This window comes from Hyperoodon ampullatus (genome assembly GCF_949752795.1).
Source record: "Hyperoodon ampullatus genome assembly, chromosome: 1".
In the NCBI taxonomy this organism is placed as follows: Eukaryota; Metazoa; Chordata; class Mammalia; order Artiodactyla; family Ziphiidae; genus Hyperoodon; species Hyperoodon ampullatus.
This window is the reverse complement of record NC_136914.1, coordinates 25,267,043-25,555,400: the sequence shown is the minus strand read 5'-3', so window position 1 is coordinate 25,555,400 and position 288,358 is coordinate 25,267,043. Positions and strand designations below refer to the sequence as shown.

Genomic DNA, 288,358 nt, shown 5'->3' with positions numbered 1-288,358 from the left:
GAGAGCTCTCACCGATTGATATTATGTGGGGCCAGGAGGTGTCTGGTGGTTCAATGTCCTGGCCTCAGCTCTCCCACCTCAGAGGCTCAGGCCTGACACCTGGCCAGAGCACCAAGACCTTGCCAGCCACAGAACTCAGAAGAAAAGGAAGAAAAGAAAGTGTGTTGGGGGAAATGAACAGATAGAGCCCCAAAACAAATGGTAAAAGCAAACCAAAACAGACAAAATCACACAAAGAAACATACACAGTCACAAAAAGAAAGAAAAAAAGTGGAAAGCAATAAAACCAATACACCAATCCACCAATGATAACAAGCACTAAAAACTGTACTAGATAAACATGAAAATCAGAAAGAAATCAGTTCCAGACAGCAAACCCCAAGTCTACAGTTGCTCCCAGACTCCACTGCCTCAATTTTGGGAACATTCATTGTCTATTCAGGTATTCCTCAGATGCAGAGTTCATCAAGTTGATTGTGAGGATTTAATCTACTCTTCCTGAGGCTACACAGAGAAATTTCCCTTTCTCTTCTTTGTTCGCACAGCTCCTGGGGTTCAGCTTTGGGTTTGGCCCCACCTTTGCCTGTAATCCACCCTCAGGCGTCTGTTCCCCACCCAGACAGGAGGGGGTTAAAGCAGCGGCTGATTAGGGCTCTGGCTCACTCAGGCTGGGGAGAGGGAGAGGTACGGATGCGGGGCGAGCCTGCGGCAGCAGAGGCCGGTGTGACATTGTACCAGCCTGAGGCACGCTGTGTGTTCTCCTGGGGAAGTTGTCCCTGGATCACGGGACCCTGGCAGTGGCGGGCTGCACAGGCTCCTGGGAGGGGAGGTGTGGATAGTGACCTGCGCTTGTACACAGGCCTCTTGGTGGCTGCAGCAGCAGCTTTAGTGTCTCGTGCCTGTCTCTGGGTTCTGCGCAGATAGCTGCAGCTCATGCCCGTCTCTAGAGCTCGTTTAGGCTGTGCTCTGTCCCCTCTCCTCATGCACCCTGAGACAACGGTCTCTTGCCTCTTCGGCAGCTCCAGAGTTTTTCCTGGACTCCCTCCCGGCCAGCCGTGGCGCACTAGCCCCTGCAGGCTGTGTTCACGCCGCCAACCCCAGTCCTCTCCCTGCGCTCCGACCGAAGCCTGAGCCTCAGCTCCCAGCCCTGCCTTCCCCGGCGGGCGAGCAGACAAGCCTCTCGGGCTGGTGAGTGTTGGTCGGCACCGATCCTCTGTGCAGGAATCTCTCTGCTTTGCCCTCCGCACCCTGTTGCTGCGCTTTCCTCCATGGCTTCAAAGCTTCCGCCCTCATACACCCTCCGTCTTCCCCAGTGAAGGGGCTCCTAGTGTGTGGAAACCTTTCCTTCTTCACGGCTCCCTCCCACTGGTGCAGGTCCCGTCCCTATTCTTTTGTCTCTGTTTTTTCTTTTTTCTTTTGCCCTACCCCGGTACGTGGGGAGTTTCTTGCCTTTTGGGAAGTCTGAGGTCTTTCGCCAATGTCCAGTAGGTGTTCTATAGGAGCAATTCCACGTGTAGATGTATTTTTAATGTATTTGTGGGGAAGAAGGTGATCTCCACGTCTTATTCCTCTGCCATGTTGAAGGTCCAATGCTTATGGATTTAAAATTTTTCAATAAAAACCTTTTCTCTTCATTTCTAATCAAATATCGAGGGGGGTCCAAGCCAGGAAAAATTTGCGTGCTGTGGAGTTCTAGAGAGCCTTTTAAGTAGGGCTCCAACAAGGGTCCTCCTGCCCGGTGTCAGTCTCACCAATAGACAGAGTTCGGTTCAGTAGCAAAGGACAGCGTTATTCTTTGATCAGAGCATGGAGAGGTGCGAGCTCATGCTCTAGAGCACATGCTGTCCCCACAGGCAGAGCTGCTTTCCTGGGTTCTCCTCAACGGGGAGGGGCGGAGTTCTCAGGGTGCACAGTCGTTCTGCTCACAGCACCAGCACCTGTGTACTGACCATCTTTTCTTACTAAAATTAATACAGCAGTCTCCTGAATGGCATCCTTGCCTGAATCCGGCTTCTCTCAAATCCCTTCTCTGAGCTACAGCAGGAGTGATTTTTCTGAACAAATTTGAGATCACTCCCTTACTTAAAGCCATTTAATGGATCTCTACTGCCCTCAGGATAAAGTCCAAAGTTCTTAAAGTGATATCTATGGACTTTTATGATCTGGCATTGCCTATTTTCTTATGCCCCATTTCTTTCTACTCCCCCTTCACTATTGAATTCAACCAGAATGAAAGGACTTTAGTTCTATGCTCTTTCTAGCCTCTGGAACAATCTTCTCTCATTTCTGCACTCTTCTCCTGCATAGCTCCAATTCGTCCTTCAGGACTCAGTTAAAACACTGATTCATCCCCATCGTCTTCTCTATGATCCCAAGGCTATCTGTGGTTCTCCACTCTCATCTGTTTTTACTCATAAGATTTCTTTTGAAGAATGTTTTTGCCCGATTTAAAATGGAGAAAAAAGAAAAAAATAACCCTAAGAATACCACTGGTCTAGATTTTAGGTTAATCCTTTCATTTTGTATTACAGAGTACATTGTTCTACACCTAGACCTCTGACAAGCAGAACTCCATAGCTGCCTCAGGGAACTTTTAATCTCAGGATGGAGGGAAGACAGATACATAGAGATAATTGTTGAATCGTGGAGGAGGTGCACTATTAGACCTATGCATAATGTGTAGATTATAATTCTAGTTTATCATCTATTGTTTTCATGTGTATTGATCAAACTGCAGTGTAAACTCTGTGCACAAAGTACTTATTTGGTTTCCTTTGTGTGTTCCCTCATTTCTGCTTAATGTATAGCACAGGGTTTGTCTCATACTAGAATTTTAATAAAACTTACCGATAGAGTGGGGCTAACCTACTGCTTTCTATTTCCTATAAAACAATGAGTGTATGGCTATAGCAAGCAAGAAAAATTAAGCACTTTTTGAATGAGAATACCTCTAATCATATTAAAAATTATAAAAATGAATTTGGAAGGAAATTCTTAGACTTGAAGGGAAGAGTAAGAAAAAATTAATAGTACCTAACACTGAGCCATGTGCTCCAAAAGTACTTTAGTTATACTGTCTAATTTAACAGTCACAATATTCCAATTCTGTCATTATTGCTATCAACACCATTTTTCAGATAAGGATGCTAAAGTACAGAGACTTTAAAGAAACTTTCAGTATCACATAGCCAAAAAATCATGGAGCTGGGATTTGAGCCCAGGTAGTCTAACTTGGACACACACATTTAACCAAATTACTATAATCTTCCCATTGAACTCCTTCAGGTCCCAGCCAACAGACCAAAACATCTTTTAGGCCCTCCCTGCTTTTGTTTTAAATTTACTTTATTTTAGGTTTCTGGTTTCTGGTTAGGAATGGAAACATTTCCTTGTAGTTTGTATAGCATTCATATTTTTACCACCTGCTGATATTAAAATAATTACAGTGCACATGATCATATTTTCTCAAACTTCAAATAAAATCAGAATACTTGAAAACCAGATTTTTCTGGAAGAATTGAAAAGAATAATTTAATTAGAAGGAATGAATATTTGATTAATCTGGATAAAATGCAATTGGTATATTTCCCTCAAATAAAACTATCACTAGTTTAACATCCTTTCTGCATCCTGAAATCTGTTATGCAGTGATTAATGGCTAGGGAAATTTGTTTTCCATCATGCAGAAGCTAACATTAGATAACCTCTACTCATAAGCAGACAGGCTACTTTAAACTTTCCTTTCATAACTGGGCCAGCTCTCCAGAGAACCCAAGCTCCCTTATTTGGAGATGGATCTATAAATTGACTGATACTCACACATACCAAAAAGGCTTTTGGGAAAGCCTTTGAGAAAGGCGATCTTCCCACATGCTACTCACTGAAAGATAAATGAAGACAGTTTTTACAAGGTATTTACTTTTTTTGGATGAAAATATAAGTTCATACTCACATATAAGAACCTGCTGTACTTAGAGTATACTATACTCACATACATGGTCTTCCTGTACTTCATATACTTACACTATACTGTGCTCATGAATTTAGACTCACGATTCATAGTTCTGCTGTTAGGACAGCCCTACACTACACGTTTTCCTTGTAATATTTATGGTATCTTAGAGATGTTTCAGAATACAGTTTCACATATCCAAGGAGACAGCTACTCTGGACTTGCAGTCAGCTAAAGGGCAGATGGAAAGCACTATTGCCTCAGAAAATGAAAAAGACTGATAATGTAAGGATGATAAATATATTTAAGTAACAAATGGCAACTTAACAAGACAAGCAATGGTCAAAGGTGAACGAAAATCAGTGAAAAACTATTGCCTTTTGAAGCATCAGAGAAATTTCTGCTATGAAGTCTTAATCTTGTTAAGAATTTGTCAATGAGCTCAGTGGAACAATTAGATTTCACTTTGACCCGTGGTTGGATGAGTTGCAGAATATCTTTCAGGACAAGAAATTAAATAAAAACAAATTCAATTCTTCTTTAATGTGGAACATAAATATTTCCCAGCCACCCTCTTTTATCTTACCAAAAAAAAAAAGATAAAATGCTACTTAAATTAAGAGCTCTAGGGGATGGGTAAAGGTACTATCCAGGAAAAAAAAAATTCCCCTCTACCCAATTATTACATGAAATCTTACGACTACTTCTGGTGTTTTCTTTGCTCAGTTGTAGTCTCTTGCATTTTCACAGTCTTTAGATTTCTCAGTCACTCTCACAGACACTGGTGATTTTCTGCTTAATAGCTATTACCCTCTTCTTACTAATGGAACTCTTCTTTATGTTTGTTCATTTTCTAGTTGTCATTATCCCTATATGTGAGGATATGCTTCAGGGAATCCTGGCCCTTAACCCAGGGCAGAAATCTTGATAAACCAATTGTGTTATTGGATAATTATGGATTGATTAAGCCAATTTTGGTAATTTCATTGCTTATTGATGATTGACTGAGGAGTACCGTGGGACCTAATTCAGGTCAATAAAACTGAGTCAATAAGGCTGAAGAGAAGATGGCTAGGGATTCTAAAAAAGATTTTCTAGATCTTATAACGGCACACAAGGGATTTGTTCTTCCTTTGTTTTGCCTCCGGACGTTGCTGTTTATGCATGTACTGTTTGGTATTGCTATACCCATCCAGAGACCACAGTAAGAGCTAGCTGACAAAATGAGAAGAGCAGAACGGAAAATAGGCCTTTCAGTACTGATTTGTTTTTCCACAAGAAATCATAACACTTCATCAAAATGATTTGAAATGAAAGCATGGAGAAATAAAACCAACATCTATTGTTAGACATAGAAAAGAAATTTTCCAGTAGTTTTAAGGAATAAAAGAGGAACTATGTAGTGGCAGAACAAGCCAAGTTGGTAAATTTCCTCCTCATTTCTGGCACATAGCAGGTGCTCAGTATTTCAATAACTACTTGGATTCTTGTTGGTCCTTTTGTTTAGTATATTGCTGTACGTGGATGTCCTGTAAATGTGTGACGCTCCTGCTGTCCTCAAGAACAGTTTCCAGACTTAGATCTCTGCTGCTTGACCTTAGTAATAAATAACGTATGTCAGGAATGTTCCTAAAGGCACCTTTCTACCTCTACATCTTCTTCTGTGCCTCTTCATGCCCATTTTAAGCTTTAGCTACAATGCAATCAGTATATTTCTTTAACAGTGATGTCCTTGCTCATGCATCAGTGCCGCTGTGTATGTATATGGTATAACCCTAAGCTACCTCTGCTGCTACTGTCAGTTCATGGAGCCCCATAATGGTGTTCATGAGAACTGTGGCGTTCTGAGCACTAGACAGTCTGTTTTCAACCCTGATTGCAAGAATGGAACGACTCTTTCCAAAATAAAAGAAGAAAACCCTTTCCTTCTGTCCAGCAACATAGTAAGGGAGACAAAACAAATACAGCTACAGCTCTGAGCAAAGAGAAGAAAGCTGTTTTAGGGGTTAACAAGGAAAGTATTTAGACAGCAAGCAATTTGCAGAGCAGATAGATTAGGATAGGAGAGGGTAAGAGAGGGAAGCAAAATCTCTGTAGAAATCATTTGGTTAAGACTTAATTTTTTTTTTTTTTTTTTTTGTGGTATGTGGGCCTCTCACCGTTGTGTCCTCTCCCGTTGTGGAGCACAGGCTCTGGACGCGCAGGCTCAGCGGCCATGGCTCACGGGCCCAGCCGCTCTGCGGCATGTGGGATCTTCCCGCACCGGGGCACGAACCCATGTCCCCTGCATCGGCAGGCAGCCTCCCAACCACTGCACCACCAGGGAAGCCCAAGACTTAATTTTTGAAACAAACTGAACAATGGCATTAGCAGGGACTGGAAAGGAAGTCTTCCCACATGGTAAAGGGAGTCCCTGCCAGACAGCACGCGCTTGGATCCGGGGGCTCACAAGGAGAGTCAGAACCCAGAGGATAAGGATCCTCACAATTTTCTTGTGGTGATTCTAATTATTCTCAAAAAAAATTCTTGCTGTGTTCACAGAATCCCTGCAGGTAATTTTAAGATATAAGTACTTTTACTGAGTAGCTTGTTCCTACTGTTTTTAATAAGTGCTCTAAATTAGCAAAATAAAACATGTAGAACTCCTTCTTGGTCAGGGTCCCATAAGGAAACAAAAAGCATATTGAATTGGGTTTATTTGAGGAGTTTTTAATAAAAGTATCATTTACAAAAATATCAACAGGATGTAGGGAAATCACAAGAGAGAGTAGGTCCTCTGGGCTAGTAACAGGATGCTGTTACCACCCCTAGGTTTAAACGAACCAAAGGGACAGAGCAGTCAGTGGAACCCAAAGGCCACCTGATGAGCTGTGACCATTGATAGAGGGGTGCAGCCAGCCTTGAGTGATCCTGCAGGAAAAAAAAGTGAGGGGATAAGTACCTTAATCTCACTCTCTTCCTTCACTCTGATATTCTGCTGGTGCCTCCCATTGACTGAACCCAACCAGAAGCCAGGATGCAAAGGAGCTTGTGGATTCAGTTCATGAAGGTCAGTTCCTGGGGCACAGTGCAAGATGGAGAAGAGGGGAGGCCTGACATACCCACCACTGTCCCTCTTAGGATGCCTCCTTAGCAAGCCCTAATGATGTAAGCCCGAGTGTACATTTGAACATAGCCTATGTTCTGCCTGAAATGCCCCTTCATTCTCCATTCTTCTAAGTCACGACAACCTCCTTTCCCTAACCCAAGCTCCATCTGGCTAAAGATCTAGTTCAAGACTCAAGTCAGGTGTTACCTCCCTTGGGAAGGCAGGAACGATTTGTGCCTATTTTTGATAACCAGCTGAATCAGTTAGAATTAAGGTCAGTTGAATCAAACAGAAAACCCAATAAAAGAGTAGTTAAAACATGACAGAAGTTTCTTTCTTTCTCATGTAAATTGGATGTACTTAGGAAATCCACAAATCTCTAGAAACTGTCCTGTAGAAAATGAATGAATTCACCCTGAGTACTAGGAGTCTGGGTCCAAGCAGGGGGGTCTGCAAAGCTTATCATTATCAGTTCACAATTTTAAGATGAAGAGACATTAGTTTCTACAGACTTGTAGAAATATCTAAGGAAGAGTCATTAGATAATATTGAACCACAGTGAACCATTTTATATTTTTAAAAAACATAATAAGGAAATAAGAGCAAGTGGGGGAAAAGGACTCGAGACACATGGTAAACACATTATTTTTCTCTCAAGTCTATACAGAAATGTAGTAAAAGAGGAAATCTAATTATGTGAGCTCTTTAAAAATAGCTCTCCCAATAATCCCTCTCCAGTAAGGGTAATTATTGTCCAATTATATGATTTTCCAATTGCAAGTACATTTGAGGACCTGGCATGAGTACTATGAAGAGTCTGCTAACGATGGTCAGTATTTTCAAACTAAAGTTGACACTTGAACAATGAAGGGGTTAGGGGCTCCAAACCCTGTGTAGTCAAAAATCCACAAATAACTTCTGACTCCCCCAAAACTTTACTAATAGCCTACAGTTGACCAGAAGTCTTACCAATAACATAAATAGTCGATTAACACATATTTTTATGTTATATGTATTATATACTGTATTCTTAACAATAAAGATAGAGAAAATAAAATGTTTTAAAGAAAATCATAAGGAAGAAGACATACATTTACAGCACTGTACCCTACTTAATGATACAGTGAGTTTATGTTGTCTGTTTACAAGATGAATCATCTGTCTGTCAGTACATACATCAGTATTGTCTTATATGATACAAAACACTGTAGCTCTTATACATATTTCCAACACAAGACATCAAAAATAAAAAGATAATGTGAAAAAAAATTCATATTTATTTACAGGTATAACCATTCATGCATTGATAACAAAGGCTAGTGTAATTGATATGATTGCTTCATGGTAGCCTAGCAGATACACTAATGAATGAATTCTTATAAAATTTTTATGGCATATAGTATTACAGTCATATTCATCATACAATATTAGAAACATTGTTACATTAAAAAAAACACCTGTGCTGATAGGCTCTTAATACCATTTTTCTAATTATGAGAAAGAGAGGCATACTGTATGGTAGTGTAAGTTTTTGAAAGCAAAGTTATAAAACAGTAAGAAAACGAACACATTATTAATTTTATATTAAATATCACTCAGTTTATGCCTATGTAGGTATGGGCTATCTACTTCAATACAGGTTTTACACATGATGTTCTACACTATGAATACTTAAGCAATGATGATGATGACACACAAACATCTCATACGGTTCTTGCCCTACAGTTACTAGATTTTCACACAAAGACACACGCATACACAACAGATAAGTTTATTAACTGTATGGTATGTTGGTTATTCATTATTCATTAAGCTGCAGTGGATCATGAAGGTCTTTATCCTCATTGTCTTCATGCTGAGTAGACTGAGAAGGAGGAGGAAAAGGAGAAGTTGGTCATCTTGCTGTCTCAGGGTGGGCAGAGGTGGAAGGGAGGCAGGAGAGGCAGATACACTCAGTGTAACTTAACAGAAATACATTGTAATTTTTGTCTGACTTTTTGCATTTTCGTTTCTCTAGAAATGTTTCTATGCGGTACCAATCCTTCTTTCACTGTTTGCTTTGGTTTCAGTGCCCGTGTCATAGACACGTCCATGTTATAAAAGAAGTCCAAAGCAGTCTTAAATAATCAGGATACTGTTGCCAGATTGTCTAATGTCAATGTGTTCTCTGGCTCTGCTTCTTCTACATCTTATTCCTCATTCTCTGGCACTGGTTCAGAGGCACTCATCTCCATCGAGTCATCTTCTGTTAATTCCTCTGGTTTGCTGTCTATTAGCTCTTGAATTTCTCTAAGATCCATATCTTGAAACCCTTCATCCCCCACCTTTTTTTTTTTTTTTTTTTTTTTTTTTGCCATATCCACAATCTCTTTTGTGGTTTCCTTGATTGGCTCTGTCATAAATTCTGTGAAATCATACAGAACATCTGGACACAGCTTTCTTCAGCAGGAAATTATTGTTTTGGGTTTGATGGCTTTCATGGCTTTTTCTATAACAAAGATGGTATCTTCAATGTGTAATCCTTCCAGACTTTCATCATGTTTTCTGTCTTGGGGCTCTCTTTCACAGTTTTGACAGTCTTTTCCACAGAGTACTGTGTGTAATGAGTCTTAAAGGTCCTATGACTCTCTGATCTAGAGGCTGAATTAGAGGTGTTGTGTTTGGGGGCAGGTAGATCACTTCAGTGCCTTTGGTGTTGAACTCATGGGGTTCTGGGTGGCCAGGGGCATTGTCCAATATCAAAAGAACTTTAAAACTGGCAAGGTACTTCCTGACTTCAGGGTCAAAGCATCGATGGAACCAGTCCAGAAAAAGTGTTCTTCTTCCAGTATAAGCCTTCTTGTTGTACAACCGAAAGATGGTCAGCTGGTGTTTATCTTTTCTCTTCAAGGCTCAGGGGTTAGCAGCTTTATAGATAAGGCAGCCCTGATCATAAAACTGACTGCTTTTCCACACAACAGCAGAGTAAGCCCATCCCTTCCTGCCTTAAATCCTGGTGCTTGCTTCTATTCCTTATTAATAAATGTTCTTTGTGACATTTTTCTTTCCCAGAATAGGGCACTTTCATCTGTATTAAAAAAAAAAGGATATCAGGCAGATATCCTTTCTCCTTAATGATTTCCTTAATGGTGCCTCGGAACTTGTCTGCTGCCTTTTGGTCAGCAGAAGCTGCTTCTTCTGTTATCTTGACAATTTTAAAGCCAAACCTCTTTCTAAAATTATCAAACCATCTTTTGTTAACATTAAATTCTCCAGCTTTAGATCCTTCACCTTCTTCTTACTTTAAGTTGTCATATAATGACTTTGCCTTTTCTTGTATCATATTAGAGTCTATAGGTATCCTTTCGTATAGCAATCCTGCACCCACATAAGCTGCATTTTCAATAAGAGATAAAAAGGTATTTCACCAAAAGTGCAAGGTTTTTGGGCCTCCTGGCATAGCTGGAGTGACAGCTTCACAAATTTCCTTTTCTTTTTTTACAATGGTCCTTACATCGGATTCATTTATCTTGAAACGGTGGGCAACCCCAGGTGCAGACCTCAATCTATGGTGTATATTAAGTAATTCAACTTTTTCTTGTAATGTTATGACTTTTCTCTGTTTCTTGGGAGCACTTCCAGCATCGCTGGAAGTGGCACTTCGTATGGGTCCCATGATGTTACTTAAGGTTTATAGGATTGTACTAAACATGAAGAAAAATATATAAGAACCATGAGGAATCACTTTTTACTGCGATAAACAATTTACTGAAGAGAGGAACTGCTCAGAGGAGATGATTTGTATCACATGGCATTTTAAGTGGATTCTTTCAGCACATGAGCTCATTGCAATAGCAATAAGAGGTGGTTACAAAATGATTACTATAGTACAGTATGTTCTACAGTTCATTTTATGCAGTTATGACTTAATACTGCATCTTTACATTTGGGAATGGATCCATGTAAGGTCTGTAAGTGTTTGTGTTCATAAGTTTTGATAAATGTTAACCTTTATAACAGATTTATGTATATTTTATGGTAGTAAATGATAAAATAGACTATTATCTACATATACTTTATGTGTTCATGACATACCTAATTTTTTTTTTTTTTTTTTTTTTTTTTTTTGCGGTACGTGGGCTTCTCACTGCTGTGGCCTCTCCCGTTGCGGAGCACAGGCTCCGGACGCGCAGGCTCAGCGGCCATGGCTCACGGGCCCAGCCGCTCCGCGGCGTGTGGGATCTTCCCAGACCGGGGCACGAACCCACGTCCCCTGCATCGGCAGGCGGACTCGCAACCACTGCGCCACCAGGGAAGCCTGACATACCTAATTTTTATTAAATTTTAAAAATATTTCTAGGCTACACGGTTCATCTGTGAGTTTTGTCAATTTGTCACAAATCCCAAAAATATTTTCCAATATGTTTATTGAAAAAAATCCATGTATAGGTGGACCTATGTTGTTCAGGTGTTCACTCTACGTGAGCTCTGGGGTAATAGGTGAGTAGAAACCCATTTACTCAGTTCTCCTGAGTAATTGTCCTAACTGTCAAGTTCATTGGGAAACTGTATACATCTACAACCAGACACTGCAAACAGGAAAATCAACTCTTGCTCTTTGTTTCAGCAGCATCAGACCTCATTCAAAAAGAGATAACATTTAGAGGGACATTTCTGCCATCTACTGTTACTGCCCTGGATTTTATCAGATTATATTGGCTACTTGATTCCAGTATTAACTTCAAGAAAGTGATAATCAGGGCTTCCCTGGAGCGCAAGTGGTTGAGAGTCCGCCTGACGATGCAGGGGACACGGGTTCGTGCTCCGGTCCGGGAAGATCCCACATGCCGCGGAGTGGCTGGGCCTGTGAGCCATGGCCGCTGAGCCTGCGCGTCTGGAGCCTGTGCTCCGCAACGGGAGAGGCCACAACAGTGAGAGGCCCACGTACTGCAAAAAAAAAAAAAAAAAAAAAGAAAGTGATATTCAGTGGGCTGAGAGAAGAGAACAACGTCACATATTTCTCTCAATTCTTGAAAAGATTATTTTAGAACAAGTAAAACTTCTTTTTTAAAATTCAGATTATAGAAAATCATTTTAGAGAGGCTGATTTTGCTCATTAGTTGTTTTTTCTTTTTGTAAATCGAGGTATAATTGACACAAAACATATTAGCTTCACAATATAGTGATTCAATATTTGTATATATTGCAAAATGATCACCATGGTAAGTCTAGATCATATCTATTGCCATACACGGTTACAAACAAATTTTTTTTTCTTGTGGGAAGAACTTTTAAGATTTACTCTCTTAGCAACTTTCAAATGTGCAGTACAGTGTTATTAACTATGGCCACCATGCTGTACATTACATCCACCCCATGACTTATTTATTTTATAACTAGAACTTTGTACCTTTAACCCCATCTGCCCACTCACCACCCCACCTCTGGCAACTATCAATCTGTTCTCCATATCTATGAATCTATATGCTTGGGTTTTGGTTTGGTTTTGTTCTAATTCTACATGTAAGAGAGATCATACAGTATTTGTGTTTCTCTGTCTGACTTATTTCACTTAGCATAATGTCTTCAAAATCCATCCACGTTGTTGCAAATGGCAAGATTTCTCTCATTTTTTATCGATGAAAATATTCCATTTTGTGAATATATGTATACATATGTATGTGTGTGTGTATATATATATATATATATATATATATATATGTATATACCACATTTTCTTCATTCATTCATTCATCAATAGACACTTAGGTTGTTTCCATATCTTGGCTATTGTAAATAATGCTGCAATGACCATGGAGGTGCACATATCTTTTCAAGTTAGTGTTTTCATTTTCTTTTAATAAATATCCAGAATTGGTGTGCTGAATCATATGGTAGTTCTCTATTTGTAATTTTTTAAGAAACTTCCGTACTGTTCCGTAGTGGCTGCACTAATTTACATTCCCATCAACAGTACATGAGGGTTCCCTTTTCTCCACATACTCGCCAACAGTTATTTGTTGTATTTTTGATAATAGCCATTCTACCAGGTGTGAGGAGATATCTCATTGTGGTTTTGATTTGCATTTCTGTGATGATGAGTGATGTTGAGCACATTTTCATGTATCTGTTGGTCACCTGTATGTCTTCTTTGAAAAAATATGTCTGTTCAGATACTCTGCCCAGTTTTTAATTGGATTATTTGTGTTTTTTGCTATTTAGTTGTATGAGTCTTTGTATATTTTGGATATTCATCCCTTATCAGATATATAATTTGCAAATATTTTCTCCTGTTCTGTAAGTTTGCCTTTTCATTTTGTTGATGGTTTCCTTTGTTATATAACTGCAGTTCCATTTGTTTATTTTTGATTTTGTTGCCTTTGCCTTTTGGTGTCAAATCCAAAAAATCTTTGCCAAGACTGTTATCAAGGAGCTTTACTGCCTATGTTTTCTTCTAGGGGTTTTATGGTCTCAGGCCTTATATTCAAGTCTTTAATCCATTTTGAGTTAATTTTTTGTATGGTGTAAGAGAGTAGTTTGTTGGAGCTTTCATCAGGAGCAGAAAGGGGGTTCAATATTTAGACATTGTTCACACTTGAATACCAACTTTACTAGCTCATAAGAGTTCAAGGGGAAAAAGAAAGGAAGAGAAGAAGGAAAGGAGGGAGGGAAGGAAAAAAAGATGGAACAAAGGTAGGAAGACAAGGAAGAAGAGAATAGGGGAAAGTGGAATGGGGGAGGGAAGGAAGGAAGGAAGAATATCCCTTCAAATCACGGGAGATGTGTTTGTAAGAGACTGAATTAACTGATTCTGAGGAGTCCTATGGCATTTGAGATTCTATGACAGAAGTTTAAGTTTTTAAAAGACATTTAAAAAGTTGGTACAGTGATCATTTAAAAGAGAAATGTAATATTGCCTCATTACACTTAGAAACATACTCGATAAAGTTCTGAGTAATTTTTTTTAATTGGCAGAGACTCAAACACATTAAACCTATTTATTAAGTCTAAAGAGAAGAGATGAGAATAAAATTCTAACTATATTTTTTACTGAGTTTGATGCCATAATGGAAAAATATATCTCTCTACACTATTTATACACTGTTCTCAGGCTGGCCTTATACAACTGAATTTAAATTACGCTTGACTATGTAGGAGTTTGCTACAGGTGTTCTGAAAAAGAAATATCTTTCTGGTTTAAATGTTAACTCCCAAATACAAAAGCCCCAGGTTTGCTTTCACATGTCATGGTAAAAATCAGCTAGAAACAGTTTTATCTGTCTTTGAAAAAATGTTTCAAATTGGCTCTAAAGTCTCATCTGCCAGATGGGCAGCCTTACGCAGGCCCTGCTGAGATGGCATATTAAAGACCTAAATATGCTTCAGTCTACACGTGAATTCCCCAGGTTGACAATAAATATTTAAAGAGTTGCTGGTGTATCACGAAAACAAAACTGCACCTTGTGTCTATGTCGGATGGTTTATAAATAAATCTGTTTTCCACTTTTTCTTATCTAGTCATTTTTATTTAAAGGAGCTAAACCAGCTGCATTTTCAAGGGCTCACCAGTGCGCTGAGCCACATGGCTGAGTTACACTGTCCTCAGACGCTACAAATAAGTGCCACTTATAACCGTGCATATGTTCTATGGGTGCTACGAATATACACATTCATATTTCCCATAGAAAACATTGTTCTCCCTCAGAGACCCAGATGACACAACTCGAGCAGTAGTAAGACTGTAACTACATTTATTCATTCATGTGCAGACATTGTTCTAGGCACTGCTAAGTACTGGGATTACAAAAATGATAATGGCAAACATGACAGTCATAACATTGATATCGACAACTAAATAACTACTGCCATTGATTGAACAACTACTTTGGGCAGCATAGCATTTTACATCATTTAGCGTTCTCCAAAATTCTTTGAGGTGGATATAATCTCCTTTTTTATAGATATCTTAGGCCCAAAGGCAATGTTTTTATTGTCACACAATGATAAACCATACAACTAAGATATGACCTCCAAAGCAGACTTACAGTATATTTTTTTAATTCACTTGGAATAAGTCATATAGATTGGCTATAAGGAAGGCTCCCTGCACCAAAGATGAACTGGCACCATATTGGATGGTGACAAACTGACCCAAAGAGGCCCTATCTTACAGGGGAAGGATGACTGCTAGGCGCAAAATAATAGGAGAAGGCTGAGGATAGAGGGCAAGGGGGCAATTCAAGTCTAAGTGCATAATGAAACGTACAGAATAATATGGTCCCAGTTCTCTGTTATGATTTTTTTTTTTGGAAACTTTCAAGTTCCAGAATTACCAAAGACTTCCTTTATCAAAGGTATTCAGGGTAACAAAGGGAAGATTTACTGTTGATTGAGTAGTAACTGAATTAGGAATGGTAGTAAGTGCTTACATACTTTATTTGATTCAGTCCTGCCTGTGAGGTACCTCTTGTTGCTCCCACTGTTCCTTGAGGCTTGATGAGATGAAGTGGCTTCCTTAAATTCATGTGGTTCATAAATGTAAAACCAGGACTTGAATCCAGTCAGTGATCCTCACCACTACTCCTATTTCCTCCAACATTGCTACCTAACTAATACAAGGGAAGAGGTAACTGGCAAGAAATGTGTTCAATTTGTTTTAAAATTGAGGTACAGATGATGTATAACACTGCATTGGTTTCAGGTTATAACAGAATGATTCCATACTTGTGTGTATATTGTATATATTGTGAAATGATCTCCACAATAAGTCTGTGACCATACATAGTTATAATATGTATTTTTCTTCTTGTGATGAGAACTTTTAAGATTTACTCTAACTTTCAAATATGCAATAAAGTATTAATAACTGTGGTCACCACGCTGTATATTCCACCTCATGACTTATTTGTTTTCTAATTTGAAATTTGTACCTTTGGACCCCCTTCACCCATTTCAACCACCCCCTACCCCCTGCCTCCGACAACTAACACTCTGTTCTCTGTATCTATGAGCTTGACTTTTCTTACAGTCCACATATAAGTGAGGTCATATGGTATTTGTCTTTTTCTGTCTGACTTATTTCACTTAGTCTGTTAATCTCTAGGTCCATCCATGTTGCTGTGAATGACATTACTTCATTCTTTTTTTATGGCTGAGTAATATTACATTGTATATACATGCCACATCTTCTTTATTCATTCATCTATCAATGGACACTTAACGTTGTTTCCATATCTTGACTATTGTAAGTAATGCCGCAGTGACTATAGGGGTGAATATATCTTTTCAAGTTAGTGTTTTTGTTTTCTTTGGATAAATACCCAGAAGTGGGATTGCTGGATCAGTTGGTAGTTCTATTTTTAATTTTTTGAGGAACTGCTATACTGTTCCACAGTGGCTACACAAATTTACATTCACACCAGTAGTGCACAAGGGCTCCCTTTTCTCCACATCCTTACCAACACTAGTTATTTCTTATCTTTTTGATGATAGCCATTCTAACAGATGTGAGGTGATATCTCATTGTGGTTTTGATTTGCATTTCCCTGATGATAAGTGATGCTGAGCACCTTTTCACGTACCTGTTGCCCATCCGTATGTTTTCTTTGAAGAAATACCTATTCGGATCCTCTGCCCAGTTTTAAATCAGTTTGTTTGAGGGGGAGTTGCTATTGAGTTGTATGAGTTTTTAAGTATTTTGGATATTGACTCCTTATCAGCTATAAGACTTGCAAATATTTTCTCGCATTTAGTAGATTGCCTTTTTATTCTGTTGATGATTTCCTTTGCTGTGCAGAAGCTTTCTAGTTTGATGTGGTCCCATTTGTTTATTTATTTAATTATTTACTTTATTTTATTTTTTGCCTTTTGTTGCCTTTGTTTTGGGTAGCAAATCCAAAAAATCATCACCAAGGCTGATGGCAAGGAGCTTACTGCCTATGTTTTCTTCTAGGATTTTTATCGTTTCAAGTCTTACATTCAAGTCTTTAATCCACTTTGAGTTAATTTTTTTATGTGGTGTAAGATAATGGCCCAGTTTCATTCTTTTGCATGTGGTTGTCCAGCTTTCCAAACACCATTTATTGAAGAGACTGTATCTTCCTCATTATATTTCCTTAGTCCCTTTGTCATAAATTGACAATGTGTGCATGAGTTTATTTCTGGGCTCTCTACTCTTTTCCATTGATCTATGTGTGCATGAGTTTATTTCTGGGCTCTCTACTCTTTTCCATTGATCTATGTTTCTGTTTTTGTGCAAACATGTACTATTTTGATTTCTATAGCTTTGTAATACAGTTTGAAATCACAGAGCGTGATACCTTCTATTCCACTTTTTACTTAATCTGACATGCACCTGAGACAGCAGCTTTAGACATTCTAGATAGGATACTAATAGAGAAAAAATTGTGTTTACCCAATTATAACAGCAAATAATATTTATTGAGTACTTACTACATGAATAGCATTTAGGTCTTTTTTAAAATCCTGACAAAAAGCCCATAATATGACTATTTTTATTTTTTCTCACTTTACAGATAGGAAACTGGGAGATATTCATTTATTCCACAAATAGTTATCTATTGCAACATAACAAATTACCACAAATTTAGCAGCTTGGAACAACATAGATTTATTATCTCAGTTTCAGGAATCTAGACATGCCTTAGCTGAGTCCTTTGCTTTAAGGTCTCACAGGCTCCAATCCAGGTGTCAGGCAGAGCCAGAGTCTTATGCAAGGCTCAGTTGAGGAAGGGTCCACCTACCAGCTCTAATGAGTATTGACAAGGTTTACTTCTTGTGAGCTGTTGGACTGAGAGTTGCTTTCTGAACATTAGTCAGAGCTGCTTTCAGTTTCTTGCACTTGGGATTATCCATATAGCTTCATCAAAGCCAGCAAAGGAGAGTCTGCTGGCAAGACAGAAGTTACTCTCTTATGTAATGACAGAAATGACATTCCATTACTTTTCTAGTATTGGTTACATGCAAGTTGCTAGGTTAGCCCACACGCAAGAGGAGAGGGATACGCAAAGGCTTAAATATCAAGTGGCAGAGATCACTGAGAAGCGTCATAGAGTCTGCCCAACACACACAAAAAAATAGCTTTGAGCACCTACTATGTGCTCAAGAAACTCATATTCTAGAGGGACTTAAAGTAATTAAGCGGATAGCTCAAGGTGAAAAATTAAATAATTAAGGAAAGAAATCAGAAAAAAGAAGTCATTTGGTTGGGGGTTTAAACAGTATCTAAAAGTCTTCTCATAAATAGCCCACTATAGAGTAACTTTAGAGCCGTGATAAGCTAAAGCTTCACCTCAAAAGAGGAGATGTCATGTACGTGCACTGTTAGGCAATATGACTGTCCTGTCTCAAAAGGTAGGGCACCTGCCATAGGTATAGATATGTTTTGCTCGGGAGAATGGAATGTGTTCCAACATTCTAGACTGATGAATTTAAAATTATTTATTTGCAGTTATCAATATGTTTTCTTTTTTTAAAATTTTTATTAATAATTTTACTATTGTGGTATAGTTGATTTACAGTATTAGTTTCAGGTGTACAACATAGTGATTCCAAGTTATAATAGATTATACTCCATTTAAGTTATTATAAAATATTGGCTATATTCCCTATGTGGTACATTATATCCTCGTAGCTTATTTATTTTAAACTTAGTAGTTTATACCTCTTAGTCCCTTACCCTATCTTGCCCCTCCCTCTTTCCCTCACCTACTGATAACCACTAGTTTGTTCTCTATATCTGAGAGTCTGTTTCTGTTTTATTATATTCATTTGTTTGTTTTATTTTTTTAGATTCCACATGTAAGTGATAACACACAAAATCTGTCTTCCCCTGTCTGACTTACTCCACCTAAGCATAATACCCTCCAGGTCCATCCATGTTGTTGCCATTGGCAAAATTTCATTTTTTATATGAATGAGTAGTATTCCATTGTATACACATATACCACATCTTCTTTATCCATTCATCTGTCGATGGACACTTAGGTTGCTTCTATATCTTGGCTATTGTAAATAATGTTTCTGTGAACATTGGGGTACGTGTATCTTTTTGAATTAGTGTCTTTGTTTTCTTTGAATATATACCCAAGAGTGGAATTGCTGGATCATATGGTAGTTCCATTTTTAGTTTTTTGAGGAACCTCTATACTGTTTTCCATAGTGGCTGCACCAATTTACATTCCTACCAACAATGCACAAGGGTTCCCTTTTCCCCACGTCCTCACCAACATTTACTATTTGTGGTCTTTTTGATGGTGGTTATTGTGACAGATATGAGGAGATATATCACTGTGGTTTTGATTTGCATTTCTCTGGTGATTAGTGATGCTGAGCATCTTTTCATGTGACTGTTTGCCATCATATGTCTTCTTTGGAAAAATGTCTATTCAGGTCTTCTGCCCATTTTTAAATTGGGTTGTTTGTCTTTTTGATATTGAGTTGTGTGAGCTGTTTATATATTTTGGATATTAACCCTCTATTCATCATATCATTTGAAAATATTTTATCCCATTCAGTAGGTTGTCTTTTTGTTTTGCTGATGATATCCTTTGCCATGAAAAAGCTTTTAAGTTTAATTAAGTCCCATTTGTTTATTTCTATTTTTTTTCCTTTGCCTTAGGAGACAGATCCAAAAAAATTTTGCTACAATTTATGTTAAAGAGTGTTTTGCCTATGTTTTATTCTAGGAGTGTTATGGTTTCCGGTCTTACATTTATGTCTTTAATCCCTTTTGAGTTTATTTTTCTATATGCTATGAGAAAATGTTCTAATTTCTTTCTTTTATATGTAGCTGTCCAATTTTCCCAGCACCACTTCTTGAAGAAACTGTCTTTACCCCATTTTATATTCTGGTCTCCTTTGTTGTAGACTAATTGACCATTAATGTTTAGGTTTATTTCTGGGCTCTCTATTCTGTTCTAGTGATCTATGTGTCTGTTTTTGGTCCAGTACCATACTGTTTTGATTACTTTGATTAGCTTTGTAGTATAGTCTGAAATCAGGGAGCATAATACCTCCAAGCTGTGAGCTCCTTTCTCAAGATTCCTTTGGCTATTTGGGGATCTTTTGTGTTTCCATATAAATTTTAGAATTATTCTAGTTTTGTGAAAAATGCCATTGGTATTTTGATAGGAATTGCATTGAATCTGTAGATTGCCTTTGGTAATATGGTCATTTCAGCATTATTAATTCTTCCAATCCATGAACACAGTATATCTTTCCATATGATTGTGTCATCTTCAATTTCTTTCTTCTCATCATAGTTTTCCTAGTACATGTCTTTTACCTCCTTAGTGAGATTTATTCCTAGGATTTTATTCTTTTTGTTGCAATGGTAAATGGCATTTAAAAAAAAATTTCTCTTTCTGACAGTTTGTTGTTAGTGTAGAGAAATGCAACAGATTTCTGCGTATTAACTTTGTATCCCTCTTTGCCCACTTTGTTGAGAGTTTTTATCACAAATGGATGTTGAATTTTGTCAAAAGCTTTTTCTGAATCTATTGAGATGATCTTATTGTTTTTATTCTTCAGTTTGTTAACGTGGTGTATTACTTTGAAGATATTGAACCATTCTTGCATCCCTGGGATAAGTCAAATTTGATCATGATGTATGATCCTTTTGATGTATTGTTGGATTCAGTTTGCTAGTATTTTGTTGAGAATTTTTTCATTCAAGTTCATCAGTGATATACTGGCCTGCAATCTTCTTTTTGTGATATCTTTATTTGGTTTCCTTATTTTTTTGCTAAATTGATGAAAAGGAATGTCATGCTTACTTCTCAATGTTTTTGTTGTCATTTTTGCTGTCAGTGAAATATCACTAAGATTGTTAAATTTTGATCTTTTATGGAGCTTAAAAGTCCTCTTAGAGAATATTCAAGTGCAAAAGGAAGTGGGACACATAACCAGCAACTTGGATCAAGTGTACTTCCTGAAGCAAAGTGTTTCTGTTGCTTTTTTGTTTCACAAATGTTTTACATTCATGAAGAAAAATTAGCAAATCAAAATTTCTACTATTGAACAACCACTAAACATTTTATAATAGCTCTCTATCCTTTCTTCTCTCTCTCTCTCTCTATATATATATATACTCATAAATTCATGCAATGTTTACTTGCTATAGTCATTCTTGAATTTTCTCTTTCTCATATATGTAGTCGACATTTAAATTATGTCCAGAGTTTGACAACTTCCTTCCACATCCACTGCTACTCCTCTAGCTCAGTCCACTGTCATTTCTCCTGACTGATGTCCCTGTGTCCCTACTTCCACCTTTACCCCTTACAGTCCATTGTCTACACAGCAGCCAGTACCATCCTTGTAAATGTATGTCAGTTTATGTAGCTTCATTGCCCGGCATCTTTTACTGGTTTGCCATCTTACACAGAATAGTTAAAATCTTTACATTTGGCCCGAGAAGGCCTTTATGTCTATACCACTTCTTGTCTTTCCCTACTATTTGTCCTCTTGCTCATGCTTTGCTACAGTAACTCCTTTGCCATTCTTGAACATACTGCCACATGCTTTCCTGCAAGCCTTTGTACTTGCTTTTTTAATTGCTGAATTAAAACATCCTTCCTCCAACTATCCACATGGCTACCTCCTCATTGCTTTCAGATCTCTGCTCACACAGATCCATGAGCAGATCTTTACTTTATTAGAGAGACCTTTCTTGACCACCTCCCACTTTCTTACTCTCCTTACCCCTTATCTGATTTTACCTCAGTTCACTCATTATTTATTATTTACTTAATTATTGCTTGTCATCCCCACTAGAATATAAGCTTCTTGAATGAGAGCAGGGACTGGAATTTTTTTAGTTCACTCACTGCTATATCCTTACAGCTGAGAACAACTCCTGGCATGTGTAGGTTCCTGTTAAGTTTTGTTAAATGGATGAATCAACAATTGAATTAAAATATTGATAATAATAAGCCTGAAATACAATAATATTTCACAAAATTTGTTCAATGTTAATAAATATAAAACTACATCATCAGGGTTTTTTTTCCTACATGCATACTATTCTACTGTATCATAGACTATTTTAACTCACCCATATATTTTTTTAACATCTTTATTGAAGTATAATTGCTTTAAAATGGTGTGTTAGTTTCTGCTTTATAACAAAGTGAATCAGTTATACATATACATATATCCCCATATCTCTCCCCTCTTGCGTCTCCCTCCCTCCCACCCTCCCTATCCCACCCCTCTAGGTGGTCACGAAACACTGAGCTGATCTCCCTGTGCTATGCAGCTGCTTCCCACTAGCTATCTATTTTATATTTGGTAGTGTATATATGTCCATGCCATTCTCTCATTTTGTCCCAGCTTACCCTTCCCCCTCCCTGTATCCTCAAGTCCATTCTCTAATAGGTCTGTGTCTTTATTCCTGTCTTACCCCTAGGTTCTTCATGACATTTTTTTTCTTTTTAAATTCCATATATTTGTGTTAGCGTACAGTATTTGTGTTACTCGTTCTGACTTATTTCACTCTGTATGACAGACTCTAAGTCCATCCACCTCACTACAAATAACTCAATTTCGTTCCTTCTTATGGCTGAGTAATATTCCATTGTATATATGTGCCACCTCTTCTTTAACCATTCATCTTTAACCATTGATGGACACTTAGGTTGCTTCCATGTCCTGGCTATTGTAAATAGAGCTGCAATGAACATTGTGGTACATGACTCTTGTTGAATTATCGTTTTCTCAGGGTATATGCCCAATAGTGGGATTGCTGGGTCGTATGGTAGTTCTAATTTTAGTTTTTTAAGGAACCTCCATACTGTTCTCCATAGTGGCTGTATCAATTTACATTCCCACCAACAGTGCAAGAGGGTTCCCTTTTCTCCACACCCTCTCCAGCATTTATTGTTGTAGATTTTTTGATTATGGCCATTCTGACTGGTGTGAGATGATATCTCACTGTAGGTTTTTTTTTTTTTTTTTTTTGCGGTACGTGGGCGTCTCACTATTGTGGCCTCTCCCGTTGTGGAGCACAGGCTCCGGACGCGCAGGCTCAGAGGACATGGCTCATGGACCCAGCTGCTCCGTGGCATATGGGATCTTCCCGGACCGGGGCATGAACCCGTGTCCCCTGCATTGGCAGGCGGACTCTCAACCACTGCACCACCAGGGAAGCCCCTCATTGTAGTTTTGATTTGCATTTCTCTAATGATTAGTGATGTTGAGCATCCTTTCATGTGTTTGTTGGCAATCTGTATATCTTCTTTGGAGAAATATCTCTTTAGGTCTTCTGCCCATTTTTGGATTGGGTTGTTTGTTTTTTTGATACTGAGCTGCATGAGCTGCTTGTAAATTTTGGAGATTAATCCTTTGTCAATTGCTTCATTTGCAAATATTTTCTCCCATTCTGAGGGTTGTCTTTTCATCTTGTTTATTGTTTCCTTTGCTGTGCAAAAGCTTTGAAGTTTCATTAGGTCCCATTTGTTTATTTTTGTTTTTATTTCCATTTCTCTAGGAGGTGGGTCAAAAAGGATTTTGCTGTGATTTATGTCATAGAGTGTTCTGCCTATGTTTTCCTCTTAAGAGTTTGATAGTGTCTGGCCTTACATTTCAGTCTTTAATCCAATTTGAGTTTATTTTTGTGTATGGTGTTAGGGAGTGTTCTAATTTCATTCTTTTACATGTAGCTGTCTAGTTTTTCCAGCACCACTTACTGAAGAGGCTATCTTTTCTCCACTGTATATTCTTGCCACCTTTATCAAAGATAACGTGACCATATGTGCGTGGATTTATCTCTGGGCTTTCTATCCTGTTCCATTGATCTATCTTTCTGTTTTTGTGCCAGTACCATACTGTCTTGATTACTATAGCTTTGTAGTATAGTCTGAAGTCAGGGAGTCTGATTCCTCCAGTTCCGTTTTTCTTTCTCAAGATTGCTTTTGGTATCCTGGGTCTTTTGTGTTTCCATACAAATTGTGAAATTTTTCTGTTCTAGTTCTGTGAAAAATGCCAGTAGTAGTTTGATAACCATTGCATTGAATCTGTAGATTGCTTTGGGTAATATAGTCATTTTCACAATGTTGATTGTTCCAATCCAAGAAGATGGTATATCTCTCCATTTGTTTGTACCATCTTTAATTTCTTTCATCAGTGTCTTATAATTTTCTGCATAAAGGTCTTTTGTCTCCTTAGGTAGGATTATTCCTAGATATTTTATTCCTTATGTTGCAATGGTAAATGGGAGTGTTTTCTTAATTTCACTTTTAGATTTTTCATCATTAGTGTACAGGAGTGCAAGAGATTACTGTGCATTAATTTTGTATCCTGCTACTTTACCAAATTCATTGATTAGGTCTAGCAGTTTCCTGGTAGCATCTTTAAGGTTCTCTGTGTATAGTATCATGTCACCTGCAAACAGTGACATCTTTACTTCTTCTTTTCTGATTTGGATTCACTTTATTTCTTTTTCTTTTCTGATTGCTGTGGCTAAAACGTCCAAAACTATGTTGAATACTAGTGGTAGGAGTGGGCAACCTTATCTTGTTCCTGATATTAGTGGAATTGGTTTCAGTTTTTCACCATTGAGGACAGTGTTGGCTGTTGGTTTGTCATATATGGCCTTTATTATGTTGAGGTAAGTTCCCTCTCTGCTGACTTTCTGGAGGGTTTTTATCATAAATGGGTGTTGAATTTTGTCAAAAGCTTTCTGGATCTGTTGAGATGATCATATGATTTTTCTCCTTCTATTTGTTAATATGCTGTATCACATTGATTGATTTGCCTATATTGAAGAATCTTTGCATTCCTGGGATAAACCCCACTTGATCATGGTGTATGATCCTTTTAATGTTCTGTTGGATTCTGTTTGCTAGTATTTTGTTGAGGATATTTGCATCTATTTTCATCAGTGATATTGGCCTGTAGTTTTCTTTCTTTGTGACATCTTTGTCTGGTTTTGGTATCGGGGTGATGGTGGCCTCATAGAATGAGTTTGGGAGTGTTCCTCCCTCAGCTAAATTTTGGAAGAGTTTGAGAAGGATAGGTGTTAGCTCTTCTCTAAATGTTTGATAGAATTCGCCTGTGAAGCCATCTGGTCCTGGGCTTTTGTTTGTTGGCAGATTTTTAATCACAGTTTCAATTTCAGTGCTTGCGATTGGTCTGTTCATATTTTCTATTCCTTCCTGGTTCAGTCTCAGAAGGTTGTGCATTTCTAAGAATGTGTCCATTTCTTCCAGGTTGTCCATTTTAGTGGCATAGAGTTGCTTATAGTAATCTCTCATCATCCTTTGTATTTCTGCAGTGTCAGGTGTTACTTCTCCTTTTTCATTTCTAATTCTATTGATTTGAGTCTTCTACAATTTTTTCTTGATGAGTCTGGCTAATGGTTTATCAATTTTGTTTATCTTCTCAAAGAACCAGCTTTTAGTTTTACTGATCTTTGCTGTCGTTTCCTTCATTTCTTTTTTATTTATTTCTGATCTGATCTTTATGATTTCTTTCCTTCAGGTAACTTTGGGGGTTTTTTGTTCTTCTTTCTCTAATTGCTGTAGGTGTAAGGTTCGGTTGTTTATTTAAGATGTTTCTTGTTTCTTAAGGTAAGATTGTATTGCTATAAACTTCCCTCTTAGAACTGCTTTTGCTGCATCCCATAGGTTTTGTGTCATCGTGTGTTCATTGTCATTTGTTTCTAGGTTTTTAAAATTTCATCTTTAATTTCTTCAGTGATCTTTTGGTTATTAAGTATTGTATTGTTTAGCCTCCATATGTTTGTACTTCTACAGATTTTTTCCTGTAGTTGATAGCTAGTCTCATAGCATTGTGGTTGGAAAAGATACTTGATACGATTTCAATATCCTTGAATTTACCAAGGCTTGATTTGTGACCCAAGATATGATCTATCCTTGAGAATGTTCCATGAGCACTTGAGAAGAAACTGTATTCTGTTGTTTTTGGATGGAATGTCCTATAAATATCAATTAAGTCCATTTTGTTTAATGTATCATTTAAAGCTTGTGTTTCCTTATTTTCATTTTGGATGATCTGTCCATTGGTGAAAGTGGGGTGTTAAAGTCCCCTCCTGTGATTGTGTTGCTGTCAGTTTCCCCTTTTATGGTTATTAGTATTTGCCTTATATATTGAGGTGCTCTTATGTTGGGTCCATAAATATTTAAAATTGTTATATCTTCTTCTTGTATTCATTCCTTGATCATTATGTAGTGTCTTTCTTTGACTCTTGTAATAGTCTTTGTTTTAAAGTCTATTTTGTGTTATATGAGAATTGCTACTCCAGCTTTCTTTTGATTTCCATTTGCATGGAATATGTTTTTCCATCCCCTCACTCTCAGTCTGTATGTGTCCCTAGGTCTGAAGTGGGTCTCTTGTAGCCAGCATATATACAGGTCTTGTTTTTGTATCCATTCAGCCAGTCTCTGTCTTTTGGTTTGAGCATTTAATCCATTTACATTTAAGGTAATTATCATTATGTATGTTCCTATTACCATTTTCTTAATTGTTTTTGGTTTGTTATTGTAGGTCATTTCCTCCTCTTGTGTTTCCTGCCTACGGAAGTGCCTTTAGCATTTGTTGTAAATGTGGTTTGGTGGTGCTGAATTCTCTTAGCCTTTGCTTGTCTGTAAAAGTTTAAATTTCTCCATGGAATCTGAATGAGATCCTTGCTGTGTAGAGTAATATTTTTGTATGTTTTTGACTTTTATCACTTTAAATATGTCCTGCCACTCTCTTCTGGCTTGCAGAGTTTCTGCTGGAAGATCAGCTGTTAACCTTATGGGGATTCCCTTGTGTTTTATTTGTTGTTCTTCCCTTGCTGCTTTTAATATTTTTTCTTTGTATTTAATTTTTGATAGTTTGATTAATATATGTCCTGGTGCATTTCTCCTTGTTTTTATCCTGTATGGGAGTCTCTGTGCTTCCTGGACTTGATTAACTATTTCGTTTCCCATATTAGGGAAGTTTTCAACTATAATCTCTTCAAATATTTTCTCAGTCCCTTTCTTTTTCCCTTATTCTTCTGGGACCCCTATAATTCGAATGTTGGTGCATTTAATGTTGTCCCAGAGGTCTCTGAGACTGTCCTCAATTCTTTTCATTCTTCTTTCTTTATTCTGTTCTGCAGCAGTTATTTCCACTATGTTATCTTCCAGGTCCCTTATCCGTTCTTCTGCCTCAGATGTTCTGCTATTTATCCCTTCGAGAGAATTTTAAATTTCCTTTATTGTGTTGTTCATCACTGTTTGTTTGCTCTTTAGTTCTTCTAGGTCCTTGTTAAATGTTTCTTGCATTTTGTCGATTCTATTTCCAAGATTTTGGATCATCTTTACTATCATTATTCTGAATTCTTTTTCAGGTAGCCTGCCTGTTTCCTCTTCATTTGTTAGGTCTGGTGGGTTTTTTTTTTTAACCTTGCTCCTTCATCTGCTGTGTGTTTTTCTGTCTTCTCATTTTGCTTATCTTACTGTGTTTGGGGGTCTCCTTTTTGCAGGCTGCAGGTTCATAGTTCCCGTTGTTTTTGGTGTCTTCCCCCAGTGGCTAAGTTTGGTTCAGTGGGTTGTGTAGGCTTCCTGGTGGAGGGGGCTGGTGCCTGTGTTCTGGTGGATGAGGCTGGATGTTGTCTTTCTGGTGGGCAGGTCCACGTCTGGTGGTGTGTTTTGGGGTGTCTGTGGCCTTATTATGATTTTAGGCAGCCTCTCTGCTAATGGATGGCGCTGTGTTCCTGTCTTGCTAGTTGTCTGGCATAGGGTGTCCAGCACTGTAGCTTGCTGGTCATTGGGTGGAGCTGTGTTTTGGTGTTAAGATGGAGATCTCTGGGAGATATTCACCATTTGATATACGTGGAGCCGGGAGGTCTCTTGTGTCCTGTGTCCTGAACTTGGTTCTCCCACCTCAGAGGCACAGCCCTGACACCTGGCTGGAGCACCAAGAGCCTGTGATCCCCACGGCTCAGAATAAAAAGAAGAAAAAAGAAAGAAGGAAAGAAGAAGATAAAATAAAATAAAATAGAGTTATTAAAATAAAAAATAATTATTAAAAAAATTTTAATGTAATTAAAAAAAAAAGAATGAAAGAAAGAAAAAAGAGAGCAACCAAACCAAAAAACACATCCACCAATGATAAGAAGCGCTAATAACTATAGTAAAAAAACAAAAACAAAACAAAGAAACAGACAGATACAACCCTAGGACAAATGGTAAAAGCAAAGCTATACAGACAAAATCACACCCAGAAGCATACACATACACACTCACAAAAAGGGAAAAAGGGAAAAAAAAAAAATATATATATATATATATATATATATATATATATATATATATATATATATATATATATATATATATAATTGCTCCCATTGTCCACCTCCTCAGTTTGTGATGATTCGTTGTCTATTCAGGTATTCCACAGATGCAGGGTACATTTGGAGATTTAATCCACTGCTCCTGAGGCTGCTGGGAGAGATTTCCTTTCTCTTCTTTGTTCACACAGCTCCTGGGGCTCAGTTTTGGGTTTGGACCTGCCTCTGCGTGTAGATCGCCGGAGGGCATCTGTTCCCGCTCAGACAGGAGGGGGTTAAAGGAGCAGCTGATTCGGGGGCTCTGGCTCATTCAGGCCGGGGGGAGGGAGGGTTACGGAGGCAGGCCGAGCCTGCAGCAGCAGAGGCCGGCGTGACGTTGCACCAGCCTGAGGCGCACCGTGCGTTCTCCCGGGGAAGTTGTCCCTGGATCCTGGGACCCTGGCAGTGGCGGGCTGCACAGGCTCCCGGGAGGGGCGGTGTGGACAGTGACTTATGCTTGCACACAGGCTTCTTGGTGGCGGCAGCATCAGCCTTAGCGTCTCATACCCGTCTCTGGGGTCTGCGCTTTTAGCCGCAGCTCGCGCCCGTCTCTGGAGCTCTTTTAAGCGGTCCTCTTAATCCCCTCTCCTCACGCACCAGGAAACAAAGAGGGAAGAAAAAGTCTCTTGCCTCTTCAGCAGCTCCAGACTTTTCCCGGACTCCCTCCCGGCCAGCCGTGGCGCACTAGCCCCCTTCAGGCTGTGTTCACACCGCCAGTCCTCTCCCTGCGCTCTGACCGAAGCCCGAGCCTCAGCTCCCAGCCCCGCCCGCCCTGGCGGGCAAGCAGACAAGCCTCTCGGGCTGGTGAGTGCCGGTCGGCACCGATCCTCTGTGCGGGAATCTGTCCGCTTTGCCCTCCGCACCCCCGTGGCTGTTTTCTCCTCCGCAGCTCCGAAGCTTCCCCCCTCCGCCACCCGCAGTCTCTGCCCGCGAAGGGGCTTCCTAGTGTGTGGAAACCTTTCCTCCTTCACAGCTCCCTCCCACTGGTGCAGGTCCCATCCCTATTCTTTTGTCTCTGTTTTTTCTTTTTTCTTTTGCCCTACATAGGTACGTGGGGAGTTTCTTGCCTTTTGGGAGGTCTGAGGTTTTCTGCCAGCTTTCAGTAGGTGTTCTCTAGGAGTTGTTCCACATGTAGATGTATTTCTGGTGTATCTGTGGGGAGGAAGGTGATCTCCATGTGTTACTCTTCTGCCATCTTGGAGCTCCTCCTCACCCATATTTTTTTTTCTTTCCCTGAATTTTCCAGATTATAGATACTACTGTAGGAAAAATATTATACATAAATGTTGTCACACATACACACATATATTTAGAATAATTTTCTAGAAATGAAATTGCTAAATCAGAGTATGCTGATTCAAACAGAGTAATACATACTACAAAAATGTCTGCCAGAAATATGCTTCCAATTTACATTCCTTCCAAGAGCATATGAAAATAGTTTTTTCACACCCTTGGTAAGACCTAATATTACCAGGCTTCTAAAACTTTTCCAAACTGAGAAGTACAGTATAGTGTGTTTTTCTTTAAAATGTTCATCTCCTCAATTATGAATGAATTTGCACATACTATATTTTTTGAGTTAACATTTTATATATTGGCTCATTGTTTTGTCTTTTGTTAAATTATTTGCTATATGTGTTGCAAAATATACTTTAGTTTGTTATTTACACTTCTATTTCATGATCATTTTTATTTCAATAGAAAAGATTTTAATTTGTTTAATCACATGTATATTTCTAATCAACAAAAAATTCATCTTAAGCAACTTAAACTCATAAATGGGATCATGTGTGATCAAATGTGCTTGGGGACTCAAGTTCAATACTCCTTGAAAGATTTTTTGTTAGTATATTTTTCTGCTATAACCACCTCGAGCATTAAGAGAGCTTTGTCAGCGTTTCTCAATATTTTCCATGCTCAGTCATTAAGACTACAAAACAATTTTAGAATGTCAAGTAGAAACTTCAGGGGTAAATGAGATAAAATTGACCTAGTTATAAGTATTATATTAACTTGGTACCCTTACTTCACTAGAGGCCTGGTTAATCAGCCCATTCCTTCATACTTCTAATCTTTAAATGCCCCATGCTAGTTAAAATCATGCTGTTATATAATATGACTTTTAAAGACTTTAGGGCCCACTTCTCTCTTTCATTTCTCAAATGACATTAACAACTTACATAAGTTGAGTGTCTTGATCAAGATTGTTCTGTACCAAGATTAAAAACTAGGTCTTTTGATTTTCACACTACATTATGCTTCTCCTCCATGAATCACCAAAGAGATGTTTGCTGACTTAATTTCACCCAACTCTAATTTCTGAAAAAAACAAGAGTAAAATTCTCTGGGGTAGTTGAGACATTAAGGGATAATTCTAAAAGGAACCTGTTTCTTTGTTGATCAGAGTCCAGAATAGGGCTTCTCAGTTGCTTTATTTCCACTCCTAGTCCAGGATGCCAATTTTATTTAGCACTGTCTAGGAGAGGAGAGTCTCTGCATGGGAAAGAAGCAGGAATATAATTCTCATTTTAAACAAATCCAACATAAAAAATAGGGATATTATAAAATAATCCAAATTTCCAAAACCCTGTAAACAACACTAGGACTCAGTATTATAATCCAGGTGACTCAAGATATTCCAGAGAAAGGGGGGCCAGAATGTAGCTGATGAGGGTGAAAGCAAGCATGAGTCAAGTGCAAAATCAGGGGTCAGGGGAAGATCAAACTGAACAGATATTGGCAGCGGAGTCAGAGATAGATCAGAAAGTCAAACTAGATTAAAAAATTTCATAGGAAAGCAGTCTGATCACTTGGACTGGGCTTCTGGTCCTTACTCTCTCTTTTTAGACATGGTCAAGGGCTCAATGCCTTGGAGAGATGCTTGGTTCCTGGCAGCCGCATTTTTCTTTTTTTTTATTTTTTATTTTGCTTTATAACAAATTTAATCAGTTATACATATACATATGTTCCCATATCCCCTCCCTTTTGCATCTCCCTCCCACCCTCCCTATCCCACCCCTCCAGGCGGTCACAGAGCACCGAGCTGATCTCCTTGTGCTATGCGGCTGCTTCCCACTAGCTATCTACCTTACGTTTGGTAGTGTATATATGTCCATGCCACTCTTTCACTTTGTCACAGCTTACCCTTCCCCCTCCCCATATCCTCAAGTCCATTCTCTAGTAGGTCTGTGTCTTTATTCCTGTCTTACCCCTATGTTCTTCTTGACATTTTTTCCCCTTAAATTCCATATATATGTGTCAGCATACAGTATTTGTCTTTCTCTTTCTGACTTACTTCACTCTGTATGACAGACTCTAGGTCCATCCACCTCATTACAAATAGCTCAATTTCATTTCTTTTTATGGCTGAGTAATATTCCATTGTATATATGTGCCACATCTTCTTTACCCATTCATCCGATGATGGACACTTAGGTTGTTTCCATCTCCGGGCTATTGTAAATAGGGCTGCTATAAACATTTTGGTACATGTCTCTTTTTGAATTATGGTTTTCTCAGGGTATATGCCCAGTAGTGGGATTGCTGGGTCATATGGTAGTTCTATTTGTAGTTTTTTAAGGAAGCTCCATGCCGTTCTCCATAGTGGCTGTACCAATTCACATTCCCACCAGCAGTGCAAGAGTGTTCCCTTTTTTCCACACCTTCTCCAGCATTTATTGTTTCTAGATTTTTTGATGATGGCCATTCTGGCTGGTGTGAGATGATATCTCATTGTAGTTTTGATTTGCATTTCTCTAATGAGTAAAGATGTTGAGCATCCTTTCATGTGTTTGTTGGCAGTCTGTATATCTTCTGTGGAGAAATGTCTATTTAGGTCTTCTGCCCATTTTTGGATTGGGTTGTTTGTTTTTTGGATATTGAGCTGCATGAGCATTCTTTCATTTGGGATCAACCTTGTTCTCAGTCACTCGGATACCAATGAACTAACCTGTCCTCATTTCATGGCTATTACATGGGCTTTGGGGTCAGAAAAATTCAGATTCAAACCTCATATTAACTATGTAACTTTGGGCAATTTGGTTAAACATTTGAACCTGTATATATATAAAGTTTAATGGATATATATATATATATATATATATATATATAGGGCTTAGCTTCCTGAATGGCACATAGTAAGTGCCCAATAACGGATATATAGTGAGTCTATGACTGTTCCTATCATGACTCTAATTTATTAAATTTTTAGATTGTTTTAAAATCTTTTAGTTCATGTTCAGTGGTCCTCTTTTACTTTGATTTCTCTTTTACTTTGGAAATGTAGGTTAAAGAAAAAAGGACATAAAGGTAATAAAAAGATTAAATACTATTTTGCCCTAAAGCTTCTTGTTCAGTGTTTAATTTGGTGCATTGAATAAAAGCAAGTAAAATAAGACAGTAAATCTAATTAGAAAGTGAAGCTGGAATTTGAAAAAAAAAATCATAATTTTCTAACAAACTGTAAGTCTTAAGAGAGATGAATAAATGACAACAGTGTCCTACAGTCATGAACGTAATCCTTTCTTTACTTCTGATTATAATTCCTCTAATTTGTACAAATGACCAGCATTTCCCTGGGGTTTGAGTCATCCAGGAGACTAATAACAAAAGATTTGTATTCTTGTATTTCAAGATAAACTGCAAATACAGGAGAGTTACATCAGTCCCTGGAATTTAAATATTATAATTACAAGCACTCCAAAAATAAGTAAATTTACTAAAGGTGGACATAGTATAAAACCAAATGTGGTAAGAAAATTAATTCACTTCATGTACAAAATTTTGTATTAGTAGTGGCTTAGTATAACATTTCTAAAACTCTCTTGAAATTCAAATATCAGGTTTACCAGACTTATTTCCTAATCTATTTTATTTAGGTGTTATGAAAATTCTTTCATTGTTTAAAAGCTTATTTGTTTTTCAGCTTTTGCCTATTCAGCAAGTTGTGAAATTTCTTTGAAAAATAACCTGTGGTAGAAATATGAACATTATTATTATATTTTACATGTTTATACTTTTATTTTTATGGCCACTAGTATTCTGATAAGTGGTATATTTGATATGCATTATACCCTCTTGTTCTTCCCTTTCACTGACTCACATTCACAAAGTAAACCACAAAATATCTTCGATTTGGGTGTGTAGCTCTAAATCATATCAACATTTTCCTTGGCTCAAAAGGATTTACTCAAGGTCCTAAGAGAAATCTACTTTTTAATGTTAACATAATTGTAAAGATAAAGGCTGTTGCTACATGGCTATACATTCCCTTTGCAGTATCAGTCAAAAACATTTTGTTTTCAAAGATAAAGCCACTTAGGAGACATGAAGTTCAACTTCACAATGACAGTTAAATCCAATTGTTGCTCTGCAACATCTTTGGGAGCTTCCCAGATAAAGTCATCTGAAACTGGCCTCCATACACAGAAGATGGGCAGAGAGGGAAGAAAGAGGCAGGCTGATCCATATTGGAAGGTGGCAGTTTTAATGAGCAAGGAAACTTCTTTAAGAGGCTTGACTTGGGTAGCCCCAAGACAAGTAGATTTCTGCACCCACCCACCAGAATCTTAAAAGTTTATATAGAGGCCTCCAATGGATTCAGTCACCTACTCAGTCCAGTTAGCCTCAACACCACATTTCTATCTCAAGGCTGTATCCTTAGAGCAGCTTCTGGGAGCCAGGAAGGCAAGCAGAAGCACATTCCAAGAACCAGGGAGGGGGTGGGGAGCCTCCAGTTGTCTGGGTTTAGTTTGTGGGTCAGCTGGCTGTCATGTCTTTTTGATGACCTCCTCCAACACCAGTGAAATGGGTCTTCTCACACACTGCCCATCTTTAACTAAGAAAAATACTTTATATTAAGATAATTATAATGACTTTGGTAAGGAAAACTATCTTTGCTGAAAATCTACTAAGTACCAGGATTTTGCCAGACACTTTAGACATTTTGTTTTACTTAATTCCCCGCTTAAAGATGAAGGAACTGAAGCCCAGGATATTTAAATAACTTTGATAATATCTCATAGCCAATAAGTGTTAGACTACCTAGGATTGTATCCAAGTCTATATGATTAGAAAACCAGTTCTCTTAAATGAATTGACAGAAAAGTTTTTGTAATAAATAATACAGATTTATATATATGGGTGTTATGTGAGCATATGGATATTTTCTGAGCTAAATCATAAAACTGTTATAGAAGCAAGAAATAATAGTACTATAAAATTTCAATCATCTTAATATTTGTAGAAAATATCACTCAATCCTGAATTCTCCTGTTTCCCTCGTGTATCTGCAATTGATATTTGTTTAGGTATCTCAAGATATATTTAAGGATAATACCAAAACATACAGGCTAGATGTTAGTGTAATTAAGGAGAAAAGAAAATGCTTATATTATCACACTTAGAAGCTATTAATGGATTGACCACAATCTGTTACCATTTTATTCTTTGAATGAAGAATTAACATACTTATCACATTTGCAGATAAGATTGTTGATGTGACAAAAACACACTGGAGGAGAGAAGCAAGGTGAAATGATATAGAGAGAGATTATAGAGAGATTAGAAGATTGGGCTAAATCTTCATAAATTGCATTTAAAAGGAATTAGTATAAATGTTTGTCCTTCGTTCTAAAACTCCAAATTAGCATATTAGGAAAAGATTACTGAATAACAAACAGAGGTGAAGAAAGTATTGATAGAAAAAAAAAAGGAAAATTTATTTTTTTCCTTTAATTATCAGCTCAAGGTACATCAATAGGTACTGTAGCTCCCTCAAACAGATAAAACCAAAGAAGGGGGGAAGAAAAGAATTTCTGTCTGAACCAACAGTTTGTGAAGGAACCATTTCTACTAATAAATGCAGAATCTTCCAGGTTTTAGCAGCTAGTAGCAAATGAGGACTCTCCAGGTGGGGAAGGGAAGCTGATAAAACAGACATCATAAGATATTGTTCAATACATTTTGCCTTTTCCTCAGGACTCAGCCACTTAGAATACAGAGGCCATCATGAATGTGGATGCCAGTGTGCATTGCTCCCCTCCAATCCAAGCAAGGACAAAAATATTTATTTTGCATATGCATCATAAAACTGAGCTTGGTTGGAATTTTCAGGGATTTTATTTAACACTAAGAGAAAACAAAAGAAATTAGAGGGGTGGGATAAGGAGGATGACAGGGAGGCTCAAGAGGGAGGGGATAGGAGATATATGTATACTTATAGCTGATACACATTGTTGTACAACAGAAACTAACACAACATTGTAAAGCAATTATACTCCAATAAAGATATATTAAAAAAAAAAGAAAAAAATTATCAGAAATCTCAAGAAACAGAAGCAGGTTGACTCAACAAGATTTGAAGCCAAGGCTCAAACACTGCTTTGGTCTAAATGTTGTCCCAAAGGAAAGAAAAGTCTTCTAAATGTCATCCTAAATGAGCTCACAGAACTCTGTATGTTTTCTCTTTGAGAGTTGAAGTTTTCTCTTTGAGAGTCAGAGTTACCTCTAGTTCTTAGTTTGTCTCCGCTTGGAGAATGCCACTGTTTGATTCATTTTCCAGGAACCAACTGCTAGAATACCTTGTTCTCTTGACACATCTTAGTCTTCTCTGATTCAGTTCAGAATTTAAGGCTAAGAATCATGAATCTTCTACAGTAATTAGACAGATTTATGTTGCATAAATAATGTCAACTTCACCTTTCAGGTGATTCTGTATCTCCTATACTTTTTGTGCTCTGAAGAGTAACAATATTTTAATTGAAAATGTGTCTTGCAAGACACTCTATAAAAACGGTTTTAGGATTTTAAAAAAGTTTGGGAAACATCTAACTATGTTCATCCCTTAGAGGGTCATCAGGCACAATAGCATAGTAAAGTTTCTGATGTGTTCTACAACTTAAAAACCTGTTAAGTTTAAATTTGCTGAAACTTAAATTAACTGAAATTTTTCCAAGCTAATTTGACCAAAGAACAAATTATGTATATGTATTCTGTATGTATATAGCACCTATTAACATCTTGTGGAATATAGTTTGTCCAATATTGCTCTATCTGAAGAAGTATATGGTCAGATTTTACATGTAAACCTGTAACAAATAGGTCATTCCTTTTGGGAATAAAGTTTCTGGAACAAGATGGGTACTGCTTTATATGTTCAAACACATACTATTTCAGTTTTGAGAACCATTTTTCTAAGTAATCTGGACATATATAAAGTTTTTTTTTAATGAAAAGGACCAAGAGGTTTTATAAAAGTATTGAAATCATGCCCCATGATTTCAGTTTGGAGTAACTAGGGATGGGGTACTTAGCATGCAGAAGAGGGAAATAAGGCACGAAAATGTCATCGATTGCCTTAAAAATTGCATGTGAAATAAATTCATGTCAAACAAGTTTTGTGTATTGTCTCAAGAAAAGAACAAGGGTCTCTAATTAGATCCTATAGAGAGAATTCACGTCAATATAACAATACTTTATAACAATTAGAGCTATTTAATGGGCTGACTCCCAAGGATATATGATTCTTATTATTGGGAGAGGTTCCTTGATTCACCTGCATTCCAGATACTTATACAACTCCTGAAAATTCAAGGTGATTTCTAGAAATACATACTTAACCTAGAAGCATACATATGCACATAATGGCCTAAAAGCATTTGCTGTAGTCTGAGTAGAGATCTTTTCAAAACTCTATAAATATACAAAGGATGGAGTAATTAGTTCTAACTGGAGAGATTAAACCGCTTTTACAGATAGTTGTTCAGCACACTTTAAAAGGTATCTTAGCCAAAATATTTTTTAATACAATTGAAATGTATTGTTGGAAACATCCCATCAAGGAGTTTTTCAGTCCCAGGATTGGTGTCATGAGACAAAGACCACAGATTGAAGGTACCCCATAACTAGAGGCAAATGGCAGTGTTGCTGGACATTAGTAAGGACTACTAGGACAGTGGCCAAAATACCACATGAAACAGACCAGCTCACACCTCAGTGTACCCTATTGTCAGATTTCCAGTAACCAGAGAGGAGAAAAGTCACCTCAGTGGGATCCAGCAAGAGCCCAAAGCACAGCACAGGGACAGAGGCTTCTTGCCCCACCTCCATGAGGACACATAAGTTTCTCCTACACCAACACTATCTCAAGAAGTAAGAGGTAGAAAGGGGGCCAACTGTCAGATGACTTCTATTCCTGATGGAGAGTTTATTCATTGGATTGAGTAAACATTTAGCATAGAAACATTTTAAATTGGAAAAGTTTTTTTGTTTTTATTTTTTTACACTTGAACCACTATTTTTTTAACTGAGGTATAGTTGATTTACAATGTTGTTAATTTCTGCTGTACAGCAAAGTGATTCAGTTATATGTATATACATTCCTTTTTAAAAATATTTTTTCCATTATGGTTTATCATAGCATACTGTATATAGTTCCTGGTGCTATATAGTAGGACCTTGTTGTTTATCCATTCCATATATAATAGCTTACATTTGCTAATCCCAACCTCCCACTCCATCCCTCCCCCAATCCCCTTCCCCTTGGCAAACACAAGTCTATTCTCTATGTCCATGAGTCTGTTTCTATTTCGTAGATAGGTTCATTTGAGTCATATTTTAGATTCCACATATAAGTGATATCATATGGTATTTGTCTTTCTCTTTCTGACTTACTTCACTCGGTATGATAATCTCTATTTGCATCCATGTTGCTGCAAATTGCATTATTTTGTTATTTTTTATGGCTGAGTAGTATTCCATTATATATATGTACCACATCTTCTTTATCCATTCATCTGTCGATGGACATTTAGGTTGTTTCCATGTCTTGGCTATTGTGAATAGTGCTGCTATGAACATAGGGGTGCATGTATCTTTTTGGATTAGAGTTTTGTCTGGATACATGCCCAAGAATGGGATTGCTGGATCATATGGTAATTCTATTTTTAGTTTTCTGAGGAACCTCCCCACTGTTTTCCATAGTGACGGTACCAACTTACATTCCCACCAACAGTGTAGAAGAGTTCCCTTTTCTCCACATTCTCTCCAGCATTTGCTATTTGCAGAGTTTTTAATGATGGCCATTCTGACCGGTGTAAGGTGGTACCTCATATAGTTTTGATTTGTATTTCTCTAATAATTAGCATAGTTGAGCATATTTTCATGTGCCTATTGGCCATTTGTATTTCTACTTTGGAGACATGTCTATTTAGGTCTTCTGCCCATCTTTTGATTGGGTTGTTTGTTTTTTTGTTGTGTTGTGTGAACTGTTTGTATATTTTAGAAATTAAGCCTTTGTCAGTTGCATCGTTTGCAAATATTTTCTCCCATTCTATGGGTTGTCTTTTTGTTTTGTTTGTGGTTTATTTTCTTAGCCAAAATATTGAAGAGAGGAATATATCTTTAGTTTTATGTTTGCATTATATGATTCTGAGATCTCTTCAACATAGTTGAATTATATGATTTTGAGATCTCTTCAACATCTATTTATTATTAAATTCTGTTTATTATGTTTATATTCTATTATATAAAACTATATCAAGCTTAATAAGTTAATTTTACCATTCACTTGCATTCTTATATCCTTTCTTCTTTTATTGAATTCTATCTGATAAGAATAGGTAAACAAAACACTGTCAGATTTGAATGATATATAACCATTAAATCCAAAGAAAACCCATAGTTAATTACTTTATTGTTCAATATTTTATATTTTTCTTTAAAAACTTTTCTTCTATGGTCAATCTATTTCTCTATTTATTTTACTGTTTAAAAGTTCTTAGGGCTTCCCTGGTGGCACAGTGGTTGAGAGTCCGCCTGCCGATGCAGGGGACATGGGTTCGTGCCCCGGTCCGGGAGGATCCCACATGCCGCGGAGCGGCTGGGCCCGTGAGCCATGGCCGCTGGGCCTGCGCGTCTGGAGCCTGTGCTCCACAACGGGAGAGGCCACAACAGTGAGAAGCCCGCGTACCGCAAAAAAAAAAAAAAAAAGTTCTTAAAAGGGCTTATGTAAATATAATTAACAACTTTCACAACCATCATTAATTATGATTCCATTTTACTACTGAAATAATAAATATACATTTATACTTCAAATTAACTGATAAAATTTTATTTTATCTCCAAGTTACCTGTATTTGAAAGTGAACAGTGAGACATTAACAATATATCAGAAGTATATATTTTTCTTCCTTGTTCACATCACTGATTTCATTTGCTTAGATGTAATGGTAATCTATACGATAGCATTCATCACACATATGTTGACTGTGCCGAAAAAAACATTGCAGCAGGCATTTGGCTATTTGGACAAAGGTTAAGGCCAAATATGAATCTAAATGTTAGATTTTGGCCAAATGCAGAAGAAAAATCAAAATTTGATACATCCCTAAATTATGTCCATCCTTTGGCAACTGTCCCACAAATCACCATGAGAATTGGGTGGTACTGGTCCAAGATAGAACTAACCGAAAATCACTTGGACCAGAAGCGCACCTTGACACAACACTAGGAGTCTGAAAGATATTTATTTGATTGACTTGAATAATATATATATGTACCCTGAGGCCAGTGTATCGTACTTGAATGTTTTATCCATATTAGTTTGCTTACTATGTACTATTTTTTCTTTTGCAGTCATTTAAAGATATTTTAAAGTATTAAATAAATATAAATTTGTAGAATTAGCCTTATTAGTAAAGCTTCTATAATGAAAAATTAAAGCTTTATTTCTTTAACTTAAGCAACACCAATATATTATCATTCTGAAAGGGCAAAAATGATTCTTATTCGTTCTGAAGTACTATTTTAAAGAGATTTTACTATCAGTTCTCATGGAACCAGTACTTGGACAATTTATGAAATTCACTGGCAGGCATTTTTTAAACATAGTTCTGAATGATTACTGTTTGACACTTGCTTTTTGGAGTAGTTTGACCCAGAAATATTTTTTAAAAGGTTGTATTCACCCTGATCATTGACCTGGATTGGTTTAAATGCTAGTTTGATGTGGCTCAATATTGTAGCAATGTTTGGAAGTTGTTACCTTATGGGCATAGCAGCCTGCTTTCAGAAGGCTCCATACAGAGAGTGAATGGAACTACCTCATTCTGTTGTACATGTCTTTAGGCACATCTGATGCAAATCCGTTATAAACCCTGCATTTGTGCTCCAGATCTTGCCCTCTGACCTAGCTGGACTCATGTTGTTAGGTGACTTCTGCTATAATAGGATGGTAACAGTTTTCAATAACTCTATACACATTTTTAATGAACATTAAGGACTGTGATCAAAATAGTTGAATGGTCTAAATATCATCTAGTCATAGTTTATACCTTGGGTTTATATTTATTTGGCCACAGCTGGGCTTTTTCTCCATTGTCCACAGAATTTTCAGCTTCTCTTTATGTACTGTATAGGGGCTATAATAGAGTACAAGGCCATTGTATGTCTTTATTTTTAAATTTTCATTTGTATGTGTGTGTGTGTGTGTGAGAGAGAGAGAGAGAGAGAGAGAGAGAGCTAGTATGTCTTTAATTACTTTGCTAGTAAGAAATGCAATTGATAACTTTTAGGTCCTTGTTTATTCCAGCACAATCATAAAATCATTCAGAAGGAACAGGAATAATAACACAAAAGGGAAAAAAGATCCAAAAAGTAAATGAAAAAAGGTTATCTAAAGGGATATTTGAAAATTAATTGTTACATTATATTAGGAAGACATTCGTTACCACTAGAATACATTCTAGAACTGACCCTTCTCCCATTGCCCCCCAAAAAACCACAGCAGCTTATGTATTCCAGATATTGTTTTTAGCTTTGAAGGTATGATCATTATTTCAGTGTAAATATCTATTTTACGTAAAGTTATACTTATAAAACTCATGAATTTTTCTGCAAACAATATCTAAATAAACTACAGCAACAAGATATTATAGGACATTTTCTCTTTAACTTAATCATCACTTATTTTCCTGAGTGTTTTTGGAGTAGAAGAAATGACTTTTTTTTTTTTTACTTTTTTTCTAGTTCAAGTCCATCAATATAAAATGAATAATTTTGGTGGTGGACTTATCAGTTTTCTTTCTTATGCCCTGCTGTAGTGATAGAATTTTTTAAATGTCTATTTCTATTTTTAGAAAAAAAATCGGTTTTAAGGAATTGATAACTTAGTAGAACTAAACAAATTCCAAAAATGAATATCAGGAAAAAATTCTATAATTTGAAATATAATAGTTTTGACTATTTTTTAAGACCTATCATTATATATTTAAAATAAAATACTTGTTAGGCACCTTTTTTTTTTTCAAATGGCAGTTTTGACACAAGACTATCTACATATTCAAAAGTAAAGTGATAGCCAATTAAGAGATTAAATATCCTTTCAGAACTATAACTGGTTGATATTTGGACTTTCAACTTATTTTGTTTAAAAACATAAAAAACAGTTGTATGTGTTTCTGGTAAGATTGTGGTCATGTAGAATATTAAAACTAATAGGAATCAGACCTCAGCACTTGAACCTACTAATGCTACCTTCTAACTAAATGGGCTAAGGTAATAATCTCAAACAAAGCATACAAATTTGGAAATAGTCTGGGCAAATTGTGCTCCTGAGGCATAATGGTATAGTGGTGAGGCCACAGTTCTAGGAAAAGCCTAAATGTGTAGATTTCCAGCTTTCCCAACTACTAAGTTTATAACCTTGGACAGTTTGTTCTTCTTACGTTTAAATAGACATAATATGATAATTCAGAATTTGATGACAATATATCATGTATAAGCCTAGAACGGTATACAATAGATGGTTTAAAAAAATTAGTTTCCATACTATTATGTGTTTAAACACTTGGGGGGTTGCTACAGAGTTAATATGACAGTCATTAAGCACTATATCATACTAACAATAGTGATGATAGCAATAACAACAATACCATGAAGAAAAAGAGGAGAAGGAGGCGGAAGATGGAGGGGGAGAAAGAAGAGGAGGAGGAGGAAAGAGAAAGAGAACACGTAGAAGTAGCCAGATTAAGTGTTAGTCATTTATTTGAATAATTTTTAGTTTCTCCAAATGGTTTTCATTTAATACTTTAACTTTTGTATTATTTAGGCATAATTACATTAACATGGGATTTGGAAGTTAGTCTGACTTGGCTGCCATAACAAAACACTGCAATCTGGATGGTTTAAACGACAGACAGTTTCCGTTGTTTATTTTCTCACACTTCGGGAACTGAAAGTACAAGACTGAGGTGCCTACAGGGTTGGTTTCAGAAAAGACCTCTCATTTTGGCTTGTAGACTACCACCTTCTCACTACCCTCACATGGCCTTTCCTCCGTGCACATGTGGGGAAAGAGAGAGCGAGCGAGCTCTGGTGTTTCTTCTGCTTCTGATAAGGAGGCCAGTCCTGTTGGATTAGGGCCCCACTCTTATGATCTCATTTAACCTTAAAGGCTCAATGTCTAAATATAGTCATATTGGCGGTTAGGGCTTCAATATACAAATTTGGGGGACATGCAATTCAGTCCAGAACGGGGGTGGAAAACAAAAAGGGGGATAGGAGTTTCAGTGAGAATTTAGTTGCTTCAAAAGCAAGGAAACTAGTTAGAAACCAAAAGAATCTAGTTTCTCTAATTCACAATGTCATTTACCAACCTCCTGTTCCAGCAAGAAATATTATTTAAAGGCTTGTCCCATGTTGTTCTTTTTCATTTGTATCATTTTGCAGATAATGGACCCTTAAGAACTTTATTTTTCATTTCATTTGTTGAAGGAAAATTATAATGTCATCAAGTAAGGGTTTTCTCGCTGACTTTCCATAGTAGACACAAACATTTACACATATTACTTGAGAAAAGGCCTTTTCCTCTCCCATTTTACAATTATAATTTCCATTAGTGTTTATGACTATTACATTTATCCTCAGAAGCTGTGGTGCTACCATCCTGTCAGCCAAAGCTCTCATCGTCACATGGAGAATGTTTGATTTTAATGAAAAACCTGGACAATCACTATGCTGATTGCTTAGCTTGACTACTGACAGCAGCAGCTTTGTTATCACTGGAATTAATGCATTTTTGGACCAACTTTTAATTTCAAGCTGTCTGTGGGGGGCTCCTTAGCCCAGGTAGCAAATATCTATGCATGAATTGTAAGCCTCGGCCCAATGGGTCCTCTTGTGATACTCAGTGTTGACAGCCTAGCCTCAGTCTCTACTCCTCGGGAAATTTTCTCCCTTGGATGAGAAAAATGAGTCTAGTTGTTCTGACTTTCATTTTCTATTCCTTCAGGAAACTAATAAAATTTTTCTTTAGCATTTAATGGAGATGTAGTTATTAGTACTATTTAATTATATAATTAGTTGTAGTTATTAGTTCTTTAAATATTTCTCATCATATTTTCTTGTTTACCTCATATTTTACTCAGCTGTAATGATACAGCAAACTGGGCTTTATCATCATCTTAAGTACAAAATTATGAAATGATTTTCTTCTTCAAGTATCCATCTGTGTCTTTAATGGATGTTAAGTGATCAGAATCATCAAGGGTTCAACTCTAAAAACAGCTGATATTTTTACTATTTTATTTACCATGTAAATTTATGACTTTCAGCCCTAATGATCATGGACTCAGAGAAGAGCTTTTAATTTTGTCTTTAAAATTAATACATATCTTTGATGCCTTAAATAATTTTAAAAATAAAATTAGGATTTCCCTTGTGAGAAAGCTGAGATTTAAAACATTTACCTTAAAAACGATACTGAGTCTTCAAGATTCTCTAATCTTAGATTTATTTGACTGATTGCTAATCAGTCTTACAGCTATGGTTCTAGGTAGCTGTAGCTGATTATATCTGGGGTTTGCGATGAGGGATATATTGCCTAGAAATCATATTATTGATGAACTGAAATATTAAGGTCTCCTATAATCTTATGGTTCAGTGAACAATGAAAGTGCCTTTAGGGGCTGTAGACCCAAGGAAGGTAATTATCAAGGGGTGGGATTTGGGGCTGCTGGTTGAAATCAAATCCAAATGAGACATAATGAGTCTATCCTCCAAATAAATATTTACCAACATGAGTCTTACAGGAAAATTACCATTGTATTCTAAAGCTCCAATACATTGACCTGTGAACTAAACTTTTATTTGAGATATATCACTGACATATAATTTAGCTGTTTTCTTTGCATTATTATTTGTCAGTTCATGGACTGACCCATGCTACCTTCTGCCTCCTTTTCACTCAATACTCAGCCTCAAGCTGACAAAGATACCAGGTAGCCCCAATGCCAGCCTTCTGGAAGAGGCAGGTTATTAATGATGGATGCCCTAAACATGCAGATCATTCTGTCCTGCCACCCTATTCCAGAAGCTAAAGTGTTTCTTCTTATGTTACAGTAATGCTGAAGACTACTCAGTACCTTTCATTTATTGCATTGCAATATAAAAATTTTCTGCTGAAGGAAATAATTTTTTTAAAATCAGAGAAAGCTAATGTGCTATGAAAAAATTCTTGTTTACCAACTCAGATATGGCTAGTTCTAAGTCCCCATGTCCTCAGTCATTCATAAAGATGGTACCATTATTAAATTGAAACAGCTGTATGTTTTAGATCAAGGTTCTACTTCTAGCTCTTCACTGAGCCATTATATGGCCGTCAAAGTAGGGAGTCAGTTTAGATGCAAAACGAGTTTGCCCACCAACTCTTTTACTCGACTCTGTCTTTACGACAAAAATTCAACCAGTAGATGGCACTATTTCAGTGAGAAGAGTCCACTTTGCCATAAAAATACACAATTAATTGTTGAATTTGAAAATGAGTGGAATCCTTCACATTTTATTGTGAGTCTCCCCCAATTGATTTGTATTCACATACCACAAAGAGTCATAAAATCAACACAGATTTCCTCATTCAAGGATGGACAGATACTTGCTTCTGGAACTTAGCGTGTTTTTCAAATAATGGTATAAGGAAAGACATGATAAATTTAAAAGTATTAATTTGAGGACTTTGTTGTCAGCCTTTAAAATGTAAAATATAGGTATATGTATATATAGACATACAAATTTATATATTTTTAAATATAATTCAGTCATATGATACAATGTGAAAATTGTTTCCCCAGTGCTTCAGCCAAATGCAGTAAGTATACATTCTGAAGATCTTTTGTTCTCCCAACATAGAAATAGTGGTAGATTTAACATGAAAAGTAAAAACTATAAAGATTTAGCTATTTTCAGAAGCAAGACAATCATCTTTGTGGACAATAAATGGAATTGAAACACAAAGTGATATATGAAGTTGGACCTGCAGGCCTGCCAGCCTTTGGGGCCAGAAACAAGCTGATGCTGCCAGGAAACTTTGATCCTTTTGGATAATGGAAACTAAATGTACCTCTTGTGGGATAAGAGACAGAACCCTGTTCTCTGCCTGAAATCAAAGACTCCCATTCAAGTGGAAGAAAGCTCAAAAAAGCTGGGGCTTGCCCCTACAACTGTGGTCTGAGAAGGAGGAAGGAAAAAGCCTCCCAGTCAAGATCTGAGCCGAGCTGTCTACTGCCTCAATGGCTGGTCTGAGATATTGTCAACATCACTGTGCACAATGGCTCAAAATCACCAGTGTTGTGCTGGTTGCCAAGTACAAGCCATTGTAATACTTGTAGGCTGGAGAGGTGTGGTTGAAATGGAAATTTTGGTCAACATTAGCCTGCAAATCAGCGTTCTTGACCACGTGAGGAAAAATTAAGAAAGAAAGCCAACATGCTAAACAATTTAAACAATGGAACATTCTATTTTAGTTTTGGAAGAAAAGAAAAGTAGGATTCAAAATTATAGTAATTAAATATTTCCAAATTTTAATAAAGATGTGAGTCGTAATCTTGGCAATTAACTTTGAAGGATAAGCAGGAAAAATAAAAGTATATCCACAGGGAGACACATCCTAGTGAAACTTCAGAATGTCAAAAATAAAGGTAAAAACCTTGAAATCTACCAGAGAAGACAGATCCCCACAAAAGAATCACAGTTAAACTAAAGGTAGACTTCACAAGAGCAACAAAGCATGCCAGAAGACAATGATGACTTACCATTAAAGTGCTGAGGATAAATATTTCCACCTAGGATATATTCAACAGAGAAGGGAAAATGTATTTTTACACACCAGACAGTAAAAGAATTTGCTATCCATATTTTTCTAGAAAGAATTACTCAAAGGTATACTGTAGCAAGAAGATTAAATCCAGAGAAAAAGAATAGGGAGCATGAAAAAATAGTAAGCCTGAAAACTGGTAAAATACATTGGCAAATTTAACTATTAATTATGAAATAAAAGAATAACCAATCTAGGAGCTAAAAGAGATGACACTAGAGTACTTGTCCATAATAGCAGATTGGTTGGGTGGGAGGAGGGAGGTAAAGCCAAGATCCTTGCTTGATTTAGGAGGAAGATAAGGAATAATTTTATATATCATAGGAAAAAAATATGCAGTCAAAAAATAAAGAAGGGAAACCAAAATGCAGGAAGTGAATGAAGGGCTTCAAGTTATGTCTTAACCTTTTACACATTAAAAGGCAAAATATATGAAGTAAATATGCCAGAATATTAACATTTATTGAATGTGGTGGTAGATACATATGTATAGTATTCTTTGCACTATTCTCTGTACTTTTCTGAATGGTGGAAATATTGCAAAATGTAAAATAATACCGAGGGAAAAGAAAAAGAAAAAAATGTATCATCACACTGTAAATTCATCAGTTCTTCTCCTTCTCAGGCCCTGCTACTGAAGTTTAAGAGATATGAAGCATTTTCCTAGAGCTAATATGTTGGAGATCCCTGCAAAATAGGTTTCCTTTTTTTTTTTTGTGGTACGTGGGCCTCTCACTGTTGTGGCCTCTCGCGTTGCGGGGCACAGGCTCCGGACGCGCAGGCCCAGCGGCCATGGCTCACGGGCCTAGCCGCTCTGCGGCATGTGGGTTCCTCCCGGACCGGGGCACGAACCTGTGTCCCCTGCATCGGCAGGCAGATTCCCAACCACTGCGCCACCAGGGAAGCCCAATAGGTTTCCTTAAAGAAATAAAAATGAAAGATAAAACCTGCTCAATTTATGTTGTATATTATCTACTTCTTTTCACTTTTGAAATCCTTAGTGTCATGTTCATTTTACATTTGTTTTAATTAATTTCTGCTAATTAAGCAGATTGTCACTGGGGCACTTTGTGCCACACATACTTGAAATTATCTGCCTGCATAAGTGCAAATTGAGAATCTTTCTCTAAGCACTAAATTTGCCTTAGGAAATAATACTGCAAGTATTATAATTGTGCATTGTGTGTGTGTGTGTGTTTCTATGAATCAGAAAATCTAACTGGACTACTGTGGCATTTTGAAAAAACATCTCAATTGGCAGTTTTATTAAAGAAGACAAGCTAGCCTTCTACCAAATTTAGGGGCTTACACAGATACACATGACTAGTTTGGAACATAAATAAATTTAAACCTGGGCATATTAAAGGATATTAAGGGATTATTTTTCATAGGAGATATTGTCCAATACCATGCCAACTCTATTTCTGATATAAATGAGATTATTAAAATTTTAGCTTGCATAAAATCAATTAATAATTCTCTTATGGAGGGAAAAATATCTTATTTTCAGAGGCAGTCACAAATTATCCTTGGGTCCTAGACAAAGTAAAAACAAAACTACAGAAAAGCTTTGAATACCAACATGGTTTGAAAGGCCTAATGGGAAAAAATATTCAATGCAAACCTGGATAAATAAATAGATTAAAAACCATCAGTGGCCTGACTCAAAATGATAGATTGACAATTCTATTCATGTAACAAAAAGGAAATATGAAGCATAAACCTGTAAAACAAGAATGGATTTTGATAATAGGCCAGAATCGTGAAAGAAATCTAGAAGACAGAAACTCAGTGGGATCCGATGTTAGAGTAAGGATAGAGAAAATTATGACCAGGATATAGGCAGAGATGTGGTTTTGGATGGGAAAAGGCAGTTCATCCCATAATGCTCAGAGAAATCCCATGTTCAGAGTATACAAAAACACAAAGTAGGAAGGACCTCTAGAACAGTAATCAGGATCATTCAGTAAAGGCTGCATTCAAACAGACTCTGCAGTCAGGACTTTTTCCTGCTCATAATGCTCATGAATATAGAGTGACTAACAGTGCAGATGATAGGTTCCCTTCATAAGTCAGTGTGTTCCAGAAGGAGAGAGCAGAGAGAATGGAGGGAATAAATTAAAGAACAACATTTTCAGAAATAAGAAAAGATATCTCTTTAGATTTACAGGATCTACGTAGTGTCAAATAGGATCAATAAAAGAAGAGTCATACTTAGACATAACCTAGAGAAGTTTTAGAACCATAATGTATTAGCTTCCTAGGGCTATTGTAACAAAGTCCAGTGTGGCTTAAAGAACAGAAGTCTATTCTCACATTTCTGAAGGCTAGAAGTCTTAAATCAATGTGTTGGTCAGGCCATGTTCTCTTTGAAGGCTCTAGGAGAGGATCTTTCCTTACCTTTTCCCTGAGTCTGATGGTTGCTGACAATGCTTCGTGTTTCTTGGCTTGTAGAAACATCACTCCAATCTCTGCCTCTGTTATCACAGAGGCATTCTTCCTGTGTGTGTTTGTGTCCAAATTTCTCTCTTCTTATAAAGAAATCTGTCATTGGATTAATGCCCACCCTATACTAGAATGAGCTCATTTTAACTTGATAACATCTGCAGAGACTCTATTTCCAAATAAGGTCACATTCACAAGTGCCAGGAGTTAGGACTTGAATATATCTTTTTGGGGAACACAATTCAACCTGCAACACATAAAAACAATTAAAAAAATGAAAATCCTCCAGAATGATCATCATCACCAACAAAATGACAGGTTACTTATAAAGGAATAAAAATAAAATTGACAATCATCTACTCATCAACAGCACTGTATGGGAGAATAAAATGAAGTAATGTCTTCAAAGTATTGAAAAGATATGGTTTGAACCTAAAATATTATACCCCCAATAACTATCATTCAAATTGAGGACAAAATAAAGAGTTTTTTTCAGTCAGGTAAGTCTTCTAAAAGTTAGCCCCTTGGACAAATTGCTGTTTCTTGGTAGGCCCAACCATCATTCCCATCCTCTTTTCCCATAGCCTTATAACAGCCAAGGTTGCCCACATTATACATTTCTGGCCAATAATAAGTGAAATTTTTTCACTGAGTACCTGGGAAAGTTTTTTTTTTTTCTTGATGCAGATTCTTTTCTTTTCCTACTAAGGCTTACATGAGACCTGTAGCAGTGGCTATTCTGTAACTATGAGGAAAAGAAAATTGCAGAGAAATGTCAGCCTAATGTTATGTAGTACTGAACCAACATCTTGTACTTATAAGACACAAATCCCTATTTGTCTAAACTACTGTTATATGTGTATCTCACTTGCAAACGGGACATTCCTAATTAATACATTACAATTAGATCCTTTGAAATGACTATGTGAAAATTTAATCCAGCAAATGAAAAAGAGAATCTAAGAGGGAATATGATGGAAGATGAAAACAGTGACAATCAAAGAAATCAGTAAATTTATAGTTAAATATACACAAGTGTTGATGGAATTATGAACAAATTAGTAACATTTTAAAATTTAAATCCAAGAAGATTTCAGGTGATAATTTGGGAAAGTAGTAAAGGAGAGTGCAAATGATATAATGTTTTTGATATATTTGGAGAGTCAATATTAACTGTACATATGTAGAATTAAACATAGAATTAAGGTGGTCACAAAAAGAATAAAAAAATAGATTAACTTCTAAACCAAGAAACACACAATCAAGGAATCACAATTATTCCAGTGAACTGTAGAAAAAGTAAGAAAGAACAAAAAGTGTAGGGAATAAAAAATGTAAAATAAACTACAGAAATAATTCTGAACATATCACTTCCCATTATAAATATTCAGTAAATTACTCTATCAAGAAAAAGAGGGCTAGTCACACTTGGTAGTGGGTGAAATATGCAACCACAAGCTGTTTGCAGGAGACATAAGTAATACAAAATGAATTAAAAAGCTAAAAATAACAAGGTGAAAATAAGTCTCAGACAACTGGCAACAAGAAGAACAGAAGTGGTAACATAAATAATATACAAAAGAATGTATACCTTCCATACATTTTTGACATCAAATAGTATAACAACAAGACAAATTAAGTAAAACCTAATAGAAACACAGAGTTAATTTAATAAATTCTCAACTGTAATGGAAGACATAAACATATTTTTCTCAGAAACCAGCAGACTAAAGATATAAAAATAAATTAGAAAGTGAAAGATTGAATAAAGCCATCATAAAGCTTTATTTATAGTCATATATTCAACTTTATATCTTTTAAAGCACCCAAGGGATCTTTATTAAAGTTGACTGTACATTAAGTCACTAAGAAATTATTCAAAGCAGAAATTATATTAGTATTTTTTCTATATACAATGTATTAAACTAAATTTTTTAGAAGCTGAGAACAGCTGTGAAATTAAAACTTGTCTACATTAGCATCAATATTTAAAAGAATATGTGCAATACTTACAGAAAATAGAAAACATAGTTGGAAAAAATGGAAGCCCTAAATAAATGAAGAGATAGACCATTTTCATGGATTGGAAGACTCAAGATTGTTAAGCTGTAACTTACACCCATAAATACATTTATGAATAAAAATATTTAACATCAAATGAGCCAAGGAGTTCAGAGGATATGTTAAACTTGCATAATGTAAAAATGTAAGAAGAAAAAAATTAATAGATATATAAAATACTCAAAAAACAAACTAAAACAAAAAATAGTCTAATCAATAAAAACCAATACTAGTTAATTTAAAGATGAAGAAAGTGGACAACCATTGGATAATAAAGAAAAAGAAGAAAAATGTGTCAAATTTTGGGAATGAGAAAGGGGACAGAGCTATTGATACAAATTTATATTTTTAATACAAAAATTTACATATAATTTTTAGTGTTTAGTTTGAGAATCTAAATCAAATAGATAAAATTTAAGGGAAATATAAAGTACCAACATGACTCAGGGAGTAGAAAACCCTACTGATTCAATAACTATGGACAACTATATGAGTTAGATATTATCACTATTATTATAAAAATATTATATCAATATTATTTCCAATTTATAAATTAGTATCTTAAGACACAGAGGGGTTAAGTAACTTGGTTAGGTAACACAGCTACTAAAAAGTAGAAGTCTGTCTACAAAATTCATGATCTTGAGCACTGTATTATCCTATTCAAATAAAATTATGGTTTCATTTCTGCCATAAATAAGATTTTGTGCTATAACTTAAGAAATATCCCTGCATTAAAAAAGCAAAATTTTTGATTTATTCAACTGTATTTGTCATATTATGACCCATTTACTTCCAATCATCCTAGAAGGTATTAATTTGTCAATTCAATAAGCATTTGTTAAACATCTATTTACCTATCAGGCAAAATGGGCATCCTTGTCCTTAGGAACTCTGTTTAAACTGAGTTAATTTAGGGGACTTCCCTCGTGCTCCAGTGGTTAAGACTCCACGCTCCCAATGCAGGAGGCCCGGGTTCGATCCCTGGTCAGGGAACTAGATACTGCATGCCACAACTAAAAGAGCCCGCATGCTACAACGAAGACCTCACTTAGCCAGATAAGTAAATAGATATTAAAAACAAAACAAAATAAACCAAATTAATTTATATTGAGTTAATATATCTTAATAATACTTTAATACTAAAGTGTAGTAAGAATAGAAATAATGATGTGAACAAAGTTCAGTAGGTGGACAAAAATAGGAATGACTAACTGTGTGTGGAAATCAAGAGCCATAATCTTCTGAGCAACTACTGAGTTCTAGGAAAAATAATACAATGATGGTAAAAAAAAAAAAACTTATCAGAAAACCCTGAAAATATCTAAAAATTATAAAGTATACCATAGTGTTCCTCACAATGAGCAAAAACTGCCATTGATAAAAACAATTTCCAGGAACTGGAAATTGTAATTTCCTTCAATTCATTGTTAGAACCAATTTATCACGAAGACTGGCCTGTCAACTGTTTACGTGAAAGCACTTCACGTGTGTTAATGTTAAGAGGTAAATGTTTTTACCCATTTTACAGATGGGGTAACTGAGGCCCAGAGACACTAATTACCTTTCTCTAAAGACTATAATTATAGCACATGGAAGGCCTGGAACTAAACTCCACGTTATTCTTTTTGTGTCCGTGAGAGGATAGCGATGGGAAGAGCGCAGGCAGGTGATGTTGCTCTCAGTTGATGATCTTGGAGAAAGATGTGGGAATTATGGGAGATGAGCTCCCTGAGAGTGACAGTCAGACTGGACCAAATGGAATATGGCGAGCAGACCATCAGTAGAGTCGACTGAAGAGAAAGGCACAATGTGAGAGTTGTGGGTTGTCTTATTTGGGGCAAAATGAGGACTGTAGCCTGGGAGACAGCCTCTCAGATAGCTGTGAGAAACTGCTCTGAAGAGGTAGGGAGAAAGTCAGGATTATATATGATTTTAGTCAAGGAGGGATAGGTGCCATCAGGCACACATTTTGGCAGTTGGTTGCTGCTAGTCACAAGGGGCAGATGTCACTGTTAGTGATTTTAGTGCTTTTCTACATATGAGAAGATGCAAGGATGTGGGCTCATAAAGTCTTCTGCAGAAAATATCTACCCGAAAGCCTACTTTGCCAGTTTTTTCCAGAGCACAGAGTGCTTCATTCCTGATCTCCACCCTGAACTCCTTTCAGGGTGTGTTGAAGGTCAGCGACTGCAGTGGCTAGTGACTTAGTCCTTGTAGAGGCAGATGGCAAGTGACAATTTTTGGTTGGCAGTAGAAAAGGTCTGGGGAGAAGCTACCGATCTGGGGTATAAAAGAGATAAAAATAGGATGCGCATGGTCTGTGAGAAAGGAGTTGAGCCTTTAATAAGAGTATTTGATATGTGAAAGAGAAAGCTGGTGGGAAGGCAGGTAAATGGCAGACAAAGGTGACCAGGGGCAGACACAGAAATGGAGCTTTGCAGACATCGATACTTTGCCTAAGATTTGTGTTTCCTGTGGTCACCTGGGTGGGGACCAAGCAATGCCATACTTAAAGAAACTTTGTCATGTTCAGCTGTGAACGTAGGTAGCTCTGATTAGAACCAAACATTACTATAAAGGCCGTATTTTTCCAGGAGTTGCAACTGCTTGAGAACATTATATTAAGCCAGGAGTCATTAAGTGTTGTGGGATAGTCAGGGTGATCTAAAGGGGGTCTTCCTGTAGGGCAGAGAATGGGAGACCTCTGCAGAGGAAGCAGAGGACAGGATGAGAAGGGCTGGCAGACAGGTCAGTGGGGTTTTCCTCTCCATTATGCACCTTGGTACCTCAGCAGATCATTTGGTCAGAAATAAAAGTTGCTTGGAACATCCTTGAATTTAGGTGGAAGGCCTATAGGCAAAGGAGGGATTCCGGCCTCCAGTGAACCTGGAGTCTTCATCTAAAAATGCATCTGCTCTGAGATCAGATTTGAAATACTAATAAACACATTTCTCCTGAGATCCTTATATCTCCTATTATTGATATATAACCTAATTTTCTTAATTTTGTTCGTCTTTCAGACAAAAGCCAGCTACAGTGGTGAGATGGGAAAAATTTGGTTTGGGCTTGTTTTTCCCAATTCTTATAACTTTCTTTCTCAGACCCAGTTCCCCAAGTGCCTGGAATACTCATGCTGTCGCTCCCAAGTATACCTCACCTCCTGTCATCACAATTGCTTGTCCCTTGTTCATTCCCTTACTAATCCCATTGGGGGAAACCCTTACCTTACCTGTGGATGATAAAGGTATTATACCTAGCAGGGATGTTTGCATTTTAACTAAAGATACCTAATACCTGAAATCCTTATGACGTGCAAATAAATTTTTTTTTTTTGCGGTACACGGGTCTCTCACTGTTGTGGCCTCTCCCGTTGCGGAGCACAGGCTCTGGACGCGCAGGCTCAACGGCCATGGCTCATGGGCCCAGCCGCTCTGTGGCATGTGGGTTCCTCCCAGACAGGGGCACGAACCCGTGTCCCCTGCATCGGCAGGCAGACTCTCAACCACTGCGCCACCAGGGAAGCCCCAAATAAATATTTAAAAGTGGAATTTCAGGTACCCAGGTAGGCTACGTATCAAAGAGATTTGTAAAATTGAAAAAAAGATTTCTTTTGTGATATTTTTAATCTATGAAAACTGAGAGAAATAGACCAAAATTTCTTTTTAGTCCCTATGGGAACTAACACTATTCTGATCTGCATTATGGAATACTGGGAAGATGCATTTCCTCCAGATGCATGCCTAATTCTATTACAAAGGATTACTACAAAGCTACACAACCTCATCTGTGCATGAGGCGAGCTCTAGCTACTGCTATCAGATACATAATGCAAATAATGCCAACAGCTAATTTTATCACCCTCTACCTACAAGTCAAAGAAACCATATGAAATGCTCTTACAGTTTTCAGGAGAGACATGAGAACACAATTCAACAGACTGTATAGCTTTCCTTCTTTACACTGGAATAACTTTTCTTTATTTTGGAAGGAAATCCAGAAAGGTGATAGCTGTGACAGCTCACCCAGTAAATTAAAATAGCCATCTGTTTAAAAAAAAAAAAAAAAAAAAGCGTTTTTCAAAGGATCAGCAGACAGAAGTATAACAAGCACAGCTAGGATTGGTATTTTTAGTAATTGTCATTCTTACTGGAATAATTCCTTTCTGTCACTCTTCAAAGCACAGTACATTCCATTTTTTTTTTTTTTTTTTTTTTTTTTTTTTTTTTTTTTTTGCTGTACGCGGGCCTCTCACTGCCGTGGCCTCTCCCGTTACGGAGCACAGGCTCCGGACACACAGGCTCCATGGCCATGGCTCGCGGGCCCAGCCGCTCCGCGGCATGTGGGATCTTCCAGGATCGGGGCACGAACCCGCGTCCCCTGCATCGGCAGGCGGACTCTCAACCACTGCGCCACCAGGGAATCCCCATTCCATTTTTTTATAAGCATATACATTTGTATTGAACTTTTCGTACAACATGACCCATTTCTATCCAATTGCTTCCCTTCTCCATTCTCAAACTAAACTCTGATGACTTCACCATTGGGAGCAATTTAAAGAAATTCCCTGATTGACATTCTCCATACCAAACTGGTAATTTCTCAGTGACAGATGGTATCTAGACTAATATCAATTATTAATTGGGGAATTTTTTTCTTGTAACAAAAATTCGGCCAAATCAACTTGTTATTGAGCTTCTACCATGTGTTCACATTTGGATGAAAAACTATAAAATGAAAGAAACCAATCGTTTCTGAGTGTCTACTATGGCTTTAGCACTTAAAAATAAATCACCTCACTTGAAATTCAGAGAAGTTAAGCCAGCTTCCCAAAGTCATAAAGATATATAGCCTTGAAGTAATAGATTCAAGATCAATTTCAAATCTGTATAATTTGAAGACTGAGAAAAGACCCATCATAACATGCTACCTGCAGGTATAGAGAGATCTCTCAAAGTACAGAAAGCTAGGGGCAAGACTACAGAGCAGAGAGAACGCCTAGGTAATCCAAAACATGTCAGATGAACGGGTGAGGATATCCCAATTGCCAATAATTCTGTGACAGTAAATGTGGTGGACCTGGCTCTTCTTGAAGCAGGGAGAAGAAAAAGAGACTTCCTATAGATTTATATACTGGGGCTGGAGGTATGGAGTTTGTAGCTGGAAGAATGGTTTCAGTGTTGGGTAGGAAGTGCTCTGGACATCAAAGACAAGCCAGGAGGGAACAGTGCTGTCACTGAGTCTCTGGGATGCCCCTCGCCACCCTTCTTCCCAGGATAACAACCCTAGGCTCCTGGTTATGTCTAACTTCCAGCATCACAGAGTAACCAGTGAGGCTGATTCTTTGGACATTAGAAGAGCAGCACCCTCTCCCTGAGGCTACAGGCAGGGGCTGTTTCTGAGCAGAGCATGTGGGTGGCATAAATCATTCAACTCCCCCATCATTATCCATATGCATGGAGGAAGTGGATGTCTATCTAGAAGAGGAGAACTAAAAACGCCGTATCTGTGAACTACTCTAACACAGGGGGCGAGGACCTTGGGTGGCGTGGAGTGGCCATAGCTTAGTGTAACTCTGAGGAGGAGAGGCACCTTCACACTTCCCTTAGCCACTGAGAAACTACTGCTAGACGAGCCACAGTAGTGTATGCCTCAGTCATTGTGGCTGATTGGTCAACCACCCTCATCCCACAGCAACATCTCACAGCCTTCAGAACAAAAACAGAAACCAGCAAGGAACCCTTCCCTCCAGGTAAAGGGCCGATCAGATAGCTGCTGTTCTCTTAGTGGGATGATACTAATAAGGTCAGATACCTTGCAAAAAGTAAATGCCAGACCCTGGTATTTATTAGGAAGCTGTAGACAAGACAGATGAGACATCACTCTTGTTGATTGGAGGTTTAGAGTCAATTAGTTTCTATTTATCAAAAATAACATTTTTGTATCCTAAGCCGATGGGTAGAACAAATCAGTTATAGTATGTACCTTCCTCTAGCATCAGTCCGTCAATTTTTCTATTCAAATACTGTAGAAATCTGACTAGAATAGTAGCTCTCAAATATTTATGAACTTGAGCTTAAAATAAGAAATATATCTAACATTGTGGAACAGAAAACATATACATACATGTAAAATGGAAATGAAAGCTTCACAAAACAATACTTTCCTTGATCACGTGCAGTGTGCTTTAATAGCTTCTTTTATTTAAAAAAAATATATTTGTTAAATAGATTGGAACCTGCAGTTAGAAGATCACTGGCTTAGATCAGTCCATCAAAGAGAAACTAAAACTGTCTGGCTATGCTTTGACTGAAAGAATGAACATGTACTGGTTCCATGGAATCACCCCGTTTGCAAAGTGTTCATATACATCTTTATAATATACCATTTTAGAATTTTTTGGAACAATTCTAACTTATTATAAGCATAATAAAATTAATATTTCCTCTTTTAAACATCTAATCTCTGGCCCCTTTCTACCTTCCTACATATATCCCATTCATGTATTTCTTCAGATTTCACTAACTCTTGTTCTATGATAATGTCTTAGGCTTCTTTAATGCCTTATTTTATCTATGTATTTTATCTATGTATCTAGACTTGATCTCATTCAAAAAAGTTAGTTGCTCAGATAAAATTCCTTTTAATAGACTTTCTTTTTTAGAGCAGTTTTAGGATGACAGCAAAATTGAGAGGAAGGTAAAGAGGCTCTCATACACTCCCTGTCCTCACACATGCTTAGCCTTCCCCATTATCAAAATTTCCTCACCAGATGGCACATTTGTTACAACTGATGAACCTACATTGACACACCAGTATCATCCAAAGTCCATAGTTTACATTAGAGTTTACTCTTGGTGCTGTACATTCTATAAATTTGGGCAAATCTATAATGTCATGTATCTACCGCTGTAGAATCATACAGAGTAGTTTCACTTCCCTAACGATCCTCTGTTCTTTGCCTACTCATCCCTTGCTCCCCAGTAACCACTGGCAATCTCCATAGTTTTACCTTTTCTAGAATATCATATAGCTGGGATCATATAGTATGTAGCCTTGTCTTTCACTTAGTAATACGTGCTTAATATTCCTCCACGTTTTTTCATGACTTGATAGCTCATTTATTTTTTAGTACTGAATAATATCCCACGTACTGCAGTTTATTTGTCCACTCACCTACTGAAGAGCATCATAGTTGCTTCAGAGTTTTGGCAATTATGAATAAAGTTGCTATAAATATCTGTGTGCAGGTTTTTGTGTGGATATGTTTTCAACTCCTTTGCATAAACACGAAGGAATATAATTGCTGGACCATATGGTAAAAACATGTTTAGTTTTGTAAGAAACCACCGAACTGTCTTCCAAAATGGCTGTACCAATTTGCATTTCCATCAGCAATGAATAATAGTACCCCTTGCTCCATCTCCTTGACAGCATTTGGTGTTGTCAAGTGCTCAAGATTTTCTCTGTTCTAATATGTTTATCTCATTTAATTTGATGGCATATGATGTGGAGCATCTTTTCAGATACTTATTTACCATCTATCTATCTTCTTTGGTGAGGTGTCTATTAAGGTCTTTGGCCCATTTTAAAATTTATTTGTTGTTTGTTTTCCTATTGTTGAGCTTTAAGGATTCTTTGTGTACTTTGGATAACATTGTTTTACTAGATATGTTTTTTGCAAATATTTCCTCCCAGTCTGTGGTTTGTCTTTTTCTTCTCTTTTTAAAGGGCTTTTAAAAATAATAATTTATTTTTGACTACATTGGGTCTTCGTTGCTGTGTGCGGGCTTTCTCTAGTTGCAGAGAGTGGGGGCTACTCTTCGTTGTGGTGCACAGGCTTCTCATTGTGGTGGCTTCTCTTGTTGTGGAGCATGGGTTCTAGGAGTGCAGGCTCAGTAGTTGTGGCACCCGGACCAGGGCTCGAACCCATGTCCCCTGCATTGGCAGGTGGATTCTTAAACACTGCACCACCAGGGAAGTCCTCTTTTAATTTTCTTGACATTTTTGCAGAGCAGAAAGTTATAATTTGAATGAAGTCCAGCTTATTGATTCTTCCTTTCATGGATCATGATAAATCATTGCGAAGCTCAAGGTCATTTAGATTTTTTCCTGTTATCTTCTAGGAGTTTTACACTTTTGCATTTTACATTTAGGTCTATGATCCATTTTTAGTTAATTTTTTGTGAAGGGTCTAAGGTCTGTGTCTAGATTCACTTTTTTGCATGTGGATTTCTAGTTGTTGCAACACCATTAGTTGAAAACACTGTTTGCTCCATTGTGTTGCCTTTGTTCCTTTGTCAAGGAGCACAGAACCACTATATGTGGTTCTATTCCTAGGATCTCTATTCTGTTCTGCTGATCTATTTGCCTTTTCTTTTGCCAATACCACCCTGTCTTGATTACTGTAGGTTTACAGTAAGTCTTAAATGGGTATTGTCAGTCCTCCAATTTTGTTGTTCTTCGGCATTGTATTAGCTATTCTGGTTTTTACGTCTTCATATAAACTTTAAAATCAGTTTGTCAGTATTCAAAAAATAATGTGCTAGGATTTTTATTAGGAATGCAGTGAATCTATAGATCAAGTTGGGGAGGACTGATATCTTGATAATATTGTCTTTCTAGCCATGAACACAAAGTGTATTTCTGTTTATTTAGTTCTATGAATTTGTTCATCAGAGTTTTATAGTTTTCCTCATGTAGATCTTGTACTTATTTTGTTAGATTTATACCTACATATTTCATTTTGGAGGTACTAATGTAAATGGTATTGTATTTTTAATTTCAAATTTTGCTTGTCCATTGCTGGTATATAGGAAATTAATTGCCTTTTGCATATTAACTGTGTGTCTTGCAAACTTGCTATAATCACTTATTAGTTCCAGGAGGTTTTTTTGGTTATTTCTTTCCAATTTTTCACAGAGATGATCATGTCATCTGCAAACAAAGACAGTTTAATTTCTTCTTTCCTAATCTGTATACCTTTTCTTTTATTTCTTTCTCTCCTCTCCTCCCCTCTCCTTTCCTCTCCTTTTCTTGTCATATTGCATTAGCCAGGATATTCAGTGAAATGTTAAAAAGCAGCAGTGACAGCTCGGTTTTGTTCCTGATCTTTGTGGGAAAGCTTCGAGTTTTTCACCATTAAGTATAATGTTAGCTATTGGGCTTTTATGTAGATCTTCTTTTTCAAGTTGAGGATGTTTTCTTCTATTCCTAGTTTATTGAGGGTTTTAAAAATCATGAATGGATGTTGAATTTTGTCAATTCAGAATAAGAAAAAAGTTTTAATTTTACCTTATTCCTCCAGTGCTCTTCGTTTCTTTATTTAGATCCAAGTTTCTGATCTATATCATACTGTTTTTACCTAAAGAACTTCTTTTACAGTTTCTTACAAGACATGTCTACTGGCAATACATCTTCTCAGTTTTTGTTTGTCTGAGAAATTCTGTATTTTTCCTTAACTTAAAAAAAATTATAGTTTATTTACAATATTAGTTTCAGGTGTATAGCATAGTAATTCAGTATTTTTGAAGATTATACCCCATTTACAGTTATTATAAAATAATTGCTACATTTTCCTGTACTGCACAATATATCCTTGTAGCTAATTTATTTTATGTACAGTAGTTTGTATCTCTTAATCCCCTACCTCTATTTGACCCTCCTTAATTCCTCTCCCCACTAGTAACCACTAATTTTATTGTCTAAATCTGTGAGACTGTTTCTGTTTTGTTATATTCATTCTTTGTTTTATTCTTTAGATTCCATATATAAGTGATAACATATAATATTTGCTTTTCTTGTCTGACTTATTTCACTAAGCATAATACCCTCTAGGTTCATCCACATTGTTGAAAATGGCAGCATTTCACTTTTTTTATGGATAAGTAATCTTTAATTTTGTAGGTACACCATATCTTCTTTATCCATTCATCTGCTGGTTGACACTTAGATTGCTTCCATATCTTGGTTATTTTAGGTAATGCTGCTATGAACATTTAGGTGCATGTATCTTTTCGAATTGGTGTTTTCATTTTCTTTAGATATATATCCAGGAGTGGAATTGCAAGGTTATATGGCAGTTCTATTTTTTGATTTTGAGGAACCTCCATACTGTTTTCCCTAGTGGCTGCATCAATTTATGTTCCCACCAGCAGAGTACTAGGGTTTCCTTTTCTCTATATCCTCACCATTTGTTATTTAGTCTTTTTGGTGACTCTGACTGGTGTGAAGTGATATCTCATTGTGGTTTTGATTTCCTTTCACTGGTGATTAGTGATGTTGAGCATCTTTTCATGTGCCTGTTGGCCATCTGTATGTCTTCATTGGAAAAATGTCTATTCCCATCTTCTGCTGAATTTTTAATTGGGCTGTTTGTTTTATTGATATTGAGTCATATGAGTTATTTCTATATTTTGGATATTAATCCTTTATCAGTCATATCATTTGCAAATATTTTCTCCCATTCAGTAGGTTGTCTTTTCACTTTGTCGATGGTTCCCTTTGCTGTGCAAAACTTTTAAGATTAATTAGATCACATTTGTTTGTTTTTGCTTTTGTATTCTTTCCCTTAGGAAACAAAGCCAAAAAAAACATTGCTATGATTTACATTAAATAGTGTTTTGCTGGGCTTCCCTGGTGGCGCAGTGGTTAAGAATCTGCTTGCCAGTTCAGGGGACACGGGTTTGAGCTCTGGTCTGGGAAGATCCCACATGCTGTGGAGCAGTTAAGCCCATGCACCACAACTACTGAGCCTGTGCTTTAGAGCCTGCAAATCACAACTACTGAAGCCCACGCACCTAGAGCCCATGCTCCACAAGAGAAGCCACAGCAATGAGAAGCCCACACACTGCAACAAAGAGTAGCTCACCGCAACTAAAGAAAGCTGCACACAGCAATGAGGACCCAACGCAGCTAAAAATAAATAAATAAATAAATAAATAATTTTTAAAAAAGAGTGTTCTGCTTATGTTCTAAGAGTTTTATGGTTTCTGGTCTTACATTTAGGTATTTAATCCATTTTGAGTTTATTTTTGTATATAGTGTGAAAAAAATGTTCTACTTTCATTCTTTTACATGTAGCTGTCTAGTGTTCCCAGCATCATTTATTGAGCAGACTGTCTTTGTCCATTGTATATTCTTGCCTTCTTTGTTGTAGATTAATTGACCATAAGTGCATGGATTTATTTCTGGGCTCTCTATTTGGTTCCATTGATCTACATGTCTGTTTTTATGCCAGAACCATGCTCTTTTGATTATTGTAGCTTTGTAGTATAGTCTGAATAAAGGTAGAATAATAACTTCAGCTTTGTTCTTTTATCTCAAGATTGCTTAGGCAATTCAGGGTCTCTTGGGGTTCCATATAAATTTTAGTATTATTTGTTCTAGTTCTGTGAACAATATCATGGGTATTTTGAAAGGGATTGTATTAAATTTGTAGATTGCTTTGGGTAGTATGGACATTTTAGCAATACTAATTCTCCAATCCATAGACAAGGGATATCTTTCCATTTTTTTTGGTATTGTCTTCAATTTCCTTCCTCAATATTTTATAGTTCTCAGTGTCTAGGTCTTTCATCTCCTTGGCTAAGTTTATTCCTAGGTATTTCATTCTCTTTCATGTGATTTTAAGGGGGATTGTTTTCTTGCTTTCTATTTCTGATAGTTTATTATTAGTGTATAGAAGAGCAACAGTTTTCTGTATATTAATCTTATACCTTGCACCATTACTGAATTCATTTATTAGTTCTAATAGTTTTTCAGTGGAGACTTAAAGGTTTTCTATATAAAGTATCATGTCATCTGCAAATAGGGACAGTTTGATTTCTTTACTTCAAGTTGGATGACATTTTTCCTCTGATTGCTGTGGCTAGGTCTTCCAATACTGTGTTAAATATAAGTGGAGAGAGTGGCATCCTTGCCTTGTTCCTGATTTTAGAGGAAAGGTGTTCAGCTTTTTCTCCATTTAATATTATGTTGACTGTGGGTTTGTCATAAATGGCCTTTATTATGTTGAGATATGTTCCCTCTAGAACAACTTTTTTAAAAAATTTATTTATTTATTATTCATTTGGCTGCATTGGGTCTCAGTTGTGGCATGCGGGCTCTTCGTTGCAGTGCATGGGCTTAGTTGCCCTGCAGCATGTGGGATCTTAGTTCCCTGACCAGGGATCAAACCCACATCCCCTGCATTGGAAGGCGGATTCTTAACCACTGGACCACCAGGGAAGTCCCTAGAACAACTTTGATGAGAATTTTTATCATGAATGGATGTTGAATTTTGTCAAATGCTTTTTCTGTGTCTATTGAGGTGATCATGTGATTTTTATCCTTCCTTTTGTTAATGTAGTGTATTACAGTGATTGATTTGCATATGTTGAACTGTCCTTGGCTCCCTATAATAAGCCCCACTTGATCATGGTGTATAATCCATTTTTATACATTGTTGAATTTGGTTTACTAATATTTTGTTGAGGATTTTGGCATCTATATTCATCAGAGATATTGGCTGGTAGTTTTATTTTTTATTTATTTTTTATCATAGTATTTGGTTTTGATATCAATGTAATGGTGGCCTCATAGAATAAATTTGGGAGTATTCCCGCCTCTTCATTTTTTTTTGGAACAGTTTAAGAAGGATAGGTATTAGCTCTTCTTTATGTTTGGTAGAATTTCCCTGTGAAGCCTTCCAGTTTTGGACTTCTGTTTGCTGGATTTTTTTTTTATTACAAATTCAATTTTACTACTAGAAATTTGTGTGTTCAGATTATTTATTTCTTCCTGATTCAGTCTTGGCAGTTTGTATGTTTCTAGAAATTTGTCCATTTCTTCCAGGTTGTCCAATTTGTTGGCATAACTGGTCATAGTATTCTCTTATGCTTTTTTGTATCTCTGTGATATAGGCTGTTATTTCTCCTCTTTCATTTCTTATTTTGTTTATTTGGGTCCTCTCTGTTTTTTTTCTTGATGAGCCTTGCTAAAGACTTATAAATTTTGTTTGTATTTTCAGGAAACCAGCTCTTGGTTTTATTTATGTTTCTGTTATGTTTTTGGTCTCTATCTTATTTATTTCCTCTCTGACCTTTATTATTTCCATCCTTCTGCTGACATTTGGCTTTGTTACTCTTTTTCTAATTTCTTTAGATGGTAGGTTAGGTTGTTTATTTTATAATTTTCTTGTTTCTTGAGGTAAGTCTGTACTGGTATAAATTTCTCTCTTAAAACTGCTCTTGCTGAGTCCCAAAGATTTTGGTAAGTTTTGTTTTTAATTTCATTTGTGTCAAGGTATTTTCTGTTTCCTCTTTGATTTTTTCATTGATCCATTGTTTTTTTTAGTAACATGTTGTTTAGTCTCCATACGTTTGTGTTTTTCCCATTTTTCTTTCTGTAGTTGATTTCTAGTTTCATATGATTGTGGTCAGGAAACATGCTTGATATAATTTCTATCTTCTTAAATTTGTTGAAGCTTGTTTTGTGACATAGCGTGTGGTCTGTCCTAGAGAACGGTTCACGTACACTTGAAAAGACTGTGTATTATGCTGTTTTGGGATAGAATGTCCTATTGATATCTGTTAAGTTCAACTGGTCTATTGTGTCATTTAATTCCACTGTTGCTTTATTGGTTTTCTGTCTTGATGATCTCTCCATTAATGTAGTTACAGTCCACTACTACTATTGTATTATTGCCAATTTCTCCCTTTATGTATATTAATATTTGCTTTATATGTTTAGGTTCTCCTATATTACCTGCATATATTTTTAAAATGTGACATCCTCTTTTTTTACTGATCCCTTTATCATTATATAATTCCCTTCTTTGTTTTTGTTATGGACTTTGATTTAAAGTCCATTTTGTCTGATATTAGTATTGCTACCCCCACATGCTTGTCATTTCCATTTGCATGAAATATCTTTTTTCATCCCCTCCCTTTAAGTCTGTGTGTGTCTTTAGCATTGAAGCTAGTCTCTTGTATTCAGCATATAGATGGGTCTTATTTTTATATCCAGTCAGCAACCTGCGTCTTTTGATTGGAATATTTAGTCCACTTACATTTAAAGCAATTATTGGTAGATACGTACTTATTGCCATTTTGTTCCTTTTTTCCAGTTGTTTGTGTATCTCTGTTCTTTTCTTTTTCTTTCAGTTTCTTACCTTGTGGTTTGATGATTTGGGGAGGGGTATGCTTGGATTCCTTTCTCTCTCATTTTTGTGAGTAGGTTTTTGATTTGTGGTTACTATGGGGTTTGTAAATGTTGACTTATAAATATGTCTACTTCTTTTAAACAGGTAGTCTTTTAAGTTCAAACACATTCTAAAACATCAACATTTTTAGTCCCCTCCCTCACCTTTTGTGTTTTTAATGTCATATTTTACATTTTCATGTTTGTCCCTTTACTGATTACTGTCGTTGTAGTTGATTTTACCTTTTTTTTTTTTTTTTTTTTGTCTTTTAAGCTTCATACTAGCTTATTTAACTGGCTGATCCTCAGCTTTTACTATATTTTTGCCTTTACTAGTGGAATTTTTCCTTTCCTGTAGCTTCTTCTTGTTGTAGCCTTTTCTTTTCCATGTACATAAGACCCTTTAATATTTTTTTATAGTAGGTTTAGTGTTGATGAACTCTTAGTTTTTGCTTGTCTGAGAAGTTCTTCATCTCTCCTTGAATTTTAAATGATAATCTTTTTGGGTAGAATGTCCTAGATTGCAGGCTTTTCCCTTTGAGCACTTTAAATATATCATGCCACTGCCTCTGGCCTGCAAAGTTTCTGCAGAAAAATCAGCTGATAGCTCCATGGAGGTTCCCTTGTAACTGACACTTTGTTTTCTCTTGCTACCTTTAGAATCCTCTCTTTATCTTTAACTTTTGCCATTTCAGTTATCTCCATTCTTCCTTTACCTGGATATCTGTCTCCTCCTTCAGGTTTGGGGATTTTTCAGCTATAATTTCATCAAATACATTTTCCACAGCTTTCTCCCTCTCTTTTCCTTCTGGTATCCCTATGATGTGAATGTTGGTGCACCTGACGTTGTTTCAGACATCCCTTAAACTGTTCACATTTCTAATATTTGTTTTTCTTTTTGCTGTTCTAATGCTGTAATTTTCATTGTTCTATCTTCCAGATCACTTGTGCATTCTTCTTTTACCCCTAATCTGCTGTTAATTCCTTCTAGTGTGCTTTTCATTTCAGTTATTGTGTCCTTCAGTTCTGACTGGCTCTTTTTTATATTTTCTGTTTCCTTGTTATAATTCTCACTGTGTTTTTCTACTCTTTTCACTGGTTCAGTTTGCATTCTTATTACTAATTCTTTGAACTCTTTATCTGGTAAATTATTTGTTTCATTAGATTTTTTTCAGAGGTTTTCTCTTGTTCATTTGAAACAAATTCTGTCTTCTTATTTTGCTTAACTTTCTCTTTTTCTTTGAAATTACATGAAATGATTACTTATTCTCGTCTTGTGTGTGTGTCCTTGAAAGGGTGTCCTTGTGTGGGGGCATCCCTATGCAGTATGTGTGTACCCAGTGTCTTTTGTGGGAGAGCTGGATTGAAGTGAGCATGAGCCATGTCTTCCCCCAGTGTGTGATGGCAGCTATCATCATGGTAGGCAGTGGAACTGGAGGTGGAGGGGCTAGAGCTAGAGGCTGGCGTGAGCTGGGGCTTTTCTCTGCTCAGTGACCAACATTACTCTATTGATTTGGGATCTGGTCCCACACTGCTGGAGCAGAGGCCCTGATGTTTGGGTCCTAGCTGGCTCCATTCCCTCCAAGTGTGTGCTCTCCACTCTCCCAGCCCTGGTACCTTTGACGCACAGGGTAGTAGTGTTGGAACAAGAGGAGCTGGATGGGTGCTCAGCATGGGTCAGGGCCTGGACTGGATTAGCCCTGGTCCCAGTCAGAGTTCCAAACCTCTCCCAGTGTGTTGCCTCCCGAAGTGCCAGCAGTGGCTGCCCTTGCCCCATTCAGATTCTGTCCTGGGTCTGAGCTGGCTCCATCCATATGCACTGTGCACTCTCCTCAGTTGGTGCAGCCCTTACCCTAGTGTGGAGCTGTGACATGGAGCAAAAGGGGTTGGAGTGGGTGTGTGTTTCAATCTGGGGCGCACACATGGGTGGTTATGGATTAGGCTCTGACAAAACCCCAGCAGGTTAAACTCTGTTAAAATAGTGTCTCCTGAGGGTAGACCATGTTAAGGAGAACAGAATGCTCTGGTGTATTTCAGGTTAAATCCTTTTTTCTCCCCCTGCTGGAAGCATGAGGAGAATTTTTTTCTCTGATATTCATTGATACTATGAGAACCTGATAGAGCTCCAGGAGGTAAAAACTTACAAAAGTATGGGCACATTTCCCCCACCCACCAATGACTTGGTTTCCTTGGAGGTTTTATTTCTCAAACTTGTTCACACTGAGACTCCAGCAATTCATTAGTTACGGTTCAGATTTTCCTATCTAGGTACTGGTTCCCAGGGAGGATGCTGCTCATGGGTTTCTGCTCCAGTAAATTGTGATCCTTTGTGTTTGCCTGTCAGTCTCTCCAGTTTGGGGGGCAGTGGTTTTACCTGTGTTCTCACTTCTCTTACAGCTCTAAGAAATGTTGTTGACTTTTCAGTTTATTCAGCTTTTTATACTTACTAGGTAAAAAATTAAGGAGTGTTGTTAGGAAGGAGTGGTGCCTCCCAAGCTTCTTACATGTAGGACTGGAAATTTGAACACTACAATTTCTTTTAAAAAATGTTTTTCTGTTTTTTCCCATGTTAATTTTTACTAAGTTTTTCAAAAATAGAATGTTTGGTTTCAATTTGTCATTGGTGCATTTCGATATTTTTGCAAATAGTGCTATTTTGTTTCTCTACAAAATTCTGCTGACATAATTTCCAGCCTTCCCTCAGTAGCCACGTGTTGAGAATCCTCACTAAAACCTCCCTGCTTATAGTTTTAGACATTTCACAAAACCCAAACATGAACATTAAAATTTATCAAGAGTTATTCATCATTTAAGCCTCTCACATCAAACAGATATTTCTCTTCCTCTGAATTGTCATTCATATAATTCATTTGGTGACTGCTACTTTGTTACTGCTCATAAATATTTATTTAATGTTTGTCACTTAACATTGTGTATGCCAATGGTACTAATATTTCAAGTATATTTTAAAATTATCACTAGAAGAATTGGTTTAATACCATTTAGTATAGCATTTTGAGGGATTTTAAAAAATGATTACATTTTATTTTCAATTTATGTGTCTATTTTTAAATAAATTTATAATTTTAAATCTTTAAATTTATTCATTTTTATTTTTAATTTTATTTCTTGTAATTAGCTAAAATATATAATAAATGCTTAATTTTTAAGTTGTTCACTTTTAACAATGTGTACACCACCCAAAACAAGAAATAGAACATTTACTTCCCACAGAAAGTTCCCTTGTGTTCCTTTCCAGTCAAATGTTTTTCTTCCCAAAGGCAACCACTTTCTGATTTCTGTGTTAAAAACTATAAGAAGTCTGTGATTTTACTCTTCTTGAAACCTAATAAGCTGTCCTGCCATTTTCACAGATTCTGGCAGAAGACATGAGTTATAATATTAGTGAAACAGTTTTGGATTCTAAGCAAAGAAGCTATGAAAAATGATTATAGCCATTAAAACAAGGTCAAGGATGAAACCTCATAAGAGATAGTGAACCAATAATAGAAGTCTTCAATGAAATATCATGGATAGGATGTCTTTGTATGCATCCCCAAACTCAGTTGTTGAAATCCTAACCCCTCAATGTGATGGTGTTAGGAGGTTGGGCCTTCAGGAGGTAATTGGGTCATGAGGTTGGAGTCCTCATGAATGAGATTAGTGCCCTTATAAGAAGAGACTCAAGAGCTTGCTCAGGCTCTCTGCTTTCTGCCATGTGAGCATGCCATGACAAGTCAGCAGACTGCAACCCACAAGAAGGCCATCACTAGAACTCAACCATGCTGGCACCCTGACCTCAGACCTTAAGCCTACTGACTGAGACAGACTGGCTTCATGTTTACCAAATGACTTCTAAGATTCTAGGTTTCATTCTTTGATTCTGATTCTTATTTTGAACTACATTAATTTAAAAGACAAGAGTCCAATCTGGCATATTACAAAATTAGAAAGACATATATGAGATGATCTATATTATGGCCTTATATGGAAAGTTTTTCCATTTTACACATTAATATAAAGGTGGTCTGTAAGTGCCTAAGGTTGACAACCCATAATGAGACCTAAGCTGAGGTGATTGTCATCTTAGAAGAACCAGTACAGCTTGAGGCTAGAGTGATTCAACTGAGTGAATTTGTAATCGTGCTTAGTAAAAGGGCATCTCTTTCTTGACAATTGGTTTTGCAATAAATTTTCTCCATGTTTGGATTATTTTCTTTCAACCCTGTTTTTAAAAAAGTAAATGTGTTGTACAGAATGATAAGTTACAAAGCCAAAGATAAGTCTATTTCTGGAAAGTGAGCATAGTTCTTGAATAAAAATGCTTTAAGACAGAGTGAAAGACCTAGCCTTCAATAATTGGTTTAATTCAACTCTTAGCACAGTTTTGACAGTTGAGGCAAATGTTCTGTGTCTTTCTTATTAAGCTCAAGTCCTTTTTTTCTTTGTTTGGTAATTGTTGATTAGCATAAAGGGTACTAAAAACTGAGAGCTTAGAAGATGGATAATTTTTACACTAAAAATAGAGAAAACTGGGTAGGAAGAGGGGATCTGGGCAGCCCTAAAGCAATGGAGAGATGAATAGGCCACATTTGTAGTGGCTAGGTTTGTGCAGCTTATTAAGTGATTATTTTAAAATTATACTATTTTTAATATAATTTACCATCTTCGTGAATGTAATCGCTTTCCTCCCCCTATTGAAATTTTTTCAAGAAACCAATCATGTTTCAACTCTATTCCTGTCACTTTGATACTTTTTTATCACAGAGAGACTACAGAGTGCCCAAATTTGAGTGAGGAGAGCTATGCACACATATTTGTATTTATTTATTCATTTATATATTTTATTTTTCTGTAGTTTAATGATCAGTTTTTCTATTTTCATAGTACAAAATGGGTTTCTACCCACCTTGATGGAAAATGTCAATTGTCCTTTAAGCTAAGAGTAGTCAGATGACACAGCCCTGACCAGTGATTCATAAGCGGAAGTCAGTGTGTGGGTCTTTCAGGAAGATTTTTAAAGGGATCTGATTTAAACTGGTTTGTTCAAATGAAATTATAATCAGAGAAATAATTTTACCATCAGAAATTAATTACCAAAGGCCAGAAGGCTCTTCATAAGAAAACAATTAGCATTTTAAATGAAAATCTAACAACAACTTGGAAAGAAACAGAAAAGAGCCTGGGGGACAGGGGGGAATATCAAGTAATGGCACTTACTAAGGCAGAGGATAATCCATCAGACTTGAGGAAGTTCATGGCAATAAGTTTCTCCACTCAGAAATTCTTTTGGATGAAGATTAATTTTGCCTTTCAAAGCTTATTCCATTATTAATTTTAGTGTGCTGTATACTGGCTTTTCCTACCAAGGTTGGAATTTGCATAGTCCATTTCTTTTCAGAATGTATCAGGAGGGTATCTCCTACCGCTCTCAAAGTTGTAGCTACAGCAACAATTATATTCTAGTCTGAGACTCTGTTGAATAAACTTATATCCCTTTTCAGTATTGCCAAAATAGCTGAGTCCTAGCTCTAGTGTTTGATTTTTTAATTCCTTTTTTCAGTTTGTGTGGTCACTTGTGTTTGGAGGATTTTAGCCTCCTTATTCACAAAAGAGGTGATTCAATTAAGCAAAAGTTAAAAATCAATGCAATACATTTGTGTGACAGTGATAGAATTTGGAGTTTTTCTCCTGGCAGCCTGAGCAGCTTTGACAGAGCCAGTTCTACTCTGATAGCAACTCTGCACTAAGGGGATGGACTCCCCATGCTGCCACTTGGTGTCTCAGTGCCAGCCACCTGCATCTTGAGTTGTAGTCTGTGAGGAGATACTGGGGGGAACAAACAAGTCATTTCGTTTATCTAATCTGTTGATGCTAAAAGAGAACTGTTGCATCTTCCAGTCAGTACCCAAGCTGTAATTTAAGATGAAATCAAGAGCTTTTTTTACCCCTATTTGCCAGCAAATGAAGACATTACCTAATAATTGCCAAGTAACAATCAATCCCAAAACATAATGGCGTGAAACAGCAACTCTTCATTTAGCACACCTATCTCCAAATTAGCAATTTGGGCTGTGCTCAGCTGGGTGGTTTTTCTGGGCTAATCATGTGTGAATGATATGCTGCTGGGTTGATTGTGGGCTGGTTGGTCCAGGGTTGCCTGAGCTGAGATAGCTCCTCTCTTCATGTGAGATTCTCTCATCTCTGGCCTTGTATGCATGGTGGTGGCAGACTTCTGAAAGACAGTGTTACATGCAGGGCCTCTTGAGATCTAGGGTTGGAAATGGCATTCTGTCACTCCTACCACATTCTCTTCACCACACCAGCCTAGATCCAGAGAAGAGGAAAAAGCTTCCACCTTTTGAGGGGAGGAGCTGAAAATCACATTGAAAAGGGCATAGATACAGAAAGGAGTGAAGATTTTGTGTCACTTTTGCAAACTACCCCACTTGCCATTGGCCAAGAAGATTGTTTGCAGGTCAACACCGGAAAAACTGATCTTGGTTGAAGGCAGAGACTTAGCTGATACCACATTCAGGTAGGAGATTACTTACATGGTGTGGGCTGGTTATAGAGAAGTGCCTACACATTTATTTCTGCTTTGTCAACAGATTTTACTTTTAAATCACATATTGTTTTGTTGTTACTGTTTTATTGACAGAAACTCAGGAATATCTTTAAAATGTGGCAGCATGCAACTCTATGCTTCAATCAGTATTTAATAAGAATTTCCTTGAAAAAAGGAAAAAACGTAAGAGAGATACCTAGACAATCAAGATTTTTTTAACTAGATTAGCTTCTTCTTGTTGAAAATCTGTCAAGTTTATGATTTGTTCAGATAGTACTTGTTTTTGGTATAATAATGAAATTGTTGCTTTAGTCTACTGAATTCTCCTCTATTATTATTTTGTTCAGGCAGGATACTGTGCTGAATTGAATCATGAAATGAATGTATTGAACAAGATCAACAACAAAAGTGTTCTGGGTGTCATCTAAATTTCCATTTCAATTTTGTGTGTTCAATTCTTTTTAGAGTTATTATTTTGATAAGAATGTAATGTTTTTCATTAGGTATTAACTCATAGAGGAAGACAACAAAGCTGAGTTAAGTTGGCATAGTTTGATATAATAAAGGAATCATCAGCATTAGTAAAAGCAGTGGGCACTACGTAGATCTCCCAGTTCTGTTCTTTTACAGTGCAATATTTGTTAACTGTTCTCCACATGTTGCTATGAGGCCCAAGGGTTATTCTTTAGCCTGAAAACATTTGAGCATGACTAAAGCAGGTAAAGTAGTAAGCCAAGCAGATATCAGGGGAAGAAAGTTCCAGCAGCTGGAAAGACAGAATTAGGCAGGTTCTTTGTGTTCTCTGGGAACAACAAGCTGATCACTGTAGCTGGAGAAAATTAAGTTGGGGAAAGAAAGAGGAGATTAAGTCAAAGAGGCAAAGTGGAGGCAGCTCATATAGGTGCTGTAATCCGTTTGACTTTTACTCTGAGTTACGGAAAGACAATTATAGGATTTTGAGCAGAATTCTGGAGTGATGTTTTTTGAAGTATAGTTGATTTACAATGTTATGTTAATTTCTGCTGTACAGCAGAATGTTTCAGTTATACATATCCATATATTCTTTTTTATATTCTTTTCCATTGTGGTTTATCACAAGATACTAAATATAGTTCCATGTGCTATACAGTAGGACTTTGTTGTTTATTCATTCTATATGTTTTTATTTATAAAAGGATCACTTTTGCATGCTCTGTCAGAATAAAATATATGTGTTGGGGAGTGGTCGAGGATAGACAGCTGTATAATGGAAGCTGCGGGACACATTAAGAAGTGTGCTTTTTGGGGGGCTTCCTTGGTGGTGCAGTGGTTGAGAGTCCGCCGGCTGATGCAGGGGACACGGGTTCGTGCCCCGGTCCAGGAAGATCCCACATGCCGCGGAGCGGCTGGGCCCGTGAGCCATGGCCGCTGAGCCTGCGCGTCCGGAGCCTGTGCTCCGCAATGGGAGAGGCCACAACAGTGAGAGGCCCATGTACCGGAAAAAAAAAAAAAAGAAGAAGTGTGCTCTTTTCTCCTAAATCCATTCCCTGTCCTTACTTTGATCAGATCTGTAGATTTCCCAGGCTCCTTTGCTAAAAGGTTTCAAGCTGAATTTGATTAAGAATAAACACTATCATGAAGTTAAAGACAGGAAGAAGGGGGAACCAAGCTCCCTCTCTCTATTTGCTTTGTGTTGTACCTCTAGTGGCTGCTGCACATGGTCCATGGCTAGTCCTCGCTGGACAGACCAGTCTGGTTGCCACTTCAGTTGGGTGATCTTGGATCTTGAGTTCCAGTAACACTGCCATTAGGGTTAGGGTAACAGCTGCCTATAGTAACTAATGTCCAGATTATTTTAACTCTTCTATTTGTTCTTTCAGATATTCTAACATTTTTGTAACTAATAGGTTTCTATTAATTCCCCCAAAGTAGGTTCTGTTATTCCACTGGACCTTGACTAATAGAGAGGGCTATTAAAATAGTCTAGACTAAAGATGATGGTGGCTTGGAAAAGGATGGTAGCAATGGAAATGATGAGAAGTCATCAGATCCAAGATACACTTTGTAGGTTGATTCAACAAGATTTCTGATGGGTTCTATGAGTTGTATGAGAAAAACAAGGAGTCAAAAATTACTCTGCTGTTTTGCCTGAGAAATTAAAAATAGTATTTCCATTAAGATGAGAAAGTTGTAGGTAAAGTAAGTGTACAGAGGAGGAAATCAGGAATTCAGTTTTGCATATGCTATGTTCGAGATGTCTATTACATACCTCATTGGAGATGTCAAATTTTAACTTGTGTATATATATATATACATATGCACATATATATGTATATATATATACATATGCATATATATATGTATGTGTGTGTGTATATATATATATATATATATATATATATATATATGCATCTGGTGTTCAGAAGAGGGGACCAAATTGGAGATATAAATTTGGAGATCAACAGCTTTTATGGTTATCTATGCAAAGTTATGAGACTAGAGGAGATCATCCAGAAAATGAGCATATATAAAAAAGAGACTATGAAAGTGAATGAGAGCTCCATTTACCACAACCTTCAATTATTTAAAATCTTATAAATTAGTGCTCTATAAATTAGTGCTCTTATAAATTAGTGATGAAATGGAAATGTTTTATATCTGTACTATATGATATAGAGCTGCATTAGTTTTATATTTTTACCATAACAAATTATCTCACACTCGTTGGCTTAAACAATACAAATTTAATATCTTGCAGTTTCATAGGTCAGTAGTCCAACATGGTCTCACCAGGCTAAAATTAAGATGTTGGCAGAGTTACATTCCTTTCTAGAGGCTCTAATGGAGAATCCACCTGTTCCAGCTTCTAGAGACCACCTGCATCTCTTGGTTCAGTGCCTCCCTGCAACTTTAAAGGCAGTAAGGCTTGTTGAGTACGTCTCACATCTCATTACTCTGATCTTTTCTTCTGCCTCCTACTTCTACTTTTAAGGACCCTTGTGATTACAGTAGGCCCACCTGGATAATCCAGGCTAATATCCCTATCTCAGCGTCTTTAACCTTAATCACATCTGCAAAGCCCCTTTTGCCTTGTAAGGTAACATAGTCACAGGTTCTGGGGATTAGGGTGTGGACATAACTTTGGGGGTGATTATGAATCACCCAGTGATTCGAGCAGTGTGGCCACTATCCCTAATGGTGATTGGGCATTTGAAATACGACTAGTGCAGCTGAGAACAGGATATTTTTAACTGTATTTAATTTTAGTTAATTTAAATTAAAATTTAAATACCTGAATGTGGATAGTGGCTGCCTTATTGGATAGCACATATCTGGAGAAATTGGAGAGTGAATAGAATAGGGAAATATATTGTGATCACAGATCAGCATTAACAGCCACATATGGTTCATAGTCATGAATTTTAAGTAAAACTTTAGCATGGTTGCGAGTATTTCTACAGCCATTGTTTAGCAGTGATGGCAACCATACACTTGGCTTGAGGAAACATTATCAGAAAAATAACTACAAACCAAGGAAGAGGAAAATTTTGGATTCAAGAAGCAGTGATGAGCAAGGGGTCAGAAAAATGGTCACCTAACTAAATAATTATTGAGGCTGCCATTCCAAAATTTAACATAATCCTTAAAGGAGGATTACATAAACTTACATAAGCAGTTACTTAACTAACTAATTATAATAATTTATCAGAATTCAAATGATTAATTCTTGACATTGATGGAAAAAATTGGATTGAAATATTTTGCTTCAAATTTAAGGATAGCTAATAGAATAGTAGAAATAAGACATAGAATATGCAATTCATTTGGGAGAAAGAAGTAACAAAGTTAGATAAAATACAAAAAAATTTTTAAATGACAGTCAAAAACATGAACAATAGAAAATATAACACAAGATGGCAGCAAAAAGTTTAAACATATTGATTAAATTCCCCATCAAAGACAAAGAACATAATTAGCTGTTTTTAAGAGCCACATTTAAATGACACACAATGATAAAATTTGAGTGGAGAAATCAGAAGCTAGAAAATAGACAGAAAGACATTTCAGCAAATATGGGAGCCATTCTTCCCAGTAGAGTTTTGAATTCACAATGTCTTTGGGACTCAAAACAGCCCCAATACAAATTTAATTTAAAGTGGTCCCCAATTATTAGTTTCCCAAGATGGCAGAAGCAAATACAAATCCATTTTTTTGAGATGGGGGACAGTGTGCCTGGCTGCTACCTGCCCATGAGTCTTCTAAAATAAAGCTTAAAAATTCACATGCCTTTCTATGCACAGAGATTGCTTTTTTTTTTTCCTTCAAGAAAGAAAATACTTTGAGAAACAAATATACATAAAGACAATAGAGCCCTGTGCCACAGCACCAATATTAATCAAGTTAGTTTTCCCTTTCTAATGAAGAAAAAAATGACCCCCAGATGTGTGCAAAAAATCAATAGCACAAAAGAGAAACACAACCAGATTATAACTTGGTCTCTAAAAGAGACCTATAAAAGGTCTCTAAAAGACTGGATAATTTTGAGAAAATGTTGCTAAAATATATGATTTTTTAATAACACAAATAAAGATAAAAAATGCTAGGAAAAAAATAAAGCCACACAAAGAATGGTCCTCATATTAAGCAAAGTGTAAAATGTGGCCTGATTTTGACTTCTCAAAGGAACATAAGAATAAAAAATCCATCGGAGCTTGATGTTTTTAGAGTCTCAGGGGTCGTGGCATTAGACCTATTGAGAAGGAAAGGTAAATTCTAGTACACTACTTGGCTCAGGAGTGAACAGAGCCATAATAATGAAATTACAGTTTGTTGAATTTGAATGTTTTGGTTAAATTTTTGACTAAACACAGATAAATTAAGTGTAATGTTATTGTCCTTTGAAATTATAATAATGAAGGTATCTACATGAAAGTTTGAGATGAGAAGAAAATTAAATGGTAGGATCAATAGTGTCTTATTACACAGAGGGTAGTTCAGATCCTTGTCTAAAGTTATTATCATAAGAAAGATTGGCTTAGGAATATTATTTAAAATTACTAAGGTAACCACAGAGGAGTTAAAAATGACAAAGGCAAGAAGAGACGAATGTGAGCAAATCCTGATCTTTCAAAGAGAGGAAACAACAGATAACGTCTAAAATTGTTAATCCAAAAAACACATACTATTTTATTCAGAGTTAAGGAGATAACTACCAGAATAGCATAAAATAGAAGTAGAAAAAGTAGTTACCTCTGAGCAATGTAATTATGGATGTTATTATGTTTTATACTATCAAAATCTGCTTTTAACAAGGAGGAGATATAAACAGAACAACTTTTTATTTGAAATTTGTATCCTCAGAGAATGTCAAGGAATTAATGTATCCAAAAAAGAATAATAGCTGCTATTTAAAAAAAGCTTTCTTGAAAGTTAAAAGTGTCATAGCTTCCTAAAAAAATTCTTTTGGGTTTGATTTTCTCTTCAATCTAAGAGTTATTTGAGAAGAGTGTTTTTTTCAGATTCAGTAGGTTTATTTATTTTGTTACTTTTTCTGTCTTTTCTCTATTAAACTAGAGTTTTATTGTGCTCAGACAATGTAATGCATTGAAATTCTACTTTTGAGAATTTTTAGAGATTTTCTTTGTAGCTGAGAGATTTTTGTAACTATTCATGAGATTTTTTTAAAAAGTAAATATTTTTTTTGTCAGGTATAAAGGTTTCTGAAACTTAGCTCTATTATAGTACTGTATAATACTGAAATACTGTATTATTTCAAGATACATATAATTATTTCTGAGAGTGGTATGTTAAAGCCTTGACCCTTGTAGCTTCATCTATTTCTCCTTCAAAATTTTTATATTTCAAAGGCATGTTGTTTGCAAAACAAAGACCCATAACAATTTCCTATTTAATAAAAATAAAATATCTATTTCAGTCATCAACAATTTTTGTCCATATTTAAAGACTATTATTTTTAGCAGTTTTAGGTTCACAGCGAAATTGAGAAGAAAGTGCAGCATTCCCATATACCCCCTGCCCCCCCAAAACACATAGCTTCCTCTTATCAGTATCCCCCCCACAAAGAGGTACATTTGTTACAATTGATGAACCTGTGTTGTCACATCAGAATCATCCTAAGGCCATGGTTTATGTCTAGGTTCACTCTTGGTGTTGTACATTCTATGGGTTTGAATAAATGTATAATGACATATATACTTCATTATGGTATTTTATAGAGTACTTTCACCTCCCCCCAAATCCTTTGTGCTCTGCCTATTCATCCCTCCTTCTCCCCAACCTCTGGCAAGCCCTGATGACTTTACTGACTCCACAGTTTTACCTTTTCTAGAATGCCGTGTAGTTAGAATTCAAAATATGTAGCCTGTTCAGATTGGCTTCTTTCACTTAGTAATATGCATTTAAGATGTCTTTTCATGGCTAGATAGCTCATTTCTTTTTAGTGCCAAATAGTATTCCATTGTCTGGATGTACCACAGTTTATTTATCCATTTACCAACTGAAGGATAGTTTGATTGCTTCCAAGTGTTGGCAATTATGAATAAAACTGTGATAAACATCCATGTGCAGGTTTTTGTGTGGACATAAGTTTTCAGCTCCTTTGAGTAAATACCAAGGAACAGGATTGCTGGATCACATGTTAAGAGTATGTTTAGTTTTGTAAGAAATGGCTAAACTGTCTTCCAAAGTGTCTGTATTATTTTGAATTCCCACCAGTAATGAATGAGAATTCCTATTGCTCCATATCCTTGTCAGCATTTGGTGCTGTCAGTGTTCCAGATCCAGATTTTGGCCATTCTAATAGGTATGTAGTGGTATCTTGTCTTAATTTGCATTTCTTTGATGATATATGATGTGGAGCATCTTTTCAGATGCTTATTTTTCATCTGTATATCTTCTTTGGTGAAGTGTCTGTTAAGGTCTTCAGACTATATTTTAATCAGGTTGTTTCCTTATTGTTGACTTCTAAGTGTACTTTGTATATTTTGGATTTCAGCCGTTTATCAGATATGTCTTTTGCAAATATTTTCTCCCAATCTGTGGCTTGTCTTCTCATTCTCTTGACATTATCTTTCACAAAGCAAAAATTTAAAATTTTAATCAAGTCCAGTTTATCAATGATTTCTTTCATGGAGCATGCCTTTGGTGTTATATCTAAATGCCATTACCATACCCCAAATAATTGAGGTTTTCTCCTATATTATCTTTTAGAAGTTTTAGAGTTTTATGTTTTACGTTTTAGGTCCATGATCCATTTTAGGTTAGTTTTTATAAAGCATGTAACGTCTCTGTCTAGATTTGTTATTTATCATGTAGATGTCCAGTTGTTGCCATTAATGTTTTCACTTGACATTTTTTTGTTGTTGGATATAAATGATGTCAATTATACATTCTTTGATTTTATTATCTATAGCTAGATATATTTTCCTAATCTTCTATAATTGTTTTAAAATAAAAGGAGGAAGGAGAAGCACTTATAGAATAGTGGAACAAAACCCTCCAAAACCAATCCTTCACAAAAGCAACAGAGACACTAGCAAAAATTATCAAAATTAACTTTTTTAGAACTCTGGAAACTAACCTAAAGCTTTTAACAATCAGAAGAAATTTTATTTTAGAAAAATCACTGAATTTTGGTAAAAACTGTGAGCCTTATGGTGTTTTAGATGCCTCATTCCCATTCCCTTCTAACCAGCTCTGTGTCAGTTTTAAAAAGCAACAGATTCAAAACTGCAACCATGGTAGCTGTGAAAACCACTAGTATAGAAGTCAGTAGAGGGGGAAGAAGAGGCTTGGAACTCCCCCTGAATTCCATCCCATTTTATTGTCATCATTTGACCTTTATGGAAGATACCTGAAAAGCTCCACTCTCAAGGCTCATCTTTTTTTTTTTTTAATTAAATGCTAAATCTCTAATCTTCAGCTAATTCAGTAAGCTTTACTGACATAATGTACTTGGTGACTTTGACTGACGTAGCTGGAAGTGAAAGTCCTCCTAGAACTCTGTTTTAGTCATGTATCCTTCACTTGAATAAGAACCTTATGCAGTCTTGAACATCATTTCTTTTCCATATCTTCTCCCTCCCCTCTGTTTTTTATTGAAGTATAGTTGATTTACAATGTGTATTTATATATGTATGCTTCTTATATATATATATATATTCTTTATATATATATATATAAAGAATATATATATTCTTTTATATATATATATACACATATACATATATATATATGCTTCTTTTTTATATTCTTTTCCATTATGGTTTATCTCAGGATATTGAATATAGTTCCCTGTGCTATACAGTAGGACCTTGTTGTTTATCCATTCTATATGTAATAGTTTGCATCTAGGGCTTATCTTTATTTGGCCTGATTTAGAATTTGCTCTGTAAGAATAGTCATATCCCCAGGGTATGTGTCTAAAACAATCACTGACAGTTGTTTAAAATCATAGCTTCCTTAAGTGGAAATAACACTTGGGGCTAATAAAAAGCTGACAAAGAAATTTAAAATGAAAGCTGGGGAACAAGAGGACTTTAGAGGGCTTTGTAAAGCTCCTTGTATTCCTGGTAATCTAGAAAGCCACAAGCAGGTGCAGCATTGTGAGCATGCCTAGAAAACACCTGAGAAAGCCCAAGTCTCTCACCTACGGCTGACTTTGAGTCTCTACAACAGGAATTGAAAGTTAAGAGAGAGTTGTAAATTGTCTGCTGGAGTGTTGAAGATGTGCCCAAATGTAAACACAGATGCCCTTGCAAAGGCTATAAAACGTATTGGTCTAAGACATTTAAGGAAATCTCAGTATAATCATTAGCTGATTACTAAACTAACTGAACAGAGACTTAAGTGGCTACACATAGCAGAGAACACAGATTAACTGAATTAGCTCAGGAAAGTCACAAACTAGCAAAAGGAAAGTCATAAACTAAAAGAAGAAACAACCACAAACAGCAATAGCAACAAATCCTGGAGAGTGGAGGAAGTCTGATTTCTATCTGGTTTCCAGATTTGCCACAATATGTTATTTTGAAAGTTTTATTTCTCAATAAAAAATTGAAACATACAAAAATATAGAAGTGTGCCTCATACCTAGGGTGGAAAACAATCAACAGAAACTGCCCTCGAGAAAGGCTAGACATTGGACTTACTGGTCAAAGATTTTAAATCAGTGATTATAAGTACCTTCAAGAACTAAAGGATACTATATCTAGAGAATGAAAGGAAAGAGTGAGAATGATGTCTCAAATAGAATATCAATAAAAGAGAGAGAAATAACAACATAGTTAAGTAAAAATATTTTACTTAAAAACTAAAATAATATATATGAGAAACTTACTAGGGGGGACTCAATAAACGATTTGTAATGGCAGAAGAAAGAATAGGTGAAATTTAATATAGATCTGTTGTGATTATTCAGTGTAAGGAGCAGAAAGAAAAAATGAAAAGGATGAGTAGAGACCAAGGGACCTATGGGACACCTTCAGGTGTAACGACATACACAAAGTGGCAGTTCCAACAGGAGAGGAATGAGAGAAAGAGACAGAAGAAGTTATAAAATAAATTAGTAGAAAATAACTTTAATGAAAATACCAAAAATTAGTATTAATAGTTGTGAAGTGACGAAATATAAAATAAATATACAAAACCCAATAGTTTTCATATACACAAGTCATTACCAGCCAGATAGTATACTGAGAAAGAAAATGTATAATTCCTGATAGTACCTAGTGGGAGAAAAATCTATGAATAAATAAGAGCCTGGAACAAAATATTTGCAGCCTATATAGTAGATTAAGTGTTAATAAACATGCCATAGAAATAATCATACAAGAGAAATATTACTTATAAATCAATAAGATGAAGACATACAATACAATAGAAAAATCGCAAAGTATACAAACAAAATTTAGCAGATAATTTAAAGGGAAAAAAAGTGTGAAAAAGGATCAGCTTTGTGAATAAACAGAGAAATACAAATTACACCAGATCCCATTCTGTGTATAACTGTGCTGTTCAATATGGTAGACGTTAGCCACATGGAGCTATTTAAATTTAAAATAATTTAAATAAAATTTAAGATTTGATTCCTTAATTGTGCTAGCCAAATTTCAAATAATAAATAACTACATATAACTAGGGACTACTGTATTAAATAGCACAAATATAGGACATAATTCCATAATTGCAGAAAATTCTAGTGGGAAGAGCTGGCCTGTGAGATTTAAAATGAGGTGGTGGGAAAGGGACCCTGGTTTACTACTGGTGAGAGTATAAATGTGTCTAGTCTTTTTGGAAAGAAATGTGGTAATATCTATCAAAGTTAAAAATGGATTAAGTACATTAAGTTTTAGGAAACTGTATGATAATCATATTTTACATATATATAAAATATAGTAGGAGTATACTCATACCATTATGTTTATAATAGCAAGTAATTGGAAATACCCCAAATATGATTAATAAAATTTTAATTTATATAACCTATTAGGTGAAGAAGATAAGTCACAAAACAATATAAATTATATAATCTGTGTGTGTGTGCATGTAGGTGCCTGTCTGTATAAGATCTGTAGGTGTTTATAACTTGAAAGAAATTGGTTTTTAAGCATACACAGTAAACTTTTATAATGATATGAAGGTCAACCTTAAATGGAGTTAAAGTTTGAAAGAGACTATCGCATTTTGCTCTTTTTCTGAGGTGTTAGAGTTTTATTCCTTTTATGATAAAAAGAATGGGGGGGGTTAAAGAAGCAAGGTAGTGGTGGAAACAATGTCCTGATTTTTTTCCCACCATTGTAGAGATTTCACTCATATCAGGAAAATAGTGTTTGGTAAACATTGCCACATATGCGAAGACATTATGAGTGTCATGCATCCTTTTGTCCTAAAACACTGTTGCATTTAGATGTGGAATTCTCAATAATAAATAATTGCACATACTTGAGAAAAAACATAAAAGAATGCTTTCATATTTTCTAATGCAGTTCTAAACACAGTGAATTCAAATAGAATTCAATCAGTGGCTTGATTGTAGCTATACCAAAACAGCTATACACACCCTTAACTCAGGTGTGCTCTTGCGTTAAGGTTCCCATCACCATGGCCCGTGAAGAACAGCCCTTCCTTACTGTGGCTTATGCTTCTTCCAACAAAATTATCATGTGTCTTATAACCACAGGATGTTAGTTTCAGCAGGTTTTCTGCTGGAAAGCAGTGTAAAACATTGATGGTAACAACAACAAAAAAAATCCTTTTCTGAGATGCTTATATCTAGAGGTAACCCATATGAACAAAAACAATAGCAAAGTTACAGAAAGAAAACCCAGTCAAAGATGTAGAGCCTTTTGAGAGGGAGATCACTGGGGTCTTTAAGACATACTACACAAAAGCCCTTCTTGGCCCTGAATGATGTTTTAAATTAAGTATTAAAATTAATATATCCAACTTGTTTTATTTGTAAATGTTGAATTTTTCCCATTCATCATATTCCAACCAAAGAAGAGATAGATATGTTACTAGCTACAGCATTATTTTTGTCCTATAGATGGGAAGACTTGATGCACATGACCTATCAAAGGCATTTCTGCCAAAGAGCAGCAACAGAAAATTGACACCAGAAATCCTAAGTTCTGGTTACTTATTTAAGCCTGAGTCCAGGATTTCAAGGTTATTTGCCAAAAGATGCTTTCTTAAAGTACAACATGAAGGGACTTTATGAAATTCTCCAATAGTACAGAGAATCACTAAGACTGTTCAGAAAAAAATAGTCATCTCTATAAAGGCTGTAGATACAAATACAGCAGCCCCAGAGTTAGAACAATAAAGAATACTTAAATGTCAAGGAGTCCTCTTCAAAAATACACTTGGATTTGTGTTATAAACCCAACCTTCAACTGGGACACTGAGCATGTTTTGCAGCTTCTGTCAGTTACTAGCTATATGTTATCCAGGTCACTTAACTAACTACATAGGGCTTCCTTACATCATTAATGGAATGACTCTTTATACCATTTGTGAAATGATGGGGAATGAATAATTTCATTTCTAAAGTCTCCCCCAGCTCTGCCAGTGTATGAATTGAGGTTCTCCTCCCTCTCTCTAGAGACTTTTTAAAGTTAAACTTTTTGTTTTGAGATAATTGTGGATTCACACACAGTTGTAAGGGGTAACACAGAGAGATCCCATGTACTCTTTACCCAGTTTCCTCCAAAGGTAACATCTTGTAAAAATATAGTACAATATTACAACCAGAATACTTACATTGATTCAATTAAAATACAGAACAGCTCACTATAGCTTTGATTCCTTAATATTTATCAGGTAAAGGGATTACAATTAGTGAGAGCTTACTGTATGGTGTGTTTTACATGCTTTCTTTTATTTAATTCTAAGTATAGACCACTTTAGATTAGGCCCAGCTGAAAGTGGAAGAGTCAGATTCAAGGTCTAGCTGACATCACAGCCCTCATTCTTTCTACTACAGCATGCTGCCCCTGAGAAAAATCTCCAAGATCTTGTCATTGCTTTACGTGGCATCAAATTGCACTACACATATAACTGGGAATAAATGGGCATCTCTTTCCATTAGGAAAACTTTGCTTATGCAGCTTTGCTGAGCCTCAGATCTAGGAGGATTTAAAACATGCCCAGGTCTAGGTCACCCAGCCCATCAGCCGTTTAGTCAGGATTAAATTTGCAGTGTCTGTCTTCTGGATGCCCTTCTTTCTTTTTCACCTTTTGTACCATAGCCTCATTCTCTGAATGATAAATTAGAGCAGAGAAAGAAGCAAGGGCATTGTGGAAGAAGTCATTTGTATGTTCCAAAGGAAGAAAAGTAATTTTACAATAAAATCTGCTCAGATGAGTTATTTATGTTAAAAAAAAAACCCACACACTATATTACAAAATTATAAATGCAAAACTAAAAACCATGCTATTTGGACAGTCTTCTATGATCGCCCTTCCAATGTTCTGAGGTGTCAAACACCAAAGTCTTTCTGAGCTGCTAGGGACTCAGACTATTTGTGCCTCAGCCCCTTACCAGTACAATATTGGAGTAACAATTAATTTACACAACGCATATGCATTGAACATCTACTGAGTGTCAGAATTAGAATACTGGGGACAAAAACAGCCCCTAACGTCTTTGTAAGGGGGGCACAGAATTTTAATGAATAGTTAAACAAATAGATATATTCCATATGCATTATGGAGGGAATCCATAAGGCATTATGATAATGCATAAAAGGGCAAATTAATCTGAGAGTTCAGAGAAAACTGTTTAAGGAAGTAACATATAATATGAGAACTGAAGGTTGAAAGGATAGATTTTTTTGCTCAGAAAGAGGCCTTGTGGCCCAGGTGCTGGTTTCATCTGAATGCTTGCCCATTCATTTACCAGTCAATCCTGCTGTCCACTGAGTCCTTAACTGGGGTTATCAGCTGTAACACTTACACATGTTCTCTCCTTGTGGCCTGAGCTTCTGCACAACATGGTGGCTGAATTTCAAGGATGAGGAATGAGGGAGGAGTTAACGCATGATAAATCTGTTGGTAAATCTGTCCCTTAGAGATCAATATGATTGATATTTGACACATAGTTAAGCAAATGGACATTAAAACATCTAAAATTACATATGTGATAAATATTCCATTTTTTACTAAATAAAAAGTCTGGAATTAAAATTTAGGTTTTGTATCTATAATACCAAAATAGACTTGCAACTTTTTACAACTTGGCTAAAAGGGTTAAGGTGGCAGCTGAACTGTGCCCTATTTTATAGGTTTGAACTATAGCAGTTAATTGTCCTCCACTTTCTGCTCCTGTGAACAAAAAATTATTTGCTTTCTAAGTGAGTTGGCTCCATTCACATTAACCCACGTTCACTTCTTTCTCATTGGTGACCTCTGTCTTACCACTTATTCCTGGGTGAGCAAACCTAATATTACAACTGCAACAAATAACTGCAGCTATCCTAACAGAGAGATTCTCAAAGGAAAAAGGGGACTAAGCAGAGAGAAAGGAGAAACAGAACAACATTGTTAGTGGTTGAGTGCCCGGGCTCTGAAGTTAACCACCTGAGTCTGAAATCAAGTTCTACAATTTATCAGTTGTGTGACTTCTTAACTTCTTTGTACCCTGGTTTCCTTTCTGTGACATAAGGTTTTAAAAATAGAACCAAACAAATCAAGTTATTTAAGTATAAAACAAGATAAAGTTTATAAAACACAGCCCAGAGCTTGGCATATTTTAAGCCCTCAGGAAATGTGAGCTCTTAGGCCATAATTATTTTTATTAATAAGAAAAACGGCACCAGTGAGGGTGAGCACATGGGGATCTAGGCTGATGTGGGTGTTACCATATGGATACTCTCCAGCATCTAGTCTTCCAGTGCAATAGGCATCAGGTAGCCCTGGGAGAGTAGCTTAGTTTCACTGGGAGATAGCATAAGTGCATGTGACATGGGCCTCTCTGTCTTCTACCTGGACCTCTCATACTTCCCCAAGAATTTGATTGGGTTAGTTCCATTATCATCCACAATGGCCCCTGCATTTTCACCTAGACATAGTTACTTTAACTCTGTGTCTAAGCAATTGAGGTTTTTTGCTTTTGTCTCACGGGCTCAATATAGAACCACTTGTGCTTAAAAGGGAAAAGTGGGCCTGGCAGACTTCTAGAGTTTGATAAATTCTCTCTGAAAATAGACATGTTTGGGAAAAAAGAACACACAGCTGAGTTCCTATCCACCCCGGAGAGATGAGGAATCCCTCCCTCTGATGCCCTTGTCCATCAGTGGCTGTTTAAAAATGGCCCTACTCTCTTGTGTAGCTGCTATTGCTCAGGTTTCCATCCTGGTGACAGTTAAGTCCCAAGCTGACTGTATTCGTCAGGGTTTTGCAAAGGAACAGAAGCAATAGGATGTATAGAGATAATATAAGAGGAGATTAACTAAGGAAATTTGGCTCATGTGTTTATGGAGGCCCAAAAGTTCCACAATCTGTCATCCATAAGCTAGAGGACCAGGAGAGCCAATAGTATAATTCAGGCTGAGCCCAAAGACCTGAGAACCAGGGAACCCAATGGTGTAATTCCCTGTTCCAGGCCAGAGTCCTGAGAGCCAGGGGACCATTGGTGTAAGTCCCAGAGTCTGAAGGCCTAAGAACCAGGAGCTCCAGAGTCTGAGGGCAGGAAAAGATGGACGTCCACCTCCAAAAGAGAGAGCAAGAATTCACCTTTCCTTTGCCATATTTTATTCCATTTGGGGCCTCAAAGGACTGGATGAGGCCAGCCCACTTTGGTGAAGGTGGATCTTCTTTACTCAGTCTATTGATTCAAATGCTGATCTCTTCTAGAAATACACACATTGTTTCACACCCAGAAATAATGTTTTACCAGCTGTCTGGGCATCCCTTAGGTCAGGCAAGATGACACATAAAGTCAGCTATCATGTTGACCAAATGCCTCTCATTCACTATCATGCTTTTATCTTTGGGACCCAAGGTCAACCTGTCCTATGTCCTTATTTTTTCCACCTGTCACCCAAACATAGACTCCTGGGATTAAATAGTGTTTTGACTTATTCTAATGTCAATACTACTTTAAGTTTCTCTTTCCTGACCCCATCCTCTCTCTCTTCTATTCTCCCTAAATGCTTTCCCTAAATCTACCACTCCATTATTAATGAACTTCAGAGATCCTAAAACTCTTCACAAAATATTTTGTGCACTTTGAAGTTAGATGAAATCTTGTTTTCCCTAGAAGACCTTGATTAACCTTTTCTTCTTCCAAGCAAATCTACATATCCTCTCTCTTATCTCTCAGAGTTGAGAGGCAGCATCTGAACATCTATGCACTCCACTGTCACTTTTAGACTCTTTGTCCGCTGCCTTCTTATAAAAATTACATGCTCTTTCATGGTTCGTGCCAATCACCTACATGATCTCCATCTCTCTTAGGGCTAAAAAGCAACCCAGAATCTGTTTTTAAACATGGTGTTTAATTCTTTTTTGTAGCTAACATGGTCTAGCTCCAAAACCCGTGGGATTTATGCTGTGAAATTCCTACTGGGGCTTTCCAAAAATTCCACACAACATGGTTTTTTTCCACCTAAAATTGTGGTTCACATTTTTAAGTCTGAAACTGTGAAGGATCCGAGATGTTATTCTACTTATAAGTTAGCTGGCCTTTCTTCTTTCTTTCTGTCTGTCTGTCTATCTATCTATCTATCTACCATCTATCTCTCTCCTAAGAGAAACTGCAGACTCCTGGATGAGAGAACAGACAGTTTACCCACAGAGCATCTTAGCTGTGCCCTAACTCCCCCTGGGGCAACACAGTGAGGGCCAAGGTTCACTTCTGCAGAGGTTGCACTATAGAATATGAACCCTGAAATTAGGACAACTAGAACTTATAGGGCAGCTGACACGTCTGCCTTCCTCCTCTCCAGAAGGAGACTTTTGCTCTGGAATATAAACACATTATCTCCAGGGAGAAGAAAAAGTCTCCAGCTTTTTCTTTTTTTTTTTAAACATCATTATTGGAGTATAATTGCTTTACAATGGTGTGTTAGTTGCTGCTATATAACAAAGTGAATCAGCTATACATATACATATTCCCCATATCTCCTCCCTCTTGCATCTCCCTCCCACCCTCCCTATCCCACGCCTCTAGTTGGACACAAAGCACCGAGCTAATCTCCCTGTTCTATGCAGCTGCTTCTCACTAGCTATCTATTTTAAAATTGGTAGTGTATATATGTCCATGCCACTCTCTCACTTCATCCCAGCTTACCCTTCCCCCTCCCCATGTCCTCAAGTCCATTCTCTACATCTGTGTCTTTATTCCTGACCTGCCCCTAGGTTCTTCAGAACCATTTTCTCTTTTTACATTCCATATATATGCATTAGCATACAGTATTTGCTTTTCTCTTTCTGACTTACTTCACTCTGTATGACAGACTCTAGGTCCATCCACCTCACTGAAAATAACTCAATTTCATTTCTTTTTATGGCTGAGTAATATTCCATTGTATATATGTGCCACATCTTCTTTATCCATTCACCTGTCGATGGACACTTAGGTTGCTTCCATGTCCTGGCTATTGTTAATAGTGCTGGAATGAACACTGTGGTGCATGTCTCTTTTTGAATTATTGTTTTCTCAGGGTATATGCCAAGTAGTGGGATTGCTGGGTCATATGGTAGTTCTATTTTTAGTTTTTTAAGGAACCTCCATACTGTTCTCCACAGTGGCTGTATCAATTTATATTCGCAATAACAGTACAAGAGGGCTCCCTTTTCTCCACACCCTCTCCAGCATTTATTGTTTGCAGATTTTTTGATGATGGCCATTCTGACTGGTGTGAGGTGATACCTCATTGCAGTTTTGATTTGCATTTCTCTAATGATTAGTGATGTTGAGCATCCTTTCATGTGTTTGTTGAAAATCTGTATATCTTTGAAGAAATGTCTATTTAGTCTTCTGCCCATGTTTGGATGGGGTTGTTTGTTTTCTTGATATTGACCTGCATGAGCTGCTTGTATATGTTCAAGATTAATTCTTTGTCAGTTGCTTCATTTGCAAATATTTTCTCTCATTCTGAGGGTTGTCTTTTTGTCTTGTACATGGTTTCCTTTGCTGTGCAAAAGCTTTTAAGTTTCATTAGGTCCCATTTGTTTGTCTTTGTTTTTATTTCCATTTCTCTAGTAGGAGGGTCAAAAGGATCTTGCTGTGATTTATGTCATAAAGAGTTCTGCCTATGTTTTCCTCTAAGAGATTTATAGCGTCTGACCTTACATCTAAGTCTTTAATCCATTTGGAGTTGATTTTTGTGTATGGTGTTAGGGAGTGTTCTCATTTCATTCTTTTACATGTAGCTGTCCAGTTTTCCCAGCACCACTTATTGAGGAGGCTCTCTTTTCTCCATTGTATATTCTTGCCTCCTTTATCAAAGATAAGGTGACCATATGTGCATGGGTTTATCTCTGGGTGCTGTATGCTGTTGCATTGATCTATATTTCTGTTTTTGTGCCAGTACCATACTGTCTTGATTACTGTAGCTTTATACTATAGTATAGTCGCAAGTCTGGGAGACTGATTCCTCCAGCTCCATTTTTCTTTCTCAAGATTGCTTTGGCTATTCGGGGTCTTTTGCGTTTCCATACAAATTGTGAAAATTTTTGTTCTTCTTCTGTGAAAAATGCCATTGGTAGTTTGATAGGGATTGCATTGAATCTGTAGATTGCTTTGGGTAATGTAGTCATTTTCACAATGTTGATTGTTCCAATCCAAGAACATGGTATATCTCTCCATCTGTTTGTATAGTCTTTAATATCTTTCATCAGTGTCTTATAGTTTTCTGCATACAGGTCTTTTGTCTCCTTAGATAGATTTATTCCTAGGTATTTTGTTCTTTTGGTTGCAATGGTAAATGGGCTTGTTTCCTAATTCTCTTTCAGATTTTTCATCATTAGTGTACAGGAATGCCTGAGATTTCTGTGCATTAATTTTGTATCCTGCTACTTTAACAAATTCATTGATTAGCTCTAATAGTTTTCTGGTAGCATCTTTAGGATTCTCTATGTATAGTACCATGTAATCTGCAAACAGTGACCATTTTACCTCTTTTCTGATTTCTATTCCTTTTATTTCTTTTTCTTCTCTGATTGCTGTGGCTAAAACTTCCAAAACTGTGTTGAATAATAGTGGTGAGAGTGGGCAACCTTGTCTTGTTCCTGATCTTAGTGGAATACTTTCAGTTTTTCACCATTGAGGACAATGTTGGCTGTGGGTTTGTTATATATGGCCTTTATTATGTTGAGCTAAGTTCCCTCTATGCCCACTTTCTGGAGGGTTTTTATTATAAATGGTGTTGAATTTTGTCAAAAGCTTTTTCTGCATCTATTGAGATTATAATATGGTTTTTATCCTTCTGTTTGTTAATATGGTGTATCACATTGATTGATTTCCATATACTGAAGAATCCTTGCATTCCTTGGATAAACCCCACTTGATCATGGTGTATGATCCTTTTAATGTGCTGCAGCATTCTGTTTGCTATTATTTTGTTGAGGATTTTTGCATCTGTGTTCATCAGCGATATTGGCCTGTAGTTTTCTTTTTTTGTGACATCTTTGTCTGGTTTTGGTATCAGGGTGATGGTGGCCTTGAAGAATGGGTTTGGGAGTATTCCTCCCTTGGCTATATTTTGGAAGAGTTTGAGAAGGATAGGTGTTAGCTTTTTCTAAATGTTTGATAGAATTCTCCTGTGAAGCCATCTGGTCCTGGGCTTTTGTTTCTTGGAAGATTTTTAACCACAGTTTCAATTTCAGTGCTTGTGATTGGTCTGTTTATATTTTCTATTTCTTCCTGGTTCAGTATCAGAAGGTTGTGCTTTTCTAAGAATTTGTCCATTTCTTCCAGGTTGTCCATTTTATTGGCATATAGTTGCTTGTAGTAATCTCTCATGATCCTTTGTATTTCTGCACTGTCAGTTGTTACTTCTCCTTTTTCATTTCTAATTCTGTTGAGTTGAGTTTTCTCCCTTTTGTTCTTGATAAGTCTGGCTAATGGTTTATCAATTTTGTTTATCTTCTCAAAGAACCAGCTTTTATTTTTATTGATCTTTGCTATCATTTCCTTCATTTCTTTTTCATTTATTTCTGATCTTTATGATTTCTTTCCTTCTGCTAACTTTGAGGGTTTTTTGTTCTTCTTTCTCTATTTTCTTTAGGTGTAAGGTTAGGTTGTTTATTTGAGATGTTTCTTGTTTCTTGAGGTAGGATTGTATTGCTATAAACTTCCCTCTTATAACTGCTTTTGCTGCATCCCATAGGTTTTGGGTCATCGTGTTTACATTATCGTTTGTTTCTAGGTATTTTTTGATTTCTTCAGTGATCTCTTGGTTATTTACTAGTGTATTGTTTAGCCTCTATTTGTTTGTAATTTTTTACAGTTTGTATTCCTGTAATTGATATCTAGTCTCATAGCTTTGTGGTCAGAAAAGATACTTGATATGATCTCAATTTTCTTAAATTTACCAAGGCTTGATTTGTGACCCAAGATATGATCTATCCTGGAGAATGTTCCATGAGCACTTGAGAAGAATGTGTATTCTGTTGTTTTTGGATGGAATGTCCTCTTAATATCAATTAAGTCCATCCTGTTTAATGTATCACTTAAAGCTTGTGTTTCCTTTTTTTATTTTCATTTTGGATGATCTGTCCATTTGTGAAAGTGGGGTCTTAAAGTGCCCTATGATTATTGTGTTACTGTCGATTTCCCCTTTTATGGCTGTTACCATTTGCCTTATGTAATGAGGTACTCCTGTGATGGGTGAATAAATATTTACAATTGTTACATCTTCTTCTTGGATTGATCCCTTGATCATTATGTAGTGTCCTTCTTTGCCTCTCGTAATATTCTTTATTTTAAAGTCTATTTTGTCTGATATGAGAATTGCTACTCCAGCTTTCTTTTGATTTCCATTTGCATGGAATATCTTTTTCATCCTCTCACTTTCAGTCTGTATGCGTCCCTATGTCTGAAGTGGTTCTCTTGTAGACAGCATATATATGGGTCTTGTTTTTGTATCCAATCAGCCAGTCTGTACCTTTGTGTTGGAGCATTTAATCACATTTAGGGTAATTATTGATATGTATATACCTATTACCATTTTCTTAATTGTTTTGGAGATGTTATTGTAGGTCTTTTCCTCCTCTTATGTTTCCTGCCTAGAGAAGTTCCTTTAGCATTTGTTGTAAAGCTGGTTTGGTGGTGCTGAGTTCTCTTAGCTTTTGCTTTTCTGTAACGGTTTTAATTTCTCCATTGAATCTTAATGAGATCCTTGCTGGGTAGAGTAATCTTGATTGTAAGTTTTTCCCTTTCATCACTTTAAATATCTCCTGCCATACCCTTCTGGCTTGCAGAGTTTCTGCTGAGAAATCAGCTGTTAACTTTATGGCGATTCCCTTGTATGTTATTTGTTTCTTTTCCCTTGCTGATTTTAATACTTTTTCTTTGTATTTAATTTTTGATTGCTTAATTAATATGTGTCTTGACGTGTTTCTCCTTGAATGTATTCTGTATGGGATTCTCTGTGCTTCCTGGACTGACTATTTCTTTTCCCATATTAGGGAAGTTTTCAAGTATAGTCTCTTGAAATATTTTCTCAGACCCTTTCTTTTTCTCTTCTTCTTCTGGGACCCCTAAAATTCGATTGTTGGTGTTTAATGTTGTCCCAATGTCTGAGACTGTCCTCAATTCTTTTCATTCTTTTTTCTTTATTCTGCTCTGCAGTAGTTATTTCCACTATTTTATCTTCCCAGTCACTTATCCATTCTTCTGCCTGAGTTATTCTGCTATTGATTCCTTCTGGAGAATTTTTAATTTCACTTATTGTGTTTTCCATCATTGTTTGCTCTTTACTTCTTCTAGGTCCTTGTTAAATGTTTCTTATATTTACTCCATTCTATTTACAAGATTTTGCATATCTTTACTATCATTACTCTGAATTTTTTTTCATGTAGACTGCCTATTTCCTCTTCATTTGTTTGGTCTTGTGGGTTCTTACTTTGCTCCTTCATCTGCTGTGTATTTCTCTGTCTTCTCATTTTACTTATCTTACTGCATTTGAGGTCTCCTTTTTGCGGGCTGCATGTTCATAGATCCCGTTGTTTTTGTTGTCTGCCACCAGTGGGTAAGATTGGTTCAGTGGGTTGTGTAGGCTTCCTGGTGCCTATGTTCTGGTGGATCAGTCTAGATCTTGTCTTTCTGGTGGGCAGGACCATGTCTGGTGGTGTGTTTTGGGCTGTCTGTGAACTTATGTTGATTTTAGGCAGCCTCTCTACTAATGATGGGGTTGTGTTCCTGGCTTGCTAGTTGTTTGGCATAGGTTGTCCAGCACTGTAGCTTTCTGTTCATTGAGTGGAGCTGGGTCTTAGTGTTGAGGTGGAGATCTCTGGGACAGCTTTCCCCATTTGATATTATATGGTATCAGGAGGTCTCTGGTGGACCAATTTCCTGAACTCAGCTCACCCACCTAAGAGGCTCAGGCCTGACACCCAAGGCCCCGTCAGCCACATGACTCAGAAGAGAGAAAAATAAAAAGAAAGAAAGAAAAATAAAATAAAATAAAGTTATTAAAAGAAAAAATTTAAAAATATATTATAAAAAATAAATAAAAAAGAAAGAAAGAAGAGAGCAATCAAACCAATAAACAAATCCACCAATGATAACAAGCGCTAAGAACTATACTAAAAAAAGAAAAGAAAAAACAAACAAAAAAAACAGACAGACAGAATCCTAGGACAAATGGTAAGAGCAAAGCTATACAGACAAAATCACACAAAGAAGCATACCCATACACACTCACCAAAAGTGAAAAAGGAAAAAATAAAAACTATATAATATATATATGTATATATATATATATATATATAAAACAAAAAAAGGAAGAGAGCAACCAAATCAATAAACAAATCTACCAGTGATAATAAGCTCTAAATATTAACCTAAGATAAACTTAAAAACCTAAAGCAAACCCCAAGTCTACAGTTGCTCCCAAGTCCACTGCCTTAATTTTGGGATGATTTGTTGTCTATTCAGGTATTCCACAGATGCAGGGTACATCAAGTTGTGGAGATTTAATCCACTGTTCCTGAGGCTGCTGGGAGAGATTTCCCTTTCTCTTCTCTGTTCTCACAGCTGCCGGGGTTCAGCTTTGGTTTTGGCCCTGCCTCTGCACGTAGCTCACCCTCTGGCATCTGTTCTTCACCCATACAAGACGGGGTTAAAGCAGCAGCTGATTAGGTGGCTCTGGCTCACTCAGGCCAGGTGGAGGGAGGGGTACAGGATGTGGGGCGAGCCTGTGGCAGCAGAGGACAGTGTGACGTTGCACCAGCCTGAGGCGCGCCATGTGTTCTCCCAGGGCATTTGTCCCTGGATCGTGGGACACTGGCAGTGGCGGACTGCACAGCCTCCTGGGAGGAGAGGTGTGGATAGTGACCTGTGCTTGCACACAGGCTTCTTGATGGCTGCAGCAGCAGCCTTAGTGTTTCATGCCCGTCTCTGGTGTCCGTGCTGAAAGGCGCAGCTCACACCCATCTCTGGAGCTTGTTTAGGCGGTGCTCTGAGTCCCCTCTCCTCGCATATCCCACAACAATGGGCTCTTGACTCTTAGACAGTTCCAGACTTTTTCCCAGACTCCCTCCCAGATAGCTGTGGCGCACTAGCCCCCTTCAGGCTGTGTTCACGCAGCCAACCCCAGTCCTCCCCCTGGGATCTGACCTCTGAAGCCCGAGCCTCAGCTCCCAGGCCCTGCCCACCCCAGCGGGTGAGCAGACAAGCCTCTCAGGCTGGTGAGTGCTGGTCGGCACCGATCCTCTGTGTGGAAATCTCTCCGCTTTGCCCTCTGCACCCCTGTTGCTGTGCTCGCCTCCATGGCTCTGAAGCTTCCTTCCCACCACCCCCCATCTCCACCAGTGAAGGGGCTCCTAGTTTGTGGAAACTTTTCCTCCTTCACGGCTTCCTCCCAGAGGTGCAGGTCCTGTCCCTATTCTTTTGTCTCTGTTTTTCCTCTTTTCTTTTGCACTACCCAGGTACGTGGGCAGTTTCTTGCCTTTTGGGAAGTCTGAGGTCTTCTGCCAGCGTTCGGTAGGTGTTCTCTAGGAGTTATTCCACAGGTAGATGTATTTTTGATGTATTTGTGGGGAGGAAGGTGATCTCCACATCTTACTCCTTCGCCATCTTGAAGGTGCCCCAAGTCTCTGGCTTTTATCCACCACTTTGGCATATAAACAAATGGCCTCAGAGGAGATCTGTATTTAAGATTGCTATTCAATCACTCTTTATTCAGAAAGCCAGGACCATCCAGAAATGTGAGAACAATAGTAGTTTCACAAGACTCTGGCCCAAGTGGTAGAACTGCTTTCATAGCCACATTTTCTTGCCCTGGACCCCACTCACATCTGGCAGTCTTTCATGACATCCACTACAGGTCAGAGCACTATTGTTACCAATGGAATATTCTGCCACAGACCCATAGATGCTTTCTTCTTAGCTTTCTACACTCCTAAGTCTTCTTAGGTGTGAGATGCAGTAATTTTGCAGGGGACATCCCAGCATAGCTTGGACCATTGGGCCTCTCAAAACTTTACCAATATAGTGGGCCCTGATTCTTCATAGGTTTTATTTCCTATCCTCTGTAGTTCATATGCATTTAATCAAAACCTCTAACATACTTGCAACTTCTTGCTCATTTGGTTCTGTTAACATGATGTTACCCATAGAGCATACTAATGTGGTGTTCTGTAAATGTTCAGATGGTCCAGATCTCTTCTAAATATATTTTGATAGATGGCAGGAGAGTTAGTGTAGCCCTGAAGCAAGACCATAAAAGTATACTGCTCTCTGTTCCAAATGACTGCAACTTTTTTTTTCACCTTCCTTCTTAATAGAAATAGGAATGAAAAAAGTTTGTTAGATCAATGGCCACACACCATGTATCTGAGCCCATGTTAAATATCCACATTCTGCACAGCAAACAGAATTTGTCTGCTTGATTAGTGAATTAATTTGGGATATAGTCGGGACTCTCACCCCGGCATTTTCTGAGACTTTAATATCTGCCATTCCCTCCAAGATGCAATACTGTTTTTGATTTACTAACTTGGCCAGTGGGGCTGGGTTGGGATGGTGACATGTCAGGTGTTTCCATGTGGCCTTTCCCACTGCAATATAATCTACTAATCAGGAGAAGGAACTGTCAACTGAAAAAAAACAAAAAAACACACAACCTAAAAGTTGAGAATTATGTTTTATTTGGTGGATTTTATGAGGACTGAAGCCCGAAAGATGGCCTCGCAGATAGCTCTGAGGGACTCTTCCAAAGAGGTAAGAGAGGAGCCAGGATATATAGGAGCTTTTGCAAGAAAAACCAGGGAGTCAGAATATCGAAAGATTAATGTTAATTAAAGAAAACCAGACATCTCAAGTTAATGAATTTAGTGCTTTTCTGAGTATGGGAAGATGCACGAGTCTGGGTTCATTGAAATCATTCCTTTGATATGCACCTCAGCTGTCTAGGGCCAGTATCCTGCTTTTCTCTTCTTGGATCCCCTCAGGGTGCATAGCTGGGTGTGGCTGTAGTGTCTGCTGGCTTGATGGCTGCAACATCCTTTGTTTACTGATGTGGCAGGTGACATTTTTCATCCACAGAACTTCTGTGGGAGTCTAAGAACAACCAAGTATATCCATACCTATGATATTATTCAGGGCCAGGTCCCAGAGAAATGACCATTGGGTGATTCTGGGGACCCAGGGAACTCCCTGTGAGCCAAACTGGGACAATATTGTATTTATTATGTTTCACATTCCAGAGCATCAAGTTAACTCAGACCCAGTGTCTAATCTTCTTGGAAATATTTCCATACTCCCTTCCTCTTAGTATATAGTTACTTGAGTAAATGGCTGGAAAAGTCTCTTTGAGGAAAGACTGTGGGGATCATTTGTCTACATGCTGCCCACTTGTATGGTTTTGCAGGGTCCTTCCTCCTGAGCACTTCAGTCAATATGTTTCAGATCTGCAAAATGGCTCAGGTCTAGAGACTGGGCAAGAATTTGAAATATTTTATTGGCAGGTGCCCTCAGCTTTCTTTCTTAAATTCTTATGATTATGTGGATTGAGTAATACCCTTTTGGTTACCCTTCTAGGTTGCTTTAATGGAAGCTATGTTTTTTTTAACCACTTCCATGGTGCCCTGTGGTTCAGGTCCCTGTCTGCCATTCCAGCCTTGCAGCTCACTGAGTTCATTGTAACAGCCTGGCTTTGAGTTCATTGTAACTGCTGACAGTTAAGTGCCATTACCTAGCCTCTATTATTTTGGAATTCTATCATTCTTAATTCTATTATTGAACCCACTTGTAATAGAATCTCCTTCTGTTTCCCCTTACTTACAGAGGAAAAGTCATCACTGAGTGTCTTAATGACGCTGGTGCCCCTGTCACTGGAGCATAATTTATCACTTTTGTGGAAGTATCCACCCACAGAACATGCTCAGCTGGTAGAGTTTCTAACTTTACGTCCATATCCATCTAGAAGCCTATTTCCACTATCTGCAGTTATTCCATTTCTATTTCACTTACTGTGGGCCAGTGTTCTCTCCAAACTTCTAAGTGTCATCCAAATTAGAATTAGAACTATCTAATTAGCATATTAAGAATTAGCATATTAGCACCATCTTCTAGGGTCCTTTCCAGATTATTAGATTTTGTATTATGGGAGAATACTCATATCAATAGACTCTCCATTAGCCATCCTTCTGTACCATCCACCCCGGCCCCCCAACTTCACAGTCTAGCACTCTCAGGGTCCAGTTCTTTATATCATTTCCAGGCTCCTGCTGGTACGTGTAGGCTAAATCATGCAGGTTTTCAAGATATAGTCCATTTCCTCTCTTCCAGTCCCAGCACTACACTGGCCATACTCTGGTGCAGCTTGATGCTACTACTTGGTCTGGTGGCTAGGAACGGATGTGGGGCTAGATTCTTATGGTGGGGTAGAGGTACAATCTAGAGGCTGCTGCATTGTCTTCAAGCAAGAGAAAACTGGGAACTTTTGATTCCTCCTCTAACAGGGAGGTGTGGAAACTTCCTGTAGATCCAGAGGGTTCAAGGGGATCTGAAGCTTCAATAATATCTACCCACATGACCCCACCCCATGTCTCAGTCTTACTGCTCTCCCGCAGTAAGCCTTGACTTGATGTAGTTGAGACTTCAGCCTTCCTTAGAGATGAGCTACTAGCCCAGATCCTCGCTTTATCTGTTCTAGGTTGTAAAAGATAAGAGTTACTTTATATGTGGCCTAAGAGGACCTCTGACTGTCACATTTTGCTTTTGATTTGTGAAATTACTCTCAGTCTTTCAGTGTCCTTCTCCATGTATCAGTTACACTCAGCAAGAGCCATCTGATTCCATTGTCCTTATAATGAGCACTTCTACTGAACCTTCCAAAAGCCTGATGTTTTGAACCAGCCAGTGCATTTCCCTTTTCTGGTGTTTCATCCATTTCATCTGGAGAAAGTATAATAATGACCAATTGCATCAAACTTCATTCTGTTTTCTTTTTTGATACCTTTCTTTTCCACTAAGCAAAATTCAAACTGAGTTGTAAGCCCCTACTTCAGTGTTGGGCACAACATAATTATTTATTAAGTGTGTAAATATTAGATTTCTTTTAGGATCTGTATGATGATTTTCACTAATTCCAATTAGTGAATTCCAATTCCAATTATTCCTTTTTAATATAGTGCACATAGAACCAGGCTAATTTTAATAGCTTATATGTTGGAATTGGATTCTGTCTATTGGAAATAGATTGCAGCTAAGCCAGTGGTTATCATTGATCGAAAATCTGCCTGGTCAGGCCAATGTGATGGGTTAGGGTCTGATCAAGGTGGCTCCAGGCCATAGCTTTTGCTCAAGCTTATCAGAAGTAGACATTAGGATTCTTGACAGAGCCTCTCGGCATGTAATGAAATAAGCTTCAGTTATACTTCTAGGTTAAAATTAGAATCAACTGTGTCAATATTAGTTTCATCAACCATATTACTTACATGGAGAAGTCATCACCTTTACACACACACACACACACACACACACACACATTTCCTGTTAAAATTTTAAAATTGAATTATGACTCACAATGGATACCAGCAGAATTCTGGTAATGTTGTCTTAACCTGTGGAACATAATGGAATCAGTCTTCATAGCCTCCTTTGTCTGTACTCACAGAAACATCTGCCTCTCCTTCCCAGTGTAATTTCTTTCAAGGCAGAATGGCATGCTCTCACAGCGGGGATGCCATTCTAGCTAGTTTTTGTCCTTGAGGTTGAAGGGCAAGGTCTCCAAGTTTAATTGATTTCTTTCTTCCAAAGAAAGAAAGGACAAGAAAGATGGAGGCTAGTGGAAAATCCCTGGTGTTTGCACAGATGTCATTTGCCAGTGTGCAAAACAGCACGGCTTTCATCTCCTCACCAACATCCATGCTTGGTTCCTGTCATCTGTGCACTGCTGGTATCTGGCCCTGAATCTAACACACCACTGAATGTACAAAGGAATCTGTTGTTGTTGTTGTTGTTTTTGGCATTTCTGTTGTTGCTTGAGCCCCACTGATGTTGCTCCAGCTCAGCAGTCAGCTGCTCAGACGATGAGGGCCTGTCTCTTCATCTTGCAATTTCCTGTTTCCCACTCTCCACTCCCCTGATCCAACAAAAGGAATTCATTAAAGGAGTTAAGTGTTTGGTTATTATCAGAGGAGGGAAAACAAATTGAGCTATTTTTGACCACAGAGGTCTTTCACAACAGCCACTGAAGTCAGCTCTTTCCTTACTTATAGGAATCTTAAAAAATCAGCCATGGTTTCTACCGGTCACTGCATTATGCCAGCATAGAATGGGCAGAAGAGTAACTATGATTTGTGTTTGTGTTGTTAAAAACCAAGTACAAATTATGTACTTATTTGAAGAACTCATTGTTTTCTTTTGTTCTTTGCTTATCTATGTCCTACTTGTATCATCACTGAATTTCTTGGTAAGTTCTCAATATAAAGGCAAGTAAGGCTGACATATGACTATTAATTTTCCTGGAGAGCAAATAAAAAACTTCTTTACTAACTCCAACAGCAGTCGATAACAGTAAAGTTCTTAAAAGCAGTCCAAGCCTCTAATATCTTGTAATGTACGAAAGAAAACCCTAGCTTATTTCTAAAAAGAAACACCCTATGTACTTTATATATATATATTATTGAGAAAAGTTAGGTTATTCTTTTTTTTTTTTTTTTTTTTTTTTTTTTGCAGTACGCGGGCCTCTCACTGTTGTGGCCTCTCCTGTTGCGGAGCACAGACTCCGGACGCGCAGGCTCAGCGGCCATGGCTCACAGGCCCAGCCGCTCCGCGGCATGTGGGATCTTCCCGGACCGGGGCACGAACCTGTGTCCCCTGCATCGGCAGGCGGACCCTCAACCACTGCGCCACCAGGGAAACCCAGGTTATTCTTTTATCATACCACTATGTTTTCAATTTTCTATAAAATTTGATAGAGTTGAATGATTACATTTCATGTGCAAAGAACAAACAGGAAAAAAGAAACATTACAGCCTATTGAGCTTTTTGGTTATTCAAGTACATATATATATATATATATATATATATATATATATATGTTTATACTTGAATATGTATATACTATATATGTATTCTATATATATACTTGAATATGTATATATATTCTCTCTATATATATATATATTTTTAATATCTTTATTGGAGTATAATTGCTTTACAATGGTGTATTAGTTTCTGCTTTATAACAAAGTGGATCAGTTTTACATATACATATGTTCCCATACCTCTTCCCTCTTGCTCCCTCCCACCCTCCCTATCCCACCCCTCTAGGTGGTCACAAACCACCTAGCTGATCTCCCTGTGCTATGCGGCTACTTCCCACTAGCTATCTATTTTACATTTGGTAGTGTATATATGTCCATGCCACTCTCTCACATTGTCACAGCTTACCCTTCCCATCCCCATATCCTCAAGTCCACGCTCTAGTAGGTCTGTGTCTTTATTCCCGTCTTACCCCTAGGTTCTTCATCACCTTTTTTTTTTTCTTAGATTCCATATATATGTGTTAGCATACAGTATTCGTTTTTCTCTTTCTGACTTATTTCACTCTGTATGACAGACTCTAGGTCCATCCACTTCACTACAAATAACTCAATTTCATTTCTTTTTATGGATGAGTAATATTCCATTGTATATATGTGCCACATCTTCTTTATCCATTCACCTGTTGATGGACACTTAGGTTGCTTTCCTGTCCTGGCTATTGTAAATAGAGCTGCAATGAACATTTTGGTACATGACTCTTTTTGTATTATGGTTTTCTCAGGGTATATGCCCAGTAGTGGGATTGGTGGGTCGTATGGTAGTTCTATTTGTAGATTTTTAAGGAACCTCCATACTGTTCTCCATAGTGGCTGTATCAATTTACATTCCCACCAACAGTGCAAGGTTTTTCCCTTTTCTCCACACCCTCTCCAGCATTTATTGTTTCTAGATTTCTTGATGATGGCCATTCTGACTGGTGTGAGATGATATCTCATTGCAGTTTTGATTTGTATTTCTCTAATGATTAATCATGTTGAGCATTCTTTCATGTGTTTCTTGGCAATCTATATATCTTCTTTAGAGAAATGTCTATTTAGCTCTAATGCTCATTTTTGGATTGGGTTGCTTGTTTTTTTGTTGTTGAGCTGCTTGTAAATTTTGGAGATTAATCCTTTGTCAATTGCTTCATTTGCAAATATTTTCTCCCATTCTGAGGGTTGTCTTTTCATCTTGTTTATGGTTTCCTTTGCTGTGCAAAAGCTTTGAAGTTTCATTAGGTCCCATTTGTTTATTTTTGTTTTTATTTCCATTTCTCTAGGAGGTGGGTCAAAAAGGATCTTGCTGTGATTTATGTCATAGAGTGGTCTGCCAATGTTTTCCTCTACGAGTTTGATAGTGTCTGGCCTTACATTTAGGTTTTTAATCCATTTTGAGTTTATTTTTGTGTATGGTGCTAGGGAGTGTTCTAATTTCATACTTTTACATGTAGCTCTCCAGTTTTCCCAGCACCACTTATTGAAGAGGCTGTCTTTTCTCCACTCTATATTATTGCCTCCTTTATCAAAGATAAGGTGACCATATGTGCGTGAGTTTATCTCTGGGCTTTCTATCCTGTTCCATTGATCTGTATTTCTGTTTCTGTGCCAGTACCATACTGTCTTGATTACTGTAGCCTTGTAGCATACTCTGAAGTCAGGGAGCCTGATTCCTCCAGCTCCGTTTTTCTTTCTCAAGATTGCTTTGGCTATTCGGGGTCTTTTATATTTCCATACAAATTGTGAAATTTTATGTTCTAGTTCTGTGAAAAATGCCAGTGGTAGTTTGATAGGGATTGCATTGAATCTGTAGATTGCTTTGGGTAGTAGAGTCATTTTCACAATATTGATTCTTCCAATCCAAGAACATGGTATATCTCTCCATCTGATTGTATCATCTTTAATTTCTTTCATCAGTGTCTTATAATTTTCTGCATACAGGTCTTTTGTCTCCTTAGGTAGGTTTATTCCTAGATATTTTATTCTTTTTGTTGTAGTGGTAAATGGGAGTGTTTTCTTAATTTCATTTTCAGATTATTCATCATTAGTGTATAGGAATGCAAGATATTTCTGTGCATTAATTTTGTATCCTGCTACTTTATCAAATGCATTGAATAACTCTAGTAGTTTTCTGGTAGCACCTTTAGCATTCTCTATGTGTAGTATCATGTCACCTGTAAACAGTGACAGCTTTACTTCTTCTTTTCTGATTTGGATTCATTTTATTTCTTTTTCTTGTCTGATTGCTGTGGCTAAAACTTGCAAAACTATGTTGAATAATAGTGGGGAGAGTGGGCAACCTTGTCTTCTTCCTGATCTTAGTGGTAATGCTTTCTGTTTTTCACCATTGAGGACGATGTGGCTGTGGGTTTGTCATATATGGCCTTTATTATGTTGAGGAAAGTTCCCTCTATGCCTACTTTCCGGAGGGTTTTTTGTCATAAATGGGTGTTGAATTTTGTCGAAAGTTTTCTCTATATCTATTGAGTTGATCATATGGTTTTTCTCCTTCAATTTGTTAATATGGTGTACCACGTTGATTGATTTGCATATATTGAAGAATCCTTGCATTCCTTGGTTAAACCCCCCTTGATCATAATGTATGATCCTTTTAATGTGCTGTTGGATTCTGTTTGCTAGTATTTTGTTGAGGATTTTTGTATCTATGTTCATCAGTGATATTGGCCTGTAGTTTTCTTTCTTTGTGACATCTTTGTCTGGTTTTGGTATCAGAGTGATGATGACCTCGTAGAAGGACTTTGGGAGTGTTCCCCCCTCTGCTGGATTTTGGAAGACTTTGAGAAGGATAGGTGTAAGCTCTTCTCTAAATGTTTGATAGAATTCGCCTGTGAATCCATCTGGTCCTGGGCTTTTGTTTGTTGGAAGATTTTTAATCACCGTTTCAATTTCAGTGCTTGTGATTGGTCTGTCCATATTCTGTATTTCTTCCTGGTTCAGTCTGGGAAGGTTGTGCATTGCTAAGAATTTGTCCATTTCTTCCAGGTTGTCCATTTTATTGGCATAGAGTTTCTTGTGGTAATGTCTCATGATCCTTGTATTTCTGCAGTGTCAGTTGTTACTTCTCCTTTTCATTTCTAATTCTATTGATTTGAGTCTTCTTTTTTTTCTTGATGAGTCTGGCTAATGGTTTATCAATTTTGTTTATCTTCTCAAAGAACCAGCTTTTACTTTTATTGAATTTTGCTATCGTTTCCTTCATTTCATTTTCATTTATTTCTGATGTGATTTTTAAGATTTCTTTCCTTCTGCTAACTTTGGAGGTTTTTTTGTTCTTCTTTCTCTATTTGCTTTAGGTGTAAGGTTAGGTTGTTTAGTTGAGATTTTTCTTGTTTCTTAAGGTAGGATTTTATTGCTATAAACTTCCCTCTTTTACTGCTTTTGCTGCATCCCATATGTTTTGGGTCATCGTGTTTTCATTGTCATTTGTTTCTAGATATTTTTTGATTTCCTCTTTGATTTTTTCAGTGATCTCTTGGTTAGTAAGTAGTGTGTTGTTTAACCTCTGTGTGTTTGTATGTCTTACAGATTTTTTTCCTGTAATTGATATCTAGTGTCATAGTGTTGTGGTCCAAAAAGATACTTGATATGATTTCAATTTTCTTAAATTTACCAAGGCTTGATTTGTGACCCAAGATATGATCTATCCTGGAGAATGTTCCATAAGCACTTGAGAAGAATATGTATTCTGTTGTTTGTGGATTTAATGTCCTATAAATATCAATTAAGTTCATCTTGTTTAATATATCATTTAAAGCCTGTGTTTCCTTATTTATTTTCATTTTGGATGATCTGTCCATTGGTGAAAGTGGGGTGTTAAATTCCCCTACTATGATTGTGTTACTGTCGATTTCCCCTTTATGGCTGTTAGTATTTGCCTTATATATTGAGGTGCTCCTATGTTGGGTGCATAAATATTTACAATTGTTACATCTTCTCTTGGATCGATCCCTTGATCATTATGTAGTGTCCTTCTTTGTCTCTTGTAAAAGTCTTTGTTTTAAAATCTCTTTTGTCTGATATGAGAATTGCTACTCCAGCTTTCTTTTGATTTCCATTTTCATGGAATATCTTTTTCCATCCCCTCATTTTCTGTCTGTCTGTGTCCCTAGGTCTGAAGTGAGTCTCCTGTAGACAGCGTATATATGGGTCTTGTTTTTGCATCCATTCAGCCAATCTATGTCTTTTGGTTGGAGCACTTAATCCATTTACATTTAAGTTACTTATCGATATGTATGTTCCTACTCCTGTTTTCTTAATTGTTTGGGGTTTATTATTGTAGGTCTTTTCCTTCTTTTGTGTGTCCTGCCTAGAGAAGTTCGTTTAGCATTTGTTGTAAAGCTGGTTTGGTGGTGCTGAATTCTCTTAGCTTTTGCTTGTCTGTAAAGGTTTTAATTTCTCTGTCAAATCTGAATGAGATACTTGCTGGTAGAGTAATCTTGGTTGTAAGTTTTTCTCCTTCATCACTTTCAATATGTCCTGCCACTCCTATCTGGCTTGCAGAGTTTCTACTGAAAGATCAGCTGTTAACCTTATGGAGATTCCCTTATGTGTTACTTGTTGTTTTTCCCTTGCTACTTTTAATATTTTTTCTTTGTATTTAATTTTTGATAGTTTGATTAATATGAGTCTTGGTGTGTTTCTCCTTGGATTTATCCTGCATGGGACTCTCTGTGCTTCCTGGACTTGATTAACCCTTTCCTTTCTATATTAGGGAAGTTTTCAACTATAATCTCTTCAAATACTTTCTCTGTCCCTTTCTTTTTCCTTCTTCTGGGACCCCTATAATTCGAATGTTGGTGTGTTTAATGTTGTCCCAGAGGTCTCTGAGACTGTCCTCAGTTCTTTTCATTCTTTTTTCTTTCTTCTGCTCTGCAGTAGTTATTTTCACTATTTTATCTTCCAGATCACTTACCCGTTCTTCTGCCTCAGTTATTCTCCTATTGATGCCTTCTAGAGAAGTTTGAGTTTCATTTATTGTGTTGTTCATCACTGTTTGTATGCTCTTTAGTTCCTGTAGTTCCTTGTTAAACGTTTATTGTATTTTCTCCATTCTATTTCCAAGATTTTGGATCATATTTACTATCATTCTGAAGTCTTTTTCAGGTAGACTGCCTATTTCCTCTTCATTTGTTAAGTCTGGTGGGTTTTTGCCTTGCTCCTTCATCTGCTGTGTGTTTCTCTGTCTTCTCATTTTGCTTAACTTACTGTGTTTGGGGTCTCCTGTTCGCAGGCTGCAGGTTCGTAGTTCCTGTTGTTTTTGGTGTCTGTCCCCAGTGGCTAAGGTTGGTTCAGTGGGTTGTGTACGCTTCCTTGTTGAGGGAACTAGTGCCTGTGTTCTGGTTGATGAGGCTGGATCTTGTCTTTCTGGTGGGCAGGTCCACATCTGGTGGTGTGTTTTGCGGTGTCTGTGGCCTTATTATGATTTTAGGCAGCCTTTCTGCTAATGGGTGGGGTTGTGTTCCTGTCTTGCTAGTTGTTTGGCATAGGGTGTCCAGCACTGTAGCTTGCTGGTCGTTGATTGAAGCTGGGTGTTGGTGTTGAGATGGGGATCTCTTGGAGATTTTCACTGTTTGATATTACGTGGAGCTGGGAGGTCTCTTGTGGACCAGTGTCCTGAAGTTGGCTCTCCCACCTCAGAGGCACAGCTCTGATGTCTGGCTGGAGCACCAAGAGCCTTTCAGCCATACGGCTCAGAATAAAAGGGAGGAAAAAAAGAAGGAAGAAGATAAAATAAAATAAAGTAAAATGATATAAAATAAAGTTATTAAAATGAAAAATAATTTTTAAGAAAAAATATTTTTAAGTAAAAAAAAAATAGCAGACAGAACCCTAGGACAAATGGTAAAAGCAAAAGTATTCAGACAAAATCACACACAGAAGCATACACATACACACTCACAAAAAGAGGAAAAGGGGAAAAAATAATAAATCTTGCTCTCAAAGTCCACCTCCTCAATTTGGGATGATTTGTTGTCTATTCAGGTATTCCACACATGCAGGGTACACCAAATTGATTGTGGAGATTTAATCCACTGCTCCTGAGGCTGCTGGGAGAGATTTCCCTTTCTCTTCTTTGTTCGCACAGCTCCCGGATTTCAGCTTTGGATTTGGCCCTGCCTCTGCATGTAGGTCACTGGAGGGCGTCTGTTCTTCGCTGAGACAGGACGGGGTTAAAGGAGCCACTGATTCGGGGGCTCTGGCTGACTCAGGCCGGGGGGAGGGAGGGGTATGGAATGCGGGGTCAGCCTGCGGCGGCAGAGGCTGGCGTGACGTTGCAGCCTGAGGCACACCATGCGTTCTCTCGGGGAAGTTGTCCCTGGATCACGGGGCCCTGGCAGTAGCGGGCTGCACAGGCTCCCGGGAGGTGAGGTGTGGACAGTGACCTGTGCTCGCACACAGGCTTATTGGTGGCGGCAGCAGCAGCCTTAGCGTCTCTTGCAGGTCTCTGGGGCCCGCGCTGATAGTCGCGGCTCGCGCCCGTCTGTGGAGCTCCTTTAAGCAGCGCTCTTAATCCCCTCTCCTCGCGCACCAGAAACAAAGAGGCAAGAAAAAGTCTCTTGCCTCTTCGGCAGCTCCCGGCCTTTTCCCGGACTCCCTCCCTGCCAGCCGTGGCGCACTAGCCCCTTCAGGACGTGTTCACGCCACCAACCCCAGTCCTCTCCCTGCGCTCCGACCGAAGCCCAAGCCTCAGATCCCAGCCCCGCCCACCCTGGCGGGTGAGCAGACAAGCCTCTCGGGCTGGTGAGTCCTGGTCGGCACCGATCCTCTGTGCGGGAATCTCTCTGCTTTGCCCTCCGCACCCCTGTGGCTGCGCTCTCCTCTGCGGCTCCGGAGCTTCCCCGCCTCTGCCACCCGCAGTCTCCGCCCGCGAAGGGGCTTCTAGTGTGTGGAAACCTTTCCTCCTTCACAGCTCCCTCCCACTGGCGAAGGCCCATCCCTATCCTTTTGTCTCTGTTTATTCTTTTTTCTTTTGCCCTACCCAGGTACGTGGGGAGTTTCTTGCCTTTTGAGAGGTCTGAGGTCTTCTTCCAGTGTTCAGTGGGTGTTCTGTAGGAGTTGTTCCACGTGTAGATGTATTTCTGATGTATTTGTGGGGAGGAAGGTGATCTCCGCGTCTTACTCTTCCGCCATCTTGAAGCTCCTGTCCCTGGTCGAGGTTTTGTTTGTTTTTTTGTTTTGGGGGTTTGGGTTTTTTTCTTCTCTTTTTATAATATTCATCATAGTAGAATAAGTAATTACTACATTTAAGCCAAAATGTGTATATTTATTTGGATAATATTTATATCATTTTAATTCTATTACACCTTACTCTTAAAAATTTTACTTTTTTAATAACATTGAAGACAAGCAATGAAGAAATACTATATGTAATAAAGAGTAATTTAATTATAGTAGAGTTCATTTAATCTTTATAACCAAATATAGTAAATACCATTATTTCTAATTTACATCTAATTTTCAGAGATACAAACCTATTTCCTAGGATTACATAGCTAGCATGTGGTTGAGCTGTAACTTAAACCCAGGGATTCTGATTTTAAAATAGTCAGTATGTTTTTATTTTTAAAATAATTTCAAAATAACTGGTGGAACAAGTTTTGGGGATGAGGTTGTTGAAATAAATTAAAATTTGCCTTTAGAGAAGCATATTCCTGTGGTTAAAGGCACAATAAGTATTGATTTAGTTTGTACAATAGACAGGGATATGTTTCTTCTTAATACTTTTGTGTCTAACTCTTACCTTTGTTTTTTCTTGCTTATATTCTTGCTTATATTTTATATTTCTTGCTTATATTGATGTAGATCAATGGCATGTCGTATAGAAAAACACTCTCATAATTTTTAATGCATTACACATACACACACACAATTTTATATCTTTTCTAAAGTATATCCATTCCTTAACCTCAAATGTGAAAGGCCTTATGTAGCTGGCCTAGTTTGGAATCTTGTCTCTTGTATATTTGCTGAGTTCACACCTGCTGCTTCTCCATCTGCTACAATTTTAGATCAGTATAGAACCTTCTTGAAATACGTGGAGAATGTCAAACATACTCCCAAAAAAGTACTGTCTTTTTTAAAGCTGATGGTGTCCTGAGATGACTGAGGTTTTTCTTTTCCTAAGATTAGCACTCCCCTCTTTTGTTTTCAATGATTTAGAGTTTAAAGGATTAAGAATTATTTAAATGATTATTTAAAGATGAAGGCAACTTGGTCATAGTTTAAAGAATAGAGAAATATCATTTTGAAAATAAACATCATTCTACTTGATAGTAGGCACTTGAAAGGTTATCTATGCTATCAGTTTCTTACTTGAATTATATAACAAGTTTTAGTCATGATTTCATATTTGGCAATTGTACAAATGGGTTTCTTTCCATCTCAGTCTTAATACATCCAGTACAAGATACTTGATATTTAGAAATAACATCTAATAGCTTGAGTCATTCATTCAGGTATTTACTCTGAGCAAGTTTCTACCTGGAACTGTACTATGAAAGTTTAAAAATGTGTTCAGTAAGGAACTTGATGAAATTATATTCATGTGGGTATGCTGGGTCATTCTTAAATACTAAGTTCCTATTGTTTGTGCTTAAAATTTAGACATTGAATTTTGTTTTTATTTTCTTGTACACTTATATGTAAATTTATTATGCTTAAATTACTTAAAAATTGTGTATTTTTCCCCACAAGCAATAAAGAAGTTGTTAGTAGTAATAATGGATATAGTGGTTTGGAGGAAGGAGGTAGTGAATCCTAAGTAGGTTGTATAGGAGAATTGTCAAGGTTTCGAAGCATTATTATGCTTCCAGGGTACGTTGGGTTTTAGTGTTAATAACTTTTATCCTTTCTAGACACATATACTAGAATATTATCATGAGTTAGGGTGGATTTCACGTGGAATAGTTTTTGCAGCAATAAAGTATTATTGGTTGAAAGTTTATTTTAATTCTAGCCAAAACGGCAAGTCCATGCAATCTTGGGTGTTTGCTTATTTACAAAATGAAGGCATTGGACAATTATAAGGTGATTTTCTGATCCTCAGCCAATCCTCGGCTGTCAGGCAAGGTTTTTTATTTGTTTGTTTGTTTGTTTGTTTACCACTGGGAAGGTCTGATTGGGGAGGAAAGGTGGGATCAATCTTCTACAAGGCTGTCGGCACTAATTTGCTAGACTCTGATATACAGAACTGCTGAGATTGGTTAGTCTTCCTACATCTGTGTTAGATCCTAAATCTTGACTTGGTCTCACTCCTAATTTTTTTGTACGTTTTAACAATCTAGACTCTCTTGAACTGTTCTCTCTTTGCTACCACTTGGGGAATTTCACTATAGCAATCCCATTCCCAACTTCTGTCTGAACTTAACAGAATGAAGGCATCCACCGAAAAGAAAGCTAACTAGATAACCACAGACAACATAAATTCAGTCAAGAGTCCACCTAGGAATTTGAACTTTTTCAAATGTGTGCTTTGAAGATTTTCAGAAAGCACAATGCCAATCAATCAGATTCCTGGAATTTGTATGTTAGGAGGCTTTGATTTTTTTCCCCGAAAGAAAACAAAACAAAGAGTGAACTTCTGCAAAGTGAGTATTGTATCTCAGAGATTGTGAGGTCCAAATACATGAAAAAAATACATTTTTCATATTTTTGTTTTACCTCGGCCTAAGATATGGATGAAATCATTTGGTTCTGAACAAAATTCTCTATATAATCCTTCTTTAAAACCTTAAATTTTTCAAAGTATCAAGATCATGTAAGAACTTGGCTTATTATTTTGCCAAACACCTCTGAGTCAAGGCTGACATTTTAGGCTACTGAGTTGACATGGTGATAAGGCATTTTAAGTAGAGCTTATTTTTATTCTCTTCAGAACTCCAGCCTTTTGATCTGTAGCCTGACCTTGGTCCTGCCAATTCACAGAAGGCTCCAGAATCCCGCTAAAGAACCCCTCCCTGGCTTTGGATGGGAGTAGTGCTGCTGTGCTGTCAGAATTCCCTGATGCTGCCTGGATGGACCATTAGTGCGTTATCATTTATTGGATAGTTTTTTCCCTATTGCCTATATATCTAGACTTCTTCCCCGCATTTACTTCTTCCCACAGATGTGTGCATTTCAAAATGTTTTTTCTCCCAATATGTTCTGTACTACAAAACATCTGAGCCTTCTATACCTGACTGTTGTGAGGTACCTTCACGATTTGTATCGATGACTCCACCAGACCTTTCCCTTAAGGAAAAGTAATGTTTTTAATTCTGCCACTGCGTAGGCATCACTTGAGGCTTTTCCTTACTGCTCTAGAAACCTAGAAATTCTAAAAATTAAAACATCCATCTCTGTCTATTCTGGTCGTAATGTGGGCCTGCCTGCATTAAAGAGGGAGTCAGTGTAGTTTGCCCAGTCACCCATCCTTAGGAGAGCCTGGGGCTTTGACTATTTCTTCCTCAGGAAAGAACTTGATTATGAATGTCTTTGACTGTGGGGGGTAATGATTTGGAAGGGTTCTATGTGACTGTATTACATTTTTAAAAGAGCTGTTTGGTCATACATTTCTACTAGACATAAAATAGAAAAAAAAATGGCTCTTCTCCCCCTCTGCAAAATTATAATAATAAAAATAATCACAAATAACAACAACAATAACAAAATATCTTCTTCCTGCAGGCACTGAAAGTTATACAGTCTTTGTGGTTCACGTTCAGATTTTGGCTACAAAGAAACTTAGATCTAAATGTAGGGTTTAAGTGTATTGTTCCACACCATATTCTCAGTAGGCTTATTTCTCCACTCTCTATAAGTGATGTCTCACTTTTTAAAAAATTTCAGCTTTAGTTTACAGTCCAGAGTGATTTTTTTACTTTGTTCATTGCTGTTGTGAGGTCTGAATATTTTGGATGTAGGTTAGATATGAACAAAAAATGCATTCAGAAATCAGAAACATTTTATAGATATTAACTGTTAAAGAATAAAACATCGACAACTTCATATCGAATGCATTCCATAGTTAAATATGCAAGATTGCAAGACTGGTCTATCTTAAGCTGGTGATAGTTGTGTGTAGGTGTGTGTGGGAGTAGGGATGGAGAGGTTTATCCCTAAAGAAACTGCTCCAGGAATTCAAGTCAATTGCAAACTGTCAATATGAATTGTCATCTATAAAAAGGTGACTATTATGTGGAAATTATTGTTATTCCAGAAAGAATTGCTTTGAGTAAACTGTCCCTAGGGCATCCAGGAATTGTTGGCATGAAAACAATGACTAAAAACTATGTCTAATGACCTGGAACTAGGTATGATAGTGTAAAACCAAGAGTGTAGCATTTGAATGTCTGTTCTCACCATGGACAGTACAAAGCGGCCAGATCAAAACTCCTTAATATTGATTTGGAGAGCTGTTCTTAGAAATGACTCACATGGCTTTGAGTTGTACTAGAATCTTTTTCAGAATGACACCAAGTATCCAACAATAGTTCATCTCCAAACATTGCTCTGATAATCAGAACTCAACATCAGTTATTAACAATATATAATACACAAATGCTTTAAATCATATTTTTTTTTGGTTTCGATGACATTAAGAAAATTGTGGAAAAGGTTTTTATCTTAGCTTCGTACTTTTACTCATCATTCTCAGGCAAATGGCCTAGCTAAAACCTTGGTACAAGCTGCTGGGGGTGCCCACGTCTGATTGCTGGGGAAGCATGCCAAGAAGACTTGCCAGATCTCTCATCATTCAACATGGCAGTCCATCTTCAACAGCAGGAGTCTGTCCTGCTGAACTACAAATGCTTGGCAGCCTCTCAAGACTTGCCCTGATCATTTCTATAGAGATCTGGGTGATGCCTTTTATGACAAAAAAATATGTTCTAGATGCTCATCTGTCTGGATTTGGTTCTTGGTTATTTTTACCCCAAGAGTTGATCATTGTTATAAAATGTAGTATTGAATAATAATTTTCTGCCACTCTAACTTTGTTCCCTAGGCTGTTTCAGACAGTCCAGTGGGTAAAAGGACAAGTGTGCTTTGTCCTACTGATTGACTTTCCGAGCATGCCGCAGAGGATGATCTGACAGCACAGAACCCTGGCAAGCTCACTTGCTTTTTTACAGCAGTGATCCTAGGGACTTGCTAAAGACAAAGAGGAAAGAAACAATGTTTTTCCATTGTGACTGTTGGTATTTCTATTACCTCTCTTATAGTGCAGACATTTTCATGTAAAATATTGCCTCCTTTTAGGTAAAAAATGAGAGTTACCAAGTGAGAGGAGTATGGGGGAAGATAACGGGAAATGAATGAGATTTGGGAAATAGATGGAAATTCAAGTGGCTGTTTTTCTCCTTTGTGGTTGAGAATAATCTGTTTTAGACTAGTGAGTTTTATATATATATATATACATATATATATATATATGTATATATATATATACATATATATATATATATGTATATATATATATACACGCTTGTCTTTTTTTCTAGTGACCAGAACCAAAAGTAGTGAACATATGAATATATCATATAAATATAAATATCAAACACATCTCACTTGGATGTGAAGATGTATGACTTGATGAGTATAGCTGGGTCTAAAGATAGATGTGTCCCATAAATACAGTGTTTGGATTTGGTACATATTTATCTCATAGTAGGTAACTTTCTTTGATGCTAGGTGATATTCTGTGAATATTCATACTGGTTATTAAACCATTAACATCCTCCCATAGCTATTAGTAAATAGTCTCTGCTCAGGTCTCCAGAGTGGCTCTACCATCATCCTAATCCTGATTACTGTTTTATTTATGTATGATTTATTTATTTAGATATAATTGACATATAGCATTATGTTAGTTTCAGGTGTACAACATAAAGATTGATATTTGTATACGTTGTGGAATGATCACAATAAGTCTAGTTAACATTGATTACCACAATGTTTCTTTTTGTGATGAGAACTTTTAAGATCTTTTAACAACTTTCAAATATACTATTATTAACTGTAGTCACCATGCTGTACGTTACATTCCCATGGCTTAGTTTATTTTATAACTGGAAGGAAGTTTGTACATTTTGACTTCTTTCACCCATTCCACACACACACACACACACACACACACACACACACGCACACCCCGCCCAACTCACAACCTCTGGAAACCACCTATTTATTCTCTATGAGTTCCATTTTGGGGGTTATGTTTTAGATTCCCACATATAAGTGAGATCATACAGTATTTGTCTGACATATTTCACTTAGCATAATACCCTCAAGTTCCATTCATGTTGTCACAGATGGAAAGATTTCCTTCTTTTTATGGCTGAATGGTATGCCATTGTACATACAGTTGACCTTTGAACAATGCAGGGGTTAGGGGGTGCCCATCCTCTGCACAGTCAAGATTTTTATGCAACTTATAATCAAACCCTCCATATCCTCAATTCCATATCTGTGGATTCAACCAACTGTGGATCATGTAGTACTGTAGTATTTACTATTGAAAAAAAACCACATATAAGTGGATTCCCACAGTTCAAACCCATGTTGTTCAAGGGTCAACTGTATATACTAAATTTTCTTTATCCATTCATCTATTGATGGACACTTAGGTTGCTTCCATATCTATGCTATTGTAAATGACTCCGCTATGAATGTGAAGATGCACCTATCTTTTTTTTTTTTTTTTTTTTTTTCTTTTGGCTGAAGTGCTGCAGCTTGAGGGATCTTAGTTCCCTGACCAGGGATTGAACCCGTGCCCCCTGCAGTGGAAGCATGGAGTCTTAACCACTGGACCACCAGGGAAGTCCTGCATCTATCTTTTTGAGTTAGTGTTTTTGTTTTCTTTGGGTAAATACCCAGAATTGAGATTGATGGATCATATGTCAGTTCTTTTTTTAATTTTTTGAGGAACCTCCATAGTGTTTTCCATAATGGCTACACCAATTTACATTCCTACCAACAGTGCACAAGGGTTCCCTTTTCTCCATATCCTTGCTAACACTTGTTTTCTTTTGTCTTTTTGATAATAGCCATTCCAACAAGTGTGAGGTGATATCTCCTTGTAATTTTGATGTGCATTTCCCTGATGATTAGTGATGTTGAACACCTTTTCATGTACATGTTGGCCAGCTGTATGTCTTCTTTGGAAAAATGCCTGTTCAGATTTCCTGCCAATTTTTCAATTGAATTATTTGCTATTGAGCTGTATGGGTCTGTATATATTTTGGATATTAACCTCTTATCAGATATATGATTTGCAAATGTTTTCTCCAATTCAGTAGATTGCTTTTTCATTTAGTTGATGGTTTCCTTTGCTGTGCAGAAGCTTTTTAGTTTGATGTGATCCCACTTTTATTACCTTTTATTACCTTTGCTGTCAAATCCAAGATATAATTGCCAAGACTGATGTCAAGGCCTTACTGCTTATGTTTTTTTCTAGGAATTTTATGGTTTTAGGTCTCACATTCAAGTCTTTCATCCATTTTGAGTTAGTTTTGTGGTATGGTGTAAGATGGTAGTCTAGTTTCATTCTTCTGCATATGGCTGTCCAGTTTTCCCAACACCATTAATTGAAGAGACTATCCTTTCCCCATTGTATATTCTTGGCTTCTTTGTTGTAAATTAACTGACCCTATATGCATAGATTTATTTCTGGGCCCTTTATTCTGTTCCATTGATCTGTCTGTCTGTTTTTCTGCAAGTACCATACTGTTCTGACTATAGTTTTGTAATATAGCTTAAAATCAGGGGGTATGGTGCCTCCAGTTTTGCTCTTCTTTTTTAAGATTGCATTGGCTATTATAACTTTTTTATTAGGATATATAAATGAATATATCTACACATTTAAAATATTTATTTCTTATTTATCTTTAAAAATATAGTGTTCTCTACTACTACTACTATCACCACTACCACCACCACTTGTACTAATACTACTAATAGCATCACTGATTCATTGATCACTTACCATAGGCAAGTCATAGTCTTGAGCATTCTACTTATATTAACTCATTTAATCCACACAACACTGCTATGAGGTACTATTATTGTCATCTGCATTTTTACAGACAAGGAAACAGAAACACCAAGAGATTAAGTAACTTGTTCAAAGTAACACAGGTAGTAAATGACATAACTGGGAGTCAAACCTACATAGTCTACTTTTAGAATCCAGGATCCTCACTACTACTCCTGCCAACCTAGTTAAGCAAGCACCCCCTGATTATTTTTGGAAAAGAATGTTGTATTCTTTTCTAAGATAAACACATAGACTTGCTACTATATTTGTTTAGATTTGACTTTACTGGAGCCCAGTTTATCTTTGACATTTACAGATGGGCTAGCTTTCACCTCACGGCAAGATATAAAGCAACCTGCTATTTAGTTTACCTGCAAAACGCAGTTAGGAAGCCCTAGAGGAACCTAATTAAAATGCAGCACATTTCCAAGGCACTGTATCTTGCTGTGTTGCCATAGAAACAGTGGGAATTTCTGGTCACTGACCTTTAAGGGAATCTGAGAATACATTTTCATAAGGTTCATAAGAAGAGCTAGCTCGGTGTATTAACCACAGTTGTAGGATCAACTTTGGAAATCCCCTATGCAATCCTTCCTGACTTTAGAAGCATATTATATCAGCAAAACCTACTAGGGGCTCAAACTGGACTTTTTGAAGGAATGCTTTTTAACCGCTTCCAATATACCATCTGTACCACTGGGTTTAAAATAATCAAAGATAGTGTTGTAGCAGCAAAGAAACATTAAAGAAAATCTTAGATAATTATACAGGAGATAATTGGAACTAAAATAATACTTAGAAATACTTTTGGTGTTATAGCTATTCTATTGCATTTGGATTCCTGAAATCTAGGTTTACTCAAAGGATAAAATAGAGCATTACTATATCAAAAAATATACCTAGAAAATCAAGGCTTAATATAATTTAAAAATATAAATTAATTCATGTACTTTCCAGTTTATTCATTTATAAATTCAGCCATTACATTAATAAATATGTATAATTGAACAGTTTTATTTATACTTTATATATGTATTTTTGCCATTTGACAAAAGCTAAGTACCCATGATGCACTAGGAAGATGAAAAAGCCTGCCTTACTGTAGACTACTGTTATTATGTTGATATTTTTATCTTCTACTGAAAATAAATAACTTAGTTCTAGCGACAGGATGTGCATAGTTTAGTTATAAGGAAGGATAAATCAGGGTGATCAGGAGCTGGCTAATTTCTCCTAGAATTAGAAATAAATCTCCGTATACATGAATATGACTTATTAGATGCCTGAAGAAGGCTAGAAATATACTAATAATTATACCTAGAAAAGCAAGGCTACTATCACATTCTCTAGACTTCTGGGGAGTTACTGACATAGTTGTATGTCCTCACTCTGAGAGATGATGTGACCTAGGGGCTGAGAGCACAGACTCTGGCCCCATATTGATTGAACTTCTGTTTTGGCCACTTCTTAGCTCTGTGGCTATGAGAACATTACTTAGCCTGCAGGTGCCTCTGTTTGCTCATATATAAACTGAGGATAGTACTGGAACTTAGAGCTGTTTTGAGAATTAAACAAGTTACTATTGATAAATCACTTACATCTATATTTGACACATAGTAATAAAAAAAAAGTATCTCCAATTTAAATTCCAGGGACAGAGCAAACAGGGAAGTACCAGCCCTGTTGTACTCCTGCCCAAGACAGAAACAACACAGTAGGATGAACTCATCCCACATAAAAAGAGTGTGGTGTCAGTGTGGTGGACGGAGGAGTCTGTCAAGTTTTCAGTCAGAACATTGCGTTTTTCTTCCTCAGTGTGGATGTGGAAAGCACAATCCCTGAGAACTAATGGTTGTCCTGAAGCGTGTGTATGTGTCTGTGTGTGCTGATCCAATAGTTAGCCACTGGATGAGCCAGAAGGTTGGGGAATATAGCTCATACTGGTGGGAGATTCTGAAAAAGATCTGACTTGGAATGCCAAACCATACATTAGACTGTTGTGCTGCCAACTGTGGCCAAAGCCCATCCTGACCTGTTTTGCTAAAGCCCCATGGAGCATATGAGGCTGAATAACTCAGACTTGGGGGGATGATGTCTGCAAAAGAAGCCTGGGAGCAGACTAACCCTCAGGCCACTTGTCAGGTAGTTGTCTCAGCAGTGGCTGTGAGACAAGAATCCTGAAAAGGCTTACGTGCCTTGCACAAATTTTAGGTGCTTGGTTCAAGACAACCACTACTGGTGTATATCTTCCCGTGGTATTTTCTATGCACATATTGGTACTAGAAGGCTTCTTGTACAGAAAGGCTGTAATTTTCCATGTGGTTTCCTCATGAATGTATCTAATGAAACAAGAGACTTACCGCTTCTCTCCAGTTTAAGACTACATACACAGCAGCTTAACACTCTGCAGTCTCTTTCCAATTAGGCAAAAAACTAAGTTTCTGTGGTGATCATGCTGAGAGTCATATTCATTCTGCCTTCCTTCCTTGCCAATACCTAATATACATCAAATTACTCATGATTACATCTGAGCTGCCTAGCACTTCTAGAATATTTTCTTAAAATTAAACTTTCTGTTGGGGACTTTTTAAAGTGGCTATGCCATTTGTCTCCTGAATAATTAAAAAGATTTAAAAAAATTATTGATTTGTATAGGTCTTTTGACATTCAAGTTTATTGTCAGCACCTATGGGGAATTAACAGATTTTCCCTAAGTAGAAAAATCTTTCCTAAAGAAATATCCTAGAATTCATATGTTTACCAGAATTTAAAGGAGTCCAAGAGATTTTTATAAATCTAGAGACATTAAGGCGATTCTCTGCTAGTTCCCAGAGATGTTTAAAGGTACTTCCTGGAAGGAAAAGATTTGATTTAAAAAAAGAAAATCCTGGTTTAAAGTTAACCAGTTTCTCTCAGAGCCTTTAATGTGCTAATGTTAATGTGCCTTATGAATACCTAAAGAGGATGTAGTCAATATCATTTCTTATGCTTCTGTATTCTATGGAACCCACTTTTTTGTTTTATTTATTGATTTATTGAAGTATAGTTGATTTACAGTGTTAATTTCTGCTGTACAGCAAAGTGATTCAGCTATACATATATATACATTCTTTTTCATATTCTTTCCGCTATGGTTTATCACAGGATATTGAATATAGATATAGCTCCCTGTGCTGTACAGTAGGACCTTGTTGTTTATCCATTCTGTATATACTAGTTTGCATCTGGTAACCCCAAATCCCCACTCCATCCCTCCCACTCCACCTCCCCCTTGGCAACCACAGATCTGTTCTCTATGTCTGTGAGTCTGTTTCTGTTTCATAGATAGTTTCATTTGTGTCATATTTTAGATTACACAAAATGATATCATATGTCTTTTTCTGACTTACTTCAGTTAGTATGATAATCGCTAGGTGCATCCTTGTTGCTGCAAATGGCATTATTTCACTCTTTTTTATGGCTGTGTATTGGGTTGGCCAAAAAGTTCATTTGTGAAAAACCCACACAAACATTTTGGCCAGCCCAGTATATATGTACCACATCTTCTTTATCCATTCATCTGTCGATGGACATTTAGGTTGCTTCCAAGTCCTGGCTATTGCGAACAGTTGCTATGAACACAGGGGTGCATATATATCTTTTTGAATTATAGTTTTGTCTGGATATATGCCCAGGAGTGGGATTGCTGGATCATATGGTAAGTCTATTTTTAGTTTTTTGAGGAACCGCCATACTGTTTTCCATAGTGGCTGCACCAACTTACATTTCCACCAACAGTGTAGGAGGGGAACCCACTATTTTAGTAAGGCCTCTTAAGGTACTAGTGCACATCAGAACATATTTTGGGCAGTGCTGCTTCAGGGAATTCCCACAGTAAAGGGTTAATGTTTCATCTCATCTTTTGAAACTCCTCTAAAATCTCTCCTCCTTCAAATGGCCATGAAGAACTTTATATTTAATTGTGTCAGCTCTCATGGCATGTTGTTTATAAGCATGGTTTTATTATTAAAGTGAGATGGGATAAAATAAGATTTTTGTAATGAGAACATTTTATTTTAATTTTCACCATTTATATACAAACACAAGATAAGAAAACACATCACAAAACTAACAAACATTTTTATAATTAATATTTATAGGTGCATAGTTTCATGCTCACGTATTTAAGTATTGTATGTATTAAATTTCACAATACATCAATATATTTAGAATCATTAAAAGACACCTTAAAATCTTATATTATAGTAAATCACTCACAATTTTTTCAACATCAGCAACAAAAAATTAGTGAAGATTTAGAAATAAGTGGTAGTCACTTAGGTGTTTTTAATTTAACATTTTAGATTTGAAGCCACAATATCCACAGCACACAGAGGCCCTGCTATCATATATTAGGTGAGAGGGAAGCACCGAAATGCTGAGTTGGGGCAGGTGCAGATACTCCCATCACTGCTGATGGAAGACTTCAAAACACACTGAAAACGTTGAGAAAATGTCATGACTGGGCACGTCGGAGCTGAGCACTTGTACGGGGTGGAACATCTGTCAGCAGATCTCAGGAAACTGGGAGCAAAGATATTTCTTAGGCTTCAGGTTCGTAGTCCTGATACCCTTCCTAATAATAGGAAAATCGGAAAGACAACACGAAGTTTTAGTATAAGTGACCAGTAATCAGGGCTTTAGGGCAAATGAGATGGGACATGGCTTGCCACTTTGAATAAAGGTTATAGTCTTAACCGTTCTGGAACTATTCTGCTACATCCAGTATAATTTTCTTTTTAATAGTTTTGTTTTCCTGTCAAATATAAAAGTGAATTATTATTCTTGTGGTCAGGGTTAGGATGTCTGAATTCTACTTCCACCTGCGCCATTTAATAATCATATGACCTAGTCCTGTAGGACACAGTAGGCGGTCTCTCTTACCTGGCTCTCATGTTCTTCAACTAAAGTGTTAGCTTCTTTCTAAGAAATCACCTGATTTGGTTCTACAACGTTTAAAGGCAAGTCACATTTTCTCTCCTTTTACTTTGCCAGTTGGGAATATCATCTTCATCTGTGGCTTCAATTGTTACTATTTCAAAGCTCCTCCTCTCCCCCTATAATACTTGGATAAACATAAACAATAAAAATATTGATGGTCTTAACCAAAGTGGCCAGATTAGTCCTCCTAAAAAACAACTCTAATAATATCAGAATCCTGCTTAAAACATATTTTCAATAACTCAAGCTGCTTTCTGAATGAAGTACAAACTTAAATGGCCAGGTTTTTACAGTACTTTACAATTTGCCTTTGACCCATCCCTGCAGCCTTCATCTGTCACTATTCTCAAAGCTTGAACCACATTTAATTACTCACTGTGCCTCAGACATATCCACATGCACTCTCAGACATGTATGCCTTGGAGTTTTCCTTGTGTTAGAATGTCCTCCCTTCATTTTGGCCTATCATACCTCCCACCCCTTTCCACGCAGATCACTACCACCTCTGCTATAAAACTTCTCCTGATTGATCTAAAGAAATCTTGTAAAATGTTAACCTTTTTTGTGCATCGTGTGTATTTTTGCCCCTGTGATGCCTGGTGCATAAAAGGCAGTCAATAATGTTAAGGGTATCATGATGAGTAAATGAAGGGATACACTTGTATTTGTTTTTCAAACCTACTAGAGTGTAAACTCCTTGCATCCTGGTACTAGCAATTACTCTTCCTGTATTTCTATAGTGTTTATTAGCATTGTCCCATGTATAAAAAGACCCCCCCAAATATTGGTAAAATTAATTAGGCAAATAATTTAAGCTCAATTTCTGCAAATGGAATGATTATCAATATGCCTTTTAATAATGCCATGAAGAAGAAGAATAACCTATCTACAACACACCTTAACTCAATTTTTAATGGTGATGTCTGGTTTCGATATCAGGGTAATATTGTTCTCATAGAATTGGTTAGGGAGTGCTCCCTCTTCTAGTTTTTGGATGATAAGTTAATTGGCATTAATTGTAATTAGTGGTATTTCTTCTTCTTTAAATGTTTGGTAAAATTCACCAGTGAAGCCATCTGGTCCTGGACTGCTCTCCCTGGCTGGGGTTTTTAATAATTCATTCTTTTTTCATTAGAAATCTATTCAGATTTTCTATTTCTTCCTGAGTCAGTTTCATTCATCTAAAAGTATTTTCTAATTTCTCTTGTGATACCTTTTCTATTAAAGATACTTACTTTCAAATTAAAGTATGCTGTTTAAAATGCTAGACTGAAATGTATCCATTATTGCAAACTACGCATTTATCATATTTCTACTCTCTAATTTTTTTGAGTAACTTTTATTTTACTATGCAAACATCTCACTAGAAATGTATGGCAAATAATAATTACTACTTTTGGCATTTAGTTGATTTCTCTAACTTTCCATTTTGGCATTTGTTTTAGAAGGTAAAGTTTCTAGTAAAATAATTCTTCAATGTAGGGGCCAGCAATCTCTGTAAAAGGCCAGGCTGTAAATATTTTAGGCTGTCTGGGCCACATACCGTCTCTATCAGTGCTGTTGCCTTTTTTTCGTTTTTTAAACTCTTTACAAATGTAAAAACCATTCATAGCTTGAAAGCTGTCCACACAATACATGTCCTGGATGTGGCTAACTTGTGCATCTAGAGAGTAAGTCATTCTCTTTAAGGACAAACATAAGGGAAATCTGACAGTGACAGCTTTGGGGTACTGATTATTGGACCCAACTTGAACTCTCAAACTTTATTTTTGGAATTTCAGGTGTATAAACTCTTACCTCAGAAGGCATTTCATAAGCCTCATTGTCAGGATCCACAGGTGTATCTTCCAGAATTCCTTCCTGGGAGGCTCCTTCACTCTAATATTTAAATGAAAAGCATTCAGAGACTTTGAGGAGGTACCATTATTCACACTTTTTAAAATCACAACCATATTTTGAAAAAAATCTTATATACAGTACTGGAAGGGATATAATAAAAATGGCACTCCTTAGTATCACTGCTAGCATTCTAAACTATACAGTGCCTTTGGTAAAACACTGAGGCAACAGGTGTTATTAATGCTAAAAATGTACAATTTTTTGGCCAGGTAAAGCACCATTCGGGAAACAGTCCAAAGCTAGAGAACAAAGATGTTTCTCACAGGATCAATGACAGTAGTAAAAATTGTTAACCTAAATACTCAATGGATGATGAAGAATTAGGAAAATTATCATTCAACAATTCAATAAATTATTATGAAAACATCTATTACTATGACAAAAATTATATAAAAAAATAAGAACTTCTTTATGATACAATGTTTAGCAGTATATAAATGTTGTTGTATATATTATGGATACAGCCTAGGTAGAATTCAGATACAAAGGTGAGAGAGATTGGAGGAAGGCACAACAAAATATGAAAAGTACTTTTTGTTGGGTAACTATGCATGTTATTTTTACCTTTTTGTAAGTTTTTAACTTACATAACCATTTATAATGTAAAAGCATACATATTTTATACTTTATTTCTAATAACGGCAAAGAAACAAATTTAAAAAACAAATTTCAAGACTGAAACTGTACATATTTGGCAGAAGAAAATTCAACTATTTGGTCAGTTTTCTAATTATCTCTCCTTAGGGTACCACAAATTCAACCTGTTGTGGTCATGGTTTTATTAGTGTTCTTCATTAAATACCTTTTGTTGCTTTGCATTTATTCCAGAAAAGGAATTGTAAAAAGAAGTGATTGAAAATTAAAAGAGCAGGGAGGCAATGTGAGCCTATATGAACTTGCTCAAAGATATCAAATAGTCCCTCAGTTAATGTGGCTTCTGTTTAAAACTATGCCTGATGTAAATAACATCTCCCCATGTCTTCATCTTGAAAATACTTACAGGTAGGGAAAGGGATAAGAAAATGGATGACGGTGAGAAAACGTCAAACTAAAGCTCATTCTTACATTAGCTGGGCAGAGAAGCTTATAGATCATCCACCTCTGCCTAACTCCTGTTTTATAAATTTTAAAAGTCCAAGTTATTTATAACTTAAGTAAGATATAAACCATCCCCCAAATACCTTACTTCTAAACGTGGAGTAAAGGTACTGTGTTCAGTGTTTCACCTCTTGGTTCATGCCAAGAACATAGGTTCTGCTGATTGGTGGTTAGACACCAGGGCTGTAATATCACAAGACTTGAGTTCAGATCCTAGCTTCTACAGATTCTAGACCTTTTGTGATGTTGAACAAGTTTCTTAAGCTTTCTCTAAGCATCAAATAGCCTTAGTGATAAAATGGGGCAGCAATAACTTTTTTAAATTGGGAGGAGCCAATCACATCATTAGTCCTCTCATTAGTATTTAGATAACTTTTAGTGATAGTCAAGTATGAGGAAAATAAGCTGCATTTTAAGCTTTTAGGGATTTATTTTTCTAACCTAATTTGTTAAAAGATTTTGATATAGACTGGACAAGTAAATATGCAGAACTGACTTGCTTTCTATCACAAATGAGGTGATAATTATACAACTAAGACTGATGAATGTTATTGGATATGTGTGTGTATGTGTATTTGAGTGTGTCTTGCATTCTTCAAAGGTCATCCAAGTAATGGTCAATGTTGCTGGTGAATTCTTTGGCTAGATTGATCATGTATTGGGATCAAGTGAAATCCATCCCTGTTAATTTTAAATAATGACGTACTTAGGTTTCAAGTACTTAATAACTGCTATTTTTAAAAGTATATGTATTTCTGAGCATGTATTTACCCAATCTTTAAAACCATACTCCAAATATCTACAGTTTATAAAGTAAAATATGTATCACTCGTGGGTAAGGATTTGAGAAGCCACAGAGGAAATGCTAATATAATATTTAAAAAGAAGTCAAATAAGTGATGAGACAGAAAGTCAGCTACAAAAGTAAAGACACATAAATTAATGGAAAAAAGAGGAAACAAGTGAAATATAAATACCAGGATGGTCAATAAGTATCAACATGTCACAGGAAGAAGCCTATACTTTCAGGTATCTTTACTCACTAAAGGAATAAATATGTGTGGCTTTCACAAGTTTGCTAGACTTTATGTGTTATCCTCTGGTGAATGAGATTATTGATTTCATTAAGATAAAAATACATTAATATTAATAAACTATCATTAAGGTTTTAACTGTATTATATGAAGTGGAAATAGCTCATAGACCTCCCATGAGGCAGGCTATCCTTAGCCACATCTTGCCAAGGAAATTTGGCTTTAGAGGTTTAGTAATTTGCTCAAACTAGCAGAGGTGACTCCAGACTCTGTGCCCTTAACCACTATCCTGAGCTTCTTCTCCAAAAGAATTTTGGCATTCAAAATGTTTTCTTTAACTATCTATAGATTTCAGAAACTGAGAAATAGGACATTCTCTCACGTCCCTGACTATGCCTTGCCTATTCCTTTAAGACCCAGTTAAGAGTCTATTCCTGCTAAACAAAATTATCTTATAATTTGATTGCTGAAACCCATCAAAGAAGTTTATTCAGAAGCACTGTATGCTCTGTGGGGCCATTATAACTTTCAGACTATAAAAGTTTACCCAGAAGGAAAAAACAAACAAAAAGTATTAGTTAAAGCACAAGTGAGAATTGCCTTTGTTTATCAAAACACTGATGAATTCTCTAGTGTGTAGAAAGAAACCACCCCAAGGGCATGGCTAGAGAAACTATTGAGGATTAAGGAAATAGTGGGGATGAAGTTGCAGAAAAAAAGATAATTACTCAAAATCCTTTAAGAACAGGGGTGTATGATATTCAATTTCCTATTTTTCTATCCAGTCTTGTGCTGTAATATAATTTCACCATCCTACCATATCCTTCACACATAGCCTGTTGGCCCTAAATATTCACTAAAGTGCTACCCAGTGGTCAGAATAGGATGCTGCAGTATGAGGAAAGCACAGCATAGGTAGGAGACAGATTATATATATAATGGAAGCAAGAAATTAGAACCAGAATTGACAAGGAAAAATGTAATCACAGGAAAACCATCAAACATGTACCTTGCCTTTCCTACACAAACTGTACCTTAGCACATCATTGGATGCAATCAGCAAAATTTGGACTGTGGGAAATGATACAGGACAAATAACTACTTCAACAAGTAAATTGCAAGAAAAACAAAAGTTTTGGGAAACATGTAGATTAAAGTGGGCTTCAGAGAGCATTAGAAAATTACAATTTAAGAACCTTATTTCACTCTTGTTTGGAATCCTGTTTTGAGAAAAGAGAAACAAATATGAGATGGGGGAATTTAAACACTGACTGGATATTTAATTAAAGAGTTACTGTTTACTCTTAAAATGGGATATTATATTTGGGTTTTACTTAAAGAAAGTCCATAAATTAAAAAATAATAATCAAATGTTTTTAGATCAAATAAGATATCTAGGTATTGCTTTGAAATTATCCAGGTTTGGCTTGGGAGAAATGAATAGGCTGTAGAAGAAACAGGAGTCTATGTGGTGGTGATGATTGGTTGCATTTGAAGGGGAGTATAATATGCACCCTAAAATGTGGCGGGTAGAGTAATGTGAACTGAAGGCAGTCGAGGCCCAGCACACTCAGGAAGAGCTTCTTACATCCTCCATAATTGCCTAAAAGAACGTAGATTAGAGGCCTGTACCAGAAAGAGAGCTTTCACCAGAGAGAACTTTTTGTTTATCTGAAAGCGCCCTCTATATGGCAGGGAAAACATCTGATTTCCAAAGATCTGCTCTTCTCGTCTTCCTGTGCATTGTCCTCCTCCCCTTTGAAGCTCGGGCCCCTATCCCATTCTTTAGCTCAGGGTAGTATATAAACCTCAATTGCCCGACTGCCTTTGAGTTCCATATCTTTGTGGGGCTCTCAAACCTATGAAATTAAATTTGTTTTTCTCCTGTTAATCTGTCTTATGTCGATTTAGTTAAGAGACCAACCAAAGAACCTATAAGGAATGAAGGGAAAATTTTTCCTCCCCAATAGTTTGGTGCCGAATGTGGGGCTCTCCTTTGTCTGGGCATTGCTTGTTCTGGGGTTGCTGCAGCTGAGAGATCCTGGAAGCTCTGGTAGAAGGTAAGAATTCTTACCACATCAGTCTCCTGGATCTCTGCCTGCAGGATCTGGTGGAAGCAAGAGTGGGGTGAATCCTTTTCCTTTTTCTAGATTTAGATTAGCAGGAGACACTATTTGTGTGAGTCAGTTCCTTTGGTATAGTGACTCTGGTAAAGATCTGTTATGAGTATTCTTGCTTTCTATTGATTCCTTTCCTCCTAGGTCATTGTTTTCTTTTGTCTTTTGTGTTGTTTGTCATGAGGAGGAAAATTCATAGGGTTGAATACAGGGATAGACCCTATAAGCTTGTTGTTGGAGCTGGCCTTACAGACTGGTGAGTTCATGAGTCTCACAAGACTGGCATCTCTTTAGACAAGCTTTGCTGTGGTTCCCCTATATTAAAGACAACAACAACAGAGATGAAGGATTCTTTTTGTCTTGTTCAGCCCCATCTGCCTGTTTTAACTTCCCTTTCCTGTTAAGATCTGCAGAAAGCACTCTGTCCAGATCACCAGGCCCAGGGTATAAAGATTACTTATGTAAATCATGAAAGCCAGGAGGTGAATTTAGCAGAATCACTTGGGATGGGTGGTAGGGCTGGCTTCGCTGCCCCTTACAACTCCTTGTACTTTTCCATCTACTTCTCTGATTACAAGGCCCTGTAATCAGGTTCTGCCAGCTTCAGGCTTTCCTATGCAATGTCCCTTGCAAATGTTTTCTGGACCCCCAATGCAAGAATTCATGTCTATGGATGGCAGTAGTTCTGTTAAATTACAAAACCCTTTTACCTCTACTTTCAGTTCCTACCAAATTTAGGGAGGAGTTTAAAAGATTAATGTACATTCACAATCCCACTTACAGCTGCCAAGGTGTGCTTTCCCCCTCCATAAAAATTATTTTGGATTATATATAATAAAATTATGTTGTAGTTAACAGACAAAACAGACAGCTCCTGGCGGTGGCGGGGTGGAGGGGAACTCTCACAGAAGAAACAGATGACCCAGGCCCTCCTATAAATAATCAGGAAATGGATCAGCTTGAGGCCAATATTCAGGGGCTAATGGAAGCAACAGCAGAGGTTTTTTCCTCCTGAAGTGAACTGGTGCAAGACTGAATTGTACATTCAGGAAAAGGAAAACATTTGAAGGCCTTTGTTAAAGACTTTATCCAGACTTTTAAAAGGCATACTGCATTAAACCCTGAAGCTCCAGAACATAGAAATCTTTTGATTTCCATCTTCTTTGGAAATCTCCCTGATATAAGGAAGCAAATTAAAGATAATGTAGTTGGCTGGGTGGGCCAGCCCCCTTGACAGTATTCAGGCTGCAACCCAATCTTTGAGGAATTAAAATCAACTGTCCTTATCTTGCAAACCTTTGCAAAACCAGAAATGCAGCTCTAGAAACAATTCAAAACACACCTATCTTTACCAACCCCCAAACCTCCCCTATTCATCTCAAAATGCTTGCACATATTGTAAAAACTCAGGACATTGGAACAGAAGTGTTCTAAAAAGAAGGAAAATAGTAATTACCCTAGACTTCTGATAATTATAGAGAAACATATTCCAAAACTCCTTGGAGACAACTCACATTCTTTCTTTGTCCCTTGAAGATATAAATCTTCCATGTCTTTGAAATGTAAACACCCCAAGGATATAACTAATACACAGCCCACAATCCTCTGAGACTGAAGTAAACAAAAGGGGGGGTGGGGGGAGAGGCTTTTTAAAATAAAACACAAACTGCTATAAAATTTCCCTTGCCGAAAATTTAATCCACAGCTTCCATAAGATTACTTATTTCGGACAAATAAAAGTCCTTGCCACAAAAATTAGTAAAATGCTTTAGCCATTTGAGTGGTAACCTTCACTTGCTCCATCTTCCAGAGACACAATTTGGATTCAACTGTTATTTACAAGCTAATGAGTTTTGTATTGTTGTACCTGATCCTTGGCTAAAATTTAGGGTCCCTGTTTGTATCTGTGTGTTTATATATGTCTATGGATGTATGTTATGTATATGTGATATATTTCTACCTCTGGATGGTATTGCCAAAATTAGCTTGCCAAAAAAAAAAAAAAATTAACTGACTGTTTAACTGGCTTAAAGAAAAACATGCACTTATCAATTTAAATATTTTTAAACACTCTGAAATATAATAGACACTAACCCAAATGCTTTTCAAGTTCATGTGGTCTGGGACAATCTTTGGTAAATAAAAGCTAGTTTAAGTTTGTTGGTTTAATTAAAATTGCCATGTCTTTACAGTTTTCTGCATTAAATATAATTTATTTGACCTAGGTTTACTAAAAGTCAAATAAGCTCATGTTGTCTCTGTTACAGAATTTGTCAGAAAGAAAAATAATCTAAGATGATGGCTAGCTGCTTTAATGTCTCATGAAATTTTATGAGTAATCTAAATATGATTGTTAAGAACAAGTGAATTAAATAATTTTAGGGGAGATAAAAATCTTAAGTGAACTTTTCAAAAATAATTATGGTTTATGATATGTCTACTTAAATAGTTTTCTAAATCTCTTTGGTAATTTAGAGTTTTGCTATGTTAAGTTAAATTATGGAAATTCAGTGAGGTCATTTCCAAATAAGATAAAATACAGAACATAGGTTTATCCACTTTTGGTTTCTTATTACAGAGAAACTAAAGATATTTGGATCTGTCAGTAAAATGTCTTGTGTCACATTAAAAAAAATTGTACTATGAGGAAGCATATACTTCTAGAAATTATGAAATGTACTCCTAAATTTGCCAGTCTGTGGAATGATAGTATGACAGTTCACAATTGCTTACTTAGTTTTCACTAGATATTAAAGTTTCCAAGAGTTAAGAATTCTAATTAATATACGTAATTGAAACTACTAGAAAGAAAAAAACGCTGTATGCAAGGGAATAAGATGTGTTTTTGGCTAAGAAAAGGTATGAGGTATGGAGATATGTTTTTATTAAGAGAAAAAGACTAATATTGTCCTAAAATAAAGTAACTAATTATTTCAGAATGAGAAAGCAGAAAATAAAAGACAAACTAAGTGGATATACAAAGTTGGGGAGAAAGGGAGGGAGGGAAGGATAGGAAAAGAGAATTTTGCCTTGTGTAGTCAAACTGGCTAAAATTGAATGAATTTATTATAAATATTTTTAAAATAAGCTTTAATAACAATAGTATACTTATATTTGTGTAAAACTAAAACTTAATTTCATCTGCTAAAAGAACAAGATTTTCTTAGACTAGTCTGCTCTTCATAAGATTGTGAAAGGTTAAAGATTCTGTATTTTATCAAAAGAATTTATTGTGCTTCATGTTCTCTTTATCAAGTCTTTGGTTACTTAAGAAAACTGAGTCTTCTCTATTAAAAGAACTCATTTTTTTTTTAACAATTATATAACTTTCTATATCTGCCTGCAAAGTATTTTGTTGTCACTTTGGCTAAATGGATGACTAAATATTGTACCACAATGACCTACGATCCTATTTGAATCCCCCAAATCAAATTCTAAATGAAATCTTTTTGTCCTTGAAATAATTGGGAGTTTCAAGAGGGTCCCTGGAACATCCTAAAAGATTGGTTCTCTCACCTTATATTTAAAAAAAAAGAGAGAGAGAGATGTTAAACTAGTTAAGTTTATTTGATGTTAAATTACATGGCAAGTATTGTCAGGCAAGAAGTAATACTAAACCTTCTTTATGTTGTATTTCTATGGATGTATGTTATTAATATGTATTCCAGAAATTGTAAAATTCCTAAAACTGATATGTATTGTTTTCAGTCACAATTCCAGTTATTACTTAAAAATGTTGTATGTCACAAAAATAATCAAATTTCCTTATCAACTGCATTATAATGAACTCTCATCAAATCTTTAACTGTGACTTTTCTTTTGTCATTAACAGACAGCTACTCTTTTGCTCTGATGCTTTGGAAAAGGTTTCTTGCAAAAGTGCTTCACCTTCAAGAAACTCCTGGAAAGGAATCTAACAAGTACAGGTTTTTGATAACTTTCTGATCACACCACTAAACTGGGTAAGAATTTGCATTAATCTAATGGAGAAACTGATGGCTTCATAAAACTGCTAACAAAAGATCAATATCAGTAAGAATTAATTACATGGGAGTGAATGACTGATGAGGATGAGAACAACTTTTATGACTTTTTGTTTGAAATATCCTTGGTTTCTTGGTTTTGTTTTTCTAGATTTAAGGAAACCTTTTTCTTTCTCTCTTAAGCTATTAGCAATTTGGTAAATATACCTTTGTGAACAAAGATACAACAATTACTTTCTCCCACTATCTGATCCCTCCAGAAGTTGGAGACTCTTAGCGAGTATTCTTATTTTCATGGTATTACAATTATTTGCATAAGTTCAATAGGAATCTGTCCTCATAACATGACACAATTGGAAACATTGGTTATACACCAAGGCTTTGACTGGAGTGTCATATTTGAGAATGTGCACAGAGTCAGATATGACCAGACAGGTTTAAGGAGCTAAGGTTGACTTTATGGAGCCAATAATGCCCCTTGAAAAACCAGCCTGGTACCTTCCTTACAGGGTTCCTGGCAGGTGCAGGAACCTCAAGATATCTTGGGGACCTCAAGAGGAGAAGAATTACCCCAAATATATAGGTACTGCAGGCAAAGTCTGATGGTAAATCCTTGGCTTGGCTGCCTAGCCTCCAGAGGCATTTAAAAGTTAAATCTGAGATTCCTTATGAAAGGTTCCAACAAAGCAGATTTAAAAGAGCCTATATGGTCAGCCACTATTCTTGTTGCACTTATGTAAATAATAAGGCCAAGTTTGTTGAAACTAGACTTAATTTGCAGAGACATTAGTCTTACCATGGTTATCTTTGGTAGAAATGAAGCTAACTGCAGAGAGAAAAACCATGTCTCAGTAATATACCTTTGTGGATATCATATTCTAGTGCTGTTAATTGGCTTTGAGATTTTGTTTTCTACCTGTAAACTGGACTGGATCCTGAATTCTTCTAGTTTCCTTCAATATTTGGCTAAAACTCTCCAAGCTAACATTTCCAACTTTTACCCACTTTTTGACTTGGAATCACTATGAACAAAAACTGCTCTCTTCCTGAAGCTCTGAAAACTAAATGTGAACAACTTGATATAAACTTCCCAGAAATCATCGCAGCAGCTCATGTATAGATAGTCTTTATGCCTGTTGCTGTGTGGGCCCCTCAGAAAGTTTACCTGAACACCCAGTGACATCAGAAATATTCAAACTGCAAAAGATGTTGTGGCCCTGACAGCTAGAAGTCTTCTTAAATGGCTGCCCTTAGGACTCAAACTGGGTTTATAGTATGCTCCAAACATTAACCTTTGTTTTTCTTTTGTTTCCACAGAAATGCTTTCTTATTGAATATCTAATTGCTTGCACAATATAGGCCTAACTGTGGGAGCCCAATTGCATCACTGCCTTCTGAAATGAGACAACTCTTTAACAGAATTGACCTATTCTCAGGACTCAGATGCTGGTTCGGTGAGAGGAGCAATCTACCAGCTCAGCATCTGGACTGTGAAACTTCTTGGAGAAGTTTGAAAGGTGGGACTGAAGAGGAGCAGAATGTGCCACCCCAAAATGTGCTACTTTGGCAGGTAGATTATTTTAAGCTGAAAGCAGTTAAGGCCCAACAGACTCAGAAGAGCTTTCTGCCCCTGCCCTTAACTGCCTAAAACAATTTAGATAGGGAGGGGAGGAGACAAGAAGGTGGACTACAAGAACTTGAGCTCAATCCCTCTCACAAAAACAGCAAAATCACAACTAACTGCTGAACAACCAACCATCAACAAAAAAGACGGAAACTACCAAAAAAGATATTCTACATCGAAAGGTAAAGAAGAAGCCACAACAAGATGGTAGGAGGAGCACTTTCGTGACATAATCAGATCTCATACCTGCCAGTTGGGTGACCCACACACAAACTGGAAAATCACTGTATCACAGAGGTTCTCCCACTGGAGTGAGAGATCTCAGCCCCACATCAGGCTCCCCATTCTGAGGGTCTGGAATCGGGAGGAGGAGCCCCCAGAGCATTTTGCTTTGAAGGCCAGAATGGCTTGAGTGCAGGAGCTCCACAGAACTGGGGGAAACAGAGACTCCACTCTTGGAGGGTGCACACAAGGTTTCACATGCACTGGGACCCAGGGAAAAGCAGTGACTCCATAGGAGCCTGGGCCAGGCCTATCTGCGAGTCCTGGATGCTCTCCCGGGGAGATGGGGGTCAACTGTGGCTCACTGTGGGTGCAGGGACACTGGTGGCGGAGGCCCCAGAGAATGATCATTGGCGTGATCTCTCCTGGAGGTCACCATTTTGGCACCGAGACCCAGCCCCACTCTACAGTCTGCAGGCTCCACTGCTGGGACACCTCAGGCCAAACAACTAATAGGGTGGGAACACAGCCCCACCCATCAGCAGACAGGCTGCCTAAAGTCATCCTGAGCCACAGCCACTTCTAACACACCACTTGACCCAGCCCTGCCCACCTGAGGGGCAAGACCCAATTCCACCCACCAGTGAGCAGGCACCAGAAGCAAGAGGAACTACAATCCTTCAGCCTACAGAATGGAGACCACAAACACAGAAAGTTAGACAAAATGAGATGGTAGAGAAATATGCTCCAGATGAAGGAACAAGATAAAACTAAGTGAAGTGGAGATAGGCAATCTACCTGAAAAAGAATTCAGAGTAGTAATAGTGAAGATGATCCAAGATCTTGGAAAAAGAATGGAGTCACAGACCAAGAAAATACAGGAAATGTTTAACACATTATTGACTGTGGGATTTTTACAGAAACTAATGCCTGTGGCTGTAATACAGCTCTGGTCAAAACTGTGTTGACAAAGAGCTAGAAGATTTAAAGAACAAACAGAGATGAACAATATGCTAACTGAAATGAAATGGAAAATACACTAGAAGTTATCAATAGCAGAATAAATGAGGCAGAAGAACAAACAAGTGAGCTGGAAGAGATTGGTGGAAATCACTGTCATATGGTGCTGGCATGAAAACAGAAATATACATCAATGGAACAGGATAGAAAGCCCAGAAATAAACCCATGCACCTATGATCAATTAATCTACAACAAAGGAGGCAATAATATACAATGGAGAAAAGACAGTCTCTTCAATAAGTGGTGCTGGGAAAACTGAACAGCTATATGTAAAAGAATGAAATTAGAACATTCTCTAACACCATACACAAAAATAAACTCAAAATGGACTAAAGACCGAAATATAAAACCGGATAGTATAAAACTCATAGAGGAAAACATACGCAGAACACTCTGACATAAATCACAGCAATATCTTTTTGAATCCACCTCCTACAGTAATGAAAATAAAAACAAAAATAAACAAATGGGACCTAATTAAACTTAAAAGCTTTTGCACAGCATAAACAAAACGAAAAGATCAACCACAGAATGGGAGAAGATATTTGCAAATGAAGCGACTGACAAGGGACTAATCTCCAAAATATACAAACAGCTCACGCAGCTCAATATCAAAAAAGACAACAAGAAACAACCCAATCGAAAAATGGGCAGAAGGCCTAAATAGACATTTCTCCAAAGAAGACATACATATGGCCAAAAGGCACATGAAAAGATGTTCAACAGAGCCAATTATTAGAGAAGTGCAAATCAAAACTACAGTGAGGTATCACCTCACACTAGTCAGAATGGCCATTATCAAAAAGTATACAAATAATAAATGCTGGAGAGGATGTGCAGAAAAGGGAACCCTCCTACACTGTTGCTGGGAATGTAAGTTGGTACAGCCACTATGGAAAACAGTATGGAGGTTCCTCAGAAAACTAAAAATAGAATGACCATATGATCCAGCAATCCCACTCCTGGGCATATATCCAGACAAAACTATAATTGAAAAAGATACATGCACCCCTATCTATGTTCATAGCAGCACTATTTACAATAGCCAGGACATGAGACAAACCGAAATGTCCATCGACAGATGAATGGATAAAGAAGATGTGGTACATATATACAATGGAATACTACTTAGCCATAAAAAAAGACTGAAATAATGCCATTTGCAGCAACATGGATGCAACTAGAGATTATCATACTAAGTGAAGTAAGTCAGAAAGAGAAAGACAAATACCACATGATATCACTGATATGTGGAATCTAAAATATGGCACAAATGAACCTATCTACAAAACAGAAACAGACTCACAGACATAGAGAACAGACTTGTAGGTGCCAAGGCGGGGTGGGGGAGGGATGGACTGGGAGTTTGGGGTTAGTAGATGCAAAGTATTTCATATAGAATGGATAAACAACAAGGTCCTATTGTATAGCACAGGGAATTATATTCAATATCCTGGGATAAACCATAATGGTAAAGAATATAAAAAAGAATGTATATATGTGTATAACTGAGTCACTTTGCTGTACAGCAGAGATTAACACAACATGGTAAATTAACTATGCTTCAATTAAGAAAATAATAAATTAAAAAGTAATTTAAAAATACAATCCCATTTTAATTAAATGATACTTTTAGAGAAACCAGTCTTATATAGAATTATGTATTTAGAAGCTATTCATGCTCTAATTTGGATAATCTGTTAGCATATTACTCATTTTCTTGCCTTTTGCTCTTCTAACTCTTTCTTTAGTCTTGGCAATCCCTTCAGAAAGAAAGAGGGAGAGAGAGGAAGATAAAGTGAACAGATGAAATGAGAACAAGTTTGACTGTTTTTTGGGGGTTTTTTTGCGGTACGCAGGCCTCTCACTGCTGTGGCCTCTCCCATTGTGGAGCACAGGCTCCGGACGTGCAGGCTCAGCGGCCATGGCTCACGGGCCTAGCCGCTCCGCGGCATGTGGGATCTTCCCGGACCGGGGCATGAACCTGTGTCCCCTGCATCAGCAGGCGGGCTCTCAACCACTGCGCCACCAGGGAAGCCCAAGTTTGACTGTTTTTAATAAAAGGTTTGGGATTGGGGGAGAGAGTAAAGCTAATACATTAAATCTATTTTAGCGTTATTTTTGGATGTTCTTTATCAGTATCCTTAAATCTAGTTTTAAATACATTCAGCCATAAATTATAAAATAACTAGTCTATTAGTTGGTCTATAAATGAGGAATCAGTGTGAAATCATTTTGTAGAAGAAATTTTCATTATATAGCAAAGAAGTAGTATTCTATCTTAAATCTTCACCCTTGGTAAGCATAACAAGTAGCTCAGTGACTGCCATATTTATGAAAGTGGCATATAGCTGACTCACCTAATAAGACTTCATAGCAGAGAAAAAATTGCCAGCTTTTCTCATGTTACTTGGATATAGACCTAGTTGCAAGTACTAATACACAGTAGGAAGTCTGGGAATAAAGTATTTTCAGTTTTCATGTTCAAAGATTAATCCTCCTTGTCCATTAATAAAGTAATATTATTATATATGTCTAAATATATATTTATATTTGCTTATTATTTAAGTTTGCATGGATAGAATTCCTGAAGATCAGCCCCTTGGCTAGTGCTTGAATAAGATATCATCAAAGTGAAAGTGGGTCAGCCTGAGGAAGATCTACTCTTCTGTTGAGCCCAGAAGGAGCCAGTTCTTTCATCTTTGCAAATGCATTGATATTTGGAGGCAAGTCTAAAACTAGCAACTGGGGGAGGAATCAGTGGGGAGTGCAGGTTTTCACAAAGAGAGAGATAGCGATTCTGCTTTCATATCTTAGGGAACCTAGGGAATGCTGAAAGGCTCCTGGGAAGGAGGAAATTCCTGTGAAGAGCATAGTGAACCAAGCCTTCTGTGTCTGCCTTCAAAAACAAGTGGGAAACTGGCCTTAATACCTGACTGGGAGAAAATACCTCAGGCAAAACAAACTGCTCATACACGAAAAGGTGGATAGGACCCATAGGGCTCTGAAGCAGAGAGAGAAGGCAAGAGCTTCAAGTTTGGTGCATGTGAAACCCAGAAAAAGCTTAAAGAACGAGTAAAGATCTGCCTTCTTCATCTAAGAGAGCAAAGATTAGGAAAAGCTGTAAGAAAGGCAGAGCAGGAACACAGTACGGTCATGCACAGGTGGTAACCTGAGGTTCCAGAAGTCTCCATGCTACTGGGAACAGATGCCAGTCCAGTGTGAAGGGCTTTCAAGATCTGGAAGGAAAACTCTTCAAGAGGATCTCAGCCTTCAAGTTGGAATATCTTTGTTTAGCATCTAAGATGGGATACAGAGGGAACAATGCCCCACAGACCACAGTAGTCAATTTCAATAGGTGTTGCAGTTACTCTACCCTATAATTTCTACCATTGTTAAGTTCTTTTCACTTAGTTGTGGTTGTTTCTTTTGGTTACTTAGAAAAGCTTTCCTCTATCCTTGTCTCAACAAATCTGAGATAAAACGGAATTTACTTAGAAGAGTATCACGAAAGATCATGGCCTGGGTATATCCTCAGAAGATCATTCAAATGAAGTATTGTTAAATGCTTAATTTTCCATCTTACTCTTACATGGAATAACAATAATAGGTAAGGTTTATTTAGTGTGTACTCTGTATTTATACTGTTCCAAGAGTTTCACATGCATTATTTCATTTTAAAAACCAACTACAGGAGGAGCTTCAAGATGGCAGAAGAGTAAGAAGCGGAGGTCACGTTCCTCTCCACAAATACATCAGAAACACATCTACATGGGGAACAGCTCCTATAGAACACCTACTGAATGCTGGCAGAAGACCTCAGACCTCCCAAAAGGCAAGAAACTCCCCATGTACCTGGGTAGGGCAAAAGAAAAAAGAAAAAACAGAGACAAAAGAATAGGGACGGGACCCGCACCAGTGGGAGGAGCCGTGAAGGAGGAAAGGTCTCCACACACTAGGAAGCCCCTTTGCGGGCGGAGACTACAGGTGGCGGAGGGGGGAAGCTTCAGAGCCACGGAGGAGACCACAGCAACCAGGGTGCGGGGGGCAAAGCGGAGAGATTCCCGCAGAGATGATCGGTGCCGACCAGCACTCACCAGCCCGAGAGGCTTGTCTGCTCACCCGCCGGGGCAGGCAGGGGCTGGAAGCTGAGGCTCGGGCTTTGGAGGTCGGATCCCAGGGAGAGGACTGGGGTTGGCTGCGTGAACACGGCCTGAAGGGGGCTAGTGCGCCACGGCTAGCCGGGAGGGAGTCCGGACACAAGTCTGGAGCTGCCAAAGAGACAAGAGACTTTTTCTTCACTCTTTGTTTCCTGGAGCCTGAGGAGAGGGGATTAAGAGCACCGCCTAAAGGAGCTCCAGAGACGGGCACGAGCCGCGGCTATTAGCGCGGACCCCAGAGACGGGCATGAGATGCTAAGGCTGCTGCTGCTGCCACCAAGAAGCCTGTGTGTGAGCACAGATCACTATCCACACCTCCCTTCCAGGGAGGCTGTGCAGACCGCCACTGGCAGGGTCTGGTGAGCCAGGGACAACTTCCCCCGGAGAACACATGACGCACCTCAGGCTGGTGCAATGTCACACCGGCCTCTGCTGCCGCAGGCTCGCCGCACATCCGTACCCCTCCCTCCCCCCAGCCTTAGTGAGCCAGAGCCCCCGAATCAGCGGCTCCTTTAACCCCGTCCTGTGTGTTCTGTCCGTCCTGTCCATCTGTTCTTTTTTTCTTTACTTTAATAATTTTTTTCATAATATTTTTTATTTTAATAACTTTATTTTATTTTATCCTACTATATTTTATTTTATTTTATCCTCTTTCTTTTTTTCTTTCTATTTTTTCTCCCTTTTATTCAGAGCCATGTGGATGACAGGCTCTTGGTGCTCCAGCCAGAAGTCAGTGCTGTGCCTCTGGGGTGGGAGAGCCAACTTCAGGCCACTGGTCCACAAGAGACCTCCCAGCTCCACGTAATATCAAATAGCGAAAATCTCCCAGAGATCCCCATCTCAACGCCAAGAACCAGCTTCACTCAACGACAAGCAACCTACAGTGCTGGACACCCTATGACAAACTATTAGCAAGACAAGAACACAGCACCATCCATTAGCAGAGAGGCTGCCTAAAATCATAATAAGGCCATAGAAACCCCAAAACACACCACCAGACGTGGGCCTGCCCACCAGAAAGACAACATCCAGCCTCATTGCCCAGAACACAGGCACTAATACCCTCCACCAGGAAGCCTACACAACCCACTGAACCAACCTTAGCCACTGGGGACAGACACCAAAAACAACGGGAACTACGAACCTGCAGCCTGTGAACAGGAGACCCCAAACACAGTAAGTTAAGCAGAATGAGAAGACAGAAAAACGCACAGCAGATGAAGGAGCAAGGTAAAAAAAACCCCCACCAGACATAACAAATGAAGAGGAAATAGGCAGTCTACCTGAAAAAGAATTCAGAATAATTGAGGTAAGGTTGATCCAAAATCTTGGAAATAGAATAGAGAAAATGCAAGAAAAGTTTAACAAGGACCTAGAAGAACTAAAGAGGAAACAAACAATGATGAACAACACAATAAATGAAATTAAAAATTCTCTACAAGGGATCAATAGCAGAATAACAGGCAGAAGAAAGGATAAGTGACCTGGAAGATAATATAGTGGAAATAACTACTGCAGAGCACAATAAAGAAAAAAGAATGAAAAGAATTCAGGACAGTCTCACAGACTTCTCGACAACATTAAACACACCAACATTCGAATTATAGGAGTCCCAGAAGAAGAGAAAAGGAAAGAGACTGAGAAAATATTTGAACAGATTACAGTAGAAAACTTCCCTAATCTGGGAAAGGAAATAGTTAATCAAGTCCAGGAAGCACAGAGAGTCCCATACAGGATGAATCCAAGGAGAAACATGCCAAGACACATATTAATCAAACTATCAAAAATTAAATACAAAGAGAAAATATTAAAAGCAGCAAGGGAAAAACAATAAATACACACAAGGCAATCTCCATAAGGTGAACTGCTGATCTCTCAGCAGAAACTCTTCAAGCCAGCAGGGAGTGGCAGGACATATTCAAAGTGATGAAGGAGAAAAACCTACAACCAAGATTACTCTTCCCAGCAAGTATCTCATTCAGATTTGATGGAGAAATTAAAACCTTTACAGACAAGCAAAAGCTAAGAGAATTCAGCACCACCAGACCAGCTTTACAACAAATGCTAAAGGAACTTTTCTAGGCAGGAAATAAAAGAGAAGGAAAAGACCTACAATAATTAACCCAAAACAATTAAGAAAATGGTAATAAGAACATACATATCAATAATTACCTTAGATGTAAATGGATTAAATGCTCCAACCAAAAGACACAGACTGGCTGAATGGGTACAAAAACAAGATCCATATATATGCTGTCTACAAGAGACCCACTTCAGACCTAGGGACACATACAGACTGAAAGTGAGGGGATGGAAAAAGATATTCCATGCAAACGGAAATGAAAAGAAAGCTGGAGTAGCAATTCTCATATCAGACAAATAGATTTTAAAATAAAGACTATTAGAAGAGACAAAGAAGGACACTACATAATGATCAAGGGATCGATCCAAGAAGAAGATATAACAATTGTAAATATTTATGCACCCAACATAGGAGCACCTCAATACAGCAGGCAAATAGTAACACCCATAAAAGGGGAAATCGACAGTAACACAATCATAGTAGGGGACTTTTAACACCCCACTTTCACCAATGGACAAATCATCCAAAATGAAAATAAATAAGGAAACACAAGCTTTAAATGATACATTAAATAAGATGAACTTAATTGATATTTATAGGACATTCCATCCAGAAACAACAGAATACACATTCTTCTCAAGTGGTCATGGAACATTCTCCAGGATAGATCATATCTTGGGTCACAAATCAATCCTTGGTAAATTTTAAGAAAATTGAAATTGTATCAAGTATCTTTTCAAACCACAACAGTATGACACTAGATATCAATTACAGGAAAAGAGCTGTAAAAAATACAAACACATGGAGGCTAAACAACACATTAGTTAATAACCAAGAGATCACTGAAGAAATCAAAGAGGAAATCAAAAAATACCTAGAAACAGATGACATGAAAACACGATGACCCAAAACCTATGGGATGCAGTAAAAGCAGTTCTAAGAGGGAAGATTATAGCAGTACAATCCTACCTTAAGAAACAAGAAACATCTCAAATAAACAACCTAACCTTACACCTAAAGCAACTAGAGAAAGAAGAACAAAAAAAACCCCGAGGTTAGCTGAAGGAAAGAAATCTTAAAGATCAGATCAGAAATAAATGAAAAAAATGAAGGAAATGATAGCAAAGTTCAATAAAACTTAAAGCTGGTTCTTTGAGAAGATAAACAAAATTGATAAACCATTAGCCAGACTCATGAAGAAAAAAAGGGAGAAGACTCAAATCAATAGAATTAGAAATGAAAAAGCAAAAGTAACAACTGACACTGCAGAAATACAAAAGATCATGAGAGATTACTACAAGCAACTCTATGCCAATAAAGTGGACAACCTGGAAGAAATGGACAAATTCTTAGAAATGCACAACCTTCTGAGACTGAACCAGAAGGAAATAGGAAATATGAACAGACCAATCACAAGCACTGAAATTGAAACTTGATTAAAAATCTTCCAACAAACAAAAGCCCAGGATCAGATGGCTTCACAGGCGAATTCTATCAAACATTTAGAGAGGACATAACACCTATCCTTCTCAAACTCTTCCAAAATATAGCAAAGGGAGGAACACTCCCAAACTCATTCTACAAGGCCACCATCACCCTGATACCAAAACCAGACAAAGATGTCACAAAGAAAGAAAACAGGCCAATATCACTGATGAACATAGATACACAAATCCTCAACAAAAGACTAGAAAACAGAATCCAACAGCACTTTAAAAGGATCATACACCATGATCAAGTGGGGTTTATCCCAGGAATGCAAGGATTCTTCAATATACACAAATCAGTCAATGTGATACACCATATTAACAAATTGAAGGAGATAAACCATATGATCATCTCAACAGATGGAGAGAAAGCTTTTGACAAAATTCAACACCCATTTATGATGAAAACCCTGAAGAAAGTAGGCATAGAGGGAACTTTCCTCAACATAATAAAGCCCATATATGACAAACCCAGAGTCAACATCATCCTCAATGGTGAAAAACTGAAACCATTACCACTAAGATCAGGAACAAGACAAGGATGTCCACTCTCCCCACTATTATTCAACATAGTTTTGGAAGTTTTAGCCACAGCAATCAGACAAGAAAAAGAAATAAAATGAATCCAAATCGGAAAAGAAGAAGTCAAGTTGTCACTGTTTTCAGATGACATGATGCTATACATAGAGAATCCTAAGGATGCTACCAGAAAACTAGTAGAGCTAATCAATGAATTTGATAAAGCAGCAGGATATGAAATTAATGCACAGAAATCTCTAGGATTCCTATACACTAATGATGTAAAATCTGAAAGTGAAGTTAAGAAAACATTCCCATTTACCATTGCAACAAAAAGAATAAAATATCTAGGAAATAACCTACCTAAGGAGACAAAAGACCTGTATGCAGAAAACTATAAGACACTGATGAAAGAAATTAAAGATGATACAATCAGATGGAGAGATGTACCATGTTCTTGGATTGGAAGAATCAATATTGTGAAAGTGACTCTACTACCCAAAGCAATCTACAGATTCAATGCAATCCCTATCAAACTACCACTGGCATTTTTCACAGAACTAGAACAAAAAATTTCACAATTTGTATGGAAATGCAAAAGACCCCGAATAGCCAAAGCAATCTTGAGAAAGAAATACAGAGCTGGAGTAATCAGGTTCCCTGACTTCAGACTATGCTACAAAGCTACAGTAATCAAGACAGTGTGGTACTGGCACAGAAACAGAAATATAGATCAATGGAACACTATAGAAAGCCCAGAGATAAACTCATGCACATATGGTCACCTTAACTTTGATAAAGGAGGCAAGAACATATAGTGGAGAAAAGACAGCATCTTCAATAAGTGGTGCTGGGAAAACTGGACAGGTACACATAAAAGTACGAAATTTGAACACTTTCTAACACTATACACAAAAATAAACTCAAAGTGGATTAAAGACCTAAATGTAGGGCCAGACACTGTCAAACTCTTAGAGGAAAACATTGGCAGAACACTCTATGACATAAATCACAGCAAGATCCTTTTTGACCCACCTCCTAGAGAAATGGAAATAAAAACAAAAATAAACAAATAGGGCCTAATGAAACTTAAAAGCTTTTCAACAGCAAAGGAAACCATAAACAAGATGAAAAGACAACCCTCAGAATGGGAGAAAATATTTGCAAGTGAAGCAACTGACAAAGGATTAATCTCCAAAATTTACAAGCAGCCCATGCAGCTCAGTATCAAAAAAAGAAACAACCCAATCCAAAAATGGGCAGAAAACCTAAATACACATTTCTCCAAAGAAGATACAGATTGCCTACAGACACATGAAAGAATGCTCAACATCATTAATCACTAGAGAAATGCAAACCAAAACTACAATGAGATATCATCTCACACCTTTCAGAATGGCCATCATCAAAAAATCTACGAATAATAAATGCTGGAGAGGGTGTGAAGAAAAGGAAACCCTCTTGCACTGTTGGTGGGAATGTAAATTGATACAGCCACTATGGAGAACAGTATGAAGTTTCCTTAAAAAACTACAAATAGAACTACCATATGACCCAGCAATCCTACTACTGAGCATATACCCTGAGAAAACCATAATTCAAACAGAGTCATGTACCACATTGTTCATTACAGCACTATTTACAATAGCCAGAGCATGGAAGCAGCCTAAGTGTCCATCAATAGATGAATGGATAAAGAAGATGTGGCGTATATATACAATGGAATATTACTCAGCCATAAAAAGAAACGCAATTGAGTTATTTGTAGTGAGGTGGATGGACCTAGAGTCTGTCATACAGAGTGAAGTAAGTCAGAAAGAGAAAAACAAATACCGTATGCTAACACATATATATGGAATCTAAGGGAAAAAAAAAAAACGGTCATGAAGAGCCTAGGGGCAAGACAGGAATAAAGACACAGATCTACTAGAGAATAGACTTGAGAATATGGGGAGGGGAAAGGTAAGCTGTGAGAAAGAGAGAGAGAGGCATGGACATATATACACTACCAAATGTGAAATAGCTAGAGGGAAGCAGCCTCAGAGCACAGGGAGATCAACTTGGTGCTTTGTAACCACCTAGAGGGGTGGGATAGGGAGGGTGGGTGGGAGGGAGACGCAAGAGGGAAGAGATACGAGAACATATGTATATGTGTAACTGATTCACTTTGTTATAAAGCAGAAACTAACACACCATTGTAAGGCAATTATACTCCAATAAAGATGTTAAAAAAAAAAAAAAAAGCAACTACAGTTATTTACTTTTTCAATGAATGAACAGACAGGCCATCTAGCTCCAAAACCCGAACTTCTAGCTACAATGCAATATTATTTATCAAAATTCTTGACAAAAACTTCTTACTAAAACATTAAGTTGAGCTGCTTACAGAAGATAAAATTCAGTTTCAAAAAATACTCTCAATATGCAATGTAAAATATGTTATGAGTAAATATTGAGCTATCTCTACTATTATTTAAATGTTTGTCACCATTTTATCAGAAAAAAGTTCGAGACTGAAAGAACTGTTGATATATATGTGAGTGGTATATTTAGAAGAGCAAAAATCAGACAGAATATCATTTTAACCACATGGTTATTAAATCTGCAAACACTAAACTGATTAACTTTTTGTTACAGGGTAAAATAGCTTACTATGAATTCAATGCATAACGTTTTTAAGGTTTAGACCTTTCCATTAGAGTGATTCTTACAGAATATAATGATAAAATTGTCAGAAATAAATTGTTCATTTTTTCCCCTAAATATGTGGCACAGTTTTCACAGTGCTTTGAAACATCATCACTTGAGTTTCTTCACTCCTTTTGACCAGTCAGTGAAACTTTTGCCTGGGGCACAGGCCTACTCTTCCTAGCTTTACACTGGAAATGGTCATCTCTCCCAATCCCCAGCAACAGAATTTATCATTCTCATAATAAAAAGTAATGATCCAGGGACTTCCCTGCTGGCGCAGTGGTTAAGAATCCCCCTGCCAATGCAGGGGACACAGGTTCGAGCCCTGGTCTGGGAAGATCCCACATGCCGCGAAGCAACTAAGCCCATGTGCCACGACTACTGAGACTGCGTGCCACAACTACTGAAGCCCGCACGCCTAGAGCCCGTGCTCCACAACAAGAGAAGCCACTGCAATGAGAAGACCATGCACCGCAACGAAGAGTAGTTCCTGGGGCTTCCCTGGTGGCGCAGTGGTTGAGAGTCCGCCTGCCAATGCAGGGGATGCGGGTTCGTGCCCCGGTCTGGGAGGATCCCACATGCCGCGGAGCGGCTGGGTCCGTGCGCCATGGCCGCTGAGCCTGCGCATCCAGGAGCCTGTGCTCCGCAATGGGAGAGGCCACAGCAGTGAGAAGCCCGCGTAACGCAAAAAAAAAAAAAAAAAAAAAAAAAAAAGAGTAGTTCCTGCTCACTGCAACTAGAGAAAGCCCGCGAGCAGCAGTGAAGACCCAATGCAGCCAAAAATAAATAAATATATATATTTTTAAAAAGGTAATGATCCAGTAAGTCTCTGGGCAGATGTTACACTTAGTTATGATGTTTTATTGACCTTGCATTATTCCACAGAGAATTTGGAGAGGAATAAAAGATTATTTCCTTATCACAACAAATGAATAGCCTTTGCTTTGTCTAACATTGTCTTTTTTCTACCTTTAATTAAACACTAAATGTTTATTTCTGTTCTTTTAATTCCTTTTAAAGCATCCATTATTTCTGGATTACATTATTGAACTCTCAGTAAATCAATATAGACCTCTGTATTTATGTTTTTCAACCATTCTCACTTAATTTGGCCCATTTATATCTCCCTTTGGGTTTGTTTGTTTTTTTGAGTAGAACTCCTGATTTTTACGTCAGAGGGAGAAAAAACAAAGAACACACAGAATATTCTGTATTTAAGATGCTGCAACTGCCTCAATGGTCTCAAGGAGTAGGTGGGGTGGGTACATGCTTGTGTGTGAGTGTTTGCATGAGTGTGTGTGTTGGAAAACTGTATACTGAGGATAACTCCTAATTCTAGTTCTGCTGAGAAACTGAAACTGGTTGCACAATCACTGTAAACACCTTGTACAATAGTCCCTTTCCTCTAACAACTGTATGTACTATTTGTAGTTTGGAAGCACAGAAGAAAATACGCTTTAAAGAACATGGGATTTGGTGGCAGACTGAACTAGTGGCAGATGATATCCGTGAGATTTTGAGCAATTTAGATGTCTCAACTGGAATATGGTAATTATAAAACATTTCTCGGAGTGTTGTACTAAATGAGGTGATAAACATAAATTAGCCTATAATGACCACAGCACACAGCCATACTACCAAATACTTACTGAGCATCTACTAGGCTGCTAAACTGTCTTAAGTACTTTATTTTTGTTATCTAAATAGACTAATAAATGCACATCATATATTGTCTCAATACATATTACCTATTGTTTTTGTTAGACTTTCATCTTCTTGCTAATTTTGTTTTTTTTTTAATGCTTTTCTTGGAAAAGACTGAAACAAACAAAAAAGTCTTAAGAATGGCTGCTTTTCCCTTATCTGAGTAGCCACCTTTGACTCCCCAGTGAACTGCCGTGTTTTGCTTTGCTCAAACGGGTGCACAGGCTCTCCTCTTTTTTCCTTTTCTCTCAGCTGCCTAGAAACACAGCCAAAAACTTTTGTACTAAATGATAGATGGGCCTGTTACACCCTGAGTATATCCTTGTGATTTAGATAAGAGGCAAATGCTACAGAGCTATCAGTGCAAATGCTACAAGTACAATGTTCTAATTGTGTTTAAATGAAGACTTTTAAGCAGAAGCAGTGTTATATTTAGACCATATCAAGGGTGAGAAATATTCACAGAACCAGTACTTGAAGATAAATTTACTTTTCTTGATATTTATAATGTTGGTAAAGAAACACCTCTTATCCTTGCGATAACTAGCTTCTCATAATTGAAGCAGAACAAGTTATACCTTAAAATCCCTGACTTTTCCTTTGTAGACTCTTGGGTCAACCTCACAAAAGGGTCAGTACTGTACCTGTGAAACTTAGACTGCTAGATCAGTCAATTATAACCTCGCCATAAAAAATAAAACACAGGGAAAATATAGAGAACTGAGATCTTAGAAGTGGCAAATACCAAGAGTGTAACATTACTACAGATTTTCCTTGACGTACAATGGGGTTACAACCCAATAAACCCTACGTAAGTTGACAACCTCCTATATTGAAAATGCATTTAATACCACTAACCTACCCAACATCACAACTTAGCCTAGCCTACCTTAAATGTGTTCAGAACAATTACATTAGCTTACAGTGGGGCAAAATAATCTAACACAAAGCCTATTTTATAATATAGTATTAAATATCTCATGTAGTGTATTGAACGCTGTCATGAAAGTGAAAAACAGAATTGGTGTACAGCTATAAAGTGGTTGTGTATTGGTTGTTTACCCTCCTAATCGCATGGCTGACTGAGAGCTGTGCTAGCTGCCACTGCCCAGCATCATGAGAGAGTATCGTACTGCGTATTGCTGGCCTTGGAAAAGATCAAAATTCAAAATATAGTTTCTACTGAATGCATGTCACTTTCACACCATCATAAAGTCAAAAAATCCTAAGTTGAACCATCATAAGTCAGGGACTGTGACATACTGTCATAAATACAATCACTGGTAGCATTGTGAATTGCTTCCAAAAATGTGCAATATATTTGTGTTTAAAGGGCTATAAGATTTTGGAAGGCAAATTTAGAATTAAGTTGTTCTGTATTAAGAACTGACCTTAAAATGATGATTTCTGTCATACTATGTATCCATGAGCACCTCCAAATTTTGATTAAAAACTATGACACAGAAAAATGTTTCTCAACCGCCTAATTCAGAGATAGAGATTCTGTTTTGTGTTATATTACCAAATATGCAATTATATTGCCAATATTAACCTACTCAACTAATCAAAAGAAAGTAATTAGCAGTATAAATCCAATAAACATAATTATGTATAGTACTTATATCAGGAATCATAGAATGTACAATACTATATAAATGCTAGATAAATAAAAAGAGATACATAAAAGTTAGTAAAACACAAGGTAGTAAATGTGATAAAAGGGCATAAGGAAAGTTAAAGTGAAATGTTCAGAATGGGGTATGATGACTTCTGGCTAGAGGAAACATCATTAGAACTGGGTCTGAATATTCCGGTTAGACTGGGAACTTCAGGGAGAGGACACATCATGGACAAAACAGAGTGGCAGGGAAGTGAATTTGTCTAGCTGGAGAATAGGGTATGGAGATAGAGGAGTATCCTGATAGCCATTCAGTAGGGTTTAAACATTCAAGAATTGTTCTGTGTATCACACAGAAAAGTTATATAGTACATAGTTTGTTTGAAAAAGAATGTTCTGTAAACGATGTACAGAACAGTTTGGAAGGAAGAGAAGCAGAGACGGATGGATCATGTCGGGGATTAGTCACAGCAGTAATCCAGAGAGAGGTAATGAGATGACCAGAGGAATGGGATTGGAAATGGAGCAAAGGGATTGGTGTTGAGAGCTATTGTAGAAGTTGAATGGACAGAATTTAGCCACTGTTATTTATGACTGTGATAACTCAGATTTTATCCTACTTGCAAGCTAACAAGCTAGCCTGCCACAGCTTTATGGATGTTGGCCAAAGACACAAGAGTCCTGGGTCAGAGACAAATGACGTTATTCCTCATAATAAAAGCAGTAGCCAGAGTAGCATCATTTTCTTGACCAGAGTCCCCAAGCCCTAATTCCCACAGAGAGGTTCAGGTAATGCCTACACAGCCAGTGGGTTGCATCATAGAAGAGGAATCCATGGCTTAGGCAACCTGTATCTTTTATAATCGCCAGTTAACATGTCTTTCCTTTGCCCCAGAAAGAGACACTATCTCTAACAAAGGCTGTAAGCACATCCGCCCTTTGTTTTAGAGAGAGAAACTATTTCTCTCTTCCAAGCTGTTCACTATACAAGAATCCTTGAAACATAGCCTCAAACACAAGGTAGTTGGTGCCTTGCTTGCAAAATATGCAGAAATGTCAGATACTTGTTCTCTCAGCACTACTTGGATGTGGGCAAATGACATAGGACATGGGATAAAAACAACCAGGTTTTGAGTTTGACTAGGAAAATGGGAACCATTATTATAGCAATATAGTAAAAGAGGAGGAAGTAGATTTTAAGGGCCAAGTCACTTTTTGCTATGTTGAGTCTGAGGTGCTTCCGTAAATATATGTTGAAAATGTGATACGAGAGTTAAGACTTCAGAAACATAGAGATATGTTTTGAATATTTACTCCATAGAGGTATTTGAGGAAGTTGTCAGGGCTCACAAAACTAAGAAACAGAGGCAAGTGAAGAAAGACAAGCTGGCATCACGTGAAGAACCTTCTGAGTTAGGAGGTATGGCAGGAAAAGCTAAGGCAGAGTAAGAGATGGAATATGAAAAACAGCTAGCAACAATGTTTCAGTAGCTAAATGAAAAAGGCCTTTTACTAATGGATTGGTACTACTGCTAGCAGTTTCAAGCAATGAAAAAAGAAAATGAGGAAGAGAACCACATTACATGCACTTTCAGTATTAAGCATTTTTTCCTTGGGGGATGCATGTATGTTTATTAAATGTTTGTTTAAGTTTGTTGAATAGTCCAGAAAAAGATGGAGGAAAAAGTCAAATTTCAGGGGATAAAGAAATAAGCAAGACCACTGGAGGCCATGACAGTGAGGCTATGAGCAGGGAAAGTTGTTGGGACTTTTAATTTTGCGAGCAACAGGATTTCAGATGAGTAGGGTTTTTGATTTTTGTTTGCTATTCTAAAGAAATGAAGAGGCTTATTAACGATTTCAGTAGGAGCAGAATTTCACAATACAAAGCAGAGAGGGGTTGGTTCATAGAATAAGATCTCAAAAGACAGAAAAAGGGATGGAGTCAAGAACACGGGTGATGTTTACTTTGGGAGAGGCAGGACACATTAACATGCCGAGACCTTTCTAGATGGAGACAAGAGAACTCAAAGGAGCCTGCAGCAAGGAGTCTCTATTTTCTAGGTAAGAGAGTAATGAGATCACAAGATGAAATGTTTAGGGGTGGAAAAGACAGGGAAGGGAACTTATATTTATTAAATAATCTTGTAAAGTAATCAATCATCCCATTTTATTGATGATAAACATGAATGTCAGAGAGTACATTTTTGCCTAAAGTCATGAAAAGATGATTAATAGTCAAGCAGGGTTCAAAACCTTATCAATCTTATGCTAAAGCTAAGTTTTTAATTGTTGTGGTCTTTAGGGAAGTGGACCACAATGGACTCTGAAAAATAAAATATCAATTAGAAAGAAATAAAACAACTGCTGAGAAGCTGGGAGTGCCAAGTGGGATCTGGGTTTCATCACTTGTTAGTTGAATCAACCAGCCCAATATCCTGATTTTCTTTAGCCTAAATTTTGAGGCTTTCACATGGGCTGCGTTCATTGTGAACTGTTTTACAGCAATAATGTAAGAGTGCTCAACAGATAAAGAAGTGAAAAACCACCACTGCCTCGGAGAGTTCTACTGCCAGTTTCTCCTCTAGGCTGACCTTCTGAGCCTTATAGCTAGTTTGTCAACAAAGAATCTGGCTGGCCCCGATTATCTTATATTAACTAAAAGCCAAGTCTAAAACACATAAATAATACCATACGAAATAATACCATACGTGTCTACAAAACCACCTTCTAGTCAACCAAATTTCTAAATCATACAATAAAAATTTTTAAATAATTCCAAGTATTTGGAAACAAGAAAAAAGTCACTTTGACATAAAATTGACATATATAAAGGAGACTGTGCATAATGCATTTTAAAATGAAATTCAAACTTGAAATTTGATTTTTAAGATAAAAACAATTCAATATAAATCTATATTTAATTATTCTGAATAAATATTATATATGTTTTAACCTTCTAAACAAAGTCCTATTGGTTACCTTCATTTTAGATTCCTCTTAATTTTGTTTAATTTTGATATCTCTGAATTTTAAGTCTAGGGAACTATTCCATCTTCTTTCACCCTAACCTTTCTAAGTGCTGGCATTCTTTTATTCTGTGTGGCTTTCCTATTTCCATTTTTTACATCTCAAACCATAATTTGGGTGGAGTACCCATGAATCCCATCTCTGTGGAAACCAAGACATAGGCAGCAGAAAGGTGATTTTATAAGAAAGTCCACTAGTGCAGAAGAGCCAGTGTACACATTTACTTTCCTAGCAGACTCAACAACTTACTCTGGAAAAGAACGTCTGCCTCTGTTGAATTTTACTAGGCAAATGGAATATTTGAAGGCCGTTGGATATTTCAAACAAAACAAAACAAAACAAAAGCCAGGTGGTAGAACTGTGTTGGTGTTCTCACGTGCTTATGCCCAGAAAGTAGCAGGCTGGAGCTTCCCTAGGACTAATTGGTATCACAGTGCAATTCCTGCCCAGAACTGACAATCCAGTCATTTTAAACCTTTTCATCATCATCACAGTGTAATTACTATAAAGTATAAAATAACTACTTTTTATAAGAAACTTAAAAAATCTCAGTGTAAACAGATAAAAGTGGTTCCTGCCCATCATTCCCTGTCCCCCAGTACCGGGAACTTAGGCACATCAAAGGAATTCATGGAGCTCCTTGGAGCAGGTGTGAAAACCGCAATGATCCACTACATCAATGTTTCCCTCAAAAGAGAGATACCAACATTTTACTTCAGGAAAAAAGCAGCCTGATAGAATAGAATATCACTAGTTAAGAAACTTCTTGAAGCCACTTTCAAGGTACTGCTGCTAAATTATTGTAATTTGACAGATTATCTAATCTATGTCACCTGCATACCTGTAAAATGAGACTTTCAAAACACACATACCCACCAGTTACACGCAGGTGTTTTAAAACAAGTGTTCCCTGAGTGTCTAAATGTTAAAGCTTAGATCTTCAATTTTACGTTCTTCACGGACAAGCACAATATGTATTGAATGTATTAATAAATTAACGAACAAGATTGACATGGGTTAAGATGAATCACATTCAGAACAGAAATCATTTCCATAAATATGTAAAGATGAACTGGCACATCCATTACCCTTAAACCTCTCTTTAACTGATATCCCAATTTCACTCTTAGTAGCTATTCAGCCTTAGGTGTTAAGCACACCTCTCTCCTCTGGTCTTCTCTTTAAATTTCGCAGCTACTTCTGGCAGGAAAGACAACTGCCTTGGTGAGTGTGAATACATACCACCGTGGAGTGCAAGGCACCTGAGAAGAGGATGCCAAGATAGGGAAAAAGACAGGGAGCTGGAAATATAACATCTATGCATTTGTCTGCTTATAATCTAATCTATATGTCAGTCATTTAAAAGAGTTTAAGGTGTTTAGAAAGTCAGTGTTGCCTCTGGCTGTACTTCATGCTGCGGCCACTTAATAGGAAACAGTGTCCTTACTTGGTATCACAAAGGACAATTCAGAATCGAGAGCTCCATCTCTAAGGATGGTTTATGCACTCTATCTTGAGGCACACCAAGGAGAGAGTTTATCACTTTCAGAAAACACTACCATTATTCAAGTTAGAAAGATGGCTGATGGGAAAATTATTTTTTTTTACGATTTAGAAAGATCATGAAGGCAAGCTGGCTTTAACAAAAAATATTTTTATGAATTTCCTAACTGATTGAATTTATAAAGTCCAGAAACTCAGCTGATAGCTTAAGCTTTTTATTTTTTTAAAAATTACAATGGGGGAAACCTAAATATTATTTGGACTATCAGTTGTGAAATCAAGCAAAAGGGAAGTTTTGCTAATGGGTGATTTTAATATTCATGAATGTGATGGCTCAGCGTTTTCTCCAATGTTTCTGCCAGCAAGACCACTAATTAATGATCATCTTTACAAATGGAACATATCATTGAGACTATTTTTTTCTCTGCCAAGAGTTAATACTTCTTATTTTGAATATGTTTCATTATTCCACTCCACTTTTCTGTTTATTTCTACCTGAAAATTTCTTGATTTTCTTTTCATTCAGTCCTCTTATTCTCACTATAGGATTTTTAAAAGCCTGGTTTACTATATTGAAATCCTCCAACTATGAAGTCAGCAATGTTTTGATTTGATCCATCTAACATTAGGCTGAATTTGTGAAGCTTAGACATCAACATGAAAGAAAATATTTTTTTTTAATAAAATGCCTGAATCAAAATGAGAGGTCAAATTTTTACAGGATGTTTTACGTCTTGAAAATCTTCCTGCTGTAATTATCTGAAGCCCTTCGCTAGATAATCATTAAGGGACTCTTGCAATTGTCCCTTTTCTCTACATAGATCACCACATTAATTAAGGCAGGATCATTGGAGACACGTTGCTGTTCTGCATCTTTAAGTATTTTTAGCTCTTCATTATCAAAAAAGAAAAAAATGCATTAAGAAACAGGTCGCTTCTCAGCCAAATTTTCTGATACACAGATATTCTCAAAAAGGTCTCTGGAATGGGCATTAATCTTATTTCTGCACTTTTTTTTTTAAAAGAAGGTCATTATGAATTTTACACATTTTTTTTAACCTGTAATGTACTTTTCTGATTTGATTTCTATTGAGCTAGTAAAGAAATAGGAATCAGGTGCTTGCTGCAATCAAGATGCCAAAGTTATATTTATACTATATCACAGCTTAGGTAGACAAGAAGAAAACTGATAATTGATTAGCCCCAGAGCAATTCAGATCTACCTAGAGAGGGCTTCCCCACTTAATGCAGTGATAGGAGATCATGGCTCCTGGCTATAGGGATGCGAACCAGAGTACATCCAGTCCTAACCTTTGGAGGATGTCGTTACATTGTACTGCATTAAAATAAAAATACAAACAAAAGCAAGCAAACTGAGTTGATAAGAGCTGCTTCATTTTCCTTCATTTCCTTAATTATTTTTTTCTAAGGCCAGCTCACATGCCCACTAGAAGAGAAAGGATCTGAGAGAAGTAACCTAAAAGTCTTCTTCTAAGCACCCTTAGATCCCAGAACAGTGCATGCACCTAGTACTTGCTTTGTAAATTTTCATCGAATGACTGTACCTCACCTATGAATTCTTCTATGATATCCTCTGTCAGAGCTAATCTCTCTCCTGGGTGCTCCCCTAAACACCTTCCCCATAGAGGTAGTTCAGCAGAAGCTGCCCATTTCAAAACTATTGGTGTAGGCTGGTGTCCTCTACTGGGTTGTAAGTTCCCAAGAGCAGGGATGACATCATATTCATCTTTTCCCTCTACAGTTCTTTGCCCAGTGCCTAGCAAATAATACCAAGTAAAAAAATTTTTTTAATGAATAAATTAATGTATATAAAACACCAGTGGAGAAAACAGAAAATCAGAGTTGCTAAAATATTAACTCAGTTTAGTTGTTTTAAAATAGGAATCCCTCAGTGATTTGTATAGCAGAAATTAGGATTCAGATCCAAGTAAAAAGAGATACTATCACCCCATAAAGATATCACAATTTGTTGTATAATACGTTAAAAATATATTGTGTGATATTACGTTTTTACACAATTTAAAAAAGGTATTTACCCTTTATGTATAGTTAGTTATAGAACATTAACATCAATATGCATGGGTAACACCTGAGGTCCTCATTATAAATGCAGATTCCCAGGCTTTTGCATACACATTGACTGGTAAGTCTCCTTTTTTTTGAGAAAAGGACCTTTTATCTGGGGAGAAAAAAAGATAATCAGCTTTTCTGAGAGAAGGCACTTCTAGAAAAGCCTTGATCCCTGTGGCTCTATCACCCAAGGCAGTGAGAGCGCCCTCCACTCTTTAGCCCTTTTACTCCCTTGCAAAAGAAGCTCCCAAATCTCATTACACACGGTGCATTTTCTATTCCTGGTGTTATCTATGGGACTCCCACAGCAGCTTAGGAATCTGGATAAAGAAAGAAAGTACCAATCTTAAAGTATTTAATAATAAAAAGAGCAGCCTTTCAGAATTACAAAAAATGAATGGGTATACACAATGTTTTAATTGAAAGTGTCTTGACAATAGAATGAAATTGTAGGCTAGATATTAATAGTATATAATATATATATTTTTAAAAATTTACCACTTGTTAGATCCTTATTGGGGGCTTTACCATAACTGTAGGAGGTAGGTGCTAGGATGAGGTCTACTCTACAGACATAACTAGTTTACCCCACTTCTCTCAACTTCTAGGAAATGGAACCAGGAAGCTTGGCTGCAGAAGATATACTCTGAACTACCAGGCCATATCGCCTCTCAAAACAAGCCTGGGTGTATGTGGGTGTGTGTTTAGGCATATATGCATACCTGGGAGCTATTTGTGTCAAAACTGTCTACTACTGGTTACCTTAATGGTTGGAATTCAGGCAAATGGGACAATATTTATATCTTGAATACCGTTAAAATTTTAGCGGAATTTGTTAACAGTTTTATCCCTGTGTATCTCAGCAGTACATTTAAAATATAACAGTTAGATGGGAACTTTTATAACTGTGTGATTCAAACACAAGTACAAGAAATACTGAAGAAAAAAAAACTTTCTCCAATTACCATCTACTCCTAAGTCTCTCCTTCCCTCTGGATTTGATGTTAAATCATGCCACATTTCTCAGAAATTAATATCTTATAACTGACTTCTAAGAAAGGGTTTAGAAAAAGAAAAAAAAAAGTTTGAGTACAATGCAAGCCTCTTATAATACTGTTTCATTCTCCTATTATCTCTCATTAGAGCATAACACCTGCTCTAAAATTAGTTAATAATGGTTTCTCAGCATATTTAGTTTTGTTAATACACAAATACCAAATGCATCTGTAAATATACACACACAAGCACACATACATATATATAGATATATATATATGTATATATATATACACATATATATATATGTATATATAGATATAGATATAGATATAGATATAGATATATCAGACTAGAATGCTTTCTTGGAGGAGTTTTGGGGCCTATGTGATGTCTGTTACTTAAATTTTCATAGTATTTGCACACATGAGAAAAGTAAAAATGTGGGAATAAAGAAAGGAGATGTTTTAATAATCATTGGTGAGCCTGTTAAAAATAACATTTAAATGTCCTTTAAATGATTATTAAAACATCTAAAAGAAAACATCTCAGTTAGACTGTGATTAACTATTTGACTTGAGCCCAAATACCTTGAAGTTGTAAATTAAGTTTTATCCAGTAGAATATGTAATCCCAAAGGTTACAGCTTGTTGGCCAGTAAAATATTAACTGGTTTTGTATTTATTAGCCAATTCATTTCAGAATTCCTTTGACTCGCTGTTTCTATAATCTTTATTCCTCAAATTCTCCTTTGAACCAGCTTAGTGGTTCTCATATTAATTAGCCAGTTAAACAAAACCTTTGACATGCATTCATTTTATTTTTGTGTGAAACATATTTTTTACTTTTTGAAAACTATAACACACTATAGAAAGACCAATTGCTAAGTTTACTTGAAGCATTGTTGAATCGTCTTTTTCCTCTTTTAGTTTTAACATTCTGTATTATTTCAGATTATTTAAAAACTCAGAAAATATTTGGGGCTCATATTTATAGTCTTCCTAAGTAGTATAATCTGTTACCTAAATTAGGTAAGTAAACTTCCTTGAACATTTTCATCCTTTAAAGGTAAATACATGAAAAAAGAGCTATGTTCCAAATCTCTAAGCCACACTCAATATACTGACTCCTTACTTAGGAACTCAGCAAGAATAGGTGGATTTTTTTAAAAACATACATCCCACAGGGTGTTGCTGTAAATTATTTTTATACATTATATTGTCTCTTTCATTTCCCTTTTTATTTGGAACGTATTACAAACTCTAGTGGTTTCAGAGAAAGCACGTAGCTCATTCCAAACATCTTTTCTGGAGAGTACAGGTGTGACAAAGTATGAACAAGAACAATGGCTACCCAACCAATCAAGTGGCCTCCGAAGGACAAAAACCAGAGGATCTAAAGCCATGAAGGAGTCTGACCACTGAGGAAGCCCTAGGGAAGTGGCTGCTCCATTTCCTCTTTCAAAAGCTTTTCATACGGAGCATCTATCTGCTCTCCTACAGAGATGAGGGAACTCCCTAGACAACTACTCGTCCTCCCCTCCACATTCCCCAGTTTACATACACACCCAAGGAGATTAATTAACACTTATTCCAAGAAGAAACACAGACACTAGCATCCGATATTGGAATAGTCCTTGGTGAATAAGTATAAAACTTATGGAGGGAGAGGGAGATATTTTGAGAGAGGAAACAAGCATTGGACATTATTGCTTAAAGTCAAAAGAAATTGGTGTTTGTGGTAAAAGTATGAATAAGACATACTTTTTTTGAAAAACGAACAAAACAATGAAATTTTGTACTAAGTATCTACTGTTTTTGTGGCAATAGCCTGTCACTTTAAAAGGCTTACATAAAATGAACAATTGGATCTAAAACATCTACTATTATAGCATGCTCTGAAGATCTGACAACCTTCAACAAATGGATGGTTGTGATCCTACAGGCAGACACATAACTATAGATGCACAAGTAGAATGGTATTCCTTTTAAGTATAATATAAATCATTTTATATAATATAGTTACAAACATTTAGTTTGTTTTTCCAAAACAAAATACAGTCAGATTTAAAATATCTCTGGTCTTCCCTGGTGGCACAGTGGTTGAGAGTCCGCCTGCCGGTGCAGGGAACACGGGTTTGTGCCCCGGTCTGGGAAGATCCCACATGCCGCGGAGCGGCTGGGCCCGTGAGCCATGGCCGCTGAGCCTGCGCGTCTGGAGCCTGTGCTCCACAACGGGAGAGGCCACAGCAGTGAGAGGCCCGTGTACCATAAATAATAAATAAATAAATAAATAAATAAATAAATAAATAAATAAATAAATAAATAAACAAACTCTACTCTGATACAAACACTTGACAATTTAAATTCAAGAGTCCTTGTTTTTTGAAGGAAACTATGAAAGCAAATTCTTTTGAGAACTTGGCTGTTATCTGAGTCATTTCAATAATCAAATTCCACATTCACTTTTGAGTGATGACTTTGGAAGCTGTCAGGACATACCAGTTATAATTTTTCTATTTATAGAGTTAACTTTCTTCAAAGAAACAAAGTGTTTTATGTACGTACCTAACAATTTCTTTCCAGGAAGATAAACTCAATAGGTATTGAGATGTTTCCCACTTGTTAAGTTGCATCCATGCAATAAATCCCATGTTTAGCAATGTTCCCCAATAAAGCTTAATATTTATAAACTCATGCATATCCAAATTTCTATTAGAAGATTTTTTTTTTTTTTTTTTTCGGTACGCGGGCCTCTCACTGCTGTGGCCTCTCCCGTTGCGGAGCACAGGCTCCAGACGCGCAGGCTCAGCGGCCATGGCTCACGGGCCCAGCCGCTCCGCGGCATGTGGGATCTTCCCAGACCGGGGCACAAACCCGTGTTCCCTGCACCGGCAGGTGGACTCTCAACCACGGCGGCACCCGGGAAGCCCTAGAAGATTTTTACATTGTGAAAATGGATATATAGCATTTTGTGGCCAAAAGCATCACACAGTTCCATTGTTGTTTCTTTTTTGTTTGTTTCTTTCTTGCACATTTTTTGGTCATAAATCATAGATGACATAAATAGGGCAATCTTAATTCCCTTTGCATAAAATTTCAATGCCTTCGCATAGCTTATACAGAAATCCAAACTTTTTCACTATAAGATCTGAAATACCTACAGCCTCTATCTCCTCCTTCCGCTCTCATATTCCCTATATTCTAGGTACTCTGGCCATTTCATGCCATTGAAACCACCAGATTCTCCCATCCTCAGGGCCTTCACATGTCAGCTTGCTCTGCCCTACACGTCTGTCTCACATTCTAATCACCCCATCCCCAAACACTCTCTCATCACATGGTTTACCCCTTCTCGCCTTTCTGATCTCAACTTAAATGTGACCTTCCTATATAAACTTTCCATAAACTGAACTGACTGAATCCAAACGGTTAATGGGTTTCCATTCTCATTACACATTCTCTGTGCATCTATTTTATAATGCTTCGGGGGAAAAATGAGAAGGAGGTGGTCTCAGGAGAATGGAAGTACTGATGTAAAGGTGCAAAAGGGGAAACAGTATCTGCTCCGCCACCTGGCTCTAGGGATCTTAAGGAGGGAAAGAGAGGGAGAAAACTGCAGCAAATGCTGAAGGTGCCCGTTTGATTGACGTAATTGAAGTACTCAGGGCACAAGAGGCAAGGTCACTGGCAAGGGTATCAGTGGCATGATTCCTCCCTTAGTAACTCAAGGGCAGCAGACTCCAAAAAGAAAGGAAAGCAGATGAAAGTGAGCAGACTTGTTCTTGAGCACATGTGAGATACCCTTGGAGGCTGCAATAAATCACTGGGAGACTGAGGGGAGGTTTAGGCCCTGCAGATGGAACTCTGCAAGGGAGAGGAATATTGTTTATCCTCAGGCTGTTCAGACCCAAAGATACTTAGGTCAAGTAAATGACCCCTGGGACGGTAACAGTCAGAGATTATCTACAGTTACAGATCTGTCTCTATACTAAACCAGATAACAGCATCCAGGAATTATCAAAAGCCACAAATCAATCCCAGTGTCTTACGATGAAATCACATAGTGCTTTTCCCTTTCCTCATGGCTACTTAATGGATACTGGCAAGCTGTCAAATAAACAAACAGAAGTGAGGATAAATGATGCTCCCCAAATATAAGGTGAGGCATCCGTCAGACTTGGTATGGTCAGGGAATTTAGTCTGGTTTTTAGCTAAGTTTACTTTAGCACAGCCATAAATCTAGCTGTAATTAGTCTCTAACTTCAATGACTCAATACATTTAAGCATTTCACTTGACTCTCAACCGTGAAAAACTGCAACTGATTTGACACCAGTAATGTGCTCTCACTCGCATGCATATGGTGCTGTCAGTACAACATGTGCTTTCAGTATCTGTTTTTTTCTTGTGATACTGATGGACTATCACGAACCATCTTATATCCCTCCTAGTTTACTCTGGCCTAATAGGATGTATTTGAGGGGCAAGTGAACATGGTAGAGCTTGTGGCCATTGGTTAGATTTCTCCCTCAATATGAAACAAATTAGCTTTTACAGACACTCAACAGAGCATGGGAATAATTTTTATTATTTTTTAAATAAATTTACCTACTTGAAACACCACCCCAGTCAATGAAGACACTGTATCTTCTATAACTGATAGTAAAGATTATTTTTAGCTGAGATATGACAAGCAAATTGCTGTTTTAATCACTGGGATTACCATTTAAAATAGATAGTAAGCATTTACTTTTTAATCTGGAAACAAATTAAAGCAAATAGTATTTCATAGCTAAATCACATTTAACATGTTTTAAAATGGAGAGTAATTTTTTTTAAACTTTAAAAATGTATTTGATATGTGTGGGTATTCCTGCACCTGAGAAAGATTTTTATTTCTCCAGGGATTTTTATTGACCCACAGAATCATAATAATGGGGCTGTGTAAAATTTCATCAAGTGCTAATTTAACATCTAAGTTTCTATTAATTGATTTGTAAAGGAGACAACAATGAGATTCAAAGGAAGAGGCATCATCTGTGGACAGCTCCATTTCCAGATTCTGAGAAAACTATTAAAACATTTACAGCATTGAGAATGAATCAGATGGGGTATGTACTCGTCTGTGTGGCTATATTGCATAGCGGGGGGGAGGGCGGTGTCAGGGTAATAAAGTTCAGTCATCCATTTAGTCTCCAGTTGGAGCTCAGGCAACTGTAATTTGTACTTATGATAAATTTCCAAAAAAATGCAGTATTTGTAGACCATGTTAAAAATTATTCAGTGGAACTAGAAAATTACCTATTTTGAAAATAAAAATGCACAAATATACAAATGCAAGAGAAACTGGAAGATTTAAAATGCTTGTTTTAAATAGAATTATCATAAAATTTTGATAGAAAATAGCTCAGCATATATTTGCTAATATTATATACTATTTTCATTTCATCAGTTCTACTAAGGCAAATACATGATTTTTTGTATACAAAAAAACCCCAAAAAACCCTACAGGAAGTATACTCTGACCACAGGGTAAAATTTTTTATGATTATTAGCATGGGAAAAGTGTAAACAGGTAGATACATTTCATAATTTTAAATTATTAAACATATTTAATAGAAAGGAAATCTTATTTTACAAATAATTTGAAACCTTAAATATATATGTGACCTCAAAACACACAATGTTACTTTGTCCTGAGAATAACAGCTTTAAAAGAATTTAGGCTTAAATATTCTCCTAAATGCTTTGTAAGACTTAAACTATAGTCCCTCAGAGCTCTTGACAAAAGGGAATAGAAAGAAGCAAAGATTTTATAGAGCTCAGGGAAAGTTGAAAGATGCCTGTGTCATCTATTCCTTACATTTTTAAAGAGTAAATGGTAGACAGTTTTCCAGAGAGCCTGCAAAATTGCTAAAATTAAATGTTTGGACCTAAATGTGGAATGCAGAATTAGCTACCCTATTTTTAATTTGGCATTTTCAAAGGCAAATTAAAAGGAAATATATATATTTTAAAGTACTCAACTGTAAAATGGATATTATAGGAGACCTAGACTTATAAGAATAATATGTTTTAAAAGCTCTAGATGTCACACAATGTAAGTATATTTACAAATAATGATTTTGTTTTCCTTTTAAGTGTAATTGTCTAAAATTTTCAATACTCTCCCCCCTTTTGACCTGTGATATCTTGACATTCAGCAAATGGGTAAGCAAAAAATTAAGCGGAATAATTGGAAAGAACCATTAAATAATCAATATCTGATAACTTAGTAATGTGAGATAAGAATTTTATGCATTATTTGGGCTTATAAACTAGGTCCTTTTTATAGATATTTGCTCTTATTCTAGTCATTCTCCAAAGAATTTTTAGGCACTGATTACAAAAGATGGCCAGAAATGGAAATTCTGTGTATATAATAAAGTCAGGTCGTCACTCAATAAAATCAGGTCTATATACCAGAAAAGACCTTTACCTTGAGGCTAAGGCAATCTGGACTGGACAAATATATTTCTTGTTGGAACCATTTCCGTCTATAGTCCTTCAACATTTCACACACGTTTACTCTGGGGGTTTGGTTTATTACTTCTCTTCACTCCCAGTCACTTAAGCACTGGTATCACACTTGCAGAAATATCTCTAGATAAGACATTATTGACGGAATGAGAAAGAATAAAATATAGATGTTTATTTCAGAGATGTTGAAATGGTTTATAAAAACTCTCTATGAGGAATACATGCATAATGTAATCTATCAGGAAAGAGCAATGCTATCTTTAAATAAAAACAGTATGTGTGCGTTCTGAAAGGTTGGACTTCACTGTTCTGTGTCACTTTCTTAAGGTGTGCTTGAATCCAAACTGACAGCTTTGGCTTGAAGTAGGCTTTAAAACAATGTCTGTTTTAATGCAATGAATTCCGACATGAAATTTGTTGGAGCTGGCCAGGATACCTGCTACAAGTCAAAATGTATATGGCAGGGAAGAAAGACCTGAAATTTAGGCATTTAGGGGGTTGATATTATGATAGTTATTCTAAACAGTTGAGTTCAAAATTGCATTTGTCAATTCTATTATCAAATATTATAAAACATGAGGTAAAAATAAATGTTAGGGAATTTAAAAGACTACAATCAAACTTATTTCAGAAAACTGCTAGTTTCCTAATATATGCACAGTTTTCAGTGTCTTTGGAACTGTAAACTCTGCCAGTGTGATGAGCAGATGATGAGCAGGTGGCTGTGTGGTGTTATCAATCACACAGTCAGAAATCAAAGTCTTCCTTTTTACTTTATAAGCTGTCTGGGAAGAATATGTGTGTGTGTGTGTGTGTGTGTGTGTGTGTGTGTGTGTGTAATGGGAGCAGGGGGAGATTAACTTGTAAGCCATTATCTGATGCATTTACTAAGTCATCTATGAGAAGACGGTTCAGTAAGAGCTGAGCATTCATATAAATCTTCAGGGACCCAGATTCTCTCAAGTGTGACAGCACACTCATCTTAACTGCAAGCACTCCTATTTTAAAAGATTGCATTTGGCAAATGGCTCTGGTGTTTTGAGTTTTGCTCAGTGACAGGTTTGTTTTCAATCTGATTAACATTATCTAAGGACAATAAAAAATGACCTTCAATTAAAACCCCTTTAAAATTTTCTATGTGAGTCCCCCCACCGTAGATGTTCTTTTTAAGAATGATCTCTAAAACACTTAAGATGATCATAGAAGAGATGTCTCGGAAGCCATAGAAAATAACCGTTGTTCAATGCTGGTCTGTGCACCATTAGGAATACTATATGAGTGGACAAAAATTTATCCCAGAAAAAGGATATTATCTAGCCACCAGAATCCAACTGGATTCAGTATAAGTGAGCAATGCATGAAACAGACTTGTGGTTTAAAACAGTGATGCTCAAGGTGCATAGTGTAAGGTCCTCACTCAATTAATTCCATTACCTAATCTGTTTGATATTTAATCTTTTTATAATACAGTGTGTGAAAACATCCCTATTATAGGATTCTAGACATACATTACATAGTTCTCTAACTGTGCTTGTATAATCACAAACAAGTGGGCAAACTCCTTGCTGGGCTGTATCAGCATCTCTGCCTACACATCCACATTGATTTTGTGAATTTTAGAGTAACTTATATTGGGAATGGCTCCCCCATGTAGGGCCCTTGGAAATAAATAGTGCTGAATTAACTGAGACACTTTTCATATTCTCATGTAATAAGAAAATCTAACCAATAATCCTTCTTTTGAGGCATTCATACAGAAATGTTTATAGAAAAAAGGTTATGTTGTTTTCTTTGGCATTCCTTTTATGAGAAGAAAAAAAAAACAAAGATTATATCTACAGAGAGGGAACAATCTAAATCACAGACACATTTATTCATATGTTTCCAGACCTGTGACTGAACTCATTTTAAATAATGCTTTCATTTATAATCTAGCCCCTCTCTTCTATAATAGGATGGTTTCATACAATTATACTATCATCATTTCCATTATTTATAGTTACACACATCTTTCACCTAATTTACCCTTTTAATCCTATTTATTTGCTAATATTTTGGTATATTTATTAACTTTATATATAAATACAATCTACCAGCATTAGGCAGGAAATATCTAAGAGACCCCAAACTTTTTTATGCCAAGAAAGATAGTGGTTTGCCAAGAACCACAAGCTTTTTGAACTTAACTTTGATCTGTGCCAGCTGCAGGTTTGGAAGAGGGCTGTCTGAAGTGAAGAGAGGGCAAATGAATGGGTCAGTCGAATGTCCAGTGGGTTATTGTTTCTTGTGGCACTTGACCTAGAATTGTTGCCTTTCCTCATAAAACCATAATGACAGACAAACACCATGAACCTGGGTAGGCACAGCTTTCACTATCCTAAAAGACTAGTTGATATGTGTTATATGAATAGAGAACTAGAAGTGTTATCTGAACAGTATGGCCACAATGGATAGAAATGAGGGTGGAGAGCAGACCGGATGTGTGTCTAGATATGGCTTGGAGCCAAAGGACAGCTATTAGAGGCACTCCTAAAATGGCATCTACTATTTGGGAACTGGGTCAAGAAAGCCTATAATTACATATCTACTCTGTCTACACAGCACTCATTCACCAGAGAGCTCTTCCAAGAATAGAGAGGACAGTGCATAAAATTTCATTTCTTTCTCAACCCCAAAGTACATAAAACTTGGCATGAGATATTTTCCAGCTAAAAACACAGTCATAAGTTCTAGCATCAGCTTTAATGTCTTCCACATCCATTTTCTGTGACAATAAAGGGATGAAGCCATTTGTACTTTATGCATATTTGTTACACCTTATTCTGTGTTTTTCATTTAGATGAATAGGCCTTTATACCCTAGGTACTATAGGAAATCCCAAAGCTCAGAAAATCACTAATGAGAATGGAAGGAATTAACCATCATGAAAGCTGAAGTACGCAGCTGCTATGCAACACTGCTCAGAGTTCATGTGACAGTGTCATCAGTGGGGCAGCTATTCAATCAGCTTTATTGGAACTTGAGTCTCACATCCTAAATCTGAAATGTCTCTTTTTAACAAAGATGGTAACTTTATGCCTTGCAAAACAAAACACAAGAAAAATTCTCAAACATTTTTTTAAAATGAAGCAACCCTTTGTCTTTTCTCAGATGTTTTCTCTTCATCTTCTTAGGATCTTTGATAATATTTGAAGGATAAGCTACGTAACAGTGTAAACTCTAGGCTAAGTACAATGCCTTATACTTTGCAGGCACTCAAATATTTTTTCAGTAAATGAATAAGTGAAGTTTGAATAGGAAATTGTACTGTAAATTGTAAACTGAATTTAAAATGGGTTGAGAGTTAATCTCTAAATTAACTGAATTACATAGGGTTAAGCTCACTGATAAATTTTCACTACTAAATTTCACATTATTTATTAAGGAAAGGTGGTGTTGGAGAGTTATAGAGTTGATGGGTGGATTATCTATAGATTCTAATATACCCAGAGAACATGAGCTTTCCTAACATGTAACTTTTAAAATATAAATTCCGGAACATTTAAAGCTGTAACACTTTTGATTAGTCTTTTAAGAAACTTCAGATCAACTTCAATATTTGCTTCCCATAAGGAAAAGCCTATTAATATGTACAACATAACAAAATTTATAAATCATATGTACTACTGCAAGAAATCTGTAAGAGTGAAATTATGATTATAAAAATCAGCAGACCCAAACAAATGAATACATCATTCAACAAAGCTTATAGGTACCAAAGGACATTCAGCTTCAAAAACCCCATCTATGGAAAATGATAAAAGAACCAAAGCTGTAACTGGTAACATAATTTCTGCCTAACAACAAACTAATTTATTTTAATAGCTATGCTGGAACCAGTAAGTTGTCTTTTTTAACCTTAGCTAAAGAATATTTATACAAACCTTGCTATGCAGAACTATCCTATAGAAGATCATACCCTTGAAGAAAAAGGAACTGGGGAGATATGAAAGTTCTCATTTTCTAATCCCAGCAGATATTATTTCATTGATATTCCATGTATGTATAAATTCACATAGAGCATGAATATTCCTTGTAGATCAGTTTTACTGACAATCAAATTGCACAAATCATTTTAGGGCTGTGTGGTACCTAGAGATATTGTACTGTTAATTGGCATCATTAATTAACATTTTGAAATTATGGTGAGTCTAAATGTACTAGCCGAAGGTTTGATTGGGTACTGATAAATCACAGACTTGATCTCTAAAGAGATGGAATTCATATCTTAATAGGTTTTATCCTTACGTTATCTGTCACAAATTTGGAACACATTTCTTTTAATTTGCAATTTATATTGGAAAATTAAACTATTATTTTAATAATTAACACATGAATTTGAAATTCAGTGCTCCCCATGGCGGCCTCTTATTTTTGGGGCTTCTTATTGATTCTTTTTAGGGATAAGTATTCTGTGGAAACCAAATGCTGTGATTGCCCTAATTTTTAAATCCCAAATTTCTAATTTGCATTTTAGCAAAAGAGGCCCAAAACCCAAGAATAGTCTTTTTTGATCTGTCCTTCCCTTCTCCAAGGTCCTGCAAGGCCGGGGGCTGCATTCCTCCTCTCACTGAAGCTTTACCCTTTACCATCATCTTTTATCCTTCCTTCACTGTCTTCAATCATCCTGTAGCCAATTCTTTCCAGGGCATTCTCTAACCTCTATTTGATAGCTATACTTCTCTATCTATCAGAACATTTTAAATATGGATATAAAGTTAATAGTCGTCCCATTCTTTAGGAGGAGGAGTGAAGATGGTGGTGTGGGAAGACGCGGAGTTAGCGTCTCCCCACAACTAGGGCACCTGCCAGCAGCTGGTGGGGGACTTTGACCCCCAAGGAGACGGGAGGAACCCCAGAGTGAACTGTAGGATGTAGGGGGACCGAGGTGGGAGAAGAAGTGTAGGCCAGACAAGATTGGCGCCCCTGAGGCTGGGGAGATCAGGAGAGGCAGGTGGGAGGGGCCCTGTGGGAGAAGCAGGAGAAGAATGAGGGCGATTGCCCAGCCCACTCAGGCCCAGGGAGTCTGCTGAGCTCCAAGGCCGATCCCTGCCCTCCAAGCCCCCTCCAGGTTGTGTGGGTCCTGGGGGCATAGGAAGGTGGCCGAGGGGAGATCAGGAGAGGCAGGCAGGAGGGGCCCTCTGGGAGGAGTTGGTGAGCAGAGGGTGATTGCCCCACCTACTAGAGCCCAGGAAGCCTGCTGGGCTCCCAGGTGAGGTCCCCTGTCGTCTGAGACCAGGGCTGGGGGGCAAGCCTGGGCCCCTTCTGTTCCTTGAGTCTAAGCCCCACCTAACACAGCCCCCAGGGCCTTTTCCAGCCCTGTGGGTCCTGAGCATTGGCCCCACCCACTGCCTAAACCTCACCCTTGCTTGGCCCCGCCCTCCACAGCCAATGCCTTCCAGCACCCCCTCTTTTTTCTTTTCTTTTCCCTCCTCCTCCTTTTTACTATTGTGGTACTGATGTACCTTCCAGTTGTTGATTCATCTATATTTTTATTTTTACATTCTTTCTAACATATCTGTTAGTTTCCTAGTCTAATTTTAGTTTTTACTTTGTTATTGTTCTCTTTTTTTTTTTTTTTTTTGCCACCCCACTCAGCTTGTGGGATCTTGATTGGCAAGCCTGGGGTTGGGTGGAGGCTCCTGCGGTGGGAGCTCTGAGTCTGAATGACTGGACTAACAGAGAACCTCAGACCCCAGGTAATACTCATTGGAGTGAAGTCTCACAGAGTTCCTCATCTCAGCACCAAGACCCAGCTCTACCCAACAGCCTACAAACTCGAGTGTTGGAAGCCTCAGGCCAAACAACAAGTAAAACAGGAACACAATCCCACTCATTAAAAAAAAAAAAAAAAGAGATGGGAAAAAAATATGTCACAGATGAAGGAGCAAGGTAAAAACCTACAAGACCAAATAAATGAAGAGGAAATAAGCAGTCTACCTGAAAAAAGAATTCAGAGTAATGATAGTATACATGATCCAGAATCTCAGAAATAGAATGGAAGCAGGGACGGAGAAAATACAAGAAATGTTTAACAAAGACCTAGAAGAACTAAAGAACAAACAGACATGAACAACACAATAACTGAAATGAAAAATAAACTAGAAGGAATCAATAACAGAATAATGGAGGCAGAAGAACGAATACGTGAGCTGGAAGACAAAATGGTGGAAATAACTGCCGAGAAGCAGAATAAAGAAAAAAAGAATGAAAAGAATTGAGGACAATCTCAAGACCTTCTGGGACAACACTGAACACAGCAACACTCGAATTACAGGAGTCTCAGAAGAAGAAGAGAAAAAGAAAGGGTCTGAGAAAATATTTGAAGAGATTATAGTGGAAAACTTCCCTAACATGGGAAAGGAAATAGTCACCCAAGTCTAGGAAGCACAGACAGTCCCAAACAGGATAAAGCCGAGGAAAAACACAGCAAGACATATTAATCAAATTAACAAAAATTAAATTCAATCAAAAAATATTAAAAGCAGTAAGAGAAAAACAAAAAATAACATACAAAGGAATCCCCATAATATTATCAGCTGATTTTTCAGTGGAAACTCTGCAGACCAGAAGGGAGTGGCAAGATATACTTAAAGTGATGAAAGAGAAAAACCTACAACCAAGATTACTCTACCCAGCAAGGATCTCATTCAGATTTGATGGAGAAATTAAAACTTTTACAGACAAGAAAAAGCTAAGAGAATTCAGCACCACCAAATCAGCTTTACAACAAGTGCTAAAGGAACTTCTCTAGGCAGGAAACACAATAGACGGAAAAGACACACAAAAACAAACCCCAAACAGTTAAGAAAATGGTAATAGGAACACACATATCAATAATAACTTTGAATGTAAGTGGATTAAATGCTCCAACCAAAAGACACAGACTGGCTGAATGGATACAAAAACAAGACCCATATACATGCTGTCTACAAGAGACCCACTTCAGACCTAGGGACACATACAGACTTAAAGGGAAGGGATGTAAAAAGATATTCCATGCAAATGGAAATCAAAAGAAAGCTGGAATAGCAATACTCATATCAGATAAAATAGACTTTAAAAGAAAGACTGTTACAAGAGATAAGGAAGGACACTACATAATGATCAAAGCATCAATCCAAGAAGAAGATGTAACAATTATAAATGTTTATGCACCCAACATAGGAGCACCTCAATATGTAAGGCAAATGCTAACAACCATGAAAGGAGAAATCAACAGTAACATAATAATAGTAGGGGAATTTAACACCCCACTTACACCAATGGACAGATCATCCAAACAGAAACTAAATAAGGAAACACAGGCTTTAAATGACACAATTAGACCAGATAGGTCTAACTGATATTTATAGAACATTCCACCCAAAAGTGGCAGAATACACTTTCTTCTCAAGTGCACATGCAACATTCTCCAGGATTGATCACATTTTGGGTCACAAATCAAGCCTTGGAAAATTTAAGAAAATTGAAATCGTATCAAGCATCTTTTCTGACCACAGCACTATGAGATTGGAAATGAATTACAGGAAAAAACTGTAAAAAACACAACTACGTGGAGGATAAACAATGTGTCACTAAAAAACCAAGAGCTCACTGAAGAAATCAAAGAAGAAATAAAAAAATACATAGAAATAAATGACAGTGAAAACATGATGACCCAAAACCTATGGGATGCAACAAAAGCAATTCTAAGAGGGAAGTTTACAGAAACAAGAAACATCTCAAATAAACAATCTAACTCTACACTTAAAACAACTAAAGAAGAACAAAGAAAACCCAAAGTCAGTAGAAGGAAAGAAATCATAAAGATCAGAGCAGGAATAAATGAAATAGAAACAAAGAACACAATAGCAAAGATCAATAAAACTAAAAGCAGTTCGTTGAGAAGCTAAACAAAATTGATAAACCCTTAGCCAGACTCATCAAGAAAAAAAGGGAGAGGATGCAAATCAATAAAATTAGAAATGAAAAAGGAGAAATCACAACTGACACTGCAGAAATACAAAGGATTATAAGAGACTACTACAAACAACTATATGCCAATGAAATGGACAACTACGAAGAAATGTATAAATTCTTGGAAAGGTATAATTTTCCAAGACAGAACCAGGAAGAATTAGAAAATATAAACAGACCTATCACAAGTAATGAAATTGAAACCGTAATTAAAATCTTCCAACAAACAAAAGTCCAGGACCAGATGGCTTCACAGGCGAATTCTATCAAACATTTACAGAAGAGCTAACACCAATCCTTCTCAAACTCTTCCAAAAAATTGCAGAGGGAGAGACACTCCCAAATTCATTCTATGAAGCCACCATCACCCTGATACCAAAACCAGACAAAGACATCACAAAAAAAGAAAATTATCAAACAATATCACTGATGAACATAGATGCAAAAATCCTGAACAAAATACTAGCAAGTGGAATCCAACAGCACATTGAAAGGATCATATCATACACCATGATCAAGTGGGACTTATCCCAGAGATGTAAGGATTCTTAAATATATGCAAATCAATCAATGTGATACACCACATTAACAAATTAAGGAATAAAAACCATATGATTATCTCAATAGATGCAGAAAAAGCTTTTGACAAAATTCAACACCCATTTATGATAAAAACTCTCCAGAAAATGGGCATAGAGGGAACCTACCTCAACATAATAAAGGCCATATATGACAAACCCACAGTAAGCATCATAGTCAATGGTGAAAAACTGAAAGCATTCCCACTAGGATCAGGAACAAGACAAGGATGTCCACTCTTGCCACTATTATTCAACATAGTTTTGGAAGTCCTAGTCATGGCAATCAGAGAAGAAATAAAAGGAATACAAATTGGAAAAGAAGAAGAAAAATTGTCACTATTTGCCGATGACATGATACTATACATAGAAAATCTTAAAGATGCCACCAGAAAAGTACTAGAACTAATCAGTGAATTTGGTAAGGTTGCAGGATACAAAATTAATGCACAGAAGTCTCTGGCATTCCTATACACCAACAACGAAAACTCAGAAAGAGAAATTAAGGAAACAATCCCATTTACCACCACAATAAAAAGAATAAAATACCCAGGAATAAACCTACCTAAGGAGGCAAAAGACTTGTACTCAGAAAACTATAAAACACTGATGAAAGAAGTCAAAGTTGACATAAACAGACAGAGAAATATGCCATGTTCTTGGATTGGAAGAATCAATATTGTGAAAATGACTATACTACCCAAAGCAATCTACAGATTCAATGCAATCCCTATCAAACTACCAATGGCATTCTTCATGGAATTAGAACAAAAAATCTTACAATTTGTATGGAAACACAAAAGACCCTGAATAGCCAAAGGAATCTTGAGAAAGAAAAACGGAGTTGGAGGAATCAGGTTCCCCAACTTCAAAATATACCACTAAGCTACAGTAATCAAGACAGTATGGTACTGGCACTAAAACAGAAATATAGATCAATGGTAGAGGATAGAATGCCCAGAGATAAACCCACGCATGTATGGGCACCTAATTTATGACAAAGGAGGCAAGAACATACAATGGAGAAAAGACAGCCTCTTCAATAAGTTGTGCTGGGAAAACTGGACAGCTACATGTAAAAGGATGAAATTAGAACACTACCTAACAGCATACACAAAAATAAACTCAAAATGGATGAAAGACTTAAATGTAAGACTAGACACTATAAAACCTTTAGAGGAAAACATAGGAAAAACACTCTTTGACATAAACCACAGCAAGACTTTTTTTGACTCACCTCCTAGAGTAACAGAAATAAAAACAAAAATAAACAAATGGGAGTTAATTAAACTTAAAATCTTTTGCACAGCAAAGGAAACCATAAACAAGAAGAAAAGACAACCCTCAGAATGGGAGAAAATATTTGCAAATGAAACAACAAACAAAAGATTAATCTCCAAAATATACAAACAGCTCATGGAGCTCAATATCAAAAAAACAAACAATCCAGTTAAAAAATGGGCAGAAGACCTAAATAGACATTTTACCAAGGAAGACACACAGATGGCCAAGAGGCACATGAAAAGATGCTCAGCATCACTAATCATTCGAGAAATGCAAATCAGAACTACAATGAGGTATCACCTCACACTGGTCAGAATGGCCATTATCAAAAAAGCTAGAAACAATATATGCTGGAAAGGGTGTGGTGAAAAGGGAACCCTCCTACACTGTTGGTGGGAATGTAAATTGATACAAGCACTGTGGAGAACAGTATGGAGGTTCCTTAAAAAACTAAAAATAGAACTACCATATGACCCAGCAATCCCACTACTGGGCATATACCCTGAGAAAAACATAATTCAAAAAGAGACATGCACCACAATATTCATTGCAGCACTATTTATAATAGTGAGAAAATGAAACCAGCCTAAATGTCCATCGACAGATGAACGGATAAAGAAGATGTGGCACATATATACAATGGAATATTACTCAGCCATAAAAAGGAATGAAATTGAGTTATTTGTAATGAGGTGGATGGACCTGGAGTCTATCATACAGAGTGAAGTAAGTCAGAAAGAGAAAAACAAATACTGTATGCTAATGCATATATGTGGAATATAAAAAAAAAAAAAAAGGTAGTGATGAACCTAGTTGCAGGGCAGGAATAAAGAGGTAGGCATAGAGAATGGACTTGAGGACATGGGGTGGGAGGGTGAAGCTGGGGCGAAGTGAGAGTAGCATTGACATATATACACTACCGAATGTAAAATAGTTGGCTGGTGGGAAGCAGCTGCATGGCACAGGGAGATCAGCTTGTTGCTTTGCGATGACCTACAGGGGTGGGGTAGGGAGGGTGGGAGGGAGGCTCGAGAGGGAGGGGATATGGGAACATGTGTATGCATATGGCTAATTCACTTTGTTGTGCAACAGAAACTAACACAGTATTGTGAAGCAATTATACTCCAATAAAGACCTATTAAAAAAAATAATCTCCCCTTTATAGTAATAACCACCACTGACTTTTCAGTTGTTACCCTAAACACTTATTTGACACTTATGAAGTGTACTATGCCACACTTTATTTAAATCCTATGAAGTAGGGCTAATTTTTATCCTCATCTCACACGTGAATAAATTGAGGCACATAAAGATTAAGACACCTTGCCCAAAATCTAATAGTTGGCAAATGGTCTGACTGTAAAAATGAAGCTTTCAACCACTGTATTGTAAGACTTCCTGTGTATCACTATAAACCTTTCATTGCATGGTCTTTACATTTGGGATCTTCAGCTTTAAAGTTATTCATCATGTACTCATGACACTACATCCTCAATGGCATTGGAAGTCAATAGCAAAAAATTAGTCTGAAAGAGAAAATAAAGCTAGGCCTAGAGTACTTGACTGTTTTAACAAGAGGCTTGAACTTTATTTTGCCTGGGGTGGGAGTCACTGAGGGGTTCTAGCTAGGCATAGGCAGAATCGCACTGTGGAGAACTCTGAGGCCACGGGAGAGGCGAGCAGACCCTGAACTATGTGAATGTTGATTAGCTTGGGAGGAGGGACAGCATCAGAAAACACTTGGAAAGTGACATTTTATAGGCACCTGTGACGGGCTGGATGGAGGATGAGGGAGACGTTGGCTGCTACATCCTAAACACTGAGGACTGTCATGGCCACAGCATCAGAAAAGTGGTTTGCTTCTGGCCCTGCTGTCGGTCCCACTCTCAGCCTAGACTCACCACCCTCCTCCCCACAGTGGCTGCTTCCTCATGCAACTGAGCTCCAATTTTTCAGTCACCCAATGGATCTGGGTCGTAGAAACGGGAAAGAACATGATTAAGCCTGAGGCTGCTGGGCTGTGAGTGATCAGGTAGTTCAGCTGTATGTTTGCTTATGTGTTGGTGAATATCTCAGTCATTGACAGATCTGTTCCAAATAATGTTCTTTACAACAAAAATCTGGTCAAAAACAGGATTTAAATGGTTCCTTAAATCTACAAGTAAAACTCTTCTTTGCGTCAAAGCAGTATTCAGAATACCATGGATGCTGACCCAATTCAGGTAATTATCATAGTCATGCTTCTGTAACTTAAGGGGATCCATAAATTAAACATACACACACAAATACTATATAATTAAAATCATGTGACTTGCAAGACACTTGCCTAGTTGCAAAAGTAAAATAGGTGTCATAACTCATTTACCTCTATTACTTCAGCAGAAAAGCTGATCTTAAAATGCATTTTTTCCTAGCTCTACTTATGCAATCCTATGACAAGCCATGCTTCATACCAGACAGGTTAGCCCCGGTTAGAAGAAGTCCAGAGTCACATAAGTTAATGCTCAACTAGTTCAAGAAAGTGTCAGGAGATCGGGTAAGACGCAAAATGAACTAACTCAGGATGCAAAACAATAATATGAAAAACAACAACAAAAAAGTTAGGTACCTAAGTATATTTGTCTATGTGCACATACAGAAAAATTTCTGGAATGGTACATGCAAAACTTATAGTAGAAGTTTTAATAAAATAAAATACGTATTTTGGATGAAAATATAATTTGTTTTAAAAAATGGTTTACTGCATATGTTTATGGTTTGGGGAGTAGGGGGAACAGAAGACAACAATATAAGAAAAGGAAGATCAAGCCAGGGGCAAGCACAGAGACCAGCACAGAGTAGGTAGTTCGTGAATAGCTTGGGAATGAAAGTCAGGGTAGCAGCACTTAGGGCTTTTATGCAAGTGACACACAAGTTGACTTGGCAAGATGCTGCATCTAAGTCATGGCTTTGACTCAGGTGCTGACTTAGAATATTCCTGGGAAGCGCAGGCCTATGTAATAAAAACCTACTACACACAGAATTCCCTGGACTTAATATCTCTCCAAATCACAAGAATTTAGACTGCTTAGAGGGGAAAACTGCTTTGACTTAGCTAGGCAGCTGGGCTGGATCAGGTGACTCTCAAAGCTGGGGCTGGAGGGTGTCTACATCCTTCAAGAAATTCTTTGCAGCCAAATAAAGGACTCTACCTCTTTCCCATAAGTGCATCTTTATCTCAACATGGAGGCAAGAAGCCTGACATCTAGGGTTCTAAAGACTCAGGTATGCTCTCTCATTTGAAGCTAGAGTGAAACAACCATGTCCTAAAAACATCTGCCAAGACTCCAGAAAAGCTCTCTTAAACAGACTGGTAATTTTTCCATTTCTGTCACTTAGGAGGATTTTAGGGACATAACTCTGATAATTCCACTCTTTATCTCCAGAAAGGTGATAAAATCCAATACTCACTGAATGCTCACTAACTGCCAGGTACTTTTCTAAACACTTTACACGTTACAGCTTGTTTATTTGGAGTATTCCTATTGTCCTTCACTTGGGAGATTTGGGAGAGAAGCACAGTGACTTGCCCAGGATGGCAGAGTTGGTAAATGGGAAAGCAGAACTCTGTAACACCAGTAGTGCAACCCGGAGACCCTTGTCTTAACACTTTTACTATATGCCTCCTAAGAAATCAGGGCAAATTTAAAAGTACACCATGTCCTATTAATTAATGATTTGCTAACAAGTCATAGTAAACTCAGTAGTTTAAAATACTGTGTTCCTTTGGTTCAATGACCCACAATTGTACATATTTTTTTGGCTTCTGATTTTGGGATATATATTTTAAATTAGTGTGCATATTCCCCTCTCTGTCCATCTCCTCAAATTCTTACAGTAATACTGTTAAGTCCATAGTATACGTTATTATTAGGTGTCAGATTCAAGAACATATAGAATTACTATTATGCTGTATGTTTGGTTCAATGGCAGAAATCTAAGGGCTGTTAACCAAGACATAAAGAGAGATTCTTGGTCGCTCTGAAGATTTACCCTTCAAAGCTGCTATGTATTTTGTTACGTCACCTCCAACAAAACGAATTCTGTTCCTTGTACATATTCTTATTCAACTCTTCAGCAAACATCTGCCTTGTTACCAGCATAGCACAAAGTGTTGGAGATTCCGGGAAAAATAAGCTGCTATCCCTGACCTTCAGGATCTCGAAGTCCAGTAGGGGTAACACACACACGAAGACAGTCTTACAACATAGTTGTTTTCTGTAGCAATAGATGGGGATCCAAGGAATGAAATTATTTGGAGGACTGAGGGATTTCCTTGAGGAATTCTCGCTACATGTTTGTCTAGCCACTGGTAGATGACAAATTTATGATTTTGGAAGTCATGTGATCTCCTTGGTCTTAAAAGATATTGAGGGTCTTTCTCACTCAAATATGGTGACACTGTTAATCCCTACATTAAAGGGATACTGCTCCCAATCACAAATTGCCTGCCTCCTAGAATCTCTCTGAGCCTCAGATGAGTGTGTGGAGGGAAGAACCTGCTGATCTAAGAACATCTCCAGTGTCAGAGAAGCAGATAGACGAGCATAGACCAAGAACCACAATCTTTAGATAGCTGTTGCTCATGTGGGTAAGAATCTTGACATTTGAAGTGTTGACCGAACTAAATTTCTTGGTGGATATTCCTCCCACAAAATCTGAGGAATAGAAAAATGAGTGTGGACCTATGTTTGAAAGTGATGAGAATTTATCGTAATTCATTTAATTATTTGTAGATAACCTCTTTTAAGTTATCGTTGCTTCTGTAGGTTTATATGCTTACAATTGATTAAGCAAGAACAGATTTGAAAATACAGAACAAAAAAAATTGTTTTAATTTCAGAAGTAGATTCTTCTCCTCCATGAACAATTGGCATTCTGTTTCTATTTCACCTTAGGCTGAAATTGCATTTTTGTCTTTTGATTTCACATGCATTTTAATGCTTGCTGAAAGATTTAAACAAAAATATTGGGTAGTGAAATTGAGAAAGAAATAAAGTAAACAAATAGCTGGCTACAAAAATGACCTTATAAGTCTCTCAGTCTATTGAAAATATACCAGATATTTACATGGAGAAGCAACTGCTTTATAAAGTTATTTAAATTTAAAATAAAAGTGCATAGCTATGAATGTATAGCTATAAACTGGTAAAAAAAGTTTAAATATGTTTAACCCTTTTCTTGTTCTACTTATATATACATATATAATACATATATATTATGTATATATTATATGGTTCTCTATCTTCAAACCTGCTCTTGCTTAATCAATTGTAAACACCTTGAATCTATGCTCAGAGGCATAGAAACTTATCTTCAAGATTCAAGATTCATGTTTATCTGGGTGGAGTTACAGAGTTGCCTTGGTAACAGCTACTTTCATCAAACTGAGAGTTAATAATGGAAAATTTTAAAAATGCAGATGCCAAAGTAGGGCAGTGTAGGGAAAAAATGTTTTAAGTAACTTTTTTCCTATATCTATTTTACATTACAAAATTTGTTATTACTTTTAGAAATTTTTGAATGTTTAAAATATGTACATATATAAAGTCCTTATTATTGAAATAATCAACTTAAAATTATGAAATGTAAAAACAAAAAACAGAATGGTATATGACCAAAAAAGGCAAAGGACCCTTACTGTGAAAAACAAGAGGGGTCACATATAATCATGATAATGCTACTTGCTTCCTATTACTGGTGAATAGAATTCTATACCCAGAACCAGAACAGTTCTGGCATTTGGTCTAGAATCATTTTGAAGGGTAAGTCTGGAGCTGCAATACTAAGCACAGACAATTTGGCATTTGGCTCCAAAAATATGCTCAGAATTTGTTATTTCTTCCCTCAGCAACAGGCTCTCAGCCAAATAATTTTTAACCAAATCTCAGAGCCCAATTTTGCTTCAACTACTGAGATCCTATTTCAAGTTGCTGTCAAGATATGGGGGAAAGTGAAATATCAATACCAACACTTGTGAGATCCCAAGACTACATCCATACAATTCCTGTTTCTGCATTAAAAAATAAAAAAGATATTGAGGGAAGAAAGTGTGATATTATTGAGCCACTTAATCGGTTCCCTCCAACTTAAAGTCCAAACGGGTAAGTTTTTTTGGTTTCTTTGTTTTTAAAGCTAGACTTGGTAGAAGACAAAGCATAGACATTTTAAACAAAATATTAAAACTTCTATTATACTGAATCACTTAAAATCTAAATCTTGGACTTTCCTTAGACTGAGTCTTCAATTCAGTTTTTACAAAAAGTAAAATTTGACTTTTATTTCTAAAAGGGGCAGGAGAAAGGAGTGAGTAAAAACACGTTGTCTCTTTCTTGCTTTTCATACTGATATTCAATTCTTTTGACACTATGTAAAAATTCTGTTTTTTCTTTCCAAATGATAGTAGAATGAAGCATTTTCCTTTAATGTATAATTGATAAAATTTAGAGTTACAAAGTATCTTCTACCTCCTGGTGTAACTGTGTAGCTGAATTTCTTTAAGCTTTTTTTCCCCCTCCAAATATGAAACTGTTCCACATCTTAGCTATGTCTTAAATTAGAAGTCAAGATCTAGTACCAACTTTAATTTAATCTCTCCTAAAATTTTAAATATAATAAATATGGTTTGATGTTCCAAACATGTCATGTTTGTTGGCCTATAACAGTTGTATTGAGTTTTCATTGAATAAAATATATATTTCCCTAAAATTTTTTGCCTTTATTATCATATCTCATAAACCACCTCTGAATCCATGAACATGTGTATAGGTAGATAACACAAAGATCCATTAGAAAGACTTTCGGTGTGGTATGCTCCTTCTGTTTCTTTTTCAATAGCATTAACTTACATTTCAAATTATTATAATTCATTCTGTTTTTCACAGTTCATCAAATAATACTTTGTGAAATGAAAAGAGGTCATCACATAGTTCACAGAACTACATTTTAAAAGTAATAATGAATTTTAAATTCCTACTTTGGCAACAAAACTCATAATCTTTTCTAAATTCTTTTAGTATTATGCCTACTTAATTTTCCTTTATGATTTTTAATTATATAGTTTCCTATTGCTGCTGTAACAAAATACCAAAAATGTAGTGGCTAAAACAATAGAAATGTGTATCTTACAGTTCTGCAGGTCAGAAGTCTGAAATGGGTCTCACCGGGTTAAGATGAAGGTGTCAGCAGGGCTGCACTTCTTTGTAGAAGTTCTAGAGTAGAAACCATTTCCCATGTGTTCCAGCTTCCTGAGTCTGCCCAAATTCCTTGGCATATGCCTCTTTTGGTGTACGGCTTTTCTTGGAAAGCCAGCAATGGCTGTTCGAGTCTTTCTCAAGCTTCATCACTCTAACACTGACTCTTCTGCATCCCTCTCTCATTTTATAAGAACCCCTGTGATTACATTGGCCACACCTGGATAATCCTGGTGCCCTCCCCATCACTGTCAGCTGATTAGCAAACTTAATTCCACCTGCAACCTTATTTTCCTTTTTCATAACATAATACATTCACAGGTTCCAGGGATTAGGATGTGGACCTCTTTAGGGGGTGGGAAACCAGGAGGAGGGAGCATTAGTCTGCTGACAATATTAATATATCATTCTTAAAAGAAAGACAAAGTCTGTTTTGTAAATAATATTTTTTCTCAGTATTATGTCTTCCCTTCACTCAGGAATTTAGTTAGAAATTAAGATTAATAAATATTAATTAAATAGTAAAAAGCACCAGTACTAGCAGTAAGACATACAAACTGATCCTAATATTTTAATAATATTAAGTAATGGCACTTGTATTGCACCTGACACTAATTTACTATAGTTCTTACCTATCAGTAGATGATTTATATCTGGTTATCTTTTAATTCCAGGTCTTTCCCACAAACACAGAAAAGAGTCTACTATGACACAAATTAAAAAGTCATCATCTCACCATTTCTCTGTATTCTTTCTCTTCAACAGGCCCCATGACTGGAACTATTACACTATAGTAGATCTAAAAATCACTGGGCCACCTTCTTTTGGAATTCTTTCCTTGTTTTTAATTAGTATAGAGTATAAATTTATATTTTATCATATCTTCAAGTGACTAATATTCTACCTGAAGTGGTCAGGGATTCATTTATCCCCCAAATTATAAAAGATTCCTCGGTTCCAAGATTTCACCGAGGACTAATCATTGGAGATAGAAGTCTGCCTGTTTTTCTCCCTCATGCATTCTGCTAAAACAAACACACACACATACACACACCAGGTTCTGCTAATTATCATTTCTTTTGTTCCAAATCATCCCCCAATCCTAAATCACCTGTGTCCACACCAATCTTTTTTTTTAAACATCTTTATTGGAGTATAATTGTTTTACAATGTTGTGTTAATTCCTGCTGTATAACAAAGTGAATCAGCTATATGTATACATATATCCCCATATCCCCTCCCTCTTGTGTCTCCCTCCCACCCTCCCTATCCCACCCCTCTAGGTGGTCACAAAGCACCCAGCTGATCTCCCTGTGCTATGCAGCTACTTCCCACTAGCTATCTATTTTACATTTGGTAGTGTATATATGTCGATGCTACTCTCTCACTTCATCCCAGCTTACCCTTCCCCCTCCCCGTGTCCTCAAGTCTATTCTCTACGTCTGCATCTTTATTTCTGTCCTGCCCCTAGGTTCATCAGAGCCATTTTTTTGTTTTAGATTCCATATATATGTGTTAGCATATGGTATTTATTTTTCTCTTTCTGACTTACTTCACTCTGTATGACAGACTCTAGGTCCATCCACCTCACTACAAATAACTCAATTTCATTTCTTTTTATGACTGAGTAATATTCCATTGTATATATGTGCCACATCTTCTTTATCCATTCATCTGTTGATGGACACTTAGGTTGCTTCCATGTCCTGGCTATTGTAAATAGAGCTGCAATGAACATTGTGGTACATGACTCTTTTTGAATTATCATTTTCTCAGGGTATATGCCCAGTAGTGGGATTGCTGGGTCGTATGGTAGTTCTATTTTTAGTTTTTTAAGGAACCTCCATACTGTTCTCCATAGTGGCTGTATCAATTTACATTCCCACCAACAGTGCAAGAGGGTTCCCTTTTCTCCACACCGTCAAGTGGCAGGACATATTTAAAGTGATGAAAGGGAAAAACCTACAACCAAGATTACCCTACTCAGCAAGGATCTCATTCAGATTCAACGGAGAAATTAAAAACTTTACAGACAAGCAAAAGTTAAGAGAATTCAGCACCACCAAACCAGCTTTACAACAAATGCTAAGGGACTGTCTCTAGGCAGGAAACACAAGAGAAGGAAAAGACCTACAAAAACAAACCCAAAACAACTGAGAAAATGGTAATAGGAACATACATATCGATAATTACCTTAAATGTAAATGGATTAAATGCTCCAACCGAAAGACATAGACTGGCTGAATGGATACAAAAACAAGACCCGTATTTTTGCTGTCCACACCAATCTTATTTGCCTACCAGTCCCTTGTCAAATTACTTCCTTCAATAGTACCTCCATTTATGATGTCCTGCTTTCCTGATGCATAGTAACAGATGAGGAGTTGAGACAAAGGAGAGAAAGGTCATTACTCTCATCTGCCTGGAGAGCAAACAACCAGCAAATTGTCCCCCATTTAAGGGAAGCTGGCTTCACCTGAATATATCTTCAAGATATTTCAAAATTGGAACATATCGTGTTCAGTTATTTTGCTTTCATCCATTATAGAAAAGATCAACTTTTAGATTGAGGCAATAAAAGCTGAGCAATTTTTACTGGGATGGCCTTCATGTTTGAGAGCTGACTGCTGCTTCAACAATACTTCACCCATAACTGTTCCTCTGTATTCATTTAGGGAAGTTTGATTCTGAAACACATAAACAGCTGTGTTTCTCCTGAGCTACGACCACATTTATAGGTGGATAAATCATAGATTTTTCTCGATTTTGATGGCATTTTCTTCTTCATGCACTACATACTGGCCCTGAAGACTGCATGTTTTAAAATGTTCAGAATTATTTGGATCACTGATTTCTGACTGTAGAAAAGTAAATAGTAAAACATATAACAACACTAACACTAATTTGAAAGAGAAACATTTTCCAACTAGCAAAATATGAGTATAGATATAAAGATCATGGACAAAAGTCACAAAGCACACTGCCAGCAAAGAATTGAACCAGGTATCCCCTGCCCAAAGAAATCTGCTTAGTGCTTAAAAAAAATGTTTATTCCTAATATTTATACTTGTTTACACAGTTCCAAATATATAAAGGTTTATTTGTTTCATCTAAGAGACAAGTAGGAGGGACACCCAGAATTTTTTGATATAAGTATTTAAAAAGTTTATCCACACTCAGATGGAGGGGTGAGTAAAAAAAAAAAAAAGGAAAAAAAAAAGAAAAATGGAGAATAAAAAATAAATAAACAATAAACTACTTCTTTTTTTCTCCCTCTCCTTTCATATAAAGTCTGTTAAATCCTCTTGATTATATATCATAAGCATCATGCATTGGTTTAAGATGACATTTTTCTCATACCTGCCTCATTATTCATCAGGTCTTCTTGACTTTAGTTTTGCTGCCTGTAAGTCAGACCTCAATATTGGTGAGAAGGCACCACTAAAACACAAATCTTAAGACCCTTCAGGGGCTTCCCATCACCTGTGGGAACTCTCTCTAACCGGAGATCTAGGCCCCCAATATTCTTATCTCAACTCCGGCCTCTCTTCCACATGCCTCCTCTTTCTAACTGACTCAGAGTCAGTAAAGGCACAACACAGCTTACCTTTTCTTGAATTTAATTTGTGCTCTTTGCCGCCCATGCTTTTGTGCGTGTTAATCCATTGGTCCAGCATGCCTTCACTAACCTGTATACAAGGGGAACCATGGTTCAGAACAAAAGGAACATCAAAAGTGCCACTCCTTAGTTGCTTGCCAATTCCTCTGATGTCAGCCAGTGCCGGATGCACAATTTCTTAAGGGCTTTGATTCATTTTGTGCCAGCACCTTGCCTTAAGTATGCTGTGCCTTCTCACCTTCTGCCTAGGGGTTTCTCCAGTGCCAAAGTTAAGATGGGAGCCCTGCAGAATTGCAGAGCTAATACCCTAAGGGCAGCTCTCAAACAATGGGACACAGGACCTGATGGATAAATGTTTCTTCCTCTTTTCCTTCAGGCAGATAATTCAGGGAAGCTGTCTACATGGTTCTTGAGAGGCTGCCAAGACTTAAAGGCCCCATTGCATCCAACAGCATACCTTTACACTGGCTTTTTCTCCTGACCTGCCACACTCTTTCCTTTTTCCTAGGATTACCACCCAAATCAACTACCTGCATTCTGCACTGTATATCGGACTCTGCTTTGGAAGAATCTGACAAAGCTAAGAGAAGGCCCAGAACAGAATCTGCTTCCATGCTCCCAGGTCTCTGAACCTACTTCTATTATGGAACTTATCATAGAAATTTCTTTAAGTGTGAGGTTTCTCTCATTCGTCTTTGAATCTCTAGTGTTAATCCAGTCCCTGACAAGCTACAAACGTTCAGTAAATGACAATTAAATAATGAACTCATAATTCTTATTCATGGACTTTTTGTTAAACTGCAAACTTTAGGAAACAGATACCGACCTGTAAAACACGCCTGTAAGTGTTATAGCACCTAGTACTGACAACTCAAAAATATTTATGAAACGAAAGAAAATGAAGGAAGCTGACTCACCAAAAGAAGAGACATGGCTAAAGTCTGGAAAAAAGATATATTGCCCCAGTGTAACTTCTGATAAGTTGTAAGAGAGAAAGAAAAACAAGACAGGTACCTTTTCTCAGCCTTCACATCTAAAGGTATTAACCTCGAGGGGAAAAAAGTGTGGTCTGAAGAAACAAGGGACTAAAGCAAGTGTGTCTTTCATCTCTCTCAGAGTCAGCCTTGCTGCAAAGCAGTCCCAAGACAGCCCTGCCTGGACAAATCACTAGCAGTCTGACCATTTATATTTTTATTCTTCAACATCCACAGCTATAAATATCTAGTGCTTCCCAAGTTGTCTTCTTTGTCTTTTAAAGTTTCAGGAAAACATTACAGGAGAGCATGGATACTGATGATTTGCTGGATCATGCATAGTTCAGGGTCCCTTTGACTCTCTGATTGCACAGCCAGAGTGAATTGTTACTTGGGGTCCCCCTATAGGATATTCCCTAATCCACCTATGAAAGTTCATGAGATTTGTAATAATCAACCCAGAGTCTCCTGACCATTCCTTTGTCAGCATTCTGAAGGTTTGAAAATGAATTCTATATTTGTGTGATTGCACATAAAATACTATAAAACTTTTTACTTGAAGGTAAAATTCATGCATATTCTTCCTACTATTTTAGCAATAGCCTTAAACTAATATTGTTTATTCAGATGTAAATGTAGATTCCAGTACAGTGGTTACAGTGCACAGAAGTATGCCTTATCAAGGTTTGGAGAAAAGATCACTAGCAGTGGTACAAAAATGAGTAATTATGTGAATAGCATCATTATAAACACATAAAAGACAAAGTTGAAGTATTTTTATAATCATATCACATTTCAAATGACCTGAAATATTTTATATAATAAATGTTTCAAAATTATAATTACTTAATTCCAAAAATATTTATCATAACATTTCTATTTTTTATGAAAAAAATAATTTTATCCAGTTGTAAATTTTTCAGGTTAGGGAAACAATTTATTTGCTTGAGGTATTTATGAAGATAAATGGTAATGGTAAAAATTTATTAAAACATAAGGTAAAAGTTCTACCCACACTTAGACACACGACTAGAGAAAAAAGTCAATAAACTTTTCATCTAGAGTTCTGGGGGTAAGTAGAATTCACTTGTTTTACTGGCCTAGGCTTGTAGTGGAGTTTAGAGGCAATGGAACTGGCTGGACTACTCTTTTGTCAAATCAGGTATATGAAAAAGGTTGTGAAGATTTATATTTTTTACAGTCCTTGGCTGAGATGATAAGTTGCAAGCATTTTACTTTGTCCAAAAGCAAGTATTAGGCCTGGTTAGCTCAACTACTCAAATTTTCATTCACTCCTAATGACACTTAGTCATTCTTCACACCTCTTGTTCTCTCTCTCTCACCCTTCTCACACCCAAATTGTTAACTTTTTTCTCTATTCTCACATTTGTAATCTGGCTCAGACCTTCAGTGATCTCTCACCTACACTTGTGCTTACATTTCTTAATTGGAATTCCCATCTCTAGTCTCTTATTTCAATATGTGCCATCAGAGCTTTGTTTCTGAAATTGAATTTGATTTCACCACACCTCTGTTGTAAAATTGTCAATGTGTCCATATTCCTACTGGCTAGAGTTCAAATTCACATCACACAAAGAGTCACTCACCACGTGGCCCAAGCCACTTCCCAGCTTCACCTCTGGTTATCCCCTCTTGGGCTCTCAGCCAGCTGTTGAGGATACAAAAGTGAATGCAATAGCCATTGCTCTCAATGAGCTCATAGTCTGACTGGGGAGATGAATAAGCAGATCACTGTAAAACAGTCTGGCAAGCGCAAGGTCAGGAGTGTGCACGTGGGAGCAAAGAGAAGGGATATATAATAAGCCAGACTAGGAGGATGAGAGGTTCAGGAGGACTTCCTGGAGGAGGCAATGCCTGCGGGAAGTTTGAAGTGCAGGAAAGAGTTGTTAAGAGAAGGGGAAAGAAGGCAAAGGAAAGCAGCACATGGCACCAAGGTAGGAAAAGCCTGGTTAGATGCAGTCTGGTGCTGCTAATGTTCAATAACCCTTCTGTGAAGCTTTTTACGATCTTCTCGTTCAGAGTTCAAATCTTGACTCTCAGTGTTCTCACATCACTTTATACTTACTTCCATTATTGTACTCTCACATTTACTCTAATACTTTGAGATGCCATGACACCATTCATCGTTTCTCAAACCCATAGTGTGAACTGCACAGTGTTTTGTGCATGTAGAGGTTGCATAAGATTGGGTGGTTCAGTGGGTCTGGAAATTTAAAACCTTCTATTGTGGACTCATAGAGATAAAAGTCCCTGTTATTAAGAAGCACATGTTCATAAACTATCCTTGTAATTATATTAAATCTTGAAAATTATGTTTAAAAATCAGAGGCTAAAAGATAAAAATCAAAAAACATATTCCCAAGAACAAAATATTTGGGGTCTCAAACTATTGTGAGATTAGCTATAATCAAAAACAAATGACCCCTCACCATTTCTCTGAAACTCCTGTAATTCCTGGACCCACTGATTTCCCATGAGGTTTACCTACCTCTCAGTTTCCAAAACCAGCCTGACTTAAGGCTCTAGACAATTAAGCAGCTTCAAATGCCTACCTACGATATTTCTATTGATATATTGGATCTCTTCCCTGTTTCTCTGTCCATAATATGTCCTTAATTAACTTCTCTTTGCTGGAGTCAGACCTGGGAGACATTAGACACCAAGTCACCTTCCTGGGAACTGATCACTGGGCATCTACCTTTTTATCTAAGTCTCCTGGAATAATTATCTGTTTACAAGCTAATGGTAGCCACCTGGCTCATAGAATCATCTCCTTGCTATCTGTGTCCCATAATACACATCAAAATCCCTGTATGGCATACAAGGTTCTGTCCCAAGAGGGTGTTTTTAAGCCTACATTCCAGAGATGTAGTTCCCCTGCCCGAGGTGCCTCAATTTGTACACCTAGGATCCTTCCTTGAATTCTGCTTCTCAATGCCAAGTACCTGTGCCCACTTATTAGGCTGGGTCCATGCCACGTTCCTGTGGAAATAGAAACCCACTCCTTAATGACCATCCAGGATGTACTATCGTGGCCCTCCCCCCTGCTGCACAGATGTTTACTGGTATGTGTGTGTGTGGTTTTCACTGGTTTCCTGAGGAAGACCTTTCATGGATCTCATCCACGTGCTTTGCCACCTTTTGGTGAACCTTAAGTGCAGAGTTCTGATGCCAAAGAGTTTTCTGACCAATGCTATACATCTTAGACAATGGTTCTTTTTGCTGCCTATTATGAGATGTACATCTCTAGTTCAAACCTGAACACAAAGATAACAAATGTCAAAGATGACAAAAATTCTAAAGAGTTTTTAGGAAACATCTGAATGTACAGAATAGTCTGTGGTCAATACCTCAAAACCAATAACAAATATTTCACATATTATTTATAATGGGGACCTTAAGAAACACTACATCAGCTTACCATTTTGGAAAAGTCCATCAATTAGTATCATGCAAATTATTTTTCAAAAGTCTTTCTAAATCCATTTCATAAAATAGGAAAAATACTTTTTAAAAATTATCAATATTATGCATGGGCCGTTAGAAAATTTTTTTATCTTAAAAGAAGCAATTTTTAAATTATTTGACTGCCAGTTAGAATATGTAAATAATCACTCCAAAATCTTGAGATTTCAGATGAATCTATTATGGCCTTCAAATTATCATTCCTACCTCTAACTTATCTCTCCAAAGCATTCTGTGCCTTGCCATCAGATTCATTATTTGAAAGCTTCAATTTCATCATGTTATTTCTCTCGTTAAAAATTTTCAAGGATCTGATCAAACTTCCCTATTGTATGTATTTCCCAGACAAAAAATCCTTTACTATAATTATTTATTTTTCTCCAAAATTATTGTTTATAACACTCACATATTTATTTTATTTATGAATGCACTGATTTTATTATTTATTAAATAATTAAAATATTAGTCATATTAAGGGATTTTAAAAAATTAATTCATTCATTCATCTCCCCTTATCAATTAGACTATAAAGCCTTAAGGGCAGTTGAGTAGAGGCCCAAATGATGGCTGAATTCAATTATACTTCTTTATATAGAGAGCCTCACATATAGGGACTCCCATATGCACTTACATAGCATACAAAATCAATAGCAAATCAGTTGATTGCTTCATCAACTGGCTATAGTTTGTAACAAGGCTTGCATTAACAATATCTTGTAGAAAAAGTGTGAAATATGTTTCACTATCCTGTAAAAATGCAACTGGAAGTCGTGTGGTTTCCTAGTTTATACTCCGTTTATAAAGTCAAAGCCTTTATTGACTCATAGCTTCACACCAGGTATCACTCTTCAACACAAGGGGAGAACATCTCTAAGCCTGACTGGTTGCACTGCCACACAAACTGTGGTCACAAGAGAGGTAGATATCTCAGTACCATTCAATGCCACTCACAGAAAAAGCAAATTATATGTCCTAGTGAGTACAGAAACCTGATTATAGCCCACACTTAATGTCAAACAAGAGGCCTTCTTCTTTATTCTCAGTTAAATGGCTCTACAGTAAGACAGTAGTGCAGTATTTTACCTAATGACAGTGGCACCCCACTTTCCTTCACTTTAGGATTATACACTGGCTTTCGATATTTTAAAAAAATCCTTCACGCTTTGTTTCTAAACAAGCACATAAATGGAAAACATTTCCTAACATTTATTTTATAAACTTAATTCTCAAACGAGAGATCACTAAATACCTGACTTTTGCTTTTTTTCTTCCAGATACATGTCTTTTATAGACACTTAAAACTCGTCAACTTAAGTAGCAAAAATGTCATTTGGTTCTTCTCTCAATCTCAGAAGGGAGTATTTCATTTGGAATTCATCATTAAAAATAATGATGTGGAAGGTGTTACTTTTACAGTTTTCTTGTCTTTAAATATAGTGAAATTATTTTAGTAATGTGAGAATGAGTATAATCTAGAAAAGAGAAAAATCTTTAGATTTGAGAACAGATGGTTAATCATCACAACAGCAAAGAACATAACCAAGGTTAATGACCTATATGCTGAACTTCTTTTAATTTTAACAAGCCATTACCAACTGAAAATATCCGGTTTTAGCTGAACCAACACTTACAAGCCTTTTTAAAACATTTCTTTAAACCTTTAGAATGGTACCCTTGCCACTGATCTCTCTGGAGCAACAGCAGGAACCCGTGTGGTTAGTCCTTTGTGAATACAAGGTGCATCCACATGGACTTGGTGGTTTCTGAATGCTTGGGAGACAGGTAATGTCATACTAACACCTTCACTACAAATTCTTCTAGAATTATTTTATTTCTTAGCATTCCAAGCCTACTTCTAATTGCCCTTGGACTAACTGCCCCCTCCATCAACGGTTAAATTATTATTTATCTGCTAACTAAGGCTACTCTAAGGTTCTATCATAAAATGTTGGAAGAATCAGGTAAGACAAAAAATTTTGCTTATGCCAGTTATCAACAGAATGTTAAGAAAGATTTTTAAGAATGAGAATGGTAGTTCCAGGCTCCAGTGGTTTGATATATTTCACCAGGGAACAGGAATGACAAACAGGTTGGGTCTGCAATGAAATTTCAAGGTCAGACTTCTACTCTGCTATTTAAATTTTTTTACAAAGGTGACTTGAGAAAATACACATTTCTCCCTAATCATTACATACATATTTTTGGTGGATCAGACACTCTTCCTTGAGGCTGGTGATCTCATATCATTACCTGTAACTATTGTTCTTATGGTCAAATGAATGGGCCATTGGCAATCAAGCCAAACAAATTCTGCTTTCATACCCAGTTTTAGCATCTATAAGTGTGGCTTTTGAATGGCAGAAAAGATATCTTATATTTTCTAGAGTCTACATTTAGGTATAGTTAAGGTTACATTGTGGGGAAAACTTTTCATCATTTTTCATTCACAAAGGGGATGAAAAATAATTTAAACATTTCATTATCTCTAGCTTCAATATCTGCCTTTACCAAAATTTTAAAATATTTCTTTTGAAGAAGAACAAATATTTGCATTCAATCTTAAAAGTCTAACATGTAAATAGATGTTTAGGAAAACATATTCTTAACTGTGCGTTTATAAACTGTATGAAGATCCCTTTATTTAATAACAGGCCTTTTTCCAGGATAAATGTCTTAAGACAGCTATTTTTTCCTTTTTTAACATTGATTTTCAGTATGGGGTGGGGAATAATAAAATCTACTTATTATTTATATGAGGCATATATTTTTCAATGTCTGTATTTGAACACCTTAAACTATAAATTTGACATAGACAGTATTATAGATTATGGTCTATGATTTATAGTAATCTTTGGGTCATTTTTCTGAGTTACTTTCATAAGTGAAGAAACAAAGTTACCAAGAGAATAATCTATGGTACAGAAATAACTTTGAACAATAAGAAACTTGAAGTACAACAAAGAGGCCAGGGTCTGGGCTAGACAAGACAAAAGGAAATATACTAAAAAAGGAAGAAAAAGAAAAGAGTATGCTATGGCTCTCCCCAGATTCCTCCATGACAGAATGAGAGAAACCAAATCTAAGGGCAACTCAATAGCAGTCAGTAATTATCAGCTGAAGGAATGGATGGATAGGTGGACAGATGGATGGATGGATGGATGGATGGATGGATGGATGGATGGATGGATGGATGCTTGTGTCTGGTGACCCTTGGCCATCTTGCATAAGCAGTCCAAACCTCTTAGACAAATTCCATGTGACGTGCTTCTTTCACTTGTGAGTAAAATGGACATAAGCACAGGCATTAGGAGAACACGGGACTGCAACACTCAGACTGCTATGATAAGGGGAAGGGAAAAAAACTTGAAAGTTCTTGTTGAAGAAAAATTTTGTACACTTGATAATGTATAATATTTCTAATAATCAACAGAGAAACCCTGCCTTGGAGAGAAATGTTTATACTGGATGTTGTCACTATCTTGCAGAAAAGGAGAGAGGATGACAATAATCTTTTTTAAGTTCTTTGTAAGATGGGTTGGAAATGGGGGACAGAGGAATTGTATCTCCACTGCTTAAAAATATGAAACATCAAGGAAAGGACGTCTACAGCAGACAGGGTCTTCATTACTTTCAAAACAAAGAAGCCTTAGTGATAAGACTATAGCATTAGGGAAAGCAATACTTATACTAGTGCCCATCCTACTACCGCTAGTTTTTTGTTTGTTTGTTTGTTTTTGCGGTACACGGGCCTCTCACTGCTGTGGCCTCTCCCATCACGGAGCACAGGCTCCGGACGCGCAGGCTCAGCGACCATGGCTCACGGGCCCGGCCGCTCCGCAGCATGTGGGATCTTCCCGTACCGGGGCACGAACCCGTGTCCCCTGCATCGGCAGGCGGACTCTCAACCACTGTGCCACCAGGGAAGCCCCTACCACCTGCTAGTTTTATGACCTTGGCCAAGTCACTTGATTACTCTGGGTCTAAAAATGAATCTGAAGATGAGGCCTGTGATGGACCATTCCAACGCTAAGACTGAAGATTCCGCATTCACAGTTACATTTGAAAACTTCCCTGGCATTTCTGAAGCTTCCCAAGGCTATCAGGAATTTAGTATATGTTTATAAGATATTCATGGTAGTATTTTCTAAACATAACACTACTACGTGTGTAGAGAGATGTCTTCATTAAAATTTCTCTTCAGTTGTTCCTTCCCAAAGTAGTGGAAGCTGAACAAATCTTAGAAACTCATTTAGAATTCGTGATCATTCTACTTGACTAAATTTAAGATTCCAACCATCTTCCTTTTAGAATAACAGTATATTTTATTTTAAATATCCAAAGAGCAATTTAGTCATTTTCATCCATAGGCATAAATTCACCTTAAAGTAACTCTTTTTTAGAAATATGGGATGGCACTATTAATATTTATCAAGCAATGTTTCTTCTAAGACTGAGGGAAGGGAATGTGAAAGTCTAGCAACATAAAAGAGACTGATCCCACACATCATGTAATACAGATTTGGAAGATGGGGTGGCAACACTTTATTAGTGAAGAAACAATCTGTTCTTTAGAGCCAGAACATTGAATTCTCTGGTTTCCTCCTTCTAGTCCCACTATGTCTCTGGCATCATATAACTGCTGCCAATCAATTGCATCCAGAAGGTGGGATAAGATGCCAAATTACCCTTTCGGCAATATTCCAGAGATTCTCAGATGGCTCTTTCCTTTTCCTACTTTAAAACAGTATCATATGAGCTAGGTTTATTTTGAAATGTCCATGAAAAACAAGTCAGATTTTTTCCTGAAATTGGGTCCTCTTGGAGTTAAATGTTTTTGAAGATGCTTCATATAAGTCCACTTGTTCATTTTATTATTTTTAATCTTTTTCATAAATCTGTCCTCTAAAAGGAGCTTGAAAATTTCACCATGTTCTGACATTACTGTAGAAATATATCCTATTTATTGAAAGACAGAGGTCAATATATTTATTCATTAATTTTAAGAAATGTTAGAGGAAAACTAATATAACCTGAAAGTGATACTAAAGGTCACTCAATGAAGTTGAGCATTTTATCAAAAACTAACGATAATAATAAAAAATATATAGTGTTTTACCACTTGTAAACTGCATATGTTTTCATTTGATTCTCACAACCACTGTGCTAGATAGATAATATTATCCTCCTATAACACAGAAAATTTACAGAGGATACTGTTTTATCACTTGCAAAGTGCATATGTTTTCATTTGATTCCTGCAACTACTGTTCTAGGTAGATAATATTATCCTCTTATAACACAGAAAATTTACAGAGGGTAAATGGCATGAATTAAGTCAGAGAGCTCTCAAAATAGGTGATGATTATAATTCCTAAATTATTTCTATAGGATCAGCTATTTCCTTTGATATCAAAAGATATATTCAGTTACATGACTTTGTAAAATTCTGTTAATTCTTTAGTGACCTCGTATGTGTTTGTTCAGGAAACTACTGCAAAAACAAGAAGGTGAATACATTAAAAATGAGAAATATTTACTAAGTAAAATACATTTATTGTACATCAAAAATTTTTCAATATTTTTAGCAGCAGATATGCATCTTCAATATTCTCCAATCTCTTCTGAGAATTAATGAAGATATAAACAAAAATTTTAATTTAAAGATGTTCATCAAAACATTATTTATAATACATAAACTTACAAATAAAGTGTGGTACTGTATTCGTAAGTAAATTGAGACCCATGTCATTTGATCATAGGCACAGTAGTAGTTAGGGACAGATCTGGAACTCAAATGTATGTTAGCCATCTCTAGATATAGAACTCTCTGTAAGAGGACACTCTTTATACTACAGAACTGCAGAACTCTAACTGCAGAACTGATGGTTTGCTTAATTGTTTGTTGGATATGGGTATGGATTTATGTGTAATTATGATTAAAATTATTATTCTTTTAAGTTAAATGAAAGGGGAGGGTAAATAGATTATAGCGCAGCCATAAAACAGTAGGTTGCTATGCTGCCCCATGTACCAAATGCTAGATAATACATTTCATATTAAATATATTTTCAAAGTAGAGAAGAAATGTACCTCAACATAATAAACTTTATGTATGACAGGCCAACAGCTAACATCATACTCAACCGTGAAAAACTGAGGCTTTCCCACTAAGGTCAGGAAAAAGACAAGTATGCCCACTCTCATCACTTCTATTCAACACAGTACAGAAATCCTAGCCAGAGCAGTTAGGCAAGGAAAAGAAATAAAAGGCATTCAAACTGGAAAGAAGATAAATTGCCTCCATTTGCAAATGATATGATCTTATACATAGAAAACTCTAAAGACCACAAAAAAACTGTTAAAACTAATAAACAATTCGGTAAAGTTGCATATAAAATCAACATGCAAAATCAGTTGTGGTTATATACACTAACAACAACTATCCAAAAAATAAATTAAGAAAACTAACCCATTTACAACAGCATCAAAAAGAATAAAATACTTAGGAATAAATTTAACCAAGGAGGTGAAAGATGTGTCCACTGAAAATTTCAAAATGTTGATGAAAAAAATTGAAGACAAATAAATGAAAGATATCCTGTGTTCATGGATTGAGAGAATTAATACTGTTGAGTGCTCCCCAAAGCAATCTACAGATTCAATGTAATCCCTATTAAAATTCCAATGGCATTTTTCACAGAAATAGAAAAATAATCCTAAATTTCCTATGAAATCACAAAAGGCCCTGAATAGCCAAAGCAATCTTAAGAAAGAACAAAGTTGAAGCATCACGCTTCCAGATTTCAAACTATATTACAAAGCTATAGTAATTAAAACAGTATGCCACTGGAATTAAAAACAGACACATAGATCAGTGGAACAGAATAAAGAGTCCAGAAATAAACCACCTCATATATGACCAAGTAATTTTTCCAGAGACCCCCAAGAACACACAATGGAGAAAGGATAGTCTCTTCAATAAATGGTGTTGGGAAAACTGGATATCCACATTCAAAGCAATGAAACTGGACTCCTATACTACTCAAAAAAAAAAAAAAAGAAAAAAGAAAAACTACCACAAACAATATATGCTCTCCCAGCCCACCTACGTGTGTGTGTGTGTGTGTTTCTGGCATGGTGGTACATTAACCTAAATTGTCCAATATGTACATCCCCAAAACAAAAAGATTCTTCTACAGTGACACAATACAACTCAAAAGCAGGAAGTCAACAGTGATACAACACTACCATGAAGGCAGAGTATACTGAAATTATTATATATTTATTGTTTGCTTGAGTACTTGTTCAGTGTGACAAATATTATGATCACTCTGGCTGCATGTTTCACCTACCATCTCTGCACCCCTCCATCCCCTCTCCCACTTCTTTGGCTGCTGGGCACACCGCAGTTAACCCCTGCAGGGCAATCCCTTCCCGCAGCCTTGCTCAGACATACAGCACCCATGTTAACAAGTCTCCATACCAAGAGGGAAGGGAAATGAGGGAAGGAAAGGAAAATGAGAAGAGCAAGGGAAGATGATGAATTAATTAATTTTTAATTAAAGCTACATGAAAGGAAATGTTAGCAACTGACATTTTTGAAAGTTAGTAGTAAAAACATCCCCCAGAGACTACCTAATGTGGACATGTATATTTCTTTCAAAATTCTATCTGAATTGAAAAGAAGAGCTGAAAGGACTGAGAAACTGGAATTGGCTGCCTGGATTTATAATTCTCTTTGATGACCACCATCTTTTTACTACCTCTCTAAATAGCAGGATTAAGCACACAAAGATGAATGCTTCACTCAGATTGAAATCTAAATCTTTCTTCTTTTGTTCCCTTAACTGTAAAGTATCTTCCTGAGCTTCAGACAGTCTAAAGGTGGCATGAGGACACTGAACATTTTTTTCAATTATCCAGTAGCATAACTCAGATGACCAACAAGATACTAATTATGTGGGCCTAATGTTTTCACCTTTTCATTTCCTTTATCACAAACCAAAATGCTGCTTCCTTATAAAATATATGTGTGGGTTTCCCTGGTGGCGCAGTGGTTGAGAGTCCACCTGTCGATGCAGGGGACATGGATTCGTGCCCCGGTCCGGGAGGGTCCCACATGCTGCGGAGCAGCTGGGCCCGTGAGCCATGGCTTCTGGGCCTGCGGGTCCGGAGCCTGTGTTCCGCAACGGGAGAGGCCACAGCAGTGAGAGGCCTGCATACCACACACACACGCACACAAAATATATATATATATACATATAATGTGTGTGTGTGTGTAAGCCAACATGATTTTTTTTGTCGAAGCAAAGCTTTTCTCTGAAATCTAGCTACAGAAGAAAAGAAGTTTATAGGAGGTGTATAGCACACATTCAGAAACATTTTGCCTCATAAATGTTTTGGTAAATGCTTCACTTCTATGTAGGAGGTATGAGATTCATGCTAAAAATACACTCCCTTCTTTGATTATTCACAATAGATGCCAAAAATTCTCACAAAGACAGGGCTGACGGGGCAGTGTCTTGTTTAAGATGCAATAATCATTTAGATTTTATATACAATTTCAACATTTATCCATTATGTTGAATAATCTTATAAAAATGTCCTGATTAATGTACTACATACAAAATGTTATCAAGTACTTTGATAAATTAACAAAAAATACAAGTTTTCTTCAGTATCTGTAATACTACTACCAAACTGGGCTGAAAAGAACCAATACATGTGAGAATAAATAAGAAAACAAATTATGACAACAATTATAACAGGAAGAGAACATTGTTACCTAGGGCACTGTCTCCTCAATTATGAATGTGTTTCCTCCAAAAATGTGTTTGTAAGACATGTGCTGGAATGAAGACCGTATTTCCAACACAGGAATTAAATGAAGGGGATTTTTTTAGTTCCCAAGGCAAATCCAAAACAGTCTCTCTTATTTATCATGTCATGAGACTACAACACTATATTATTGGTACTACTATCTAACCAATAAACCCAAAAGTTCATTCTCAGGACCCAGGTTTCTCTACTAGCTCTAGTTGTCCTAGTTGTCCTAGTTCTCAGTAGTAAGTTTTTCTAGGTCTCAATAGGAAGATGAGAAGTCCCAAGGCTCTAGGCAGGAGGGGGTTCCCAGGGTAAAAGGAAAGATGCTGCAGATAGGGACTGAGTCTTCATGAGCAACCATGGGCAGTACCTGTGGTCTGGTTCTTGGTAGGTAGTGTGAATGCTACCTAAATCTCTGTGTGCTAGGTCTTTAGCAGCAATTGGCAGGTAAAGGACCACATCTCTGATGACAAGTGATCGTCAAAGAAAAGTGAGAATTACAGGCAATGAATAAGGACAATGGAAGGGTGGAAGGATAATTCTAGCAGTAGCTTATGTGGGTAACTGAATCCCAGCCTCGGGAAAATCACCTCTGCCATGGATACACACACACACACACACACACATACACACACGCACACGCACACACACACAGAAGGTATCAATTCAATACCCTAAATGGAACGCTGCAAGCTAGTTCAAAATACTAGTTACTATTCAATAGTTTTAACTGCGCTAATTCAGTATTTTATGCTATGCTCTCTGCCATTAGTGAGAATGATTTGTACTCTATGTATTCAAGTGATGCTTTGGTGTATAATGCCTATTAAAGATTTTGTGCTAGGTAATATTTGTGGTCTTGTCTCACCTTTCTCAGGGGACTCACTGACAAAATTGAAACAGTTCAGCATGTCATATGGAAAAATCTCTTAGAAAATAAAGGTCAAAGATTAAGTACGATAGTCGTTGAATTAATTTGTTTTTCTTAAGAGGAGTTACTCCACAGGTCAACACTAATGTCACTGACAGTTATGTTTCTCATCTTGTTCTCCGGGTGTGAGGAGAACAAGTTGTTGACTTCCTTCCGTGGCACTTTTCATGTCTCAGAAGAATATACTCATAAATTCTGCACAGCTGTGATTTAGTAGTGTGACAAAAACAAAGAATGCGTTTCCTTTTCCACAAAGAAAACAAAGTACAAATCTCCTCCCTTCATCACCCTCCCCCATCATAAACACTTAGCCTGGTGAAGGGTTTTTTACCCCAACCATTTGCAAAGGTAATGATATACTGCTGCCTCAAAATCATGCTGATTAAAATTTTCAAGCTTTGTGTAAATATACCTACTGCCGAATTGTTGGCTTCTATGTTATATGGCAATGGTTCCTACAGGTAAAATTGTCTTACAAACAAGTAATTTTTTTTTTTTTTTTTTTTTTTGCAGTACGTGGGCCTCTCACTGTTGTGGCCTCTCCCGTTGCGGAGCACAGGCTCTGGACGCACAGGCTCAGAGGCCATGGCTCACAGGCCCAGCCACTCCGCGGCATGTGGGATCCTCCCAGACCGGGGCACGAACCCGTGTCCCCTGCATCGGCAGGCGGACTCTCAACCACTGCACCACCAGGGAAGCCCCAAACAAGTAATTTTGACCTGACTACCCTCAAACATAAATATTGAGCCCTCCAAATTGCTTTTATTTATAAAAATTAAAAGGGCTCAAAAATGAAAAGGGCTTTCCAACTTCAGGAACACAAATCTTTTACTTGTACTAATACACCACAAAAATTTCTCACCTTTGGATAGTTTGTATTGTGGACACGTTTTGAAGAGAAACAGACATACAGAATCTAACTGTTATCTGTGTTTATTTCTAGAATGCTTATTTTTTAATATTTTGTTTTTTTATTTTTATGCTTTTATTTTTTAAATTTTATTTATTTATTTTATTTTTGACTGCACTGGGTCTTAGTTGCAGCACATGGGATCTTCATTGTGGCATGTGGGATCTTTTGTTGTGGCATGCATGCTTCTCTCTAGTTGTGACGTGCGGGGATTTTTCTCTCTCTAGTTGTGGCGCGCGGGCTCCAGAGGATGTAGGCTCTGTAGTTTGTGGCACGCAGGCTCTCTAGTTGAGGTGTGTGGGCTCAGTAGTTGTGGCGTGCAGGCTTAGTCGCCCCGCGGCATGTGGGATCTTGGTTCCCCAACCAAGGTTTCCCAATCCCCAGGGATTGAACCCGTGTCCCCTGCATTGGAAGGAGGATTCTTTACCATTGGACCACCAAGGAAGTCCCTATATTTAATGTTTTTTTAAATGAGTGTTTCTGATCTCATACATTTAGAATACTTGTATTGGGGTGGCCAAAAAGTTCGTTCAGGTTTTTCTGTTAAGATGTTATGGAAAAATCCAAGTGAACTTTTTGGCCAACCCAAATAATATAACAGCAAATTTCCACTGTGGAGACAAGGAAAAGTTATACAATTTTACAGCTGGAAATAACCTCAGAGATCCTGTAACACACGTCCTCATTTTTACAAATGGAAACAGGGTATGTGAGTCTGAGTGACCTGCTTAAGCCATAAGCTAGTGGTATAACTGACTTATTAGGCCTATCTTGTTCAATTTCTCCATGGTGAAATCTAGTGATGCAGTTCCTTCACAGCAGCCCAGCATCTGGCCAGAGAATCATTCTGTGGACACTCCCTGATAGTAACAGCACCTCCTTGGTTTACTTCTGGTACAGTTATTTATTCCCATTGCTAATCCCCTGGTCATGACTCTGTCACTTGTATATAAAGGGTGTCAACCTATTCTCTTGATATTTCCATCATCTCTTTATTCTTATACACAGAGTAGTCATAGTCTAATCTATCCTTTAGCTTGCATTTTCCTCTTAACAGCCTACCATACATCTCACATGGCCTTTTAAATTAGATTTAACCCAATAAGACATTCAGTTTTCCTTAATTTGATAGCTGTTATCTACCATTATATCCTCTGTTATAACTTCTATTTCAGCAAGGAAATCTTCTTACACCTCCTTACGTGTATGCCATTTATTTTAGTGCCTAAATTTTGATTATAATGATAATATTATAGCATCTATTACTTATGTCAAACACTGTTCTTAGTGCTTTGAATCCATTCACTTCTTTAGCATTTACAATAATACCATAGATATTATTTGTCACCTTGACATTTTATTGTTCTATAATGTAAGTATTTTGTTAGAGTTTTACTCTATTGTGGCTGTAATGAATTACCACACATTTAGTGGCTTAAAACCACACATATTTATTAGCTTAGAGTTCTGTATAAATCTGACAGGCGTCTCACTGGGTTAAAACCAAGGTGTTGGCAGGGATGTGTTGATTTCTGGAGGCTCTAGGGGAGAATCTGCTTCCTTTTGCCTTTTCTAGTTTCTTAAGGCCATTCTTTGCTCTTATCATGACACAGTATCCCCTATATTATACCTATTTTTTATTTATTGTTTGCCTAACCTCTGTGAAAATGTCAGTTCCTTGATGGCAGGGTTTTTTATTTGTTCTGTTTGTAGCTGTATTCTAGTGCCTTAAAACAATGTCGGATACATAATGGGCACACAGTCTACATTTTGAATGAGCCAAATGTTTTGTTCCGTCACTTAATAGCTATGTTATCTGGGGGAATACAGACTTTTAAAGCCTAAATTTTCTCATATGTAAACTGGGGGTATTAACACCAAGATGTTGTTTTGAGGATTCACTGAGGTTATGTTTGTGAATTCCTGAAGCATAGAGCCTGGCATATAGTATGAACAAATAGTAGTAGTATTATTAAGTAAAACAGCATTCTGTTTCATTTTCTTCAGAGCACCTACACAAGGTATCCAAATTACCTTGTTTATTTCTTTACTCATTTATTAATTGTCCCATGAAAGCAGAATCTTATATGCTTTGCCTCTGTACCTCTAGTACCCAGAGTAGGAACTGGTACAAAGTAGGAGTTTAAGAATGTTGAATTAATGTTACTTGTGTAGGTAAAGAACCTTAGGGGCCTTTTATTCTACCACTTAAAGCTGTGCCCACTATTATGCTGACTTTGTTGTGTGTCCATACGGATTCAGTTTCAGAACCTAAAATGCGATGTAGAGTGGTGGTTGAGTTGATGGTGGGGATGGGAGAAGCTCTGAATTCTCCCTATTGTAAAAGTTCTTAATGTTTTACGTGTTACTTAACCCTAGTAGAACCTGATGAAAGCCATGAACACTTCCCTCCAATTTCACATCCCTACCACAGCACAGTATTTTGCATAAATGTCCAAAGGACCACTGAGGTCCTAAAGACTCTCCACTGATCAAACAGATGTTCACAAGTCTCAGATAAAGAACCTTAAAACAGGCTCTTACCTACAGGTTATAGTGTTTTACTAATACGATACAGTATGTTGATGTAGCAGGAATAGGCTATGGTGACAGAAAGCAGACAGCAAGTTATTATTACAGTCCAGGTGAGATATTCTGAAGACCTGAATTGACACTGTCATGGTGGAGTTAGAGAAAAGACTTAAGTAAAGTCAAGTCAGTGGTCTGAGTGTTCTGGAGAGTGAGGGAGAAAAACATCGTCCCTGACTCCAACATTGCTATCCTCCACAGATCCGTATTTTGTATATTTTTTACTTAAAATGAAAACAGTTAACAATATTAGCTATGAGAAGAACTTGTGAATAAAGAAATAAGAGTTCAGGAGCATTTTAATGAACTTCTCTATTTACTTCCCACATAATAAGCTTAAAGCTATTTTAGTTCTCATCACATTACAATCCAGGCCTCATTCACCACATGATTATTATTTGGGGATTCTTTGATCTATAAAGAGTGGACTTGACACCTGTTTAAAAAGTCCATAGGACTTCCCTGGTGGCAGAGTGTTAAAAATCCACCTGCCAATGCAGGGAACACGGATTTGAGTCCTGGTCCAGGAAGATCCCACATGCCATGGAGCAGCCAAGCCCGTGCACCACAACTACTGAGCCTGTGCTCTAGAGCCCGCGAGCCACAACTACTGAGCCTGTGTGCCACAACTACTGAAGCCCACGCACCTAGAGCCTGTGCTCTGCAACAAGAGAAGCCACTGCAAAGAGAAGCCCACACACCGCAATGAAGAGTAGCCCCCACTCGCTGCAACTAGAGAAAGCCCATGCGCAGCAAAGAAGACCCAACACAGCCAAAAATAAATAAATAAATAAAATTAATTTTTTTTTAAAAGTCCATAATACATGGTCCCATGGAACTGCTTCAAGTACCACTGCAATACAGTATTATACTTAGAAATATCACCAAGTCATGCAATGAACATAGTATTCCTACTTCCATTGTCAGGGTGTCAGGAAGGACCCTGAGCTACTTGGTCATCAGATAGAGGAAAAATCAACTGTTTCATTTCACAGGGCATAGCCACTACTGCTTACAGGTCCGGGTAAGTTTTTTTCAATTTGGATGGGGGATTGACACTTAAAATTGCTTCTAATATATATTGGCGGGATAGACTAAAATTTTTTAAATTTCTCTTCTTTAATATTAAAAGAGAAAATAACTCCTCACCACAGGCAAAAAAGTCCAATTTGGAAGACTTCAATGAAACTAATTTACATTAAGATAGAAAAATCTAGCTTGATATCTGCCCCTATTAAAAGTGGTGAGATTCAAGTAACTCATGAGCCTCATTCATCAAAATATCACTTCATGGAAAGATACTGAAGCTCTTAATTTTTTTCCTCTTGCTTTTCACTGAATGGAAAAATATTTAGGATGATTATTAAAAGAAAAATTTTAGAAAGAAATACCTCCAGGTTTCCTAAAATTTATGTCAAACTCAGCATTATTTATTTTACAAAATAAAAAGTCATAACTTTTACTTTTTATTAAAAATATATAAAAAATAAATAAATTAAAAAAATATATATATATATAAAGCAAAAGAGAAGTAACTCACTAAATAACAACTGATTTATCTCATTTGCAGCTCCTCTCTACTTAAAGACTTTGTAAAATGCTGTGGATTTTTTAAAAATGAGAAGGGTGCAACCCTTGCCTTCAGGAAGTTCCTTGTCAAATTTTGGAAATAAATTATTTAACAAAGTTACAAGTTGTCAAAAGCCAAAATATTTATGACAAGATATGCGGAGCACGCCCAGGGACACCAAGCAACCAGAGGGGAAAACGTGGGGCAACAGAGGCAAGAGATGAGGTGGGAGAGAAGGCCTGAACTGGCACACAGAGGGGGCTTGTACAGCCAGGTTGATGCCTAGGAATCCATCCTGAATCTGAAGGAGAGATGCCAATGGGGGTTAAGCAGGTAACAACTCTGACGATTATGAGACATGGATTTGGATACAGCAGCAGAAAAGAAAAAAAGAGACGAGTTGGAAATACAATACTGCAACTGTCCACCTAAGAGATTTTGAAGTCTTAAGAAGAATTCCAGAAATATGGTATCTAGAAAGGAAAATCACAGAATGTTATGACTGACCAAGGTGAGAGAAGTGAGGGAGAGGAAGAGCTGAAGGTGACTGAAACAACCGACTGCAGGAGGAGGAGTGGGGAAAGTTACGGGGAGGAAGGTCAGTTCACCACAGGCCCAGTGATTGAAAATCACCCCTGCATAACCAACACAACCCTATTCCCCATGTTCTGAAAGTTCAGTACCTCATCTAGCAGAGAGATCCTTCCTATTTTACTTGTCTAGACTCTTCAATAGATCTTCAAGGTTTTATTTCCCTGGACAAATCATCTAACCCTTTTGTAGATCCACTATTTTATAACGGGAAAACACTGTAACCCTTTCAAAATGTATGTTATTAGTAGACCTTTTCAAGTTTATTAATTTAGGACAAGGTCCATCTTCTCCTCCCTTGCTAAATGTCACACGTCTCATTCATCTTCTTCAAGTTGACTTCTGCTGTGCTGATCACAGGGCAACTAATTTTTAGAAGGAAGGGTGATTTTAGATTGTTCTCATATATAAAGGAGAGTCTGTGACTTTAAAAGGTCAATTACACAAGAGGGAAGGGATATGGGAACAGATGTATATGTATAACTGATTCACTTTGTTATAAAGCAGAAACTAAAAAGAAAAAAAAAGGTCAATTATATTGAGGGATAATTTGCCTACAATAATATACACACATTTTAAATGTACATTTCTAGAGTTTCGATGTATTAATAATCCCATATAACCACCAGCACATTGAAGATATCATACATTTTCACTATCTCCCCAAAATTTCATTTATGCCTTTTGCTCGTTAATTCCCTCCCCCTACCTCCACGGTGGCCCAGTGTGGTAGTAATGAAGGTACACCTCTCAGGTCTCTATTCAAGTTTATTCGGGGCAAGGAGTGCTGTCAGTTTCCCACTGCAGCAGCGATGAGATCCACTGCAGTATAAGAACTAAGGCCAGGGCTTCCCTGGTGGTGCAGTGGTTGAGAGTCCGCCTGCCGATGCAGGGAACACGGGTTCGTGCCGCGGTCCGGGAAGATCCCACATGCCGCGGAGCGGCTGGGCCCGTGAGCCATGGCCACTGAGCCTGTGTGTCCGGAGCCTGTGCTCCAAAATGGGAGAGGCTACAGCAGTGAGAGACCCACGTACCGCAAAAAAAAAAAAAAAAAAAAAAGAACTAAGGCCAGGCTCCAGCCAATGACTAAGAACAGCAATAAAACTAGGACCTGGACATCTCTGCCCAGTGTATGACTCCTCACAGAGCAATCTTCGTACCAGAGCTCCCTACTGGAAGCTAGGAGGTCCCCGGAGCTGCACTGCAGCCTGAGGCTCTTGCCGTCCAATTCTCCCTTCTGCCTCTTCTTAAACAGGTCACAAACCTACATGGTGGTCTCAAGGCATTCCCAGCCTCCTTTTGCTCCCATTCTCCCTTTACCCTTCACGGGTATTGCCCCCAATAGATCTCTTGTAATTCTATCACTGTCTTAGCATGTGCTTTCTGGATGACTTCCCAAGGCTTCCTGCACTGCCACTCCACCTCCAACAGCCACTGATCTACTTTTTGTCACTGAAGATGAGATGTGTGTTTTCTGTGACTATAGTATGTACTCATTTGGGCTTGGCTTCTTTCACTCAGCAGGACAATTTGGGGGCTTATCCGTCTTGCTGAGGTTATCAGGAGTTAATTCCATTTTTATTGCTAAGTAGTATTCTACTGTGTGAATATAACAAAAGTGTTGACTGACAATTGGGTTGTTACCCGTTGGAACCAGCAAGAGTGAAGCTGCCATGAACATTTCTGTATAAGTCTCTGTACAGACATATTTTTTCATTAATCTTAGTTAAATACATAGCAGTGAAACTACTGGTCATGAATTGTGTGTTCAACTTTATAGGAAACTGCTAACTGCTTTTCTAACATTACTACAGCATTTTACAAACTCATCAGAAGTATGTTAAAATTCTAGTTGCTCCACATCTTTGACAACCTTGGTAATAATGTTTTTTTAATTCTAGCTATTACAGTGGATATGTAGTGGTATCTCACTGTGGCTTTATCTTACATCTCTCTATTGACCAATGAAGGTAAGCATTATGTCTTATTTTGCCCATTAAAATTTTTTTTTTCATATTGAGTTGGAAAAGTCATTTAAATATTCTTCATACAAGTGTTTTACCAAGACACACTTGGTAACTTTCCATTGTTTACCTACAAGTTTTATCTGAAATATTAACTTTAGGTTTATTGATAGAGAAGAAGCTAAGATTTTTAAAGGACTGAGATACCAATAGCAATACCTAACATTTTTTGAGAGCTTACTATGCACCATTTATATTCTAAGTGCTTAATCTCATTGAATCCTCATAGCAACACTCTGGAATTTATTATTCTTATCACTTTACAGAGGAAGAACCAGAAGTACAGCCTGTATGAAACTTTGCACCAGAGGGTGGCACAGGCTTCCTGGCTCTAGATCCAACACTCTACACTGTATCACTCCTTATGGAAGAAGACCTATTTTTATTGGGCCATTTAGAGATTCCATAATGTTTCATCAAAGTGTTAACATTTAGGTTAAAAACAGCAAAAGTTGGGACACAAACTCAAACACCCTAGGGATTTGAACTATTAGAAGAATGATGAGCACTTAATACATGCAATCAAACTGCACATGCAGCACACAACCCAAAGTGTTCCTGGAAATCTCAGTGCCATAAAAAGGTAACTGTAGAAGACAAGGATATATTTGAATACTATGTATTCATTTTAAGGAAAATCTTTACTGAGACAGCAAATTAAAAGGAATATGAAGATGTATAAAGACGCTCAGAATTCTGCTCGTGAAAAAATTTCTTGAGTTAAGTATTCAGATAACTTGGGTCCTCTCCTGTAGCCTTACAAGTTAGTCCAAAGATGAAAACCTGTAACTAACCTGCACTCTCATATTACCATTGTTAAACACATACACATAAGGAACAAGTTTAAAAACAATGTACCATCAAGAAATATTAATATTTTATCTAATCACATTACTCGCAGTACACATTACTCATGTGCTTTATTGTCTAGGGCAGCACTGTCCAATATAATTACCATGTGAGTCATATATGTAATTTAAAATTTTCTAATTGCCACCTTAAAATGTAAAAAGAAACAGATGAATTTTATATTTTGTTTAACATACCATTCAAAATATTACAGTTTTGACATGTAATCTACATAAAAATTCTTGAGAAATTTTCTGGGGTTTTTTTCATACTAAGTCTTTGAAATCAAGTGTACATTTTACACCTGCATCTCAATTCCGGCTGATTACATTTCAAGTGCTTAATAGCAACATGAGTTTAACATCTACTGTAATGGACAGTGCAGGGGTAGAAATCAACAGGAAACATTTATTAAGTACCTATCATAAGAAAAAAAAAGTGTATTAGCTACTAAGGAAACCAAGAGGAAAAAAATCACAGTGCACCACTAAAGTAATTACAAGGAAGTTGAAAAAAAGATTTTGTACTGAAAAGATAATTGACACAATGCAGCCATCTCTGAGAAGTTCAGCAGACGTCGTAGACAGCAGGTTCTGTATGAATTTATGGCAGGGATTTTTGAGATCCTGGGCAGAACTGTGTCTTAAATATGTGAGATTTAAGAAATGGTTTTAGGTATTGAAGATACACACATACACAGAAGTAGGAAAAGCCTGATATATCTGGTGACAGTGGATGAGCCATCATTCGAGACTTCATAAGCTAGATATTGAACTTGGTGGGTGTTCAAAGGTTAGCCAGCTCTTAAGCATATGAATAAACGAATGAAGAAAGATATAACATTGGAACAAAAAAATGTAAACACGAAAATATCAGTCTAATGACATAAATGTTGGCTTCTAATGAATGAGGAGCCAGTTAAATGTGTTTGAATGGGATATGATGTGTGAGGTGGAACATACGGCAGCTAAAACTTTACTGGGAGGAAAAGGAAAGCCACGGGTTGATGAGCTGAGAGCCTAGTGCACTGATGTAGGCATAAGCTGATGAGAGTCTTATCCAAACCACAATGGAAGAGATGGGAGAAATAATGGAAAAGATAAGGATCCCAGAATCATTTTATGGCTAAATGTGGGAAACAGGGTATTATGAATACACCAAAGGTTTATATTGTGGGTCAAAGGGAAAATACTTGTGTCAATGGTGATAAATCAAGGGAGGGCTTCCTTGTTTGCAGTAAAGATTAAGTTCAACTTTAGAGTTGATGAAATCACAGTGATAGTGTGGCATCTAAGTAAATATGTTCAGTGGACAAAGACATATGAGAGCGTATATTAGGAAAGAGATCCTGCTAGAAACATGCAAAAAAATAGTCATGAGAATATCTGACATTGCTGAGAGAGAAAGAGCAAAACTCAGAGGACAGTGAGTCAGGAATCTATATAACATTAAAATAAAGGCCTACATTGTGAAAATGTGAGAAACAGTTTTTGTAGAGAATGTTCTAGGGAATAAACCTAGAGAAGAAAAAAATGAATCAAATATCAGCTAGGTAGAAAGGCCGTGCATATTGGTGTGTGCAAACATATAGTTGCATAAATGTCAAGTTTACTATCTTATGTGGCTATATTAATACGTACACGATAGCCTTTAACAGTACATAAATGAAAGCAATTGAGGATTGCCTGTGTAGTCATGAAATCCTTTGTTCTATTATATTCTTGTCCATGTTTTGTATAACATGACTGCCTGTAATCTGAGTATTGTGTGTGCTCTTTATTAATAAATCCTTGTATAAATCTCACAAGGATTTTTCTAAAGACAAACCTGGCCTGCCAAATATTAGACACTCCAGGTTGAATTTTAATAAATTCCATAAAACGTTACCAAACATGGTTTTGAGACTTTTATATTTTCAGTGTTATTTCTTCCCATGTCTTCCATTTTTATTGGTTTCTTTTGTGGATATACTGGTTTCTTCCTTTTACCCTTCAGAAACTCTCTCCACCCTACTCTTATTCTGTGGTGATAATAATGTGATACATTATTATGACTAAAGTCCAGAGTTTACTTTAGGGTTTACTCTTTGTGTTGTATAGTTCTGTGAGTTCTAATAAATATATAATGCCATGTATCCATCATTAAAGTATCATTAAAAATAGTTTCACTTCCCTGAACATCCTATGTTCTCTACCTATTCACTCATGCCTCTGTCCTTACACCAACCTCTGGCAACCACTGGTCTTTTTACCGTTCTATACTTTTATCTTTTCCAGAATGTCATATGGTTGGAATCACATAGTATGTAGGCTTTTCAAACTGGCCTACCTCACTTAGAAATACTCATTTAAGGTTTGTCCATGTGTTTTGTGGCTTGAGAGCTCATTTCTTTTTCTCACCACGTAATCTTTCATTGTCTGAATGTATCAAAGTTTATCCATTTACCTACTGAAGGATGTCTTAGTTTTCCCCAAGTTTTGGGACTTATCTGTAAGGCTTCTAGAAACATCTATGTGCAGGATTTTGTGAGAATATATTTTCAACTCCATTGGGTAACTGTCAAGGATAAGATTACTGGATCACATGAGAAGAGTATGTTTAGTTTTGTAAGAAACAGCCAAACTGTCTTCCAAAGTGACTGCACCACTTTGCATTCCCACCAGCAACAACTGGTAGTTCCTGTTGCTTCACATCCTTCCCAGTACTAGGCACTGTCAACATTTTGGGTTTTAGTCATTCTAATAGGTGTGCAGTGGGCTTTACAGTTTGATAGCTATTTTGTGGATAAGCAAATGGCCAAGGAAAGATCAGGGTACCAAAGGTTCTGCTTTTCTATGATGGTGATGAGGAAATGTATTGAAATTATAAAAAGGCTGTATGCTAAATATAAAGAATTTTCTAACAGTTAAACTGTTTAGCTAAGGAGTGGTTGAAAAAAGCTGACTTAATGATGTACATAGGATATAAACCTTTCCTCGTGCATTCTTGCATTGATATCAATGTTTCATTTGGTGAAGATTTAAGCACTAATGGCTGTCAGTACCTGCAAATTGTTAGCAAGTTTGAGTAGCAGGACACTTTTTCTGGTACATACGAATACTCAGATGAGAATCATGTGATACAAGATGTGAAACTCTCCTGGGACATGCAACGATCTCTATGATGTAGTGGGCAAGCACTGAGCTTTGCATCACTGAGTTTCGGTTTGTTCCATCTGAGTCACTCACTAATCATGTAACCTTGGTTCACTTGATTTCTTCAAGCCTCAAAAATGAATTTTTAAAATGGAAAATATGTTCTTTTTTTCTACCCATCTTTACTGTGAAGCTCTTATAACAAGAACAACAGGCACTTAATAACTATGCTGTATGTCTGACACTAGGTGAACAATTGGAGAATCACAAAGCACCACATATAAGGTCATATCAGTGATGGTCTTTAAAGAGTTCACCATGTGGCAGGGAAGTTCACAACTAAGTACAGCACAGTATGATCAGTGCTGTGGTTGTGGTACTACACATGTCCTCTGGAGCACTAAGGAAGAATGGGAGAGAACTATAAATATGAAACTCTCTTGTGCCAGGTTCTGGGCACACATTTATCCCAGGTGGTCACCACATCTCTGAGATGTGAATTTTATTATTCTCATTTCATGCAAATGATGTGACTGAATAACAGAGCACTTTGTTCATGGTTACACAGCTAATGACTGTAGTGTAATTCCATTCTTCATGGAGAACTGGAGAAGGCTACATCATATATCCTGAACTGCAGTGGCCATTTCTAAAACTCAAATTTCTAGAACTCAAACTACACCACATACAACAGATTACTCTGTTGACAGTAGGAAAATGTGGGAACTCTTTACATGGCGATCCTTAAGGGCAAGATTCCTATTTACTCAAGAATTAGTTTTAGGTATTGGCCCTGTGCTCATATTGCTGTTTTACGTTTTTCTCCTATCAACCAGAAAAATACATATAACAACAACCTCATTCTATTTGTGACCTTCATTACCAATCAAGAGTGAATAGAATATCAAGATAAATTTGTTGCAGATTTAGTATCTTCTCTGTCTGATTTTCATGGTTGCCCAGAAGCTAAGAGGCTTGGAATGATTCCAGCCTGATAAGGAGAAAAAGACATGGAACTCAGTGTCTAGAGTCTAAAATAGATCTGGGAAAACTATTCCTTTAGCGTTACTGAGATTTGTCAGAATAACTGTTAAACAGAGATGGATGTTCTTTTTTCCTAAGATGTAAGAACATTTCTTAATCATTCTTATATCCTAAAAGTTACCACAGCATATGGCACTGCACAGAAATTCATTAAATATTAGTTGACTATTAGATGTGAAAAGAGGTAGTAATATAAATAGGACCTCATATAATTTGCATGGGCTCTTTAAGTTCTATATTTGCCTGTAAGGTTGCTTTTTAAAGAGTTCTGCTGTTAGAGTCATTACTGGTTGCTATCTAGGGAATCACCTTCAACCTTCATTGAAAATACAGTGTTTAAAAAGAATGAAAACTAAGAATGCAAATTGTGTTTAACATAGATCACATGAAGGATCTGAAATGAGCAGATAAAAAATGGCAAGTTTTAATACCTAGATAATAATTGGTTCTGAAAAGAAGAACAGACTGTACCAACTAGTGAGAAGTGTTCCTGAATAAAACCAAACAATGGTATTCTCAGAAACAATGCACCTTAGAAAAGTTAATATCAGCCAAGTACACTATAACAGTATCATGCCAACTTTTCTCCCAGTGAGACGGAGAGAAAACAATGTATCTCTAACAGGAAAAATTCCAAAGATATGTTAACTGGGGACTGCATTTTAAACATTTTAAAACAGATTCCCTAAAGTAACAAATACAACTCTAAAAAAATAACTAATAAAACTTCTATCGATAATCTGAAAAGGAACACGTAGAAAACACATTAAGAAAGAAATATTTAGGATTGAGAAAGAAGCTCATAGGTACTAACATTAAAAGCAAGTTGCAGGAGAGAGGTCCAAGAGGGAGGGGATATACGTATACATATGGCTGATTCACTTCATTGTACAGCAGAAACTAACACACCATTGTAAAGCAACTATATCCCAATAAAAAGCAAGCCGTAAATCAATTTGAACAACAAATAATATAGACATATAATTTAAGTAAAAGGGAAGAAATCATGAAAAACAGTACATGAATAAACATTTTCAAAAGTACATTTTACCAAAATTTAAAAATTCATTAAAAAAAAAAAAAGGAATAACCATGACGGCAGCAAAAACTATCTATGTGTTTGGCTGATTTGGGTTCAAAGTTTGGGTAGAGATCAACTAAATGAACATCTTGGACTGAAATAATTCCACAAAAAATACAATGAATAAATCAAACAAAATTTGGCACAGTGATTCACATAACCAATTTCCCAAAATTTTTGATGTGGCAGAAAGTATGAGTTCCAAACAAATATCCAAATTTATCTGGGCATAAAAAAAGTACAGATGATCGCCATCACTACAGTTGCCATGACCTCTACCCTTGTGAGGCTGTATGGAGAGGGGCACAATGGTCTGCTCTCGGGCTCCTCAAATTTGACTCTATCAATTAGAAGGGGTCTGAGCACAGAAAGTGCAAGGGGCTATGGTCCTCAAGTCATCTTGCTCACACAATTTACCTGGCATCTAGGTCTGAGAGACATATTTTGGATTAAGAGCAAATATATGCAAATTTTGCTTTGGCTGTGAAGCTAGTGGCCCTTACACATAATTTTCCTATAGGTAGGATATCTACTGATTCTCTCTGACAAAGGAGGAATTGTTAAACTAAAATGGTTTCAGCCAGATCAGACATTACAGGAGGCAGAATTTATCTGTGGTTTTCAATGAATCTTATTTACTGTAAAGAAAATCTATCACACCCAAAGATCCACCCTGACATTAGAATATTCTGGATAAACCAGTATAACCTAGAGAGAAAATAAGTTACAAAGCCTTCTCTTAAATCTCGATCAAAATTGAGAGATGACTACTCCACATCACAAAAGCTATCTAGTTCTTTTTTCTTATTTAACGTTTTTATTGGAGTATAATTGCTTTACAATGGTATGTTAGTTTCTGCTTTATAACAAATTGAATCAGTCATACATATACATATATCACCATATCTCTTCCCTCTTCTGTCTCCCTCCCTCCCACCCTCCCTATCCCACCCCTCTAGGTGGTCACAAAGCACCAAGCTGATCTCCCTGTGCTATGCAGCTGCTTCCCACTAGCTATCTATTTTACATTTGGTAGTGTATATATGTCCATGCCACTCTCTCACTTTGTCCCAGCTTACCCTTCCCCCTCCCCATGTCCTCAAGTCCATTCTCTAGTAGGTCTGCAGCTTTATTCTCGTCTTGCCCCTAGGTTCTTCATGACCTTTTTTTTTTTTTTTAGATTCCATTTATATGTGTTAGTATACGGTATTTGTTTTTCTCTTTCTGACTTACTTCACTCTGTATGACACACTCTAGGTCTATCCACCTCACTACAAATAACTCAATTTCATTCCCTTTTATGGCTGAGTAATATTCCATTGTATATATGTACCACATCTTCTTTATCCATTCACCTGTCAATGGACATTTAGGTTGCTTCCATGTCCTGCCTATTGCAAATAGAGCTGCAATGAACATTGTGGTACATGACTCTTTTTGAATTATGGTTTTCTCAGGGTATATGCCCAGTAGTGGGATTGCTGGGTTGTATGGTAGTTCTATTTTTAGTTTTTTAAGGAACCTTCATACTGTTCTCCATAGTGGCTGTATCCATTTACATTCCCACCAACAGGGTATGAGGGTTCCCTTTTCTCCACACCCTCTCCAGCATTTATTGTTTCTAGATTTTGTGATGATGGCCATCCTGACTGGTGTGAGGTGATATCACATTGTGTTTTGATTTGCATTTCTCTAATGATTAATGATGTTGAGCATTCTTTCATGTATTTGTTGGCAATCTGTATATCTTCTTTGGAGAAATGTCTATTTAGGTCTTCTGCCCATTTTTGGATTGGGTTGTCTGTTTTTTGGATATTGAGCTGCATGAGCTGCTTGTAAATTTTGGAGATGAATCCTTTGTCACTTGCTTCATTTGCAAATATTTTCTCCCATTCTGAGGGTTGTTTTTTCAACTTGTTTATGATTTCCTTTGCTGTGAAAAGCTTTTAAGTTTAGCTATCTAGTTCTTAATGTTTTTCTCTGCTCTTAGTGAAATCTGTATTGCTGAAGTATTCCAGAAGAAATAAGCAAAGAAGTCTGTTGTCTCAGCCAGTACTGCTCAGAGTTCCACACGGCTGATGAATCCAGGCAGTGACAAATGACACCCTGTTCCTCAGTGTGCAGCCTTTCCCCCCCTCTCATCGTCTTGCGACTGAATACTGTCAGATTTCCATACAGAGGAAAGGCATTTCAGAGCTGTCATCCTTGCATAAAAGGCAAAAACAGGGGGGAAGTTCCTTTTTCAATCTGCCTAAACATTTCATTTTATTATTTATATATCAATTACCATGTGAAAGCCCTGAGTGTGTGTTTGGATATAAAACGTGGAAAGTTGTTTTGGAAGGCATTACTTTCAAAGGAAAACATAGAGCAAAAAGTCAGAAGCAAAGGATCATCCCTTTTCAAGAGGAATGGGAAACTTCCTGCCTTGTTGGTCTTAATCTTTTTTCTGGCACCTTATGCTCACCAACTGCTTAATATTGGATGCCTGCGGTTCTGCCCATCTGTTCAACAGTCATTCTAATTTATATGGTTTACTAAGAAAATGTTTATTGCAAAATGAATAATGTATAGTGATAAGCAGTTTTGAAATCTCCAGGATTTACCTCATAAGTGAAACGGTTGCTTTGTTCTTGAGAAAGTTAATTTCATGTATCCATGTACCATCAACTAGAGTGGTTATAAAAGTATGGAAAAGCCAAAACTTTTCTGATAAGTATGAAGGATACAAGCCATTTCATTAGAACAGGCTCATATTCTATAATATACCAAATTAATAATATGCACCAAAATCACATGGAAATCTAAAGGAGAGAATATCTGCCATTTCACACATTCTTTTTTTTTTAACATCTTTATTGGAGTATAATTGCTTTACAATGGTGTGTTAGTTTCTGCTTTATAACAAAGTGAATCAGTTATACATATACATATACCCCCATATCTCTTCCCTCTTGCGTCTCCCTCCCTCCCACCCTCCCTATCCCACCCCTCTAGGTGGTCACAAAGCACCAAGCTGATCTCCCTGTGCTATGCGGCTGCTTCCCACTAGCTATCTATTTTACATTTGGTAGTGTATATATGTCCATGCCACTCTCTCACTTTGTCCCAGCTTACCCTTCCCCCTCCCCATATCCTCAAGTCCATTCTCTAGTAGGTCTGCAGCTTTATTCCCATCTTACCCCTAGGTTCTTCATGACCATTTTTTCTTTTTTTTAGATTCCATATATATGTGTTAGCATACAGTACTTGTTTTTCTCTTTCTGACTTACTTCACTCTGTATGAAAGACTCTAGGTCCATCCACCTCACTACAAATAACTCAATTTTGTTTCTTTTTATGGCTGAGTAATATTCCATTGTATATATGTGCCACATCTTCTTTATCCATTCATCTGTTGATGGACACTTAGGTTGCTTCCATGTCCTGGCTATTGTAAATAGTGCTGCAGTGAACATTGTGGTACATGACTCTTTCTGAATTATGGTTTTCTCAGGGTATATGCCCAGTAGTGGGATTGATGGTAATTCTATTTTTGGTTTTTTTTTTTTTTTTTTTTTTTTGGTACGCAGGCCTCTCACTGTTGTGGCCTCTCCCATTGTGGAGCACAGGCTCAGTGGCCATGGCTCACAGGCCCAGCCACTCTGCGGCATGTGGGATCTTCCCGGACTGGGGCACGAACCCGCGTCCCCTGCATCAGCAGACAGACTCTCAACCACTGCGCCACCAGGGAAGCTCTATTTTTAGTTTTTTAAGGAACCTCCGTACTGTTCTCCATAGTGGCTGTATCAGTTTACATTCCCACCAACAATGCAAGAGGGTTCCCTTTTCTCCACATCCTCTCATTTCACACATTCTTACAGTTTGTCTTTTTAAAATTAGGATCAGAAATTCTGGGTAGTTGTTTTTTTTTTAAAGGAAACTATAGCATTTCTATTTGCTTTTAGAAGAAGGAAACAGTCCACATTTAAATGAATAAAACTCATTTTACATATACTTAGTGAGTATTGGAAATGTGCTTGGCAGGTCTGAAGAACAGCAAGAAGCCCAGTGTAGCTGGAGGGCAGTGTATAAGGGGTAAAGGGACAGGAAATGAAACTTAATGAAAACCAGATGACATAGGGCCTGTACCCACAGGAAGGATCTGGATTCATTCTATGTGTGATGGGAGGTCACTGGGTGATTGAGAACAGGGGAGGGATGATTTGGTTTGTTTCAAAAGAATTACTGTGGTGAAGAACAGACTATCTAGGTTGTGTGAGTGGAATTAGGGAGCTCAGTCAAGAGGCGAGGGAAGGAAAGTAGGTGAGAAATGATGAGGGCCTGACCTAGGGCAGTAGCAGTGGAAAAGGGAGACATGGGGAGATCAGGCATATATTTTGAAATACAGGTAAACTGATTAGCTAAAGGCCTGGATGGAGGATGTGAAAGGAAAAGAATCAAGGTTTTGGCCCAAGCAACCAAATATGTACGCTATATCTTGAAACGCTAAGAGGACTAAGTGAGGAGAAATTACTGTGCATTTCAGTAGTTAGGGAAAGTTTTTGGAGTTCTGAAGGCTTGAGCTGGGCTTTTTAGCCTGGATAAAATTCAGACAGGAGGCATAAAGCCCTCTCAAAGGGAAGGCAGAATTAAAAGTTACATATTCTGTTAAGTAACTAGAAGGTATTTTGAAGACACTTGTCTGCCTTGACTGAAGAGTTTTCTTGAGTAACTGTGAAACATATGGTTGAAAAGAAAGGAAGGCTGGATAAAGAAGGGCCTTGAATAACAGGATTAGACCTTGGGGCTTCATTCTATGGGTAACGGACAGCCACTGGCTAACCTGGCTAGTAACTTTCAAATTTCCAGTATACTATATTAAAGGAAGTACTGCCAAAAGCCATTTCATGTATTCCAAAGATAGAGATTTATGGAGATGCATTTATAAAATGGTTGAATTCTGAGAAGATCAGGAAGATTTCTCTAGAAAACGCTACCATAAGTTGCAGTTTACACACATACAATCCACACCCACATTCACACACACACACACACTCTGAACCACCCGTCATAACATGAGCACCTCCCACCCCATAAGTCTTTACAGTTTCTTTTTATAAAGGAATCAATTAGTTTCAAATAAGGAAAAGGAATGTGTAAAGGAGGAAAGAAATTCTATTCTTTCTATAAAGAATGAAAACACAAATATTTGTTAGATATAAGAAATATACTTTTTTTCTCAAACAGTTCCAGGATATTTATCACCTAAAAAAATAGGCACTTTGTGGAATTTTTTACCCCCTTAAAGCCTTAATTTTTTTTCTTATAGTTGCCTATATTTTTTAAGTGTGAAAACCTAATTTCTATTTGCAACTGAATTCCACTTCCAAATACATACATTAATGGTTCAATCCTTGTTACATTTCAATAAACCTTAGGTCTAAAAATATAAATTTATTTCAAAATGTGACCCTAGGCATTTGGAACGATCAGATCTGCTAGTTACTATTAACCAAAGGCAGTACCTATTAACGAGATGATACTTGAGGTTACAGAGAGTCTAAAGAATGTAAGGTCCTCCCAGTCCAGGGGCAAGGCCTTTGTTCCTGTGTAAAATAAACTGAACACTGTGGATGGAGTTATCTAATTCCAATAGAAATAAACCGACTATAGTAAAAAGTCTATCCAAAAAGTTACACTTTTACAACTTCCTAGATATTATGAGACAGGTTAACAAAAACATTGAAAGGTTGTTTGTAAGCTTTGGAGATTTGGGCATGCTGTGGCGAAACCATATTGAAATGAGAAAGGCAAAGTTTTTAGGATACATGAATATAAGAGGATGACAGCTTTCTCAGAGCCCCAAATATTTATAATCAGATTTTGTTATAATATTTGGCAAAGTCAGATTGTGAGTAAGGCCCTAGATGATCAGATATACTTGCCAAAAATGAGAGAACAAAGAAATGATTCAATTCACTTGGACAGAAGACCCCATTACTCCTCGAAAATCTTTGTTAAAATTTATCTTGAAATTTGGATGTGGAAACCAATATTATTAGATAACAAAATAGAATTGCTGAGATAGTATGTTAATTTGGTTTGATAATTGTGATCAAGAGGAATAAATGGAAGAAGTGTATTAAACCAGATATTTTGAGAAAGAATAAGAGACTGTGAGTGCTATGATACCTCACTCAGAGACAGCATTCCTTCCAACTGGAAGGGAAGAGAAGGAGGTTAGGGAAGAAATCTTCAAGCAGGGTCCACAATATTAATACACGAATAGACTCCTACATATACTCATCACGATTAACAGCTAGATGTCCATGCCTAGAGCATAAGAAATTGGTCTTACATACCTCTATATTTCTGATGATGCCTGGCACAGGAGTTTACACAGAGCATAATTTTAATAAATATGAATCAGGTGAATGGATGAATAAACAGACAGGTGAAGGATGAACAGCACATACTACAACTGTATTTTCAGTGTCTATGAAACTAAGATGATTTTTTTAAATCAGTAGAACAGATATAAGCAGGAACTAGGGCACTAGGAAAGAAATTAGTCTCTTTAAGTCTCATTATGGTTAAAGCAGAAGAATGCTTAATCACATAAATGTTGAATAGTGTGGAATATTACAAATACCACTTATTACGCCTTTGTTATGAATTCAATACATACTTATTAAAGGAAATTGAAGAAAGTGTAAGTAAGCAAAGGGAAACAATAAAATGACTATAATCCGTGACCCAGAAATAGTCACTCAGTTGCAGTGTTTCCTCAAGGAGGGCTTTTTGTGGTTGGTACGATGCCTGGGGAGCACTACTGGTATTTAACAAGTAAGGCCCAGGGCTGGGAAACATCCCACAGTGAATGAGAGAGTTCCCCAAAGCAAAGAATTACCCAGCTGGAAATGCAAAGAGTGCTTCACTGAGAAAAACTGAAAGCCGGGTGCATTCACCTCAAGATCTTTGTACACACGTATAACACACACGGTTGTTTTTGATAAAAATAGATTATACTATACAAACTGTTCATATTGTTTATTATATGTTCTTTCCACTTAATGCAGCAAGAGCTTCCTTCCTCTCCATCAATTATTCTTTTACACCAACATTTTGATGACGGCCCAGAGTAACCACTGTATGGATCAACCATAATGTATTTAACTAAGTCCCTATTGTCAAACTTCTAGCATTTTTTTAAAAGTTAATATTATAATCAATGATGAGGTGAGCATCCTTATATTTAAGTTTATGATCATTTAAATTCTTTGAAATGAAATTGTTGATTTAAAGAATATGCATAATTTCAATGCTTTTAATAGAGATTTCCAACATGTCCTCAAGAATGATTTGTATCAATTTTTCGCCAACCATATTGTTGGAAGGACATTTCCAACATAAAGTTGCTGAAAATGTAACACCAACTGAACCCCAGCTAACAGTTGGTTCCCTTCCTATCCCACATCCAAGTAGAAGGTGCAGGGACTCATAGCTGAGACAGTGAAACTAAATCATTAAAGTTCAAATACCAGACCCTTTTGTCTTATTCCATCAGTAAAGTATAAAAAGAAAAAAGAGATTTTCAGGGGAATAGATTTGAAGTGGAGCATTAGAGTTTGTCTTCTCCCGTGAACCCTCCTCTGTGGAGGCACTCCTCATGAGGTTGGGGATGTCTGTGAGCAGGGAGACTGGTGTCTTGTTCCCTGGCGATATGCTGCCTGAGGAACAGGGCCTGCTGAGCTTTCCCAGTGACGGCAGAGTGTGAGCTAATAACTACAGAGACCTGGTGGCTGACATATACCATAGGCGAGTTCAGACTCAATCTCTATCACCCCTGCACACCCTGACTTCTAAGAGTTAAGGCTGGTGTGGGAAGGATTCCTAGGTTTTCCCTGGGTCCAGATCAGGCCTTGGAAAGTGTTGGCAGGCTCTGGCCAGCCAAAATGTGGAGACAATGACATGGTGGTCCCAGACGCCCGAGGTGAGCAGGGGACCAGCCAGGCACATTGAGGCCACATCAGACAGTCACCCAGGATATCAGTGGCTGTGTGGAATGAAAACCAGAAACCATCAAGAGCAAGGATATTCCTGCCCCCATTCCTTGTCCTTTCACCCTTTGCAGACCTACCATCCCATTTCAAGTGAACTTGGGGAGAGGGAACTTTGAGCTCATGTTAATCTCTGGCAACAGATAAATCTTGAATTTGATTGAATATTTATACAATGAGTCTGTTTTATACTAAAACTAACTAAAATAAGATTAAATACAAGTCCTTAAACATTAAACTAGGCCTTAGCGCTTATCATGAAGGTGCCAAAGTCAGATGAGCATGGGGTTGTTCCTCCTCTGGAACTGCTCCCTTTCTAGAAAATTAGCTTGAGGAGAACCTCTCTGGCCTCTTCCCTTTGATGAACTTCCTTGCCTTTGAGTAAAAGGGAAAAGGGACAAGAAGATGACTCAGCCAATTTTCACAGTTGCAAACTACTTAGACCTGCCCCCATCTGGGAGCTTTGTCAGGATTTGGTACAAAAGCTTCATATGAACAGAGTCCTCTCTTTGGCCTTGTCCCAAGGGATCTTATAGAAAATGGGTATAAAAGAAGAGGATTTGGATATGGGGTGCTGAGTCCTGGTAATCTCTCTAAATACGTCTAATCCAGAACCAAGAAACAAGGCACATTAAGAAGAGGAAAAGAGTGAGTGGGGGGCTTCCCTGGTGGCGCAGTGGTTGAGAGTCCGCCTGCAGATGCAGGGGACACAGGTTCGTGCCCCGGCCCGGGAGGGTCCCACATGCCGCGGAGCGGCTAGGCCCGTGAGCCATGGCCGCTGAGCCTGTGTGTCCGGAGCCTGTGCTCCACAAGGGGAGAGGCCACAACAGTGAGAGGCCCGCGTAACGCAAAAAAAAAAAAAAAAAAAAGAGTGAGTGGGGACAGTTTCAGTTAGCCTGGGGCATCTCAAACCTGTGTTCCACAGAATACCCAGAACTACTCTCCAAGGGTTTTGCATCAAAAAAGCAATAGGAAAGACAGCAACTATATCCCTAACACAACATATTAGGGCTCTAGATTTTCTTTAGTTTAAAAGAGATTTTTAACTTTGTTTACTCCAGTGTTTCCCAAAATTGTTTCTTTCTAATTATAACATGTATGTAATAATCAGTGGAACCATACTGGGGAAATTGAACACAAAATAATAGTAGTATGACTTTATTTTATTTAATAGACTGTTCAGTGAATGGTTTTTCCTTTTTGTGTTTACAATTTCCGTGTTAAATATCATCAAAATATAAACAAATATAGAAGAGACCTTCTATAATCATATATCTAACACAACTTAGAGAAAACATAGGCTCCTCTTAGCAAAATGTTATAACTACAATGCATTGCAGTTGGTTGTTTATCTTTTGTCTGCCATACCTCATTTCATTCACACTCTGACTCTGTGCAGTGACTGGCCAGTTACAGATCAGTAGGTTTGGTTTAGAAAGGTTAAATGAGTTGCCAGAAGTCTGGCAATGCGAAATTGAACAAACTGGCCTAAAATTCAAGCCATTAAACAAGGACTCAAAACATTTTGAACTCATTTAATCCAACACTGTTATTTCACAGAGGAGAAAATCCATGCTCAGAGAGATAAAATGGCATCATCCAAAGAGACAAGACCAACTCCATGTTCCCTGACTTAAAGCACATGCCCTCTGCACTAAGCCATGCTTCTCCTATAGCTGACCAAATCCAATGGTGTGGGTAAACCAGGAACCCAGTACAAAGATAGAGGCCAGCTGGCTATCATGGTAGATGAAACAACAGATAGAGAGCAGCTTTAGTCAGAACACTTGTGATCTGCGTCAGACACAAATGTTCCCTTCCCTTTGCAGGAAAAATACCATGGAAGAAGGATTGCTACTATAAGCAGTTATTAGTATTTAGTGCAGATTATTATTTTTAAAGGTGCCTATCTTACATACGTTGCAATGTTAGAAATTAAAGGTGAAGTATTTTTAATGACATTATATGCTTTGTGTGATAATTATATTAAGCCCCAAATTCAGGGACATAAGTAGGAAGCATGTGCCTCGTCCATTTCTGCTACAGATAGTATATAATACACAATCCACTGAGTAAAAACTGGGGCCTTAAGGCAAAGCTGTATGTACCAGAAAACCCGTGTGGCAAGAAATAGTACAGTGTATAATGAAAGGGCAATTTTCTGCTTTTTTGAGGATCCCCAACAATCAAATAGGATAAAATGTGTATACGTGTTAATTGGAGATGATTTGCTAATATGGCTTCTCAGACTTACATCATCCCCTTGTAAGCATAGAGAGTTAAATTCTATGTGATTTTCTTAAATTATAAATTCACATTATTCTTCACAATCCCCAAAGCTGCAACTGAATTCATTCTTATGATTGGAGTTCCAAAAACACTCATCATACCATGTAGTTGTGAAGAACACACAAGAAAAATAAGATAGCTTCCACCTCTAACCAGGAAGATAAAATATATATTCTATTTTTTTGTTCATTCGATTGTTTATTTACTCAACAAACATAATTTCTGTCTCAGTGTTCTTTGTATTCATGTACACTATAGTTTTAATAAGAATTAAATAATACTTTTCTTAATACATCTGTTTAGTGACACCAGAATTACCTGGTAAAGAGGAATATTTAAGTTGTAAGATATACAAATGTTCGGTAAAGTTTTTTTATAAAAGACTTACCTCATATTTGAGTTGACAAACTACTCATTTTCCCCTCATAGAAGAACAATTAGATTGATAAGATGAATAGCCCAACTCTAGTTCCCATAATTACATATTCGCATGCACAATCAGCATCTCATTTATCTTATTTCTGTTCCTCTAAAATTCAAGTAAACATATTTTGTTCTACATTTGTGTATATTTTGAATATTTTGAGAACCTAGGACCTCTTTTTCTATTGTCTCTTGATAAAGCAAACACCACCATCAAACATCTCCCTGAAAATTAGAAAACTAAAAGCCTTTCTTTCAAGGGACAAAAAAATCAAATTATTCTTACTTTTTAGGAACATACAAGTTGATCATCATTGAAGTGTGGAATAAGATTACTGTAAATCATAATAAATAAACATACCTTATTTCTTTTATTCCTGCCACTTAAAATTATTAATGTTACTAATGTTGTTTTTCATTGAATTACAAGGTGGAAATATGGTTCAGATGGTAAAAGAGCTTTTAAAAAAACACTGAAATTTGAAATCATCTGACACATAATAATATCTGATTAATGAAACACTATCAAAAATATCATGTCATCTTGCATGTGAAGGGACGGTAGCAATACACCTTAGCCACAAGCGCAATGACAATGAGTTCATAAAAGTATGGGTATTGCTCTCACACTGCATTCAGCAAAATTGCAATCCATGTTAAGCATTTATGAAGGAATAAACCAATCGCACAAATATGATTTAAAGCTATTTGTTGGTGTGCCTTGGAGCAGTTCTATCATACCCTTCTTATAATATATTTCTCTAACAAACAAAACTATCATCACAATTGGTTTTCTGAGACTGAAATTGGATCTGTACTCATGTATGTACTGCAGGGTTGTAATGCTTACACATTATTGTTTTATGACAATTTTAAAATTTATTGTTTATTGTTGTATTACACAATGCTTACACTGGTCCTAGGATTCAGGTGGAAGTGTTTTATATTTTAGTTGTGTCTAAACAGCTAAAATATTGTAGCTCTTATCTCTGTGTGCGGTAATTTCACAGTCTACTGACAAAAACAAAATTTAAAGATAATATTTACTGAGAGGATAAGTCTCTCTCATTTCTAACAGAAAGCATTTTTTTCCCTATAATGGATATATACTTGTTACAAATACATGTTCTCAAAGACCAAAGATGCTCCTTCTTCCCAGGGGTAAATACATCGGTCGCCTGCCTGGATTGCACATTTCCTGAAGGCAGGAGCCATCCACGTGTTATTCGCCTTTGTATTCCCCATAGTGCCCAGCTGGGCATCAGCACATACAAAGTACCCATTAAATGACTGAATGCTATTGAATTTTAATGAAAATTTAACCATAAGCCTATGTCCCTTACAATCTTATATATAATTACAGGGTGCTTTCCTACTTACAACCTTACAAGATTAAGGGTCATTAAGAATCATGATTCATCCATCCTGAACCCAGTGAAATATTATTAGATACACAGAAATCCCATCATAATGGATGAGTTTCTTAGTGGAGACAGTTTACGTAACACTAGTAGACTTTCACAGGAGTATAGAATATTGACTTTTACATACCACATTGCAAACTATTACTGATTATATTCATTTTGAAACAAATCAATTAGGTCAATTAGTTTTTTTCTTTATTTACCACATCATGCTTTCATCTAAGATCACAATGATATTAGCCGTATACACTGCTTCCACCACAAACACAAATCAGGCAGAGCATTGCGCCTCAGAAGTTTTTTTTTTTTTTTTTTTTTTTTTTTTTTTTTTTTTTGCATTACGTGGGCTTCTCACTGCTGTGGCCTCTCCCGTTGCGGAGCACAGGCTCTGGACATGCAGGCCCAGCAGCCATGGCTCACGGGCCCAGCCGCTCTGCGGCACGTGGGATCTTCCCAGACCGGGGCACGAACCCGTGTCCCCTGCATCGGCAGGCGGACTCTCAACCACTGCGCCACCAGGGAAGCCCCTGCGCCTCAGAAGTTTTAGTTTAGGTTTAAATACAACTAACAGTCATGTTGGTTATGTTCTAAGGTCAAGCACAAGGCAAGACTCAAACTTCTAATTATTTGAGAAAATACATTGTGTCAATCATTAATAAATATTAAAGGAAAAAGTTTACTGTAAATTAAAATACTTCACTAATGTTGACATCTCTTATTACCTTCTTATAAACAATGTTAAGACCACGTCTGTGATATGTGTATGCTTCTTCAAAGAAGTCTGAAAGGTTACCTGTGACCTTTGGCTTATTTGTGAAATCAGTAGCAAATGAGCTAGCTGATTGCCAACGTTCATCATCTGATTAATCATTTAATTAGAAGGTCAGTAACACTCAAGTGTTTAAAAATAAATTTGGATCAAGCTAAACACAATGGCTCTGGTAAGTCAAAGGAAATAAGGACACTTAAATGTTATAAGGACACTTAAATGTTATAGATCACAATGTCAAATCTGAAATTTTTCATTTCTGCTTTGTTTTAGTCACCTAGCACACATTTGGTGAGCTATCCTCTTACAAATTAAGGCAGGATTACAGATTATGCATGCTTCTATACATTTGACATCAATATTTTCTGGGTAACTGTGCTGGGGATATTAAAAATTGTTTATAATATGATCTAATTTTTCCAAAATGGCACTGCTTAGGAACTTTATTATGATTCTGAAGAAAAAAATAAACAGATGAAACCTGAATATTTCAAGTATCTGAGGCCATAAATATTTCAAGCTTATTTCTTCCATAAAACCTATTCATCTCCATGTAGATAGGGCAGTGCCTAAATGGGATGTGATAATGAAGTTGACTGCTGTACTATTTGTCAGGCAGTGGCTTTATAGCTTATTCAGAGCTTTCACTCTCTACATGTGCAGAAAATTACAAAAATATAAACCTCAGGGACACCGAGGATCCAACTGTTCTAGGGCATTCCAGATAGCATTAAAGAGATGCTCATGTATTCAATAAGGATTTATTTGAGCAGCAAACACATGCAGAGCACTATTGAGGGGCTGGAATGGAGCAAATGCTGTAGTTAACCACTGTATATTGTAAACACAGACGCACTACATATAACTCTTACTCAAGTGCCTTTCTTTTATAATATTCTTGGTACAAGAAGATCATTTGTTCTCAATAGAAGTGGGAAACATAAATTTTATTTATATAACATCACTGTTTGTTTGAACTTAAAACTTGAATACTTCTGCCAATGCATTTGTAGCTTGTTTCTATTGTGCTAATCAGGTGAATGAGCTTCAGGAAATGATTTGTATGGCTGGTAACCTCTCGTGTGTACATAGGTAAAAACAGAGATCAGTAGATGTATTATTCTGATGTATTAAATAAAGAAGCTTATAATATTTGAATACAAAAAATTCTTAAAATTTGGGACATCCTATTTGTCATTTAATCTAGTATCTTATAATTAGAAATTATTACTAAGGGTGGCTTCATTCATATGATCAAATTCACAAAAACACTTAGGTATCTGTGGTCATACCTCTCATCAAAAAGAGATGAGTACACCAGAACAAGCATTCCTGAAGAGATGAATTTAGCAAATAGAAAGAGAAAAATAAAAATGAGTACTAGAGCTCTTGGTTTAAAAAACACACAAAAGGCAGGAAAAAAAGAAAAGAGAAAGGAAAGGAAGGGAGGAAGGGAGGGAGGGAGGGAGGAAGGGAGGGAAGGAAGGAAGGAAAGAAGGAAAGAAAGAAAGAAAGAAAGAAAGAAAGAAAGAAAGAGAAAGAAAGAGAAAGGAAGGAAGGAAGGAAGGAAAGAAGAAAGGAAGGGAGGGAGAAAGGAAAGAAGATTTGTCCCCTCATCAATCTGGGAATGATGGGCCAAATACCCTCAAAGGGCATGTAGGCTGAACACCAATGCAGCCAGTCCTTTTGCAGTGTTCCTGATATTCAAAGGGAGAAACCAACAACCAAGAGAATGGCACAGCCACTAATCCACTTCAACAGGCTAACACCTAGTAGCCCTGCTTATCACATTCCTCTTCCACCAAGCCGAGTGAAATGCATCACTGAATCTCGTTGATATTACTTCCTGTGTAGTCTTTGAATTAATACATTTCTTTCTTTTTCCTTCACCAACACCCTGGTATTCACAATCATCTCCTCTTCTTATCATAGCCCACTAACTGGTCCCTGGTTTCCTCTCTTTCCTCTTTTTAATCTGTTTCCCACCCTACAGGCAGAGACACCATTTCCACAGGCAAATTTATAAACTGACATCCAGATTAAGTGTTTAAAATGTTTTAATAGGTTCCTGTATTTTTAGAACAAAGAACAATGCTTTTATCATGGCCAACTGTGACATGGCCCGGCTACATCCTTATTTTCTCTGGTCCCAGCTGTCCTCTTTGATTTGCCATGCTCCCCTCCTACCACATTAGATTTCCTCTTGCTGATGCTTTTACCTGGAATGCTTTTCCTCTAACTCTTACTTCTGAAAATTGCTAGTCATTTTTTGGATCTCAGTTCAAACATCACTTCCCCAGGGAAGCCTTTGTATTGCCTCCCCCTCCCCCTTACCCTGCAGTAGCTGGGTCAAGTCTCGAGTTAGATATTCTTGGCATTATGTACTCCATTGCATTTATCACAGTTTATAACTACACACTTATTGTGTGGTGATTAGATGATTACTACTGATTTCTGTCACTAGACTATAACCACAATGAAGAGAAAAACTGTATGGGTTTTCTTATCATTTTAACCTCAATATCTAGCAAATTTTCTGGCACACAGTGAGCAAGCATTATTTCTTCAATGAATAATGAGTGTCAAAATGGAAGTCATTAACAAGTGGTTAAAGCAACAATAAAGTGCTTATTTCCATTCACCAGCATCACTTTGATAAGAGTTTGAAGGATTAAATTATTTCAAATTTCATAACGAACAAATTCAACAATTTTGTTTAAATTCGGGAATTTTTGGCATCCCGTAGATGTGGCCAAAATGAAAGTTTAGTAGCATCTTCCTTGAATTATTACAGAAACTCAGAACTTTATTGCTAAATTGGGATTTAACAATTTTCTAGTATATCCCTCATTATACAAGAAAGAGTCTTATGAGATATTCAAAAGGTCATTTAGCCTGTTCGTGACAGAGCAGGGATGAAAATCAGCCACTTAAACTCCCAGTTCAATTTTTTTTTGCTACAACTATGCTGTAATTTCTAGGCTTATGGCTTCATTTTCATATCAGAAATTTGTAAGACCCTACAAGTACCCATAAGAGAAATATCTCCAAATGGTTAATTTTGTCACATCATTTAGATTTCTGCTTTAAAAAAATTAAAATAAAGAGCAATATTTTTAGAAAGGTAAAAAGCAAGCCCAATTTTGTAAGAAATGAAACATTTTCATGCCTTATTTGCAATTCACATTGTATGCCTTAAATGAGGGTGAGATGCAGACGGTGCATGCTTCCCTGGTTTCTTAATATTCTGAAGTAAAGAATTTTCCCAGTTAAACCTGGTTGTCCAAATTTCATTTATGAAAAACCAAAAGGAAGGTAAATTTTGAGGAAGGGGTTGGAGAAATGACATTAGTAGATGGAAGAGCACTGCTGGTATCCAGTCTATTACAATTGGCTATGTGACCTTGGACTGCTTACTTCCCCTCTGTAAATTTCCTCATTTGTACAATCAGGAAGCAGATCTAAATCATGGGCTCTGTCTGTTGATGGGCTTCCATGATCCCACTAAGCCCTTTGGTGTGTGTATGTGGGTGTACATTTTCTGGGAAGAGGGTCCATAGTTTCTATTATGTTGGCAAGGATCTGGGACACAAAACACATTAACTGCCTTTGTGCTAAAATCTGAGGGTCCCTCTGAACTTTGGAAATGGAATAAAGCTATACATAGAATTATAACTTCAGATGGAAATAGGAATTAGTATAATTATTAGCATGAATAATAAGATAGTTTGAAAAGCATAGTCTGTACAGAGGAATACTACTATCATCAACCATACATTCAAGTATTAGCTGAAGAACTTCACTGGAATCCCAGTCCAGATTTTCCAGAAGTAGCATCAATTGTTCCAGACAATGTAACTACATGTGATAAAATCTCAATATGTCACAGGTTTTCAGTCCTTCCTTTTTATTGACGTTTTAATGATCCATCAAGATAGGCCTGCTACATAGGATTACATGGAGTGGAAACAATACAGAGTAGTCTGTCAGCAAATAAAGATACTTTCTTATAGTTTTCAGGATATCTATTCCAAAACATTTTGATGATAACTTTTGGATGGTTGAAGAGCCATGCTTGCTATAGTACACACATATTTACTAAAGACACAGAAATAAAAGTCACTTTCTTATCACTGATTTCCTTCCTTCCTTCCTTTCCTTCTTAATGTAATAAATATTCCTTAATTGTCTCCTATGTGTCAGGGCACTCTTCTAGACACTTGTGAAATATCAGTGAACAAACTAATATCTTCTACTTTCGAGGTGCTTACATTTCAGAATGGGAGAAATAAAATAAATGATATGCATAAAAATAAGTTAGCTATTATTTTTAAAGGTGATAAATGATTTGGCCAAAAAAAAAAAAAGAGTAGGGAAATTAGGAATACCAGAGATGAGGAGAATGGTTCCAATTTTAAATAGGTCAGAGTAGGCCTCACTGAGAAGGTAGTGATTAGTGAAGACCTGAGGAGATGAGGGAGTGAGTCAAATGTATAATCTTGGGGAAGAGCTTTCCAGACAGTGGGAAGAGTCAAGGCAAGGGTATGCTTGATGTGTTCGAGGAATAGCAAGGAGGCACTATAGCAGGGAAAAAGCGAAACTCATTCTGCTGCTAATCATGCTACTGACAACGGTTTAACCTCCAAAATATACAAACAGCTCATACAACTCAACAACAACAACAAAAAACAAACAACCCAATCAAAAAATGGGCAGAAGACCTTAATAGTCATTTCTCCAAAGAAGATCTATGGCCAGTAGGCCCATGAAAAGATGCTCTACATCACTAATTATTAGAGAAATGCCAATCAAAACTATAATGAGGTATCACCTCACACCAGCCAGAATTGCCATCATTAAAAAGTCTACAGATAATAAATGCTGGAGAGGGTGTGGAGAAAAGGGAACCCTCCTGCACTGTTGGTGGGAATGTAAGTTGGTGCAGCCACTATGGAAAACAGTGTGGAGGTTCCTCAGAAAACTAAAAATAGAATGACCATATGACCCAGCAATCCCACTCCTGGGCATATATCCAGACAAAATTATAATTAAAAAATATTACATGCACCCCTATGTTCATAACAGCACACTTCACCATAGCCAAAACATGGAAACAACCTAAATGTCCACTGACAGATGAATGGATAAAGAAGACATGGTACCTATATACAATGGAATACTACTCTGTCATAAAAAAGAATGAAATAATGCCATTTGCAGCAACATGGATGTAACTAGAGATTATCATACTAAGTGAAGTAAGTCAGAAAGAGAAAGACAAATACCATATGATATCACTTATATGTGGAATCTAAAATATGGCATGAATGAACCCATCTACAAAACAGAAACAGACTCACAGACATAGAGAACAGGCTTGTGGCTGCCAAGGGAGAGGCGGGGAGGGAGAGGGATGCATTAGGAGTCTGGGGCTGGTAAGTGAAAACTATCACATTAAGAATGGATAAACAAGGCCCTACTGTATAGCATAGGGAACTATACCCAATCTCTTGGGATAAACCATAATGGAAAAGAGGATTAAAAAAGAATGTATTTATGGATATAACTGAGTCACTTTGCTGTACAGCAGAGATTGCCACAGCACTGTAAATCAACTACACTTCAGTTAAAAAAAGAATCATTCTGCTGCTGTTGTCAGGAAATTTGTAAAATTTCATCTTCCAGTTGACACTTCATTTTCTATTGTTTACTTGTTTAAAATGAATAATAACTCTTGAATAATCTTCCTAGAGTCTCATATTTGTCAAGAAAGGCAAAGTCAGAATTCTTCTGAGAACTGAAAAACCACCCCAAAACAATGATCTCTGGTTGGTAATGTAGTTTAAGTCTCTCAGTTTCCACAGACATATGTTTGGCAATGAACTGTTATGTAATAAGCAAATGTGCCCTTTAATAAGAGATGATGTCACTATAAAGAAATCAAGTAAAAGATCTTCATTTTTGAACATTTAGAGATTGGGCACAAAGCATTTGCTATACTCCAACAAAGAGAAATTCCAAGATTCATAGCTAACATAAAAGCACCCATTCTTTCTGAATGTCACTGTTCTTTGGGACATTTGTTAAACTGTCCATTTCATTAACTTTTTTCCAGAAAATAAAACAATCATGATTATTGTACAATTTTCATGGCATTTATCTGGGTGAATACCTCCAAAAAGAATACACATATAAAGGTAGTACTTTTTTATGAGGGAAGGTCACTCAGCCCTCCCACAAGTAAGCATCTTATTCCTGCCTAGTGCCTTGACTGAAAACTCACCGTGATCCACAAGCTTACATATAAAACAAAAAAATGTACACAGCCATACCTTGCCCAACTGATCCTTTTTGCCAAAGCCAGTGGCAGCTGCAATGCTCCCTGCTCCTTCCACTGTCTTCTGTGCTACTGCAGTCACCCCTGTCACCACTGCCTCTCCAACATTTGTCACTTGCTCTTTGGTCTTCTCAGCCACTGGAATAAATCAAGAATGACAGATTAAGGGATGATGATGATGGACCGATCGCCACTTAAAATAATTTCATTTCCACTACACATCAACTTCTAAAGGCCTATATTTGCACACGTAGATAGCTAAAGAGTAAGAAGAAATAAAAGCTACTGAGATTTCTAAGTGAGCGTGGCTTAGCCAAACATATCAATAGAATCTTTGCTAAGATAGTCTGTTGTAATCATGCAGATATTAAGAGGTGTTGCAAGCTTAATGATCACAAATTTAGAACCATAAGCAATTTCAGTTTGGTTTACTTTTTATTAAGGAAAGTTTACAGAAAGCAATGCTTACAGGGGCAGTTGTATCGAACTTAGCATGAAATTTATTTCTTTATTTCAATTTCAATGCCAATTCTTTGATCTCACTCAGCATGTTTGTTTCATCACACCTTCTGAGTCACAGAACACATATGCGCTCTCACACGTTACCATCGGAAATAAACAAGAGTAAGGGAAGATTATGAAGGAACTTTGATCCTTTTATGAAACATCACATAGTTGAAACAGAAGGGGTTTTAGTGATGAGATTGATTTTCAACCATTTTAATGGGAACAAAAGAGCTAAAGTATGAAAATGAAATGGTTTGTTGAGCACACTTACAATTTCTTTTCATTAAAAAATATAATATGGTGATTCAGTAGGTTTTTAAAAATTAGTTAAAATTTTAAGAGGGTATAAACAGTTTGGGATTAGACTTAGAAGAGACTTAATCTCACATCAAAAATCCTCTAAGACTATATCTGATATAACTGTTGATTTAATCTTTCTATATTACCTCCATACAAATATCAAATAAAGGAAGTTGCAATTAAAAAGTTTGTTTCAATTAAATGAAGAGTTTTATGAAAAAGAGGTAAAAGATGAGATTCTGCACTGTTAAACAATTTCAAGGTCAACAGAGAAACTAAATAACCCTTCACCTAAACTTTATAACATTTATACTCATAAAGCCTGGGTCTTGCATTCTTACCTATATCTATGTAATGTTTGCCTTCTTTTCTGAGGAATCCAATGAGTTGCACTATGTTAGCTGTTAAGTGTTATGTGCTAGTCACATGATTATTGTACAGATTTCATGTCACCAGTTGGGAGAGGCCAGTGATTAAACAGTAATCGTGTGGACAAAACAACTAGGTTTTGAAAACACTATGTAGGTCAAGGAAGCTGAAGAGGTCTGTAAGGACAGAGTCTCACTCCTCAGTCTAGGCAATGTGGGGAAGCAGAAGTGACCCTCGAGTCTAAAATCAGGAAGGGTTCACAACAGGTGATATGGTTGATGCCTGCTAACTAGTCATGGCTATTCTCAATGCAAAGTTCAGTTTAAATGCCGGTGAAAAGCTGTACTGGAAATCTCATGTTTTTAAACATTTACAGAATGTTGATGCTTTAAAAATAGTGAATTATGGGCTTTAAGTTTTCATTTTTTTCTTTTCTAAGAACATGAATAGAAAATTTTACTTGAAAATGAACATTTCTTGTTACAAAATCTCAAAGACAAATATAAATTTTGATCTTTTTACAGATTCGTTTTTCTGCCAGCCACGAAAGTTTATTTTTATAATTCTAGATTTACATACATATACACTTTTTTAATGCACATAAACTACACAGCAAAATGCACTTTGTACTTCATTATAATTTTATTAGATTTTACCACTGTAAGAATAAGTAAATCAGTTACATTACAAAATGGCAGTGTTTACATATAGCAACGATAGGCACATTTTAAAAGATTTCTGTAGGACTTGATTTATCTAATGGATTATTCACTGACCTCGAACTCCTTTGTTAAAACCCACCTCAAATGTCAACCTCCATGTTAAAAACCTCTCCTCCCAACAAATGTCCTTGTTCCTCCTCCTGTGATCCCATAAAATTTTAGGTATATCTTTACTACTGAACTGCTGCTTTTCACCATAATTGTTCCTTGCCCACTATGTCTCTCCACCTCCAGCATGCATATACGTGCGTGCATGTACACATACACACACACACACATACACACATGAACCCCAAAACCCATGTTTACATTTTGTCATCCCGGAGAAGACTCAAAAATTCTGACTTTGTCAACAGTTATCCTTGCAGCGCATCTCCACAGCCTCCATTAGATGGTAGTATTAGTTGTATTCTTTTTTTTTTTTTTTTTTTTTTGCGGTACGCGGGCCTCTCACTGTTGTAGCCTCTCCCATTGTGGAGCACAGGCTCCAGACACGCAGGCTCAGTGGCCATGGCTCATGGGCCCAGCTGCTCCGTGGCATGTGGGATCCTCCCGGACCAGGGCACGAACCCGTGTCCCCTGAACCGGCAGGCGGACTCTCAACCACTGCGCCACCAGGGAAGCCCCTAGTTGTATTCTTTAATTTTTACCACAGGCTCTGAACCTTGAAACGTGCTGATCTGCTTTCTCAACCACATGGTTTCTCCTTCAACTATTAAAATGGAAAGCTGTTACTCTACATACGCTCCCTTCATACAGCATAGTCTACAACTGTCTGATATCCATTTCTTATAAAAATCATACTTCATAACATCCCATCTACAGAAGGTCCCTTGAGGGCAGTTTATATATATCTTGGATTGCAACAGAGAAAATGTAAGCTTGTTTTTTTATTTCATGATTAACTTAATTTTTTTTAACATCTTTATTGGAGTATAATTACTTTACAATGTTGTGTTAGTTTCTGCTGTATAACAAAGTGAATCAGCTGTACATATACATATATCACCATATCTCCTCCTTCTTGCGTCTCCCTCCCACCCTCCCTATCCCACCCCTCTAGGTGGTCACAAAGCACAGAGCTGATCTCCCTGTGCTATGCAGCTGCTTCCCACTAGCTATCTATTTTACATTTGCTAGTGTATATATGTCAATGCTACTCTCTCACTTCGTCCTAGCTTACCCTTCCCCCTCCCCATGTCCTCAAGTCCATTCTCTACATCTGCATCTTTATTTCTGTCCTGCCCCTAGGTTCTTCAGAACCATTTATTCTTTTTAGATTCCATATATATCTGTTAGCATACAGTATTTGTCTTTCTCTTTCTGACTTACTTCACCCTGTATGACAGACTCTAGGTCCATCCACCTCACTACAAATAACTCAGTTTTGTTTCTTTTATGGCTGAGTAATAGTCCATTGTATATATGTCCCACATCTTCTTTATCCATTCATCTGTCAATGGACACTTAGGTTACTTCCATGTCCTAGCTATTGTAAATAGTGCTGTAATGAACAATGTGGTACAAGACTCTTTTTGAATTATGGTTTTCTCAGGGTATATGCCCAGTAGTGGGATTGCTGGGTCGCATGGTAGTTCTATTTTTAGTTTTTTAACTAACCTCCATACTGTTCTCCATAGTGGCTGTATCTGTTTACATTCCCACCAACAGAGCAAGAGGGTTCCATTTTCTCCACACGCTCTCCAGCATTTATTGTTTGTAGATTTTTTTTTTTTTTTTTTTTTTTTTTTGCGGTACATGGGCCTCTCACTGTTGTGGCCTCTCCCGTTGCGGAGCACAGGCTCCAGACGCATAGGCTCAGCAGCCATGGCTCACGGGCCTAGCCGCTCCGCGGCATGTGGGATCTTCCCGGACCGGGGCAGGAACCCGTGTCCCCTGCATCGGCAGGCGGACTCTCAACCACTGCGCCACCAGGCAAGCCCAGTTTGTAGATTTTTTGATGATGGCCATTCTGACTGGTGTGAGGGGACACCTCATTGTAGTTTTGATTTGCATTTCTCTAATGATTAGTGATGTTGAGCACCCTTTCATGTGTTTGTTGGCAATCTGTATAACTTCTTTGGAGAAATGTCTGTTTAGGTCTTCTGCCCATTTTTGGATTGGGTTGCTTTTTTGATATTGAGCTGCATGAGCTGCTTGTGTATTTTGGAGATTAATCCTTTGTCAGTTGCTTCACTTGAAAATATTTTCTCCCATTATGAGGGTTGTCTTTTTGTCTTGTTTACGGTTTCCTTTGCTGTGCAAAAGCTTTTAAGTTTCATTAGGTCCCATTTTTATTTTTGTTTTATTTTCATTTCTCCAGGAGGTGGGTCACAAAGGATCTTGCTGTAATTTATGTCATAGAGTGTTCTGCCTATGTTTTCCCCTAAGAATTTTATAGTGTCTGGCCTTACATTTAGGTCTTTAATCCATTTTGAGTTTATTTTTGTGTATGGTGTTAGGGAGTGTTGTAATTTCCTTCTTTTACATGTAGCTGTCCAGTTTTCCCAGCACCACTTATTGAAGAGGCTGTATTTTCTCCATTGTATATTCTTGCCTCCTTTATCAAGAATAAGGTGACCATATGTGTGTGGGTTTATCTCTGGGTTTTCTATCTTGTTCCATTGATCTATATTTCTTTTTTGTGCCAGTACCATAGTGTCTTGATTACTGTAGCTTTGTAGTATAGTCAGAAGTCCAGGAGCCTGATTCCTCCAGCTCCATTTTTCTTTCCCAAGACTGTTTTGGCTATTTGGTGTCTTTTGTGTTTCCATACAAATTGTGAAATTTTTTGTTCTAGTTCTGTGAAAAATGCCATTGGTAGTTTGATAGGGATTGCACTGAATCTGTAGATTGCTTTGGGTAGTATAGTCATTTTCAAAATGTTGATTCTTCCAATCCAAGAACATGGTATATGTCTCCATCTGTTTGAATCATTAATTTCTTTCATCAGTGTCTTATAGTTTTCTGCATACAGGTCTTTTGTCTCCTTAGGTAGGTTTAATCCTAGGTATTTTGTTCTTTTTGTTGCAATGGTAAATGGGAGTGTTTCCTTAATATCTCTTTCAGATTATTCGTCGTTAATGTATAGGAATGCAAGAGATTTCTGTGCATTAATTTTGTTTCCTGCTACTTTAGCCTCCATGTGTTTGTATTTTTTACATTTTTTTTTCCTGTAATTGATATCTAGTCTCATAGCATTGTGGTCAGAAAAGATACTTGATATGATTTCAATATTCTTAAATTTACCAAGGCTTGATTTGTTACCCAAGATATCATCTATCCTGGAGAATGTTCCATGAGTGCTTGAGAAGAAAATGTATTCTGCTGTTTTTGGATGGAATGTCCTATAAATATCAATTAAGTCCATCTTGTTTAATGTGTCATTTAAAGCTTGTGTTTCCTTATTTATTTTCATTTTGATCTGTTCATTGGTGAGAGTGGGGTGTTAAAGTCCCCTACTATGATTGTGTTACTGTCGATTCCCCCTTTTATGGCTGTTAGCATTTGCCTTATGTATTGAGGTGCTCCTATGTTGGGTGCATAAATATTTACAACTGTTATATCTTCTTCTTGGATTGATCCCTTGATCATTATGTAGTGTCCTTCTTGGTCTCTTGTAATAGTCTTAATTTAAAGTCTATTTTGTATGATATGAGAATTGCTTCTCCAGCTTTCTTTTGATTTTGCATGGAATATCTTTTTCCATCCCCCCACTTTCAGTCTGTATGTGTCCCTAGGTCTGAAGTGGGCCTCTTGTAGACAGCATATGTATGGGTCTTGTTTTTGTATCCATTAGCAGGCTCTCTGCTAATTGGTGGGGTTGTGTTCCTGTCTTGCTAGTTGTTTTGCATGGGGTGTCCAGCACTGGAGCTTGCTGGTCAGTGAATGGAGCTGGGTCTTAGCATTGGGATGGAGATCTCTGGGAGAGCTCTCACCAATTGATATTACATGGGGCCAGGAGGTCTCTGGTAGACCAATGGCCTGAACTTGGCTCTCCCACCTCCAAAGCTCAGGCCTGACACCAGGCCGGAGCACCAAGACCCTGTCAGCCACACGGCTCAGTAGAAAAGGGAGGAAAAAATAGAAAGAAAGAAAATAAATAAAATAAAATAAAATGAAGTTATTAAAATAAATATAAAATATTATTAAAATTTAAAAAAAAGAAAAAAAAAGAGAGCAACCATACCAATAAGCAAATCTACCAATGATAACAAGTGCTAAAAACTATACTAAGATAAACATAAAAATCAAAAACTAGTCTTTAGCATACAGCAAACCCCAAGTCTACATTTGCTCCCAAAGTCCACAGCCTCGATTTTGGGAATCCTATCCACAAGGCCACGAGGGAACTCCCTGTTTTTATTTTATACCTTAATTTTTGTCATAAATATGTATAAAATAGTCATATAAATACTTTTCTCCACTAGCTACAAAAATGTAGCTCTGGATAGATCCACTATAAAGTGATAGTAAGTAACACCTAGATAATATATACTATTTGCCTTCAGTATTCTATGTATTTATATATATTCATTCACTGAATTTTTTTTACAGATGAGGAAACTGAATCACATAGATGTTATGAATCTTGCAGAAAAATCACACAGCTAGTAAGGGGTAAGCAGAAATTCGAACTAAAGAGGTCTTGCTCCAGTGTTTATGGCCTTAACCACAATACGGTATTAATATTCCTGTTTGATTTTCCCAATTTCTATTTTATAATTTATCAATAGGAGCATGTTATTTTTCTGAAGGCTTGTTATGTTTACTGTTTTCTGATGATATGAATTATATTTCTGATTATATCTCTTGTTTTACCACACCTGTCAGAAAGCTTGGAGTATGTACAAAATGAAACTCAATCACAGCAAGTCTGTGTGGGCTTTAAGGTTGTTAAATTGTGATTTTTCCCTGGATTTTGCTATTTCTATCATTATCCTCCTCCTCTTCCTCATTATCACCACCATAATTTTCGCTATTCATTTACTCTAATCTTCTTACAGACTTATTCAAAATCTTGGTGAAATTAGGCCAAAAAGAGATAAATACAATAATTAATTTACTGATCATCCCCAGGGTGTTTCCTAAAATGTCTTCTGAATCATCAAGGAAATGTTATAATTCGTATATTGTAGTGTCAGAATATTTCATTATACTCTACAGAAAATTTTAATTCATTCCTTGAAAATGACAATCCTTATACAATATTTATGCTATTGGTTTGCCAAGAACACTAAGATGGTCTGAATACTCAAATCTACACTACTATAAATTAAACAATTAAACTGGTTAATTCAGTCATCATTCTTGACAGTTACACACATTGAGCTTTATTTATTTACAACAAATACTTAAACTATTTAAAAATATTTAATAAAGAATCAAGATTTTTAAAAAAGATTAAAAAAAAAAGAATCAAGATTAAACAAAGCTGATGTTCCCTAGTATGCTCCTCTATGGGCAGAGTGGTTATTTACATTTACATTCTGAATGATCAGTGCTAGGGCTATACTGCTTACTAGATATTTTCAATATCATCCCTGGATATAAGCTCCACAAAGCTTACCTGTTGTCACACCATGAACCACTCCTTCCTTAGTTTTGGATCCTATAAAAACAAACAAATTGAAAACATAAGTCTCAAAGTCACCCTTACTGCTAATGAGCTACTTTGAAATACATCTAATGGAAAAACAGTATCTCAATCTTCAGAAGCCCATGTGTTAAGATATCCTCAGGGGGGCAAAAAATCTAAAACAAAGAAATCCAGCAATCACTACAACAAATAGAAGAAAGCAAAGCTAACAGGATACTTTCCAATTATGATTTTAGCACACAGTGATGACTTTTCAACCCCGTGTCCCACTTCACCCATCAACATACAGAGGGGGAAAAAATGGTGAGATAACACTGGGGCTGGGTGGGAAGGTGATTTTGCATTCAGAACTGCAGAAGTTCTACCAAAGTACAATACAAAAGAGAGATTAGGTAACCCATGAAACATAAACAGATGGGGGAGGGAGAGAAGGAATTCACATTTGTTGAACACCTATTATGTAAAAGGTATTTTACATCTCATCTCATTTAAACTTTGTAATACCCATTTCATATCATGCCTATTTTATTCCATATGAAGCAATTACAAATTAAAGTTAAATGATTTGCCTAAAGTCACATAGGTAATAACTGGCTACAACCACATTCAAATTAAGGGCTCTATGACCCTAAGCCCATATTTTCTACGAAGCCAGGCAAACCTTTAGAAGGAATGCAGTACTTTATCATTCAAGTATGATTAATGCCAGCTTCAAGAAGTGGCAAGATAGGAATTTTCCCCAATTCTTGACCATTACTAAGCTTTTACACAAGAAATTGATTAATATGTCTTAAAACTAAGTTTGTGAACAATTTTATTCATAAGCCCTTTAATGTTGGATTTTTTAGTGTAATTGATACCAGCTTTTTCATAAAATGTTTTTGAAGAAAATAACAACAAAATGAAGATTCATTTGAAAACTACCCTATAAGTCAAATAAAGTAGTTCTATTAGACAGAGAAGAATGTAAGGAAATTAGGACATAAAAACTTGGAAATGATTTAAACCTATATTTGGATATTAAGATAGTCACCAATCTTCAGTTTAAAAATGCACTGACTTATAAACCCTTACTAAGTATACTAGAAATAACTGTAGACACATTTTACAACAGGAAAAAAGTATAAGAGGGCCTCAGTTCCTTATCAAATAAAAATCCTTACCAACAAAATTAATATATAAGATTAATTAAATAATCTCTAAGAAGCTGGTTCTTAAACTGGAGAGTGCAGCAGAATCAATTAAGTGGAAGTAAGGTTAAAAAATGTTGACTACTGAGTCAGAGTTTCAATATTCAGTAAATATCAGGTACAGATATTTGCATTTTTAATAATCCTCATGATCTAATGCAGGTAATACATGGATCAAATTTGAGAAACACTGGTCTGAGGCAGTTTCTAGTTCCAAATTTATTTAGAAGTACATATCAATGATATAAATAATACGATGATCAATAAGATGATTTAAATAAATATACATGATCATATTGAAATTTTTCATTGAATTTTTTAATAAAAATATATAAATAAGGCATTAAGTATAACTTGCATGCATTATATTTAAACTTACACTGTACAAAACAGTCCAGCTAAGTTTCTACATTTAATAAAGCAATTTATGTATATTTAAGAACTTCCAATTTGAATGTATTTAAGGACCTCTAATAAATATAGAGCATAAAATGAAATACAGCCTTGTAGTTAAGAAAGTGAGCTCTGGATTCTGATTTTCTGGATTTAAATCTTCACTTCACTACATAATAAACAAATATACATCACACAATCAACATGAAGATCAAAGCAAATAATACACGCACAGGTCTTAAAACAGTGTTTAGTACATAGTACTTAGTAAGTGATAATTGTTATTATTTTTCTTATATAATATTTGTAAAGAGATTTTCAGTTTAAAACACAGGACAAATCACCATGTCATAAACTCATATAAATGAAATTGTGCAGTTGTTAAATATGTTAAAGGTTATAGGATAGTATTTTACATATATGCAATATGAAGTGTGTGTGTTTGTGTGTGTGTGTATTTTTCAGGCAATGATCACTTTGCATAGTATTGTGGAATCATAAAATGACTGCACACAAACTGAGGTGAAGCTATAGAAAGTGATCTTAATAATCAATGAGGAAAATTCTGATTAATCAGTGATAAAAATGACTGTTGTTCCATGACCTTTAAAATTTTCTGTCAAAACATTAAAAATTCTTCTAGTCATTTAAAAATGTACAGGGAAATTAAAAACTAAGTAAAGTAATATTTATTTTGTGTACTGTAATTTAAAACATTGAAAAGTGTTTTATTTCTTTGTAAAAAACTTATGAGTGGTTTAAACAGTGCTTGTCTTCTCCCCATTGTATAACTTTCAATATTAAGCTGAGCATCTTTTCTAGGTCTTAGAAAACTGTAATACTCCTTCATAAGTTTGGGTCAGTTTCCAAGATCTTAGCTTTTGTATTTTTAATGTCATGATATCTCTCTGATGGTTTCTTTCATGTGAGGTGTTTATATGGTACCACTTCCTCTGGGACAGCTTCAGCCTACTCATCACAAACACATTTTCCACTTATGTTGATACCTTCACCTTCGAGAAGTTCCTCTGGCTGCATATCAAGAGTCTCCTGAATGGCAGCAGTATCCACATTCTCACAGTCAGCTATTCCTTCTATAAATACATTTATGTCTGATTCAAATTTTACTTTCAGCATTTTTCACTTCATTTCTTTGATGACATTCACTTCTTTGGTCAATTTCCTCTTTCAATTATGCATTTTTGTAAAATATCATCTGTGTTTATCATTGGGAGGCAAGGAGGTAACTTAACTATCTATGGGCTTTGCTGTCTGTACAAACTGAATAACAGATCATACAGCCACTGCCTGCTACAGTGGACTGATCACAAATAAACTTTGAAAGAAGTCATGTGATTTGGCCGTGGATCATAATGAGTTTCTGTTACTTATGTAGTGATTGTGGGCTAAAGAGCTAGGAGCAAAGTTTGTACTTTATGTAATAACTCACAGTTTATGTATTGCGGTGATAGAAATTTGAACTGTGTTGTTAGGGACTGGTTTTATTTAACTGACTGTGGTAACTGAAGTTCATGCATACTGGAACTATGCAAAGTAAGAAAAACCTGTATTTGAGAATAGTTCTTATCACTACCCACCTGCTACTCCTTGAACCCCTTATTTCAAAAACTGACTAGTAAAAAGAAATTTTTAGCAGTTGGCCTGTGGTCTTTCCTCTCTAACTCAGTTATAACTGATAATTTGATCTTTGGCTAAATCATGGAATGTATCCTGAATTAAAGATACGTGAAAGTCTTGATGAGGTTGCTTTGCATCAAACCAATCACCTTTTTTTGCTGTCATAATTGTTCATTAGTATATGTTATTGATGATTAACCTTTAATTGATGAGTAATCTATAATTGAAAAGACATAGCTACAAAATAGGTGCCAAGTGGCTATGTGACTAGTAACATAGATGGATGGATGGATGGATGGATGGATGGATGGATAGATGGATGGATGGATAGATAGATAGATAGATAGATCGATCGATCTCATAACAGATATAGCTGAAGGGACACTAGATCTGATGGCTTCCCTGAGCTGAGGTGGCCCACACCCATTCCCCTCTTGTCTGTCAGAACTTCACAAAGCTACAAAGTGGAGAAGGTCAGAAGTCATGCCTAATCTTTGCAAGGACTCAGTTATGCTATTGTGCATGTTATGTTGACTATCTGAATACGGTGGAGGTGAAGTATATTGTGACTTAGGAGTTTGATATCAATCCACAGTCTTGACAACTGCTACTTACTGAGCAGAATGTCATTGGAAGGGTTTTGAAGACGATTTTCTTGCCTTTACTGTTAACAGTACTTGACATTATATAAAAAGAACTACTTTTTTTTTTTGCTTTTGAATTTGACTCTCAATTTATAATTTCTAAGCTATTTGAGAAATCTTTTGTCCATTAAATTGAAGCAGGTTGATTGAAAATTTATGTACAAAGATATCACAAAAGGAGAAAAAAATCACAAAAATAACACTGATTCTTATGGTGATTCTTCAGTTAGTTAAAAGATAGTTGTCAAAAGTATAATATTGTAAAGGAATGAGGTTACTTTTCTTATGAGGCTTAAAAAAACTGTGTGCCAAACTTCTTCAGCCATAAGTGAAATTAGAAAAATTTCCTTAGGCATTTCTAATCTTTCAAGCTAGTTATTGATAATAGTTCTTGTAATGAAGGATGAAATGATAGAAAGAAAATATATTGACAAAGTAATTATTCTGTTAGAGTTTATTTGACAGTAATAACCACGGCTCCTATATATAAAAGTGTGCTTTACAAAAATTCTCAATAAATATTAACAAATCAAACCCAACAATGTATAAAAAGAATTATATACCACAGTCAAGTGGGATGTATCATAGGTATGAAAGGCTGGTTCAGCATTTGAAAGTCAATTAAGTAACTCATCACATCAGCAGGCTCAGAAAGACAAATCACATGATCACATTAATAGATGCAGAAAGAGCATTTGACAAAATCCAACACTTATTTGTGATAAAAAAAAAAAACTCCAGTAAACTAGAAATAATGGGGAACTTTCTCAACTTGATAAAGAATATCTACCAAAAAATCTACAGCTAACATCATATTTCATGGTGAGACACTAGAAGCTTTCCTACTAAGACCAAGAACAAAGCAAGAATATCCCTTTTCACCACTTCTTTCAACATCGTACAGGAAGCCCTAGCTAATGCAATAAAACAAGGAAATATAAAGTATCAGACTGGGAAAAAAGAAATAAAACTGTCAAGAATCAACAAAAAAATCTCCTGGAGCTAATAAGTTACTACAGAAAGGTTGCAGGATACAAGGTTAAAAAGTCAATCACCTTCCTATCTACCAGTAATGAACAAGTAGAATTTGAAATTAAAAACACAATACCATTTAACATTAGCACCAAAAAAAATAAAACGCCTGCATATAAATTTAACAGAATATATACAAGATCTATATGAGAAAAACTACAATGCTCTGATAACAAAATCAAAGAACTATATAAATGGAGAGCTAGCTATTTCATGTTCATGGATAAAAGATACAATATTATCAAGATGTCAGCTCTTCCCAACTTGATTTATAGTTCAATGTAATCTTAATCAAAATCCCAGTAAGTTATTTTGTGAATGTTGACAAACTGATTCTAAAGTTTGTGTGGAGAGGCAAAAGGCCAAAAATAGCCAAAATGGTATTGAAGAACAAAATTAGAGGGCTGACACTACCAAACTTCAAGACTTACTATAAAGCTACAGTAATCAAGGCAATGTGATATTGGTAAAAGAATAAACAAATAGATCAAGGGAGCAGAAAAGAGAGCCCAGAAATACGCTGACATAAATATAATCAATGGAGTTTTGACAAAGGAAAAAAGGCAATAAAGTGGAGCAAAGACAGTCTTTTAAACAAACGGTGCTAGAACAACTGGACATCTACATGCAAAAAATAATTTTATACACCAACTTTACACACTTCACAAACAAAAAACCCAGTATAGATCATAGCCTTAAATGTAAAATGTGAAACTATAAAACTCCTAGAAGATCACATAGGAAAAAATCTACATAACCTTGAGTATGGCAATGACATTTTAGCTATAACACCTAAGACACGCTTCATGAAATAAATCATTAATAAGCTGGAACTCATTTAAATTAAAAACTTCTGTGAAAGACAATGTCAAGAGAATGAGAAAACAATCTACAGACAGGAAAATATTCATGAAAAATATATCTGAAAAAGAACTGTTATCCAAAATAGACAAAGAACTCTTAAAAATCAACAAGAAAGCAAATAACCTGATTAAAAAATGGGCCAAAGATCTTAACAGACACCTCATCAAACAAGATGTGCAGATGGTAGAGAAGCATTTGAAAAGATGCTCCACATTCTATGTCATCAGGGAAATGCAAATTAAAATAACAATGAGATGCCACTACACACGTATTAGCATGGCCAAAATCCAGAACACTGACAACATCAAATATTGCTGGGCAAGTAGAGCAACAGGAACTGTCATTAATTGCTGGTGGGAATGCAAAACAGTGCAGCCCCTGCAGAAGACAGTTTGATGGTTTCTTTAAAAAACTAAACATATTTTTACCATATGACCCAGAAACTGTGCTTGGTATTTACCCAAAGGAGCTGAAAACTTATGTCCACACAAAAACCTGCACAGCAGATTTATTCATAATTGCCAAAACTTGGAAGCAAGCAGATGTCCTTCAGAAGGTGAATGGATAGACAAACTGTGATACACTGAGACGATAGAATATTATTTGGCACTAAAAAGAAATGAGCCATTAAAAGACATGGAAGAACTTTAAATGCATACTATTAAGTGAAAGAAGCCAATCTGAACAAACTACATATGATTCCAATGATATGACATTTTGGAAAAGGCAAAACTATGGAAAGAAAAAGATCAGTGGTTGGCTGGGGGACACTGAAAATATTCTATAAGATATTATAATGATGAATACATATCATGATACATTTGTCCAAACTCACAGAATATACTATACCAAAAGCAAACCCGAATGGAAACTATGGACTTCGGATGATTATGATGTGTTAGTGCAGGTCCATCAGTTGTAACAAATGTACCATCTAGTGAAGGATGTTGGTAATGGGAGAGGCTATGAATGTATGGGGGGGAGGGGGTACATGGGAAACCTCTGTACCTTTTTCTCAATTTCTCTGTTAACTTAAAAACTGCTATAAAAAATAGTCTTTAATTTTTTAAAAGTATGTGTTATTATTCATATGTTCTGCTTTATTATGACATTCTCACAAAAACTCTGCAAGGTAGTTGCATTTATCCAAATCATATTTTTACAAATGAGGAAGGTGATGCTCAGATATGTTAAGTTACTTCCCCAGTATCCTAGAGGTAATAAGTGGTGTAGCCTGGAGTGGAATTTAAGTTTGACGCCAAATCTATGTTTTTTTCTCCTTTATCAGGAGTCAGCAAACTACAGCCTATGAGCCAAATAAGCTCCCCAGCTGTTTTAGTAAGTAACATTTTACTGGAACATAGTCACCCTAATTATTGTCTATGGCTGCTTTCACACTATAAGAGCAAAGTTGAGCAGATGAAACATATCATAGCCTAAAATATTCACTATCTGCCCCTTTACAGAAAAAGCTTGCCAACACCTGAACTATATTACTATGTCTTCACATGGTCACTCTTCATCCTGAATCCTGTATTTGTATTCAACTTTTAATTGACTTTAAAACATAACTGATAGTTTATAGAATGCACCATGTGTTAAATACCAAAATAAACATTGAAGATGATTTTTAAAAAACACGTGTCACATAAACAAGTTAAAACTTCATATAATAATCTCAGAACAAATAACAGAATTAATCTCTAAAAAGTAAAATAATTTTATTTGCCCAAACTCATAGTTGAAAATGAAAACAAATACAACGCTTTCCAGATGATAATCCTGCTTATTACCTGGAAAACTGCAATGTATTAATTTAATATTCAGTATTTTCTGGGCTCCTTATAAACTAATAAAGTGGATATTATCATACTAAAAAAATCTTTAAAGTTAGTAAGTTATAAAGTAACTGAAATCAAAGAATAGTTGCAAGCATGCACTTGCACAACTTGGAAAACTGAGGACAAATATAAAGATATTGATTATCTGCATGTCACTGATTCAGTATCCCAAATTCCATCTGAAAAGATATAATCCGCACTTCACAAAAAAACTTGGAAGTTAACTCATCAATTTTTTCCCTCTTGTAACATCTTTTAATCCAATGAAAATATGTTTTAAAGTAAAGAGTAATTTAATTAGAGATTTGTGGTAAGATTAAGCCAACATAAAAAGAGTCTATGAACAGTGAGAAAAAAATGAGAAGGATTCATAAAAATCATTCCAGGGCTTCCCTGGTGGCGCAGTGGTTGAGAGTCCGCCTGCCGATGCAGGGGACACGAGTTCGTGCCCCGGTCCGGGGGGATCCCACATGCCGCGGAGCAGCTGGGCCCATGAGCCATGGCCGCTGAGCCTGCGCGTCTGGAGCCTGTGCTCCGCAACAGGAGAGGCCACAACAGTGAGAGGCCCACGTACCGCAAAAAAAAAAAAAAAATCATTCCAAGTATAACTTTTCTCCAGCACGTCGATGTTGGAGAGACGGTGTAGCTTTCTTTCACCCCACAGACACAGGCAGAGTATTCTAAATATGCTCATCCTCCACTTTATTGCTCATCCTTTGGCTACTGTTGCTACAACTGCCACCAGAGAATGTGGAAGAGCTCGGAGGAGAAAGAGGAGAGGCAGAATGTGCAGTGGGTAAGTGTATGTGTATGTGTGTGCATGTGTCTATCCTTATGCATGAGTGTGTGCCTACTTCTTCTCCAAAGAGTTTGAGGTGATTTGTAAAATAACACCCAACCTAACACAGTTCAAGAGAGTCAGGGTCTGTAAGAATACTCCAAGGTGGGAATTTATAAACAAGTAGAAATAATAAGCATCAATCTCATCATTTATTGTGTGTATCGCTCGATAAATGAAATATATAAATGTCTCGGAGATATCAGCAGCCTTCAAGCACTTTCTTGAGCTTAGTCCCCAGCTTACCAAGCGGTAGCAAGAAGTAACTCCACCAAAGACTTTTTTGTCCTGTCCTTTTTAGGGCCACAGAAGGTCTCTCTTTACATATCTCAAGGTCATATCAAAGTCTTATTTTTAAATTAGAATACACTAAAATTAGTATATATTATACATGATGATAAAAGAAATCAAAAGCCAATGGATGAGTTTGATTCTTAAAACAGTCTCGATTATTTTTTAAGACTGAGTTTTAAAAACTGTCCTCGGAGCTATAGTTACTTATGCATAGAAACATTCATTTTAAAAAAAGAAACCAAGTCCTAAGTATTATTGCAAAATTAAATGATCTGGAAAAACAAAATAGCCCCACTTTTTACTATAGCCCAAACACACACACATTTACCTACCTACACATACCTCTGATTCAGTCCATCATTTTGTCAAGTGAAGATGCAAAACTGAGTCAAGTGGGAAACACCAGCATTTAAAACATCAGTCATCCTAACGCATCAGTCATAAATAAATAACGAAGTGACACTTGGGTCTTACCTACCTACGTAGAGAACACCCTCTTTTGTCTTTTCCGCTGCTTCTGCTACACCCTGCTTGGTTTTTTCAGCAGCGGCCACGACTCCCTCCTTGGCCTTTGAAAGTCCTTTCATGAATACATCCATGGCTAATGAATTCCTTTACACCGCACTGGAGAACACAAAATACACTTTGAGAACTTTTGGGTAAAACAAAACGAAATCAGAACCACCCAAGGTAAAAACCACTGAAAGATCAGTAGACTCCCCAAAAGTGTGGGATTCTTTTAAGTGTACCTCCATTTCCACCATCGGACAAAGCAGCCTTCTTTTTTTTTTTTTTTTTTTTTTTTTAGCTTTTGCATTAAAAATTTAGCATTTCCCATCCATCTTGGCTGGTAAAAGTCTAGCCGCCTAAACATGGATTAGGATGAATCATCTGAGCTGTTCTTACAGCCTTTCCGAAGTGGAATTACATGAAAACATGGACCCCTCTTTTAACTTCCCAGGGTCCAAATGGTAACAGTATAACTTAGAAGTGCATTTAGAAGACAGGTTACAGGAAAAGCAAAGGGAGCTGGGGGCACGGGGTCAGAGACACTCTTAAAATAAATTCCCTAAGGCGGCTAACAAGTCAAACGTGAAGAGGGCAAGGGAGGGAACTACTCACTCTGGGTGTGGCTGAACCTCAACGCCCCCGCACTCGCCCTAATCCACCCCACCACGCACCCTGCCCTCGGCCATCTACCCTGCGCGAGCAGGCGCGCGTTCACACCCGCGGGCAGTCTCGGGGTGCGCGCCAGCTCCCCGAGGGGGCGTTCTCCGCGCGATGAACCCGCCAGCCACCCGGCGCCCGCACCTGTTAACCCCTTACCACCTGCTGGCTTGCCCTCTTTGCTCTTCCGTTTAAAGATTTGCCAAACGCAGCTTGTTTACTTAACAAGAGAGAACGGACTGCGGGATTTAAGGAAAGCGGAAAATAAAAGTTGAATACTCATACTCCATCGAGCATCCTGGCCTTTCCCAAAGAAACAGCTTACCCCCTGAGAATCCGGACCTCTCAGCCTTTGAGGACAAGACGCGGGGAGTACCGGAAGCAGAAGGGAAGCCAGGTGGATTTACTTTCCGCAAGCTCACCATTAGGGGTAAGAACCCACCTCCGGGAGAGACTCGACTACGACGGGTCCTCACTGCAGCACCAACCCCGCCTCCCGGGCGTTCGCAATGACTCTTCTCCCACCAGGTTTTCTCCATGATTTCCCAAGCTGCCCGTTTAGATCCACAGGTACTTACCTGATTCCCTCGACTCCTCAGAACTCGGATTCTTCCCCCACCCGCACTTTTAAAAAATGTAAAACAATCCCCAAATATTATTTAAGTGGGAAGAGGGTGGGTGAAGAGCGCACAGGAAGGGAGGAGGTGGCACCAGAAGAGGGATGGTCCCCAGAGGAGGCGGCTGTCAGCATAACCGCGCGAGGAGAGGCTGGGGGCGTGGGACGCCAACCCGCACACCCGGCGTCGAATTGCCACTCCCCGTCCCCCGCACGGGAGGATTCGAGAGAAGAAGATAGAAGGTCGCCAGGGAAGGCAGGGAAAAGAGCGCCAAGGACGCTCAAGGCAGGGCTCGGTCCCCGGGTCAGCTCGAAGGCCGGCACACACCTCACCCCGCGTGGCCGCGCGCGCTCGCTCGCCCCCTCTCCTTCTCCTCCTCTCGGTCCTTCCGTCTCCTCCTCCTCTTCCTCGTCCTTTTCTCCTCCGCTCACCGCCCCCCCGCAGCTGATTTGTCAGCGCCTCTCCCCGCCCCTCTCCCGGCGCTCGCCGCTTTCCCCGCCGCGTGCTCTTCACTCCTCTTCTCGGCTGGGGGTGGGGGGTGGAGGAAGGCTGTCCCTCCAACTCCGGAAGCCCGCCAGGTCCTGGGAGACGGGAAGGTGGGGGTGTCCTGGGGCTCACTTCCAGTCCGGGGTCACGGGGGGCTCTTGCGGAGATTCGGAGCGGTTAGGCTTGGACTGATGTCTCTCCCTCTTTCCCATCCCCCCCTTCCCCGTCTCCGCCTTTCCCTCTGGTTCCTCATGGGGACCCCCAAGTCAGCACCAGCCTGGGGAAGTGGAAGTCTGGGCGATCGACCACCAAAGATAGAGCCAGCCTCTCGGGGAGCTGCTGAAGGAGACAGGCAGCTTAGGAAGGATGCTCCCATCGGCACCGGCAAGAGCACGTTTCCCGCGGATCGCTGAAATTTGATTAATGGTCGTAGGACACAACGTTAACGATGCTTTTGTTTAAAGAGCCTCCAGGTGTGCGTTTGCTCTTAACCTCTCGTGAGCCCGAAATGGTCTCGCGGGCGGAGAGAAGACGAGTAAAGAAGAGTTACAGGTTGAAGAGGCAGGAGGAGGCTCGTCAAATCCTCTTCCCACCCCACTCTCACCATTTTCTTTTCCACCAACCAGCGGCTGCCAGACGCTGATTTTCCCATCAGTGGAACAAGGAAGGAATAGTCTCCCCAGCCGTCGAAACCAAGCGGCTGTAAGGCTTTTCGTTCTCAGAATGGAATTTACTTTCCAGATTCAAGGGCCTGGTTGGAAGAGACAAATCCCGCGTGACTGAGTCTCCTGACCCAGCAGATTCAATTTCTTCCGCCCTTCTGCAAAGAGAGAGTCTACACACCACTCACCTTTCCGACTTCTGATTCCCGTTGTCCTCGGTGCTGACACGCTACCGCATCCCACACACAGACACACAGGCAGACACTCGCACGGGTTTCAAGACAATTTTTGCATGGCTTAACACAGTTTCACCTTTCAGAGCTGGAGGGAAAACAGCTGTTCTGGATCACACCGGAATGGAGACCCAAGCGCCTCCCCTTAACAGATCTGCCTCTGCTTTCTTTGCCTGGAATGGGAGGATGCTTTTAGAACTGGAAGGGGAAAAGAAGTCTTTGCTGTATGTTTTTTTGTTTGTGTTGTGTTTATTTTTTGTAGGAAAAAAAAAAGCTTTCTCTGATCCTTGCACTCACATTCTGAAATGGGAGTAAAAAAGAATTTAAATCTACAAAACAACCATTTGAAACCAAAAGAGACTGGAAGCAAGTATATTTGTTGCTTAAACAACTCCTTGCACTATCGGTGGGCCCATTTGAAAAGTGGCCTTTCCAAAACGCTCATTTTTTCTTTCCTTGGGATCAGAGAAAGTAGGTTAAACTTGGAAGTTGGATTGCTTTCTGGCTTTGAGAGCTTGAACAAGTTATGTCCTTCTTCTTCTGTTCAGTTTTCTCTTGTGAAGGGAGACGAACCAAAATGATCCCTCTTTTTTCAACTTTTTATTATGGGAAATGTTCAAACATATACAAAAGTAGACAGAATAAAGAACTCTCAGTGGACTGTCACCCAACTTCCACTATTTTCCAATGCACGATTCATCTATATTCTCATCCACTCCCCAGTTTTACCACTACCCCCTTCCCCCATTTTTCTTTACTAAATCCCCAAAATTGCATATATCTTTTCATCTGTAAGCAATTAAGCATGCATCCATAAAATATAAGAACTATTTTAAATAAACACAATAATGTTTCGATGGTCTTTTTAAAAATATAAGTAAAATTTACATGCAGTGGTATGCTCATCTCTTTATAGTGTTCCTTTAAATCAGTTTTGAAAAATATATGCATTAGTGTTATCCTCACCATTTTGAAGAAATAAAACATTTTCACCCCCCCAGAAAGTTCCCTCACGCCCCTTTTAGTTGTACATATTCTAGAATTTCATAAAAATAAGACCATACATTATGAACATTTTTTTTGTATGTCTCTGGCTCCTTTCACTCAGCCTAATACAACACCTCTGAAGTTCATTCATGTTGTTGCATGAATCAATAGTTTCTTTTTATTGCTTCCGAATGTTTCTTTTTATTACTGCCAATAATAAATGTTTTCCATTGTGACCCATCACAACTAGTTATTTAATATAAATATTTGATGAATATTTAATATTCAATTATATGACATATTTATAGGTTAACAGGGACCTCCTTGAGAAGTCAAAGGGGTGGATAAAGTGACAGATATTTTAAGCCCTGTGCAGACCAATGAGAGAATTATTTTCAAGCAGTTGTTACATTTTTGTGCTTCTTTTTTATTCTGCATGATTCTTTTTTTTTTCTGCTTTATAACAAATTTAATCAGTTATACATATACATATGTTCCCATATCCCCTCCCTTTTGCGTCTCCCTCCCACCCTCCCTATCCCACCCCTCCAGGCAGTCACAAAGCACCGAGCTGATCTCCCTGTGCTATGCGGCTGCTTCCCACTAGCTATCTACCTTACGTTTGGTAGTGTATATATGTCCATGCCGCTCTTTCGCTTTGTCACAGCTTACCCTTCCCCCTCCCCATATCCTCAAGTCCATTCTCTAGTAGGTCTGTGTCTTTATTCCTGTCTTACCCCTATGTTCTTCATGACATTTTTTTTTCTTAAATTCCATATATATGTGTCAGCATACAGTATTTGTCTTTCTCTTTCTGACTTACTTCAAATTAGTGTTTTCGTCTTTTCTGCATATATGCCCAAAACTGGAATTGCTGGATCATATGGCAACTCTATTTTTAGTTTTAAAAGGAACCTCCATACTGTTTTCCATAGTGGCTGCACCAATTTACATTCCCACCAACAGGGTAGGAGGGTTCCCTTTTCTCCACACTCTCTCCAGCATTTATTATTTATACACTTTTTGATGATGGCCATTCTGACCAGTGTGAGATGGTACCTCATTGTGGTTTTGATTTGCATTTCTCTAATAATTAGGGATGTTGAGCATTTGTTCATGTGCCTGTTGGCCATCTATTTGAACTTTTGGATCCCCAAATATTTAAACATCTTTTCTATCTAGCTTTAAAGTCTTTAATCATAGAATCTTGCATGTCTTAATATTCTTAGCACCAAAACCCACAAGGATATTTAAAATGACGTCCAATTGAATTTTACATATTTCATATTGAGGATATACTACAGTATTAATAAATATGATAAATACATTGTGCTGGAATAAATGTCCATTATTTTTTGCTGCATGTGGTATTGTAGAAACAACATGAAGTTGTCCATGGGGTCAAATTAAATAATCTTCTCTGGACCCTATATGTCCTCTTTATTGTTTTTCATATTTCTTTGGAGTAACCCTGTCTCAAGGGCAACCCCTTTCCAAAATCACACACAATGCCATCCCAACTGTATGCATTAGGCTTTCCCTTCTGTGCCCACTATGAAATTACAAGAGAAGCCTACCAAGATCTCACTACCTCCTGTTTTCCATACATCTACTGAAGATGAGAGGAAGGTGCAGACAGAGAATAAGAAACAAGTGGCTCGCTCTTCCCAGGTGGCGCAGTGGTTGAGAGTCCGCCTGTTGATGCAGGGGACACGGGTTCATGCCCCCGTCCAGGAAGATCCCACATGCCGCAGAGCGGCTGGGCCCGTGAGCCATGACCGCTGAGCCTGCGCGTCCGGAGCCTGTGCTCCGCAACGGGAGAGGCCGCAACAGTGAGAGGCCCGCGTACCGCAAAAAAAAAAAAAAAAAAAAGTGGCCCAAGAATCGACATTACATTGCTCCTTGTGTTCACAACAAATATGGAATATTATTCAAAGATAGTAAAGATTGTATTTTCCTTACTTAAACACATTAAATCAATTCTTATCCTCTCTTTAGTATATGGTCACGGGAAGCTTCCTTATTTTTCATGTCGTTCCACTTTGCAGCTCAAGCTTACCACATGGCACACCTAAAAAATTAGTTGTTTTATGGGGAAGATAAAGAGAGCCTAGGTTAATCATGCATTTCATAGACTGTTAATCTTTGGCTAAATTACTCTATTAAACTCAGATAAAACAATCCTATTAAATGTAGCAAAATATTTAGATTTCATTTGTCAAAGAGAAAACCAAACATGGTTGTAGTCATTAACAAAATATGCACATCAGTAATGCCTCCCAATAGGTTATCCTTCCATATTCCTTATGAGGTACAGGCCATTCAATGAGTTAATTTGGTTTTTTAGTACTTTAAATTTTAAAGTTATATTCAAGCAGTTACAAATTTTCTCAAGACTATGTTGTCACCTAATGATGAAAAGAAAAAAAAAATCGATTAACTTTCGGTTCCCTTCTTTGTCCTTGAGTAGTTCTGCCTCCTTAGGAATACTGAGCTAAGAGAATACAGGTAGAATATAAGAAATGTCACTATTAATATCACCAGTAATTAAAAATTTATTGAATGCTTACTTGTTCAAGGCACTTTGAGGGATGAAAAGAGGAGTACGCAAGAGGGAGGAGATACGGGGACATATGTATATGTATAGCTGATTCACTTTGTTATACAGCAGAAACTAACACACCATTGTAAAGCAATTATACTCTAATAAAGATGTTAAAAAAATAATAATACTAATGTGAAGAGTTTTGAAAGGTAAAACATAGAGAAAATTTAAATGACAAAAACTTATTTTATAATTTTCTTTTTATTTTTTGTGGGTGATGAGGAGTCATCTTCCCCTATAATTACCAATATAGAAATGGCAACATTTCAAATATGAATGCAATGTTTTAGAACATAAATTCTCCTTGATTTCCATTGTCACCTCCAAATTCAAATGCTATTTCTAACAGAACTGGGTCCCACTTTTTACCTCCCACCCTATGCCGTGCCCAATCTGCAAGGTTCAAGAGATTACTGCCAATTCAGGAGACAATTGTGCCTTTGGGAAGAGTTCCTGCTGGATTATCTCAGCGTTGCCACGTAAGAGCTATGCAATTTCTGCATTTTACCAAAGTTCTTTGAGCTGCAGATTCCCTGTCTACAAAAGATACATAATAAAACTTAACTTACCCACTTGTTATGATTAAATGATCATACATTAGTCCTTTGCCAAGCATAATGTACCATATCAAGGTGTGGAACCATACCTATACACCCCAATGTTCATAGCAGCAATATTTACAATAGCCAAGGCATAGAAGCAGCCCAAATGTCCATCGACATATATATACAATGGAATACGACTCAGTCATAAAAATGAATGAAATAATGCCATTTGCAGCAACATGGATGGACCTAGAGAGTATCATACTAAGTAAGTCAGACAAAGACAAATATCATATAATATCACTTATATGTGGAATCTAAAACAATGATGCAAATCAACTTATTTATGAAACAGAAATAGACTCACAGACATAGAAAATGAACTTATGGTTATCAAAGGGGAAAGGCAGAGGGAGGGATAAATTGGGAATTTGAGATTAACATATACACACTACTATATATAAACAGATTTTAAAAAACAAGGATCTACTGTATAGCACAGGGAACTATATTCAATATCATGTAATAATCTATAATGGAAAAGGAATCCGAAAAAGAATATATGTATTCTGAATCACTTTGCTGTAGACCTGAAACACTGTACATCAACTATACTTCAATTAAAAAATTCTTTAAATTAAAAATGAAACCAATAAAAAATTCAAATAACTTTAATATTTGAAGGGAAAGCATATTTATGAACTCAAGAAGTGAGTAAGCATGGTAGACTTCAGAAAGTAGAGGAACTGGGTACAGGTTAAATGCAGGGACTTACCTAGGCTCTACTACTTGGTAGCAGGACTGAGAGCAAGTATCCAAACTCTCTAACCTCTAATTTTCTTATCTGTAAAATGGTGATGACATCTTGTTTGTTTGTTGTAAGGAATAAATAATATGCTTTTTAGGAAAGAACCAAGCACAGTGGAATCTCTCAATACAAGTAGCAATTATTGTTATCCAGCCTCTATATTTTAGGGCGCCCTAGGAAACACTTTTTTCCTTGCAGTAGTTTCCAACATTATTACCAGCCCTCCCCAACTTCCCTTCCCACCACAACACGCCCGAGGTATCTGATGCCTCCCCATCAATAACTTTGCCTTACTATGGCAAGTAAAACATTTCCAACCAGGGATGGAAGTTGTGGGGAGATTAGAGTGTGGGGAGTCTAAAGACATTGATAGAGGTCATTAGCGGAAAATCTGCCAATATCTCTTTTCTCTCCTTAATGTGTAGATTACCGTAACAACATCACTCATGGCAATTTGCTTCAGGAGCCTGCAAAAATAGAGAAATAGAAATATATCACTGTCTTTATTGAGAGTTTTACATTCTTGGAACCTGGTTTCTTTAAAGGGGTGGTGGCAGAGTTCTGTTTGAATTATGTTAATTTTCTAAGGGAGAAAAATAAAATGATACAACAAATGGTGTTCCAAGTTTGCCAGACTCATTGTGACAGCAACCCTGAAGGCTTCAGAATGAATATCCAGTTCAGAGATAAACTCAGCCTCTCATGTTCCAGCTGAGTGAAGAATGGACAGACTGATGGGACAGTAACAGATCGACTTATACTTTTCAACAGCATCTGTGTGCAGAAAAGCACAAAATAAATGGATGAAGAAACATTTCAGGAAAATTTATAATATTTTCGTATGATGTGTTAAACTGAAGTTTTAATGCCTTCATAAACAGAGAAATCATAACAAATTAGCAAAAGGACTATGTTTCTTATAATACCATAATTATCAAGGCATCTGATGTACCTTCCTCTGTAGATAATTTAACAGTATGAAGTGACATTTAAGAAATTTTCTTAAACACTATATAAAAAGCATATCACTAATGTTTTGAAAGCTAGTTATCCCACCTAAAATTGGAAATTTATATTATTAAGAAAGACAAGAAAATAAGAAATTATTTCTTTTTTTTTTTTTTTTTTTTTTTTTGCGGTACGCGGGCCTCTCACTGTTGTGGCCTCTCCCGTTGCGGAGCACAGGCTCCGCATGCGCAGGCTCAGCAGCCATGGCTCACGGGCCCAGCCGCTCCGCGGCATATGGGATCCTCCCAGACCGGGGCACGAACCCGTATCCCCTGCATCGGCAGGCGGACTCTCAACCACTGCGCCACCAGGGAGGCCCAAGAAATTATTTCTTAATGGTTACTTGATAAGTACGTTAACATCAAAACATATCCATGTAAATAAACACACAGTTGTAATATCATTTTGCCTAAATATATTACCATGTATTTAATTGTCTATTTTTAATTTATTTTTATTACTTTTTATTAATATAACGAGTTTTTTTCTATTATCTTCACAAAAGTAGGACAAGAACTTGTCTATATATTCAGTCTAATAATTTTTTCATATATAAAGTATTATGAATGAGTTCCTTTTAAATCAACTTCTCTATGGTAAACAATGATTGTTCTTTAAGTCACAGATTCTCTCCTGAGCCTATTTTCATTTAAATTCCCCTTAACTTTCCTCCTTAAAATATTGGACTAAATGCTTTCAGTTTCTGTTTCAGTTTTTTAGATCAGGATTAGAAGAAACTCCAAGTAATCAGGTTAACACAAAAAAGGATTTTTAAAATAGTACTGGCTATTAAACTTATGAAAATGATTAAAAAACAAAGTTGTGTATTTTTATTTTACATTACCAAAATTTAAAGTGCAGAAATAGACTGCCTAAATATGTAAGTCTCCAATTTCTACAGGAAATCTAGATGTTTCATAGATATGTCTTCAAATACATGTCTAAGAAAGAAAAAAATAATATTCAGACATCTTCATATAATGTAATCATCAAAAAGGAAAAACTGATTTATATAAAAAATATAAATGATATTACTCAAATGTGTACAGTTGATTTTCAAGTAAGGAAATAGCACATACTTACAAGATCATCAAGATGTAGACAAAAAAATATAATACATGAACACATACACACATATACACATAATGCAGATGTTATATACAGTAAAGAAAGAATAGGAGCCAAGTTATTTGCCAGGTGCTTTCAATATAAAAGGGACCTCTGTTTAACGTCTTAGTTTATCTCTGTATGAGAGTCTTTAGCAACAATTAATTGAGAATTCAATCTTCTTGATCATCTTGGATTATGGTCTTAACCTGCAGGAAACATTTAAATAATTAAAAAACACTCTCAAGATATGTTAAAAATCAGTGGATTGCCATGACAGGACAGACTGAAATGATAGTCTATAAATATAATTCTCCTTTATTTTTTGTTGTTACATGAAAAGTATATGCTCATTAAAGTACACAAATGCATATAAGAAAAAGGAAAAAAATAAAATATCAGTATGTCCAGCAACATGAGATAACCTGTTGACTCTCCTATTAAAAATTACCTTTTATAAAAAAATTTTAAAATATATATATATATATATATATATATATATATATATCAAAACCATTCAATACGTCCATACCTTTGACTTCAATTTACTGCTAGAAATACATCCTTAGAAAAAAAAGAAGTCACATTCTCAAAGATATGCATTTTATGCTGTTTTATACAGCTGTATGAATGTTCCTGCATTTTACACAAAAAGATTTACCAATGCCATTTTCCAAGTTAAATTTCTGATGAGGTAGTTATCTAAGGTCACTTACTCTTTATGTGATATGTAACACAACTAGTAAACCCTGAGCCATGTTGTCTCCATATTCTTTCTTCTTAAGCAGCACACAATACAGCCCCAAATACTTGCTGTTGACCTTTTTCTCCGCTTGCTCTTTGCTCTTGAAAAGATAAGGGTTATCTATACCAACCTCACAACTTGGTGAAAATGGATTGAAATAATATATATAAATAATTATTTTGATGATATGTGAAAGAACTGATTCTACTTAACTTATAAAGCATATTTTAGGGGAAAAAAACAGGCTAATCTATCATTCTACTGCTCTTTTCCTGAGACAAATGCTGCATATGGTGAAATAATGCTTGCAGAAGTGAGGGATAGATTTTAGTTCTGGACATAGAAGAGCTACTAACTTTAGGAAAAAGACAATGAGGTTATAAAAACTTTTCCAGTTAAGCAGAAAAACACCAAGACAAAGGTCAAGCAACAAAAAAAATTTTTTTTTACTTAGAAACAAAGGAGAATTGGCCCAAGAGTATCTTGTATATATTACTAATTTCTCAAAATAATTTATTTAAAACCATTCAATGTTATTGTCTGTAAAATTAAAACTTTAAGGAATGATTGGCATCAAGAAATGAAGCTGAAGGAGGTAGAGTCAGCCATTCACAACATATACATAGTATATGCTGTTGTATTTCAAACTAGACATCTAAGGAAGTTTGAAAATTTGAAACAAATTAGGAGAGCCAAAAGTTGTCAGAGATGAAAATATTTAAAGACATTAAAAATTATTTTGTCCAAGACAATTCTCTTCCCTTCCCTATCAATAAAGTCAGCTCTATTAGAATAGCTTCCCCCCAAAATCTTTCACATTGCATCAGTACTGCCAGCTGCATCTTGGGAGCCATCAATTGAAACAGCTGAAGAGCTTTCAACGTTGTCTGTATATATACAATATCTAGTTAATAATCATATATATATGTCTGTAATTAAAAGAGTTGTTTAGCATTAAGTGTATTTAAAATACACTGTTTCTCTTCGGGAAGTTTAAAATCTTGACTGAGAATATTGCCAGTGGTGAGGGTCTCCTATCTTTATTGCTATGGGATGCATGTTGCAATGGTACACAGAGACTTATCTGAAGATGAGCAGAGTTTCTCAGGCATCTTTTATTATCATGGCCTAAAAGCGACCTAGCAGTGTGGCAGAGGAGAGCAGTAGCGAAGCAAGGCAAGTGCTTTTCTCCACTGTGGAAAGGGTCAGAATCTGAGAGACTGCTCTCCAAGGGGAAACCTCTAGATAAAGTCACTTTTCCCTATCAGAGAGGAGTATACTCTTTAACTCCTACCCAAACAAGAGGACACTGCAGAACATGTATTCTATTGATTCCTGCTCAGAATAACTAATTAACAACATCCATGGAATTATTTTTTACATGATATTTTTTTCTATTAAAGCATTGGCTTTTTGGCCTGGATGATTTATACCCTCATGAGTACTATAATCCTACTTGTCAAGATTTCTTCCACATCATTCCTCTCCCCAAGAAAAAATGAATTTAACACCTTTCTGAGTAGAGCTTAATTGCATAGAAATAATGTTATACCTTTTAAAGTGCTAATTAGAGATGGTAATAATATGACAGGTCTCATCTAAAATCCTTTCGAATTATTCTATCAGTGCTGGAGTGATGTTGAGCTTCTGCACGCTTGCTAGATATGAAAATGTATTTTTTCTATGGATTTAGAGAAGGCATCATGAAGAAATTTCCCATATGTGAACTGTGTATTCTGATTGACATATTGAGACCTTTAATGAAGGTAAAGAGCGATACAGAAATCTCTCTGCATACACAGAGGATAGAATGCAGAAGCTTCACATAATTAGGCAGCCTGTCATTTAGTCAGGATTTTTCTTTCCCTCTTTTCACCCTAACCTTTCTCTCTTTCAGTTTTGTCTTTTTATTTCTCGTGACTTTCTCTTTCTAAAATACTGGTCTTCATTTACCAAGGCACTAACAGCTAGTGGAATTAATATCCCAAGTGTTATGGGCTGAATCATGTCCCCCACAAACTTGTATGTTGAAGTCTTAACCTCCAGCACTTCAGAGTATGACGGTAGTTGGAAACAGCATCTCGAAAGCGGTAACTAAGTTTAAATGAGGTCATTGAAGTGGGCTTGATCCAATATAACTGGTGGCCTTATTAGAAGATGAGGTTAGGATACAAACACACACACAGGGAAGAAAATGTGAGGACACCAGAGGAAGACAGCCAGCTATAAGCCAAGGGGAGAGACCTTAGCTGGAAACCAACCCTTCTGACACATTGATCTCAGACTTCTAGCCCCAGAAAAATGAGAAATAAATTTCTGTTATTTAAGCCACCCACTCTGTGGCACTTTGTTACGGTAGCTCTAGATAACATACTTCAGAATGCTAGTCATGTTTTCAAATAAAACTATGTAGCTACACAATGAGCCTTGTCATCCTACTTTTCCCAGGAAATTTGAAGTTTGTAGAAACTATGGGACTGGACCAAGATTAACCAACCAGTATCACCCCAGTGGATGACGTGGAGGTTGTAATTTTCCTACACATACTAATCCCTTCGTCTACTCTCTCATAATTAAATATGCCAGGGAATAAAATACATAGAATTAGCACCAGCACATCTCCTCCTTCATAAGTGCTTGTGTTGTATTTTACAGGCTTCAGAGGGTGGAGAACAAAATCTGGGGGTAAAGAACAAAAACTGGCACTATGAATATTTTAAAATAAATATGCACAACCAAAAATAATGTTTCAAAGGTTGAATTTAAGGCTCTAAAACCATTCTATCTAATATCATATGACATCATTTCAGCTCTCATTCTTAAAAAAGGTGTGGTGGACAGGTTAGCCTAAAAATCATTGGTGTTTAGGACTGAGAATTTGAAGAACTGAATTATAGTCAGGTTATAAAGAATGCATTGTCTGATTTCACCACCCTTATTATAACCAGCTGGAAGATCAAAAGCATCCATTAACTCTTAAACTTTCTATTCTGTAGGACTTTCATTTCCAAACTGTCCAGACAATTCAATAGAAGATGTGCATATTCACTGCTAAATAGGATGATAGAATCATTTGTATTCTAAGGCATTCATCTTTTACATGTATTTTTCCGGGCTTTGAAATTCTGATTGTGGACCTATGTGTTACTAAATATTCAGTTCATACAATGGCTATTTATTGAACAAATGAGACCCACTCTTTCTTTTATCTTTGGTGCCTGGCATATGTGTCCAGGGGAAGGATCCAGGAATCTCCCAAGCACTTCTTCACCCCTTGATTTCCAGTTTACAGAATTCAGTCTCTCCTTGGATTCCAATGTTTCCTTTTGCAGGAAACTGTCCACTTACCCAAGGGAATCCTGCCAGGGACCAGGGTTCTGCTTTGATTTTGACAGTACTTATCTTGAAAACCTGGCAATTTGCTCCAAAAGCTTCCTAAAGGCAGACTGCTGCATTTGTGAGATGACTTAAATGCTAGTTTGATCCAAAATATTATTCAAAAAACTATTAGGGAAATGCAAATCAAAACAACAATGAGATAACACCTCACACCTGTCAGTATGGCTATCATCAAAAAGTTTACAAATGCTGCAGAAGATGTGGAGAAAAGGGAACCCTTGTACACTTTTGGTGGGAATGCCAATTGGTGCAGCCACTATGGAAAACAGTATGGAGGGTCCTCAAAAAACTAAAAATACAACTTCCATATGAGCCAGCAATTCCAATCCTGGGTATATCTGGAAAAAAATAAAAACATTAATTTTAAAATATGCCTGCACCCCAATGGTCATAGCAGCACTATTTGCAAAAGCCAAAATATGGAAGCAACCCAAGTGTCCATCAACAGACAAATAAATAAGATGTGGTGTGTGTGTGTGTGTGTATATACATATACATATACATATACATATACATACATATATATATATATATCAGAATATTACTCAGTCATAAAAAAGAGTGAAATACTGTCATTAGCAGCAACATGGATGGGCCTAGAGAATATTATGCTTAGTGAAATAAGTCAGACAAAGAAAGACAAATACTGTATGATATCACTTACATGTAGAATCTAAAAAATAACACAAATGAATGTATATGCAAAACAGAAACAGGCTCACAGATATAGAAAACAACCTAGTGGTTACCAATGGGGGAACACATTAGGGGTATGGGATTAAGATATACAAACGACTATGTACAAAATAGATAAACAACATGGATATATTGTAAAGCAGAGGTAATTATACCTATCATCTTCTAATAATTTTAATGGACTATAATCTATAGAGTCCATTGAATCATTATGCTGTACACCTGAAATTAATATACTATTGTAAATCAATTATACTTCAATAAAAATATTGTATCATTCTAGTTTGGCTATTTAAAATTTTCATTAGAATAAGATTGGTTCAGGCATTTAATTCTTTCCTTTTTCTTGTCGAGTTTTCTACTTTACTGTTTTTTATTATTCTTACTCTCATATTAATAAAACAAACTTATCCAGATGATAAAATTGTTTATTTTTATAGGGCGAAGAAACATCAGAATAGTAAAGAACATCTTTGAAGAACTCACTCATCTTTCTTCATTCTTTTTACCTGGATGTTGGATTGTTTATTTCCCAGACTCAGTTCTGCAGCTGTCAATCCTGGCAAAAACACTTTTCAAAGACAGAATTATTGGAAACGCTGAAAAGAAAATGAAAATGTGACAGCTGCCATCCAGTAGGGTGTAGATTCATGTATTCCTTGGGGAAAATTAGAATACTCTGGTTATTGTGTTAATTTTATACTATATTTCTTAAATTTCCTGTCCTTCCAACTGTGATAGAATGTGCTCTGTGTTCTGCTATGTATATTCAGTGACAAAATTGTGATTTAAGTGAAACTTTAAAATAAATTCAGCCTCATAGGTGCTAAAAAGAGATATCAGGAACAGAGATGATTACAGAAGCAGGAAAAATTTTGGCAACATGAAGGGCTAGTTTCTTTATATACTAAAATCATATATTTATGTGCCTAATCAAATCACTATCACATTTTCCAGCATTGGATGCAGTAAATAGAGGAGCTTGATTTCAACATTGGGCAGATTCAGGATACAGGACTCTGCTGTATGAATAAATACCAAAGTAGAGTATTTGCACAGATGATGATAATAATAATATTAATAATTTATTAATAACAACAGTTTATAATAATAAATTATTCATCATTTTACAGTCTTAAAAGATATATCTTATTAATGAATATCTATAGAGTTTTGATAAAAAGTAATAATTTATCAGAACTAATGCTGACTTTAGCACTAGATCCTCATATTTGGGTAATCAATTGAACAGATGATGATAATTCAGCAGTTCTCTGATTGTATTTAAATCAAGCTATTTAACATTGAATTGAAAACTATACAACAACGCTGTTTTCCATGAATACCAGATACTCAATTCTTTGTTGATGGAGTACTACAAAAAAAGCACACATTAATACCTGGGTAATTAATTTGCTGAAAAAAAGTGATGATAAGAAAGATTTTGCTAAACTTATGAAGTGTCACTCTGCCAGTTACAAAGCTACTGCTGTTAAGTCCAAGTTTATTTTTCCTTTCTTTTTCCTCTGGTACTGGGGCTAGGATCCACAGATCATGTTCCCTTGCCTGCTGACTTTCTGTTTAGATTCTGCCACATGGGGACCTTAGAGGCATAGTAGATGCAGGGGAGAAGGGATTTGACCCTTCTTACTTGGTGCTGTCATCAGTGTCACCAAACTCCAGCCATCTTCGTTCATCCCAGCAGCAGCAATCGGTCCTCATCTCTAGCTTTGTTCTTAATTTCCAGAACCAATCTCATTGCTCCCCTCTGGGTTTCCAGGACCAGGAGGGCAGCACCCTCTCCTCAGATGTCTGAGGCCCTACAATGAGGGACTCTTCTCCTGGGCTTCTGACTTATCAGCACCAGCCACTAGGCAGTGCTTCCTCCTGATGGGTTTGATTTCCTCATGGGTCTGATTGCAGCTCTGAGCTCCTGTGATGCCAGCACCAGCCTGGTGGCACCATCTCCTCAGAAGCGTGAATGCCAACTCGACAGGAGGCCTGCTTTCAGATTTTAGGTTCCCATAACTCCAAACTTTGGCCTTTGTGGCCCGAGTCCCAGGAGCGATACCTGCTTCTTGCACCCAGTAATCTTTGCGCTATCCTATAATGTCCTTTTTCAGCCCTTCAATACAATTTAACCAATTCTTATATTAAATGTCCTCTGTTGAAAACTGACTGTTGTTCCCATTTTCCTGACTAAAACTTTATCGATCTACTGAGTGATTTAGGTAAAACAAAGTTAAGACTATTCTGATCTAGTGAAAATAAAATTATAGAATAGTTTACAAAAAGTTTATCTTAGGAACATAAAAAACAGATTGAATAAACAAAGTTTTTAGGTTATTGGTCTTATCTGATACCTAAAATAATATTAAACATATTAATTAATCAAGTGCACAATAATATTTTAGTATTTTTTAGATGTTATTTTTGTAGTTCTTTCAATGAGGCAAGAAAAAGTAATCTTTAGTCTCTGCCTCAGTAACTGATTTAAAAATTTGAATTAGGAGGATATGAACAAAAAAGTTTAATTCTTTTACAACTGCTCAGTGGAAATTCTGCTTAAACATATCGATGTATAGAATTCTGTGTTACTATTCCTGCACAAAAGTCTGAAAACTAACGCTCTCACTATCTAGTACAGCACAGTCAATGCACAAGGATAATTTGACTGAAAACATGTTTTCTCCAAATCACAGATTAAAAAAACCCTTGAGAGAGTTTCTTGCCTTTCCCTACCTGGATGTAAAACAAACAAAATGTACAGATTAAGAACCCACCACCTCTCAGAGGGAAAAAGAGAAGGGATAGTATTTCCTGAACACTCATTGACAGCAGGCAATATTTTCATTGCTTCATTATAGAATTCCACCCTCACATTAAATTTTGAGGTATGAATCATTAGTCCCTTTCTTTCTTTTACTTGGAACATGAGGAAACTGAGTCCTTAGAGGGCTTCAAGAATCAGTCCCGGATCTGAACCAGATCTCCTGCCTCCAATCCCAGTGCTTTTTCTATGAATGCATTTCTAGCCTGGTTGGTACTTAGCACAGTTATGACATGAAACTGTGAGTCCAACTTGTAGTTGCCAACATGAGTCACTTCTCTATTACATAACATTTTCAGAATGCACCAAGTTATCACACTGTTATCCCAGGGGCATTTCCCATCTCCCTCCCACTTCCTCCCTTTTCCCCACTCTTGCTTCTCCTCTTTATTCATTTCTCAAATGCTTGTTTTTAAGGTCTGTGAAAAGCTCAAGAGTTGCTTTCCTACTAATGTATAGTCATTTTTTTAAATCATGTAACATATAGCTTTGAAATATATCTATATATCTGTAAGTGTATGTGGACATATAAATATACACGCATGTATATAAGTACATGTATTTATGGTGATCAGTAGGAATTCATAACAACTGTCATAATTTCCTCAGCTATATTAGTTTCTAATATGGCTGGTCTCACAGTAGATCCATTTGGTTTTTTAACTGGCATACAGTCTAAATTAAAGTACATGATTACATTAAGAATACGAAATTAAATCCTCATTTGTGTTTGACATTTTGTTTAGTATCAATTTTTGAGAAAAATTTTAATTCATACTCTTTTCAGAAAGAGTCAAGTATATTAATACACAGGTCTAATGTTTCTTTGAACTGACGTTAGTAAGTTAATAGAGCCCTTGCTCGAATGCTTCAGTTGTAGCACATATTTGTGGTTGTCCTTCTTTAAGACAACAAATTACTTTTTATTATTTATTTACAAAACACTTGAACTTTTAAAATTCTTGAACTATGTCCTCAGTTCTTTGAGACTTAAATTTTAAAAACATTATAGTGTTTTTCACCTGATTTCACGTTTTAACTTTCAGAGCTAGCAGGTGTTAAAAATCTCGAAGTGGCAAGAGGAGATTTGACGTGCATTAACACTCAGTGTTTACTTCAGATATGAAAAACTCCCATAGGACAAAGTGCCAGACAGTTTTTATCCAGGGAAAATGCTGAATTCAGAGGAACCAGCAGTCAACATGCTGAATTCATAATGCTAGATTTAAAGCTAGACCTTAAGTGATCAAAATGAAAAATGGCCACTTCCAGCAACTTTCTCAGTCAACACGAAATGTTCACAAGAAAGAATAATATTTCAAGTGGTTACTGTCGGATTTTTTCCCCAGAGAAATAACTCCATATAAGACTACTGGCTCAAGACCTTTCACGATGGTGTCATCACCAGGATAAACAAGTATTTCTTCTCTTATCTACAAACACCTTCTTCCCCAAGCCTCGTATCTAACTGACATTGACTATCCAGTAGGTTATACTCTTAGGTTAGGAGCAGTCCAGACCAGTTTATCAACCAACCTTAAAAATGTACACACTATTGGAAAGCTTTATGCTTTAGGTAACATAACTATGCACATGTTCAGAATAGCTAAACTGTTGCTACTCGGGTAAAATTCAATAAATATCATTACCAACTGTAGCTGCCAGAAAATCCTACAGGACCTAAAATGGTATTTATAAATTTATGCTTCATTGCAGGAAAGTGATACAATATAGCAAGAACAGTAAAGTAAGTATATTCATCAGAGCCAAAGACTGTCTTCCAATAAGGGGTCCACAAAGGTCAAGTGCAGGCTCCCACCATCGTCCACTCTGTAAGGGCTGTCTACTGCCTCTCTTGAATTAGGAATAACCTACATGGGCACAGAATTCCTCTGAACCAGGGAGTGTAATATGGAATCTAGGTCAGGTTCCTTATACTTTGCTGGTCATGTAGGTATATTCTTGTTATGTAGCCATCCCCAATGGCATAATACTTCAGGGGTCTCACGGAGACTAGGTGGAAATCATTGAACTCATAGCTCTTTTTTTTTTTTTTTTTGGTACACGGGCCTCTCACTGTTGTGGTCTCTCCCGCTGTGGAGCACAGGCTCCGGACGCACAGGCCCAGCGGCCATGGCTCACGGGCCCAGCCGATCTGCGGCATGTGGGATCTTCCCAGACCGGGGCACGAACCTGTGTCCCCTGTATCGGCAGGCAGACTCTCAACCACTGGGCCACCAGGGAAGCCCAGAACTCATAGTTCTTAACGAACAATACAGACAAGCTGATACAACCCCCCGGAAACTTATCTCACCCTCATGGTTACAGAACAATACTACTCATCACCACATTTCATGCCTTGACTAGGTGTCAGAGACATGCAGGTAGATCTCCTACTCTAGCCCAACCACGAAGGCCAGATCCAGGGTCACTGGAATTAGCTATTATGGGGCAGAGTGTTCATAAAAAATTTTGTGAAGCTTGGTGATGCTCATGCTCCCTGTTTGTTTATACTCACTGGTTCAGAGGGGGAAGGAGAGGGTCTCTCTGGACCCCTTGTCAGGAGACAGTCTTCGGCTCAGATGCTTTACTTCTTCTAACGCTGTTGCTATACCACACCACTTTCCTGAAATAAAACATAACTTTTTAAACATTATCCTTTTGGGTCCCCTAAATTTTCTTTAGCAGTGAAACCCTGTCTAACCTGGAGTTCCCAAGTTATTGGGAAACATACAAACATACAATGAACTTCCTTAAACCTACACCTAAGCCGAAATCCTTCATTAGTCTGAAGTTCCTTTTCTTCTTGTCTGGACGCTGCCTGGCCATTTCCTTTCTATGCATGCCTCCTAGCAGAGACGTTTCTTTGTCCACAACCTCCTCCCATGAACCACTTTATGCCGCTTTCTAGTGATTGGCCTTATGTAATTGGATTAGGAGTGGATTCATGGCATCTGTCCAGGTAGTCAGCATTTTTCTTCAGGGAATTTTAGAGAGAGAAGGACAACTGGTTAGTCAGTTGTCCTTGGGGAACTAAACTGGAAGGTCAGTCTGGTTTTCCTGTTGAGGTAGCCATGATTAGCCATGGCCAAGCAGATTGAGTGAGCCAAGAAGCCCATTTACAGAGAGAGAAGAGAAGAATCAAAGGGAAAGTCATTTGGCCACACAGAGGGAATGAGAGTGACAGAGCATCGCTGCCCAGTGACCTTCCCAAATTCATGGACCTGCTTATGCCTCCCAGAACTAAGTTATACAATATTATCCTGCATACCTAAATTCCACTTTACATAGGGTAGCCAGAATGGATTATTAAAAGAATATTCTTATCATAAACACCATAATCTCCTTAATGAATTCCTACTCATTCTTGAAAAGCCAACTCCAACTTGCCTTTTGCTGGGAATCTTATTCTGATTTGCATAATTTCTTTCGTCTTGTTTTCCCTATTTTTAATTACCGCCTCCTCAGTATTATTCTTTATAGATGGTATATGCTTATACTTTTCATATATAATTATATAGAACATAGCATTTTAGAATGATTTCTTTAACAGGTTATTGACTGTGACTTTCCTGTATACCCAGAATTTTTTCAAAGACCCCAAACTGAAGAGTAAACAGTGCCAACACCCACATTCTAAAGAGATTCACTGACAACTTGGGTTAGACACTTTTCTCCAGAATTTACTTAAAGCAAAACTATTTCTTTTAATTCTATATCATGGAGGTAAGGAGAGATCTGGACAGCTAAGTTGGAACTTGCTCCAAGAAAAGATGTCCAGAACAAGAGGCTGTGTCTATTGCCCTTGTTGGATGGTTGCTGAGCTATAGGATCTACAGATTTACCTGGTGTGGCCAACAAAATTGACTTCTGATGTGGATCCATTTACGTTAAGAGGGGGATGTAGACATGGTGACTGGAGCCAGTTTCTGATTTAGACATTTCTGAAGGTGGAAACCACACATCACCTGAAGTCCTTGGAGGGACAGTGATGGTGTGTGCCTGAGAAGACTTGGATAAACATCTCTCCATTACAGTTCTCTGCAGCAGCCCCGGAGCAAGTGAGATCATACTCCAGTACTTCCTATGCCTCCAGTGACGGAGCACAGAGGTTGCAGGAGGGTGCTATAGGGCTCCTGGGAGAGTCACTAATGAGGCACGTGGAGTAGGGCCATCATGTGAGGGACGACACCTCTCCTCCATCAGGAAAAGAGACCAGAAATAAGTGACACTGCCCACAGATGCTACGCAGAGAGCCAAGTATTGGCAAAGGCTACAATTAACTGATAGAATCCAAAGAAAACAAATGAGCCTGGGATGTGCACACGCCATGTACAGGCAACCAGTGCCTAAATTCATCTCTGTGTACTCCAAAGTACAGGGAAGGAGAGGTATCTCCAGAGACACCATCCTCCCTCTTCTCACTACAGGTCTTTGGAGCTACAGGTCTGGCCTAATGTGGGGGAAGAGGAAGTTTGAAGTGGTTATGCTACTGAAGCTTTAACATCTCCTGGACTAAATTTAATAACTGAAATCTGTCAGAAAGTTATCATTTCTACCCAGATTCTGTTCAGGTATCAGAAAGAGAAAATGGGCATATTATGGTTAAAGGCAATAAAGAACATCTTTAAAGCCTCACATTTATATTCAATCAAGGCGAGGTTGCTCCATCAAGTGGCTACCTTGGTTGACAAGTTTGTCTTGCCTTCTGGAGCCATGAGTCTTTGAAGAGAGCTTGGCTTATTCAGGTCGGTATTCACAGTTCCTTGCCCAGAACTCGAAACCTAGAAGAACTAACTCCAATAAACGTGAGTTGTAACTGAATAAACGTTTATACATTATGCCAAGGTTTTGTCAAAGGCACTATTGAAGTCAGCTGTGTATATCTTAATATATCTCTTATACTTTTCAGTCCTTACAATCCAAGGCCGGCTTATAGCATTTTTAACTGTTGATAATCCTCTACACTTCGAAATCTCCAGCCCTAAGTTTCTACAACATGGTACTTTTATGATTATTTTCCTACTTTTCTTCTTGGTCTTCTTTACAGACTCCTCTTTCGCTGTGTATTTATTACTCCTCTAAAATGTATTTCTCACCCTGATGTTCTCATTTTGTTTAATGGCAGCATACACCAAACACTAAATTCTTCAAAATAAAAACCTGTAACTTACTGGATGATCATTTCTTTCTTCAGTCTTCATATCCAGTTAGTAAGTCCTTCAAATCTACCTCCTTAATATTTTGTCCATCATCGATCTCCTCCTACTTTCCAGAGTGGAGTCTAAATGTACACCCTGTTTCACCTTTGTAGATCTCTGGAATAAATTTGCCACCCAAGACAAGTACCTCCCTCCTTCAATATGGCCACCACACTGCCATCAGGCTGCTCTTTCTGAATTTCCATAATTCTCATGCCCTTCCCTCAACTCACAGACATCAGAGACTGACCATCGTTTATAAGGACTGGCCAATAATCCTCTCTGGGCTTGGCCTCTGGGTACTTGTTTAGCCTCCTCAATGGCTCCTCTTATGTCCTCCTCCGGTTCTACTGAATAGTTATTCCTTTCCGAGTATGCATATTTCATACCTCCATGCCCAGACCTTAGATAGCCTCTCCCAAATTGTCCCTCAGAGAAACAATGGCTCATCTTCCAGGATTCCATTCAAGAGTCCTTTCTTTCATAAAGCCATTATTTTCTCTCCATTCCCTGATGTTTGATCACTTCCTCTTTTGTGCCCTTACTGTACCTTGAATCTAATTACAGCGTCTTCTTGTAACACTTGTGCCCTTATTTGGTTACATGTCTGTTTTTTCAGTTTCTCTGGCTCCAAGCATTACCAGGGCATTGCTCAATTAGTACATATTAAGTGGTAAATAACAGTTTGGTGAAAGAGTAAATATGCATGTTAAAAAGAAGGTCAAAAACCATATGGCTATACCCAGTAATCCGAGGATGATACACATAGACTGTCACTAATACAAAACTTTAATTTTAAATAGAACTATTAAAAATTTGATAATCATCACTAAATGCCTATGCACTGCCAAACATGTTATTGAATATTAGAGGTACAAAAATGTTTAGGACACAATCCATGATTTTGATGCACTCAGATTTTACAACAGACACATCAGGCTGTGAGCTCAAGCTTGTCTCTCCTAATAGAAGGACTCATATTGTGAGTGAAGACTTTGTATATACAAAATATAGAATTCAAACTAAATAATGAAAGCAATGAAAAGGGCAATTACATAATTTACTATTCAAACCAGATAATTGTTAAGAGCAAAAAGCATCACGACAAATAATTGCACTAGCACAACAGATGTAAAAATGGACTGTCTACGTTTGGACAAACATTTGAGATGTATGTTGATCCTGATGATAGGGAGAATGGTAAAGAGTTCAAACAAGGGAGGAATGTAATCAGTGTAATCTGATTCATTTTGTTTAAAGAGCACACTCTGGTGTCATCCTGTAGATGTTTAGAGAGGATGAAAACTACATTCAGGGAAGTCAGTTAGGAAGTTGTTATAATTGTCTAGAAAGAAATGATGAGCACTAAAGAGAAGGCACTGGCCGTGGGAATATAATGGGAGAAAATATATTTGAGAAGCATAGGAGATCCCACGGATATGATTTAAAGATATCTTGGATGTGAGAACTGAAGGAGAGGGAGAAGTCAAATGACTTTCTGATCTCTGGGTTGGAAGTCTGTAAGGATATTAAGGAACTCTAATAAGAGGAGGGCTCCAAGTTATATGTGGTAATGCTTTAAGTTCATGAACTTTTTATTTAAAAGACAGTATATGATACAAATCTATTTTGCTATTGAAAATGTGACCTGGACTCATTTGAATCAAGCATGCTATTTATAATAGTTATACAACATATACATGGATTGTCTCTCGAAACATATTTAGCAGTTTAAAAATAGGTGCAAATTTTATCTTAAAATACTCTTAAACACCTTTGCTGATCTGTGAAACTGGCCTTAGCATTCACAGATCACTGTGTATACTATTCTGTTACAATACGTATGCTTATTGGGGTATGCGCAGTTCCAATGCAGGGAACACACCCTATTATTCTTTCTTCCCAGTGCTTTGTCAAGTGCCCAGAGGCATTAGGCACGCAATAACTATTTGTAACTTGAAGTAAGCACGGTGTAGACAATTTTATAGAAAATGGCATTTCAAAGTTTTAAGTTAGAATGCTGGTTTCATTGTGTGCCTATTTGCCATGTACTGGTTTGGAGCAAAGACCTGCTTATAATCTAAGGTCAGAGGCAGTTAATTCAGAATTATATAATATAAGGTAGAGGTAATTAATTTTAAAAGAAATAAAGCAGAAGAATGGATTGGAGAGTTCCTGGAGGGAGGGGAGTGGCCATTTTTGATGGAGTGGCCGGAGAAAGGCTCCTGAGAAGTGATAACTAAACAGAGAACCGACAGAGAGACAGAGTGAAGATGTAAACATATGAATACCGATCTAGGCGGAAGGAAGAGTGTGAATACTGCTAAGACAGAGCATCTTCCATTCCGTACAGAGACTTTGGCACTTGGAGCTTCTCTGGGTTCTCCGGCAGCAGCGGGGGCTCCAGCTGTTTGGATGGGAAGGAGAACAGGACTGTGTTGGTGAGTATATCTGGATGGACGTACAAAGCAGAGCAGGCTAAGGGCTCTGGGGAAAAGAGTTCTGTGAGGACCGAAAGGAGACTAGGAGTCCACAGGGAAGGAGGGGGCTGAGAAGAGAGACATATAGGTAGAAAACAGGCTGATTCTGGGTGTAAATTAGGGCTCAGGGATGAGCATTTCCCTAAACATAGAATACAATAGAGAAAATACCTAGTGAAAAAAAAATTACAACTTTATTTTTAACCATATAGTTAGATCTTATTTCTATAATCAGAAATATTTAAAGGTAAAGAAAATATCAATATCAGATTTCCTTTTCTCCCTACATAATGCTAAGTAAAGTGTTTTGGTTGATTTTCCTCTGAATATACTAAATCAGTGGTTTTCAGTCAGCCTGGGCTGAGGCCCAAGAATGTGCATTTCTAGCTCCTTCTCCAGGTGATGCTGACACTGCTGGCCCAGGAAGGATACTTAGAAAACCACTGAACTAAGCTGGTTGAAACATCCAAGGCGCTGATGTCAAGGAAACACAAGTTAAAGTAAATGACAATTTTACTATTTTAAGTTTCTTTTAGCACCTAGACTATGAAAATTAGTTTTTCTTTGTATTAATCCTGTGGATATGTTAAGTTATAAACATACTATGATTGCACCTCTCAAAGAAAAGTAGAGATTGCTAACACCAATGGTTAAGTGTTGATTGATATTCTATTACGGCTCACGCAGTGACCTTAGTGCTTTAAATTAATTAACCTCATTCAATCCTCTGAACTGTATTGGGTATTAATAATGATATTCACTTTGCAGATAAGGCAACAGAATCACAAAGCCACAGGTTAGGGCGAAGGACCCTGGTTGGGCTGATCTAGAGTCTTGTTCTTTTCCACACAGTCTTGTTTTGCTTTAGGCAATGAAGCCGACAACATATTCACATAGGGGTCATGGACATAACCTGGAGCTACTGCTCCTCTTTTTCTAGCACGAATGTTCCCTGCTTTGAAATATCAGGGGTTTTTGGCAGTATCACAGTGTAACAGCATGTTGTTAATCCAATAAAAAGCATACGGAGCTGCTGTGCATATTTATATATTTAAACAACACTGAGTATTTTACTCTTATGGTCCACAATTTGTTCCGTAGACAATAATAGAGGCTCATTTAAATGCATGTTTATAGGGTCTGTGGAAAGATCCCAAATGGGGAAGCAGGAGCTATATCTCAGGAATGCATGACAATGCTTTAAATTCCAGTTTGAACGCTAACCTCCTTGAAAGAGTCAGGGGAGATCTGTGGTTGAAATCAATCTTAAAACAGAGGTTATTTAAAGCAGAGAAGAAGTAAGATTGAGCCTTTTCCAGGTGGTTTTTAATTAGGAAGCTTTTCATATGCGTCACTCTCTGTTGGCATAGGAAGTGAGTGCGTACAACTAAGGTATTTGAACCTTCAAACGGGTAGCGAGGGAGTTAAAAATTATGATTTAAGTGAGTCAGTTTCATAAGTATTACTTATAAGATGATCAGAAGAGAACAAGGACTGGGGAGTGGGGAGGGTGAACGCAACATTCTTCATTACATAAATATTGCTTTGAGATTCACTTCCGATTACTGGGACCAAGGTATTAGCAGGTGAGAGGAGAAGTACATGAAGTTTTTAAATTTCATTTTGGCGGCTGAAGGAAAAGGTAGCTATTTCTATTATTAGGGTCAAACAGTTTTCCCACATTTCTTGCATTTCCATAAGGAGAGATGTTCCCTAAATTCTCCTGAATTCTTTCCCTAACACTTACTCTGCCCCAGGGGAGATGGGGTAATTTAAACAATGGTAAAACTGGGAAAGATACCTTACTAGGCTTGGTTTAACCTCTTCCTATTACCACTTTGGGGAAAGATTTTTTTTTTTAAATTTCTTCATGATAGAACTCTGTATGTACCCTTAACCCTGCTGCCCTTTGGAGTACCTTCCTCAAAATTCTCTAAATCCTTCTCCCTCCAGTGTTGGGATCTGTCAACAGAGCTTTCCAGAAGGGACACTCACAACCTAGAAAAGGATTCCTATTGATCAGTCCCTTCTCCCTACTCTCCAACCCTCTAGTCCTGTTCCATGTGGAGTTGACCAGATGCCCCTAAGAATCCCGAGGCTCATGTTTATAGCTTTGTTCTGGGAGCCTATGGTCAGGGCAGATCCAGGAGGGCACCATGGCATCACTTCGAGAAGCATTTCTTTAGTGAGATTGTGCACAATTGCACAATCAGAATCTATCTCACTAATACGCCTTATTTTGGTGACCCACTCATGTTGGACATAGGACCAGTTCAAGGCTCTGGGCTAGCCACCAACTATGGCTGGCTCTAGGGTCTTGAGCCATATGTCTGAGCTCTTGCAAGCCCTCTCACCTGTCCACGTTTCCTTCAGGGTGCCACCTCTGGTCCACAGCACTAGGAGAGACCGAAGTGCTAAAAGGCATCCTCTGCCCTGTGTGCCCTCCAGCCACTGTGCTACTTACTCAGCAGGCTCCGTGTCACCAGTCAGACATACCTCCAGACTCCAGGGTAGCTGCATCTATCTCCTTTGAGGGCTTCCAAGACATCTGCTCTACATCACTTATGGGTCTTTCTGATACATGTCCTCTCTTACTTCTCCTCAATGTGGTGAGGTCATGCTCTCATGAATGGTCTTAAACCGAGTGGGGGTGGAATGCACATTTTGGCACAAATATGGCTGCTGTTCTTGGTCTGTCCCTGGCCCTTCCCCAGTCCTCCCTCTGGTGGTGGTGTGTAAGAGGCAGGGTGAAGTCAACATTGAAGGAGATCACACTCTGAAAGTTTAGTGGTTATATCCTAAAGAGTTCAAGAGGAGACACGACAGGAAGATGTGTTGTTCTAAGTTCACAATATAAAATGCCAAACAGTAAATTTAACTGTTTACTGTTAAGGGGGAAAGCAACTGTGGTCGACATTTCCCTGCATATTCAAAGACTTGCAGGAGTGGTCCTCATCAACAAAACACAGGAACAACCTTTGAATGTCTTTGGAAGCTAGTATTCACAGGCAGCATCACGAGTAATTCTGTAAGGAGCATTAAATAAATGGTATTAGGGAACTGTAAAGGCAAGCCTCTTGCATCTTGAAACTTAATAGGGCATGTGGTAATAGTGTAAAAAAGTTTTCTTTAAAAGAAAGTGAGGAGATCATTTGTTGCTGTATGGTTTAGAGAAAAATTCACAACAGAGATCCTTCAGATCAATCTTTATGGATAATTGTAAATAAAATGATAGAGAAAGGGTAGGCATTTTAAATGAAGGGAAAAGAGGTGTGTAGAGAAGATCTATAAAATTCAGTCCATTTGGACTAAAATAGACCAAATTTGGACAATACCAAAAATATATATAATGTTAGATGGCCAATTCCCCCACTGTTTTTGCAAGTGCAGGAATTTGGTCTTAATTCTCTGTGAATAAAAGTGTTTAGGGATTTCCCTGATGGTCCAGCAGTTAAGACTCCGTGCTTCCAATGCACATTCCAATGCAGGGGAAGCAGGTTGGATCATGGTGGGGAACTGAGATCCCACATGCTCCGTGGTGTGGCCAAAGAAAAAAGTGTTTAGTCTATAGCCTAGAGTAAAGTATGCTTTTGATTTGTTGAACTGAATAGAAGCAGAGTTCAGTGTTGGGCCTTAAAATCCTTGAATATGTTGGTATGTATGTTGTGGGGTGTGTGTGTTTCAGGGAAGGTCCAGAGATATGGACATGCACTAGAAAAAGCTGATGGTCTGCATGGAATGAGTTGTATGAGCAACAACAAAAGGTAGGGACTATGCGGAAGCCGATGCTGGACAGTGCAGATCAAGAGCAAGCTGAACTGGAGGGTTCCATGGAGAGGAGTGGCTCAATGTAAACAACAAACCCATATGTGTGCTACAAATATCATACATTAATCTGAATTAGTTTTTCTCTTGGGCATCTGGGGGAATGGTGGTAGCTTCAATTGCGAAAAAGAAGGTAGGAAACTACTTGGGCTATAAGGAAAGCTGAAATCGTTTTTCTTTTTTTCAACATTTTAATGAATCCTTGGATTAAATATTTCCTTCCACACTTGCCTTTTGAAGCTGTAGATCACCACTTGTGAACGCAGGGTGTGCTTTCTCTAAGACAGCCTGGAGCCGGTGCAAAGAGGTGATGGGACTTTATCATTTCCTGACACATAGTGAGTCCTTGATATCTCAGTGTTCCTGCTATTTAGTTTAAATGCTGAGTGTAACCATATCTAAGTTGGGAGGTGATATACTCTGACTTGAGGTAAAGTTGATAAGGCTGAATGTGAATGACTAAAAACAAGTCACATTCAAACTATTTTCCCTGTCTTTCTGTATGTAATATCATTAATATATTAGCCATAACACCAATAAAACTCTGAATAAGTGTTTCTAGTATATTTAAGACTAGACTTTTTTAAAAACCTTTTTGTTTTGAAACATGAAATTTACAGAAGAGTTGTAAAGTACTGAGAGTTCCTGTGTATCTCTCACCCAGTTTTCCCTAAAGTTAACATTTTATATAACCATGGTGCATTTATCAAAAAACTAAATATTTAAAATTTTGTTTTGAAATCTGAAAGTTTCAACTGTGGTCAAAAGTTTAAAACTTGCCTTATCTTTCACAACTTTATACCCATTTGTCCATATATACATCTTATTCATGCATATGTCATAAACAAAATGTTTTTCTGAATATATGGACTGTAACATTTTGTGGACTATAAAAACATAACCTTAATCTGTAGGTTATTTTTTTTTAACTTTTTTTTGACTGCACCTCAGGGCTGGTGGGATCTTCCCCGACCAGGGATTGAACCCAGGCCACCACAGTGAAAGCCCAGAATCCTAACCACTATGCCACCAGGGAAGTTCTGTAGGTTACTTTTAATACCTAGTGAACTTGCACTTGGTCATGTTCTCTTTGAGTTGACTCATACCTAGTAAAATGACTTATTCTGTTACTGAATTGCCAATGAAAATTATAAGTAGTTCAACCAATACATTCAAATGTAAATTTCTCCCATTTAGACCTTTAAATTTTATTTCAAATTACTAATTGTGAAAATAAGATGAAAATTTAATTAAATCAAATAAATTACAGAGCTGCTAAAAATTTGTCAAATTAGTCAAAACTGTGATTTTTACCAACTGAGAAACAAATATTCCTTTATACTCTGGCTATTAAGCAAACCATACAGCAACTTTTCAAAATACATGCTTAGAACTGTATCATTTATGCTGTGAAAATAATGCACATATTTCAACTATTCCAGTTACCGTAACAAAAAAGTATACTGCATTTTCCCATTTTTCAGTTTCATTCAAACTCATTTGGATTTGATTGCCACAGCCAATAATGAGAAAGACAATTAGTACAGCATTTGCACTTCCACTCTGGTTTTTTGATATTGGTTACATAGTTTTCTGTGTTGAGAAATGCTCTGGGATAATGTCCAGGCAGGGTGGAGAAAGGTACATTTTCTATAATCTCTTGCACTTAGGTGTGATATAAGATTAACTTCTGGCCAATTAAATGTTAGCATAAGTGTCACATGACAGCTTCTGGAACAATCCATAAAAGACAACTGGTGCACACCTTTTGGCTTCCTTTTCTTCTTCATATATTTCTGCATATAATTCCTGAAACACAGATATGGTGCTGTGTTCTTTTTATTGCTTTGTGTTTTGATGCCCACTTCCATTTTGGACCCTGAGGACATGGGCTATATACTAGAGATGGCAGAGCCGTGGATTAGATGTAGTTTTGTCTCTGAGAACTTTCTAGAATAGAGTTGCCATCCCAGCACTTGACTGTCTCTGAATTTCTCCCCAGGAGAGAAATTATTCCCATCTTATTTAAGCCATTGTTATTGATATTTTGCATTTTTCTGTTGTTTGCAGTTGAAAGGAATCCTAATGTGACACATCTGTATGAAGAGTGGAAATAGGAAAGTAGCACTAGATATCTATATTTTTCAAGAAAGATTGATCTTTCTTCATTCACGTATGTACTTATCTGTCACCTGTAAACACTTGGGTTTGCTACTTCTGCTACTGCTCTTATTCTCTGGGTGGATTCCAGATGGTTAATAGGATGCCAGCAGCTGTGTCAGCGCTGTCACCCCTGCCCTTACCTGAGTCGTCCTTAGCTCCCAATCTACCTTAGACCCTACTGAGTTTTGTCTTGGTTTGCTTGTTTGTTTTTGAAAACATCATGACATCCCAGTATAATAACATCCTAGAGTTCTACACAACCAAGAATGGGGAGTGATTTACTTAAAGTTTTTTGTTTTTTATTTCTGGGAAAATAGATACATTTAGTTAACTCTTATTACTCTTGATGTGATTAAATCAGCAGAGCAAATGTACACTGTTTATAGTACAGTCAAAATACTTGAACAAACCATTTATATAAATGCAGTAGAGAAGGGAAAACAGAGAATATATAAACTGCAGTGGAGGTCTCTTCTAAGCTACACGTGCATCAATATTCTGATATAGAAAAGAGAAAATAGAAAAAATACATTGAAGGGGATTAAAACAGTTTAGTTATATTCGAAATCTATTCTGTCAAGCATAATAAGAATTTGAAAAGAATGAGGTAGGAAACATGGAAAAGGATAAATTATTAACAGTTTGCTAAGTGATGAGAACAGAGCCATACGATAATTCACTGTTCAGTGATAAAGAAAATAGAAAGGAAAAGTGTGTTTTTAAGGAAAAAGGATATAAACAAGTGGGATGACTAAAATCATTCAAGAGAATATTTTAGGCTAAATTTCCAAAATGTTGTTCTAAGAAAAACACCTGGCATAACAGCATGGCATATCACTGGGAATACTGAAAGCAAGACGTAACATAACACATAAACAGATAAGCACCTCAAATTGGCAACGCTACCTCTGGCGCTACCTGAAGCTCCAGGATGGACTAGAAGAGGGGAGCCAATGGAATGAAGTTGCTGACTCTAAATTATTCTACTAAAGAACTAATGTTCTTGGCAAAATTCTATGGTAAATGAATCTGTTCTTCCTACACCAAACTGGACTGTCCTGTGAGAACAAACTTTTTTTTTCCATCTTTCTTCCTTGTCCTCAACTCTTTCCACATATTCTACCCTAGACTATAGTTCTTGAGGGAAAAAAAAAAGGCGATTTGACAAATTTTATATTTTATTTTAACTTTTAAAATCTCTGTGACTGCCTTGGGCTTCCCAGTGGCTACTTAGTCCTACTGTTCTTCAGTGCAGTCTTTTCCCTCATGAGCCAATCTAATCCCTACTGATGCTCAGAGGAGATTATCCTGGTTTAACAGTGGAGCATTCCAGTGCTATTAGGGTCATCAATTAGATTATGACTTTGACTTCATTTGTTTTGATGCTAATATGTCTAAAATTTGAGCAATCAGCTTTTCAACTGCCGTCAGTCATTAATTCTGAAAGAACAGTATTTTGTTCAAGATATTGCAGACATTTTTCTTCAAGACTTATTGTCAGTAAAACTGTATTTCCTGAATTAAAGCTAATTGTGTTTCTGAGGCTAAGACAGTCATTATGAGTTAAAAAAAAAAAGAGTAAAAAAAAGAAAAAAATGTAGTGCATATAGAATTTGATACTGCCATCTGTTATTTAAAAACAAAATTTCATTGTGCCTTAAACCTAAAATTTCTTTCTCTAATTTTCAAGAAAAAATAGTATAGGATCAATTTAGCTCATGTTGTCAATACATTAAAAAGAGAAAAATATGGTGCTTTATTCACACCATATTTCTGAACTTGGATTCAAGTGCATGTGCCATTTCTTTTATACTGTAATGTGTCATAGTTTTGAAATTGCTATAAATATAAATGTTATATAAGTATCTATTTAAAAGTTAACAACTATTTAAAAAGATACTTAGTTCAATGAAAATGACTAAAAATGAAAAGCAAAATAGCAGATATAGGAGATACTAAGGATTGTTTCAAAAAATAATAAACCTTAATTTGTATACAAATGTTAAAGATGAGAATGGCTTTTTGTTCTGAACAATGAAGATAATCAATTATGAATGATCATGTAACTATGGCAATACATAAATATATATTTTAGACTTGGAAGAATAAAATTCAGTATTTTAAAATATTCAACTTGTTTAGCAATGTGAATTATATAATTTCCTCTTTATTTAAATAAAATATCAGAAAATTTCAAATACTCTATGTAATTAATATTATAGAAACAGATAAAACTAAAAGAATGACTTTATTCATTCAATAAAAATATTTATTTGTATATTCTTATACAAAATAATTTTTATAAAAATATATAAATATATTTTAATTATTTGGATGATACAAGAAAAATATTTTTATATGATTATCTGTTTAATTGCTGTAGTTTTTATTTTTATTTTTCCAGAAGATATTAAGTACAAATAATAGCAAAATCAACTTACTAAATGAATGTTGGTATTGCAGAGGAAAAAGAAAATTCAAATTATATATGATTGTTGTCTATGATTATTTATTACTAAAAAAATCCTGAGTTTATTTCAGTATGTTAAAAAATAAAACAATTCTACAATTGACTCTGTGTCTTGGTTAAATAAAAGCAAAATTCCAAAGAAATATGTTAAATCCTCTATTTTATTTACTCTTTCATAATCAGCTAATATTCTGTACATATAAATTATTTATTGCTTCATCTCTGTCACCTGCTTCTTCCCAGTTTGTCTAAAAGATTTGTTGGTGTAATGAATTTGTTAACAGATAAAAGGAGATCCAGGAAAGTGCTGAACAATTTGGGTTCGTGATGTTACAAAACTATCCATAGCTTGAGCAACATTTCAAATTATTTATGTTGTTGTTTACAGAGGTGGTTCAACATTCCACAGTAGGTAATTTCAACTTGGCTTAAGTCAGAGTCTTTTCTAATGTTATTACATGGAAATTGTAGTGGAATTGTAAAACTACTTTTTAGAATTATATTCTTACTTATAGTTATTCTAAAAGCAGAAATGGTAAAAAATAGAAAAGTCCCATTTACTTTTTCCAGAATGAACAAACATGTTTATCTCCTTGACACTACTGATAGCTCACATAAGGAAAGATTTCATGAAGATTATTTTCTTCTCTTATGTTTAGCTGTATATGACATTCATTGGTAATAATCTCACAGTAAAGAATTAATTTTAGAGTATTTTGAATATAATCTGACAAATCAGTATATGAACCCAAATGTTTAAACAAGTCCTCAGTCTTACATGTTTTAAGCAGATATAGACCCCAAAGGAAGATGAATTAGCAAATTTCTGATTTCATCCAAGATGGGGTAACAGGGATTGGCTTTATCCTCTTGCTCGATACAACTAAAAATTTTCAAAAAATATATGGAACAATGGCTTTCTGGATATTGGATATCAGGCAACAGTTATCAGTGATACATGAGAAACAAATAAAGTGAGCCCTATGGTTGCCTGAGATTACTACCTGGAGAAAAGGTCCAGGCCATGGCATAGGGAGCTGAGGGTTCTCTTTGAGTTACATGAATGAAATTGGGAGACTGGAGAAGCAAAGGTGGTGAAAGTTTGCAGGGCAGAGTACTGGAGAGAGAGACCTGCACAAACAGAAAACACCAGAGTTCTGTGGAGGGTCATCCTCGAGTGTTCAGTTGAGTACTACTGAACATATACATCTGAGGAAGCAATCTGAGGCCAGGGAGAAAACCACGCAGAAGATTTAGAGGAAACAAACTCCTAAGAACACATAGGGCCAGGAATAGTGTGTGTCCTAATACACAGAGTGGAAAACCACACTACTTCACAAGGCATCAGAGTATAAGGAATGGTCTTGCCTCAGCAGTCAAGAAAAATTAGCCCTTAACCAAGTGCTTTTCTGGTTCTGCCTCACAAATATAAGAAGCAAGAACTGAAACGGATGCACTGTTTCCAAGTAACTTAATCATATCCCAGAACAACTCTTAAGAATATTTAAAGGAATTCAACAAGGAAAAATTTACAATGTCTGACATACTGTTGAGAATTACGAGGCATGCAAAGATAAAATAAAAAACAATTCATGTGATGAGAAAAATAAATCCATTAAAATGATTCTGAAATGACACAGAAGATCTAGTAGACAAAGATATTGAACACTTTTAACTGTATTCCATATGATTAATAAGCTAGAGGTAAGATTAACATGATAAGTATAGACATAGAAGATATAAAAAAGACACAAGGTGAACAATGTCTATGATGGAAAATACACTGGATGGGATTAATGGCAGATTAAACATTGCAGAAGAAAAGATGAGTCAACTTGAAGACATAGTACTAGAAATGATCCATAATGGAAGAGTGAAAAGCAAGTGAAAAAAAATTTAACAAAGCATCAGTGAACTGTGGGATAATTTCAAGTGGTCACACATATGTGTAACTTAAATCTTTAAAGGTAGAGGAAGAAAAAATACATATATATAGATGTATTTGAAGAAATAATGGTCATTTTCCCCAAAATTTGATGAAAACTTTAAACCCACAGATCCAAGAACTGCAAGCACAGGAAACATGAAAAATACATCAGTGCATATCATTATCAAATTACTTAAAACTAGTAATAAAGAAAAATTTTAAAAGCAGCCAGAGAACACAGATAATTTCATACACGAGAACAAAGATAAAGATGTCAATAGATCTTTTTTTTTTGTCAGAAACAATGCAAAATGCAAGCTAGAAGACTTTGGAGTAACATCTTTATAGTACTAAAAGAAAAAACCATTAACCTAGAATTCTCCACCCAGCCAAAATATCTCTCAGATAGGAATCTTGTGCTGTGAAAAGTTGTCCGAGATATTTTTGAACCAGCAGAATGGTTCTATGCTTTTTGGCCTGTCTGAGATGAACCACATTTGCAACACTGCCCTTCTTCCTTCAATACCCTCTCCCAGTCCCCAAATTCTTGGCTGGTAAACATTGGTAAAAATATAACAATTGCTGTACTTCTACTCTTCTATCTTTCAGAATCTGCCCTATTAATTTAGTCAGCAATACTGGAACTATGGAGGTGCCTTCATAGAGTTTACATTCTTTTTTTAATTGAAGTATAATTGATTTACAATGTGTTAGTTTCAGGTGTACAGCAAAGTGATTCAGATATATATATTCTTTTTCAGATTATTTTCCCTTACAGGTTATCATAAAACACTGAGTATAGTTCCCTGTGCTATACAGTAGGTCTTTGTTGGTTATCTATTTTATATATAGTAGTGTGTATATGTTAATCCCAAACTCCTCATTTGTCCCTACCCACCTCTTTCCCCTTTGGTAACATAATTTTGCTTTCTATGTCTGTGGGTCTATTTCTTTTTTGTAAATAAATTCATTTGTATCTTTTTTTTTTTTAGATTCCACATATAAGCAATATCATATGATATTTGTCTTTCTCTGTCTGGCTTACTTCACTCAGTATAATAATCTCTAGGTGCATCCATATTGCTGCAAATGACATTATTTCATTCTTTTTTATGGCTGAGTAAGAGTTTACATTCTTGTTGGGAGGGGGTCAACAACATACAAAATTATAAGTATATTGTATAGTATATGAGATGATAAAAATAAAGTAGAGAAAAACTATTAGGGCAGGGGAGGTGAGTGTTGCTATTTTAAATTAAATAATCAGATTTAATGTATTACATGGTGACTATAACCAATAACACTACTGTATCACTGAAATTTGCTGAGAGTAGAACTTAAAAGTTTTCACACACATTAAAGGTAAGTCTACGAGGTGATGGATGTGTTAACTTGATGGGGGAATCCTTTTGCAGAGTATAATTATATCAAATCATCAAGTTGTTCACTTTAAATATCTTACAATTTTATGTGTCAATTATACCTCAAATTAAAAATCACAAAAATAGATAAGTAAAATTAAATAATCAGTGAATGCCTTAATGGTAGGACAAATAAGGAAGACCTGAAGGAGTAAGGAAGCAAGTTACATGGTTACCTGGGGAAGAGTGTTCCTAGCAGAAAAAATAGCCTGTGCACAGTCCTGAGGTAAGAGCATCCAAGGAGGCCAGTGTGGTGCCCACGGGGAGGAGAGTTGTGGTCAGATGTGGTCAGGACTTAGCTGTATGGCCTCATCCACCATTCTATAAAGGCAATCAAGTGGTACAGACAGTGACACAAATCCCTACAGTGGAATTCTTTGGTCTGAATCACCTTCTGCACGAGAAGTAAAGTAAATAAGCAAAAGAAATGGCAATTTAAAAACTATCAGCATTTCTTTTTTTATGCATTTCTAAGCAAATTTTCATTGTTTTTGCATTCAGTCCTCCTTTAAAAAATATATTTAGAAAAAAAGAAAATAATAAAATAAACTCCCACATGCCCTATACCCAAAAGAAAGTATCAAGATTGTGACAAAATTCTGGTCATTATTCTTTTTTCCTTTATTGAAATATATTAAAGCAATTCCAGATCTAGTCATTGTATCCCTCTACTTTAATCAGTATCTCTAAAAATAAAGCCATACTCATTAGTTACTCATAAGTAACTACAAAACCATTATCACATGTAACTATATCAGATTATTCCTATTTATCGGATACCCAGCCCATAGCCAAATTTCTCTGATTTTTCAAAATGGGTTTTGCAATTGGCTTGTTTGCACCAATACCAAAACTCAGTGGCACTTCTTTAATAGAAATGACCATTTTACTGTTCATATAGTTTTTCCTTGAATCTACTTATTTTAAAGAATTTTAATCTTCTTAAGCAGTAAATCAGAGAATTGAACAGTTAATTATAATCATAAGCATCCTACGTTCTGCATCATCTGTAACTTTAAATGAGGAGGCTCAAAAATAATGCACTGGTATTATTTTTATTATTGTTATTACTAAGGCAACTAATTTGTTATACTATCACCTAAATCACATATCTGCTGTTTTATTATTTTTTTTAAATCATAGAGGGCTTAGCTTACACACATAAAGCTTAGATACATTTAAATGTTACATGAAATAGCTAGAGAAAAGAAAATGGAAAAAGCAGACCGGGAGATAACAGCATAGAAAATGAAAATGATCCCAGCAGGGATAAATGGAGGCCCAGGGTTCTTTCAAATAAGCATTTATTCCACATATTACAATTAGAAATGGTAGGTTTTAGTTCCAGTATTATTGTGACACATTTACAAAGCAGCATTTGACTTAGGTCACATGAAGACTTAGCAATAAAATCTGTCAGGATTTTTACAAAGCCTTCCCTTTTTCGTTCAAATATTTCCCTAAAGGTTACACATGTGTTTTTATAAAAATTAAGCATTTCCATCTCTTTTTGGCTCAAAGTCAATGATAGTACTTTCTCTTTATGTACGTGTTGTTTTACCTTTCTCTATTAAACACTCTTCAAGAGCAAACCAGTTGGTGTAGAGAATGTTCAAAATTATTTGATGCTGATGACCCCATTTTTCAAATACCAGAAAAATATGATTTTGTGTCATTTTCCATTGTACATTACTGAACTTGAACTCTACCTTAATCATTTCCTCCTCCTTTTCCCACAATGATATGCTGACTGATGGTAAATTTATCCATGTCATTCAAGTTTGAGGGAGAGGGGATTTGAAAATTCTAAGATATTCAAGTCACCATATAAATTTTTCATAATATAAATTGATCTCTGAGTGACACTGAATATTATAACATCAATTTCCTGCAACTAGAATTGTTTTTCCACCTTTGCAGGTATGCTTTGACTGTAAAATATTGTACAGCCCTCCACTATTACAGTTAAACTTTATACGTATGTTCTACATCAATTAATTTTTGGTGGTCTGATATGTTTTTCTTTCCTATGATCCAGTGTAGTCCCTGGATTCTTTTCTATCAAAATGTCTATGGATTAGTTAATAGAGAAAAATACTTGCTTTCAACTAACTTATGACTTTAATTTAAAAAATGAGTTGTTGTGTTCACTCAAGGATGTATCTCTCACATGGATGGTTTATTTCTCCTCCGTAGGCTGGAGATTTGGCTTAGAAATATACAAAGATAGAGATAAAATAGATATTATTATTGATAATAACTTTATCTAATATTTATTGAACATTTTCTAGATGGAAAGACTTTTGCTAAGTCCTAGGTTATTTTATTTATTCTTCACTACAATCTTATGAACCAGGTACTACTGGGATCTCTACTTTACAGATGAGGGAACTGAGGATGCCAAAGTGAGATTAACTTGGATGCCAGATACTTTGCTTATACTGCTCCTGAAGACACAGACACCTCTATCTTTCAAGAAATTCAATGACTTAAACCAATAAAAAAATCTTCATTATATTCAATTCCAAGTTGAAATGTATATCTATCTGCGTGCTAACAGAATCATAGAATATCAAAGAGTGTCATACTGGGAGCTGAATATACAGTGATATAAACAGACTAAGTTTTTGCCCTCAGGGAGCTTGTATTTCAATGGCTGGACAACCTGACAATAAATAGGTATATCCTGGGCTTCCCTGGTGGCACAGTGGTTGAGAGTCCGCCTGCCGATGCAGGGGACACCGGTTCGTGCCCCGGTCCGGGAAGATCCCACATGCCGTGGAGAGGCTGGGCCCGTGAGCCATGGCCGCTGAGCCTGCGCGTCCGGAGCCTGTGCTCCGTAACGGGAGAGGCCACAGCAGTGAGAGGCCCGTGTACCGCAAAAAAAAAAAAAAAAAAAAAAAAAAGTATATCCTATAATATCAGAAAGTGATAGAGCAGTAAAAAATAAAAGCAGTAAATACATTTATATATGTCATTTACATATACAATGAATGTGTCATTTAAGGATGATCAGTTTTTTGAGCACTTGCATTACACTTTGATAATTTTCTACACTGAGTTTTGACCTTTCCCAAAATGGAAAATAGAAAACTTACTTTCTCAGCCACCTTTCATCTAGGATGCAGGCAATATATTGGATTCTGTAAAACAGATTCACTAACGTAAGATTTCAACATGGAATCGAACACCTTGAAGATATTTGTTTCATTCAGGACACTGAGTTTCTTGATAGATGTAGTAGTACACAGTCCAGGAGAACAGTACTGGCCATTTCTGGTATTTATTTCCCAAAAATATTGATGTAAACGGGACCCCAGCATCATTGGTATGAGCAGCAGTGTTGGTGTAATGTGTGTTACTTAATATCTTATAACATATATTTCTTCTTAAACTGCCTATAGTGAATTCTACTGTTTGCAACAAGGAACTATGGCTGATACACAGGGATAGATGTAATAGATTAGTCTTAAAAGAACCCTTAGAAAAGTTGATATATGTCAGATAAGACATAAATGTAAGAGAGAAAAGCACATAGAGATGAAACCAGGAGAAACAGTAAGTAAAAGTCCTGAAATCGGATTAACTTGATGTGTTTTTGTAGCAGGAAGAATGTCAATATGGCTAAGAGAAGTAAGCCAGATGGAGAATTAAAGGCAATGAGATCAGGTAGAGTCATGAGGAGCCTTGACGATTAGGACAAAGCATTTGCATTTTATAGTGAATGTAATAGCCTTGACGATTAGGACAAAGCATTTGGATTTTATAGTGAATGTAATAGGAAGTCAGTGTGTAGTTTTGAAAAGCAGTTTTATAATATGACTTACATTTCAAAAATCCACTCTGACTGCTGTGCAGTACTTATAATAGAGAAGCCAGAGTAGAAGTGAGAAACACAGAGGTCTAGGAGAGAGAAGACTGTGACTTGGATACTAAGTTGGAAATAGTGGAGGTCGTAGGAATAGGTTAGACTCTACATATATGTTGAAAATAGAGGTATAACTTTTGTTTGTATATTGGATGTGCATCGTGAGAGAAAGCAATTGGGTGAATTATGGTTACTTACTACAAGTGAAACAGCTAGAGATGTTTTGTTTTGTTTTGTTAACATGGGGATAGAGAAATGAAAAGTTCAGTTTTGAAATTACCCATTAGACATCTAAATGAGGATTTCAAGTAGGCAATTTTCTATGGCTGTGGGGAGTTCAGAGGAAAAATACTGAATTAGAGACATAAATGTCAGAGTCAACTGGACATAGGTGATATTAAAATTTTTTGGATATGAGATGACGTCTAAGTACTAAATGGAGACAGGGAATGTAAGGGGACCATGTACTGTACTAAGCTAGGGGAGCTCTAAC

General features: G+C 37.0%; 1 protein-coding gene across 2 annotated transcripts; it reads right to left on the bottom strand.

The window, feature by feature from the left end:
- Positions 1–120,523: 120,523 nt before the first annotated feature.
- On the bottom strand, positions 120,524–247,214 carry SNCA (synuclein alpha; the record flags this gene model as incomplete). 2 transcript variants are annotated; one of them, XM_079716037.1, is made up of 5 exons in its annotated part: positions 120,524–120,619; positions 122,782–122,862; positions 230,380–230,522; positions 237,852–237,893; positions 247,094–247,214. In XM_079716037.1, 5 exons carry the CDS (start codon positions 247,212–247,214, stop codon positions 120,587–120,589), a joined length of 420 nt encoding a protein of 139 aa, XP_079572163.1. The 2 variants fall into 2 exon arrangements, with proteins under 2 accessions (XP_079572163.1, XP_079572164.1); XM_079716038.1 differs by lacking the exon at positions 122,782–122,862 and having other exon boundaries at positions 120,587–120,619.
- Positions 247,215–288,358: the final 41,144 nt, after the last annotated feature.